The sequence below is a fragment of the Puma concolor genome, chromosome E2 (genome assembly GCF_028749965.1).
Source record: "Puma concolor isolate L17-30 chromosome E2, mPumCon1.1.hap2, whole genome shotgun sequence".
NCBI classification, from domain to species: Eukaryota; Metazoa; Chordata; class Mammalia; order Carnivora; family Felidae; genus Puma; species Puma concolor.
Genome location: NC_141681.1, coordinates 56,899,332 through 57,153,862, shown reverse-complemented (window position 1 = coordinate 57,153,862; position 254,531 = coordinate 56,899,332). Strand labels below are relative to the sequence as shown.

The following is a 254,531-nucleotide window of genomic DNA, read 5'->3' as shown; positions in this document are numbered from 1 at the left end:
AGAATTCATAGGAGAAAAAAACAAATGAGCAAGGGTTCAACACTTGCTCAGCATCAGAGATTCCATCATGGAGAGGAACCATATGGAACTAACATAAGTGGGAAATCTTGTAACCAGGGTTCACAACTCACCTGATAGGAGAATAGAAGCCTCTGAAAGGAAGAACACTGAAGGAATGTATGGCAGGGCTTATCCAAAGCTTATTTTAAGTTGTGGAATGTAATTTCTACTAGAGAGAAAAACCTTACAAATAAAATAGGTGTGATCTGGGTTATAAAAAATGTACAAATTGGGGAGGGGATAAAAATAGGTCAATGGAGTTAGGAGGTACAGACTTCCAGTGATAAGAAAACAAAATGTACAACTTTGTGCTTTGTGGTCTAGAAAGAATTCACATAACACGGAAACCATATAAATGTGTCAATGTCTTTACCTCAGGAAATACTGAAGAATTCATGCTGGACAGGAACATTAACGTATAATGAAGGCGGTGATTTGTTTAGCCAGTTCTTCAAGGGACTACAATTTAAACCTTCACACTAGGGAGAAGTAGGACTATTTTGAGGATTAACCAATCTTAGGTGTTAAGTTCCACAGAAAATTAAAATTATTTAAAACTCATGAGATGGTGTGTCAGTGGTACAAGTATATCTGTGGAAAGACCTAATCATCTTCTGTTCAAATATTTTATAAAGATTTTATTTTCTTCTGTGCACACAACATGGGGCTCAAACTCACAACCCCCAGAGCAAGAGTCACATGCTCTTTTGGCTTAGCTTGCCAGGTTAACATTTTTTACTCAATTATTTGAGGTTTGTTTTTTTTTTTTAATGTTTTTATTTTTCATAGAGTGAGAGGAAGAGAGATCTAGTGGGAGAGGGGGAGAGAGAGGGAGGCAATCGGAAGCAGGCTCCAGGCTTTAAGCTGAGAGCAGAGAGCCAGACTGGAGTGTTGAACTCATGAACCACAAGATGACCTGAGCCGAGGTTGGATGCTTAACCGACTGAGCCATCCACGCACCCCAATTATTTGAGGTTTTTTGACACTACATTATTATTGATGACTTATAACCTCAAGTTTGGATTCCATTGATGTTATACTTTCATTATATGTGTTTCATTGGCAACCATAGTGGTGGTCTCAGAGAAAGCATCTGTATGGTGAATGGAACCTCTTTAATGGGGGTGAGGGGCTTAGTCATACTTATATACCCAGGAAAACTGGTATGCGAAGTTTAAGATAGACTATACTATATACATTTGGGAGCATAGGGAGTGGCAAGGAATAAACCTAAAACTCTTACGTAAATTGTAATGTTTTCTTTATGGTCACAGCCCCTTCTCTGGATTTGTTGGTACGATTGAGCACCTTTGTTGATTACTACAGGAAAGAATTACTCTATCAGATAGTTGACCATGAAGCAGTAGGTCAGGACATTGAGAGAATATTTTCATGTAACGATGGGTTACTTGGGATGGCATTTGTACTAGAGAAAATGGACAGTGAGCAATGGTCTCTCCTTTTGAAAGGTAATAGCTATTATATATCATGGATGAGTAAAAATTCGTCTTAATTTTGGAGACTGAAGAGAAGGTTCTAGAGGACATTTAAATCAAAAGAACCAAAGTAGGATTGCCTGTGTGGTTTAGTATGTTGAGTATTTGACTCCATTTTGGCTCAGGGTCATGGGTCAATCTTTACGTTGGGGTCTCCACTGAGTGTAGAGCCTTCTTACAATTCTCTTTCTCTCTCTCTGCCACTCTCTGCTACCTGTGCTCTCAAAAAACAAAACAAAAATACACCCAGAAGTAGTATGCTTGTAAAAGACGCAAATTTGGGCACTGAAATTGCGTTTTGATTCCATTTTTTTTAGGATACCCTATTTCTCATATCTAAGTAAGTAAAATATAAGCTTTTGTGTAAACCTAAATGAATCCTGTGCCTTATTATCCTGTGTGCATCACACTTCTTTGGGGAATTTCATAATGAACACTAATCATACATCCTTAAGCTCTGTATGTTGAATGTCATCTGTAGTAATTTTCATGTTATATTTAAACCTATAGTTTTGGAAATATATATTCATAAGTTGAATTTGAGAGTTACCCACCCATTGTATATCCTATAGTATTTAGTGGCTCTAAGGGAAATACCATAGCAATGCAATTTCAAACTCTCACCCTCTACAACCAGCCTCCCCATTCATGAGTATACATCATATGATTCTATTTCTCCCTGCCTTTTGTGCTGAAATGAGACCCATGGTTTGCACCTTTACATTAAATGAAATTAGAAAAATAGCAAGCATGTGAAAAGTATTAGGAACTAAAAGAAAAGTTGAGAAGTAAGGATAAAGGTAACAATATTTTGTGCTGGACTGCTCAGGGAATAATTTGAAAAGATAAGTTGTCATGAGTTTACTTTCAAGAATGAACAACACAATGGGAATCTTGTTTGATAACTAGAAATCTCACATATTTAGCCTCTAAAACATTTTTTGCTCATTTGCACTTGTGCTCACTCCTCGAACAGGATGTTCAGATGTCAGGAATGTTGACTGCATACACTGAAGTGTTAGGAGAATGTTAATTATATACTGATGCTTACTCAGGAGAGCAGGGTAGACTTCTCAAGTTCTGAAAATGGCTGGAGAAAGCAGGGAATGGTGACTACATTGTTATGATGCATCCTGTGTGGGGCCAGGGTGATGATACTCATAGGCACTGTGAACTTGTAACTACTGCCAAGGGAGGGTCCTCTCCGGCTTCATTATTAGCTTTTCTTGCCCAAATGGGCAGAATAGTTAAGAGGTTGTAATGCTGCTTCATAGGTATCAGTCGGGCATCAAAAGTACAGTCAGACCCAGTAATACAAAACTGAAGTTTACTCCTGACTGACTTGGTTGGGAAAGACCACAATCTTCCTCAGGCTAACTACTACCTCCTTTTTCCTGATGCACACATAGCCCCACCACACAGTTGATTATGGAAAATGGCTGTGAAATAACTGTTTAGAGCAATTACTGATGACATTTTTAGACTTGTATGATGTCATGGTTCTTTTTCTATTAAGTTATAGTCTATTAAAATATTATTCAAAACCAAGAGAATATTTTCCAACTCCAAGCCTTTTGTAGATCTGTCACTTTAAGGGAGAAAGCAACGAATGGAATCTCAAAATCAGTGCTTCAGTTTTTCTCCCAAGGTACTAGAATCAAGGAGTTGCCAGGTCAGCTCAGTCAGTGAGACTTCCAACTCTTGATTTTGGCTCAGGTCTTGGTCTCACAGTTCAAGGGATCACGACCTGTATTGGGCTCCACACTGAGTGTGGAAAAATAACTGAACTTTAAAAAACTTTTTAAAAAGGTTCTAGAATCAGAATATCTGTATTGAAACTTTGCAAGTTAGTGTTATATTCAGGTAAGTTAAATTTCAAAGGAAAGACATCTGTAACTCAGAAAACACTAAGGACTAATAAATTTTGACTCATTTGGAACACCTATGACACTGGTGATGGGTTGTGTGCAATATTATACATACAGGATAAAGAAAAAGTCTAGTGATTAAATCTGTCATCCTGTTATCCTTGACTACTTTTTCATTTAATATTATTGTGGAGTATATTTAAATTTGGTCTCCAAATGTTTTCTTTACCATCTTTTTCTTTTACCTTCTGTTGTTTAGGTGTGAATATGAAATTTGAAAATTCCCCAATATCCTGATTTTAATTTATTAAATTTATTTTAGGAAGAGAGTGCACACAAGTGGGGGACAGGGGCAGAGGGAAAGGGAGAGAATCTTAAGCAGGCTACACGCTTGGTGCAGAGTGTACACAGATCTCGATCCCACAACTCTGGGATGTTGGCCAAAGCCACCTGACTGAGCCACCCAACTGCCCCCCCAATACCCTTTTAAAATTGTGCTATTATTTTTTTATGTTTTTATTTATTTTTGAGAGACATATTGCGAGCAGGGGAAGGACAGAGAAGAACGAGACACAGAATCCAAAGCAGGCTCCAGCCTCTGAGCTGTCAGCACAGAACCCGATGTTGGACTAGAAGTTTTGACCAACTAGATCATGACTTGAGCCAATGTCAGAGGCTTAAGTGATTCAGCCACCCAGGAACCCTTCATTCATTTTTCTTGGTCATACAGCAGCCATCCTGCTGTAAGGAGAGAGAGTGCTGAGTGCTAAAGGAGGTGGCCCATCCCTGGCCCAACCTGCATCTCTGGGCTTCCTGTTATGTGAAAATGATAAACCACCTTGTTTCATCCACTGATTCCAGGAGGTCTGTCACTTACAAATAAGAACTGTCTTATGTGACCCATAAGATTAATATTTGTATTGAGAGTAGAATGGAGCATTTGAGAGAATCCTGAATTTGACATTTTGTAGTGTAGAATAGCTACAAGAGGCATCCTCATTCCCAGATGGGTTATAGCTGTTTGGCACGTGCTGTCTAAAACTCAAAATGTTAACCAAACAAAATACAGCTTCAGAATTTATGACGAATGTTCAGAATGCTAGGGTAGAAAGTTGAGCATGTGAACTTAGTCTCTGACCTTATGCACTATAGTAACTTTTTACTTTCCACAGATAAAATGCATTTGCTCATTCTACCAGTCAGGAACTATTCTAATCACTGATATTAGCAGGAAACAAAACTCCCTGTCTTCAAGTAACTTATATTCTATAAGGTTGAGTCTATAAGGATAAAATATGATAGTGGTAAGTACCATAAACATGTGCATGTACAATGATAGATCACAGGGTTTCCTAATTTAAACAATGTTTTCAGGCAATGCCCACATGATGAGGTCATCTTTGAGCAGAACCACTGAAAGTGTATCATGCAAATACCAATGAGGAAGGGCAAGGGGGTGGAGGAAAGAGGCAGAAAATTGCCCAAATGGGAACATGTTTATAGTGGATTGGGAAAATCTACAATTGGCGTGTGGCTTGGTGAAATGTGAGGCTAAGTTTCTACTTGAGATATTTAAAATTATGGACTCCTTGTAGTTAGAATTTTAAATTTTAATAACAAAACTCCCCAGAAGGCTAAAGAGTATATGTGATAGATCCAAACCATGACCTGTTTGGAGCATACACAGACCTATTTCTTTATGGCAGCCTTACCCCTACCAAGAGAACACAGCCATGGGGTGGAGTAATGAATTAATGGAAAGTTGAATACCGTTTGTGAAAACTGTATAGGGAATTGATCCCAGGAGTTGTTAAGATACATACTTATCCTGTTGTCTACGCTTATACCCAGACAAGGGTGTATTGCTTCTTCCACTTACGAATGTGTACCAAGTAATACTAGTTGGGTCTTTTATTCCCCAGTTATATCTTCAGTGTCAATATCATCAAAAAGATTTTTTTACATATAATAAATACTTACAAATTGAATAGTAACAATATCGCATAAAACATATTCATGTTTTCCTCACTAATTCAAGACCTAGTAACTCCCAGTTATTCCTAGCTTTGTTCTTCCAGTTGAGACCAATCTTGTCAGCGTTGCCTAATATTTTGGCTATAAAATTGACTTTTCAGTATGTTTCATATTCCAATTTTATACTAAATCAGATGTGATGAGAATGGGACTATGTGCGAGGTCGGCAAATATTTATGTAAGGAATATATAGTAAATATTTTATTCTTTGCAGGGCACACTGTTTCTGTTACCACTCTTCCAGTATGTCCTTATTGAGTCAAAAACACCTAAATATGAGTGTGGCTGCATTCCAGTTACACTTCACTTAAAAACAGACAGTAGGTTGCATTTGGCTCATGTTCTGTAGGTGGCAGACTCCTGATCTACCCAAAGGAATTAAGAGCGCTATATAGTAATAGTAACTATATGGTAAATAAAAAGCGTCTTCCCTATTTTTAAGCCTCATTAAAGAAACTATCAGTGTAGCGTATATGTGTGTAGCATATGTAAAAGAAACCTATACTAATGGTAGCACAGGGCAGGAGTGGAGAAATGGAAGTCTTTGTGGAAAGGAAAGGTTGGATGATCTATATGAAGATGTATAAACTCTTTGAAGGTACTGTGGTCAGCTGTATAGGATAACCCCCATTGCAAACAAAAGCAATACTTAGAGCTAACACTAGTGAGCCAAAGAAAAGGATTTAAATCATCTGTAAAAATCAGTTATTTCAAAGAAGACAGGGAATAGAGGAAAGGAGACTTTATAAAAGCAAGAGCAAAACAATTTATCTGTATTTATCTGTAAAAGGGAATCGTCTAAAGGCCCTATTGAAAAGCAAAAATTGTCACTGGATTTTTTTTTTCAGTTTTATTTATTTTGAGAGAGAAGGAGAGAGACACTCAAGGAGGCTCTGTGATGTCAGCATAGGCCCAACATGGGGCTCCATTTCAAGAGCCATGAGATAATGACTTGAAAGAAATGCAGAGTCTTATACCAATAACCATGTGTGTCAACCAGCCATCCCTGACCATTGGATTTTTTAAAGACAGGCAACACAATATATCCTATGAGAAATTCACTTCACAAATTAAGAACACAAAATAAAATCCTGTACAAAAGATAAACGCTATAAAAAATAGAATGGCTATATTAAGATCAAAGTAATTTCAAGAGCAAGTAATATGATGGGATAATGAAATCTATTTCCTAATCATAAAGAGTTACATTCACCAGAATGACATGAGAATCCTAATTAATCCCTTTGGTTTTCACTACACACAAATACATAATCAAATACTCCCCATATCCAAGTCACAGACTAGGACCATGATGTGTGCGCAAACACACATGCATGTGAGCAACATAACACTCAAATGCACAGCTATATGCCCTCACACTCACATACACTCCATAGCAAACGCACACTCATGCACTCACTCATGAAATACAAGCACACACATTTACACACACTTGCCCATACTCCCACATTCCTAGTCCTGTGTATGTAATTACATTCAAACAGTCTGCATGCACATGCGTGTCTTGACAATATTCTCACATGATGGAAGAATTCAGGAATCTTCTGACCTTGGATGCCTAAAAATGGGGAGCACTTTCCATGTTTTTTACTTCTTCCATCCCTGCAACAACCCCTAACGATATCTGTCACATGCAGTATCTTAAACTACTGTGAGCATTGCCACTGCAAGTCCAGGCGAACGGGGCAGAGTTGATAGGTTTCAGGGTAACCTATCAGAGTGATAGAGCAGGGTCCAAATGAGGCCAGAGGGAGAGGATTATCGTTCGTGTGCAGAGAGCATGGGAGCGTGGAGGAATAGACACAAAACTCTTCAAAGGCATATGTTGCCATAGTGCTTGGTAAATACAGACAGGTACAGAAAAGCAAGGGGAGAAGGCTAAAATGAACTCTGAAGTACAGGATCCAAGTCAGGGGCATCACTATGAGCACAGAAGTAGCTGTAGATAAGTAAATAAAATGGCAAAGAGAAAACTACAGATCTGTGTGAGGACAGGTAATTCCCAGGGCGGTCTACTCAGAGAGTCTAAGAGCAATGACACCCCAGTAGCAAGGAGAACACTCAGCACCCACATCTTGGTCTCTAACAATTCTCTAAGAAAAAGACTCCTTGGAGTTATGGCTGATTCTATGGCAGGAGCAGGGAAAATACAAGAGGAGCCTAGAGGATCTTGAAGTGACAGAATGTTAAGAGTAAGGAAGTAATAAAAAAAAAATGTACATATCAAAGGGACATAATAGCCAAACCTGAAAAAGCTCCTGCAGCCTGTAACCAAATCTCTGGTACCAACTGGGTGTCATGCAATTCAATATAATTCTGACTTTATCTGGTGTTAGTAGAAACCCCAGAAGTTAAGATCAAGGTCCTTCCCGGCACTGCCCCCACTTCAGACACCAGTTACAAGTCAGGCATTCCCATACCTGTGCATCTCCAGCCAACTACAAATTTAAGGCTTCCTCCAAGCCTCTCTGCTTCAATATTTGCTGGGAAGACTCACAGAACTTGGAAAGTGCTATCTGTATGGTAATCCTTGATAAAGTTAACTCGTATTTTGGGACCCACAAAAATGGAGGCCATGCCAGTGGCCCACCCACATCATAAATCTAAACCTAAGTCAGCCTGCTCTTATGTGAAACATCAGAAGGAAACCTAACATACACCAATCATAATCCTCCAACTCATCTTCAGCTAGTGGACCTTACCCTGGAAAACAGCAGGTCTTGTAAGGAAATCCCCGATCTCTTGGCCAGTCATGCCCTGTTTCTGTACTGCCTCTTCTAAAACTCAATCTTGCCCCAAATCCCTCAGGAAGAGCACTCCATTCATTGTATGAGAGGCTCTGTCCTCCCCCAAATCAAGGGTTGTCTTCCCTGGAATAAATTACAGCAAACTTGTTACTAAATTGTTTTAGCTTTGTCATTTCACATCTTATTGTAAAGGATAGCAGTAAGGAGCCAGATGAAGGCATCCATAAGAGTAAGGTTTGGGAGGAGGACTGCCCATACAGTAGCTTTGGTCCCCCACCAAGAAGCTCCCAGGAGCTTCTCCAGGGGTTTAATCAGGGCTTCACTACCTAGACTTGGTTGAGTAAATCATTGGCCATATGACTGAACCCAATCCCCAGCCAGACTCCTTTCTCTTCCCAGAGGTTGGGCTGCTGAGCATTTCCATCCAATCATGTAGTTGGTCTTTCAGAGGTGTCCAGTACCCCATTTTGAAGTTCTGTGTTGGAACTCACGAACTGCGAGTTCATGACCTAAGCTGAAGCCAGATGCTCAATGGACTGAGCAATTCAGGCTCCCCTAACATATTTCATTTAAGAAATGTTTATTTTTAAGTAATCTCTACACCCAATATGGGACTCAAAGTCATTATCCGGAGATTGAGACACATGCTCTACTACTGAGCCAACCAGGTCGCCCTAAGATAGTTCTATGTTTGAGTTACATCATTTTTTTTTCCTTTCAACGGTGTCTACATTGTCTTTTTGATGATTTCAAAAGTGATACTACCCCTTGTTAGACAAAATATGTTCATATACTCCACTTGCAAATTGCTACTCGCCTCCTGCACCATGCTTGATGAAAGGGTCCTCTGTAATGTCTTGTATCCTCAAGACAAAAAAGTGGAAGACCATCTTGCAATCTCTTTCTCACCAACACACCCAACTGGTGTCAAGATTTAACACAGAACATTCTACCTTCTAAACATCTCAAAAGTACATTCAGTCTTTTTCCCACATACCCAATGTGTTTACTGGCTGCCACCCATCTGCACCCTTTGTAAAATTCACCTGACACCTATTCCTGTGTTCCTTTTTGTTCTCTGCAGTTTAGTGTTCAAATGTTGACCAGAAAATATTTTAATTAAAGCACTCATCTTGCTCCACAAACGTGATCATATTTCAAACATCCCCAATATCTCTTAGATACGAGGCATAATATTCACAACATAACCCCCAAAGCCAACAATAAGTAAAACCTGTTACAGAATCTTGATTTCTCCATGGTTATCAATAAAAATAAAACTATATAAGTACACACATATTAATTCAAGAAGATTTCATGTACCATGCTCTTTAATATTAGGCTGGGTGTCATTCTGTCTCATTCAGCCATGTCTCTGCAAGAAACTACTCATAATTTTCTTAACGTTTTTTGAGATCTCAGTGCATCCATGTCTGAACACGTGAAGACAATTCACATTTCCCTGATGAGATGAGGTAATTATGTATTTCTTCCACAGCAGACACAGTACAGCCTGAATATGTTGGGGTCGTGGTGCATGAGAGAAAAAGGCTTAATAATTGGAAAACATGCAATGATTAGTACAGTGACATTCACCAGCCACCAACTAGAGTTCGAGAGCCACTTAATCATAAATGATGGACAAAACGGCATAAGACAATACAAAGGTAGTCACCAAGACAAGGATGCTTTGTATGGCTCTGGTCTCATGGTCTCAAGGGAGGGTCTGGGGGAGAGATTGTTCCTATGGATGCCTTAGACCCTCTGCTTGTGACTGTGAAGGAGAAAAACCATGGAATTCCCTCACAGAACTTCAAAATGGGGGACTTGCTGGCTAAGGTCATGAGTCTCAAACACAAAATGCCATGGAAAGATGTCATTGCTGCATATAATGAGCCTGTGATCTTGTCAGTACACTATAAGTCAGAACAATATCCCAATCTACTTTTTTTTGGTAATAGTTTTGTTGTTCCATTTACCAGCCATATAAATAGGGAAAAAAAACATTTATCAACATGTGGAACACCCTGCACAGGATACTGGAGGGACCAGCGTACTTTGGAGCTTTCACTTTAAGCTCTGCCCATCTGGAGTTTCCAGGGCCGATCGTGATGTCCTCGAAGACACACAAGGGGCAGGTGGAACAAATGGGGATACCTCTGAACACTTTGTGAACATATAAGAGAATGTAGCATCCATAATAATTGGTGAAATGTTTCAGCCCTAGAGGTGCTATGGTCTCTGGGATTCCTCTAGAGAGAATGTGCAAGGAGTTGGCTACGATCAGGTGCCTGAGAATGAAATTGGTGGATCTTGGCTTGCATTACCTGAAGCTAAGGGACATCTAATGATAGAAGAGTCAGAAATTGCCCAGGATTCCGATGACAATGTGGGATAGGAAGATCGCTGCTATATTCAAATCCACCAAGGCCGTTCTGTTATTGTCCAAAACTCAGTATTCAAATACACAGGCAGAAGGTTCTGCATGAAAATATGAGTTACAGGCTGCATTTTCCTGGAAAATAAAATCACTTACCTTTTCTTTCCCCTGAGAATTGACATGGAACTTCCCTAACCTTATGAGTTAGGAACTAACATTACTCTCATTCTATAGACAAGGAGAATTTAACCATGGGAAGTTAAGTGACTCATGTAACTAGCAGTAGAATCAGGATTTGAACCTTGGTAGCCTAGTTGCCATGACAAGAATGCTTCCTACTGTACTGTACACCGCCAGGAACCTCATCATGGGTACACACACACACACAGACACCTTCTCATATTTTAAATTTATTTTACTTAGTTAACATGGTGTGATCATTTCCCATTTTTAAGTATTCTTTGTGAGTAATATAACTAAGGAGTGAAGATTCAAAGGTCTTAATAAATTATACATTGGGGCGCCTGGGTGGCGCAGTCGGTTAAGTGTCCGACCTCAGCCAGGTCACGATCTCGCGGTCCGTGAGTTTGAGCCCCGCATCAGGCTCTGGGCTGATGGCTCGGAGCCTGGAGCCTGTTTCCGATTCTGTGTCTCCCTCTCTCTCTGCCCCTCCCCCGTTCATGCTCTGTCTCTCTCTGTCCCAAAAATAAATAAAAAACGTTGAAAAAAAATTAAAAAAAAAATTATATATGCACTGAATAATTTTATATGAGCCAGTCTGATTTATTTAATATAGACAATGTTAGGATGACAGCAGTACTCACTTCATTTTTTTTCTTGGACCAAAAGGATAATGGCATCCATAACATATCATTGTGTGGAACTGCACTGTGGCTAACATACGGGACATGAAACATCACATAGTGATAAAACATGTTAGGGCAGAAAATGAATTAATCCTATTTAAAGATCACATAACTGTATATTTGTTATTTTAGAATAAACAAATTGAAAATTAAATTGATATTTGAGTTGGAAAAGCTATTAAAATTCTATATAAACATGCAAAATGGAATTTGAAGACTTGAAATCTTGAGCATTTAATGAATTGAAAAGCAAGAGAGGTGAGTGGTGAGCTGGGAATATTATTGAAATGATTTTCACCAGTAGAAACATAGCTTAAAATTGCTGTTTTTCTTGATGAGATTATATTTTTAAATTAATTTATTATTTTAAAATTAAATTACATTTTAAAAATATAGTCCTTAATATTTTACTCTTTAAAACCTTCTATACTGACGTTTTCATTTCTTTTTTCTTTCTTTTTTTTGACGTTAACTTTTTCTTAAAGGACCTTTCCTAATTTTTGGAAAGAAGATTGTCTCACAGATCGAGAGTCCACAGAGATTTTTCAGTAGAGACACATTTACTGTCTCCATTAAGCACATCACACTCAAATTACAGAAGAATAAATTTCAGCAATTCCTGTTAGACATGCTGTTTCTGCTGTGAATCAAGTATTTCAATTAGTTCCATCATTCTCATGATCACATGCACATGCCCTCACAGTGCTCACAGTATTGCTCCTGAAAATGTCTCGTGACTCTTGCTCACTGTATTGAAAAGCAGATTAAATCTGAAACTATAATCTTTATGTTTTTTTTCAACGTTTTTTTTTTTATTTATTTTTTTATTTTTGGGACAGAGAGAGACAGAGCATGAACGGGGGAGGGGCAGAGAGAGAGGGAGACACAGAATCAGAAACAGGCTCCAGGCTCTGAGCCATCAGCCCAGAGCCCGACGCGGGGCTCAAACTCACGGACCGCGAGATCGTGACCTGGCTGAAGTCGGACGCTTAACCGACTGTGCCACCCAGGCGCCCCAATCTTTATGTTTTTAAGCAGACTGTCCATGCTCAGTGTGGGGCTTGAACTCGTGACCTTGAGATCAAGACCTGAGGTGAGATCAAGAGTTGGATGCTTAAATGACTTAGCTACCCAGGTACCCCCCCTGAAATTATAATCTTGAAGCAGCTTAAAATTCAGCCTCTGACAGCACTTGGATCAAACACAAAGCACCCCTTCAATGAGGATTTTGGTGAATTACATTAGCAGCAGTCATGCAATGATTGAGCAGTCTCTCTCACAAGCTCAGCCTGTGCCGGAAGATTCTTTCCCTGACATTCTCACCTACCCAGATTCCTGCCGCATCTCCCAACCTTAGAGACTGTGCTCTCACACTAAACTAGAAGATTCTCACAGACTCCTTCCTGCTGCCAGGACTGGAAGCTGGGTGTAAAGTAGCAGGCAAAGCATGTGTGGGAGGGAGGAAGCCAAACCTTGAGATAGAGGTTAGTGATTCTGTGACTTCACCTCCCCAAAGAATTGCCGTCATTATATCAGCTGTAGTGACAATGATGGTTCAACACTTGGGGAACTGAGAATGGTTCTGAAAAACTCTAATTACCGGATCTATTAGAAGTTTGTAGTGAGCAGGTCCAAAGGGACCGTTGGAGTGTTTGAGAGAGACTCTTCCTTTTCCGTTATTTCTGGAAGCAGACAGGGTCTCACATGCAAGGAGGAAATGCTGAGGTCTGAGCCATTAAAGACCAGCCTCATTGGATTCTGTGCCTCCCTGAGAATTTTTTTTATTCCTGTCTAATTCTTTGTTAGTCTTCAGACCCAAGTACCACCACCATTTAACTTATGGGCAGAGAGAAAGAATCCTCCATATGACCCAAGAAGGATTTTCTAGTTTTAAAATTTTCAATATCTGCAATACATTTTAAATTTTCAATGAAGGGAAATAAAGGACATGAGGTCAATAAGTGACATTAAAAATTACTTGTCCCATTTCCCCCACTCAAAACAAGTTAAATAGAAAGCCTACATAAAATGGACATTTACTAGCAAAATACATTTTGCCAAAATTGACCTCAGTAAGAGGGAATCTAAACAGATCAAAATCCATAGAGAAGAGGAAGACATTTATCAGTATCCCTCATAAATAAAAAGCACCTGGATCAGATTAGCAGCCAGATTCTTGCATTCTTTTAAATAGCATATAAGCTAATGCTGCCTACTCAATTCACGAGCATTAAAGAGGAAGTAAAATCTCCAAATTATCTTTATACATGACATAAAATTCTGATACTGAAACATCCTAAAGTATGTACCAGAAAGAATACCACAGAAAAATGTCACCTCTTCATACAGATGGTACCATGTAAAATAAAATAGCCAAAACTCCTGAAACTATATGAAAATATGATGAGCAAAGCAATTTGTGTCTCGAATTCAAAAATGATTCACCTTTAGGAAGTTCATTAATATACTTCATCATATTTATGAAGAGAAGTCAGGAAATCTTACTCGTAGTTACAAAAACATTATTTGGAAGAATTCATGATATAAGAATGTTAAAACACTCGATATTAGGGAATTCTTTAGGATCTTTCTCAACTTGACAAAACAAAGTCTTCATTTTGGTCATAGGGAAGCGCTAGAGATATTCCACTGAGGCCAGAAAACCCCAGTAGAAAAAGTACATGATCACCTGTTCTATTCATTTGTCATTGTGTTGTAGGTTTAGCCAGGGCCATTTAAAATGGTAGAGGAATTAGATGTAGAACTATGTTTGCAGACGATACAAGTATACCTCTGGAAACAGAAAGGACCTCATAGAAAATCCACTTTGAAAAATAATTCAGTAGGCTAATAGGTTTTGGTATTGATATACAAAACCATAGCCTTTTGTACATGGGGTATTATTTTGAAGATTTTATTTTTAAGTTGGGATGAGCACTGAGCGTTGTATGGAAACCAATTTGGCAGTAAATTATATTTAAAAACAAGATTTTATTTTGTTTTTGGGTAATCTCTATACCCAAGATGGGGTTCAGGTCATGATCCTAAGGTCAAGAGTGGCAGGCTCCACCAACTGAACCACCTAGGTGCTGCTGTACATATTGTTTGTACAATAGATTATGTACAACAAAGAATCATTTATGGGTTTTAGTAGGAGGGTCTGCAATTACAAAAGTATAACATAAAATAGGGACACATGGGGGGCTCAGTCGGTTACGAGTACAACTCTTGATTTCAGCTCATATTGTGATCCCAGGGTTATGGGATCAAGCCTTGTGTCTTGGTCTGTGCTGAGCATAGAAACCACTTGGGATTCATTCTCTCTCTCTCTCTCTCCCCCCCCCCACCACCACCATCTCTATCTCTCAAATAAACAAACAAGTAAATAGCTTTAGAAAAGTAAAATGAAAGAAACTACCAGGAATGAATCTAACAAAAATGTGTAAAGCCTATATGGGGAAAACACTAAAACTTTCCTGAAATACGTGAAAGGAGAAATAAATGAATGTAAATTTACATCATGTTCTTGGGTAGAATATCTCAATTTTATAAAATCTCAATATTAGAAAATCTCAATATTATCAATTCTCCTTTAGCTAATTTATAAATTTAATTTGATCCTGATATAGATATGATCAGTTAGTTTTTCGAACTAATAATGTGATTGCAAAAATGTTACAGAATACTGAACAATAAGAATAGCCCAAAAAGTCTAAACAAAACAAAAAACCCAAAATGAGTATAGTTATCCTTATGAGATGTTATTTATAAACAGACTATTATATCAGTGAAGTTAAAAAGTTAAATGTATGCCAAAGTGCATAAGAAAAGTTAATAACCAGCAAAAACTAAAGTGGGGATAATATTAATGCTTGGTATGTGGGAAATGGGAATTCCTATCAAAATGACAATAAGTGTTCTTATTCTTCACATCCTAGAGCGGGATAAAGGTCAAACAAAAGAGAAGTCTATACAGTAAAAAATAATTAAAAATGATTAAATACCTTCCTAAGACCTGCTTCTCAAGCACCTGACTATAGCCAACCTCTGGCTCATCTTCATTAAAGAAGTTGCTCAGCAACACTTTTGGCTTGAAAAACATCTTTGTTGAGTTTTGATAGAACTTGTTTTGTATGTTCCGAGTGGCCAGTGGTGTATCCATTGGCAGCACCTGCTTCTTGAGTGTCTTCCAGGACATCACGATTGGCCCCAGGAACTCCAAGATGATAGAACTTAAAATAGAGGCTCTGCGTGCCTCTCTAACAGTCAGCTGCCCAATCGTAACTTGGTGGTAAATACCACTTTCAATCTTCCTGTGACTGACTGAACCGTGAAAACATCACATAGAAACATGACTGGGGGTGCTGAATACCAAGATCACACAATCACCACTTTTAACCTTCCCTCCTGTCAGACATTTGGGATTCATGCCCTGGGGCAGTATCTCCCTAGTTTTCAAGCTTTTAAGATACAAGCAGTGGGTCCAGCACTTTTACAGGAACAACATCTCCAGAATTTCCCCAGAGGTGAGGTCTACCCAAGGCATCCTTGTCTTGGTAAGCACCTTTGTGTCTTTTTAAGCTCCCTCTTCCACCTTTTCATGTCATTTGGCTCTTTCTGAAAATCCCAGTTGGTGGGAGCTGAACCCCTGTGCTCTAATCACTCCATGTTTGTTTTTGTTTTTTTTTTTTTCTTAACAGTCAGCCCTTTTGTTCTCTGGAGCCCTGACCTTATTGTGTCCAGGATTGTCTCTGCACACTGCAGAAGGAATACACAACAGGAATACACAACTGTCTAAAATGACAAGATACCTATAAACTATTGTAAACTGTTAGACAACGTGTAGTTACTTTTTAATTCACTCCTTGCAGAGATTTAAGCCCTGGAAGGGGCAGTCACATAATAGAGAGGATGTGAAAAGCAAATGCAGCCAGCACCACCTTCAGAATTTCCACAGGAAACAGAAGAGGAGCTATTAACTGGCACATTTCCTATTAAAAATTATTAAGAGTGTATATGACGCTGCTGAAAACGTGAAACACTAGTGGTAGAATTTGCACCATTTACGTACAGAACAGAAATCCTTATCACATGTTTGTGGAAATACTTCAAAACCAGTATTTCATCAGTACTAGGAAAAGTTAAATCTTTCTGAAGGAGTCCACCTTTTAGAAGCTTACTTATCTGCCCTTGACACCAAGCAATCAGAAATTGAAAACAAAAGGATCAGTTAAAATATCTAATTTTCTGGGTACCTGGGTGTCTCAGTTGGCTGATCCAGGGACTCTTCGTTTCGGCTGAGGTCATATCAGGGTTTGCGATATCCAGTCCAGACATGGGGTGAGGGGCGGCGTACAGAGGGCTCTGCTCAGAGCCTGCTTGGGATTCTAGATCTATCTCTCTGCCCCTTCCTGCTTGCATTCCCTCCCGTGCTTTCTCTCAAAATAAATAGATTTTTAAAACTCTAATTTTCAAGAAAAAAATAGACTTCTAAAATACCTGAGAACAAACACTTTAATTAAAATTGCAATGAAATTTGGCAGTTAAGGGCTTAAGCACATACAGGTACCACTGGTAGGTCTCAAAGACATTTGGATTTGTAATTCATCTGGAGAGGTGTGGAGTTGAATATCAAATTTAAGAGAGAGAGCTTAATCAACACCCATTGACGCAGAAACTTTTATTCCTTTAAAGCAACGTGCCAGCGCTCCGTCCCACAGCCCAAGGCCCGGCGGGGAAAGCCTGGAGTGCAGTCCAAGGGATGGCGAGAAGTGACAGTTGAGTGAAAAGTCTGATGACGAGTTAATACCGAACAGCACAATTCCCACAGGACAGTGTTTATTTCTTTTAATGTTTATTTTAGTTTTGAAAGAGAGAGAGTGCGAGCGAGGTAGGGGCAGAGAGAGAAGGAGACAGAATCCAAAGCAGGCTCCAAGCTCTGAGGTGTCAGCACAGAGCCCGATGGGAGGCTCCAACCCACCATAGGGAGATCAGGACCAGAACCAAAGTCAGGCTTAACCTACTGAGCCACACAGGCGCCCCCCGCCCCCCAGAACAGTTGTGCGTGTCGCATTCTAGCGTCCATCACCGACACTGACCACCCCGGCTTTTACTTCATTAAACAAGGAGCTGTCACTATCCGGGTCTCAGTCGACCCACGAGGATCCCGGGCGCCAGGTTCCCACACTGCTCCGCCTCCCCCCTAGAGCGCGTGTCCACCGCTCTCTAAAGACTTTTCTCTCACCCCCCCCCCCAACCGAGCCCCCACCCCCCCCAAATTGCTTCACCGGGCACCGGGCTCAACTTGTGAAATATCGCCGCTCCCAACAGAAGCGACCCACCCTTCCCTGAGGTTGCACCCAGCCTGGCTCGAAACGACACCAGAGGGATCGGACGGAATCCAAAAGCGGAACCCGAAAGCGCGCGGCCGGAAGAGAAAACAGACCCGCAGACGCTAAGAGGAGAGTGGTGCGCTGGACCCGCCCCACCGGATGTGTCCTGGACACGCCCCGGCACCGCCCCGCGACGCACGCGCGTGCGCCATTTTCTGCAGCCCCGGAAGCTGATCCAGCAGGGCAACGTGCGCTGTGGGGTGAGTGAGTCTCCATTTTTGTGGTTCGCGCCAGCGGTTGCGCTGCTCAGTGCCTGGGGCTCCACCCCAGGTTCCGGGGTCGCCTGGTAAGGTAAAATTCTCGAACCGTCTTCTCCCTTTCATCTCTCGCGGCCTGGCTCTAAGACGTTCCGAGTCCTTTCTCTCGGGGCGGGTCCCGGGGGTCTGTGGTCGTTTTCGGTTAAAATCGCTCCGAGGCAGGTTCGGGCCAAGCCGTTCTGCCTGTGGCCCTTGCAGACCCCGATATCCTTGCCGGTCACTTTCCTGCTCAGAACCTTTCTCTGACTGCCGAGTGTCCCCCGTGCCCCCAACCCCATGCTGCGTCGGGCACAGTCGTCACTAGGGAGGTGGGTGCAGGCCGTTGGCCGCAGGGTGGCCGTCCGTCAGGGTGTGGACGGAGATGGCGGGGAAGGACGCAGAAATCTGCGGAGTTAGAGGGTCATCAGAAAGTGTGGGGAGAAAAACCGGCGGGGATTGAAACAGGCTGCCGCAGAATAGAGTGAAACTGTCTGTTGGAGGAGGAATAGCGACGGAGGGAAACGGAAATGGACAAAAGCACTGAAGAGAAACAAGGACACAGACTTATACAGAGAAGAAAACGCGTAGGGGTCACAGACAAGGCACAGGACCCAAACCCTAGTGAAGAACCGAGGATATTAAGTTGTGAAGTACCGACTTGAAGTTTTATGACCTCGTTAATCCAACATTTGGTGAATTGTTTCAGTTGTGGAGAAGAGATCGAGAGTTGTGAAACCTGGTGTTTGAGGCATCTGCACTTTCTAAGCATTGCATCAGAAGATAATGCCATTGGCAACCCCTACTCATCCAGGGGGATTAGAACTGTCAGTTAAAGGGGACTTTCTGTAACCACATGGTGCTTTTACGATGGCCATTATTAACAATACTGTTTGTCTCTCCCCGTTTTTTCGTGGCTCATGGCATTCTTTTCTGAATTTGATGTATCCTCACACTTGTTGTGACTTTAATCTCAGATTCCACTGGAGAGCTTTTCAATTTCCAAATTATTTTCTCTTGTAATTTTATTGTTCAGAGTATGAGTTTTATATGCTTTCTACTCTACCATATGTTGCAAGGATTCTTTGATGTCTCTTAAAGAACTTTATGGTATTTCATTACACATCCGTTAAGGATGTTGGTAACCTTTTAACACTCAAAACCTAGTTTAGTGTGGTAATTTAATAATTCAACAGTTCTCTTCTTGTGTTAAGGCAGTTTATAAATTATCAAGCTTTCAGCTGAGTTCTCCAGCTAAGTAGATGATCTCCTCAAGTCCCCTCTGTCTTCTCTGTACAGATGTTGAAGGGTGGTCTTGATTGATGTGGAACTTGGTTCCAGCAGAGCTCATCCATTCATAATACAGAGAGTTCAGACCTCGTGCCCACAGGTGACCCTTTTTCATGTTTTCCAGGACCAGTAACTATTTGTAGTTTCATATAGCTTTTCTGGAAAAGAGGAATTAAATGCTTGGGCTTGCTTAAACCCGTAAAAGAGAAGCTACTCTCCTTCAGGAACATGAAAGGTAATCTGGAATTAGGACAAGCCCTTTCTGCTTCAACCTGTCCAGGCCAACCTTTTCAGAGATTTCTTACACCCTCTTCTGCTCATTCAACTGAGACTTCTTCAGGGTAACTTGGCAAATTAACTCCCCCTGTAACCCCCGATGGACCCACCTGTAACAGGAGACAATAGACCAAGAATTCTGAACCTGAGTTAATAGGTTGCGTGAAATGATTTTCAAAACTAGGTGCGTCTTTGGTAGTGTTCTGGGAGAGAGTGTGCAGTTATAGTGGGAGTTCACAATGTGACCCAGTTCCAAAAATATCAAAATTCACTGGGAAAGAAGCAGGAGCATAGCTCAGAGACAGGGACGTCCCTCTGTCACCTCCACCCTCTCTGTGTATCCTGGCTAAATCTTAAAAATTTGATTGTGTCATCTTTTGACATTAAACCCTCTTACAGGCTTCCCGTCAGCATCAGGACAAAGATCTAAACTTCTCAGTACGGCTTCCAGGGAGCTCTGGAGCTGGGTGGCCCTTAAGAGTTGGTCCATATTGATGGCATGGACAGGTTTCTGTGTCCTGCATCATCCATTCCTTGGATGCGGGCTACCTAGGGAGGAGCCAAGAACTTGAATGAGCCCATTCCCTTTGGCCAAGTGCCAGGTAGACAAGACAATGCAGTTGCAGTGGAGTGTGTAAGTTTGAGCGGTAGGGGAGGCCTTCGTGAAGAAGTGGGTAAAAAATGCACTTGTGGGCCTCCACATAGGACCTTATTGTCTCTGCATCCCTCCTGTTGCAGTGGGCAGCAAAGGCCTTTTTCCCATGGCAAGTTTCTCCCCATATGTATATTATGGCAGAGGATGGGGTTATGTTGATTCTGAAAATTAAACAACATCCTTTTTGTCACACAGTATAACCTTACTTGAGAAAGAAGACCAGAAGAAGGGGGAAAAAAGAAGGAATGGCTCTTTTCCAGGTAAAATCCCATTTTTTGTTGATTTTTCTTCCTAAAATGTCACTTTGGACTTGTTAATCTTGTCTGTCTGTGAGGTGTCCTGCCTGAGTTGTTTACTCACACCCAGGGCTTTCTCCCAATGTCCCCTCCTCTCCATGCATATTTCATCTTAACTGTGACCAAGTGACGGGGAACTTAGGAAGAGATACCTGTTAGGTGGTCATCCTGGGAATGTTGTTCTACACAGGCTAGGACTGGAGATAGGGAGTTAGTCTTTGTCTCTTCAGGAAGGATTCTTCAGAGATCCCTCCTGGATCCTTTTTCAGCTCATATAAACCAGGATTAAAGAGATTATGTAAGTAAGTCATGTATTAACGTGCAAAAGTACCTGAGGAACCCGGAAAATAAGAGTGATGGAAAATTACTTCATCCGGTTTTACAAATGCATTTTGATGTTAAACCAGGGACTCATTGTGCTTCTGACTCCACGATATTAATACTTTGGAATAGAACAGAAAGTTGAAAGTAGGAATGAGAAGTAGAGAGGGTGTCTTGGTTTATTAACACAATTGGTTTTCAAATGTAGAACCAACTTACATGTCAAACAGTGTCACAGACGATGAGACTGGAGTTCTCTCTTGTCCAGAAGAGAGCAGATGCAGAATGGAATACGAGAAAGGGTGATGTCCGCAAGGAGACAGGGGCCCCCAACAGGGGTATTGTCTCAGTATTTATTGACCTCACAAGATATTACGAGGTACATGTGAAGAAAACAAGATCTTACACACATGAACATGGAGAAAACCATCAGACAGGAATCATTAATTTGTGTGTGTAGGAAGCAGAGGGTCTGGAGGCAAGTGGAGTGTGTGACCAAAGTACATTAGTAGATTGGCGTCAGATGGAAAGGAATTTCCTGCAGGTGCTGTAAGAAGTTACTCGTGATCCCATTACAGTATCTCGCTAGCTAACTTTGGGCACGTTCGCCCCACGGTGGGAGATTTTTGCCCTAAGCTTTTCTCTAGCTAATGACTTTACCTTGGGTGCTTTTGTCCCGTGGTGGCAGCTTTCTGCCCTAAGCTTTGTAACCTGTTTGTGGAAGTCTAAGAGATTCTTGAACCTATTTCCCCCTGGCTCCCCATTTTGGTTTTTTTCATCTTAAGTTTGCGTGTGAGGACAGTCATGATGGCTACCTGATCTGTATTTTGCTGTCTGGAGGTTTGGAGAGTGATTCTGCAATGCATAAAAGGAGACATCGTATAAGTATTCCACTTCACAGAATTAAAATAGAGGATTAGCACCTTTTGTCCTTTTCCTATAAATTGGATGGCAGCCATAAGGGCTTTTAAGCGTGCCATTATTTGTTTGTAGAAGTTTGGCTTATTAGCTCTTTGATAAGGTTGACCATAACTGGGTTAAGTTACATGTGCAGTTTCATAGTGTGCTGAAGACTAATTCGAGCAATGGTAGCAGAGGCTGTAACGCTTACTGTGGCTTGGATCCCCATGATTAAGAGGCCTATGAAACGCCTTTGCCTGCTTAATACCAGTGGTGGAGATCATTGCCATCAGATGCAGATCAGGTGTGTAGGCAATACCACTGCGTTGTAAGAGGAAGTGGGCCTGGTTTGACAGGCGTTTAGGCTTCCCTCATGTTATATGAGGAGCTAGGAATTGCATTTGTGGAGCGACTTCAGGATGAGGAACAGTGAAGTGGTTTCTTCCATCCTGAAAATGGAGCGGTGGTCGTTCATTGTGAGTCATTCTCTGGAAGTCCCGGTTGATGGGAAGGTGTTCTGGGGGTCTCCCCCATGCTATAATACGGCTTCACCAACCAAGAGGGAATCCCCAGAGGTCCAGAATCTGAAAGAATACAAGCATATTCTCAGACCCAAGTGAGAAGTTTGAACTGGCACCATAGGTGAGAGGGTTTATGGAATTTAGGAAAATGGAGCTTAGCTGCGTTAGTCCTTGAGGGTCAAGATTTGAAAACGTAAGAGTGATCCTAGTGTGATCGAGGAGAAGTTGAGCTTGTAATGTAGATAACCATGGGTAATTCTGCCTTTTTTGTTGTTTTTAACATATTTTTTAATGTGCTCATTCTACAACTGCTTGTCCTTGTGGATTGTAGGGAATTTTAATTTCATTTGCCATTTCCTTCTTCCTTTGTTTCCGACATTGTTCCCCCCTGAAAATTTTGACTTAAAATCTTGAAGGTTGCTGAGGGTGGATGGTGTTCTCTTCTGTAACTTCTTGCTGAATAGGGTCATAGAGAGTCCATCCCTAGGGGCAACATTGGTAAGTTGGGGTAGGTATAGCAGAGTTAGGAAAAGGAAAGAGTGCAGGGGAAACACCCTCCTTGAGCATAAAGGATCATCTGTCTACTGGAAGTGATAGCGGTGAGGAAGTCTTCCAACAGGAGTCACAAAACTATGACAAAAAAGACACAAAAATGGACGTGATTAAAAGATCTAATGGAGGTGAGAAGGAAATTCAGTTACTTCTGTGGCACATAACACTTCAATTATCAGAATATCAAGTGATGACCTTATGCCAAAAAATATTAAAACTAGGAATTACATATAATCTCTATAATAGGTATAGCATATACTCAAATGTAACCTAAGGATTATTATTTGTTTGACAGTGCTTCCAGAGTAATTTAACTTTCTAAAGAAGTCTAATTGGTCAAAAAGACTTCATTTACAATTTAAATCTTTGAAAATTTGTTAGTAAAATACTCAGAAAGTTGTAATCCACCAAGTGTGTTTACCCTCAGACCCCGATATCCTCACTTTCCCTGCAATAAGAAGCTGAAAGCAGATAAGCCTTACTTAGTAATCAGTGATTTAGCATCCTATCCTATTTAGAAAAGGCCTAGATGTCCCAACAAATTCAATCCCAATTTATCATGCACGGAAAGCTTCGAGTTACTAAAGCCTTTGAAAGCTAGTGTAACAATGACTCATGAAACCTGTGAGACGAAGTTTCCAATTACTTTAAGTTGTAACATGAGCTTATTTGACCTTTGATTAACAGGTCTATTTCAAACCAACATATTTACATTCGGGTCCCCCTAAGACAGTTTGTTCCCCATGGTTAATTTTTACCTGAAACACTGCTGAGGAAATCTGAAGTGAATGATCTTGGCTCGTTGACATATCAGATACCATGTTTAAAGATTGGGAAAGGTTTCTATAGGTCATAATATGGCTGAATTTTGGGTAGACCCCGGTGTAGTGTATAATATATGCTCCCAGTTCTTTCGAGTTTTCCAAGGGCAAGATGTCTTGTGAGTTTTCCCGTGGTGTTTGTAAACATAGTAAGGGCATTCTTAATAGGTAGTTGCAAAGGAGTGAGGATGTCTTCAGAGGGAATCTTTTGTTCCTTTGACAGGTTAGATATTTCCCATTGACAAATGGTATAGTTGGTATTCTCAGGATGTACGGATGCTGAAGGGGCTGGCTGACAATAAGGAAGTTTAGGTTCCGTGGAAAAAGTTTTTATTTACTTTGAGTGCGTCTATATGTTCATAAACATCATCCGCACATAAGGGGAGAGTGTCAGAACAATAGATCATGTAAGAATAACTCAGGCAGAACATTGGCGCCTTCCATATGTCATGCCTTTAGTGTTTTACCTATTCATTCCCCAGGGTCTAAGTGAAAGGTTCCTTGCTTAGGAGACCAAGGACAGTGTTGCTGGATAATCATTAATGATTTAAGGAGTGCTATATGAATGTGTTTTTTCTGTTCTAGGGATAGAGAGTCTCCCATAATAATTCTCTCAAAAGTTCAGTGGCAGTGAATTCCCATAGGTTCGGTTTCTCTTACCTCATCAGGAGAGATTGTTGTCCCGTGCATTTTTCTATTTTTGGAGCTCTAGTTGTTACACAGCTTTCTGCATCCTTGAGTAATGTTGGCTTCGTAGCCATGTCGCCTTCCAGTCTCGTCGGCCCTTAGCCACAATGGGTTCTCCCACATTGCCTTCTTAGCCACGTCTCCTGCTGACACATCCACTTCTTAGTCATGCTGGCTTTTCTTCTAATCATGTTGACTTCTCGTCGCCTTCTATCATGTGGATGTCTGTAACCTCGGCTTTTATCATGTCGACCTCTATCCTGTCGCGGTCACCATCTGGCGAAGACTAGGAGCCTGGAGTTCTCTCTTGCCCAGCAAGAGAGCAGATGCAGATGGGATACGAGAGAGGGTACTGCCTGGGAGAAGACAACAGCCCCCAACATGGGTTTCATCTTGTATTTATTGAGCTCTCAAGATACTACATACGTTGGGAACATGAAGAAAAGAAGATCTTACACATGTGAACATGGAGAAAGCCATCAGACGGGAATCATTAACTTGTGTGTGTAGGAAGCAGAGGGTATTGGGGGCAAGTGGAGTTTGTGATCAAAGTACATTAGTAGATTGGGGTCAGATGGAAAGTAATTTCCTGCCGGTGATGTAACAAGTTGCTCGGTATCCCCTTAAAATATTTCCCTAACGAATCTCGGGTGATTTTGCCCCTTGGTGGCTGCCCTCCGCCGTAAACTTTCATAACTTATTTAGGTAAGTATAAGTGATTCTAGAACCTATTTTCCCCCATAACAGTAAATGTTTTATAAATTATTGGTAGCACATCCATCTCATAAAGACCATGGTGTTCTTTTAGGAACTCTCACACGTTGCACATCTTTTAGAGAAAAATGTGTATAATTTAGCCAGACATAGGAGCAGAACTTTCATCACAGAGGATGGTGCTCAGTTTTAATTTTACATAATATTATTAAATTCTTTTTATTATTTTTGTGTGTATGTATTAAACTTCAGTAGTACAGATTTTTGCAGTTCAGTTCTACACATTAATACATTTTTGAAACTAAGAAGTAAAGCATGTTCTTCCCTGTCATATCTTCCACCATCACTGATTTTCTTCATTAAGAACCGATGTTCTCTTTCGTACATATTTTCCAAACGTGCGTTTATATAATGTAGCATGAGTTTAGAATATATTCTTCTGTAAGTGTATAATCCTATTTTATTCTGCAAATTGATATGTTTACATGCCATATGACTTGAAGTCGATTTCATGAAAGTCAGCAAGAGATTACTGCTTTTTTAGATCCTCATGGGAGCATTCTCTAAATGAAGATACATGGGTCCTTTACAATTCCTTACTGTTTCAAAGAATGCCACGGTGGCTGCTTCTGAGCAGGCCGACTTCACTACAGACTTCTAAGGATGTTTTAAGATTGTACGTCTTTTAAGCATGATTACCAGGTTGATGATGGTCTTTCTGAGGAGGCACAGACATTCCACTTAGTAAATAAAGATTTTAAATCAACCGTCTTGACCATCCTCAGCTAAAGGAAAACGTGGAAGAGAACTAAGAAGTAGGAGAACAATGTTTCGACAAATAGAAAATATCAGTAAAGAGATAGAAATTATAGCAAAAGGATGGAATAGAAATGCTGGAGTTAAAGTATAAACACCAGAATTGAAAATTCACTAGAGGGTTCATCAGCAGATGGACAAAAAGAGTAAAGAATCAGTGAACTTAAACAGAGGTTAACTGAAATTGTCAAGTGTGAGGAGGAGAGAGGGGAATAAAGCTGCATAAAAGGGAATAAAAGAAGAAAAATGGCCAGAGGCAAAGAAACCTTTGGGACACTATAACTAATACTCCTATAAACGTAATAGTTCTAGAAGGAAGGGCAGAAAGAATAATTGAAGAAAGAAGAGCTGAAAACTTCCCAAATTTATCAAAGAGAACCTACACGCCCAAAAAACTCAATGAAATTCAACTAGGTCCAATGCATGGAGATCCCTGGCAGTCACATAATCAGTCAAGTTTTATAAGATAGAGTGTGGAACGTAGCAAGACAGAAACAACTTCTCATGTACAGGGATTCTGAATAAGATTAATGGTCTGTTTCTTTTTAGAAACTGTGGAGGCCAGGAATCCATCTCCTTTGGTATTAAAAGATTGAAAAATTAAAAAAAAAAAAAAGCCGTATCAGGAATTCCTTATGAGGCAAACTACTACAAAATTGATAGTCAAGTTGAGATTCCTAGCTGAACAAATGCTGAGGGGGTTCACACTTACAGACTTAGACTATAGGCAATGCCACGTGGAGTTCTTCAGGCTGAAATGGATAGAAACTAGCAGTACCTCAAAGCCATAGGAACAAGTAACGCTAGTAAAGGTAATTACATAAGTAAATATAAAAGGTAATTATTGTGTTTGTTTTGTAACCGATTTTTTCCTACATGTCTAAAGAGATAGATGAGTAAAACAATCAGAAAAATCTGCTCTTGAGTGTATGCAACATCTGTTCATATCTTTTATGAAGTAGTTTTTGACAACAGTATAAAGGGAGAATGTGTAACATCAGTTGTTTGTATGGCATTAAAGCTAAGTTAGCATCAACTGAAATTCAAATATTAGTGGTTTAATATGTAAGCTGTAATCCCCAGGATAACCACTCAGAAACCTGAAAACATACAGAAAAATAAATAGACCATCAAAATGGTATGCACGCACAGACACCCGAAGAAGGAAGGAATTATGTAACAAAATGTTAGCCATACAAACAGCAGATGTTAGAAGTAATTCTTATCAGTAACAACTTGAAAAGTACTAAATTAAAATCTTCAATAAAAGAGAAAGGAATTTTTAAAAATGGTTCCACTCTATGTCTACATACAGCTCACTCTATTTTTCAAAGTATTTATTGATTGTGAGAGAGCGTGAGTGGGAGAGGGGCAGAGAGAGAGAGAGGGAGAGAGAAATTCAAGCAGGCTCTGCAGTGTCAGTGCAGAGACCATTGCTAGGTTCGGTCTCACAAACTATGAGATCATAACCTGAGCTGAAATTGAGAGTCAGATGCTTATGCGACTGAGCCCCCCAGGCACTCCGAGGCTCACTTTAGATATACAAATAGGTTGAAAGTTGAAGGATAGAAAAAGATATTTGTGTGGATAGTAATGAACCCTAACTGGGTAGCTATACAGGTTTCAGACCAAATGGGCTTGAAGGTGTAAAATTGTTACCAAGCATGTTGAGACTCATTATATATTGAAAAAAGGGCAAATCATTGAGGAAGATAAAACAACTATAAATAATAGGTACATAGCAACAAAGCCCCCAAGCATTTGAAGCAAACATTGGGGAGATTGTTCTACTATATTAGTTGGAGCACTGAATGCTCCCTACTTAATAGTTGATAGAACAACCAGACATCAGTAATAAAGCAGTGAGCAACACTGTAAACCAGCAAGGCTCAGCAGACATATACAGAACAGTGCATCCTGCAAAAACTCAAAAATTAGGGGTAGAAGGGAACTGGCTTAGTCTGAAAAAGCTTATTACTAAATTTCCCTGGCTAACCTCATATTCTCTGGTGAACACCTGAAAACATCCCTTAAAGCTGAGAACAAAACAAGCATGCCCCATGTTGCCGCTCCAACTGAGCACTCTAGTGGAAGTTCTAACCAGAGACATTACAGAAGAAAAATAAATGAAATGTGTCAAAATGGGAAAAGAAATCAAATTATGTTTACTTATAGTATACATGATCTCCTCTTTAGAAATAAAGAATACTCATTCCTAGAGTGAATTTACTGAAGTTACAGAATACAATATCAACACTCAAAATTCAGTCGCATTTCTGTACCCTAGCAGTCAACAAAGGGAAAGTAAGTCAACACTTCCATTTACAAGAGCAAGACATCAAATGGGAATAAATTTAATTGAGTTTGAAGTTGTATACAGAGTGAAAACTACAAATGTTGGTGAGGGAAATTAAAACCTAAGTAAATGTCAAGATATCTTGTGTTTCTGCCTTGGAAGACTGTAAAACGGAGAGCTTCCCAGAGTAACAAAGAGTAATGCAGTCCTTGGCAAAACCTCAACAGTGTTTCTTGCTATATTGGGAATCGTGATTCTCAAACTCATATTGAATTGGTATGGACACCACATAACCAAAATAAATGTCAGAAGGAACAAAATTGGAGGACCTACATTTCCCAACATCAATACTAATATAGTTACATGAAGTAATCAAAAGCATAATTGCACCAGAGGCTAGAAATATTGATCAAAACAATAGAACTGAGCATCCACAAGTAAACCCACACATCTTCAGTCCATTCCTTTTTTTACAAGTGTGCTGAAAACAGACACTGGAAAAATAAAAGTCGCTTAAATGGTACTGACACATTTAGATATCTGTTTGAGAATGAAATTGAAACTACCTTGTGCCATGTAAGGAAATGAATTCAGATTTAATCAAAGACTGAGTGTAAGAGCCTAAACTATAAAAGTCTCATGTGAAAACATAGGGGGTAAGTCTTCATCACCTTCGGGTTGGCAGTGGATTTTTACACATGCTCCCAAAAGAAAAAGAGAACCAAAAAAAGTAGATAAATTGGTCATCATCTCAATTATTCATGTCTGTTCACTGGAGGACATTATCACCTAAATGGAACAATCTAGCAAATGGGAGGAAATAATTTGCCAACACATATCTACTAAGCATCTACAACCCAGAATATGTGAAGAACTTCTACAACTCACAACCAACATACAAAGAACCCAGCTTGAACAATGGTCAAAGGATTTTAATAGACATTTCTCCATAGAAGATACACAAATGAACCCAGCACATGAAGAGATGTTCAATGAAAGTAGTCATTATTAAAATGTAAAATCAGAACCGCAGTGAGCTATCGTTTCACATCCACTAGGATGACTGTTGTGAAACAAAAATAAAGATGTGGAGAAATTTGAATCATGACACGTTGCTGTAAAAATATAGGTACTGTGGAAAAGAGTGTGACAGAGTCTGAAAAAATTAAACCATCTGCCCCAGTAATTCCACTCCTAGGTATATAACCAAAAGAATTGAAAACAGGCATCCAAACACTTATACTGGAACTTAGTAATATTAGCCAAAGGTCATAACTACCAAATGCTTTACAGTAGTTGAGTGAATATGGTCTACTCCAGTAATCGAATATTCTGCAGCCAGAAGAAAGGAAATGGACCACTGATACATACTATATCGTGGATGAGCCCCAAGGATGATTCTGTGTGAAAGAAGGCGGATGCAAAAGGCCACATTTTTGATCCCTTTCCTTTTACACAAAAAGATCCAAGATCGGTGAATCCACAGAGAAAAGCATTAGTGGTTGCCAGGGACTGGGCAATAGGAAGCACCTGTTAATGGGTAAAGTCTTTCCTATGGGGCTGATAAAAAAGTTTTGGATCTAGACAGGTGACGTTTGTGCAATATTTGAGTGCAATAATTGCCCCCTAATGGTATTTTAAAGTAGCTAATTTTATGTTCACTGTAACTCACTCAAAATTATCTTACACGGATCAAAGAACACTCACTCCAGTCAAGTCAGTCTTTACACATCTGTGCTTCTCTTGTCTTTGGTCAAATAAGAACATGTTCCCTGTCCATTTGGTGAAATGTGTTTTCCTTTCAGGGACGGTTGACCTTCAGGGATGTGGCCATAGAGTTCTCTCAGGAGGAGTGGGAGTGCCTGGACCCTGCTCAGAGGGCCTTGTACAGGGACGTGATGTTGGAGAACTACAGGAACCTGGTCTCCGTGGGTGAGGATAACTTGCCTCCAGAAGTCGGTAGTTACTTTTTATGTCTGTACTGTGCATTTTCTAATGAGAGCCCCTGTTTTGATCATAAGAGTTCCAATTCCTTGTTCTTAAGGGAGTGATTGCAGCTGTTTTGATTGAGAGTGGAAAGGGTTCATAATGTGGCAAGTGGACTCCAACTTCCCTTTCCTTCAGAAGTTCTGCATTCCTGCTTGTTGATGTGGTTGCAGAACTTAGCAGTCAGAAAAGCCTAAGGGAGGGAACTGGTGATGAGGAGGCTTGGGTGTTCTGTGTAAGTGAAGAATCTCTAAATTCTACTCCTGAAACCAGCATTACATTCTCTGTTAACTAACTATAATCTAAGTAACAATCTCGGAGTTGGGGAATAGGATCTAAAACCCTTATATTCTTAGCAAAGTCCAAACTTGGACTTTTCAAGACATCTTGAAAGATAAGGCTCAGAGAGAAAAACAGTATTTAAAGTAGGAGGGAAAAAAGGAAACCTTGTGGTGAATTTATTTAAATCTCTGATTCTGTGGTCTTACCCTTGTGCCTTTGGTTAAGTGGTTCTTGGAAAAAACCCAGATGTCTGCACACCTAAAATAATCCTTAAGCACACAGGCATTCATTTGAGTAATTTTTGAAATATGTTTCTACACCACTTAAAATGAATATCCTTTCTTGTTTGCTGAACCAAGAGCAGGGAATTTGTTCTGGAAGAGCCAAGCAGATCATGTTCTGTTTTTCTTGATAAACGAAAATCTGTTCTTGAGCTGAATATCATCTCTGTTTTGGAAAAAAGAGAAAGAGACTTGGATAGTGGAAAGTGAAATGAAGACAGGGGAACATCCACATAGTGGGCAATGTATTGGGGTGTGAGCACAAGTGAGAGCTCAGATGAGCAGAGAGGAAGCTGCTCCAGTAAATATCGTTTGGGAAGAATCTGTGAGAAAATACAAGTTTATTTCTTAGGAATTTTCAAAGGAAATCCACCTCCACCCCCCAAACATTTCTCAATCTGTTAAATGTGTAGAAATTTAAACTTCCACTATTGTACCTACAACCCTGTTACCTAGCCCCTCCGACCATACTGGTGCCGTGGTTTGAGAGGGACTGGGATTGCTGTCCCTACGGAGTCTTTTCTCTGATCCCTCTTGGTTCTCATTCCATACAGGTCAGAGGGGAGGCCTTTGTAGTGCAGACCCCAGGATGTATTCACTTTGCATTTCCACTTTGTATCCTTGGAGAACTTCTCAGGAGACATAAAAATTATAGCATCTGTCTAATAAAGTAGATAAAAGTCTGTGTCTTTCCTTGGCCATCCTGGCTTCTGAAGATCACTGCCTTGTGCATAAATTGGGCATAAGTCACGATGTGGATAATTCCAAAAGTGAAAAATCCAGAAGTAGATGTAGTGTAAATACAGCTCAGCTTGGTGATATCTCTAGTTTGTTTTTCTGTAGGAAAAACATGTATCATTCTACAGATGTTTATTGCATTCCTGGTATACTGTAACTACCATATTGATTTTTTTGGTTTTTTTTGTTTAAGAACTCAAGAGGCAGCAACAATTTTTGATTTTAAGTAATCTCTACAACCAGAGTGGGGTTTGAACTCAACTGCAAAGTCAAGGGTTGCATGGTGTACTGACTGAGTTAGACAGGCAGCCCTCTTTTTTGTTTATTAACCTTTTGATCACCTTCACCCATTTCTGCTCACCTACCTGCGTGTAGCAACCACCAATATGTTCTCTGTATCTAATGGGTTTTTGTTTCTTTAAGATTGCACACATAGGAGCAATCATACTGTAGTGGTCTTTGACTCATTCCACATAGCATATTGTCCTCAGGGTCCATCTCTGTTGTCACAAATGGCAAGATTGTATTCTGCTTAGTGGCTAGATAATATTGTGTTGTATATACACATCTTTATCCATTCACCCATCAACGGACACTTAGATTGTGTTCGTATCTCAGCTGTTATACATAGTGCTGCAGTGAACATCAGAACGCTTCTATCTTTTCGAGTTAGTATTTTTGTTGTCTTCAGATAAATACCCAGTAGAATTGGTGGATCACACAGTAGTTCTCTTGGCTATACCTGATTCTCCACCCTGTTGACAACACGTGTTGTTTCTTGTCTTTTTACTAACTGCCATTCTAATATTAGGTGTGAAGCGATATTGTGGTTTTGATTTGCATTTCCCTGATGATGAATAACGTTGAGCATTTTTCATGGTCCTGTTGGCCATCTCTAAGTCTTTGGAAAATGTCTATTCAGATGTTGTGCCCATTTCTTAAATTGGGTTATTTGAGCATGCTTTAGGAATGTTTTAGATTACTAGTCCATCATTAGATACATGATCTGCTAATAGTTTCTCCCGTTCAGTAGGCTGCCTTTTCATTTTGTTGAAAAAGTGCTCCTTTGCTGTGTAGACATGTTTCAGTTTGATATAATTCCAAATGTTTTTGCTTTTTTGTTTTTTCTTTTGGTGTTGAGAGTCAAAAAACAAAAGCAAAAGTCATTGCCTAGACATGTTTCAAGAAGTTCATTACCCCCTAACTTTTCTTTTTAAATTTTTTTTTTCTTTCAACGTTTTTATTTATTTTTGGGACAGAGAGAGACAGAGCATGAACGGGGGAGGGGCAGAGAGAGAGGGAGACACAGAATCGGAAACAGGCTCCAGGCTCCGAGCCATCAGCCCAGAGCCCGACGCGGGGCTCGAACCCACGGACCGTGAGATCATGACCTGGCTGAAGTCGGACGCTTAACCGACTGCGCCACCCAGGCGCCCCCCCCCCCCCCAACTTTTCTTAATAGGAGTTTTATTATTTCAGGTCTTAGGTTTAAGTCTTTAATCCATTCTTAGTTAACTTTTGTGTATGGTGTCAGATAGTGGTCCAGTTTCATGCCTTTGCCTCTGGCTGTCCCGTTTTCCCAAACCATCAATTGTGCTTTCCCCTTTTGTATAGTCATGTCTCCTTTATTGTAAATTAAGTGACCATGTGTGTGGGTTTATTTCTGGGCTGTATTCTGTTCTGTTGATCTATTTGTGTATTTTTATGCTAATACCATATTGTTTTAATTACCACAGCTTTGTAGTCAGGGGGTTTGAAATCAGGGAATGTGATGCCTCCAGCTTCGTACTTTGTTGTCAAGATGCTTTGGCCATTCAGGATCTTTAGTGGCTCCATAGAAATTTTAGGATTTTTCACTTTTGTGGGTATGTTTTCATGTGAACAGAAATTTTCCACTTATTTGTATGAATACCAAAGAGTGGGACTGCTAGGTTGTATTTAAGGGTACGTTTAATTTTGTAAGAAAGTGCAAACTGTTCCAAAGAGGAGTACCATTTTGCATTCCCCCCAGCAATGAATGAGAGTTCTTATGGCTCCACATTCTCACTAGTATTTGGTGTTAGTGTTGTGGATTTTGGCCATTCTCATAAATGTGCAGTGATACCTAATTGTTACAACAGATATTTTCCTCGATTAAAGTTATGACTTTTCTTTAATGTTTGTTTACTTTTGAGAGAGAGGGAGGAGGGAGGGAGGGAACATGAGCGAGGTAGGGGCAGAGAGAGAGACACAGAATCCGAAACAGGCTTCAGGCTCTGAGCTATCAGCACAGAGCGTGTTGCGGGCTTTTGAAGTCCTAAGCCTGCAATCATGACCTGAGTCGACGTCAGACACTTAACTGACTGAGCCCCCCAACTGATGCTATGGTATTCTTTAAGAATTTGTGGTATCTTGAAAACATATTTTTTAAGTTCCTGTTTAGTCCCAGAAATATCATTAACCTGATTTGCCATAGGTTTTTCTGTAATGATACATTATGTTGGGGTGCTTGGGTGGCTGAGACAGTTAAGGATCTGACTCTTGATATTGACTCAGGTCATGAAGTCACAGTATGTGAGTTTGAGCCCCGCATTGCACAATGCGCTTACAAGCTGGAGACCTCAGGGGAATTTCCCCCTCCCCCCTCCCCCACCCCTCCCCCTTTTGCAAGCTTCCTCCCTCTAAGCAACAACCTTAAAAAGCATTCTAGTACATGTCTCCTGGAACATGTATACATTATGTAATTCTCTTGAGTATATACCTAGAAGTGGAATTCATGGGATAGTTTGATAATTTTTAGAGCAAATACTGAAATAGATACAACTGTACAGTCTTCCTATAACCCTGTCTCCCTATTGAATGTTTTCCACCTTTGCTTCATGCCCATAGTTGCGTTCCTACAGAATGTGTCTGTATTATACCTTTTGCTGAATGTGTTTTCTTTTTCCCCAAGGTCCTGCATTAAACTTACACCACAATCATATTCCCATAGATGTGCAGGCACAAGCCCTGTCCCCACATGGTCAGTTACTTCTTATGCTTCATTCTTGCTTTTCTGAATCCAAGTCCTGGCCTTTCCTCAGATGTTTCATTGAGCTAAACAAACCATCCTCGTATATCCTGGTATATTAATTTTGATCAACAAAGCACCTCAGTTTACACAGCACCTGACTCCCCTGTCCCCTGTACTGCAGAAGGATCCCTATTCATACAGGGGAACATTGCGTATGAATGGCTCAGGACAGCAGCTTGATCTGGTGGTTAATTATACTGTGTGTTTAATAATGTGTGAACATAGGTTGAGAGAAACAAGGTATTTAAAGACTCTGTATGTTACAACCTACATATTGATAGTTCTAGGAGGTTAAGTTAATAAGTAACCATAGTTACACAAACTAGTAGTCCCTGGGATTCTAAAGCAGTTTTTCTTGGAGACATAAAAACAGGATTTACATTCCATAAGGAACACATACTAGGAGGAATGAAAGATTCGTTGAGCATCACTGAAATATGAGATATTGGGTTCAGGTAAACACATTTTTATAAAGACTAAGATTTAAGGAAGATAGACATCTCTATGATTTTCATACACAGTTATAAAATAACCAGTGTGTAGATGGGCTCTGTAATCATGAAGTGTCATTTAATTATCCAGTTATGTGTCCAAAAAATATGGATAATGTAAAATGTTTTTCGAAAAATTACCTTAAAATCAGGGAAATTGTTAATATGGAAAACGTTATAAAAAGAGAACTCAAAAACATTGTATATGAGAAAAGTGTTTGAAGACCATTGTTGACTAACTTCCTTTATTTACTATAATTATTTAGGTGTGTAATTATTGAATTTAGTATAAAATATTTACCTTCCGACTCTATTTGATAGGAAGCCTTTCTGCTGGATTTGCACTCACGGAATTGTCACCAGGGGAGGACATTTATAAAGAAGTATTTTACCACTTAGTGATATTGGAGAGAAATGAAAGCCATGGCATCAAGGATTTTGGTCTCAAGGAAGTCTGGGAAAATAGGCATGAGTTTGAAAATCGGTGGGGAGATGATGCAAGAAATTACAAAGAAGTGCCTTTGACCCATAAGAAAAATCTCGCTTGTAGGAAAGATCAGCCACTTAATCAGCCCTCAGTTACTCTTCCTGAAAAGCAGAGTGTTTCTGTGAGAAAAAATACATACCAGTATGTCATGAATAATGAACCATTCATCAGGACTTTGTTACAACAGGACAGTAATATAAGTGGTTCTGGAAACCAGTACATAAACTGCTTGGAAAATAGAATTGGATTAAGTTTGCAGGCACACCTGGCTAAGCTCCAGAGGTTTCACAGTGAGGAGAAAATGTATGAATGTAATCCAACTGAGAAGTCTGTCAGCAATGGTTCCTCAGTCTCACCACTTGAAAGAATTTCCAGGGCCCAAAACATTTGGAATAAATCTAGGAAGATTTTTCATTTGTTACCTGCACAGGCCAGGAGAGCATGCACTAGACAAAAATCTTATCAATGTACTGACTGTGGGAAGGATTTTAGCAAAACCTCAAACCTCATGAGCGATGAGGGTATTCTTTCTGGACAGAGACCTTACAGATGTAATGCATGCAGCAAAGCCTTTGCTGAGCGTTCAAGCATTACTCAAGATAAAATCCATAGTGGAGAGAAACCTTACAAATGTAGTGAGTATGGCAAAGGTTTTAAGCAGTGCTCACACCTCTTTAGACATCAGAGTACACATCCTGGAGAAAAACCACACATATGTGATGTGTGTGGCAAGGCTTTTATCAGAAGCTGTAGGCTTAATCAACATCGGAAGATTCACACAGGAGAAAAACCTTATTCATGTAGTAAATGTGATAAGGCTTTTCGCACGCGTTCTCACCTCTCGGGTCATGAGAGAACTCATACTGGAGAGAAACCTTACAAATGTGCTGAGTGTGGCAAAGCCTTTACCGATGGTTCACATCTTAGTCAACATAGAAAAATCCATACTGGAGAGAAACCGTACAAATGTAATGAGTGTGCCAAAGCGTTTACCCAATCTGGAAACCTTACTAGGCATCAGAAAATACACACTGGTGAGAAACCGCACAAATGTAATGTATGTGACAAGGCTTTTATCCAAAGTTCAAGCCTTATAGCACATCAGAGAATTCATACAAGACAGAGACCTTATAAATGTAATAAATGTGATAAGGCTTTTATCAAACATTCACAGCTTTGCGGACATGAGAGAACTCATACTGGAGAGAAACCTTACAAATGTAATGAGTGTGGTAAAGAGTTTACCCAGTATTCACGCCTCTCTACTCATCAGAGAGTCCATACAGGAGAGAAACTATATAAATGTAACATATGTGGCAAGGTCCATAGTCAAAATTCAAACCTTGCAAATCATCAGGATATGTGTACTGGAGAGAAACCTTACAAAGTCAATGAGTGTGCCAAAGCGTTTTCCCAATTTGGAAACCTTACTAAGCATCAGAAAATACACACTGGGGAGAAACCACACAAATGTAATATGTGTGACAAGGCTTTTATCCAAAGTTCAAGACTTATGGCACATCAGAGAATTCATACAGGAGAAAAGCTTCATAAATGTACTAAATGTGATAAGGCTTTTATCAAACGTTCAGAACTTTTGCGTCATGAGAGAACTCATACTGGAGAGAAACCTTACAAATGTAGTGATTGTGGCAAGGCCTTTTCATGTAGTTCACATGTTACTCAGCATAAGAAAATCCATACTGGAGAGAAACCGTACAAATGTATTGATTGTGGCAAAGCCTTTGCGATGCGTACACGTCTGACACAGCATAAGAGAATCCATACAGGAGAGAAACCTTACAAATGTAATGAATGTGGTAAGGCTTTTACCCAACGTTCACACCTTTGGAGTCATGAGAAAATTCATACTGGTGACAAACCTCACAAATGTAATCAGTGTGGCAAAGCCTTTACCCAGCCTTCAAAACTCACTAGACATCAGAAAGCCCATACCGGAAAGAAAACATGTAAGTGTAACATATGTGGCAAGTTCTATACTACAAATTCAAACTTTGCAAATCATCAGAGAATCCATACTGTTGAGAAACCTTATAAATGTAATGAGTGTGACAAAGCGTTTACCCAATTTCAAAGCCTTACTTATCAACAGAAAATACACACTGGCTAGAAATCACACAAACAATATGTGTGTAACAAGGCTTTTATCCAAATGTCAAGCCTTTGGTCATTTCAGAGAATCCATACAGGTGAAAATCCTTGTAAATGTACTAAATGTTGTAAAGCTTTTAGCACAAGTTCAAACCTTTTTGGTCATGAGAGTACTCATACTGGAGAGAAACCTTACAAATGTAGTGAGTGTTGCAAAACCTTACTGAGTGCTCAAATCTTACTCAACATAAAAAAAATCAGTACTGGGGAGAAACTCTACTAATGTAATGAGTGTGTCAAAGCGTTTACCCCATTGGGCAACCTTGCTAAGCATCAGAAAATATACACTGGCATAAACCACTCAAATGTAATGTGTGTAACAAGGCTTTTATCCAGTGTTCAAGCATTATGGAAGATCAGAGAATTCATTCAGGAGGAAAACCTTTTAAATGTAATAAATGTGGTGAGGCTTTTATCAGATGTTCTCACCTTTGGGGTCATGATGGAACTCATACTGGATAGAAACCGTACAAATGTATTCAGTGTGGAAAAGCCTTTATGGAGCGTTCACATCTTACTCAATGTGAACCTAATATGTGTGGCAGTGCTTTTATTCAAAGCTCAAGCTTTGGGAAGCATCAAAGAACTCGTAGAAGAAATAAACAAATGAGCAAGTGTTCAAGACTTGCTCAGTATCAGATTTCACCATGGAGAGGAACCATATGAAACTAACATAAGTGGGAAAGCTTGTAACCAGGGTTCATACCTCACCTGATAGAATAGAAGCCTCTGAAAGAAAGCACACACTAGGAGTGTATGACAAGGCTTATCTAAAGCTTCTTATACTTTGGGGAATGTAAATTCTTCTAGAGAGAACCCTTACAAATAAAAGGAGTGTCATCTGGGTTATAAAAAGTGTACAAGTTGGGGATGGGTTAAAACAGATGAATGGAGTTGAGAGGTACAGACTTCCATTGATAAAAAAACAAAATATACAACTTTGTGCTTTGTGGTCTAGAAAGAATTCACATAACATGGAAACCATATAAATGTGTCAAAGTCTTTACGTCAGCATACACCAAAGAATTCTTACTGGACAGGAACATTAAAGAGTAATGAAGGCAATAACTTCGCCAATTCTTCAATGGACTACAATTTATTTTATTTATTTATTTTTTTAAAAAAAATTTTTTTTTTCAACGTTTATTTTATTTTGGGGACAGAGAGAGAGCATGAACGGGGGAGGGGCAGAGAGAGGGAGACACAGAATCGGAAACAGGCTCCAGGCTCTGAGCCATCAGCCCAGAGCCCGACGCGGGGCTCGAACTCACGGACCGCGAGATCGTGACCTGGCTGAAGTCGGACGCTTAACCGACTGTGCCACCCAGGCGCCCCTGGACTACAATTTAAAACTTAATGCTAGGGGGACCTCGGTTTGCTTTGACAATTAACCAATCTTAGGTGTTAAATTCCAGAAAATAAAAAGTATTTAAAACTCATGAGATGAGGGGCACCTGGGTGGCTCAGTCGGTTAAGCATCCGACTTCGGCTCAGGTCATGATCTCGCGGTCCGTGAGTTCGAGCCCCGCGTTGGGCTCTGTGCTGACAGCTCAGAGCCTGGAGCCTGTTTCAGATTCTGTGTCTCCTTCTGTCTCTGACCGTCCCCCATTCATGCTCTGTCTCTCTCTGTCTCAAAAATAAATAAACGTTAAAAAAAATTAAAAAAAAAAAAAAAACTCATGAGATGATGTGTGTCAATGGAATAAGTATATATGTGGAAAGACCTAATCATATTCCATTGAAATCTTTTTATAAAGATTTTATTGTGAGGGCGCCTGGGTGGCTCAGTTGGTTAAGCAACTGACTTCGGCTCAGGTCATGGTCTCACAGTTTGTGTTCAAGCCCCACGTCGGGCTCTGTGCTGACAGCTCAGAGCCTGGAGCCTACTTCAGATTCTGTGTCTCCCCGTGTCTCTACCCCTGCCCTGCTCACCCTCTGTGACTCTCTGTCTCTCAATAATAAATAAATGTTAAAAAAATTTTTTTTCAAAGATTTTATTTTCCTCTGTACATCCAACATGGGACTCACACTCAGAACCCCAGGAGCAAGAGTAACGTGCTCTTTTGACTGAGCTAGCCAGGTACCCCTATAACTTTTTTTACTCAATTATTTTAGGTTTCTTGACACTGAATTATCATTGATGACTTGTAACCTCAAGTTTGGACTCTACTGATGTTATACTTTAATTTTATGCATTTCATTTGTCAAGCGTAGTGGTGGTCTGAGAGAAAGCATTGGTAAGGTGAAGGGAACCTCTTTCATTGGGGGTGCTTAGCCATACGTATATATCCTGGAAAAGCTAGGATTCTAAGCTTAAGATAAAGTGTACTATACATTTGGAAGCATAGGGAGTGGCCAGGAATAAACCTAACACTGATATGTAAATTGTCATGTTTTCTGAGGTCATGGCCCCTTCTCTGGATTTGATGGTATGATTGAGTTCCTTTGTTGATTATTATAGGAGAGAATTACTCTGTCAGATAGATGATCATGAAATAGTAGGTTGGGACATGGAGAAAGAGATTTTCTTTTTTTTTTTTTTAATTTTTTTTAACATTTATTTATTTTTGAGACAGCATAAATAGGGGAGTTTCAGAGAGAGAGGGAGACACAGAATCTGAAACAGGCTCCAGGCTCTGAGCTGTCAACACAGAGCCCGATGCAGGGCTCAAACCCACAGACCGCGAGATCATGACTTGAGCCGAAGTCGGACGCCTAACCGACTGAGCCACCCAGGTGCCCCAAGAAAGAGATTTTCATGTGAGAACTATGGGTTACTTGGGATAGCATTTGTACTAGAGAAAATAGAGGGGGGATGATGGTCTGTCCGTGTTTTGAAAGGTAATGACTGTTGTATATCACAGATGAGTAAAAACTAGTCTTAATTTTGGAAACTGAAGAGAAAATTTTAGAGCATTTAAAGGAACCAAAGTAGGCGTGCTTGGGTGGCTCACTCTGTTGGGTGACTGACTCAATTTCGGCTGAGGGTCATGGGGTTGACCTCTGTACTGGGCTCTCTGCTGAGTTTAGAGCCTGCTTGCTGTTCTCATTCTTTCTCTGTCTCTCTCTGTCTCTCTGTCCGTCTCGCCTACTTGTGCTCTAAAAAGAAAAAAAAAACTCAAATGTAATATGCTTGAGAAAGACTCAATTTTGGCCACTTAAACTGCATTTTGATACCATTTTGTTTGGGATACCCTATTTCTCATTTTTGGGTCATTTCATAATGAACACTAATAATACATCCTTAGGGTTTGTGGTTGAATGTCATCTATAACAATGTCATTTCATGTTAGATTTAAACATACAGTTTTGGAAGTATATATTAGTAAGTTGTATTTGAGAGTTACCTACCCAGCGTATATCCCATAGTATTTTTGTGGCTGTAATGAAAATACTATTGCAATGCAATTTCAAACTCTCACCCTCTACCACCAGCCTCCCCATTCATGAATATACACCATATGATTCTGTTTCTCCCTGTCTTTTGTGCTGAAATGTGACCCATGGTTTGCACCTTTACATTAAATGAAATTAGAAAAATGGCAAGCATATGAAAAGTATTAGGAACTAAGAGAAAATGTGAGAAGGAGAAAAGTAACACAATCTTTATTTTGTGCTATAGTGCTCAGAGAATAATTTGAAAAGATAAATTGTAATGACTTTACCCTCAAGAATGAACATTACACAATGGGAATCTTATTTGAAAACTAGAAATCTCCATTTACCCTCTAAAACATTTTTTGCTCGTTTGCATTTGTGCTTCACTGGAACAGGATGTTCACATGTCAAGAATGATGGCTGCATGCAGCTAAGTGTTAGGAGGAAGTTGAGTATCTGATGATGCTTTCTTGGGAGCCCAGGATAGATTTCTCAAGTTCTGAAAATGGCTAGGGAGAACAGGGAATAGTAAACTACTTTGTTATGATGCATAATGTGCAGCGTCAGGTTGATGATACTCATTGACACTCTGAACTTACAACTGCTGCCAAAGGAAAGGCTTGTCTGCCTTCATTATTAGCTTTTCCTGCCCAGATGGGCAGAATAGTAAGAGGTTGTAATGAAGCTTCACAGGTATCATTAGTCGGGTATCAAAAGTACAGTCAGATCCTGTAATACAAAACTGAAGTTTACTCCTTACTGACTTGCTTGGGAAAGACCACAATCTTCCTCGTGCTAACTAATACCTTCTTCTTTCTGATGCATTCATAGCCCCACCACACAGTATGATTGTGGAAAATGGTTGTGAAATACTGTTTATTTCAGTTACTGAAGATATTTTTAGACTGGTGATGTCACGATTCTTCTATAAAGTTTTGGTCTAATATTAAATACATTCAGACATGATAGAATATTCTCAGCTACAAACCTTCTGTAGATGTTTCACTTTAAAGGAGAATGGAAAGAATGGAATCTCAAAATCATTCCTTCCATTTTGCTACCAAGACACTAGAAGCAGGGACTGCCTGGGTGGCTGTCGGTTAAGCATCCAACTCTTGATTTTGGCTCAGGTTGTGATCTCATGGATCATGGGATTGAGCCCTGGGTCAGTTTCAACACTGAGCATGGAAAAATAAAATTTAAGAAGCTTTTTAAAAAAGGTACTAGCATCGGAAGCTCTGTATTGAAACTTGGCAAATTAGTGTCAAATTCAGGTAAATAAAATTAATAAATTTCAAAGGAAATAAATGTGTAAGTTAGAAGACACTAAGGACTAATAACTTTTCACTCATTTGGAATACCTACGATACTGGTCACGGGTTGCATGTGATACTATACACTCAGGATAAAGAAAATCTGTGATGAAATCGGTCTTATCCACAGTTATCCTTCACTACCTTTTCAGTATTACTGAGTACGTATTTTTTGTTTTAATTTAACATTCATTTATTTTTGAGCGACAGAGCACAAGTGGGAGAAGAACAGAGAGAGAAGGAGACACAGAATTCTAAGCAGGCTCCAGACTCTGAGCTGTCAGTGCAGAGCCGGACACGGGGCTCGAACTCACAAACTATGAGACATGACTGGAGCCAAAGTCAGATGCTTAACCGAATGAGCCACCCAGATGCCCCAGTTATGGGGTATATTTAAATTTGGTCTGCAAAATATTTTCTTTACGATCTTTTACTTTCTGTTGTTTAGTCATGAATATGAAATTTGAAAATTCCCCAATACCCTTATTTTAATTTATTCATTTATTTATTTTACAGTGAGGGTGCACGCTAGTAGGGGGCAGGGGCAGAGGGAGAGAATCTTATGCAGGCTCCACAATCAGTGCAGAGCCTACCCAGGTCTCTATCCCACAACCCTGGGATGTTGGCCTGAGCCCAAATCAAGAGGCAGATGCTCAACTGTCATCCCCCTAAGACCCTTATCAAAATTGAATTACAATGTGTAGCTGATTGGGATGAACCTCCTGGGATTACTTCCATGTAAATGAGACAAAACCTAATAAAGAAAAGGCCTTTGCCCCTTACCATTCATCTTGGTCCTACAGCAGCCATCCTGCTGTAAGGAGAGAGTGCTGAGTGCTAAGGGAGGTGGAGCAGGCAGAGGACTGCCCAGGACCCATCCCATCCCAACCTGCATCTGTGGGCTTCCTGTTACGTGAGAATGATAAACCACCTAGTTGTTTCAGCCATTGATTTCCAGGAGGTCTGTCCCTCACAAATGAACACTGTCCGACCTGACCAATAAGATTAGTATTTGTATTGAGAGTAGAATGGAGCAAGTGAGAGGGAATACTGAATTTAACATTTTGTAGCTGAGAAGATCTACAAAAGGCATCCTTCACAGATGGGTTAGAGCTGTTTGGCACTTGCTGCCTAAAACAAGATGAACCAAACAAAATACAGCTTGAAAATTTATGAGGAATGTGCAGAATGCTGGGATAGAAAGTTACAGGAGTAAGGAATTTGGTGCCACAAATGAAATTACATGTTTACTGGAGCATGTGAACTATTAGTCTCTTAGCTTTTATGCAATACAGTAACTTTCTACTTTGTAGCAGGAAACAAAAATCCATGTCTTCAAGTAACTTAGATTCTCTAAACGGAAGCGTATAAGATAAAATATGATAGTGGTAAGTACCATGAATGTGTTCGTGTGTAATGATCGACTGACAGGGTTTCCTAATTTAAACAGTGTTTTCAGGCAATGCCCACATGCTGAGGTCATCTTTGTGCAGAACCACTGAAAGCATATCATGCAAATACAAATGGGGAAGGGCAAGTGGGTGGAGTAAAGAAGCCCAAAATTGCCCAAATGGGAACATACTAAACTGGTTGAGGAATATCCACAATTGTTGTTTGTCTTGGTGAAATGTCTACATTTCACATTCTACACTACATTGTACACTACATTTCACATTCTACACTACATTCTACATATAGTGGAAATGTCTACATTTCCACTATAGACATTTGAAATTTGGGACTCCTCGTAGTTAGAATTTTTATTTTTTATTTATATATTTTTGAAGTTTTTTTAATGTGTATTTATTTTTTAAGAGATGGAGAGACGGTGTGAGTGGGGAAGGAGCAGAGAGAGAGTGTTACAGAATCCAAAACAGGCTTCAGGCTGCGGTGTCAGCACAGAGCCTGATGCGGGGCTCAAACCCACCAGCCATGAGATTATGACCTGAGCTGAAGTGGGGCGCTCACCCAACCGAGCCACCCAGGCGCCCAGTAGTTAGAATTTTTGAAATTTTAATAACAAAACTCCCCAGAGGGCTTAAGATTATATGTGATAGATCCAAAACCATGACCTGTTTGGAGAATGCACAGACCTATTTCTTTACGTCAGACTTACCACTACCGAGAACACAGTGTTGGGGTAGGGTAATGAATAATGGACAGATAGTAAATCTCATTTGTCAAAACTGTCTAGGGATTTGATCCCAGAACTTGTTAAGATACATACTTTTCCTATTGTCTTCCCTTATACCCAGCCAGGGGTATGTTGCTTCTTCCACTTACAAAAGTGTATCAAGTAATATTGGGTGTGTCTTTTACACCTCAGTTATATCTTCAATGTCCATATCATCAAAAAAAATTGTAAGATCTAAGAAGATATTGTACTTGCAAATTGAAGAGGAACAAAATCACATTATTTCATGTTTTCCTAATTTAAGACCTAGTAACTCCCAGTTCCTAGTTTTATTCTTACAGTTGAGAGCAATCTTGTGTTACCATTGCCTAATATTTTGACTATAAGGTTGACCTTTCAGTACGTTTTATGTCCCAATTTTATACTAACTGAAATGTGATGAGAATGGGACTCTATGTGCAAGGTCGGCAAATTTTTATGTAAGGAACATATAGTAGATATTTTATTCTTTGTAGGCCATGCTGTTTCTGTTATCGCTCTTCCAGTATGTCCTCATTGGGTCAAAAGTACCTAAATATGAGTGTGGCTGCATTCCAGTTACACTTCACATAAAAACAGACGGTAAGCTGTACTTGGCTCATGTTCTATAGGTGGCAGCGTCCTGATCTACACAAAGGAATTAAGAGCACTAGAAGTAGTAATTATATGAGTAAATAAAACCTGTCTTTCCTATTTTTAAGCCTCTTTAAAATATAGTGGACTGTGTAAGACACTAACAGCCTAGCATATATGTGTATAGCGTTTGGAAAAGAAACCTACACTAATGGTTACACAGGGCAGGAATTTAGAGATGGAAGTCCATGTGGAAAGGAAGGGTCAGATGCTCTGTATGAAGAAAGTATAGACTCACGTGAAGGTAGACTGGTAAGCTGTACAGGATAACCCTTAAAGCAAACAAAAAACAATAGTTACAGCTAACACCTGTGAACCAAGGAAATGGATTTAAAATAAAATCATTTGTAAAAATTCAGTCATTTCAAAGAAGACAGGAAACAGAGGAAAGGAGACATAAAAGCAAGAGGAAAATAAGTTACATCTATATATGTGTAAAAGGAAATCGTCTAAAGGCCCCATTGACAAGCAAACATTGTCACTGGATTTTTTTTCTTTTTGTTTTTTTTTTGTTTATTTCTTTTGAGAGTGAGGGAGAGTGATAATCTCAAGCAGGTTCTGTGCTGTCAGTGTAGGTCCATCATGGGGCTCCATTTCAAGAGCCGTGAGATTGTGACCTGAATGAAATGCAGAGTCTTACACCAATAACCATGTGAGCCAACCAGGCGCCCCTGACAATTGGACTTTTTATTTTTTTTAATTTTTTTTTTTTTTAACGTTTATTTATTTTTGGGACAGAGAGACAGAGCATGAACGGGGGAGGGGCAGAGAGAGAGGGAGACACAGAATCGGAAACAGACTCCAGGCTCCGAGCCATCAGCCCAGAGCCTGACGCGGGGCTCGAACTCATGGACCACAAGATCATGACCTGGCTGAAGTCGGACGCTTAACCGACTGCGCCACCCAGGCGCCCCCAATTGGACTTTTTAAAGACAGGCAACACAATGTATCCTAAGAGAAATTCACTTCATAAATTAAGAACACAAAATAAAATCCTAGACCAAAAATAAATGGAAACGCTATAATGAATATAGTGGCTATATTAAGATTAAAGTAATTGCAAGAACAAATAATATGACCAGGGATAATGAGAACTATTTCAATATCATAAAGAGGTACATTCACCAGAATAACATGAAAATCCTAATTAATCCCTTGTTTTCACTACAAACAAATATGTAATCAAATACTCCCTGTTTCCAAGTCAGACACTAGGACCATGATGGTGGACATCCCCTAGTTCACAAACACACACATACAAACATTACACATAGATGCAAATACATGTGCATATACACAACATAATCTTAAATGCACAGCCATACACCCTCACACTCTCAACATACACTCCATACCAACTCACACTCATGCACACACTCTTGAAATACAAGCACATATGTTTACACACACCCGTACTCCCACATTCCCAGTTTGTTGTATGTAATTACATTCAAAGAGTCTGCATGCACATGTGTATCTCAACAACGTGCTCATATGTTGGAAGAATACAGGCATCTCCTGACCTTGGATGCCTGAAAATGGGGGGCACTTGCTACCTTTTTTACTTCCATCCTTTCAACAACCCCCAAGGATGATATTTCTCACATGCAATATCTTAAACTGCTGTGGGCATTGCCACCTCAGGTCCAGGTGAACGGGGCAGAGTTGGAAGGTTATAGACGAGTGATCCAGCAGGGTCCAAATGAGGCCAGAGGGAGGGGGTTATAGGCAGAGAGCATAGGAGCGTGGAGGAATAGATGGAAAACTCTTCAAAGGCATATGATGCCATAGTACTTGATAAATAAAGATAGGGACAAAGAACCTAGGGGAAAGGTGAAAATGAATCCTGAAGTATGGGATCTGAGTCATCTACGTCAGTATGGGCACAGAGTTAGCTGTGGATAAGTAAATAAAATGGCAAAGAGAAAACTATAGATCTGTGTGAGGACCGGTAATTCCCAGGTTGGTCTACTCAGAGAACCTAAGAGCAATGACACCCCAGTAGCAAGGAGAACACCCAGCACCCACATCTTGGTTTCTAACACTATTCTCTAAAAAAAAAAAAAATGCTCCTTGTAATTATGGCTGATTCTATGGCAGGAGCAGGGAAAATAGAAGATGAGCCTGGGGGATCTTATGGTGACAATGTTAAGAGTAAGGAAATAATGTTTTTAAAAAAATCGGGACATATCTAGGGGACATAATGGCCAGACCTGAACAGAACTCCTGCAGCCTGTCACCAAATCTCTGATACCAACTCAGTGTCTGGTGATGCAATGTAATTGTGACTTTATTTGGTCTTAGTACAGACCCCACAAGTTAAGGGCAAAGTTGTTCCCGGGACTGCCCCCACTTCAGACACCAGTCATGAGTCAGGCATTCCCAAACCTGCCACGCATCTCCAGCCAGCTAAAAATTTAAGGTTGCCTCCAAGTCCCTCTGCTTCAATATTTGCTGGGATGACTCACAGAACTCGGAAAGTGCTATATGTATGATAGTTGTCGATAATTAATTAATTTCTATATTGGGACCTAAAAAATTGTAGGCCACATTAGTGGCCTGGCCCACATCACAAATCTAAACCTAAATCAGCCTGCTCTTATGTGAAACATCCAGCAAGGAAACCAAACATACACCAATGACAGTCCTCCAATGCAGCTTCAGATAGCCGATCTTACCCTGTATTCAGCACCTTCTCGTCTTCCAAGGAAATTCCTGACCTCCTAGCCCAATCATGCCCTGTTTCTGCACTGCCTCTTCTAAAACTCAATCTTGCCCCAAATCCATCAGGAAGAGCACTCCACTCCCTGCATGGGAGGCTCTGTCCTCCCCAAATCAAGGGTTGTCTTCCCTGGAATAAAAGACAGCAAACTCGTTACTAAATTGTTTTAGTTTTGTCATTTCACATTTTATTGTAAAGGATAGCAGTAAAGAGCCAGATGAAGGCAACCATAGGGCAAGGTTTGGGAGGACTGCCCATACAGTAGCTTTTGTCCCCCACCACGAAGCTCCCAGGAGCTTCTCCAGGAGTTTAATCAGGGCTTCACTTAAGTCATTGGCCATATGACTGAACTCAATCTCCAGGCAGACTCGTTCCTCTCCCCAGAGGCTGGGGTGCTGAGTGTTTCCATCCAATCATGTAGTTGGTCTTTCAAAGGTGTCCAGTCCCCCATTTTGAAGTTCTGTGGGGGAACTCAACAAACTGCGAGTTAATGACCCAACATGAAGTCAGAAGTCCAAGCAACTGAGCCACCCAGGTGCCCCTAAAGTATTTCTTTTTAAAATGTTCTATTTTTAAGCAGTCTTGATACCCAATATGGGACTCAAAATCACTATCCAGAGATTAAGAGACACATGCTCTACTGACTGAGCCAGCCAGGCCCCGCAAAAGTCGTTCTATGTTTCAGTTATATCTTTTGTTTTCCTTTCAGTGGTGTCCATGTTGCCTTGGGGGTGATTTCAAAAGCAGTACTATCCCATGTTAAAATACGTTCCTATACTCCTGTCATGGAACTTGGTCTGGATCACCCGGTGAAGAATCAAGCGGCACTTGAAGAAATTGGAAGGCAGGAGGTTTATTTCACACTGGCGGGCTCAGAGGAGATCACTCTCCAGAGATCTGAGCCCCGAGCACAAGGATGGGGAACAATTTATAGTCTGTTACTTCTGCATTAGTAGTAATTTGGTGCGCAGCAAGCAGGGTAGGAAAAAGAACCCAGAAGGGGAGTCTTCGGGCAGCAACTGAAATTCTCCTACCAGTCCTGTCGGCCATCTTCTAACATAATTTTTCCCTATCACTCCCGCTTCAAATCGCTAGTTCTCTCTGGCACCAAGCTTGATGAAAGGGTCCTCCATAACCTCTTGTATCCTCAAGTTGGAAAAGCAGAAATCCGTCTTGAAATCTCTTTATCGCCAACACATCCAACTGCCATCAAGATTTAACACAGTACAATCTACCTTCTAAACATCTCAAAAGTCCATTTAGTCTTTTCCCACATACCAATCTGTTCACTGGCTCCTTCCCACCTGCTCCTTTTGTAAAATTCAGCTGACACTTCCCCCTTGTTCCTCTTTGTCCCCTGCAGTTTACTCTTCAGATGTTGACCAGAAAATATTTTCATGCACTCCTCTTGCTCCTTAAGCGTTACCGCATTTTCAAACATCCCCAATTTCTCTTAGATATGAGGCATAATATTCATAGCATAGCCTCCAAAGCCAGCAATAAATAAAACCTGCCCCCCTCCTCCCGCCACCTTCACCCACGCAAAGGCCATTTGCATGACAAATCAGGCTTTACAATTGCATTCTCAAGTACATCTTGGGAAAGTTTAATATCTCAATTTTAAAGTTACACATTGAAAGATAATTCCAGTATGTTCACAGTATTTCAGGACTGTTTTATGGAATCTATCCTTCTGTGACCAATAATAATACAACTATAGAAGTACATCGATATTAATTACAGATGATTTCATGTACCATGCTCTTTACCATTTCATATTAGGTTAGTGTCAGTGTGTCTCATTTACCCCTGTCTATGCAATGAAATTGGCTCATTGTTCTTAACATTCTTTGAGGTCTCAGTGCATCTATGACTGAACAGGTAGGTGGAAGACAATTCATATTTCCCTGATGGGATGAGGGAATTCTAGATTTCTTCCACAGCAGACATGGTACAGCCTGAATATGCTTGGGTCATGATTCATGAGAACAAAACAGCTAATAGTTGAAAAATATGTAGTGATTAGTCCAGTGACATTCACCAGCTACCAACTAGAATTATCAAGGAGATCCAAGTAAACTTGAATGATGGACAAAACGGCATAAAATGGTAACAATGGTGGTCACCAAAATAAGGGTGCTTTCGGTGGCTCTGGTTTCATGGTCTCACAGATGGGTCTGGGAGAGAGAGTGTTCTATGGATGCATTGGACCGTCTGCTTGTACCTGTGAGGGAGAAAAACCATGGAGCTGGTGGCCAAGGTCATGAATCCCAAACACAAAATGTCAAAGAAAGATGTCATTGCTGCATATAATGAGCCTGTGATCTTGTCACTACACTGTGAAGCAGAACAATGTCCCAAACCACTTTTTTTGGTAGTAGTTTTGTTGTTGCATTTAACAGCCATATAAATAGGAAAAAACAAGTTTATGAACATGCAGAACACCCCACACAGGATACTGGAGGGGCCGATGTATTTCGGAGTTTTTACTTTAAGCTCTATCCACCTAGAGTTCCCAGGGTTGATTGGGATAGCTTGGAAGACCCTCAAGGGGCAGGTGGAACAAATGGACATACCTCTGGTCACTCTGTGAACATACAAAAGAACATAGCATCCATAATAATTAGTGAAATGTTTCAGTTCTAAAGCTATCATGGTCTCTGGGATTCCTCTGGAAAGAATGACCAAGGAGTTGGCTACACAGACAGGTTCCTAAGAATCAAATTCATGGATCTCGGCTTGCATCCCTTGAAGCAAAAGGACGTCTAATGATAGAAGAGTCAGAAATTGCCCAGAATTCCAATGACTCCCAGGATAGGTAGATCATTGCTATATTCACATCCACCGAGGCCATTCTGTCATTGTCTAGAATTCAATATTCAAAATCACAGGCAGCGAGTTCTGCATGAAAACATGAGTATCGGCCTACATTTTCCTGGAAAACAAAATCTGCACTTACATTTCATTTCCCCTGAGAATGAACATCTAAACTATATTGTCTTTTGCTAAGAGATGTCCCAAGGTACATGTGTGTCTCTTTATAGCACTTACAATGTGTGAGTCTGTTATTAATGCTTTCCCTATTGCAACTTATATAATATTCACAACTCTATGAGTTAGGAATTAACATTACCCTCATTCTATAGATGAGGAGAATTTAACTGCAAGAAGTTAAGTGACTCATGTAAATAGGAGTAGAATCAGGATTTGAACCTTGGTGGCCTAGTTGCCATGACACAAATGCTTTCTACTGCTCTATACTCTGCCAGGAACCTCGTCATGGGTACGTGCACACACACACACACACACACACACACACACCTCATATTTTAAATTTATTTTACTTTCTAAACCTGGTTTGGTCATTTCCCAGTTTTAAGTATTCTTTATAACTAATATAACTAAGGAATGAAGATTGAAAGCTTTAATAAATTTTGCATGCACTGAATAATTTTATATGAGCCAGTCTGATTTATTTAATGTAGACAACTGTTAGGATGACAGCAAAAGTCATTTCATTTTTTGCCCGGACCAAAAGGACAATGGCATCCATAACAGAAATTATTGTGTGGAACTGCACTGTGTGCTAACATATGGGACATGAAACATCACATAGTGATAAAGCTTATTAGGGCAGAAAATAAATTAATCATACTTAAAGATCACATCACTGTATATTTGTTATTTTAGAATACACAAATTGAAACTCGAATTGATATTTGATTTAGAAAAGCTATTCAAATACAATACAAACCTGCAAAATGGATTTGTAGACTTGGAGTCTTGGGCATTTAATGAGTTGAAAAGCAAGAGAGGTGAGTAGTGAGCTGGGAATACTGTTGAAATAATTTTAAACCAGAAGAAATGTAGCTTAAAATTGTCTTTTTTTCTTGATGTGATTATATTTTTTAATTTATTTTAAAATTAAAATATAAATTAAAGTCCTTCATTTTCCCCCCTTGAATCGCTCTATAGTTAATAACCTTATCTTAAAGGACCTTTCCTAATTTCAGGAAAGAAGATTGTCTCACAGATCAGTATTGCACAGAGGTTTTCAGTAGAGACACATTTACTGTCTCTATTAAGCACATCACACTCAAATTACAGAAGAATAAATTTCAGCAATTCCCATTAGACACGCTGTTTCTGCTATGAATCAGGTTTTTCAGTTAGTTCCATCATACACCTTATCACATGCACATGCCTTTACAGTGCTCACAATATTGCTTCTAAAAATGTCTCTCTGACTCTTCCTCACGGTATTGAATAGCTGCTTAATTCTGAAAGTATAATTTTTTTTTTTTCTAAATAGACTGTCCATGCCCAGTGCGGGTTAGAACTCACATCCCTGAGATCAAGACCTGAGTTGAGGTCGAGAGTGGATGCTTAAACGACTGAGCCACCCCGGTGCTCCCTGAAATTACCATCTTGACGTATCTTAAATTCAGACTCTGATGGCACTTGGATCAAACACCAAGAACCCCGTTAATGGGGATTTTATTAAATTTCGTTAGCAGCACTCATGCACTGATTGAGCAGTCTCTCTCACAAGCTCAGCCTGTGCCGGAAGATTCTCTTCCCAGACATGCTCACCTACCCAGATTCCTGCTGCATCTCCCAACCTGAGAAACTGTGGTCTCACACTAAACTAGAAGATACTCACAGACTCCTCCGTGTTGCCAGGACTGGAAGCTGGGTGTAAAGTAGCAGGCAAAGCATGTGTGGGAGGGAGGAAGCCAAACCCTGAGATAGATGTTAGTGATTTTGTGACCTCACCTCTCCAAAGAATTGCCATCAACATGTCAGCTGTAGTGACAATGTTGGTTCAACACTTGGGGAACTGAGAACGGTTCTGAAAAACTCTTTAATTACCAGGATCTATTAGAAGTTTGCAGTGAGCAGGTCCAAAGAGATTCTTCCATTATTCCTGGAAGCAGACAGGGTGTCACATGGCAGGAGGAAATGCCAAGGGATGAGCCCTGAAAGACCAGACGAGAAGCACATGAGCCTCACTGGATTCTGTGCTTCCCTGAGGATTTCTCTGACCCCAGTCTAATCCTTTGTTACTCCCCAGACCCGAGCACCACCACTATTTAACTTATGGGCAGAGAGAAAGAATCCTCCAAATGACCCAAGAAGGATTTTCTGTTTTTAAAATTTTCAATAAATGCAAATAAAGAGCTTGGTGAACAAATGAGATTAAAAATCATTTGTCCACCTCTGCAATTCAAAAAAAACTAGAAAGCCTATATAAAGTGGACATTTTCTCAGAAAATACATTTTACCAAAATTGACTTAAGTAAGATAGGGAGTCCAAACAGACCAATATTCATAGAGAAGAGGAAGTCGTCTTTTTTTCATTTATCAGTCCCTGACAAAAAAAAAAAAAAAGCACCAGGATCAGATAAGCCACCAGATTCTTCCATTTCTTTAAATAGAAGACGTGCTAATGCTGCTTACTGAATTCAAGAGCATTAGAGCGGAAGTAAAATTTCCAAATTATCTTTATACTTCAAATGACACTCTGAGACTAAAACATCCTAAAGTTTGTACTAAAAAGAATACTATAGAAAGATGTCATCTCTCCCTACAGATGGTAACATGGACAATAAACAGCCAAAACCCCTGAAGAGGAATAAAGAATTATAATGAGCCAAGAAATTTGTGTCTCCCATTCATGAATGAGTCACTGTTAGGAAATTAATATACTTCATATTTTTGAATTTTTGAAGAGAAATCAGAAATCTTACTCATAGTTACAAAAACATTATTTGGAAGAATACAACTTCTAAGGATGTTAAGTCAAAGCACTTGAAATTAGGAATTTCTTTCGGATCTTTCCCAACTTGGCAAAACAAAATCTTCTTCTTGTTCATAGGGAAGTGCTAGAGATACTCCACTAAGGCCAGAAAACCACACTAAAAAAAGTACATGATCACCTGTTGTATTCATTTCTCATTGTGTTGGAGGTTAGCCAGGGCAATGTAAAATGGCATAGAAATTAGAAACAAAGACATAGAAGTATGTTTTTCAGATGATAAAAGTTTATGTCTGGAAACACAAAGGAACTAGAAAATCTACGACAAGAAATAATTCCATAAGCTAACAAGACAGGATACTGACATTCAAAAACAATAACGTCTTTTTGCATAGGGTATTTTTTTTTTTAATTTTTAAATGTTTATTTATTTTTGAGAGAGAGACAGAGTGTGAGGGGGGGAGCAGCAGAGAGAGAGGGAGACAGAGAATCCAAAGCAGACTGACTATAGGCCTCGAGCTGTCAGCACAGAGCCTGACATAGGCCTCGAACTCACCAACCGTGAGAGCACGACCTGAGCCAAAGTTGGATGCCCACCCGACTGAGCCACCCAGGTGCCCCAATAGGGTAGTATTTTTAAGATTTCATTTTTAGAAATCTCTACACCTAACACGGGGCTCAGGTCATGACCTTGAGGTCAAGAGTGGCAGGCTCCACCAACTGAGTCACCCAGGTGTCCCTGTACATAGGATATGTTTGTACAGTAGCCTATGTACAACAAATAATCGTTTATGACTTATAGTAGGAGGGTCATGCAGTTACAAAATTGTAACATAAAATGAAATAGGGGCACATGTGGTGCTCAGTCGGTTAAGCGTCCAACTCTTGATTTCAGCTCAGGTTGTGATCCCAGGGTCAAGGGATTTAGCCTTGTGCCTTGTTCTGTGCTGAGCCTGGAGCCTGATGGGATTCTCTCTCTCCCTCCCTCTGCCCTTCTCCCTCACTCTCTAAAACAAACAAATAACTTTAAAATCATAAAATGAAATAAATAACCAGGAATGAATCTAACAAAAATTTGTAAAGCCTATAGGGAAAAAAAAAACATTCCTGAAATATATGAAGGTAGAAACGAATGTATATTACGTCACGTTCCTGGGTAGAAAAACTCAATGTTATAAAAAGGTCAATTCTCCTTTAGCTAATTTATTAATTTAATTTGATCCTGATAAGAGATACCATCAGTTTTTCAAACTAGCAATGTTGCTGCAAAAATCTCAGAGAATAGTAAGAATAGCCACAAAAAGCTCTAAAAAAAAAAAAAAAAAAAAGGAAAACCCAAAATGACTACAGTTATCCTTCTGAGATGTTTATTTTTGAACAGACTATTAGATCAGTGAAGGTAAAGAGTCAAAAGTATGCCAAAGTGCTTAAGAAAAGTTAATAACCAGCAAAAACTAAAGTGGGGATAACATCATAAACACTTGGTATTTGGGGACTGGGAATTCCTTTCAAAATGACAATAAATGGTCTTATTCTTCACATCCTACAGTGAGACAAAGGTCAAACAAAGAGAAGTCTATATGGTAAATAATAATTAAAATGGTTAAATTCCTTCCTAAGACCTTCTCAAGCACCTGACTGTAGCCAACCACTGGCTCATCATCTTTAAAGAAGTCATTCAGCGATAGCTTTGTGTGTGAAACGTCCTCATTGAGTTTTTATGCTAACTTGTTTTTTTAATGCTTTTATTCATTTTTGGAGAGAGACAGATGCGAATGGGGGAAGGGCAGAGAAAGAGGAAGAGACACAAATTCCAAAGCAGGGTTCAGGCTCTAAGCTGTCAGCACCAGTGCCTGATGTGGGGCTGGAACTCACGAACTGCGAGATCGTGACAGGAAGAGAAGTCAGATGCTCAACCCATGGAGCCACCCTGGTGCCCCATATGCAAACTTGTTTTGTATGTTCACAGTGGCCAGTGATGTATCCATTGGCATCACCTGCTTCTTGAGTGTCTTCAGGACATCAAGATTGGCCCCAGGAACTCCAAGATGATAGAACTTAAAATAAAAGCTCTGCATGCATCTCTAACAATCAGCTGCTTAATCCTAAGTGTGATGGTAAATACCACTTTGTCTCTTCCTGGGACTGACTAGGAACAGTGAAAACATCACAAAGAACTTTGACTGGAGGGGCACCTGGGTGGCTCAGTCAGTTAAGCCTCCGACTTCAGCCCAGGTCATGATATCACAGTTTGTGAGTTCGAGAGCCCCGCGTCAGGCTCTGTGCTGACAGCTTCAGATTCTGTCACTCCCTCTCTCTCTCTTCTCTGCCCCTCCCCAGCTCGTGCTCACACCCTGTGTCTGTCAAAAATAAATAAACTTAAAAAATAAAGTTTTTTAAGAAGTTTGGGGATTCTGAATAACAGTATCTCACAATCACCACTTGCCCTACTTTTAACCTTCCCTCCTGTTGATATTGGAATTCATGATCTGAACCAGGAACTGCATAATTTTCAAGCTCTTAAGATATAAGCAGTGGGTCCAGCACATTCAGAGGAACAACATATCCAGATTTTTTCTGGAGGTGAGGTCTACCCAAGGCAGCCTTGTCTTGGTAAACGCCTTTGTATCGTTTTAGGCTCTCTCTTCCACCTTTTCATGTCATTTGGCTCTTTCTAAAAACCTCAGTTGGTGGGTGCTGAATCCCTGTGCTCTAATCACTCCATTTTTTTTTTTTTTTTAATAATCAGCCCTTTTGTTCTCTGGAGCCCTGACCTTATTGTGTCCAGGGTTGTCTCTGCATGCTACAGAAGTAATACTCAACCCTCTAAAATACCTTTAGACAAGGTATCTTGTCTAAAATGACAAGATACCTATAAATTATTGTAAACTGTTGAACAATGTGTAGTCATGTGTTCATTCACTCCTTGCAGAGATTTAAGCACTAGAGGGGGCAGTCAGATAATAGGATGTGAAAAGCAAATCCAGCCACCAACTCCTTCAGAATTTCCACAGGAAACAGAAGAGGAGCTACTAACTTGCATATTTCCTGTTAAAAATTATTAAGAGTGGATATGATGCTACTGAAAATGTGAAAAACTAGTTTTACAATTTGCTTGTATTATTCACATAAAGAACAGACATCCTTATCACGTGTCTCTGGAAATATTTCAAAACCAGTATTTCATCAGTACTAGGAAAAGTTAAATATCTCTGAAAGAGTACACCTTTAGGAAGCTTCATCATCTGCACTGGGCACCAAGCATTCAGAAACAGAAAACGAAAAGATCAGCTGAAATATCTAATATTCAGGGTGCCTGGGTGACTCAGCTGGCTAAGCCTCAGACTCTTGGTTGTGGCTCAGGATCTCAGGTTTTGTGATATCCAGCCCAGAGTTGGGGGGGGGGGGGGCGGGGACAGAGGGCTCTGCTCAGAGCCTCCTTGGGATTGTAGATCTAGCTCTCTGCTTCTCCCCGCTTGCACTCCCTCCTGTGCTTTCTCTCAAGATAAATACATTTTTAAGAATCTAATTTTCAAGGAAAAAAAATAGCCTTCCAAATAACTGAGAAGAAAGATTATTAAAAATGCAATTGCAATGATATTTAGCAATAAGGGCTTAAGCAAATATATGTGCCATCTGGTAGGTCTCAAAGGCGTTTGGATTTATACTTCTTCTCGAGAGGTGTGGATTGGAATATCAAATTTAAAAACAGATTAAATTAATGAACTCCCATAGAGGCAGAAATGTTTGTTCCTTTAAAGGAACATGCCAGCCTTCACCCCCCCACCGTCCAGGGCCCAGAGGGGAAGGTCAGGTAACACAGTCCAGCTAATTAGAAGTGACAATTCAGGGAAAAGCTTTGATGGGAGCTAATACCAAACTGCACATTCCCCAGAGAAGAGTTTTTGCATTTAGCGTCCATCACCGACACTGACCACCCCGGCCTTTGCTTCATTAAAGGAGCTGTCACGTCCGGGTCTCAATCGTCCCATGAGGACCCCCGACCCCAGGTTCCCGCACTGCTCCGGCTGCCGCTGGCCGCGCGTCTCCACTGCTCGCTACAGACGTTTCCCCGGACACCGGGCTCAGCTTGTCAAATACCGCCGCTCCCAACACAAGCGGCCTACCGTTCCCTGAGGTTGTACCCAGCCTGGCTCCAAAGGACACCAGGGTCTGGAAGGGATCCAAAAGCAGAACCAGAAAACGCCAGACAGGAAGGACAAACAGACTGGCCGAAGTTACCAGGAGATTGGCAAACGGGGTAGAACCCTGCGCGCCCAGGCCCCGCCCCCAACCAACACGTCCTTTACCTGCCTTGGCACCGCCTCGCCACGAATGCGCCTGCGCGATTTTCTGCAGCCCCGGAAGCTGATCCAGTAGAGCAACGTGCGCTCTCGGGTGAGTGAGTCTCCATTTTTCTGGTTCACAACAGCGGTCGCGCTCTTTAGTGCCCGCCTCCACCCCAGGTTTCGGGGTCGGCTGGCAAGGTAAAGTTCTTGAACCGTCTCCTGCCTCTCCCCTCTTGCGGCGTGGCTGTAAGACGTTCCGAGTCCTTTTGCTCGGGGCGGGTTCCGGGGGTCTGCCGTCGTTTCCGGCGTAAATCGCTCCGAGGCTGATTCGGGCCCAGCCTTTCTGCCCGTGGTTCTGCAGACCCCGATATCCCTGCCGGTTACGTTCCTGCTCAGAACCTTTCTGTGATTCCCGAGTCTCCCCCCGACCCCATCCCCCAACTGTGTCGGGCCCCGTCGTCACTAGTGAGGGGGATGCAGGCCGTTCGTCCCGCCACAGGGAGGGCAAAGAGGGGACACACACGGCGGGGAAAGACGCAGAAATCTGCGGAGTTAGAGGGTCATCAGAAGGTGTGGGGAGAAAGAACGGCGGGGATTGAAACAGAGGCTGCAGCAGAGTGGGGTCACACGGTTGGAGGAGGAATAGCGAGGGAAGGAAACCGGAATGGACCAAAGGACAGAAGAAAAACAAGGACACAGAGAGACTTATACAGAAAACAAAACACTTAGTGGTCTGGGCCAAAGCGCAGGACCCAAACTCTGGTGAGTACTGAATTGATTGGGTATGGGATGTTACGTTGTGACGTACTGATTTGTGGCCCTATGACCTCATTAATCTAAAATGTGGTGAATTGTTCCAGTTATGCAGGAGAGATTGCGAGTTGTGACACCTGGTGTTTGAGGCATCTGCACTTTCTAAGTATTGCATCAGAAGATAATGCCATTTGCAACCCCTACTCATCTAGAGGGCAGAGGCCTAGCTCAGTCAGTCAGTGGGGGAAGACTTTCTGTAACCACATGGTGCTTTTTACAGTGGCCATTATTAACAGTACTGTTTCTCTCCCCCTTTTTTTTATGGCTCATGGCATTCTTTTCTAAATTTGATGTATTCTCTTTATCTTTAATATCATAATCCATTGGATAGCTTTTTAAATTTTTTTTTTCAACATTTATTTATTTTTGCGACAGAGAGAGACAGAGCATGAACGGGGGAGGGGCAGAGAGAGAGGGAGACACAGAATCGGAAACAGGCTCCAGGCTCTGAGCCATCAGCCCAGAGCCCGACGCGGGGCTCGAACTCCCGGACCGCGAGATCGTGACCTGGCTGAAGTCTGACGCCTAACCGACTGCGCCACCCAGGCGCCCCCATTGGATAGCTTTTTAATTTCCAGATTATTTTACCTCTTAATTTTATCGTTCAGATTATGAGCTTTACATGCTTTCTACTCTATCATATATTGGAAGTATTCTTGGATGTCTGGTAAATAACTTTATAGTATTTCATTACACATCCATTAAGGATGTTGATAATCTTTTAACACTACCTTAAACCTACTTTAGTGTGCTAATTTAATATTCAACAGTTCTCTTCTTCCCTTAAGTCAGTTTTTAAATTACCGAGCAGTGAGCAGATACCTCCAAATAAGTAGATGATACCCCTCAAGGCTCCTTTATCTCTTCTGTAAAGAAGTTGATGGGTGGGCTGGATTGATGTGGAACTTTGTTCTAACACTGCCCATCCTTTCGTGATTGCTCAGAGCTCATCCCCACAGGTGACCATTTTTCATGTTTTCCAGGACTAGTAACTATTTGTAATGTCATACAGTTTTTCTGGGAAAGAGGAATTAAATGCTTGACTTTGATTAAACACATAAAAGAGAAGCTTCTCTTGTTTATGAGTATGAAAGGTAATCTGGAATTAGGACAAGCCCTTTCTACTTCAACCTGTCCAGGCCACCATTTCAGAATTTACTTACATCCAGTTCTGCTCACTCAACTCAGACTTCTTTCTTTTTTCACAAACAAGTTGGATTTATTTTAGGAATAAAAGAATGGTTTAACATTTCAAAGGCAATAATGTAATCCATTACATTAACAGAAAAGAAGACTATATGATCATCAGAATAGAGGCAGAAAAACATCTGATAAAATTCAACACTTACTCATGTGTGAAAAAATCTTGGAAAACTAGGAATTGAAGGAAAGTTTCTTAATTAGATAAAGGGTTTTAAAACATTCCCAACACAAGGCATGTTAATAGTGAAATATTGGAAGCTTTCCCTCTGAGATGACAAATGAGACCTGGTTGTCTGTGTTACCATTTCTAATCACGCTTGAACTGGGTGTTTTAGAAGATACACTAAGAAAGAAAAACAGATCAGGGTGCCTGGGTGGCTCTGTCGGTTAAGTGTCAGACTCTTCAGTTTTGGCTCAGGTCATGATCCCACAGTTTTCTGAGTTGGAGCCCCACATCAGGCTCTGTGCCAACAGTGCCGGACCTGCTTGGGATTCTCTCTCTCTCCCTCTCTCTCTGCCCCTCCCCGGCTCGTGCCATCTCCATCTCTCTCAAAATAAATAAATAAACTTAAAAACAATTAAGAAAGAGAACCGGATCTTACAAAGATTGAAAAGGAAGGAATCAGTGTTTCATTACTTACAGATGACATGGCTGTGTGTGTGGAAATTCTAAAAGTATTTGCAGAAAAAACTTACGAGAATTAATAAATAAGTTTAGCAAGTTTGCCAGATAGAAGGTCACCAATAGGATATATTTAGGAAAGGAGGTATTATGAGCAATTGCTTTACACAATTAGGGAGGTTGTGAAGTTCCTCAATTTGCCATCTGCAGGCTGGAGATCCAGGAGAGCCAGTGGTGTAACTCAGTCAGTCTGAAGGCCTGCGAATGAGGATCCAGGCCAGCAGAAGATTGATACCCCAGCTCAAGCAGTTAGGTAAGAAGGGCTCAATTCTTCCTTTGCCTTTTTTTTTTTTAATTTCATTTTTTTAAATTTACATCCAAATTAGTTAGCATATAGTGGCAACAATGATTTCAGGAGTACATTCCTTAGTGCCCCTTACCCTTTTAGCCCATCTCCCCTCCCACAATGCCTCCAGTAACCTCAGTTTGTTCTCCATATTTATGAGTCTCTTATGTTTTGTCCCCCTCCCTGTTTTTATATTATTTTTGTTTCCCTTCCCTTATGTTCATCTGTTTTGTCTTTTAAAGTCCTCATATGAGTGAAGTCATATGATTTTTGTCTTTTTCTGACTAATTTCTCTTAGCATAATACCCTCCACTTCCATCCACATAGTTGCAAATGGCAAGATTTCATTCTTTTTGATTGCTGAGTAATACTCCATTGTATATATTTATGTATACCACATCTTCTTTATCCATTCATCCATCAATGGACATTTGGGCTCTTTCCATACTTGGCTATTGTTGATAGTACTGCTGTAAACATGGGGGTGCATGTGTCCCTTTGAAACAGCACACCTGTATCCCGTGCATAAATGCCTAGTAGTGCAATTGCTGGGTCATAGGGTAGTTCTATTTTTAATTTTTTGAAGAACCTCCATACTGTTTTCCAGAATGGCTGCACCAGCTTGCATTGCCACCAACAATGCAAAAGAGATCCTGTTTCTCCGCATCCTCGCCAACATCTGTTGTTGCCTGAGTTGTTAATGTTAGCCATTCTGACAGGTGTAAGGTGGTATCTCATTGTGGTTTTGACCTGTATTTCCCTGATGATGAGTGATGTTGAGCATTTTTTCATGTGTCGGTTGGCCATCTGGATGTCTTCCTTGGAGAAGTGTCTATTCATGTCTTTTGCCCATTTCTTCACTGGATTATTTGTTTTTTGAGTGTGGAGTTTAATAAGTTCTTTATAGACTTTGGATACTAACCCTTTATCTGATATGTCGTTTGCAAATATCTTCTCCCATTCTGTCAGTTGCCTTTTAGTTTTGCTGATTGTTACCTTCATTGTGCAGAAGCTTTTATTTTTGATGAGGTCCCAACAGTTCATTTATGTTTTTGTTTCTCTTGCCTCTGGAGACGTGTTGAGTAAGAAGTTGCTGTGGCCAAGATCAAAGAGGTTTTTGCCTGCTTTCTTCCCAAGGATTTTGATGGCTTCCTGTCTTACATTGAGGTTTTTCGTCCATTTTGAGTTTCTTTTTGTGTATGGTGTAAGAAAGTGGTCCAGGTTCATTCTTCTGCATGTTGCTGTCCAGTTTTCCCAGCACCACTTGCTGAAGAGACTGTCTTTATTCCATTGGATATTCTTTCCTGCTTTTGTCAAAGATTAGTTCGCCATACATTTGTGGGTCCATTTCTGGGTTCTCTGTTCTGTTCCATTTATCTGAGTGTCTGTTCTTGTGCCAGTACCATACTGTCTTGATGATTACAGCTTTGTAGTATAGCTTGAAGTCTGGGATTGTGATGCCTCCTGCTTTGGTTTTCTTTTTCAAGATTGCTTTGGCTATTCAGGGTCTTTTCTGGTTCCATACAAATTTTAGGATTATTTGTTCTACCTCTGCGAAGAATGCTGCTGTTATTTTGGTAGGGATTGTATTGAATATGTAGATTCCTTTGGTTAGTATCAACATTTTAACAATATTTGTTTTTCCTATCCAGGAGCATGGAATCTTTTTCCATTTTTTTTTTTTGTGTCTTCTTCAATTCTTTCATCAGCTTTCTGTAGTTTTCAGTGTATACGTTTTTCACCTCTTTGGTTGGATTTATTCCTAGGTATTTTATGGGTTTTGGTGCAATTGTAAATGGGATCGATTCCTTGATTTCTTTCTGTTGCTTCATTGTTGGTGAATAGGAATGCAACCGATTTCTGTGCATTGATTTTATATCCTGCAACTTTGCTGAATTCATGAATCAGTTCTAGCAGTTTTTTGGTGGAATCTTTAGGGTTTTCCATATAGAGTGTCATGTCATCTGCAAAGAGTGAAAGTTTGACCTCCTCCTGGCCGATTTGGATGCCTTTTATTTCTTTGTGTTGTCTGATTGCAAAGGCTAAGACTTCCAGTACTATGTTGAATAACAGTGGCGAGAGTGGACATCCCTGTCTTGTTCCTGACCTTTGGGGGAAAGCTCTCAGTTTTTCCCCATTGAGGATGATATTAGCGTTGGGTCATTCATATATGGCTTTTATAATCTTGAGGTATGATCCTTCTATCCCTACTTTCTTGAGGGTTTTTATCAAGAAAGGATGCTGTATTTTGTTGAATGCTTTCTCTGCACCTGTTGAGAGAATCATATGGTTCTTGTCATTTCTTTTATTGATGTGATGAATCACGTTAATTGTTTTGCAGATATTGAACCAGCCCTGCCTCCCAGGTATAAATCCCACTTGGTCGTGGTGAATAATTTTTTTTAATGTATTGTTGGATCCGGTTGGCTACTATCTTGTTGAGGATTTCTGCATCCATGTTCATCAGGGAAATTGGTCTGTAGTTCTCCTTTTTAGTGGGGTCTCTGTCTGGTTTTGGAATCAAGGTAATGCTGGCTTCATAGAATGAGTTTGGAAGTTTTCCTTCCATTTCTATTTTTGGAACAGCTTCAAGAGAATAGGTGTTAACTCTTCCTTAAATGTTTGGTAGAATTCCCCTGGAAAGCCATCTGGCCCTGGACTCTTGTTTTTTGGGAGATTTTTGATGACTAATTCAATTTGCTTACTGGTTATGGGTCTGTTCAAATTTTCTGTTTCTTCCTGTTTCAGGTTTGGTAGTGTATATGTTTCTAGGAATTTGTCCATTTCTTCCACATTGCCCACTTTATGGCATATGGCTTCTGATTTCATTGATCTGTTCTACTGTTTTTTTTTTTGGTTTTGATAGCATTAATTTCTGCTCCAATCTTTATTATTTCCTGTCTTATGCTGGTTTTGGGTTTTATTTGCTGATCTCTTTCTAGCTCTTTAAGGCATAAGGTTAGGTTGTGTATCTGAGATCTTTCTTCCTTCTTCAGGAAGGCCTGGATTGCTATATACTTTCCTCTTATGACCTCCTTTGCTGCGTCCCAGAGGGTTTGGGTTGTGGTGTTATCATTTTCATTGGCTTCCATATACTTTTTAATTTCCTCTTTAACTTCTTGGTTAGCCCTTTCATTCTTTAGTAGGATGTTCTTCAGTCTTCAAGTATTTGTTACGTTTCCAAATTTTTTCTTGTGGTTGATTTCGAGTTTCATAGCGTTGTGGTTTAAAAATATGCACAGTATGATCTCAGTCTTTTTGTACTTGCTCAGGGCTGATTTGTGTCCCATTATGTGGTCTGTTCTTGAGAACGTTCCATGTGCACTGGAGAAGAATGTATATTCTGCTGCTTTAGGATGAAATGTTCTGAATATATCTGTCCAGTCCATCTGGTCCAGTGTGTCATTCAAAGCCATTGTTTCCTTGTTGACTTTTAGATCAGATAATCTGTCCATTGCTGTGACTCGGGGGCCTTTTTGATTTGTTCAGGCTCTCCACAGATTGGATGATACCAATTCACCCTGTGGGTGTGTTTGTTTTTGGCAGCTTTCTGGGAGAGAGTGTGTAGTTATAATTGGAGTTCACAATGTGACCAGTTCCAAAAATACTGAAAACCACTAAGAGGCAGGAGCATAGCCTCAGAGACAGGGACATGCCTCTGTCAGCTCCACCCTCTCTGTTTATCCTGGCTAAATCTTAAACATTTGATTGTGTCAACCTTTGACATTAAACCCTCTTACAGGCTTCCCATCACCATCAGGACAAAGATCTAAACTTCTCAGTATTGCTACCAGGGAACTCTGGAGCAGGGGTGGCCCTTAAGGGCTGGTCCATATTGATGGAATGTACTGGCTTCTGTGTACTGCATCAACCATCCCTTGGATGCTGGCTGCCTAGGGAGGAGCCAAGATCTTGAAAGAGGCCATTCCGTTTGGCCAAGTGCCAGGCAGACAAGACAATGCAGTTGCAGTGGAGTGTAAATTTGAGCAGTAGGTGAGGCCTTCGTGAAGAAGTGGGTAAAAAATGCACTTTTTGGCCACCACATAGGACATTATTGTCCCTGCATCCTCCTGTTGCAGTGGGCAGTAAAGGACTTTTTCCAACAGTAAGTTTCTCTCCTTATGTATATTGTGGCAGAGGAAGGGGTTATGTTGATTCTAAACATTAAACAACATACCTTTTGTCACACAGTATAACCTTACCTGAGAAAGAAGACTAGAAGAAGAGGGAAAAAAGAAGGAATGGCTCTTTTCCAGGTAAAATTCTTTTTTTTGTTGATTGTTCCTTTTCCTAATATGTCACGCTTTGGACTTGTTAATCTTCTCTGTCTCCAAGATGTCCTGCCTAAATTGTTAATCACACCCAGGGCCTTCTCCCATCTCCTCTCATCTCTGTGCAGATTCCATCTCACTGTGACCCAGTGACGTGGAACTTGGGAAGATGCTCCTTTTAGGTGGTCATCTTGTGAAGGATTTTCTTCACAGGCAAGAACTAGAGATGGGGAGTAGGCTCTGTGGTGTCTGTGGGGTTGGGCAGTAAGAATTCTTCAGAGGTCTCTTCTGAGTGCCCTTTCAGGTCATATAAACCAGGATTAAAGAGATTACATATGTAAGTAATGTATTAATGTACACAAGTACACGATAAGCCCTGGAAAATACGTTTGACGGAAACTTGTTTCATCTGGTTTTACAAACGCCTTTTGACAGTAAAGATGGGTCATTGTGCTTCTGACTGCGCAATATTAATACTTTGGAGTAGAATGGGAAGTTCAAAGTAGAAATAAGAAATATAGAGGGTGTTTTATTAACATAATTAGTTTTCAACTGTAGAATCAACCTGCTGCTCTAACAGTGTCACAGTGTATCAGTCTGGAGTTCTGTCTTGTCCAACCAGAGACAGACGCAGAATGGAACACGAGAGAGGCTAATGTCCAGGAGGAGACAAGATCCCCAAACAGGGGATCTCTGTATTTATTGAGCTCACAAGATATTACACACATGGTAAACGTGATTCAAACAAGATCTTACAGACGTGAATGTGTAGAAAACAATCAGTAATCATTGTGTGTGTAAGAAGCAAAGGGTCTGGGTCAGGAGGTGGAGTTTGTCATCACAGTACATTAGTATATTGACGTCAGATGGAATGTAATTTCCTGCAGGTGATGTAGTAAGTTACTCCTGATCCCATTACAGTATTTCCCTAGCTAACCTCAGGAAGTGTTCTTTAAATTATTTATAGCACATCCATCACATAAAGACCATGGTGTTCTTTTAGGAACTCTTACATGCTGCACATCTTTTAGATAAAACTGTTTATAATTTAGCCAGACATAGGAGCAGAACTTTGTATCATCGGAGAAGCTGGTGCTCAGTTGTCATTTTGCAAATTATTGTTAAATTTTATTATTATTTTTGCACTAACCCACTCTAGTATATATTTTTCTGGTTCAGTTCCACGCAGTGATGCAATTTAGAAACTAAGAAGTAAAATGTCGCCTTCCGTGTCATATCTTCCAGCATCACTGATTGTCTTCATCAGGAACCTGTTTTTTAGTGCAAATCTTCTAAAAAATCATTTAAATATCGTAATGTGATATTAGAATATATTCTTCAATAAATGTTTAATCATATTTTATTCTGCAAATTGAAATATTTACATACCATATAAATGGAAGTTGTTTTCATCTTAGTAAACATGGAGATAACTGCTATTTTAGATCCTCATTGGAGCATTCTCTAAATGAAGATACTTGGGTCCTTTAAGGAATGTTTTAAAGAATGCCATGATGGCTCTTTCTGAGTAGGCTGACCTCACTACAGACATCTAAGGATATCTTAAGATTGTACATCTGTTAAGGAAGAATAGCAGGTTAATGATGGTCTTTCTGAGGAGGCAGAGACATTCCGCTTATTAAGTAAAGATTTTAAATCAACTGTCTTGAACATCCTCAGCTAAAGGAAAACATGGAAGAGAACTGAGAAGTAGGAGAACAATGTTTCAACAGATAGAAAATGTCATTAAAGACAAAGAAATAATAGTACAGGGATGGAATAGAAATTCTGGAGTTAAGAAAGTATAAACACCAAAATTGAAAACCACTAGAGGGTTCATCAGCAGATGGTCAAAAAGAATAAGAATCTGTAAACCTAAACATAGATTAATTGAAATTATCAAATGTGAGGAGAAGAAAGGGGAAAAAAGCTGAATAAAAGGGAAGAAAGGAAAAAGAATGGCCAGAGACCAAGAAACCTTTGGGACACTATAACAAATACTGATACAAACGTAATAGGGGTTCTAGAAGGAAAGGCAGAAAGAATATTTGAACAAAGAGCTGAAAACCTCCCATGTTTATCAAATACAACCTATACGTCCAAAAAAACGCAGTGAACTTGAACTAGGTCAAATGCGTGGAGATCTCTGGCAGTCATATAATCATTCAACTTTTACAAGACAAAAAGAGAATGTGGAACGTAGCAAGACGGAAACTTCTTAGGTACCGGGATTCTGAATAAGTTTAACGGCGTGTTTCTCTTTAGAAACTGTGGAGGCCAGGAAGCATTCTCATGATATAAAGTTTGAAAGATTAAAACAAAATCTACCAGAAATTCATTATCAGGCAAACTATACTTCAAAATTGATAGTGAAATTAAGAGACTCCTAAGTGAACAAAGGCTGAGGGAGTTCACACTTACAGACTTAACCTACATCGAATGCCAAATGGGTTCTTCAGGCTGAAATGGGTGGAAATTAGTGGTACCTCAAAGCCATAGGAACAAATAAAGAACACTAGTAAAGGTAACTACATAAGTGAATATAAAAGCCAGTATTAATTTATTTTTGTTTTCTAACTCAGCTTTTCCTGTGTGTCTTATGAGACAAATGTGTAGGGGTGCCTGGGTGGCTCAGTCGGTTAAGCGTCCGACTTCGGCTCAGGTCATAATCTCGCGGTTTGTGGGTTCGACCCCTGTGTTGGGCTCTGTGCTGACAGCTCAGAGCCTGGAGCCTGCTTTGGATTCTGCGTCTCCCTCTCCGCCCCTCCCCTGCTCATGCTCTGTCTCTCTCTGTCTCAAAAATAAATAAAAACATTTAAAAATTTTAGAAAAAAGACAAATGTGTAAAACAATAATAAAAATCTGCTCTTGAGTGTATGAAACATCTGTTCATATCTTTTATGAAGAGGTAGTTTTTGACAAGAAGATAAAGGTTGTATAACAGGCTTGTTAGTATGCTATTAAAGCTAAGTTAGTATCAACTGAAATTCAAATATTAGTAGCCTAATATGTAAAAACTGCAATCCCCAGGATAACCACTCAGAAAATAACTGGGAAATATACAGAAAAATCAATACAAAGGCAGTCAAAATGGTATGCGCACACAAATACAGACATCCAATGAAGGGAGGAATTACGAAAGAAAATAGTAGACATATAAGCAGCCCATGTTAGAAGTAATTCTTAACTAGTAGTAACTTGAAATGTGCATGAATTCAACTCTTCAATAAAACACAAAGGAATTGTATAAAATGATTCCACTCTGTGTTTACAATGGCTCACATTTTTTTTTAAGTTTTTATTTATTTATTTTTAGAGAGAGTGTGATTGAGGGAGGGGCAGAGAGAGAGAGAGAGAGAGAGAGAGAGAGAGAATCTCAACCAGGCTCCACAGTATCACCGCAGAGCCTGATGCAGCGTTCAAACTCATAAACTGTGACATCATGACCTTAGCTGAAATCCAGAGTCAGACACTGCATCCAACAAAAACTCAAACATTAGGAGTGGAAAGGAACTTGCTCAGTCTGAAAAAGGTCATTATGAAAATTCCGTGGCTAACACACTCAGTGGTGAACAACTGGAAACTTCCCCCTCTTACCAACAACAAAACAGGTGTGCCCCATTTTGCCACCACAAATCAACACTCTACTGGAGGTTGTAACCAGAGAAAATACAGAGGAAAAATAAATAAAATGTGTCAAGATTGGGAAAGAAATCAAACTAGCTTTATTCATAGCATACATGATCTTATATTTAGAAATAAAGAATCCTCAAACTTAGAGACAATGTATTGATGGAAGTTACAAAATACAATGCCAACACTCAAAATTCAGTTGCATTTCCATGCAGTTACAACCAGTGGAAAGTAAACAGTTTCATTTACAAGAGCAAGAAAACAAATGGAGATAGATTTAACCATGAGAATGGAAGGTTTATACACAGTGAAAACCAAAAAGTTACTGAGGAAGATTAAAGAAAACCTAAATAAATGTCAAGATATCCTGTGTTTGTGGATTGGAAGACCGTAAAGTGGGAGTCCTCTCCAGAGTGATACAAAAAGTAATGCAGTCCTCAGCAAAATCACAACAGCGTGTTTTATACAAATGGGAATCCTGATTCTAAAACTCATATTGAATTGGTAAGGATGCCAAATAACCAAAATAAATGTGAGAAAGAACAAAATTGGAGTGCCTACAATTCCCAACATAAATCTCACTACAGTAACTTGGAATAATCAAAACTGTAATTTCATCAGAGGCTAGAAATGTAGATCAAAGTGATAGAACTGAGCATCCACAAATAAACCCATACATCTGCAATCCATTCCTTTTTCACAAGTGTGCCAAAAACAGACAGTAGGAAAACAATAGTCTCTTAAATGGTACTGGCACAACTAGATATCTATGTGAGAATGAAATTGAATCTACCTTGTACTATATAAGGAAATCAATTCAGAATTAATCAAAGACTAAATATAAGAGCTAAAACTATAAAAGTCTTAAGTGAAAAGTTAGGGTTGAGTCTTTATGACTTTAGGGTTGGCACTGGATTTTTATCCATGACCCCAAAAGCAAAAGAGGAAAAGACAAAATAAATTGGTCATCATCAGAATTAATCATGTCTGTGCACTGAAGGACATTATCACATTAAGTGAAACAATCTACCAAATGGGAGGAAATAATCTGCCAATCACATATCTATGAAGGGTCTAGACCTAGAATAAAGGAAGAACTTGTACAACTCAACAACCAAAATACAAAGAACCCAACTTTAAAAATGGTCAAAAGATTTTAATAGACATTTCTCCATAGAAGGTACACAAATGAAACCAGCACATGAAGAGATGTTCCATGAAAGTAGTCATTTAGTAAGATGCAAAATTAAAACCACAATGAGATATCCTTTCACACCCACTAGGATGACTATTGTAAAACAACAGCTACAAAAATAGAGAAATTCGAATCATGACACGTTGCTGTAAAAACATAGCTGCTGTGAAAAAGCTTGTGGAAGATTCTGAAAAAAATTAAAACCATGTGACCTGGTAATTCCACAGCTAGGTACAAACGAAAAGAATTGAAAACAGGTATCCGAACACTTAACTTGTACTAGAAAGTTCATAGCAACTTATTAACATCAGCAAAGGTAATAACAACAAAATGCCCATCAGTAGTTGAGTGAAAATGGTCTAGTCCTGCAGTGGAATACTCTGCAGGCAGAAGAAAGGAAATGGACCACTGATGCATACTATATCATGGATGAACCCCAAACACGATTCTATGTGAAAGAAGGCAGATGCCAAATGTCACATTTTTGATACCTTTCCTTTAGATGAAAAGATCCAAAATTGGCAAATCCATAGAGACAAAGCACTAGTGGTTGCCAGGGACTGGGGACTAGGAAGTACCTGCTTAGTGGGTAAAGGATTTCCTTTGGGGATGAGATGTGATGTTTGTGCAACATTGTGAATGCACTAAATGTCACTGAATGGTACTTTAAAATGGCTAATTTTATGTTATCTGCTCTTTAAATTATCTTACATGGGTAAAAGAACACCAGCCAAGTATAATTTTGCTTCTCTCATTTGTGTCAAAATAAGAACAGTTTCCGTGTTCACTTGGTGAAGTGTGTTTTCATTTCAGGGATGGCTGACATTCAGGGATGTGGTCATAGAATTCTCTCAGGAGGAGTGGGAGTGCCTGGACCCCGCTCAGAGGGCCTTGTACAGGGACGTGATGTTGGAGAACTACAGGAACCTGGTCTCCCTGGGTGAGGATAACTTCCCTTCAGAAGTCGGTAGTTAATTTTATGTGACTTTGCAGTTTCTTGAGAGGCCCCGACTTGATCATAGGAGTTTCACATCCCTATTCTTGAAAGGACTGATTGCAGCCATTTTGATTGAGAATGGAAAGGCTTCATAATGTGGCAAATGGACTCTAACTTCCCTTTCCTTCAGAAGTTCTGCATTCCTGCTTGTTTAGGTGGTTGCAGAACTTAGCAGTCAGAGAAGCTAAAGGGAGGGAACTGGTGATGGGTGTTCTATGTAAGTGAAGAATCACTAAATTCTACTCCTGAAACCAGTACTACACTCTGCTAACTAACTAGAATCTAAGTAAAAATCTCGGAGTCTGGGGAATAGGACCTAAAACCCTTGAATTCTTAGCAAAGTCCAATTTCTCTGACCTCTTTAAAGACAAGGCTCAGAGAGAATAATGTTATTTAAAATTGGGGGGAAAAGGAAACATTATGGTGAATTTATTTAAATCTCTGATTCTGTGGTCTTACCCTTGTGCCCTTGTGCTTTTTATTCAGTCGTTCTTAGAAAAGAACCAGATCTCTGCATACTTAAAATACCCCTTAAGCATTCAGGCAGTCAGTTGATTAATTTTCACCCACATATAATGAATGTCCTTTCTTCTTTTCTTTGCTGAACAAAGTGCTGGGCATGTGTTCTGGAAGAGTAAAGCAGATCATGTTCCGTTTTTCTTTTAACTGAAAATCTCTTCCTGAGCTGAATATCATCCCCATCACCTGTTTCCAGGGAGAAGAGCCCTGGACTGTGGAAAGTGAAGTGAATATAGGGGAACATTCAGGGAATGTATGGGGATGTGAGCACAAGTCAGAGCTCAGATGAGCAGAGAGTAAGCTGCTCCAGTAAATATTGTTTGGGAACAATTTGTGGGAAAATACAAGTTTATTCTTAGGAGCTGTCAGAGGAAATCTTTCCCCACCCACACACACTTCTCATTCTGGTATTCAAATGAGTAAGTCACATGTGTAGAAGTTTAAACTCCCACTGATAGGACCTGCAACTGATAGCACCTGGCCCCTCTGACCATACTGGTGCCTTGGTTTGAGGAGGACTGAGCTGAGGCCTCTGTAGTGCAGACCCCAGGACCTATTCACTTTCCGTTTCCATTTTGTATCCCTGGGAGAACTTCTCAGGAGACAAACAAAACGTAGTATCTGTCTAATAAAGTAGACCTAAAGTTTATCTCTTTCTTTCCTGGGCCATCCTGGCTTCTTGAGGTTGAATGCTTGTGCATTAATTAGGAAGAAGTCATGATTTGGATAATTCCAAAAAGTGAAAATCCAAAATTAGATATAGTGTAAGTACAGCACAGCTTACTGATATCTCTAACGAGCTTTTCTGTGGGAAGAACTTGTATCCTTCCATAGATGTGTATTGTATTGTATTCCTGGAATACAGAAAGTACCATATGGATATTTTGGGGGGCTTGGTTTTGTTTTGTTTTCTTTTTATTGTTTTAGGAACTCAAGCGGCAGCAGCAATTTTTGTTTTGTTTTTAAGTAAACTCTGCACCCATCGTGGAGTTTGAACTCACAACCCCAGGATCAAGGGTTGCATGCTCTACTCACTGAGCCAGCCAGGCATCCCTCATTTTTTTTTTTAAACATTTTAATCATCTTCACCCTTTTCTGCCACCTTCCCCTCAATACCTGCCTCTAATAACCACCAGTATGTTCTATCTAAGAGGGGTTCTTTTGTTTTTTTAAGATTCCACACATAAGAGAAATCATAATGTATTGGTCTTTGACTCATTCCTCTTAACATAATGTCCTCAAGGGTCCATCCATGTTGTCACAAATGGCAAGTTCTGTTCTTTTTTATGGCTGGATCATATTGTGTTATATATACACAACTTTACCCATTCACCCATCAGTGGACACTTAGATTGTGTCTATATCTCAGCTACTGTAAATGATGCTGCAGTGAACATCCGAACGCTTCTATCTTTTCGAGTTAGTAGTTTTGTTTTCTTCAGATACATACTCAGGTAAAATTGGTGGATCACACAGTAGTTCTCTTGGCTACACCAATTTTGGCTCCACTAACAGTGCACAAATTCTCCACCCCATCAGCAATACTTGTTATTTCTGGTCTTTTTGAGAACTGCCATTCCAGTAGGTGTCAGGTGATATTGTGGTTTTGGTTTGCATTTCGCTGATGATGAATGGACGTTAAGTCTCTTTTTATGGTCCTTTAGGCCATCTCTAGGTCTTCGAAAATATCTATTCAGATCTTCTGCCCATTTCTCTAGTTGGATTATTTGAGCGATTTTTGTCTATGTTTTGGATTATTAGGCCCTTATCAGATACTTAATTTGCTAATATTTTCTCCTATTTATTAAGGATGCCTTTTCATTTTGTTGAAAAAGTGTTTCCTTTGCTGTGCACTTTTTAGTTTGATGTAGTCCCACTTACTTCTGCATTTGTTGTTTTTTCTTTTGCTGTTAACAGTCAAAAACAACAAGAAAAAAAAAACCACATCATTCCCTAGACCTCTATCAAGGAACTTATTACCCCCTATCTTATAGGAATTTTTTGGTTTCAGGTCTTAGATTTAAGTCTTTAATCCATTGTGAGTTACTTTTTGTGTATGGCGTTAGACAGTGGTCGAGTTTCAGTCTTTTGCCTGTGGCTGTGCAGTTTTCCCAAACCATCTACTAAAGAGATTGTTTTTTCTGCATTGTATAGTCATGTCTCCTTTGTTGTAAATTAATTGACTGTGTGTGGGTTTATTTCTGAGCTCTTTTCTGGTGATCTGTGTGTCGATTTTTATGCTAATACCCTGCTGATTTAAAAAAATTTTTTTAATGTTTATTTTTGAGACAGAGATAGAGCATTAATGGGGGAGGGTCAGAGAGAGGGAGACACAGAATCTGCAGCAAGCTCCAGGCTCCGAGCTGTTAGCACAGAGCCCAACGTGGGGCTTGAACTCAGACTGTGAGATCATGATCTGAGCCGAAGTTGGATGCTTAACCGACTGAGCCACCTAGGCGCCCCTAATACCCTGCTTATTTAATTACCGCAGCTTTGTAATTAAGGCGTTTGAAATCAGGGCATGTGATGCCTCCAGGTTTGTTTTTTTTCTCAAGATGCTCTGGGCTTTCACAGTCTTCTGTCGTTCCATACACATTTTAGGATTCCTCTATTTCGTGTGTAGGTTTTTATGGGGACATAAATTTTCAACTCATTTGTGTAAATACCAAGGAGTGTGATTGCTAGATCATATTTAAGAGTACACTTAGTTTTCTAAGAAAGGGCAGACTGTCTTCCAAAGTGGCATACCATTTTGCATTCCCATCAGCAATGAATGAGAGTTCTTACTGTTCCACATTCACACTAGTATTTGGTGTTAGCATTCTGGATTTTCACCATTCTCACGTGTAGTGATATCTCATTGTTACAATACATATTTACCTCAATTAAATTTATCTCTTTTTTATTAATGTTTATTTTTGAGAGGGAGCGAGCATGAACAGGGTACGGGTGAGAGAGAGAGAGAGAGAGAGAGAGAGAGACACACACACACAGTGTCTGAAGCAGGATCCAGGCTCCAAGCTGTCAGCACAGAGCCTGAAGCAGGGTTTGAACCTATAAACGGTACGATCATGACCATAGTCAAAGTTGGGCACTCAACAGACTGAGCCTCCCAGATGCCCCTGTGGCATTCTTTAACCTGAGTATTTTTTATATTTTGAAAGCATACTTTTTTTTTTTAAGTTACTGCTTTAGTCACAGACATATCATTAACTTGATTTGCCATAGCTTTTGTATATAATGATACATTATATTGGTGAACTTGGGTGGCTCAGACTGTTAAGTGTCTAACTCTGGATTTTGGCTGAGGTCACGATCTCATAGTTCCTGAGTTTGAGCCCCGCATTGTACATTGCGCTTACAGTGTGAGGACTTCTTGGGATTCTCTTTCTCTCCCTGTCCGTCCCCCATTCACAAGCTCAGTCTTTAAATAAACTTCAAAAAAAAATTCTTGTATGTGTCTCCTGGAACATGTATATATTATTTAATTCCTTGGAGTATATACCTAAAAATGGACATGGGATACTTAGTTTGATAATTTTTAGAGCAAATACTGAAATAGATGTAAGCCTACAATCTTCCTACAACACTATACTGTCTCCCCGTTGAATGTTTTCCACTTGTCCTTCATATCCATAGTATAAGTTCTTACAGGATGAGTCAGTATTATGTCTATTGCTACATCAGGTGCTGTTTGTAAGGTCAGGCTTTTAACTTAATAACACAATCATATTCCTATAGATGTGGAAGTATAAGCACTATCCCCACATTTATAAAAAGAAACTTAAAAACATTGTATTTAGCAATAGTGTTTGAAGACCATGTTTGAGAAACTTCCTGTGTTCAGTGTAAAGTATTTTGGTGTGTAATCATATAATTTACTATAAAATATTTACTTTCCAACTCTGATAGGAAGTACTTCTGCTGGATTTGCAATCAAGGAATTATCACCAACAGAGGACATTAATAAAGGCAAATTTTATCACTTAGTGTTATTGGAGAGAAATGAAAGTCATGGCATCAAGGATTTTGATCTCCAGGAAGTTTGGGAAGATATGCATGAGTTTGAAAGTCAGTGGCAATGTGATGCAAGAAATTACAAAGAAGTGCCTTTGACCCATGACAAAAATCTCACTTGGAGAAAAGATCAGCAACTTAATCAGTCCTCAGTTACTCTTCCTGAAAAGCAGGGTGTTTCTGTGAGAAACAATACGTACCAGCATTTCATGCATGATGAGCCATTTATAAGGAATTTATTAAAAATGGACAATAACAGAAGTGGTGCTGGAAACCAGTACATAAACTGCTTGGAAAATAGAATTGGATTAATTTCTCAGGCACATCTGCCCAAACTGCAGACATTTCATAGTGAGGAGAAAATGTATGAATGTAATCCCACTGAGAAGTCTGTCAGCAATGGTTCCTCAGTCTCACCACTTGAAAGAATTCCTCCCAGTACCAGAAACATTTGGTATAAATCTAGGAAGATTTCTAAATATCCTTTGTTACCTGCACAAGCCAGGAGAGCATACACTAGAGGAAAATCTTACAAATGTAATGAATGTGGGAAGGCTTTTAGCAAAAGCTCAAACCTCATGAGTCATGAGATCGTTCATTCTGGACAGAGACCTTATAAATGTAATGACTGTGGCAAAGCCTTTTCTGAGCGCTCACGTCTTATTCGACATATGAAAATCCATACTGGAGAGAAACCTTACAGATGTAATGAATGTGTCAAATCCTTTAACAGGGTTTCGAGTCTCACCAGACATCAGAGAGTCCATACAGGAGAGAAACCATATAAATGTAACATATGTGGCAAGGTCTGTAGTCAAAATTCAAACCTTGCAAATCATCAGAAAGTGCATACTGGAGAGAAACCTTACAAATGTAATGAATGTGGAAAGGCATTTATCCATCGTTCACAACTTTGGAGTCATGAGAGAGTGCATACGGGTGAGAAACCTTACAAATGTAATGAATGCAGCAAAGCCTTTTCTGAGCGTTCAAATCTTACTCAACACAAGAAAATCCATACTGGAGAGAAACCTTACAAATGTAATGAGTGTGGCAAAGCTTTTAAACAGTGCTCACATCTCATTAGACATCAGAATACACATCGTGGAGAGAAACCACACAAATGTGATGTATGTGGCAAGGCTTTTATCCAAAGTTCTAGCCTTATAGAACATCAGAGGATTCATACAGGAGAAAAACCGTATAAATGTAGTGAATGTGATAAGGCTTTTATCAGACGTTCACACCTCTTGGGTCATGAGAGAACTCATACTGGAGAGAAACCTTACAAATGTAGTGAGTGTGGCAAAGCCTTTGCTGAGCGCTCAAATCTTACTCAACATAAAAAAATCCATACTGGAGAGAAACCTTACAAATGTAATGAGTGTGGCAAAGCTTTTACCCAATTTGCAAAGCTTAGTAGGCATTGGAAAATGCACACTGGAGAGAAGCCACACAAATGTAATGTGTGTGACAAGGCTTTTACCCGAAATTCAAGCCTTGTGGAACATCAGCGAATTCATACAGGAGAAAAACCTTGTAAACGTAATAAATATGCTAAGGTTTTCACCAAACGTTCAGACCTTTAGAGTCATGAGAGAAGTTATACTGGAGAGAAACCATACAAATGTATTGAGTGGCAAAACCTTTAGGGAGCATTCACATCTTATTCAGCATAAGAAAATGCATATTGGAGAGAAACCTTATAAATGTAATGAGTGTGGCAAAGTTTTTACTCGATTTGCAAAACTTACTAGGCATCAGAAAATAAACTGTGAAAATAAAGTATAAACCTAATATGTGTGGCAGTGCTTTTATTAAAGCTCAAGCTTTGCAGATCATCAAAGAACTCATAATAGAAAGAAACCTTACAAATAAAATGAGCAAGTGTTCAAGCCTTACTCAACATCAGAGATTCCATCAGGGAGAGGAACCATGTGGAACTAATGTATGAGGGAAAGCTGATAACCAGGGTTCACACCTCACCTGATATCTGAAACAAATCTCTGAAAACACACAAAAATGGATTTATGGCAAGGCTTATCCAAAGCTTATTATACCTTATGGAACATAATTACTATTAGAGGGAAGCCTTACAGATGTAATGAGTGTGATCAGGTTTATTAAAAATGTAGAAATTGGGGAGGGGGATAAACAAGGTTAATGGGATTAAGAGATACAGACTTTGAGTGATTAAAAAGACAGTAAACAATGATTTAAAAACATTGATTAAAAAAATGTACAACTTTGTGCTTTGTGGTCTTGAAGAAATTCACATAACATGGGAACCATATATATGTGTCAAGTTCTGAACTTCAGGAAACACCAAAGACTTCATACTGGACAGAAACATTACACATTTGTAATGAAGGTAATTTTTTTTTTTTTTTTGAATGATTATTTTTGAAAGAGAAACACAGTGTGAGTGGGGGAGGGGCAGAGAGAGAGAGAGAGAGAGGGAGACACAGAATCTGAAGTAGGCTCCAGGCTCTGAGCTGTCAGCACAGAGTCTGACATGGGGCTCGAACCCACCAATTGTGAGATCATGACCTGAGCTGAAGTTGGATGCTTAACTGCCTGAACCACCCAGGTGAAGGTCATCATTTCTTTAGACAATTCTGTCAATATAAAAATTCATACTAGGGGGAACTAGGTCTGTGTTGTGAATTAACCAATCATCGGTGTTAAATTCCACAGAAAATTAAAATTATTTAAAACTCATGAGATGAAGTGTGTCAATGGAACAAGTGTATCTGTGGAAAGACCTACTAATCATCTTCTGTTTAAATCTTCTTTAAAAATTTTATTTTTCTCTCTACATCTAACCGTGGGGCTCATTCACAACCCTGAGATCATGAGTCACATGCTATTCTGGATGAGCCAGCCAGGCACCCCTATAACTTTTTTTACTCAATTATTTGAGGTTTCCTTTTTTTATTAATGTTTTTTTTTATTATTTTTTAATTTGCATTCAAGTTAGCATGTGGTGCAACAATGATTTCAGGAATAGATTCCTTAATGCCCCTTACCCATTTAGCCCATCCTCCCTCCCACAACCTCTCCAGCAACCCTCTGTTTTATACTTAAGAGTTGATTATTTGAGGATTTGTGAGGCTACATTGTTATTGATGACTTACAACTTCAAGTTTGCAATCCACTGATGTTCTACTTTACACGTGTTTTATTTATCAACCATGGTTTTCACAGAGAAAGGATTGGTTACGTGAAAGGAACGTGGGGCTTAATCATACCTGTATATCCTGGAAAGGCTAGGATGCTAATTTTAAGATACAGTGTAGTATAAATTTGAGATCATGAGTAGTGACAGGGAATAGATGTAAAAGTATTATCTATATTGCTATGTTTTCTGTGGTCACAGCCTCTCCTCTAGATTGGTTAGTATGATTGAGAGTCTTTGTTGATTAGTACAGGAAACAATTCCTCTATCAGATGATCATGAACACTGTAGGTGGGGACACTGAGAGAATGTGATTTTCATGTGAGTGATGGATTACTAGGGGTGGCATATGTGGTAGAGAAAATGGAGGGGGAATGATAGTCTCTCCCTCTTTTGAAAGGTAATGTATAAAATTACTCTTATTTTTGAAAACTCAAGGTTATAGAGGACGTTTTAATCAGAACCAAGGTAGGGGTTCTTGGGTGGCTCAGTATGTTGAGTGACTTGATATCAGTTCAGGGTTGTGTCGTTGGGCTCTCTGCTGAGTGTGGAGCCTGTGTTAAGATTCTCTCTGCCCCTCTCACCTACTTGTGCTGTCTGAAAAAACAAACAAACAAAATGCAAAACTAGTACGCTTGTGAGGATTGAAACTTGGATTTTGATACATTTTGATTTATTGTACCCAATTTCTCAGATAATATCTAAGTACGTAAAATATAGGCTTTTGTGTAACCCTAAATGAATGATGTTTTATTAGCCCATGTGCATCCCACCTCATTGGGCCATTTCATAATGAACACTAATAATACATCCTTGTCCTCTCTAGGTTGAGTGTCACCCATAACATTTTTTTTTCCAAGTTAGATTCAAACCTGCAGTTGTAGAAATATATATTCATAAGTTCAATTTGAGAGTTACACACTCCATAGTATATCCCAGATTATTTTTGTGGCTATAATGAAAATAACATAGCAATGCAATTTCAACTCTCACCCTTGACAACCTGCCTTCCCATTCAGAAATATACACCATATGATTATATTTCAGCATGTCTTTTGTACTGAAATAAGACACATGTGTTGCACGTTACATTAAGAGAATAGAAAAGTCGTGGGTATATGAAAACTATTAGGAACTAAAAGAATATTTCAGAGGTAAGGATAAAGGTAACAATGTATACTTTGTGCTGGAGTGCTCAGGGAATAATTGGAAAAGAGAAATCTTCATGAGTTTACTCTCAAGAATGAACATACTCAATGGGAATCTTTTGATAACTAGAAATCTGATTTACCTTCTAAAACATTTTTTGCTCGTTTGCACTTGTGCTTACTCCACTGGAACAGATGGCAGATGTCAAGAATGATGACTCCATTGTCTGAATTGTAAGGAGAATGTTTGTTACATAATGATGCTTTCTCGGGAGAGCAGGGTAGGGTTCTCAAGTTCTGAAGATGGGCAGAGAAAGCAGGAAATGGTGACTACATTGTTACGATGCATCCTCTGTGGGGCTGGGGAGATGGTACTCATTGACACTGTGAACTTAGAACTACTGCCAAGGGAATGGCCTCTTGGGCGTCATTATTAGCTTGCCCTGCCCAGATAACAGTGGTTTCAGGCAATACCCACATGAGGTCATCTTTGACCAGAACCACTGAAAGTGTATCATGCCAATACCAACGAGGAAGGGCAAGTGGGTGGAGGAAAGCAGCAGAAAATTGCCCGAATGGGAACATATTTACAGTGGATCCAGAATATCCACAATTGGTGTGTGGCTTGGTGAAATGTGATATTAAGTTTCTACTGGAGACATTTAAATTTTGGGACTCCTTGTACTTAGAATTTTTAAAATTTTAACAATAGAACTCCCCAGAGGGCTTAAGAGCATATGTGATAGATCCAAAACCATGACCTGTTTGGAGAATGCACAGACCTATTTCTTTATGGCAGCCTTACCACTATTGAGAGAACACAGCAGTGAGGTGGGGTAATGAATTAATGGAAAGATGGTAAATACCATTTGTGAAAACTGTCTAGGGAGTTGATCCCAGGACTTGTTAAGATACATACTTTTCCTGTTGTCTACCCTTATACCCAGCCAAGGGTTTATTGCTTCTTCCACTTACAAACGTGTACCAAGTAGTGCCTGGTGGGTCTTTTACGCCTCAGTTATAACTTCAATGTCAATATCATCAAAAAGTTTTTAACCTGTAATAAGATACTGTACTTGCAAATTGAAAAGTAACAATTGCATATTCCATGTTCTCTTCATGAGTACAAGACCTACTCCCAATTATTCTTAGTTTTCCAATTGAGACCAATCTTGTGTCACCGTTGCCGTTTCATTATGTTTCATATCCCAAATTTTATACTAATTCAGATGTGATGAGAATGTGACTCTGTGTGCCAAGTTGGCAAACTTTTATGTAAGGAACATACAGTAAATATTTTATTCTTTGTAGGCCATACTGTTTCTGTTACCACTCTTCCTGTATGTCCTTATTGGGTCAAAAGTACCTAAATATGAGTGTGGCTGCATTCCAGTTACACTTCACGTAAAAACAGACGGTAGGCTGTACTTGGCTCATGTTCTGTAGGTGGCAGACTCCTGATCTACACAAAGGAATTATGAGCACTAGAGTAGTGGGGTGCCTGGGTGGCTCAGTCGGTTAAGCATCCAACTTCGGCTCAGGTCATGATCTCACAGTTTGTGAGTTCAAGCCCCGCATTTGGCTTTGTGCTGACAGCTTAGAGCCTGGAGCCTGCTTCCAATTCTGTGTCTCCCTCTCTGCTCTTCCCCCACTCATGCTCTGTCTCTGTCTCTCTCTCCTTCAAAAATAAATAAAAACATTTTTTAAAAATTTTAAAAAAGAGCACTAGAAGTAGTAGCTATATGGGTAAATAAAAACTTTCTTTCCTATTTTTAAGCCTCTTTATAGTGGACGGTTTAAGAAACTAACAGTCTAGGGGCACCTGGGTGGCTCAGTTGGTTGAGCGTCTGACTTAGATGCAGGTCATGATTTCAAAGCTCGTGAGTTTGAGCCCCGCATCGGGCTCTGTGCTGACAGCTCGGAGCCTGGAGCCTGCTTCAGATTCTGTCTCCCTCTCTCTCTGCCCTTCCTCTGCTCACTCTTTATCTCTCAAAAATAAATAAATGTTAAAAAAGAAAAAAGAAAAACTAACAGTCTAGTATATATGTGTATAGTATATGTAAAAGTAATCTATACTAATGGCAGCACAGGGCAGGAGTGGAGAAATGGAAGTCCTTGTGGAAAGGAAAGGTCGGGTGCTCCATATGAAGAAGTATAAACTCATATGAAGGTATAATGTGGTCAGCTGTATAGGATAACTCCTAAAGGAAACACATAAAAAATAGTTATCGCTAACACCAGTAAACAAAGAAACAAACAAAAAGTATTTAAAGCAAAATTATCTATAAAAATTCAGTTATTTCATGGGCACCTGGGTGGCTCAGCCCATTAAGGGTTTGACTTCATTCAGGTGATGATCTCATGGCTAATGAGTTTTAGGCCCTGCATCTAGCTCTGTGAATACAGCTCAGAGCCTGGAGCTTGCTTCAGATTCTGTTCCCATCTCTCTGCCCTTCCCTCACTCAAGCACAGTATCTCTCTCTCTCTCTCTCTCTCTCTCAAAAAGAAACATTAACAAAAATTCAAAAATAATATTCATATATTTCAAAGAAGACAGAAAAAGAACAAAGGAGACGTTACAAAAGCAATAGCAAGATAATTTATATATTAATATCTGTAAAACAGACTTAAGGCCCGGTTGTAAAGCAAACATTGCCACTGATTTTTTTTAGTTTTATTTAAGACAGAGAGAGAGGGAGAGAGGGAATCTGAAGCAGGCTGTATGCTGTCAGTGTAGGCCCAACATGGGGCTGAATCTCAAGAGCCATGAGATCATCACCTGAGCTGAAATCAAGAGTCTTGCACCTAACCATATGAGCCAACCAGTTGACCCCATGAATTGAATTTTTAAAAGACAGGCAGCAAAATATTTCTTACAAGAAATTCACTTCAAAAATTAAGGACACAAAGTAAATCATGGAAAAAAGATAAACATAAATGGTATTAACAATAGAGCAGCTATATCAGATTAAAGTTAAAGAGCAAATTGTATGACCAGGGATAATGAAATCTATTTCATAGTCATAAAGGGATACATTCCCCAGAATGACATGAGAATCCTAAACCATACACTGGCAACAGAACTTCAAAACCCCTGAGAAAACAGACAGGAACGCAATGACAGGCCTATCAACAATGACAGAGATCTCCATGTCCCTTCTCTCCATAATAGAACAAGTAGACAAAATCAGTACTTCAGCGACTGTAACATGACTATCAAGGAAACTGCCCCAATTGACATTTACAGAGCTGTGAGATAAAAGAAAAATTATGTATTGTTCTCTGCCCCTGGCTCCTGCACAGCACTCCTAATGTCCTTGTATTTCCTAAGTGACGAGGGTAACAGCAGCAACTTTTGTTATAATGAGGCCTCTCCTGTGTGGGCTCTTTGGGTGGGGCTGCTCACCGGAAGGATGGTGATTTTGAGCCTTATCCCCTCATCCTCCAGAGAGAGGACAGGGGCTGGAAATGGAGTTAATGACTGGTCATGCATATATGAGGAAGTCTCCTCAAAAGCCCAATGGCTGGAGATTCAGAGAGATTTCAGGCTGGCGAACACCGCCACTCCAGTAGGTGACACACCCCAACTCCATGGGGACAGAAGCTTCTGCACTGAGGACCTTCCCAGACCTCATCCCGTGTGTCTCTTCATCTGACTGTCCATCCGTATCCTGTATCATAGCCTGTAATAAACTGGTAAATGTGTTTCACCGAGTTCTGTGAGGGGCTCTAGCTGGCTAGTCAAAGACAATGAGGGGTTGTTGGCACCTCTGATCTAGACCAGTTTGTAGAAGCACGTGCGTCAGCCTGGACTTGCCTGGCGGCTGGAGTGTGTGGAGGGGCATCTAGGGAGAGGGTGTCACAGTTGAGGTGAATGGTAGGAAACCAGCTGGTGTCGGAGACTGCTTATTGGTGGGGGAAACCCTCCACGTATTTGTGACCAGAAGTGTCAGAAGTGAAGTCTCCTGTGTGAGTAGTGAGGGAGACAGAATAGAAGCACACAGTAGGGGAAAAAAACAGATTTTTTCCCTACACAGGAGAAATACTGATTTTTTTCATTCATAAGAACGCTCCACCTAACCAGGGAATTAAACACAATCTTTAAAAATTTTTTTTTTTCAATGTTTATTTATTTTTGGGACAGAGAGAGACAGAGCATGAACGGGGGAGGGGCAGAGAGAGAGGGAGACACAGAATCGGAAACAGGCTCCAGGCTCTGAGCCATCAGCCCAGAGCCTGACGCGGGGCTCGAACTCACGGACCGCGAGATCGTGACCTGGCTGAAGTCGGACGCTTAACCGACTGCGCCACCCAGGCGCCCCAAACACAATCTTTAAAAGTGCACACAGTACTTTACCAAGAGAAACCATATTCTGGCCCATCAAACTAGCCTCGCTAAATTTTAAAAGAATTCACATCACACAAAATATGTGTATGACCATCATGGAATTATGATAGAAATCACTAATAGAAAAGCCTCTGGAAAATCCACAAATACTTGGAAAACAATGACCTCCTTGTGACTAACCCTGGGACAAAGAAGACGTAGAGAAAGAAATGAGAATGTAGCCTGAAGTGAATGAAAATGAAAGCAGAACATTCATAATTTGCCACCACAGCGGGAGAAACTGAAGACCACGTCCTTGGAAAAGGGCTAGCCACAGAACACCTAAGCCAAAGACTCTTCCTTTTTGTTTGTTTGTTTCCTTTGGGTGTTTGCCAAGGAGTGAGAACCTCCTTCTAAGTGAGCTCATGCAGTTCTGAGGCTTACTTAGGTGAAGCAGGACAGTGAAGAAGGCAAGGTTCTTGAGGTTATTTATAAATATTTGATTGTGATAAACCAGTTGAAAATGTTGTAACTGAGAACACATAGTCCACTGAGGGTAGTTAGATTGTAAAGGGCAATATATTTCTAGATGCATTAAAATAAATGGGGGCACCTGGGTGGCAGAGTCGGTTGAACAGAGCACGGAGCTCCCTTAAATTTCTCTCTCCCTCTCTCTGTCTCTGCCCCTACCCCACGCGTGCATGAGTTCTCTCACGAAATAAATAAACTTACACAATTAAAACAATAAAATTAAAAATAAATGGATATTTTAATGGAAGTAGAGAATATAAAATGGCAGATATGAGGGTAGTAATATAGGGAGGGAGTAAGTGAAAACATGATTTCAAAGGTGGTACAATTATTGGAGACAATGACTTTGGGTAGTTAAGATGGGTAAGGAGAAAAGAAAAGGTCACAAAGTACCAGTCAGCTTTCTAGAAGGGTTTTCTATGGTAGCAAATATCCCTGAATTCTCTTGGGTTCATCAGAACAAACATTTATTTCTTCCTCATATCACTTCTATCATTAGTCACCTCTTGCTTGGTTCTGTCATTTGAGTCTGGGATTCAGGACAGAACTTCAGTTTTTGTGGTTATAACTATTCTTGCGCCAGAGAGAAGAGAAGGAGCAAACAAAGCTTTGAAAGCTTCTGTTTACACTTAAAATATGTCATTCTACTCACACTGCATTAGTCAAGGTGGCTATAAATTGGGAAGGACGTGTAGTCCCCTCAAAAAGAAGAAGGGTTGCCTAAGTCATGTGGCCAAGCTTGATATCAAAGAGCAGAGACATATAATCTCACAAGAGGGTGGTAATTAACTGGAAATATTACAATGTACGATAGTACAACTTCTATCAGAAATCATTTATCCCTTCTTTGTATTTCACACAAAATACACTTAGGTTTGTCCCGAAAGAAAAAATTTCTACCCAAACATGACTACAGTCACATGGGAGGGTCTTGCAACAGTCTCGTGAGATTCCTCTTGGTTGAGAGCCTGACGTGGAGTCCTCACTCCTAACACATTATGGTGGAACAGAAAAAAACTCAATAAACCCTCCCATTCGGAAAAGAAAAGGAAAGGAGGGACCCAGCAGTCTCTGGTCCACAGCAAACAGGGAGGGTCAGGAATGAGGAAGGATCTTTTCTTAGGTTCCTACTTTTCCCCTGAGAATAGCTTTCCAGTCCTTTGTGTTTCACCGTTCTTGACTTCATGTAGTTACATTTGCTAAAGTGTCAGAAACCCTGTCTTCCTTGCACAACCAGCCGTTTTCCCCAGTGACCTCTTTGCCATCATAATGTACATCACCAAACATTACTGCATGATCACAGTTTCCTTCTCGTGCAAACTTGGCGCATCGTGGACAGCACAATATTTTTAAATAGCACTTTATGTGATACCAAACAGCTACATCTATTAGCTACACCCACCATATTTAGCTAGACATGCCATGCTCTTCGTATTTATTTCAGGGTCATTGAGCCTCTCGGGCCCCTCTAATAGAGCCACACCTGTGCTTTCCGTTCACTAAGCCATGCTGTCCAAGAGAAGCAATCCTACAGGACCTACTGTAGTCAACGGCAGGTAACTTCATAGGGCATTAATTAGGACCATGTCTTTCACGTAGACTTTGCCATGATTTTGAATTTTAACTTGCCCTTGACCTCAAAGGATTTATTAATGGTCAGTTTTACACGCTAGAGATGAGGCACAGTTACGTCCTTAAATCCTACTTGCAAATCAGGTCATTCACTTCTGACATCAGGTCTTTCTTGGAATACTGTGTTCAATGCAGCTGAGAACAAAATGGCATGGTAGTATCTTTTGCTTTCCTGATCTCTATATTGGTAGAATTGATATACAGGGGGGATAACCATCCCCCATCTCGGGAGCATTTGCAAAGTTCTGGGGACATTTTTAATATCATCATTGCGGTGGTTCTACTGGTATCTAGTGGGTACAGGCCAGCGAGGCTGCTAAATATCCCACAATGCACAATACAGCTTCATACATGAAAGAGTTACCTGAGCCCCGATGTCTACAGAATAGTATAACTTATACCATGTAAACCTCAATAAAAAGAAAGCAGGAATGTCTATATTAATACCAGATAGAACAAATTTCAGAGAAAACAAAATTACTGAGGATAGAGGGGGAAATTACATGATTGACGGGTCAAACAAGGTGACTTTGCGATGCTGAGTGTATATCCACCAAAGAATAGCTGCAAAATATGTTAACCATCAAATGATAGAACTGAAAGGAGAAACAGACAAATTGACAATTACAGCTCGAGACTTCTCTCAATAATTGATAGAATAATGACAGAAAGTCAGCAGGACACTGGTGAACACTACAACACCATCAAGTCACATGATCTCATCAACATTTTTATAACACCACCCAAACACAGGAGATTCCACATTTTTTTTCCCCTGAAGAACATATATCAAGACAGTTCTGCTGGGTCCTAAGGTACCCTTCAACAAATTCAAAAGAACAGAATCATAGAGTGTGTTCACTGCCCACCATGGAATCCAAATCCAAAAAGAAAACAAAACAAAAAAATTAACTGGAAAATCTCCAAACATTTGGAAACTAAACAAAATACTTTCAAATACCCCACAGTTCAAAGTGGAAGACTCAAGTGAAATATACAGGCTGAAAGAAAATGAAAATACAACCTGCCATTTCTGTGAGGTTCAACTAAAGCAGTACTGAGAAGGAAACTGATAGGACTCAATGTACTAGAAAAGAGGGAAAATATCCAAGAATAATCTTAGTTGCAGTAAGAAATCAGAAGGAAAAAAAAGAAACACAACCAAAGCAGAAAGAAGGAAATAATAAAGGCAAGAGCAAAAATAAGTAAAACCGAACACAGGGAAACAGTAGAGACAATAAAGCAAAGAGATGGTTCACTGAAAAAAATAATGTTCATGATTCACTAGCAAAACTACCAAATAATATAAAACACAAATTCCTCTTAACAAATTAAAAAGGGAATATTACTCCAGAACCTGGAGACATCAAAAGGGTAGTAAGGGATTAATACAAAACTCTACACAGATATACTTGAAAATTTAGGTGAAATAGATCAATTCCTCTAAAGGTACACCTTACCCCAAGTCACCCATGTGAAAGAAATGATAGGAATGCTTTGAATTGCAGAATAAGGTTGTAATCTTGAAATTCCCTCCCAAAAAAGAAACCTGCAGATACATAGAGTGAGTATTGAGAGTTTAGCTAATCCTGGTGCCTCAGGATCCATTCTGTGTGGCCAGGTGGTCTGTAGGGACCGTGAACTGATACTAGCCTTTCCCTTGAGCACATACCCTAATAAGAGCCCACGAAGTCAGAAGCAAACTGTACCTTTTCTTTCAATGGTGTCCCTATTGCCTTGGTGGTGATTTCAAAAGCGATACTACTCCTTTCGAAACAAACTACATCGTGTACTCCAGCTTCAAATTGCTACTCATCTCCTGCACCAAGCTTGATGAAAGGGCCCTCCATAACCTCTTGTATCCTCAAGTTTGAAAAGCAAAAGTCCGTCTTGAAATCTCTTTCTCCCCAACCATGCCAACTACCATCAAGATTTAATACAGAACAGTCTGCCTTCTAAACATCTCAAAAGTACATTCAGTCTTTTCCCACATACCCAATGTTTACTGACTGCCTCTCACCTGCACCCTTTCTAAAATTCACCTGACACCTCTTCCTATGTTCCTCTTTGTCGCCCACAGTTTACTCTTCAAATGTTGAGCAGAAAACATTTTCATGCACTCATCTTGCTCCATAAGCATTACCCTATTTCAAGTGTCCCCAGTTTCCCTTAGGATATAAAGCACAATATTCACGACATAGCCTCCAAAGCCAGCAGTAAGTAAACCTGGTTTTCCCTCCGCCTTCACACGAGGCCATTTGTATCACAAATCAGGATATTTGTGGATTGGAATCACAATTCCAATCTTGTGAATCTTGGTACATCTTGGGAAATTTTATTATCTCAATTTGAAAGTTACACATTCAAAGATATATCCAGTATGTTCACATTATTTCAGGACTGTTTTGTAGAATCTTAACTTCTCCACTGTTACCATTAATAAAAATAGAAACTATAGGGGCGCCTGGGTGGCGCAGTCGGTTAAGCGTCCGACTTCAGCCAGGTCACGATCTCGCGGTCCGTGAGTTCGAGCCCCGCGTCGGGCTCTGGGCTGATGGCTCAGAGCCTGGAGCCTGTTTCCGATTCTGTGTCTCCCTCTCTCTCTGCCCCTGCCCCGTTCACGCTCTGTCTCTGTCTGTCCCAAAAATAAATAAACGTTGGAAAAAAAATTAAAAAAAAAAAATAGAAACTATATAACTACACACATACTAATTACAGATTATTTCATGTATCATGATCTTTACTATTTCCTATTAGGCTGGTGTCCGTGTGTCTTGTTTACCCCTCTCCCTGCAATGAAACTGGTTCATTATTGTTCTTCACATTCTTTGAGGTTTCAGTGCATCCCTGACTGAACAGGTGGAAAACAATTCATATATCCCTGATGAGATGAGGGAGTTATGTATTCCTTCCACAGGAGACACAATACAGCCTGAATATGCTGGGGTCATGGTTCATGAGAACAAAAGAGCTAATACTTGGAAAACATGCAATGATTAGTACAGCGACATTCACCAGCCACCAACTAGAATTATCAAAGAGAGGCAAGTAAACATAAATAATGGAAGAAATGGCATTAAATGATACAATGGTGGTCACCAAAACAAGGATGCTTTGGATGGCTCTGGTCTCAGGGGAGGTCTGGGGGAGAGATTGTTCCTATGGATGCATTGGACCCTCTGCTTGTGACTGTGAAAGAGAAAAACCATGGAGCTGCTGGCCAACGTCATGTGTCCCAAACACAAAATGTCAAGGAAAGATGTCATTGCTGCCTATAATCAGCCTGTGATCTTGTCTCTACACTGTGAAGCACAACAATATCCCAAACACTTTTTTGGTAATAGTTTTGTTGCTCCATTTACAGTCATATAAATGGGAAAAAACTTATTTGCCAGCATGTGGAACACCCCGCACAGGATACTGGAGGGGCCAATGTACTTTGGAGCTTTCACTTTAAGCTCTGCCCACCTGGAGTTCCCAGGGCTGATCGTGATGGCCTGGAAGACAGTCAAGGGCAGGTGGAGCAAAGGGACATACCTCTGGCCACTCCATGAACATATAAAAGAACGTAGCATCCATAATAAATGGTGAAATGTTTCAGCCCCAGCGCTGCCATCGTCTCTGGGATTCCTCTAGAGAGAATGGGCAAGGAGTTGGCTACACTCAGGTGCCTGAGAACCAACTTTGTGGATCTCGGCTTGCATCCCCTGAAGCAAAGGGACATCTAATGATAGAAGAGTGAGAAACTGCCCAGGATTCCAATGACTATGTGGAATAGGGAGATCACTACTATATTCAAATCCACTGAGGCCATTCTGTCATTGTCCAGAACTCACACATAGAGGGTTCTGCATGAAAATAATGAGTTTTGGGCTACACTTTCATGGAAAATAAAATCTTCACCTGCCTCTCCCTTTCCCTGAGAATGAACATCTAAACTCTATTGTCTTTTGTTAAGAGATGTCCAAAGTTACATGTGTGTCTTTTTATAGCACTTACAATGTGTGGGTCACTGTTATTACTGCTTTCCCTATTGCAACTTATATAATATTCACAACCCTATGAGTTAGGAACTAACATTACTCTCATTCTATAGACGAGGAGAATTTAGCCATGGGAGGTTAAGTGACTCATGTAAATAGCAGAGGAATCACAATTTGAACCTTGGTTGCCTAGTTGCAGTGACATGAATGTTTGCTACGGTACTATACTATGCCAGGAACCTCGTTATGGATACACGCGCGCACACACACACACACACACACACACATACACACACACACATACCTCCTCATATTTTAAATTTATTTTACTTACTAAACCTGGTTTGATCATTTCCCACTTTTGTTTAAGTATTCTTTATAACCAATATAACTATGGAGTGAAAATTCAAAGGTATTAATAAAGTATTCATGCACTGAGTAATTTTATTGAGCCAATCTGATTTATTTAATGTAGACAACTGTTAGGATGGCAGCTGAACTCATTTCATTTTTTGCCTGGACCAAAAGGACAATGGCATCCGTAACAGAAATTATTGGGCAGAACTGCACTGTGTGCTAACATATGGGACATGAAACATCACATAGTGATAAAGCATATTAGGGCAGAAAATAAATTAATCCTATTTAAAGATCTATCACTGCATGTTTGCTATTTTAGAACAAACTGAATCTGGAGCCAATATTTGATTTGGAAAAGCTATTAAAATACAATGCAAACATGCAAAATGGAATTTGAAGACTTCAACTCTTGGGATCTTGAAAAGCAAGAGAGGTGAGTTAATGAATTGGAAATACTGTGGAAATGATTTTAATCCAGAAGAAATATAGCTTAAAATTGTCTTTTTTTCTTGATGAGATATTTTTAAATAAATTTATTATTTAAATATTAAAATATAAAAACAAAGTCCTTAATTTTTTGCTCTTTAAATCCCTCTGTGGTGACATTAGCTTTTTCTTAAAGTATCTTTCCTAATTTCAGGAAAGAGAATTGTCTTGCAGATCAATAGTCCACAGAGATTTTCAGGAGAGACACACTGTCTCCATTAAGCACACAAAACTCAAGTTATAGAAGAATAATTTTCAGCACTTCCCATTCAGTCACACTGTTTCTGCTGAGAATCAGGTATTTCAATTAGTTCCATGAGATTCATTATCACATGCACATGCCTTCACAGGGCTCACAATATTGCTCCTGAAAATATCTCTGTGACTCTTGCTCATGGGATTGAATAGCAGATAAGTTCCTAAAGTATAATCTTTTTTTTTTTTTTTAAGTAGACTGTTCATGCCCAGTGCGGGGCTTGAACTCATGACCCTGAGATCTAGACCTGAGCTGGGATCGAGAGTTGGAAGCTTGACTGAGCCACCCAGGCGCCCCCTGAAATTATAATCTTGAAGTATCTTAAAATTCAGGGGCGCCTGGGTGGCGCAGTCGGTTAAGCGTCCGACTTCAGCCAGGTCACGATCTTGCGGTCCGTGAGTTTGAGCCCCGCGTCGGGCTCTGGGCTGATGGCTCGGAGCCTGGAGCCTGTTTCCGATTCTGTGTCTCCCTCTCTCTCTGCCCCTCCCCCGTTCATGCTCTGTCTCTCTCTGTCCCAAAAATAAATAAATGTTGAAAAAAAAAAAAATTCAGACTCTGAGCGCACTTGGATCAAACATGAAGAACCCTGTCAATGAAGATTTTGTTAAATTATGTTAGCAGCAGTCATGCACTGATTGAGCAGTCTCTCTCACAAGCTCAGCCTGTGCCGGAAGATTCTTTTCCCAGACATGCTCACCTACCCAGATTCCTGCCGCATCTCCCAACCTTAGAGACTGTGCTCTCACACTAAACTAGAAGATTCTCACAGACTCCTTCCTGCTGCCAGGACTGGAGGCTGGGTGTAAAGTGGCAGGCAAAGTATGTGTGGGAGGGAGGAAGCCAAACCCTGAGATACAGGTTAGTGATTCTGTGACCTCACCTCCCCAAAGAATTGCCGTCATCATGTCAGCTGTAGTGACAATGATAATTTAACACTTGGGGAACTGAGAACGGTTCTGAAAAACTCTTTAATTACCAGGGTCTATTAGAAGTTTCTAGTGAGCGTATCCAAAGGGATCGTTGGAGTGTTTGAGAGTGACTCTTCCTTTTCCATTATTCCTGCAAGCAGACAGGGTGTCCCATGGGAGGAAATGCCGAGGTCTGAGCCATGAAAGACCAGCCGAGAAGCACACGTGCCTCATTGGATTTTGTGCTTCCCTGAGAATTTCTTTTACCCCAGTCTAATTCTTTGTTACTCCTCACACCTAAGTACTACCACCATTTAAAACTTATGGGCAGAGAGAAAGAATCCTACAAATGACTCAAGAAGGATTTTTCTGTTTAAAAATTCTTCAATATCTGCAGTACATTTTAAATCTTCAATAAATGCAAATAAAGAACATGATGTCAATATGTGAGATTTAAAAATATTTGTCCCACTTCCCCAACTCAAAACAAATTAACTAGAAAGCCTATATAAAAATGGACATTTTTTAGGACTATACGTTTAGAAAAATTTTTTTAATGCTTATTCATTTTTGAGAGAGAAACAGAGTGTGAGCAGGGAGCAGGCAGAGAGAGAGAGAGGGAGACACAGAATCCAAAGTAGGCTCCAGGCTCTGAGTTGTCAGCACAGAGCCTGACATGGGGCTCTAGCCCACAAATCATGAGATCATGACCTGAGCTGAAGTGGGTCGCTAAACGGACTCAGCCACTCAGGCACCCCTCTAGGACGATACATTTTATCAAAATTGATTTCAGTAAGATAAAGAGTCCAAACAGACTAATATTCATAGAGAAAAGGAAGACATTTATCAGAGTCCCTCACAAATAAAAGCACCCAGATTCTTCCATTCTTTTTAATAGCAGATAAGCTAATGCTACTTACTCAATTCAAGAGCATCAGAGAAGAAATAAAATTTCCAAATTATCTTTTTATGTCAAATAAAATTCTGATACTAAAACATCCTAAAGTTGGTACCAAAAAGACTGCCACAGAAAGATCTCACGTCTGCTTAGATATGGTACCATGTAAAATAAATATAGGCAAAACCCCTGAAAATAATCTAAAAATATGATGACCAAGTGAAATTTATGTCTGGAATTCAAGAATGATTCACTATTAGGAAATTCATTAATATAAGTTCATCATATTTATGAAGATAAATCAAGAAACTTACTCATAGTTACAAAAATATTATTTGGAAGAATTCAACATGGAAGAATGTGGAATCAAAATACTCAAAATTAGGAATTTCTTTAGGATCTTTCCAACTTGGCAAAACGAAGTCCTGTTCTTGCTCTTAGGGAAGCCCTAGAGATAGTCCACTAAGGCCAGAAAAACCACAGTAAAAAAAGTACACGATCACCCATTGTATTCATTTATCATTATATTAGAGGTTTAGCTAGGGCAATTGATGTATGTGTGTATTTATATTTTTATTATTTATTATTATTATTATTTTTAAATATAGTTTATTGTCAAATTTGGCTAACATACAGTGTGTAAAGTGTGCTCTTGGGTTTTGGGGTAGATTCCCCTGGTTCATTGCTTACATATAACACCCAGTGCTCATCCCAGCAAATGCCCTTCTCCATGCCCATCACCCATTTTCCCCTCCCCCCATCCCCTCAGTTTGTTCTCTGTATTTAAGAGTCTTTTATGGTTTGCTTCCCTCCCCCTCTGTTTGTAACTATTATTTTTCCCCTTCTCTTCCCCCATGGTCTTCTGTTAAGTCTCTCAAAATCCACACATGAGTGAAAACATATGATATCTGTCTTTCTCTGACTGACTTATTTCACTCAACATAATACCTTCCAGTTCCATCCACGTTGCTGCAAATGGCAGGATTTCATTCTTTCTCATTGCCAAGTAGTATTCCATTGTATATATAAACCACATCTTCTGTATCCATTCCACATTTAGGCTCTTTCCATAATTTTAGCCAGGGCAATTTAAAATGGCAGAGGAGGGGCGCCTGGGTGGCGCAGTCGGTTAAGCGTCCGACTTCAGCCACGTCACGATCTCGCGGTCCGTGAGTTCAAGCCCCGCGTCAGGCTCTGGGCTGATGGCTCAGAGCCTGGAGCCTGTTTCCGATTCTGTGTCTCCCTCTCGCTCTGCCCCTCCCCCGTTCATGCTCTGTCTCTCTCTGTCCCAAAAATAAAAACGTTGAAAAAAAAATTTTAAATGGCAGAGGAATTAGAAACAAAGATGTAGAACTATGTTTGCAGATGATACAAGCATACCTCTAGAAACACAATAGAAAATTCACTATGAGAAATAATTCAGTAAGATAATAGGATATAATACTGATATGCAAAAACAATAGGCTTTTTGTACATAGGCTATTTTTTTGAAGATTTTATTTTTAAGTAATCTCTACACCCAACATGGGGCTTAATCTCACGATTCTGTGATCAAGAGTTGCAAGCTCCACTGCCTGAGCCACCCAGGCGCCCCTGTACATAGGATATTTTTATACAATGGCCTATGTATGACAAATAATCATTTACAAGTTATAGTAGCAGGGCCTGCAATTACAAAAGTGTAGTGTAAATGGGGTCGCATGGGTAGCTCAGTTGGTTGAGCATCCGACTTCAGCTCAGGTCGTGGTCTCAAGATTCCTGGGTTCAAGCCCCGAGGGGGGCTCTGCTGACAGCTCAGAGCCCGGAGCCTGCTTTGGATTCTGTGTCTCCCTCTCTCTCTCTGCCCATCCCCCACTTGTGTGCACTCTCTCAAAAATAAATAAATAAACGTTTAATGAAAAAATGTAACATAAAATGAAATAGGGACACGTGGGCGGCTCAGTCAGTTGAGCGCCTGACTCTTGATTTCAGCTCAGGTAGTGATCCCAGGGTCGTGGGATCCCGCCTTGCTGAGCATGGAGCTTGCTTGGAATTCTCTCTCTTTCTCTGTCTGCCCCTCTCCCCTGCCTTTGCACTCTCTCTAAATAAATAAATAGCTTTAAAATATGAAATTAACTAGGAATGAATCTAACAAAAATGTGTAAAACCTATATGGGGGAACCAATAAAACATTCCTGTAATATATGAAAGTAGAAATAAATGAATGTAAATTTACATCATGTTCTTGGGTAGAAAAACTCAATATTATAAAAAGATGAGTTCTTCATCTAATTTATGAGTTTAATTCGATCCTGACATAGATACCCTCAGTTAGTTTTTTGAACTAGCAATGTTACTGCAAAGATCTTACAGAATAAAGAACAAATAAGAATAGCCACAAAAACTGTAAAGAAAAGAACACCAAAATGAGTATCATTATTTTTATGATATGTTTATTTATGAACAGACTATTACATCAGTGACATTAAAAATTCACAAGTATGCCAAAGTGCATAAGAAAACTTAATAACCAGCAAAAACTGTAGTAGGGATAACATCATTAATGCTTGGTATTTGGGAAATGAGAATTCCAATCAAAATGATAATAAATGGTCTTATTCTTCACATCCTACAGCGGGGTAAAGGTCAAAAGAGAAGTCTATATGGTAAAAAATAATTAAAAATGGTCAAATTCCTTCCTAAGACCTGCTTCTCAAGCACCTGACTGTGCCCAACCTCTGGTTAATTGTCTTTTTAAAAAAATTTTTTAAATGTTTTTATTTTTTTTTGAGACAGAGAGGGACAGAGCATGAGCAGGGGAGGGGCAGAGAGGGAGACACAGAATCCAAAGAAGGCTCCAGGCTCTGAGCTGTCAGCAGAGCCTGATGCAGGGCTCGAACTCACGGAGTGGGAGATCATGACCTGAAGTGAAGGAGGGGCTCGAATTCACAGAGTGGGAGATCATGACCTGAGGTGAAGTTGGACGCCCAACCAACTGAGCCACCCAGGCGCTCCTGGTTCATCATCTTTAAAGAAGTCCCTCAGCAACAGATTTGGGTTGAAAAACATCCTCAATGAGTTTTGATGCATATTGTTTTGTATGTTCAGAGTTGCCAGTGGTGTATCTATTGGTTCCACCTGCTTCTTGAGTGTCTTCCAGAACATCACGATGGTCCCAGAAACTCCAAGATGTTAGAACTTAAAATAAAAGCTCTACTCGCCTCTCTAACAATCAGCGGCTGGATCCTAACTGTGGGGGTAAATACCACTTTCTCTCTTCTTGTGACTGAGAATGAACAGTGGAAACATCACAAAGAAGTTTGACTGGGGTTGCTGAATAACAAGATCACACAATCACCATTTGCCTTACTTTTAACTTCCTTCCTGTCGGCCATTTAGGATTCATGATCTGGGCCAGCATCTCCATAGTTTTCAAGCTCTTAAGATATAAACAGTGGTCCAGCACATTCACAGGAACAACATCTCCAGAATTTCCCTGGAAGTGAGGGTTACCCAAGGCATGCTTGTCTTGATAAGCACCTTTGTATCATTTTAAGCTCTCTCTTCCACCTTTTCATTTCATTTGGCTCTTTCTGAAAATCCCTGTTGGTGGGTGCTGAACCCCTCTGTCCTAATCACCCCATGGTTTTTTAACAATCAGCCCTTTTGTTCTCTGGAGCCCTGAACTTACTGTGTCCAGGGTCATCTCTGCACGCTGCAGAAGGAATACACAACCGTCTAAAATGACAAGATACCTATAAACTATTGTAAACTGTTAAAGAATGTGTAGTCATGTGTTCATTCACTCCTTGCAGAGATTTAAGCACTGGAGGGGGCAGTCACATAATAGAGAGGATGTGAAAAGCAAATGCAGCCATCACCTCCTTCAGAATTTCCACAGGAAACAGAAGAGGAGCTATTAACTTGCATATTTCCTATTAGACATTATTAAGAGTGGATATGATACTACTGAAAATGTGAAAACCTAGTTTTACAATTTGCTTGTATTATTCACATATAGAATAGATATCCTTATCACATGTCTCTGGAATTATTTCAAAACCAGTATTTCGTCACTACTAGGAAAAGTTAAATATCTCTGAAAGAGTACACCTTTTAGAAGCTACGTTATCTGCCTTTGGTACCAAGCATTCAGAAACAGAAAACAAAAAGATCAGTTAAAATATTGAATTTTGGGGGCACCTGTGTGGCTCAGTTGGTTAAACCTCGGACTCTGGGTTGTGGCTCATGTCAGGATCTCAGAGTTTGTGAGATCCAGCCCCAGTAGGGGCCGGGGCTCTGCTCAGAGCCTGGTTGAGATCCTCTGTCTGCCTCTCCCTTGCTTGCGTTCTCTTCCTTGCTCTCTCTCTCAGTATAAATAAACGTTTTTTAAAATTTTAATTTTCAAGTGAAAAATAGTTGTCCAAAATAACTGAGAACAAGGATCCTTAAAATTGGAATTGCAGTGATATTTAGTAATTAATGGCTTAAGCAAAATATAGGTGTCGTATGGTAGATCTCAAAGGCGTTTGGATTTATAATTCATCTCGAGAGGCGTGGATTCGGATATCAAATTTAAAGAGAGAGAGAAATTAATGCACACCCATAGAGGCAGAAATGTTTGTTCTTTTAAAGCACCGTGCCAGCCCTCCGTCCCCACAGCCCAGGGCCTGGAGGGGAACGCCAGGGAACGCAGTTCAGCGAATGGAGAGCAGAAGTGACAATTCAGTGAAAAGCTCAGTTAATACCAAGCTGCACATTCCCCACAGAACAGTTGTGGTTTTTGTTTTTGTTTTTTTAATGTTTATTTTATTTTTGAGAGAGAGTGAGACAGAGTGCGAGCAGGGTAGGGGCAGAGAGAGAGGGAGATACAGATCCGAGGTAGGCTCCAGACCCTGAGATGTCAGCACAGAGTCCAATGGTGGGCTTGACCCCACAACCCGGGGATCATGACCTGAGCTAAGTAGAGGCTTAACCTACTGAGCCACTGAGGCTCACCCTCACAGAAGAGTTTTGCATGTCTCATTCTAGCGTCCATCACCCACACTGACCACCCCGGATTTGGGTACATTAAACAACGAGTTGTCAGGTGGGTCTCATTCGCCCCACGAGGATCCCCGATCCTAGGTCCCCGCGCTGTTCCGCCTCCCTCACTGGCGTGCGTCTCCACCACTCGATACAAATGTTTCCCTGCGCACCGGGCTCAACTTGTCAAACACAGTCGCTCCCAACAGAAGCGGCCCACCCTTCCCCTAAGGTTGTACCCAGCCTGGCTCCAAACGACACCAGGGGGATTGTAAGGAATCCAAAAGCAGGACGCGAACCAGCCGGGCAGGAAGGACGCACGGGCAGAAACCCGGAGGAGGATGGCCTGCGGGGCGGGATCCAGCGCGCCTCGAACCCGCCCCACATGCCACGCCCTCGACCCGCCTCGGCCCCGCCCCGCCGCGCACGCGCAAGAGCGCTTTCCCGCAAACCCGGAAGCGGATCGAGCAGAGAAGGGGCGCGCTTGGGTGAGTGAGTCTTCCGTTTTGCTGGTTGGTTCCAGGGCTCCCGCTCCTCAGGCCCCTCCTCACAGCCAGGTTTCGGGGGTCGCCTGGCAAGGTAGAATCCTTGAACCCACTCGTCGTTCGCGCTGGGAGTTCGTCCCTTTCGCCTCTCGCGGCGTGGCCATAAGACGTTCAGAGCCCAGTCAGTCGGTGCGGGTCACGGGCGTCTGCGTTCGTTTCCGGTTAAAATCTCTGTGAGGCCCGTTGGGGCCCAGCCTTTCTGCTTTTGGCCCTTACACACCCCAGTCGCCTTGCCGGTAGTTTTCCTGCTCAGAACCTTTCTCTGGCTCCCGAGTCTCCCCCCGGTCGCCACCCCCCACCCCCAACCGCGTCGAGCACAGTCGTCACTAGGGAGGTGGATGCACGCCCTTCGCCCCGCCAAAGGGAGGGCAGAGTGGGGGCAGAGATGGCGGGGAAAGACGCAGAAATCTGCGGAGTCGGAAAGTGTGGGAAGAACGGCGGGGATTGAAACAGAGGCTGCAGCAGAGTGGGGTCACACGGTTGAAGGAGGAATAGCGAGGGAGGGAAACGGAAATGGACAAAAAGACTGAGGAGAAACAAGGACACAGAGAGACTTACACAGAGAACAAAACACATGGTGGTCTCAGACAAAGCACAGGACCCAAACCCAGGTGAATACTGAATTGACTGGGTATGGGATGTTACGTTGTGACGTACTGATTTGTGGCCCTATGACCTCATTAATCTAAAATGTGGTGAATTGTTCCAGTTATGCAGGAGAGATTGCGAGTTGTGACACCTGGTGTTTGAGGCATCTGCACTTTCTAAGTATTGCATCAGAAGATAATGCCATTTGCAACCCCTACTCATCTAGAGGGCAGAGGCCTAGCTCAGTCAGTCAGTGGGGGAAGACTTTCTGTAACCACATGGTGCTTTTTACAGTGGCCATTATTAACAGTACTGTTTCTCTCCCCCTTTTTTTTATGGCTCATGGCATTCTTTTCTAAATTTGATGTATCCTCTTTAATCATAATCCATTGGATAGCTTTTTAATTTCCAGATTATTTTACCTCTTAATTTTATCGTTCAGCTTATGAGTTTTACATGCTTTCTACTCTGTCATATATTGGAAGTATTTTTGGATGTCTGGCAAATAACTTTATAGTATTTAATCACACATCCGTTAAGGATGTTGATAATCTTTTAACACTCAAAGCTAGTTCAGCCAGTTAATTTAATATTCAGCAGTTCTCTTCTTCCCTTAAGTCATCTTTTAAATTTCCTAGTTCTGAGCTGAAGTCTCCAACTAGGTAGATGTTCCCCTCAAGTCCCCTTTGTCTTTTCTTTTTCTTTTTCTTTAAAAAAACATTTTTTAAATGTTTATTTATTTTTGCGAGAGAGAGAGAGAGAGAGAGAGAGACATACAGAGTGTGGGTGGGGGAGGTGCAGAGAGAGAGGGAGGACAGAATCCAAGGCAGGTTCCAGGCTCTAAGCTGTCAGCACCGAGCCCAACGCGAGTCTCGAAGTCATGATCCACGAGATAGTGACCCGAGCCAAAGTTGGTCGCTTAACTGACTGAGCCACGCAGGCATCCCCCTTTTGTCTTTTCTGTACACATGTTGAAAGGTGGTCTGGATTAATGTGCAACTTTGTTCCAGCAGTGCCCATCTGTTCATAATACGGAGATTGCTCAGTCCTCATCCCCACAGGTGACCCTTTTTCATGTTTTCCAGGACTTGTAACTGTTTGTAATTTCATATAGTTTTTCTGGAAAAGAGGAATTAAATGCTTGGGTTTGATTACACCCATGAAAGAGAAGCTTCTCTTGTTTCAGGAATGTGAAAGGTTATGATCTGGAATTAGGACAAGCCCTTTCCACTTAAACATGTCAAGGCCACCATTTCAGAATTTACTTATACCCAGTTCTGCTCACCCAACTCAGACTTGTTAAGGGTAACTTCATAAATAATTTCCCCCTCTGACCCCCATTTTACTCACCTTTAACATGAGACAATAGACCAAGAATTCTGAACCTGAGCTAATAAGATGCTTGGAATGATTTTCAAAATTGGGTGTGTGTTTGGCAGTTATCATTAGAGTGTGTGCAGTTATCATTAGAGTTTCAATGTGACCCAGTTCCAAAAATAATATCATTAGAGTGTGTGCAGTTATCATTAGAGTTTCAATATGACCCAGTTCCAAAAATAATGAAAACCACTAAGAAAGAGGCAGGAGCATAGTCTCAGAGACAGAGGCTTGCTTCTGTCAGCCCCACCCTCTCTGTGTATCCTAGCTAAAGCTTAAAAATTTGATTGTGTCATCTCTTGACATTAAACCCTCTTACAGCTTCCCATCACCATCAGGACAAAGATCTAAACTCAGAGTGTAGTTACCAGGGCATTCTGGAGCTGGGGTGGCCCTTAAGTGTTGTTCCAAATTAATGGAATGGACAGGCTTTTATGCCCTGTGTCAACCAGTCATTGTATGCTGGGAGGAGCCCAGAACTTGAGTGAGGCAATTCCTTTTGGTCAAGTGCCAGACAGACAGAGGACAGTGTAGTTGCAGTGGAGTGTATTTGAGCAGGGGAGGGCTTCCTGAAGAAATGGGTGAAAAATACACTTGTTGGAATTTATATAGGACTTTATTATCCCTGCATGCCTCCTGTTGCAATGGGCAGCAAAGGACTGTCTTTCTCCTACGTTACAACTCTCACCAAATGTATATTGTGGTAGAGGAAGGGGTTATGTTGATTCTAAACATTAAACAGCATACTTTTTGTCACACAGTATAAACTTACCTGAGAGAGAAGACCAGAAGAGGGAAAAAAGGAGGAATGACTCTTTTCCAGGTAAAAGTCATAATTTTGTTGATTGTTCTTTTTCCTAAAATGTTACATTTTGGACTTGTTAATATTCTCTGTCTCAGAGGTATCTGGCCTACAATGTTACTCACACCCAGGGCCTTCTCTCATCTCCATTCGGATTCCATCTCGCTGTGACCCAGTGACGTGGAACTTGGGAAGATGCCCCTTTTAGGTGGTCATTCTGTAAAGGACTTTCTATGCAGGCAAGGACTGGAGATGGGGAGTGGGCTCTGTGGTGTCCATGAGTTTGGGTAGTAAGGATTCTTCAGAGACTCCTTCTAGATGCCCTTTCAAGTCATATAAACCAAAATTAAAGAGATTATATACGTAAGTGATGTATTAATGTGCACAAGTACCTGAGAAACCCTGGAAAATAAGACTGATGGGGGAAATTTCCTTTGTTTCTACAAATGCCTTTTGATGTTAAACAAGGGAGTCAGTGTGCTTCTGACTCCAAAATGTAAGTACTTTGGACTAGAATGGGAAGTTCAAACTAGGAATAAGGAATAGAGAGGGTGTTTTGTTTTGTTAACATAGATTTAAACTGTAGACTCAACAAATTTGTTTAACAGTAAATGTTTTTTAAATTATTTATAGCACATCCATCTCATAAAGACCATGGTGTTCTTTTAGGAACCCTTATGCCACAGATCTTTTAGATAAAAATGTTTATAATTTAGCCAGACATAGCAGAACATTCTGCCATCAGAGAGGATGTTGCTCAATTTCATTTTGCAAATTATTTTTAAGTGTTTTTTTTTGTTGTTGGTATAAACCCCTCTAGTGTATATGTTTTTTTGGTTTCAATTCCATACAGTGATGCAGTTTAGAAACTCAGTAGTAAAATATCCCCTTCCCTGTCATATCTTCCACCATCACTGATGTCTTCATTGGCAACGGATGTTCTCTTTATTGCAAATCTTGTAAAAGTGGATTTATATATTGTAATGTGATTTAGAAAATATTTTTCAGTAAATGTTTTATCCTGATATTTTATTCTGCAAATTGAAATATTTACATACCACATGTCTTCAAATTATTTTCTTGTTAGTGAACATAGAGGTAACCGCTTTTTTAGACCCTCATTGGAACATTCTCTAAATGAAGATACGTGGGTCCTTTACAATCTCTTACTGTTTTGAAGAATGCCATGGTAACTGTTTCTGAGCAGGCCAACTAAACTACAGATATCTAAGGATATTTTAAGATTGTACATCTTAAGCATGATTACCAGGTTAATGATGGTCTTTCTGAGGAGTCACAGGCATTCCACTTAGTAAAGATTTTAAATCAACTGTCTTGAACATCCTCAGCTAAAGGGAAATGTGGAAGAGAACTAAGAGGTAGGAGAACAACGTTTCAACAAATAGAAAATATCAGTAAAGAGATATAAATTAAAATAAAGGGATGGAATAGAAATTCTGGAGCTCTGGGCGCCTGGTGGCTCAGTTGGTTAAGTGTCCGAGTTCAGCTCAGGTCATGATCTCACGGTCCGTGAGTTCAAGCCCCGAAATGAAAACATAGAGGTAAATCTTCATGACCTTAGGGTTGGCAGTGGATTTTTATATATGATACCAAAAGCAAAAGAGAAAATGACTAAGTAGATAAATAGGTCATCATCACAATCATGTCTGTGCGCTGAAGGACATTATCACATAAGTGAAACAGTCTACCAAAAGGGAGGAAATAATTGCAAATCACAAATCTAGTAAGGGTGCAGAACCTAGAAATATATGAAGAACTTCTACAACTCAACAACCAAAATACAAAGAGCCCAATTTGTAAAATAGTCAAAGTATTTTAATAGACATTTCTCCATAGAAGATATACAAATGAAACAAGCACAAGAAGAGGTGTTCAATGAAAGTAGTCATTAGTAAGATGCAAAGTCAAAACCAAATGAGTTTCATTTCACACCCACTAGGATGCCTGTTGTAAAACAACAACAACAACAACAAAAAATAAATGTTGGTAAAGATGTGGAGAAATTAGAATCACAGCACATTGCTGTTAAACTATTGCAGCTGCTGTGGAAAGAGTGTGGCCAATTCTCAAAGTATTAAACCATGTGACCCAGTAATTCCACTCCTAGGTGTATATCCCAAAGAATTGAAAACAGATATCCAAACTTACTGCACTTGAAAGTTCATAGCAACTTATTAACATCAGCCAAATGTGGTAACAACCAAATGCCCATCAGTAGTTGAGTGAATATGGTCAGTCCTATGGAATACTCCACAGGCAGAGGAAAGGAAATGTTCCACTGATACATACTATATTATGGATGAACCCTAAACATTATTCTACATGAAAGAAGGCAGATGCAAACAGTCACATTTTTGATATCATTCCACTTACATGAAAAGACCCAAAATCGGTAAATCCATAGAGACAAAGCATTAGTGGTTGCCAGGGACTGGGCAATAGGAAGCACCTGTTAATGGGTAAAGGATTTCGTTTGGGGATGATAAAAATGTTTTTGATCTAGACAGGTGATGTTTGTGCAACACTGTGAATTCACTAAATGCCACAAAGTGGTACTTTAAAATGGCAAAATAGTACTTGAAAATGGCTAATTTTATGTTAATTGTAGCTCTTCAAAATTATCTTGCACGGATCAAAGGGCACTCACTCCAGCCAAGTCGGTCTTTACACGTCTCTGCTTCTCTAATTTTGTGTCTGTCTACTTGGTGAAATGTGTTTTTATTTCAGGGATGGTTAACATTCAGGGATGTGGCCATAGAATTCTCTCAGGAGGAGTGGGAGTGTCTGGACCCTGCTCAGAGGGCCTTGTACAGGGACGTGATGCTGGAGAACTACAGGAACCTGGTCTCCCTGGGTGAGGATAACTTCTCTCCAGAAGTTGGTAATTAACTTTTTATGTCTTTGCATTTTCTTTTTTTTTTTTAATTTTTTTTTCAACGTTTATTTATTTTTGGGACAGAGAGAGACAGAGCATGAACGGGGGAGGGGCAGAGAGAGAGGGAGACACAGAATCGGAAACAGGCTCCAGGCTCCGAGCCATCAGCCCAGAGCCTGACGCGGGGCTCGAACTCACGGACCGTGAGATCGTGACCTGGCTGAAGTCGGACGCTTAACCGACTGCGCCACCCAGGCGCCCCTGTCTTTGCATTTTCTATTGAGAGCCCCTGACGTGATCATAGGAGTTTCAAATCCCTATTCTTAAGAGAATGATTGCAGCTGTTTTTATTGAGAATGGAAAGGTTCATAATGTAGCAAATGGACTCTAACTTCCCTTTTCTTCAGAAGTTCTGCATTCCTGCTTATTTAGGTAGTTGCAGAACATTAGCAGTCAGAAAACCTTAAGGGAGGGAACTGGTGATAAGGAACATTGGGTGTTATACGTAAGTGATGAATCACGAAATTCTGCTCCTGAAACCAGTATTACACATGTTAACTAACTAGAATTTAAATAAAAATCTGGGAGTCGGGAATAGGATTTAAAACCCTTAAATTCTTGGAGCACCTGGATGGCTCACTCAGTTAAGTGTCTGACTTCAGCTCAGGTCATGATCTCACTGTTCCCAGGTTTGAGCCCTGCATCAAGTTCTGTGCTGCCAGCTTAGAGCCTAGAGCCTGTTTCAGATTCTGTGTCTCCCTCTCTGTCTTTCTGCCCCTCCCCTGCCCATGCCTTCTCTCTCTCTCTCTCTGTCTCTCTAAAAAATAAAAAACATTAAAAAAAATTTAAACCCTGAAAATTCTTAGTAAAGTCAAATTTCACGGACATCTTTAAAGATATGGCTCAGAGACAATGAAGTTGGGGAAAAAAAGGAAACCTTATGGCGAATTTTTTAAAATATCTGATTCTGTGGTCTTACCCTTGTGCTTTTGGTTTAGTAGTTCTTGCAAGAGAACCAGATCTCTGCATACCTAAAATACCCATTAAGCATTTAGGTAGGTAGTTGACTAAGTTTTGAAATATGTTTCTACACCCACATATACTGAATGTTCGTCCTTGTTTGCTGAACAAAGAGCTGGGAATGTGCTCTGGAAGAGCAAAGCAGATCATGTTCTGTTTTTCATTATAAACGGAAATCTCTTCTTGAGCTGAATATCATCTCCATTTTGGAAGAAGGGAAAGAGCGCTGGACTGTGGAAAGTGAAGTGAAGATAGGGGAACATCCAGACGGGTGGGAATGTGTTGGGGTATGAGCACAAGTCAGAGCTCAGGTGCACAGAGAGTAAGCTGCTCCAGTAAATACTTTTTGGGAACGATTTGTGGAAAAATACAAGTTTATTTCTTGTGAGCTTTCAAAGGAAATCCTTCCTCACCCACACACACTTCTCTTTGTTATTCAAATGTATATATCAAATGTGTACATGTCTAAACTCCCACTGTTATGACCTACAACATTGTTACCTGGCCCCTCTGACCATACTGGTGCTGTGGTTTGAGAGGAACTGGGATGGCTGTCCCTAAGGAGTCTTTTCCCTGATCCCTCTTGGTTCTCATTCCATACAGGTCAGAGGTGAGACCTCTATAGTGCAGACCCCAGGACCTGTTCACTTTCCATTTCCATTTTGTTTCCCTGGGAGAACTTCTCAGGAGACAAACAAAATGTAGTATCTGTCTAATAAAGTAGAGCTAAAGTTTATGTCTTTCTTTCCTGGACCATCCTGGCTTCTTAGGGTCGGGCCATTGTGCATTAATTAGGAGGAAGTCATGATGTGGATAATTCCAAAAAGTGAAAATCCAAAAGTAGATGTAGTTGAAATATAGCACAGCTTACTGACATCTGTAGTTAGCTTTTCTATAGGAAAAACATGTATCATTCCACAGATGTTTATTGCATTCCTGGTATATGCAAAGTCAACATATTGATAAATTTTGGATTGTGGTTTTTGTTTTGTTGGCTTTGGTTTTGGTTGCTTTAAGCACTCAAGAGGCAGCAGCAAGTTTCGATTTTAAGTAATCTCTGCATCCAGCATGGGGTTTGAACTCACAGCCCCCAGGTCAAGGGTTGCATGCTCTACAGACAGAGACAGCCAGGCATCCCTCTTTTGTTTTTTTTTCTTTTCTTTTGTTTTTTTTTTTAACATTTTAATTACTTTCACCCATTTCTGCCACTGTCCTCAACTTCCTGTCTTTAGCAATCACAAATATGTTCTCTGTATCTAAAAGGGGTTGTTTTGATTTTTTTAGACTCCACATACAAGAGAAATCATACTGTATTGGTCTTTGACTTCTTCTTTATAGCGTAATGTCCTCAGGATCCATCCATGTTGTCACAAATGGCAAAATTCTGTTCTTTTTTATGGGTGTGTAATATTTTGTTGCATATATGCATCTTTATTCTTTCACCTGTCAATGGACATTTGGACTGTTTCTGTATCTCAGCTATTGTAAATAGCACTACAGTGAATATCAGAACACTTCTGTCTTTTTAAGTTAGTATTTTTGTTTTCTTCAGATAAATACTCAGAATTGGTGGATCACACAGTAGTTCTCCTGGCTGCACCAATTTTGGCTCACACCAACAGTGCACAAATTATCCACCTTGTCACCAACACTGGTTATTTCTTGTCTTTGATAACTGCCATTGTAATAGGTGTGAAGTGATAGCTCACTGGTTTTGACTTGCATTTCCCTGATGATGACTGATGTTGAGTATCTTTTTATGGTCCTGATAGTCATCTCTAGGTCTTTGGGAAGTGTCTATTCAGATATTCTGCCCATTTCTTAAATTGGATCATTTGAGCTTTTTTTTGGCTATGTTTGGACCATTAGCCCCTTATCAGATACATGATTTGCTAATATTTCTCTCATTCAGTAGGTTGCCTTTTTGTTGAAAAAGTGTTTCCTTTGCTGTGCAGACACTTTTTAGTTTGATGTAGTCCCACTTATTTTTGGTTTTGTTCATTTTTCTTTTGGTGTAGAGAGTAAAAAAAAAAAAAAAATCATTGCAGACCTGTGTCAAAGACCTCATTAGACCCTTTCTTTTCTTTTAGAAGTTTTATAGTTTCAGGTCTTAGATTTAAGTCTTTAATCCATTCTAAGTTTTGTGTATGGTATCAGACAGTGGTCCAGTTTCATGCTTTTGCCTGTGGCTGTCCAGTTATCCCAAACAATCTATTGAAGAGATTGTACTTTACCCATTGTATAGTTATGTCTTCTATGTTGTAAATTAATTGACCATGTCTGTGAATTTATTTCTGCACTCTATAGAGTTCTGTCGATCTAGGTGTCTATTTTTATGCTAATACCATACCGTTTTAATTACCACAGCTTTGTAATCAGGGAGTTTGAAATTGGGAATGTGATGCTCTGTTCTTCTTTCTCAGGCTGCTTTGGCCATTCGGGGTCTTTTGTGGTTGCATAAAATTTTAGATTTTTCTATTTTGTGTGTAGGTTTTTATGTTGACAAATTTTCAACTTATTTGTGTAAATACCAAGGAGTATGATTGCTAGATCATATTTAAGAGTATGTTTAGTTCTCTAAGAAGCTGCAAACAGTCTTCCAAAGTGGCATACCATTTTGCATTCCCACCAGCAGTGAATGAGAGTTCTTACTGCTCCATATCCCCACTAGTATTCAGTGTTAGTGTTCTGGATTTTGGCCATTCCCATACATGTGGAGTGACACCTCATTGTTATAACACACATTGTCCTCAACTAAATCTATGGCATTCTTTAAGCCAAGATTTTATGATACCTTGAGAACATACTTTTTTTGTGGTTTTTTAAAGTTACTGCCTTAGTCACAGAAATATCATGAAATTGATTTGCCATAGCTTTTTATATAATAATACATTATTTTGGGGCACCTGGATGGATCAGTCAGTTTAGCATCTGACTCTGGATTTGGGCTCAGGTCATGATCTCACAGTTCAAGAGTTTGAGCTCTGCACTGGGCTCTGTGCTGACAGTGTGGAGCCTGTTTGGGATTCTCTCTCTCTGCCCCTCCCCCACTCTCCCTCTTACTCTAAGTAAATAAACTTTAAAAAATAATTCTTGTATGTGTTTCCTGGAACATGTATATATTAAATAGTTCTCTTGAGTACCTAGAAATGGAATTCATGGGCTATTCAGTTTGATACTTTTCAGAACAAATGCTGAAACAGATGTCAGTCTACAGTCTTCCTATAACACCATACTGTCTCCTTTTTGATATTTTCCACTTTCACCTCATACCAATACTGTACATTCTTACAGGATGAGTCCGTATTATGCCTGTTGCTAAATCAGTTCCTTTCACCAAGGTCAGGCGTTTAACTTACAACACAACCATGTTCCCATAGATGTGCAAGCACAAGCACGGTCGCCACATGGCCTGATACTCCTTGGGCTTCACTCTTGCTTTTCTGAGTCCAAGTCCTGGCCTTTCCTCAGATTTTTTATTGAGCTAAGAGAACTATACTGGTATCTCCAGGTATATTAGTTTTGAGCACCAAAGCACCTAAGTTTCCACATGATATGCTCCTCCCCACAGTGCAGAAGGACCCCTCTTCATACACAGTACAAGTTGCTGAAGACTGCAACTTGATCTGGTGTTTAATAATAATGTGTGTTTAATAGTGTATGAGAATATGATGAAAGAAAGAAGATATTTTAAGAAACCTGTATATTACAATCTAAAAATCGATAGATCTAGCAGGTTAAGTTAGTGAGTAATCACAGTTACACAAAATAATAGTCTCTGGAATTCTAAAGAATTCTTCCTTGAGAACTAAAGACAATTTACATTCCATAAGGAACACACAGTAAGAGAAATGAAACATGTTGAGATTCACTAAATTATGAAATATCAGGTTCAGGTGAACACACATTTTTTTAAAGATTAAGAATTACGGAAGATAGAAATCTTTATGACTGTATGCACTGTTGTAAAATAGCCGGTTTATAGATGAGCTCTTTAATCATGAAGTATTTCATTATACAGTTATATGGCCAAAAAATATGGATAGTGTATACTGTATGCTTGGAAAAATGACATTAAGATCAGAGAAACTATTAATATGGAAAAACTTATAAAAAGAAAACTTAAAAATGTTGTATACTACAGTAGTGTTTGACGACCATGCTTGAGAAACTTCCTATGGTCATTATAAAGTGCTGTTTTGGTGTGTAATTATGTAATTTAGTAGAAAATATTTACCTTCCAATTCTATTTGATAGGAAGCCCTTCTGCTGGATTTACAGTCAAGGAATTATCACCAGTAGAGAACATTAATAAAGGAGAATTTTACCACTTAATACTGGAGAGAAATGAAAGTCATGGCATCAAGGATTTTGATCTCAAGGAAGTCTGGGAAAATATGCACGAGTTAGAGAGTCAGTGGGAGTATGATGCAAGAAATTACAAAGTAGTGCCTTTGACCCAGGACAAAAAGCTCACTTGTAGAAAAGACCAGCAACTTAATCAGTCCTCAGTTACTCTTCCTGAAAAGCAGAGTGTTTCTGTAAGAAATAATACATACCAGTATTTCATGGATGATGAGCCACTTACAAGGACTTTGTTAAAACGGGATGGTAACAGAAGTGGTTCTGGAAACCAGTACATAAACTGCGTGGAAAATAGAATTGGATTAAGTTTGCAGGCACATCTGGCTGAACTCCAGAGATTTCACAGTGAGGAGAAAATGTATGAATGTAATCCAACTGAGAAGTCTGTCAGCAATGATTCCTCAGTCTCACCACTTCAAAGAGTTCCTCCCAGTTCCAAAAACATTTGGAATAAATCTAGGAAGATTTTTAAATATCCTTTGTTACCTGCACAATACAAGACAGCATACACTAGAGGAAAATATTACAAATGCAATGACTGTGGGAAGACTTTTAGCAAAAGCTCAAACCTCATAAGTCATGAGAGAATTCATTGTGGACAGAGACCTTACAAATGTAATGACTGTGATAAAGCCTTTACATACTGTTCAAATCTTACTCGACATAAGAAAATCCATACTGGAGAGAAACCTTACAAATGTAACGAGTGTGGCAAAACATTTACCCAATGTGCAAACCTTACTAGGCATCAGATAATACACACTGGAGAGAAACCACACAAATGTAACGTGTGTGACAAGGCTTTTAACCAAAGTTCGAGCCTTATGGCACATCGGAGAATTCATACAGGGGAAAAGCCTTATAAATGTAATAAGTGTGATAAGGCTTTTATCAAACGTTCAGACCTTTGGTGTCATGAGAGAACTCATACTGGGGAGAAACCTTACAAATGTAGTGAGTGTGGCAAAGCCTTTGCTGAGCGTTCGAATCTTACTCAACATAGAAGAATCCATACAGGACAAAAACCTTATAAATGTAATAAATGTGATAAGGCTTTTATCAAACGTTCAGACCTTTGGGGTCATGAGAGATCTCATGCTGGTGAGAAACCTTACAAATGTAATGAGTGTGCCAAAGCTTTTTCCCATTTTGCAACCCTTAGTACACATAAGAAAATACATACTGGAGAGAAACCACACAAATGTAATGTGTGTGACAAGGATTTTATACGAAGTTCAAGCCTTAGGAGACATCAGAGAACTCATACAGGAGAAAAATCTTATAAATGTAATAAATATAATAAGGCTTATATCAAACATTCAGACCTTTAGAGTCACGAGAGAACTCCTACTGGAGAGAAACAGATGTAATGAGTGTGGCAAAGCCTTTATGGAGCATTCACATCTTGCTCAGCATAAGAAAATCCATATTGGAGAGAAACTTATAAATGTAATGAGTGTGGCACAGCTTTTAGTCAATTTGCAAAACTTACTAGGTTTCAGAAAATACATAGTGAAAAGAAACAGTGTAAACCTGATATGTGTGGCAGTGCTTTTATTCAAAACTTAAGCTTTGGGGATCATCAGAGAACTCATAGGAGAAAGAAACCTTGCAAATAAAATGAGCAAGTGTTCAGGCCTTACTCAGCATCAGAGATTCCATCATGGAGAGGAACCATATGAAACTAACGTATGTGGCAAAGTTTGCAACCAGGGTTCACACCACACCTGGTATCAGAATATAAATGTCTGAAAGAAAGCACACAAATGGAATGTATGGCAAGGCTTATCCAAAGCTCATAGCTTGCCGACCATAATTCTTGCTAGAGAAAAATCTTACAAATGTAATGAGTATGATCAACTTTATAAAATTGTTCAACTTTGGGGAAGGGGATAAAAATAAGTGAATGGGATTAAGAGGTACAGACTTCCAGTGATAAATGTACAACTTTGTGGTTGCAAGAATTCACATACAATGGAACCCATACCACTGTGTCATGGTCTTTACCTCAGGAAACACCAAAGATTTCATACTGGAGAGAAACATTACAAATGTAATGAAGGTGATAATTTGTTTACCCGATCCTTTGAAAGGACTACAGTAAGAAAATTCATACTGGGGGGGGAACTAGGTTTATTTACAGCATTAACCAATCTTAGATGTTAAATTCCACAGAAAATTAGAGTTATTTAAATTCATGAGATGAAGTGTTTCAGTGGGACAAGTATATCTGTGGAAGGACCTAATCATCTTCTGTTTAAATCTTTTTTAAAGATTTTATTTTCCACTCTACACCCATCAAGGGGCTAAAACTCCCAACTCTGAGATCCAGAGTCACATGCTCTTCCGACTGAGCCAGCCAGGCACCCCTATAACTTTTTTTCTAAATCGTTTGTTTGTCCTTGAGACTAGATTATTATTGATGACTTATAACCTTAAGTTTGGAATCCTCTGATGTTATACGTTAATTACATGCATTTCATTTGTCCACTGTGATGGTCTCAGAGAATCCTGGATCAGTCAGGTGAAAGGAGCCTGTTTGATTAGGTCGGGTTCAGTAATAGTATATACCCTGGAAGAACTAGGATGCTAATTTTAAGATAAGTTTTAGTATAAACTTGAGAGCATGAGGAGTGGCCGGAAATAGATGTAAAACTATTATCTAAATTGCCATGTTTTCTGTGGTCACAGCCCCTTTTCTAGATTCGTTGGTATGATTGAGAGGCTTTGTTGATTTTATTACAGGGGAGGATTCTTTGTCAGATGATCATGAAACAGTAGGTTGGCACACTGAGAGAATGAGATTTTCACATGAGAATGATAGGTTACTAGGGATGCATGTGTGGTAGAAAAAATGGGTGGAGAATGAGGGTCTTCCCTCTTTTGAAAGGTGATAGCTATTGTGTATCATGGATGAGTAAAAATCAGTCTCATGTTTGGAAATTGAAGAGAAAGTTCTAGAGGAGATTTTAATCAAAAGAAGCAAAGTAGGGGCGCCTGGGTGGGTCAGTATGTTGAGAGTCCGGCTGGATTTCGGCTCAGGGTTGTGGGATAAACCGCATTGTTAGGCTCTCTGCTGAATGTGGGGCCTGCTTAAGATCGTCTCTCACTGCCCTTCTCACCTACTCATGCTCTCTCTGAAAAAACAAAACAAAAACCTAAAAGTAGTGTGCTTGTGAAAGATTCAAATTTGGCCACTGAAATTCCATTTTGATACTATTGTATTTAGGATACCCTGTGTTTCATAGTGAAACGCTTAGCGAGTGAAAGCTTTTGTGTAATGCTGAATGAATCATGTGCCTTCTCTTAGCCCAAGTGCATCCCAACTCATTGGGGCATTTCATAATGAATACTAATAATACATCCTTGGGCTCTCTAGGTTGAATGTGATCCATAACAATTCTTTTCCATGTTAGATTCAAACCTACAGTTTTGGAAATAAATATTTATAAGTTGAATTTGAGAGTTATGCACTCAATAGTATATCCCAGGTGATTTTTTTGGCTCTAATGAAAATACCATAGCAATGCAATTTCAAACTCACCCCCCTACAACCTGCCTTCCCATTCATGAATATACACTGTATGATTATATTTCTACATGCCTTTTGTGCTGAAATGAGACCCGTGTGTTGTACCTTTACAATAAATGAAAATATAAAAGTCATAGGCATATGAAAAGTATTAGGAACTAAAAGAGTATTTCAGAGGTAAGGATAAAGGTAACACAATCTATATTTTGTGCTGGAGTGCTCAGGAAAATAATTTGAAAATATAAATCTTCATGAGTTTACTGTCAAGAATGGACATACACAATGGGAATCTTTTGATGACTAGAAATCTCACATATTTACCCTCTAAGACATTTTTTGCTAGTTGCACTTGTGCTTACTCCACTGGAACAGGATGTTTGGATGTAAAGAATGATGACTCCCTACAATTAAGTGTTCACAGAATGTTTATTACATAAAGATGCTTTCTCAGAGCAGAGTAGACTTCTCAAGTTCTGAAAATGGCTAGAGAAAAGCAGGAATGGTGGCTACTTTGTTATGATGCATACTGTGCGGGGCCGGGGTGGTAGTAATTTACAGTGTGAACTTACGACTACTGCCTAGGGAAGGGCCTCTCAGGCTTATCTCCATAATAGTACAAGTAGACAAAATCAATACCTAGTGACTGAAAGAACTAGTCAGTTTTGCAGAAGCTTTTCTGCAAGTATCCTTGAATTCTCATGGGTTTATAAGAACAAATATTTATTTCTTCCTCCTATCACATCTATCATTATTCACCCTTCCTTCGTTCTGTCATTGAGTCTGGGATTCACAGTAGAACTTAAGTCTATGTGGGACATAACCATTCTTGCACCAGGGAGAAGAGAGGGTTAGAAGAACCAAACAAAGGTTTTAAAGTTTCCATTTACAATTAAAATGTGTCAATCTTCTCACATTGGTCTACTCACATTGGTCAAGCTGTCTATTAATTGGGAAGAAAGTATAATCCCCTCAACAAGAAGGAAGGGTTGCCTAAGTCAAGTGGCCAAGTTGATATCAAAGAGCAGAGACATATACTCTCACAAGAGGGTGATGATTAATTGGAAATATTAAAATGTATGATAGTACAACTTCTATCAGAAATCATTTGTCCCTTCTTTGTATTTCACACAAAATACTTTTGTCCCAGAAGAAAAACAGAATTCTACCCAAATGTGACTATGGTCACACATGAGGGTCTCGTAACAGTCTCATGAAATTCCTCTTGGTTGAGACCCTTATGTAGAGTCCTCATTCCTAACATATAGTGGAATAGAAAAAACTCAATAAACCTTCCCATTCAGAAAAGAAATGGAAAGGAGGGACCCCGAATTCTTCCCCATCTCCTAAGGTCTTCCCCTTGTGCCCTGTAGACAAGACCCTCCCCACCCACCTCCAAAAGCTTGCCAAAACCGTGCTGTTTGGTTTGAATTGACCTATGCGGCCTGAGCTCAGAACCTCAAAGCATTCCTTTGAGGGACCCTAATAAAGGCATGCACCCTTGGTCCTGCCTTAGGATCTCTGCCTGCACCCTGCCTTAATCTTCTCACGCAACCCCCATAGGTGTGCAGAAGAGCTCCCCCACGATCTGTGAGTAATAAACTTCTCTACTTTCCCTTATAATCTGTTGAACCATGGCTCACCATCTGACATTTAGGACTCTATCTAATAAATACTAGTACAACAAAGTCACAACAGCAACACTAGGCAATTCTGTCAAACCTACAAAGAATTAACAGAAATTCTCCACAATTTATTTCAAAAAATAGAAGAGTGAATGCTTTTCCCAACTAAATGTATGAGGCCGGTATTAGCATAATTCCAAAACCACACATAAACATTAAGGGTGGGGTGAGGGTGGGGAAGATAACTACCAAGCAAATCCCAAATGAAGGTGCAAAAATTCTTAGCAAAATATTAACAGAAGTCAGCAATACACAGAATTGTACACTATGACTAGATAGATTTATTTGAGGGACAGAAGGCAGTTTCAAATTCCAGTCAATATAAGCCATCATGTTAATAGGCTGGACAAGAAAAACCACAGGATCCTGTCAATTGACACAGAAAAGCATTTGATACAATTCAGTGCTGTAAACTTTCAGAAAGCTAGGAAGAAAGGAAAATTTCCTCAACTCAGTAAAGAACACCTGTGAAAATCTTATAGCAAACTTCATACTTACTGGTGAAAGATGGGATGTTTTTCCCCAGAGACTGAGATCATGATAAGGATGTCCACTATCACCACTGATATTTGACATGTTTTTATAAGTTCTAGTCAGTGAAGTAAGGGAAGAGATGCAAACAAAAGTAAAGAGAGAAAAGATAAAATAGTGTAGCTACTTGCAGAAGACATCATGGTTGTGGTAGGCTGGATAACACCCTCATTCCAAAGTATGGCCATGTCCTCGTGCCTATCACATGGGAGTGTTACTGTAATGTTGTAAGGGATCTGCAGATGTGCTCTGGTGAAGATCATGAGGTGGGTGATTATGCTGGATGATCTGGTAAATGCGATATGGTCCCGAGGGTCTTTATAAGAAGAATGCAGGTAGAGGTACTCATGTAAAGGTTGGTGGAGTGATGACAAGATTGAAGATGCTGTCTTGCTGGCTTTGAAGAGGGAGGAAAGGGACCATGAGGCAGAGAATATAAGCGGACTCTGGACATGGGAGGGTGTCTTTGGAAAACTATCTGTACATCTCTTCTGCCCATTTCTTCACTAGATTATTTGTTTTTCAGGTGTTTGGTAAGTTCTTTATAGATTTCTTATACTAGCCCATTATCCAGTATGACATTTGCAAATTTCTCCCATTCTTTCGGTTGCCTTTTTGTTTTGTGGATTGTTTTCTTTTGCTTTGCAGACACTTTTTATCTTGTTGAGGTCCCAGTGGCTCTTCTTTGTTTTTATTTCCCTTGTCTTAGGAGACATGTCAAGTAAGAAGTTGCTGCAGCTGAGGTCAAAGAGGTTGCCTGTTTTCTCCTGTAGGATGTTAATGGTTTTCTGTCTCACAGTTAGGTCTTTCATCCATTTTTAATTTATTTTTGTGTATGGTATAGGAAAGTGGTCCAGTTTCATTCTTCTGCATGTTTCTGTCTAGTTCTCCCAGCACCATTTGCTACAGAGACTGTCTTTTTTCCATTGGATACTCTTTACTGCTTTGTCGAAGATTGGTTGGCCATACTTTTGTGGGTCAATTTCTGGGTTCTCTCTTGTATTCCATTGGTCTATGTGTCTGTTTTTGTGCCTCTGGCTTTGATGTCTTTTTCAACATTACTTTGCTTACTTGGGGTCTTTTGTGGTTCTGTACAAATTTTAGGTCTTTTTTTGTCTATCTCTGTGAAGAATGCCGGTCCTGTTTTGATAGGGTTTGCATTGAATGTGAAGCTTGCTTTGGGTAGTATAGACATTTTGACAATATTTGTTCTTTCTGATCCATGAGCCTGGAATGTTTTTCTATTTCTTTGTGTCTTCTTCAGTTTCTTTCATGAGCTTTCTATGGTTTTCAGCATACAGATATTTTATCTCTTTGGTTAAGTTTATTCCTAGATACTTTATAGTTCTTGGTGCAATTATAAATGGAATCAATGCCTTGATACCCCTTTCTGTTGCTTCATTATTGGTGTAGAGAAATGCAACCAATTTCTGTACATTGATTTATATCCTGGTACTTTGCTGATTTAATGTATCAATTGTAGCAGTTTTTTGGTGGCGTGTTTGGGTTTTCCATGTAGAGTGTCATGTCATCCGTGAAGAGGGAACGTTTGATTTCTTTGGTAATTTGGATGCCTTTCATTTCATTATGTTGTCTGATTGCTAATGCTGGGACTTCCAACACTGTGTTAAACAACAGTGGTGAGAGTGGACATCCCTGTTGTATTCCTGATCCCAGAGGGAAAGCTCTCAATTTTTCCTGAGATTGATACTAGTTGTGGGCCTTTCATATATAGCTTTTATAATGTTAAGGTATGTTCCTTCTATCCCAAATTTATTGAGGCTTTTTATTAAGAAAGGATGCTGTATTTTGTCAAATGCTTTTTCTGCATCTATAGACTGGATCATAGCGTTCTTATCCTTTCTTCTATTAATATGATGTATCACACTGATTGATTTGTGAATATTAAACCAGGCTTGCAGCCCAGGAAGGAATCCCACTTGATCATGGTGAATAATTCTTTTAATGTACTGTTGAATTCAATTTGCTAGTATCTTGTTGAGGATTTTTGCATCCATGTTGATCAGGGATATTGGCCTGTAATTCTCCTTTTTAGTGGGGTCTTTGGTTTGAGGATCAAGGTAATGTTGGCTTCATAGAGTGAGTCTGGAAGCTTTCCTTCCATTTTTATATTTTGGAACAGCTTGAGAAGCATAGGTATTAACTCTTTTTAAATGTCTGGTAGAATTCCTCCTGGGAAGCCTTCTGGCCCAGGACTCCTATTTGTTAGATTTTTGATAGCTGATTCATTGTCTTTGCCTGTTATGGATCTGTTCACATTTTCTATTTCTTCCCTTTTGTGTTTTGGTAGCTTGTGAGTGTCTAGGAATTTGTCCATTTCTTCCAGATTGTCCAGTTTTGGGCATATAATTTTTTTTAACTTTTTTTTTTAATGTTTATTTATTTTTGAGACAGAGAGAGACAGAGCATGAATGGGGGAGGGGCAGAGAGAGAGGGAGACACAGAATCGGAAGCAGGCTCCAGGATCTGAGCCATCAGCCCAGAGCCTGACGCGGGGCTTGAACTCACGAACCGTGAGATCGTGACCTGAGCTGAAGTCGGACGCTCAACCGCCTGAGCCACCAAGGCGCCCCAGGCATATAATTTTTTATAGTATTCTCTAGTAATTGTATTTCTGTGATGTTGGTTGTAATCTCTACTCTTTCATTTATGATTTTATTTATTGGGGTTCTCTCTCTTTTCTTTTTGAGAAGTCTGGCCAAGGGTTTATCAATTTTGTTTATTCTTTCAAAAAATCAGCTCTTAGATTCATTGATCCGCTCTCCTAATTTTTTGGATTCTATATTATTTATTTCTGCTCTAATCTTTTTTATTTCATTTCTTCTGCTGGCTTTGGGCTTTTTTATTTTTGCTGCTGTCTTTCTAGTTCCTTTAGGTGTAAGGTTAGGTTCTGTATTTGCAACCTTTCTTGCTTCTTGAGATAGACCTGGATTGCAGTGTATTTTCCTTTAGGATGGCGTTTGCATCCCAAAGTGTTTGGACTGTCATGCATTCATTTTCTTTTACTTCTATATATATATATTTTTGTTTCTATATTTAAAAAAATTTCTTCTTTAATTTCCTGGTTAATCTGTTCTTCTTTTATTAGGATGTTCTTTAACCTCCATATATGTGGGGGCTTTTCAATTTTTTACTTGTCTTTGATTTCAAGTTTCATATGATCTGAAAAATATTTATGGTATGATCTCAGTCCTTTTATACTTGTTGAGGACTGTTCTGTACTTGATGAAGGCTTTTTTTCACCCAATATGTGATCTGTTTTAGAGAATGTTCCATGTACCCTTGAGAAGAGTATGTATTCTGCTGCTTTTGGATGAAAAGTTCTGAATATATATGTTAAGTCCATCTGGTCCAGTGTGTCATTCAGAGCCATTGTTTCCTTATTGATTTTCTGCCTAGGTGATCTGTCCATTGCAGCACAGTGGAGTATTAAAGTCCCCTACAATCACAGTTTTAGTATTTATACATTTATTTATGTTTGTGTTTAATTGATTTATATATTTGAGGGCCCTCAGGTTGGGGGCATAAATAATTACAATTGTTAGCTCTTCTTGATGGATAGATCTCTCAGTGATGATATAATGCCTTTTTCATCTTTTGTTACAGTCTTTGTTTTAAAATCTAGTTTGTCTGTTATAAGTATGGCAACTCTGGCTTTCTTTTGACATCCATTAGCATGATAGATGGTTCTCCATCCCCTCACTTTCAATCTGCAGGTATCCTCAGGTCTAAAATGAGTCTCTTTTAGGCAGCATATAGGTGGATATTGTTTTTTTTTTTTTTTTTTTTTTTTTTGTTTTAATCCATTCTGATACCCTGTGTCTTTTGATTGGGGTATTTAGTGCATTTATATTTAGAGTGATTATTGAAATATATGGATTTAGTTTCATGTGTTATCTATATGTTTCATGCTTGTGATGATGGCTCTGGTCTTTGTAGTCTCTGCTGCTTTTCACTCACAGAGTCTCCTTTAGGATCTCCTGTAGGGCTGGTTTAGTGCTCATGAACTCCTTTAGTTTTTGTTTGTCTGGGAAAGCCTTTATCTCTTCTCTTCTGAATGACAGCCTAGCAAAGTAAAGGATTCTTGGCTGTATGTTTTTCCTATTCAGCACATTGAATATTTCCTGCCACTCCCTTCTGGCCTGCCAAGTCCCAGTGGACAGGTCTACTACTACCCTTCTGTGTCTACCCTTGTAGGTTAAGGCCCATTTGTCCCTACCTGCTTTCAGAACTTTCTCTTTGTATTTTGCCAGTTTCACTATGATATGTTGTCTTGTTGGCTTGCTTTTGTTGATTTTCAGTGGAGTTCTCTGTGCCTCCTGGACTTGGATGTCCATTTCCTTCCAAAGATTAGGGAAGGTCTCAGCTATAATTTGTTCAAATAAACTTTCTGCCCCTCACTCTCTCTCTCTTCATTCTGGAACTCCTATGATACAGATATTATTTTGTTTCATTGTATCACTTAGGTCTCTAATTCTCCCCTCGTGGTCTAGTAATGTCTTTTCCCTCTTTTTCTCAGCTTCATCATTTTCCATAATTTTGTCTTCTATCTCACCTATTCTCTCCTCTGCTTCTTCCATCCTTGCTGTCACTGTATCTTCTTTTGCATCTCATTTAAAGCATTTCTTAATTCATCATGACTATTTCTTAAGTCTTTGATCTCTGCAGCAATAGATTCTCTGCTGGCTTCTATGCTCTTTTCAAGCCCAGCTATTAGTCTTATGACTATTCCAAATTCTTGTTCAGATAAATTGTTAAATCTGTTTCGAGCAATTATTTTGCTGTCATTTCTTCCTGGAATTTGTTTTGAGGAGAATTCTTCCATTTCATCATTTTGGCTAGGTTTTTGTCTTTTATGTGTTTTAAGAGCTTGTTGTGTGTCCTGCACCTGCAAGTACTACTATATTAAAAAGGGGTCATGGGGCGCCTGGGTGGCTCAGTTGGTTAAGCGACTTTGGCTCAGGTCATGATCTCATGGTTTGTGGGTTCGAGCCCTGCGTCGGGCTCTGCTGACAGCTCAGAGCCTGGAGCCTGCTTTGGAGTCTGTGTCTCCCTCTCTCTCTGCCCCTCCTCTGCTCATGCTCTGTCTCTCCCTCTCAAAGATAAATAAACCTTTAAAAACTTTTTTTAATTAAAAATAAATATAAAAAGGGGTCATACACTGTCCAGAATCTGGCACTTCAGGAAGTGTTTTTAGAGTGTGTTGTGTGCACTCTGTTGTTGCGGCTTTGGCTGTTCAATCCCACTGCTCATAGTGGTGGGTTGTTTGGACCTTCCACTAGGTATGCTTTCATTTGGAAAAAAAGGGGGGAAAGGGGGGGGGGAACCTTATCCTGTACAGAGGGGGAAATCAAAGGGGCGAGAAAAAAAAGACCAGGCAGAGAATCAAAGAAAATATAAGACTTAATCCAGAGAGAGAGAGAAGAAAGTAAAGAAGGAAATATAGAAAAGGTGAAAGAGAATAGAATAAAAATACCTCATCAAACAACCAGAACAGAGACTATATACGTATGTATGTATGTGTGTATGTGTATGTGTGTGTGTTTGTGTATATATATGTATGTATGTATATATATATATACATATATATACGTATATATATGTGTATATATATATAAAAGCAGATCAGAAACTGTGAACCTGAATCCAAAGGGAGAAAAAAGAGGACAGTAGAAAGAAAAAGAAGAGAGAAGAGAAGGGAAGGAAAAAAAAGAGAAAAAATAATTAAAAACTCAAAAAATAAACAGACTTGGGGCGCCTGGGTGGCGCAGTCGGTTAGGCGTCCGACTTCAGCCAGGTCACGATCTCGCGGTCCGTGAGTTCGAGCCCCGCGTCAGGCTCTGGGCTGATGGCTCGGAGCCTGGAGCCTGTTTCCGATTCTGTGTCTCCCTCTCTCTCTGCTCCTCCCCCGTTCATGCTCTGTCTCTCTCTGTCCCAAAAATAAATAAACGTTGAAAAAAAAAATAAATAAACAGACTAATATACAAAACCACAGGCCAGTTGTCTGTCAGTGCCTGGGACTGATGGCTTTGCTGGTCTGGAGGAGAGTCCATCTTGCTTGTTCAATGTCAGTCTCATTCCAGTAGATAAGCAGTTACCAGCCACGGAGGGGCGGGGTTTGGTGTAAGCAGGTCCTGCCTCCACTAGGGGCTCTGTCTTGTTCCCTGAAGCCTCACTGTGTTAGTGATAGGGGGATAAATGATAACACCCCAATCTCTCCTCCCTGGACCAGGTGACTCAAACCACACTGTTCAGTGGTTTTGTTTGTTTTTCCTGAATTTGATGTAATGGGGCACAAAAATAACGTTACTTTCTATACAAGTTATATGTTGTATTTATTCCAATGGGAAATTAATGAAATGTGAGCACTAAAATATTCCATGCTAGGAAGAATGCATCCCCCCCCCCCCCCACCACACATGCATTATTACTGTCTTATGTTTATATCCATGGAGGACCTACTACCTGCCAGGTGCCAGTAATATGGAAATGGGTAAAACACAGTTGAAAATCCCAAAAGAGCCCTCACAGAGTAAAGTAGATGGTCTGCCTGTCCTGCTTCACAGTTTCCCGTGCCTCCTGGGTGCTGTGCTGGGATTGAAAACCCAACGTCTTAAAGAATCCAGCACACCCCACAGATCTGGTTTTAAGGCAGAGCCACTCTGCGCAGCCGACAAAGGACCGGTGGCTGACACTGGCAGGGTCTTTTGTCCTTGGGGGCAATAAACCCTCTTCCCACAGTACTCGAGGGAAGGGACTTCTCTCTCCCAGTGTTCTCCCAAAATCCCTGCTGCACCTTGAGCCGGCTGCCCTTCATCCCAGGCGCTCACAGCAGCAGCTCTGGTCCAGAGAAAGTCGTGCATGCCTGAAAACTCTCAACTTTAGCTTTAAGGCTGTTTGCAAAATAGAAACTGGTTTCTCCCAACTTTTGGTTCTCCTGCCCCTTGTGCGGGGAGATTTTTCTCTTGTCCAAGTACAATCTCACATTTCCACAGTCTCTCTTTCTCTTCCTTTTGTCTTTCTACAGAAGGCGTCCCCTCCCCTCCCCTGCCTATGCTGCCCACAGCTTTATCTATCCTGATTCGCAAACACACACCTCTGTCCTGCTGAGCTGTCTCAGTCCACCTGTGGAGATTATTCTGTCACTCCACCGACTGATTTCCTGGGTGTTCTAAGTGTTCTGACTTCAATACAACTGTGTTTGAGGGAGGAGGGAAATCCCGGTCCCCCTACTTCTCTGCCATCTTGACTACTCCCTCTGGGAATTTTACAGTTTTATGACTCATGAGTTTAGGTGTCTGATCCATTTTGAGCTAATTTTTGTGTATGATGTAAAATAATGAACCAACTACATTTTTTTTTCATGTGGATATCCAGTTTTTTCAGATCTTTCATTGAACAGACTGCCTTTCCTCCACTGAGTGCTCTTAATACCCTGGTGGAACATCATTTACTATATACAGAAAAATTTCTGACATCTGTATTCCATTTTGCTGGTCTCTGTCTTTCTTTATGCCAGTACTACACTGTTTTGATTACTTTAGCTTTTAATAAATTTGAAATAAGGAAGTGTGAGACCTTCAACGTGGTTCTTGTTAAGTTGTTGCTATGCAGTGTTCCTTGAGATTCCATATGAATCTTAGGATAGGATCATGTACTTCATCAAAAGATTTTATTAGGGATTGTATTGAATCTGTTGATTGCTTTGAAGAGTATTGACATCTTGGCAATACTAAGTCTTCCAATACATGAACTTGGAATATCTTTGCATTTATTTGTGTCTTCTCCCCAAATTTCTTCAGCAGTGTTTTTAGTAAGAGTGTACAAATCTTTCCTCCTAGGCTAAATTTAAGCTTAATTATTTTATCTGTTTTGATGCTATTGTAAATGGAAATGTTGTCTCAATTGCTTTTTTGGATTGTTCATGGATAATGTGTAGCAACACAATTGATTTTTGCATGTTGGTTTTCTCTCTTGCAATTTTTCTAGATTCATTCTTCAGTTCTAGCAGTTAAATATTTTGTGTCTGTGTATGTGTGTGTAATACACAGGATTTTCTACATATAATATCATGCTGGCTGTGAACAGAGGTAATTTTGCTTTTGCTTTTTTATATTTGAATACCTTTTATCTCTCTTCCTCTTTTTGCAGGGGCAGCTATCTGTTACGGCTAGGACTTCTAGTAGTACGTTTTATAGAAATGGAGCAGGCATCCTTGTATATATAAACTCTGTGAGTCTACTCACAGGGTTGGAAAAATGCTGCTAATTTAGCTGAATTATTTAAAAGCAAATTAGTGCTGTTAGATGCACTGAATATTGCATGTTTTATAGTAGACTCAGAAGTTACTTTTATAAGATGAGAGGTCTTAACAAATGTAATTAGTGTGGCAAGGCTTTTAGCAGGGATTTACACCTTTGACTTCATGAGAAAATTCATACTGGAGAAAAGCCATACAAATGTATTGAATGTGGCAAGGCTTTTAGACAATGGTCTGACCTCAGGATTCACCAAAGAATTCGTCCTGGAGAGAAACCTTACAAATGCCATGAGTGTGGCAAAGCCTTTACTCGAGGCTCACCCCTCACCAGTCATCAGATAATCCATACTGGAGAGAGCCTTATAAATGTACTGAATGTGGCAAGGCTTTTAGGTATTGCCTTAAACTCAATGTTCACCAAATCATTCATATTTACAAATGCAACAAATGTGGCAATGTTTTAAATTAGTACTCTTCACTGGATATGAGTAAATATCCTGGAGAGAAACCACACAGATGTAATGTGTGTGACAAGGATTTTACCCAAAGAGCAAAAGTTCGGGAACATACTAGAGCATATACCTTATAAATGCAATGAGTGTGGCAAAGCTCTTAGCTTGAGTTCCAAGTATTTTGCAACAAGAGTCCATGTTGAAGGGAAACCATGTAAATGTTTGTGGCAGAGCCATTTTCCATGCCTTACAATGAGATTAGAATATATACCTTTGAGACAAACCACACAAAACTAATGTGCATGCTAAGTCTTTTGCCTCAAGGTCAAAACTGTGGAACGTCAGAGGATTTATATTGGAGAGCCACCTTACAAATGTAAAGAATATCATAAAATTTCAATAAATTGTCATGCCTTTAGAGAAATGAGAGAATTTATTCAGGGGAAACTATACCAAATATGCTGAATGTGGAAATACCTTTGAAAAACCGTGTGTCCTTAGGATTTGACAACAAATTTGTACTGGTGAGAATCCTTGCAAATCCTTACAACTTTGGTAAATATTTTGACCAATTCACAGAACAGACCACATATTAGAAAATCCAGGAATAACTGGATCCAGCTGGAATAACTAAGTCTGTAGGTCTCAGTGATTAATGTGAAATGTTACACACTGCAGAATAATTATGTCACAAAATGTTAAAACATGTATATCACGGGAACAAGGACGTGTGGAAGTAGCTCATGATTTTCTGTGTATAAGATATTTGAGTTTTCTTGAAAAGGCTACATTACTATTTATGAATTTCACCCTCAAGTTTGAAATCTGTTGATCTTAAGCCTTCCTTACAGGCCTTTCCTGACGGTCTCTGAGGAGCAGTCATAAGATGAAGGGGCCTACTTCCTTGGGTGTGACCCATTCATATCCATGTTCCCTAAACTACAAGGACATGGAGTTGTCAGATTCAATTTTGTGTGAATGTGCATTGGGGAGGGGCAGAGAATAATGCAAAACCACCATAGAAGTCATCCTGCTTGTTATGTTCAAGGCATTCTTCTCTAGATGGACGCTTCTTTAGATGAGTTACAGGGACTGACCTTTTCATGAGATGATGGTGATAGTTTGTTTGCTAGGGACGGATTATGTGGTAGAAACAACACAGGGGAAGATAGTAATAGCTGTGCTATACTATCAATGACAAACTGATGGATCATTAATGCCATTTCCCATTTCTTGGAAAATGAAGAGAGCAGTTATCTGAGAGGGCAGTTGAATCAAAAGAATCAGAACAGTATGTGCATGATTCATACTTAACCCCTGCCATTACATTTTGCTACTGTTTACTTTGGAATGTATCACAAGTCTCATGTTTTCATTAATGAAGTTTAAATAATTTTTCTCCATAACCCTGAAGGAGTCATGTTCTTTTTCCAACATAGTTTTATCCCATCTCTATAGAGTACTTTGTAACACATAGTAACAAGGTGCCATTAGCTCTCAAGGTTGAAAGAATCTATAATAATTTCCTTCCATGATGGAATTAAAGAATGGACAGTTTGAAGATTATATACTTAACACTTTGCATTTGAGTTGTTCTCTCCACACTGTGCCCCAGGATATTTATGTGGCTATAATAAAAAGTGCCACAGCAGTGCAAGTTCAAGACTCTGATTCCCTAAAACATGCCCCCCAGTCAAGAATCTGCACCATATGATTCTCTTCCTTCATGTGTTTTGTGCCCAAATAAAACCCATGGTTTCTAACATGGTTTAAATAAAGTGAAAATAGGAACATAGTACACATGAAAAATTCAGAAATAAAATTTCAGAAATAAGGCTAAAAATAATCGTTTTTAGCTTGGAGCACTAAAGAAGTAATTTAGAATGAACAGTATACAATGGGAGCATTTGTTTCATAGTTAAACTAGAAATTTCACATATTCATTGCCTAACACATTTTTTGTTAACTTCCACTTGTGGCCGTCCACTGGAACAGATGGAACCCTAACCAAAGTTGGGTTTGGATATCGAGACTGGTGGTGCCATGCACTAAAAGTGTGATGAGAATACATACTGTAATTAAGATCACTAGGGAGAGCACAGACTTCCAAGCTGGTCAAAAAAAAAAAAAAAAAAAAAATGGCTTGAGGGAACAGGAAATGGTGAGTGGTTTGGTGTGTTTTGGGTGGTGACTGGGTGGAGCTGGGGGGAGGATGCCTTCTGTGGTTTGAACTTCCGGCTGATACCAAAGGAAGCACCAGGCTTTTCTCTCAGCTTGGGCAGGTGGGCAGAACAGATGTGGTGGTGAGGCTTAAAAGGTGTCAGTCATCAGCCACCAAAAAATGGATACTCTTTAGTAATACACTGAATATGTAGTCTTGAAACTCCTGATTTCTTGGTTGGGAAAGACAAACTTTTCTTCATGCTAATTTGTTACATTCCTTTTCCTTCTGTACACCTAGATTCCATTGTATGATGTGCTTGTTGATATGCTTATAGAATACTATTTAGATAAATTGCCTTAAGATATTTTTATGCTAGCTTAATGAAGATGTTTGGAAATGTTTATTAGATCATAAATGTTACTAAACAATTTTATTAGAACAATTTGCCAGAGGATTTTAAAATGTGAATTTCAAAGTATGGTCTTGAACAATTCATTCCATGGCTCATTTTCCAACTGTAGTAAAACTTCTTTTTTTTATACAATTTTCCCTTGCCATTATCTTTTCTTTCCACACGTTGTGACCCAGATTGTATGTTTCATTTACATTTTTTTCCCAGTTTACACCAAGGGATACATAAGTCAGTGGGTTGTTGGGAGACTCTTGTGACGTGAAAAATGCATATGAGATGGTGACATGTACAAAGTAGGTGCCAAATCTGAAGAGTTCCTTCAGGTCTTGAGTGAAATAATTTGAAACGTCTTAACTGTAGTAGTTGGCTGTGGTCTGGTGCTTGGAAACCAAGTGTGTGGAGGTTAACGAGCACACAGTGAAGTAAATGAAAAAGTAAATAAAAAATGAAAAATGATGAATAAGATAGAGTCCCCGCGATTCCAACCCCGGTGTCTGACAAGGAGATGATGGCCTCAGTTGCCTGGAGGCCATTCTGCCATTTCCCAGTGACTGATTCTTGTCTTCAGAGCCACAGGTCCTTGCACTGGAATGTGGGCTCATATTTCTTTTACTTTTTCTTTTCTAAGCAATCATACATGGATTGTTTTTAAGTAGGTTTCATGCCCAGCTCAGAGCCCAATGGACGGCTTCAACTCCTGACCTTGAAATCAAGACCTGAGCTGAGGTCAAAAGTCAGACACCTAACCAACTGAGCCACCCAGGCACCCCGGTATTGTACTTTTAATTTCAGGTTCAAGGTGTAAATTGCTAGTATATAGAAATGCAGTGGATTTTTGCATGCTTCTGTGTTCTGGCACTTTGTAAATTTTCGTTCTTCTAGAAATTTTTGTACATTCCTTTGTATTTTCTATACATACCACTTCAAAAATATTCCTGTTGATGCTGTGACAAATTACCACAGCCTGAATGACTTTAACAAATTTATTCTCTTACAGTTCTGGAGGCGAAATGTGTAAAATGGATCCATAGCGCCGTGCTCCGTCTGGATATGCCAGGTCAGATTTTGTTTCCTTACCTTCCCATGTCTGAAGGCCACTTATATCCTCTGCCTCATGGTGGTCCCCTTCCTCCCTCTTTGAAGCCAGCAGGATAGCATCTTCAAACGTGTTTACCTCTGTCATCACTTCACCAACCTTTACATAAGTAACTCTACCTGCATCCTTCTTGTAAGTCCCTCGGGACCATATCGCATTTACCAGATCATCCAGGATAATCGCCCACCTCATGATCTTCACCAGAGCACATCTGCAGACTCCCTTACGACATTTACAGTAACACTCCCACGTGATAGGCACGAGGACATGGCCATCCTTTGGGATGGGCGTGTTATCCAGCCTACCACACCATGATGGCTTCTGCAAGTAGCTACACTATTTTATCTTGCTTTTCTCTCGTTATCACTTTTGTTTACTCCTCTTCTGTCACTGACTAGAACTTCTGATAACATGTCAAATATCAGTGTGGAGAGTGGACCTCCTTGCCTTGTTTCCAGTCTCTGAAGAAAAGCATCCAGTCTTTCACCATTAGGGATGAAGCTTGCTGTAAGTTTTTTGCAGGTGTTCTTTACTGAGTGTAGGAAATTTCCCTCTGTTCCTAGTTTTCTGAAAGTTTAGATCATAAATAGGTGTTGAATTTTGTCAAATGCTCCTCTGTATCAATTGACAGGATCCTGTGATTTTTCCTGTCCAGCCTGTTAATATAATGGCTCATACTGCTGGAATTTGAAACTGCTTTCTGTCCCCCAAATAAACCCATTTGGTCATGGTGTACAATTCTTTCTGTGTATTGCTGACTTCCACTGTTAATAGTTTGCTAAGAATTTTTGCACCTTCATTTGGGATTTCTTTGGTAGTTATCTCCCCCTGCCCCCTTAATGTTTTTGTGTAGTTTTGGTATTACGCTAATACCGGCCTCATACGGTTAGTTGGGTAATGTATTCACTCTTCTACTTTCTGAGAGAAATTGTGTAGAATTCCTGTTAATTCTTTGTAGGTTTGATAGAATTGTCTAGTATTGGTGTTGTGACTTTGTTGTACTAATATTTGTTAAGTAGAGTCCTAGATGTCAGATGGTGAGCCACGGTTCAACAAGAGATTGTAAGGGAAAGTGAAGTAGAGAAGTTAATTACTCACAGATCGTGGGGGAGCTATTCTGCACACCCATGGGGGTCGTGTGAGGAAATTAAGACAGAGTGCAGGCAGATATCTTAGGGCAGGACCAAGGGTGAATGCCTTTATTAGGGTCCCTCAATGGAATGCCTTGGGGTTCTGGGCTAAGGCCACAATGGTCAATTCAAACCAAACAGAGTAGGGTTTCAGTAAGCTTTTGGAGGTGTGGGGGGGTTATTATCAAAAGGGGACAAGGGGAAGACCCTGGGAGATGGGGAAGAATGCTTATCATAGGGAAGATTGGGAAAGTCCTATCAGGAAATCACGTTTGCTTCTGTCTCCATGGGCTCTTATCTAGGGTATGTGTTCAAGGGAAGGGCTGGTTATCATTTCGAGGTCCCTACAGTCCAGTCCACCAGGCTACACAGAATGGATGCTGAGGAACACTCAACACTCACTCTGTGCCTGCAGGTTTCTTTTTCGGGAGGGAATTTTCAGATTGCAGACTTACTCTGCAGTTCAAAGGATTCCTACCATTCCTTTCACATGGGTGATTTGTGGTAAGGTGTACGTTTAGAGGAATTGGTCCATTTCACCTAAGTTTTCAAGTATATGTGTGTTTTGTATTAGTCCCTTACTATCTTTTTGATGTTTGCAGGTTCTGGAGTAATATTCCCTGTTTAATTTGTTATGAGTCATTTATATTTTCTCTTATATTTTTTAGTAGTTTTGCTAGTGAGTCATGAACTTGATTTTTTTCAGTGAGCCAGCTCTTTGTTTTATTTTCTCTATTGTTTCCTATGTTCAGTTTTACTTATTTTTGTTCTTGCCTTTATTTCCTTCTTTCTGCTTCATTTGTGTTTCTTTTTTTCCCTTCTGATTTCTTGCTGCGATTTAGATTGTTCCTGGATATTTTCCCTCTTTTCTAGTATAAGCATTGAGCATCAATGTCCCTCTTAGTACTGCTTCAGTTGAATCTCACAGATAATGACATGTTGTATTTTCATTTTCATGCAGCCGTATATTTCCCTCAAGTCTTCCTCTTCTTCCTGTGGATTATTTGGAAGGTATGTTGTTTAATTTCCAAGTGTTTGGAGATTTTCCTTTTAACTTTATGTTTTTGTAGTTGGATTCCATTGTGGGTGGTGAACACCCTCTAGGATTCTATTCTTTTGAATTTGTTGAAGGGTGCCTTAGGACCCAGCAAAAGAACTGTCCTGACATATGTTCTTGAGGAGAAAAAAAATGTGTAATCTCCTGTGTTTGGGTGGTGTTATAAAATGTTGATGAGATCATGTGACTTGATGGTGTTGTAGTGTTCATCAGTGTCCTGCTGACTTTGTCATTATTCTATCAATTATTGAGAGAAGTCTCGAGCTGTAATTGTCAATTTGTCTGTTTCTCCTTTCAGTTCTATCATTTGATGGTTAATATATTTTGCAGCTATTCTTTGGTGGATATACACTCAGCATTGCAAAGTCACCTTGTTTGACCCGTCAATTATGCAATTTCCCCCTCTATCCTCAGTAATATTATTTTCTCTGAAATTTATTCTATCTGGTATTAATATAGACATTCCTGCTTTCTTTTATTGAGGTTTACATGGTATAAGTTATACTATTCTGTAGACATTGGGGCTCAGATAGCTCTTTCATGTATGAAACTGTACTGTGCATTGTGGGATATTTAGCAGCATCGCTGGCCTGTACCCACTAGATACCAGTAGAACCACCGCAGTGATGACATTAAAAATGTCCCCAGAACTTTGCAAATGCTCCCGAGATGGGGGATGGTTATCCCCCCTGTATATCAATTCCACCAATATAGCGATCAGGAAAGCAAAAGATACTACCATGCCACTTTGTTCTCAGCTGCATTTAACACAGTATTCCAAGAAAGACCTGATGTCAGAAGTGAATGACCTGATTTGCAAGTAGGATTTAAGGACGTAACTGTGCCTCATCTCTAGCGGGTAAAATTGACCATTAATAAATCCGTTGAGGTCAAGCGCAAGTTAAAATTCATAATCATGGCAAAGTCTACATGAAAGACATGGCCCTAATTAATGCCCTATGAAGTTACCTGCCGTTGACTACAGTAGGTCCTGTAGGATTGCTTCTCTTGGACAGCATGGCTTAGTGAACGGAAAGCACAGGTGTGGCTCTATTAGAGGGGCCCGAGAGGCTCAATGACCCTGAAATAAGTACAAAGAGCATGGCATGTCTAGCTAAATATGGTGGGTGTAGCTAATAGATGTAGCTGTTTGGTATCACATAAAGTGCTATTTAAAAATATTGTGCTGTCCACGATGCACCGAGTTTGCACCAGAAGGAAACTGTGATCATGCAATAATGTTTGGTGATATACATTATGATGGCAGGGAGGTCACTGGGGAAAACGGCTGGTTGTGCAAGGAAGACAGGGTTTCTGACACTTTAGCAGATGTAACTACATGAAGTCAAGAACGGTGAAACACAAAGGACTGGAAAGCTATTCTCAGGGGAAAAGTAGGAACCTAAGAAAAGATCCTTCCTCATTCCTGCCCCTCCCTGTTTGCTGTGGACCAGAGACTTCTGGGTCCCTCCTTTCCTTTTCTTTTCTGAATGGGAGGGTTTATTTAGTTTTTTTCTGTTCCACCATAATGTGTTAGGAGTGAGGACTCCACGTCAGGCTCTCAACCAAGAGGAATCTCACGAGACTGTTGCAAGACCCTCCCATGTGACTGTAGTCATGTTTGGGTAGAAATTTTTTCTTTCGGTACAAACCTAAGTGTATTTTGTGTGAAATACAAAGAAAGGATAAAGGATTCCTGATAGAAGTTGTACTATCATACCTTGTAATATTTCCAATTAATTATCACCCTCTTGTGAGATTATATGTCTCTGCTCTTTGATATCAAGCTTGGCCACATGACTTAAGCAACCCTTCTTCTTTTTGAGGGGACTACACGTCCTTCCCAATTTATAGCCACCTTGACTAATGCAGTGTGAGTAGAATGGCATATTTTAAGTGTAAACAGAAGCTTTCAAAGCTTTGTTTGCTCCTTCTCTTCTCTCTGGCGCAAGAATAGTTATAACCACATAGATTGAAGTTCTGTCCTGAATCCCAGACTCAAATGACAGAACCAAGCAAGAGGTGACTAATGATAGAAGTGATATGAGGAAGAAATAAATGTTTGTTCTGATGAACCCAAGAGAATTCAGGGATATTTGCTACCATAGAAAACCCTTCTAGAAAGCTGACTGGTACTTTGTGACCTTTTCTTTTCTCCTTACCCATCTTAACTACCCAAAGTCATTGTCTCCAGTAATTGTACCACCTTTGAAATCACATTTTTGGTTATTCCCTTCCTATGTTACTACCCTCATATCTGCCATTTTATATTCTCTACTTCCATTAAAATATCCATTTATTTTTAATTTTATTGTTTTAATTGTGTAAGTTTATTTCGTGAGAGAGCTCATGCACGCGTGGGGTAGGGGCAGAGACAGAGAGAGGGAGAGAGAAATTTAAGGGAGCTCCGTGCTCTGTTCAACCGACTCTGCCACCCAGGTGCCCCCATTTATTTTAATGCATCTAGAAATATATTGCCCTTTACAATCTAACTACCCTCAGTGGACTATGTGTTCTCAGTTACAACATTTTCAACTGGTTTATCACAATCAAATATTTATAAATAACCTCAAGAACCTTGCCTTCTTCACTGTCCTGCTTCACCTAAGTAAGCCTCAGAACTGCATGAGCTCACTTAGAAGGAGGTTCTCACTCCTTGGCAAACACCCAAAGCAAACAAACAAACAAAAAGGAAGAGTCTTTGGCTTAGGTGTTCTGTGGCTAGCCCTTTTCCAAGGACGTGGTCTTCAGTTTCTCCCGCTGTGGTGGCAAATTATGAATGTTCTGCTTTCATTTTCATTCACTTCAGGCTACATTCTCATTTCTTTCTCTACGTCTTCTTTGTCCCAGGGTTAGTCACAAGCAGGTCATTGTTTTCCAAGTATTTGTGGATTTTCCAGAGGCTTTTCTATTAGTGATTTCTATCATAATTCCATGATGGTCATACACATATTTTGTGTGATGTGAATTCTTTTAAAATTTAGCGAGGCTAGTTTGATGGGCCAGAATATGGTTTCTCTTGGTAAAGTACTGTGTGCACTTTTAAAGATTGTGTTTAATTCCCTGGTTAGGTGGAGCGTTCTTATGAATGAAAAAAATCAGTATTTCTCCTGTGTAGGGAAAAAATCTGTTTTTTTCCCCTACTGTGTGCTTCTATTCTGTCTCCCTCACTACTCACACAGGAGACTTCACTTCTGACACTTCTGGTCACAAATACGTGGAGGGTTTCCCCCACCAATAAGCAGTCTCCGACACCAGCTGGTTTCCTACCATTCACCTCAACTGTGACACCCTCTCCCTGGATGCCCCTCCACACACTCCAGCCGCCAGGCAAGTCCAGGCTGACGCACGTGCTTCTGCAAACTGGTCTAGATCAGAGGTGCCAACAACCCCCTCATTGTCTTTGACTAGCCTGCTAGAGCCCCTCACAGAACTCGGTGAAACACATTTACCAGTTTATTACAGGCTATGATACAGGATACGGATGGACAGTCAGATGAAGAGACACACGGGATGAGGTCTGGGAAGGTCCTCAGTGCAGAAGCTTCTGTCCCCATGGAGTTGGGGTGTGTCACTACTGGAGTGGCGGTGTTCGCCAGCCTGAAATCTCTCTGAATCTCCAGCCATTGGGCTTTTGAGGAGACTTCCTCATATATGCATGACCAGTCATTAACTCCATTTCCAGCCCCTGTCCTCTCTCTGGAGGATGAGGGGATAAGGCTCAAAATCACCATCCTTCCGGTGAGCAGCCCCACCCAAAGAGCCCACACAGGAGAGGCCTCATTATAACAAAAGTTGCTGCTGTTACCCTCGTCACTTAGGAAATACAAGGACATTAGGAGTGCTGTGCAGGAGCCAGGGGCAGAGAACAATACATAATTTTTCTTTTATCTCACAGCTCTGTAAATGTCAATTGGGGCAGTTTCCTTGATAGTCATGTTACAGTCGCCGAGGTACTGATTTTGTCTACTTGTTCTATTATGGAGAGAAGGGACATGGAGATCTCTGACTGTCATTGTTGATAGGTCTGTCATTGCGTTCCTGTCCGTTTTCTCAGGGGTTGTGAAGTTCTGTTGCCAGTGTATGGTTTAGGTTTCTCATGTCATTCTGGGGAATGTATCCCTTTATGATTATGAAATAGATTTCATTATCCCTGGTCATAGAATTTGCTCTTTAATTAACTTTGATCTGATATAGCTACTCTATTTTAATAATATTAATAGCATTTATGTTTATCTTTTTTCCATGACTTTACATTGTGTCTTTAATTTGTGACGTGATTCTCCTAGGGAAAGATTGCTGTCTCTTTTTTAAAAATCCAGTTGACAGGAGTGCCTGGTTGGTTCACATGGTTAGGTGTAAGACTCTTGATTTCAGCTCAGGTGCTCTCACGGTTCCTGAGATCAAGCCCGTTGCTGGGCTCTGTACTGACAGTACAGAGCCTGCTTGAGATTCTTTCTCTCCTTCTCTTCTCTCTCTCGGAATAAATAAAACTAAAAAAAAAAAAAAATCGTTGACAATTTTTCCTTTTCAATGGGGTTTTTAGACTGTTTCCTTTTACAGATATTACTATATAGATTTAAATTATCTTGCTATTGCTTTTAGATCTCCTTTGCTCTGTTCCCTCTTTTTCTGCCTTTGAAGTAACTCAATTTTTACAGAAGATTTGTTTTAAATCGTTTTTATTCTTTTTCGGATTACTGGTATTACCTATAACTATCCTTTATGTGTTTTAGGGGTTATCCTATACAGCTTACTACACGTGAGTTTATACTTCTTCATGTAGAGCACCCGACACTTCCTTTCCACATGGACTTCCATTTCTCTGCTTCTGCGCTGTGCTACCATTAGTATGGGTTTCTTTTACATATGCTATACACATATGTACTAGAGTGTTAGTTTATTAAACAGTCCACCATATTTTAAGGAGGCTAAAAAATAGGAAAGGTATTGTTTATTTATCCATAGAGTTACTACTTCTAGTGCTCTTAATTCCTTTGTGTAGATCAGGAGTCTGCCACCTACAGAACATGAGCCAAATACAGCCTAACATTTGTTTTTAAGTACAGTGTAACTGGAATGCAGCCACATTCATATTAGGTACTTTTGACCCAGTAAGGACATACTGGAAGAGTGGTAACAGAATCAGTATGACCTACAAAGAATAAAATATTTACTGTATGTTCCTTGCATAAAAGTTTGCCGACCTCACACATAGAGTCACATTATCATTACATCTGAGTTAGTATAAAATTTGGGATATGAAACTTATGAAAAGTCAACTTTGTATAAATACTAGGCACAAGATGGAAGCACAAGTCTCACATGGAAGCATAAGACTAGGAATAATTGGAGGTTAGTAGATCTTGTACTAATGAGGAAACATGAAATACGTGATTTTGTTACTATTCAATTTTTAAGTACAATATCTTACATGTTAAAAATTTGTTTGTTGACGTTGACATTGAAGATATAACTGAGGCGTAAAAGACCCAGCAAATTTTACTTGATTCACATTCTTAAGTAGCAGTATACCCCTGGCTGGCTACAGGGGTAGACAAGACGAAAAGTATATATCTTAGCAAGTCCTGGGATCAAATCCCTCAGACAGTTTTGACAAATGGTATTTACTGTCTTTCCTTTAAGTCCTTACCCCACCCCACTGCTATGTTCTCTCGGTAGGGGTAAGGCTGCCATAAAGAAGTAGGTCCATGCATTCCCCAAAAAGGTCATGGTTTTGGATCTATTACATACAATCTGAAGCACTCTGGGCAGTTTTCCTATTAAAATTTTAAAAATTCTAACTGCAAGGATTCCCAAAATTTAAATGCCTGCAGTGGAAACTTAGTTTCACATTTCTCTAAGCCACACAACAGTTGTGGATATTCCCAATCCACTGTAAATATGTTCCCATTCTGGCAATTTTCTGCTTGTTTCCTCCACCCACTTGCCCTTCCTCATTGGTATTTGCATGATACGCTTTCAGTGGTTCTGCTCAAAGATGACCCATCATGTGGGCATTGCCTGAAAACATTGTTTAAATTAGGAAACCCTGTGATCTATCATTGTATATGAACATGTTTATGGTACTTACCAGTATCATATTTTATCCTTACAGACCTAACCTTATAGAATATAAGCTACTTGAAGGCAGGGAATTTTGTGTCCTGCTAATATCAGTGATTAGAATAGTTCCTGACTGGTAGAATGATCGAATGCCTTTTATCTGTACAAAGCAGAAAGTTACTGTAGTGCATAAAAGCTACGAGACTAATAGGTCACATGCTCAAGTAAACATGTAATTCCATTTGTGACACCAAATTCTTTACTCCTGTAACTTTGTACCCTAGTGTTCTGAACATTCCTTATAAATTCTCAAGCTGTATTTTGTTTGGTTCATCGTGTGAGTTTTAGGCAGCACGTGCCAAACAGCTCTAACCCATCTGTGAAGGATGATGCCTTTTGTTTTTTTTTTTTTTTTAATTTTTTTTTCAACGTTTATTTTTTTTGGGACAGAGAGAGACAGAGCATGAACGGGGGAGGGGCAGAAAGAGAGGGAGACACAGAATCGGAAACAGGCTCCAGGCTCTGAGCCATCAGCCCAGAGCCTGACGCGGGGCTCGAACTCACGGACCGCGAGATCGTGACCTGGCTGAAGTCGGACGCTTAACCGACTGCACCACCCAGGCGCCCCAGGATGATGCCTTTTGTAGATCTTCTCAGCTACAAAATGTTAAATTCAAGATTCCCTCTCACTTGCTCCATTCTACTCTCAATACAAATATTAATCTTATTGGTCAGGTCGGACAGTTCTTATTTGTGAGTGACAGACCTCCTGGAAATCAGTGGCTGAAACAACTAGGTGGTCTATCATTCTCACATAACAGGAAGCCCAGAGATGCAGGTTGGGATGGGACGGGTTCCTTGGGCAGTCTTCTGCCTGCTCCACCTCCCTTAGCACTCAGCACTCTCTCTCTTCTTACTGCAGGATGGCCACTGTATGACCAAGAAGAATGAATAGTGAGGGGCAAAGGCCTTTTCGTTATTAGGTTTTGTCTTATTTACACGGAAGTAATCCAAGAGGGTTCTTCCTAATTAGCTACACATTTTAAAAGTGCAATTTTGATGAAGATATTGGGGGGGGGCGGTTTGGTTGCTCAGTCAATTGACTGTCACGACTCTTGATTTTGGCTCAGGCCATGATCCCTGGGTTGTGGGATTGAGCCCCAGGTCAGTTCTACACTGAACATGGAGCCTACTTAAGATTCTATCCCTCTCCCTCTGGCCCTGTCCCTTACTTGTGTGCACCCTTTCTAAAATTAATTAATTAAAATAAGTATATTGAGGAATTTTCAAATTTCACATTACCACCACCTCAACAACAGAAGGTAAAAGAAAACAATGCTGAAGAAAACATTTCATAGACCAAATTTAAAAATACCCTTTATTAATATTAACTGACAAGGTAGTCAAGGATAACTTTGAGGTGAGACAGATTTTTCGGTGGACTTTGTTCTTTATCCTGAATGTATAATATTGCATGCAACCCATGACCAGTCTGATATGTGTTCAAAATGAGTCAAAAATTATTAATCCTTAGTGTTTTCTAACTTAGAGATTTATTTCCTATGAAATTTATTGCTTTCATTTTAAGTTAATTTTATTTATCTGAATCAACACATAATTTGCCATGTTTCAATACAGATGTTCTGATTCTAATACCTTTTTTTAAAGTTTTTAAGAGTTTGTTCGTTTATTTTTTCACACTCAGTGTGGACCCCAGCGGGGGGCTTGATCCCATGAACCATGAGGTCATGACCTCAGCAAAATGAAGAGTTGGATGCTTAACTGACTGAGCCACCCAGGCACTCTCTGATTCTAGTATCTTGGTAGAAAAATGGAATGAGTGATTTTGAGATTCCATTCATTCCATTCTCCCTTAAAGTGAAAGCTCTATAAAAGGCTTGTCGTTGGGAAATATTCTATCACTTCTGAATGTGTTTTAGTAATAGACTAGAACTTAATAGAAAAAGAATTGGGACATCATCTAAAAATATCTTAGGTAGTTGATCTAAACAGTAATTCACAACCAGTTTCCACAATCATACTGTGCAGTGGGGGCTATTTGTGCATCAGGAACAAAAGGAAGCATGAGGAAGATTGTGGTCTTTCCCAACCAAGTCAGTCAGGAGTAAACATTCAGTCTTATATTAAAGAGTCTGGCTCTACTTTTGATGCCTGACTAATGATACTTGTGAAGCATCTTTACAACCTCTTACCATTCTGCCCATCTGGGCAGGAAAAGCTAATAATGAAGCCCGAGAGGCCCTTCCCTTGGCAGGAGTCATAAGTTCACAGTGTCAGTGAGTACCATCACCCCGCCCCACACAGGATGCACCATAACAAAAGTAGTCCCCATTCCCTGCTTTCTCTAACCATTTTCAGAACTTGAGAAGCCTACCCTGGTCTCCTGAGAAAGCATCATTATGTGATAAACATTCTCCTTACACTTCAGCGCGTGCAGTCATCATTCTTGACATCTGACATCCTGTTCCAGTGCAGTGAGCACAAATGCAAATGATCATAAATGTTTTAGAGGGTAAATATGAGATTTCTAGTTATCAAAATTCCCATTGTGTATATTCATTCTTTTTTTTTTTTTTTAATTAAATTATTTATTTTTGAGAGAGAGACAGAGCATAAGCAGGGAAGGGGCAGAGAGAGAGGGAGACATGGAATCTGAAGCAGGCCCCAGGCTCTCAGCTGTCAGCACGGAGCCCGATGTGGGGCTCGAACTCACAGACCGTGAGATCTTGACCTGAGCTGAAGTCGGACGCTCAGCCAATTGAACCACCCAGGCTCCCCGTGTATGTTCATTCTTGAGAGTAAACTCATGAAGACTTATCTTTTCAAATTATTCCCTGAGCACTCCAGTGAAAATGTAGTTTGCGTTATCTTTATGCTTCTGAAATTTTCTTTTAGTTCCTAATTCTTTTCATATGCCTACTACTTTTCTGTTGTCATTTAATGTAACGGTGCAACACATGGGTCTCATTGCCGCACAAAAGGCATGCCAAAATATGATCATATGGTGTATATTTATGAATGGCGAGGCAGGTTGTAGAGGGTGAGAGTTTGAAATTGCATTATTATGGTATTTTCATTATAGCCAGAAAAATAATCTGGGATATACTGTGGAGTGCGTGACTCTCAAACACATTCAGGTTATGAATATGTATTTCCAAAATTGTAGGTTTGAATCTAACATGGAAGAAAATTGTTATGGATGACATTCAACCTGGAGAGTCCAAGAATATATTACTAGTATCATTATGAAATGCCCCAGTGAGCTGGGATGCACCTGGGCTAGTAAAAGGCAGATGGGGGAGCCTGGGTGGCTCAGTAGTTTAAGTGTCCAACATCGGCTCAGATCATGATCTCATGGTTCGTGGGTTTGAGCCCTGCGTTGGGCTTTGTGCTGACAGCTAGAGTCTGGAGCCTATTTCAGATTCTGTGTCTCCCTCTCTCTCTGCCCCTTCCCCACTCACACTCCCTCTCTCCCTCTCAAAAAATAAACATTAAAAAAAAAAAAGGCACATGATTCATTTAGGGTTACACAAAAGCTTACATTTCACTTACTTAGATAAGAGAAACTGGGTATCCTAAATAAAATGATATAAATATGCAATTTCTGTGGCCAAATTTGAAAACTTCACAAGTATAATACTGTTGGGTTTATTTTTTTTTGCTTTTGTTTTTGAGAGCACAGGTAGGTGAGAGGGGCAGAGAGAGACAGAATTTTAAACAGGCTCCACACTCTGTGGAGGACCTAACACAAAGATTGATCCCACGACCCTGAGCCAAAATTGAGTTGGAATCTCAACATACTGAGCCACCCAGGCACCCCTACTTTGGTTCTTTGTTCTGTTTTGTTGTTTTTTTAATCTGTAATTTCTGTCAAATTGGTTTCTATACAGTACCCAGTGCTCATCCCAACAGGTGCCCTCCTCCTCAATGTCCATCACGCATCCTCCCCTCCCTCCCACTCCCCATCAACCTGAGGGTTTATTCTCAGTATTTAAGAGTCTCTTATAGTTTGTTTCTTCCCTCTCTGTGACTTTCTTTTTCCCCTTCCCCTCCCCCCTGGTCTTCTGGTAAGTTTCTCAGGCTCCATATATTAGTGAAAACATATGTTATCTATCTTTCTCTGCCTGACTTATTTCACTTAGCATAATACTCTCCAGTTCCATCCACGTTGCTACAAATGGCCAGATTTCATCCTTTCTCTTTGCCAAGTAGGATCCATTGTATATGTAAACCACATCTTCTTTATCCGTTCATCAGTTGATGGACATTTAGGCTCTTTCCATAATTTGGCTATTGTTGAAAGTGCTGCTATAAACATTGGGGTACAAGTGCACCTATGCATCAGCACTCCTGTATCCCTTGGGTAAATTCCTAGGAGTGCTATTGCTGGGTCATAGGGTAGATCTATTTTTAATTTTTTGAGGAACTTCCACACTGTTTTCCAGAGCGGCTGCACCAGTTTGCATTTCCACCAACAGTGCAAGAGGGTTCCCATTTCTCCACATCCTCTCCAGCATCCATAGTCTCCTGATTTGTTCATTTTAGCAACTCTTACTGGTGTGAGGTCGTATCTCATTGTGGTTTTGATTTGTATTTCCCTGATGAGGAGTGACGTTGAGCATCTTTTCATGTGCCTCTTGGCCATCTGGATGTCTCCTTTAGAGAAGTGTCTATTCATGTCTTCTGCCCATTTCTTCACTGGATTATTTGTTTTTCGGGTGTGGAGTTTGGTGAGTTCTTTAAAGGTTTTGGATACTAGCCCTTTGTCCAATATGTCATTTGCAAATGTCTTTTCCCATTCCATTGGTTGCCTTTTAGTTTTGTGATTGTTTCCTTTGCAGTGCAGAAGCTTTTTATCTTGATGAGGTCCCAGTACTTCATTTTTGCTTTTAATTCCCTTGCCTTTGGAAATGTGTCAAGTAAGAAATTGCTGCAGCTGAGGTCAGAGATGTTTTTTTCCTGCTTTCTCCTCTAGGGTTTTGATGGTTTCCTATCTCACATTCAGGTCCTTTTTCCATTCTGAGTTTCTTTTTGTGTATGGTGTAAGAAAGTGGTCTAGTTTCATTCTGCATGTTGGTGTCCAGTTCTCCCAGCACCATTTGTTAAAGAGACTGTCTTTTTTCCATTGGATATTGTTTCCTGCTTTGTCAAAGATTAGTTGGCCATCTGTTTGTGGGCCTAATTCTGGGGTTTCTATTCTATTCCATTGGTCTATGTGTCTGTTTTTGTGTCAATACCATGCTGTCTTGATGATTATAGCTTTGTAGTAGAGGCTAAAGTCTGGGATTGTGATGCCTCCCGCTTTGGTCTTCTTCTTCAATATTACTTTGGCTATTTGGGGTCTTTGTGGTTCCATTCAAATTTTAGGATAGCTTGTTCTAGCTTCAAGAAGAATCCTGGTGCAATTTTGATTGGGATTGCGTTGAATGTGTAGATTGCTTTGGGTAGTATTGACATTTTAACAATATTTATTCTTCCAATCCATCAGCACAGAATGTTTTTCCATTTCTTTATCCCTTCTTCAATTTCCTTCATCAGCTTTCTATAGTTTTCAGCATACAGATCTTTTCCATCTTTGATTAGGTTTATTCCTAGGTATTTATGATTCTTCGTGCAGTTGTGAATGAGATACATTTCTTTATTTGTCTTTCAGTTGCTTCATTGTTAGTGTATAAAAATGTAGGTGATTTCTGTACATTAATTTTGTATCCTGAGACTTTGCTGAATTCTTGTATCTGTTCTAGCAGACTTTTGGTGGAGTCTATCAGGTTTTCCATGTGTAGTATCATGTCATCTTCAAAAAGTGAAAGCTTGACTTCATCTCTGCCAATTTTGATTTCATTTGATTTCATTTATGCCTTTTATTTCATTATGTTGTCTGATTGCTGATGCTAGAACTTCCAACAGTATGTTAAACAATAGTGGTGAGAGTGGACATCCCTATCATGTTCCTGATCTCAAGGGGAACGCTCTCAGTTTTTCCCTGTTGAAGATGATATTAGCTGTGGGCTTTTCATAAATGGCTTTTATGATGTTTAAGTATGTTCCTTCTATCCCGACTTTCTCGAGGGTTTTTATTAAGAAAGGATGCTGAATTTTGTTAAATGCTTTTTTTCTGCATTGATTGACAGGATCATGTGGTTCTTATCTTTTATTAATGTGATGTATCACATGGACTGAGGTGAGAATATTGAACCAGCCCTGCAGCATAGGAATGAATCCCACTTGGTCATGGTGAATAATTCTTTTTATATGCTGTTGAATTTGATTTGCTAGTATCTTATTGAGAATTTTTACATCCATATTCATCAGGGATATTGGCCTGTAGTTCTCTTTTTTTGCTAGGTCTCTGTCTGCTTTGGGAATCAAAGTAATACTGGCTTCATAGAGTGAGTCTGGGAGTTTTCCTTCACTTTATATTTTTTGGAACAGCTTGAGAAGGATAGGTATTATCTCTGCTTTAAATTTCTGGGAGAATGCCCCAGGGAAGCCATCTGGTCCTGGACTCTTATTTGTTGGGAGATTTTTGATAACTGATTCAATTTCTTAACTGGTTATGGCTCTGTTCAAATTTTCTATTTCTTCCTGTTTGAGTTTTTGAAGTGTGTGGCTCTTAGGAATCTGTCCATTTCTTCCAGGTTGTCCAGTTTGTTGGCATATAATTTTTCATAGTATTCCCTGATAATTGCTTGTCTTTCTGAGGGATTGGTTGTAATACTTCCATTTTCATTCATGATTTTATCTATTTGGGTCCTCTCTCTCTTCTTTTTGAGAAGCCTGGCTAGAGGTTTATCAATTTTGTTTATTTTTTCAAAGCACCAACTCTTGGTTTCATTGATCTGCTCTACTGTTTTTTTTAGATTCTATATTGTTTATTTCTGCTCTGATCTTTATTATTTCTCTTCTTCTGCTGGTTTTGGGGTGTCTTTGCTGTTCTGTTTCTAGTTCCTTTAGGTGTGCTGTTAGGTTTTGTATTTGGGATTTTTCTTGTTTCTTGAGATAGGCCTGGATTGCAATGTATTTTCCCCTCAGGACTGCCTTCGCTGCATCCCAAAGCGTTTGGATTGTTGTATTTTCATTTTCATTTGTTTCCATATGTTTTCAAATATCTTCTCTAATTGCCTGGTTGACCCATTCATTCTTTAGTAGGGTGTTCTTTAATCTCCATGTTTTTGGAGGTTTTCCAGACTTTTTCCTGTGGTTGATTTAAAGTTTCATAGCATTGTGGTCTGAAAGTGTGCATGGTATGATCTCAATTCTTTTATACTTATTAAAGGCTGTTTTGTGATCCAGTATGTGATCTATCTTCGAGAATGTTCCATGTGCACTCAGGAAGAAAGTATATTCTGTTGCTTTGGGATGCAGAGTTCTAAATATATTTGTCAGTTCCATCTGGTCCAATATATCATTCAAAGCACTTGTTTCTTTATTGATTCTCTGTCTAGATGATCTATCCATTACTGTAAGTGGAGTATTAAAGTCTCCTGCAGTTACCACATTCTTATCAATAAGGTTGCTTATGTTTGTGATTAATTGTTTTGTATATTTGGATGCTCCTGAATTCGGTGCATAGACATTTATAATTGTTAGCTCATTCTGATGGATAGACCCTGTAGTTATATAATGCCCTTCTCCATCTCTTGTTACAGCCTTTAATTTAAAGTCTAGTTTGTCTGATATAAGTATGGCTACTCCAGCTTTCTTTTGACTTCCAGTAGCATGATAGATAGTTCTCCATCCCCTCCCTTTCATTCTGTAGGTGTCCTCAGGTCTAAAATGAGTCTCTTGTAGACAGCAAATAGATGGGTCTTGTTTTTTTTTATCCATTCTGATACCCTGCGTCTTTTGATTAGAGCATTTAGTCCATTTACATTCCATGTTATTATTGAAAGATACGGGCTTAGTCATTGTGATGTCTGTAGGTTTCATGCTTGCAGCGGTGTCTCTGGTACTTTGTGGTCCTTGCAACATTTCACTCACAGAATCCCCCTTAGGATCTCTTGTAGGGCTGGTTTATTGGTGATGAATTCCTTCAGTTTTTGTTTGTTTGAGAAAACCTTTATATCTCCTTCTATTCTAAATGACAGACTTACTGAGTAAAGGATTCTTGGCTGCAAATGTTTCCTGTTCATCACATTGAAGATTTCCTGCCATTCCTTTCTGGCCTGCCAAGTTTCAGTAGATAGGTCTGCTACTACCCTTATGTGTCTGCCTTTGTATGTTAAGGCCCGTTTATCCCTAGCTGCTTTCAGAATTCTGTTTTTCCTTGTATTTTGCCAGTTTCACTATGATATGTCCTGCAGAAGATCGATTCAAGTTACATCTGAAGGGAGTTCTCTGTGCCTCTTGGATTTCAATGCCTGTTTCCTTCCCCAAATCGGGGAAGTTCTCAGCTATGATTTGTTCAAGTACCCCTTCAGCCCCTTTCTCTTCTTCTTCTGGAATTCCTATGATACAGTTATTGTTCTGTTTGATTGCATCACTTAGTTCTCTAATTCTCGCCTCATAGTCCTGGATTTTTTCTCTCTCCTTTTCTCAGCTTCCTCTTTTTTCATAATTTTATCTTCTAATTCACCTATTCTCCCCCCTTCCCTTCAATCTGCACTGTGGCCACCTCCATTTTATTTTGCACCTCATTTATAGCATTTTTTTATTCATCATGACTATTTTTTAGTCCCTTGATCTCTGTAGCAATAGATTCTCTGCTGTCCTCTATTATTTTTTTCAAGCCCAGCAGTTAATTTTATGACTATTATTCTAAATTCTTGTTCAGTTATATTTCTTAAATCATTTTTGATCAATTCATTAGCTGGCACTACTTCCTGGAATATCTTTTTAAAATTCTCCCGTTTTGTCATTCTGGCTAGTTTTCTGTCCCTTATGCATTTAAAAATTTTTTTTTTCAACGTTTATTTATTTTTGGGACAGAGAGAGACAGAGCATGAACGGGGGAGGGGCAGAGAGAGAGGGAGACACAGAATGGGAAACAGGCTCCAGGCTCTGAGCCATCAGCCCAGAGCCTGACGCGGGGCTCGAACTCACGGACCGCGAGATCGTGACCTGGCTGAAGTCGGACGCTTAACCGACTGCGCCACCCAGGCGCCCCAGTCCCTTATGCATTTTAAAAGCTTGGTGTGTGCTCTGCACCTATGAGCACTGCTGTATTAAAGTAGGGTCCTACACTGCCCAGGGCCTGGCCCTTCAGGCGGTGTTTTTTTCAGAGGTTGTTACTTGCTGTCTGTTGTGACTTTGGTTATTTTATTGCCCTACTCCTAGAGATATTTTGGACCCTCCACCAGTTGTGCTTTGATTTGTTCCTGAGAGTAGCCCTGTAAAGGAAAACAGATAGACAAACAGGAGACAAAAACATACAAAGACACAAACAAAAAGCACAAACAAAAAACTAAAGACTAAAACCAAAAAACCCCAAAACACCGACTACAAGTAAAGAAGACGGTGGAGGCGGTGCTGATGGAAGAGCACATACAAAGAGAGAAATGACAGGGGGAAGGGGGAGAAAAAATAAACATTGACTAGGCAGAGAGACTAAAAGGCTTAATCATGAGAGAAAGGAAAATAAAGGAGGGGTGGCAAACGAAACGAAGATAAAGTTACTCACAGAAACTATTTGGCTTGATTATTCCAGAGAAGGAGAAAGGAGTGTAAAGAAGGTGTAGAACATGTATCAAGACAATGGATTAAATATGTCTGTTTAGACAAACCAATAACCAGAGTAACCAGCCTAGGGGAGGGAAGAGATAAGGAGGAAAATGGTTGGGGGGGTGGGGAGGGGAGAATATTTCTATATATCCAGAATTGACCTAGAGGAATACAGGCAATGCTACAGCGCTTGTCAGGAGGAGCTGTCCACAGGGCCTGTGCCACTCTGGTGGATATGCAGTTACCCAGTGAGAAGGGGCGTGGTTTGGTGTAGTCTGGACCCACCTCCCCTGTGGGCGGGGGAGTGATCCCTGAGGCCCCGTCTTGGTGGTGGTGGTGGCAGTGGGGAGGAATGGTGATCCCCCAGTCTCTTCCTCAGGGAGCCAGACCCAGTGGACTCTGTTTGAGTCGTCCTCACTGTGCCCCGGGCGCAGATGGGGTGGTCCTTCTCACTCCGCCAACTCCCCTGACCCTGCGCTTGGCTAGGATTCAAAGTCCTGCTGTGTGTGTGCTCTGGCACTGGGGAAGCGCCTCTCAGTGCGCAGGGTATGTGGTTCCATCTGGCTTTGTCTGTGACGCTGCACTTCCGGGAGGACCACCTTCTCCACCTGCGGACTGAGCCGCTGCCCTCGCTACCCGCGCTGTGGCAGACGCAGGCAGACTTTGTCTCTTCTCACAGCACTCCAGGGAGATGGCTGCCTTTTCCTACTGCAGACTGTACCCTCGGCCCAGCCACTGAGCCCCAGGGGTGGCAGACGCAGGCAGGCTTTGTACTATCCCGCAGCCCTCCAGGGAGGGAACCACTTTCTCCAACTGGGGACTGAGCCCATGACCTACCACCGCACCCGGGCCTGGCTCCCCTCCTCCTCAGGTGCATGAATAGGGAGCCGGCCCTAGTCAGTAGAAAGCCCCACAGTTAGAGATCGGGTCCCAATTAGTCTCAGTCCAAGGTCTTTCTCCTGTCCAGATATGGACCTACACTTCATTAGCCGCGCGCTCTCTTCCCTTTGTCTCTCGCAGAAGGCGGTCCTTCCCCTCTATGCCCACGTGGCCTTTTTTTAATCTCCCCCAGTTCACAGTCATTCACTTTTTTCCAGTTTTCCCATTTTCTTCCTAGTAAATTCAGTCTCTTTTCCTCCCAGGCTCTAGTGTTCAAAGTCCTTTGACTTCTGCACTTCTTTGTTTGAGAGATGCAGGAAGTATGGATCCCCCTACTTCTCCTCCATGTTGGCCCCTCCTCTCTCCCCTACTTTGGTTCTTTTGATTAAAAGGTCCTCTAGACTTTTCAGTTTCCAAAAATAAGACTAATTTTTTGCTCATCGATGATATACAACAGCAGTTACCTTTCACAAGAGGGAAAGACCATCATTCCTCTTCCATTTTCTCTACCACATATACCATGTTTAGTAACCCATCACTCTCACATGAAAATCTCATTCTTTCAGTGTCCCGACCTACTGTTTCATGACCATCTATCTGATAGAGTAATCCTTGCCTCTAATAAAATGAACAAAGGCTCTTAATGATACCATTGAATCCAGAGAAGTGCCTATGACCACAGAAAACATGGCAATTTAGATAATAGCTTTATATCTATTCACTGCCACTCCCCATGCTCTCAAATTTATACTGTATCTTAAAATTAGCATCCTAGTTTTTCCAGGTTATAGAGTATGAGTAAGCACCACCTACCTAATCAATTAGGTTCCTTTCACCTTACCATTTCTTTCTGAGACCACTGTGGTTGACAAGTGAAACACATGTAATGAAAGTGTAACATCCATGGACTCCAAACTTGAGGCTTTAAGTCCTCAATAATACTGTAGCCTCAAGGAATATCAAATTGAGAGAGAGAAAGAGAGCGTGAGTGGGGGAGGGGCACAGAGGGAGAACCAGAATCCAAAGCAGGTTCCAGGCTCTCAGCTGTCAGCACATAGCCTGACGCGGGGCTCAAACCCATGAACTCTGAGATCATGACCTGAGCTGAAGTCAGACGCTTAACTGACAAAACCACCCAGGTGCCCCAAGAATAGCAAATGTAGTAAAAAAAATTATAGGGGTGCCTAGCTGGCTCAGTCGGAAAAGCATGTGACTCTTGATTGTGTGGTTGAGTTTGAGTCCCATGATGCATGTAGAGAAGAAAATAAAATCTTTCAAAGAGATTTAAACAGAAGATGATTAGGTCTTTCCAGATATACTTGTTGCATTGACACACTTCATCTCATGAATTTAAATAATTTTAATTTTCTGTGGAATTTAACACCTAAGATTGATTAATGTTCAAAATAAACCTAGTTCCCCCTAGTATGAATTTTCTTATGGTAGTCCACTGAGAGAATTGGCTGAATAAATTATCACTTTAATTACGTTTGTAATGTTTCTGTCCAGTATGAATTCTTTGTTGTAAATTCTTTCAGGACCAAAAGTTGTACATTTTTTTTTTTATTATTATTGGAAGTCTGTACCTCTTAATCCCATTCACTTATTTTTACCCTCCACCCCAAAGTTGTACACTTTTATAAAGCTGACCACACTCATTACATTTGTAAGGTTTCTCCCTAGAAAAAATTATGTTCCCCAAGGTATAACCTTGTATAAGCCTTGCCATACATTCCATTTGTATGGTTCGGAGATTTATATTCTGATACCAGGTGAGGTGTGAGCGATGGTTACAAGTTTTGCCACGTACATTAGTTTCATATGTTAACTCTCCTTGATGGAATCTGTGATGCTGAGTACAGCTTGAACACTTGCTCACTTTATTTGCAAGTTTTCTTTCTACCATGAGTTCTTTGATGACCCCAAAGCTGAAGCTTTGAATAAATGCACCACCACACATATTAGGTTTACTGTGTTTCTTTTCATGATGTGTTTTCTGATGCCTCATAAGTTTTGCAATTGGGCAAAAGCTTTGCCACACTCATTACATTTATAAGGTTTCTCTCCAGTATGGATTTTCTTATGCTGAGTAAGATGTGATCATTCCACTAGAGGCTTTGCTACACTCATAACATTTGTTTCTCTCCAATATGCATTCTCTCATGACACCAAAGGTCTGAATGTTTGATATAAGCCTTATCACATTTATTACATTTATAAGGTTTTTCTCTCGTATGAATTCTTTGATGTCTCGTAAGGCTTGAACTTCGGATAAAATCCTTGTCACACACATTACATTTGTGTGGTTTCTCTCCAGTGTGTATTTTCCGGTGTGTATTAAGGGTTGCAAAATGGGTAAATGCTTTGCCACACTCATTACATTTGTAAGGTTTCTCTCCAGTATGAGTTCTCTCATGACCCCAAAGGTCTGAACGTTTGATAAAAGCCTTATCACACTTACTACATTTATAAGGTTTCTCTCCTGTATGAATTCTCTGATGTGCCATAAGGTTTGAACTTTGGATAAAATCCTTGTCACACACATTACATTTGTGTGGTTTCTCTCCAGTGTGTATTTTCTGATGCCTAGTAATGGATGCAAATTGGGTAAATGCTTTTCCACACTCATTACATGTGTAAGGTTTCTCTCCAGTATGGATTTTTCTATGTTGAGTAAGATTTGAACGCTCAGCAAAGGCTTTGCCACACTCGCTACATTTGTAAGGTTTCTCTCCAGTATGAGTTCTCTCATGACCCCAAAGGTCTGAACGTTTGATAAAAGCCTTATCACACTTACTACATTTATAAGGTTTTTCTCCCGTATGAATTCTCCGATGTGCCATAAGGCTTGAGCTTTGGTTAAAAGCCTTGTCACACACATTACATTTGTGTGGTTTCTCTCCAGTGTGTATTTTCAGATGCCTAGTAAGGTTTGCACATTGGGTAAACGCTTTGCCACACTCGTTACATTTGTAAGGTTTCTCTCCAGTATGGATTTTCTTATGTCGAGTAAGATTTGAACGGTCTGTAAAGGCTTTGCCACAGTCATTACATTTGTAAGGTCTCTGTCCACAATGAATTCTCTCATGACTCATGAGATTTGAGCTTTTGCTAAAAGCCTTCCCACAGTCATTACACTTGTAAGATTTTCCTCTAGCATAACCTCTCCTGTCTTGTGCAGGTAATAAAGGGTATTTTAAAATCTTCCTAGATTTATTCCAAATGTTTTTGGTACTGGGAGGAATTCCTTGAAGTGGTGAGACTGAGGAACCATTGCTGACAGACTTCTCAGTTGGATTACATTCATACATTTTCTCCTCACTGTGAAATCTCTGCAGTTCAGCCCGATGTGCCTGCAAACTTAATCCACTTCTATTTTCCAAGCAGTTTACGTACTGGTTTCCAGCACCAATTCTGTTCTTGTCTAGTTTTAACAAAGTCCTTATAAATGGCTCACCACCCATGAAATACTGGTATGTGTTATTTCTTACAGAAACACTCTGCTTTTTAGGAAGAGTAACTGAGGACTGATTAAGTTGCTGGTCTTTTCTACAAATGAAATTTTTGTTATGGGTCAAAGGCACTTTATAATTTCTTGTATCATATCCCCACTGACTTTCAAACTCATGCATATCTTCCCAGACTTCCTGGAGATCAAAATCCTTGATTCCATGACTTCCATTTCTCTCCAATATCACTAAGTGGTAAAATTCTCCTTTATTAATATTCTCTGTTGGTGATAATTCCTTGATTGCAAATTCATCGGAAGGGATTCCTATTAAAGAGAGTTGGAAGGTAAATATTTTATACTGAATTACATAATTACACAACCAAATAATACTTTATACTGAACACAGTAAGTTTTTCAAGGATGGTCTTCAAACACTACTGTAATAATGTTTTTAAGTTTGCTTTTTATAAATTTTTCCATTTTAATAATTTCTCTGATTTTAAGGTAATTTTTCCAAACACACATTATACACTATCCATATTTTTTGGCCATATAACTGGATAATGAAATAATACTTCATGATTACAGAGCTCACCTATACACTGGCTATTATATAACTGTGCATGAAATCAGAGATGTTTATCTTCCTTAATTCCTAATCTTTATAAAAATGTATTTATCTCAAGCAGTTATTTCATAGTTCAGTGATTCTCAACATATCTTTGATTTCTCCTACTGTGTGTTCCTTATGGAATGTAAATTCTGTCTTTAGTTCTCAAGGAAGAATTCTTTAGAATTCCAGAGACTATTATTTTGTGTAACTGTGATTACTCACTAACTTAACCTGCTAGAGCTACCAATTTTTAGATTGTAATATACAGGTTTCTTAAAATATCTTCTTTCTTTCATCATATTCTCATACACTATTAAACACACATTATTATTAAACACCAGATCAAGTTGCAGTCTTCAGCAACTTGTACTGTGTATGAAGAGGGGTCCTTCTGCACTGTGGGGAGGAGCATATCATGTGGAAACTTAGGTGCTTTGGTGCTCAAAACTAATATACCTGGAGATACCAGTATAGTTCTCTTAGCTCAATAAAAAATCTGAGGAAAGGCCAGGACTTGGACTCAGAAAAGCAAGAGTGAAGCCCAAGGAGTATCAGGCCATGTGGCGACCGTGCTTGTGCTTGCACATCTATGGGAACATGGTTGTGTTGTAAGTTAAACGCCTGACCTTGGTGAAAGGAACTGATTTAGCAACAGGCATAATACGGACTCATCCTGTAAGAATGTACAGTATTGGTATGAGGTGAAAGTGGAAAATATCAAAAAGGAGACAGTATGGTGTTATAGGAAGACTGTAGACTGACATCTGTTTCAGCATTTGTTCTGAAAAGTATCAAACTGAATAGCCCATGAATTCCATTTCTAGGTACTCAAGAGAACTATTTAATATATACATGTTCCAGGAAACACATACAAGAATTATTTTTTAAAGGTTATTTACTTAGAGTAAGAGGGAGAGTGGGGGAGGGGCAGAGAGAGAGAATCCCAAACAGGCTCCACACTGTCAGCACAGAGCCCAGTGCAGAGCTCAAACTCTTGAACTGTGAGATCATGACCTGAGCCCAAATCCAGAGTCAGATGCTAAACTGACTGATCCATCCAGGTGCCCCAAAATAATGTATTATTATATAAAAAGCTATGGCAAATCAATTTCATGATATTTCTGTGACTAAGGCGGTAACTTTAAAAAACCACAAAAAAAGTATGTTCTCAAGGTATCATAAAATCTTGGCTTAAAGAATGCCATAGATTTAGTTGAGGACAATGTGTGTTATAACAATGAGGTGTCACTCCACATGTATGGGAATGGCCAAAATCCAGAACACTAACACTGAATACTAGTGGGGATATGGAGCAGTAAGAACTCTCATTCACTGCTGGTGGGAATGCAAAATGGTATGCCACTTTGGAAGACTGCAAGTTTCTTACAGAATTAAACATACTACTAAATGTTGTCTAGCAGTCATACTCTTTGGTATTTACAAAAATAAGTTGAAAATTTACATCCACTTAAAAACCTACACACAAAATAGAAAAATCCTGTATTTGTATGGAACCACAAAAGAACCCAAATGCTAAAGCATCTTGAGAGAGAAGAACGAAGCTAGAGGAATCACATTCCCAATTTCAAACTCCCTGATTACAAAGCTGTGGTAATTAAAACAGTATGGTATTAGCATAAAAATAGATACATAGATCAACAGAACAGAACAGAGCCTAGAAATAAACTCACACACATGGTCAATTAATTTACAACAAAGAAGACATGACTGTACAATGGGGGAAAGTACAATCTCTTCAATCGATGGTTTGGGAAAACGGGACAGCCAGAGGCAAAAGCGTGAAACTGGACCACTGACTGACACCATACACAAAAATTAACTCAGAATGGATTAAAGATAAATGGATAAAAAACTCCTAGAAGAAAAGATAGAGGGTAAGAAGCTCCTTGACACAGGTCTGGGCAAATTTTTTTGTTTTTTTGACTCTTGACGCCAAAAGAAAAAACAAGAGCAAAAATAAGTGGGACAACATCAAACTAAAAAGTGTCTGCACAGCAAAGTAAACACTTTTTCAACAAAATGTAAAATTAGCAAATGATGTATCTGATAAGGGACTAATAATCCAAAACAGCCCAAAAATGCTCAAATGATCCAATTTAAGAAATGGGCAGAAGAGCTGAATAGACATTTTACAAAGACCTAGAGGTGGCCAACAGGACCATGAAAAGATGCTCAACGTCATTCATCACCAGGGAAATGCAAATCAAAACCACAGTGAGGTATCATTTCACACCTATTAGAATGGCAGTTATTAAAAAGACAAGAATAACAAGCATTGGTGACAGAGTGGGGAATTTGTGCAGTGTTGGTGGGAGATGAAATGGTATAGCCAAGAGAACTACTGTGTGATCCACCAATTCTACTTCTGAGTATTTATCTGAAGAAAACAAAAATACTAACTCAAAAAGAAGCGTTCTGATGTTCACTGCAGCACTATTTATAGTAGTTGAGATACAGATACAATCTAAGTGTCCATTGATGGGTGAATGGATAAAGCTGTGTATATATAACACAATATTATCCAGCCATAAAAAAGAAAGGATCTTGCCATTTGTGACAACATGGATGGACCTTGAGGACATTATGCTAAGAGGAATGAGTCAAAGACCAATACAGTATGATTTCTCTTATATGTGGAATCTTAACAAAACAACCTCTCCTAGTAGATACAGAGAACAGATTGGTGGTTACTACAGGCAGGAAGTTGAGGGGACAGTGGCAGAAATGGGTGAAGGGATCAAAAGGTTAAGAAAAAAAAAGAGGGAAGCCTAGCTGGCTCACTTGGTAGAGCATGCAACCCTTGACCTTGTGGTGGTGAGTTCAAACCCCACAATAGGTGCAGAGATTACTTAACATCAAAATTTGCTGCTGCCTCTTTAGTTCTTAAAACAACCTAAACAAAACACCACCCAAATTTATTAATATGGTGCTTTCCGTATATCAGGAATGCAATAAACATCTGTGGAATGATACATGTTTTTCCTACAGAAAAGCTAACTAGAGATGTCAGTAAGCTGTGCTGTATTTCAACTACATCTAATTTTGGATTTTCACTTTTTGGAATTATCCACATCATGACTTCCTCCTAATTAATGCACAATGGCCCGACCCTAAGAAGCCAGGATGGCCCAGGAAAGAAAGAGATAAACTTTAGCTCTACTTTTATTGGACAGATACTACATTTTGTTTGTCTCCTGAGAAGTTCTCTCTAGGACACAAAATAGAAATGGAAAGTGAACAGGTCCTGGGGTCTGCACTATAGAGGCCTCAGCTCTGACCTGTATGGAATGAGAACCAAGAGAGATCAGGGAAAAGATTCCTTAGGGACAGCCATCCCAGTCCCTCTCAAACCATGGCACCAGTATGGTCAGACCTAGAGGTCAGATCTAGAGGGTCAGACCTGGCCCAGGTAACAGCGTTGTAGGTCCTAATAGTGGGAGTTTAGACGTGTACACATTTGATTTACACATCTGAATAACAGAATGAGAAGTGTGGGGTAGGGGGTGAGGGAGGCTTTTCTTTGAAAGCTCATAAGGAATGAACTTGTATTTTCCCACAGATCCTTCCCAAACAGTATTTACTGGAGCTGTTTACTCTGTGCCCATCTAAGCTCTGACTTGTGCTCACATCTCCAATACATTCCCACCTGTCTGGATTTCCCCAAATATTCAGGTCACTTTCCACAGTCCAGGGCTCTTTCCCTGCTTCGAAAATGGAGATGATATTCAGCTCAAGAAGAGATTTCCATTTATAAAGAAAAACAGATCTGCTTTGCTCTTCCAGAATACATTCCCAGCTTGTTGTTCAACAAAGAAAGGACATTCAGTATATGTGGGTGTGGAAACATATTTCAAAAAGTAGTCAACTGAGTGCCTGAATGCTTAAGGATTATTTTAGGTATGCAGAGATCTGGTTCTTTCCAAGAAATACTGAACCAAAAGCACAAGGGTAAAACCACAGAATCAGATATTTTAAAAAATTCACCGTAAGGTTTCCTTTTCCTTCCCCAACTTTAAGTAACTTTATTGTCTCTGAGCCTTATCTTTAATGATGTCCGTGAAATTGGACTTACTAAGACTTTCAGGGTTTTTACATCCTATTCCCCAGACTTCTAGATGGTTATTTAAATTCTAGTTAGTTAACAAACAGTATAGTATGGGTTTCAGTAGAATTTAGTGATTCATATAATACCCAGTGCTCGTCATCACCATTTCCCTCCCATAAGGTTTTCTGACTAATGTTCTGCAACCACCTAAACAAGCAGGAGTGCAGAACTTCTGAAGGAAAGGGAAGTTAAGAGTCCATTTGCCACATTATGATGCCTTTCCATTCTCCATCAAAACGGCTGCAATCACTCCCTAAAGAACAGGGATTTGAAACTCCTATGATCAAGTCAGGGACTGTCAAAAGGAAATGCAAACACATAAAAAGTAATTACCGACTTCTGGAGGGAAGTTATCTTCACCCAGGGAGACCAGGTTCCTGTAGGTCTCCAACATCACGTCCCTGTACAAGGACCTCTGAGCAGGGTCCAGGCACTCCCACTCCTCCTGAGAGAACTCTATGGCTACGTCCCTGAATGTCAACCGTCCCTGAAAGGAAAACACATTTCACCAAGTGGACAGGGAAAGTGTTCTTATTTGACACAAAATTAGGGAAGCACAGATGTGTAAAGATGGACTTGGCTAGAGTGAGTATTCTTTGATTTGTGTAAGATAATTTTGAAGAGATAAAGTTAACATAAAATTAGCCATTTTAAAGTACCATTCAGTGACAGTGCATTCACAATGTTGCATAAACCTCACCTCTGTCTAGATAGAAAACATTTTTATCAGCCCCAAAGGAAATCTTTTACCCATTAAGCAGGTGCTTCCTATTGCCCAGTCCCTGGCAACCACTAATGCTTTTTCTCTGGATTTACTGATTTTGGATCTTTTCATGTGAATGGAATGGCATCAAAAATGTGACCGTTTGCATCTGCCTTCTTTCACTTGGAATAATGTTTGGGGTTCATCCATGATATAGTATGTATCAGTGGTACATTTGCTTTCTTCTGCCTGCAGAGTATTCCATAGAAGGACTAGACCATATTCACTCAACTGCTGATGGGCATTTGCTTGTTACCACCTTTGCCTGATGTTACTAAGTTGCTGTGAACTTTCAAGTACAAGTAAGTTTGAATATTTGTTTTCAGTTCTTTTGGTTATATACCTAGGAGTGGAATTACTGGGTCACATGGTTTAATATTTTGAGAATTGGCCACACTGTTTTCTGCAGCAGCTACAACAGCTTAACAGCAATGTGTCATGATTCTAATTAGAATCTTTACATCTTTACCAACACTTATTTTTTGTTGTTGTTGTTGTTGTTTTACAATAGTCATCCTAGTGGGTATGAAATGATAACTCATTTGGTTTTGACTTTGCATCTTACTAATGACTACTTTCATTGAACACCTCTTCTTGTGCTTGTTTCATTTGTATATCTTCTATGGAGAAACGTCTATTAAAATACTTTGACTATTTTGCAAATTGGGCTCTTTGTATTTTGGTTGTTGAGTTGTAGAGAAGTTCTTCATATATTTCTAGGTTCTGCACCCTTACTAGATTTGTGATTTGCAAATTATTTCCTCCCATTTGGTAGACTGTTTCACTCATGTGATAATGTCTCAGTGCACAGACATGATTGTGACAAATACCAATTTATCTACTTAGTCATTTTCTCTTTTGCTTTTGGTATCATATATAAAAATCCACTGCCAACCCTAAGGTCATGAAGATCTACCTCTATGTTTTCATCTAAGACTTTATAGTTTTAGCTCTTACCTGTAGTCTTTTGATTAATTCTGAATTTATTTACTTATATGGTAGGAGGTAGTTTCAGTTTCATTGACACAAGGATATCCAGTTGTTCCAGTACCATTAAAGAGACTATTCTTTTTTCCACTGTTTTTGGCAGACTTGTAAAAGGGAATGGATTGCAGACGTATGGGTTTACTTGTGGACGCTCAATTCTATCACTTTGATCTGTATTTCTAGCCTCTGCTAGAATTATAGTTTTGATTACTCAAAGTTATTGTAGTCAGGTTTGATGTCAAGAATTCTAAGTCCTCCGATATTGTTCTTTCTCATATTTATTTTCCTTATTTGGTGTCCTTACCAATTCTATGTGAGTTTTAGAATGAGGTTTCCCATTTGGGCAAAACATGCTGTTGGGGTGTTCTAAGGACTGCATTACCCTTTATATTGCTCTGGGGAGTACTGCCATTTTAAGGTCTTCTAAGCCACAAGCACAGGATATCTTGACATTTGTTTAGGTTTTCTTTAATTTTCCTCAACAACTTTGTATGAAATTTCAGTGTGTGTAAATCTTCCATTTCCTTGGTTAAATTTATTCCCATTTGTTTTCTTGCTCTTCTAAATGGAACTGTTTACTTACTGTCCATTTGTTGATTGCTCCTGTACAGAAACACAACCTGAATTTTGAGTGTTGATACTGTATTCTGTAACTTCAGTGAATTCATTCTAATAGTTTGAGGATTCTTATTTCTTTTTTTTTATATGAAATATAATTTATTGTCAGTTTGGTTTCCATACAACACCCAGTGCTCATCCCAAAAGGTGCCCTCCTCAATGCCCATCACCCACTTTCCCCTCTCCCCCACCCCCCACCAACCCTGTTTGTTCTCAGTATTTAAGTCTCATGGTTTGCCTCCCTCTCTCTAACTACCCCCCCCCCCCCCACCATGGTTCTCTGTTAAGTTTCTCAGGATCCACATATGAGTGAAAACATATGGTAACTGTCTTTCTGAGGATTCTTATTTCTAAATACAAGATCATGTACACTATGAGTGGAGATCGTTTGATTTCTTTTCCAATTCTGACACATTTTATTTATCCTCTGTATTTTCTCTAATTAAAGTTTCCCATACAGTGTTGATATGTGGTGGCACAGTGGGGCATACGTGTTTTGTTCTTGATATTAGGGGGAAGTTTTCAGTTGTTCACCAATGAGTATGATGTTAGCTATGGAATTTTTATAATATCCTTTTTCGGACTGATCAGGTTCCCTTCTATTCCTAGTTTTGAGTGCAATGTTTTTGGTGAGTGGAGTGTTCTATATATGTCTGCTGAGTTTAGCTGGTTTAGTGTTGCACAGTCCTCTATTACTGATGTCTGGTGGTTCTGTCCATTATTAAAAAGGGAACACTGAGGTCTCCCTCTGTTATAGTAGAACTCTTTTTTTGCTTCAAAAAATTGGAGGCTTTGCTGTTATATACATATCATTTGTAGTTGTTTTATCCTCGTGATGGACTGACTCTTTTTTCAATATAGAATGTCCTTCAACATCTTTAGTAGCAATTTTACAACTTAAAGTCTGTTTGGTCTGATATGTGTATAGCTACTCAGGTAGGTTTCGTGACTATCTGCAAGGAATGTCTTTTTCCATCCTTCCACTTTCAACCTATTTGTGTATCTAAAACAAGCCTTGGGGCACCTGGGTGGCTCAGTTGGTTAAGCTTCCAACTTTGACTCAGGTCATGATCTCATGGTTTGTGGGTTCGAGCCCCACATCGGGCTCTGTGCTGACAGCTCAGAACCTGGAGCCTACTTCAGATTCTGTGTCTTCCTCTCTCTCTGCCCCTCTCCCACTCGTGCTCTGTCTCTCTCTCCCAAAAATAAAATAAACATTAAAATTTTTTTAAAAAAGCTGACTGATTGGGGCACCTGGGTGGCTCAGTCGGTTAAGCGTCCGACTTCGGCTCAGGTCATGATCTCACGGTTCGTGAGTTCGAGCCCCGTGTCGGGCTCTGTGCTGACAGCTCAGAGCCTGGAGCCCGTTTCAGATTCTGTGTCTCCCTCTCTCTCTGACCCTCCCTTGTTCATGCTCTGTCTCTCTCTGTCTCAAAAATAAATAAACGTTAAAAAATTTTTTTTTTCAATAAAAAAATAAAAAGCTGACTGATTATGTGCTTGCCAGGGATCTCCATGCATTTGTCATACTTGAAGTTAATTGAGTTTTTTGGATGTGTAGGTTGTTTTGACATATTGGGGAGGTTTTCAACTCTTATTTCTTCAAATATTCTTTCTGCCCTTTCTTTATCTTATCCTTCTAGGACTCCTATTACATGTATATCAGTATTCTTGATAGTGTTTGAAGATTTCTTAGTCTCCAGTCATTTTTCTTCTTTTTTTCCCTTTTATTCTTTTTCTTCCTTTCTTCTGCTTACACTTGATAATTTCAGTTAACTTATGTTTGGGTTCACTGATTCTTTATTCTTATTGTCCATCTATTGTCCATTCACCCTCTAGTGAATTTTGAATTTTGGCTATTATACTTTTTTAACTCCAGAATAACTATTCCATCACTTTCTATTTCATCTGTCTCTTTACTGATATTTTCTATTTGTTGAAACATTATTCTCCTACTTCTTAGATGTTTTCCATGTTTTCCTTTAGCTGAGGATGTTCAAGACAATTGATTTAAAATCTTTATTTAGTAAGTGGAATGTCTGTGCCTCCTCAGAAAGACTATCATTAACCTGGTAATCATGCTTAAGCTGTACAATCTTTTTTTTTCTTTTTTTTTTAAATGTTTATTGGTTTTTGAGAGAAAGACAGAATGTGAGCAGGGGAGGGGCAGAGAGAGGGAGACACAGAATCTGAAGTAGGCTCTAGGCTCTGAGCTGTCAGCACAGAGCCCCATGTGGACTTCTTATTCATTAACCATGAGATCATGACCTGAGCCCAAGTCGGACATCTTATCGACCTAGCCAACCAGGCACCCCGTAATAATTTTAAGATACCCTTATGTGTCTGTAGTGAAGTCTGCCTGCTGAGAAGCCACCACCATGGCATTCTTTGAAACAGTAAGAAATTGTAAAGGACCCATGTTTCTTCATTTAGTGAATGCTCCAATGAGGATCTAAAAAAGCAGTTATCTCTACGTTTACTAACATGAGAACAACTTCAAGACATATGGTATGTAAATATTTCAATTTGCAGAGTGAAATATGATGATAAAACATGTAGTGAAGAATATTTTCTAAAATCACATTACAATATGTAAATACATTTTTAGAAGATTTGCACTAAAGAGAACATCGGTTCCTGATGAAGACAATCCGTGATGGTGAAAGATGTGAGAGGGAATGGTTATTTTACTTATTAGTTTCTAAGATGTACCACTGTGTGGAACTGAACCACAAAAATATATACTAGAGGGGTTTAATACAAAAAAAAATTTAACAATTATTAGTAAAATGAAAATTGAGCACCAGCCTCTCTGATGACAGAAAGTTCTGGTCCTATGTCAGGCTAAGTTATAAACATTTTTATTTAAAATATCTACGGCATAAGAGTTCCTGAAAGAACACCACACATGGTCTTTATGAGATGGATGTGCTATAAATAATTTAAAGAACACTTACTGTTAGAAAAGTAGGTTGATTCTACATTTTAAAACTAATTGTGTTAACAAAACTCTCTATTCCTTATCCATACTTTGAACTTCCCATTCTATTCCAAAGTATTAATATTTGGGAGTCAGAAGCACACTGGTTCCCTCGTTTAACGTCAAAAGGCATTTGTAAAATCAGTCAAAGCAAATTTCCCCGTCAGTCTTATTTTCCAGGGTTTCTCAAGTACTTGTGAGCATTAATATATTACTTACGTATGTAATCTCTTTAATCCTGGTTTATTTATATGAGCTGAATGGGCATCTAGAAGGAGTCTCTGAAGAATCCTACTGCCCAACCTCAAGGACATGACAGCCCACTTCCCCCATCTCTAGTTCTTGCCTGCAAAGAAACTCCTTCACAGGATAACCACCTAAAAGGAGCCTCTTCCCAAGTTCCATGTCACTGGGTCACAGTGAGATGGAATCTGCATGGAGATGAGAGGAGACTGGGAGAAGGCCCTGGGTGGGAGTAAACACTGTAGGCAGGACAACTCTGAGATGGAGAAGATTAATGAGTCCAAAATGTGATATTTTAGGAAGAACAATCATCGAAAAATAGGACTTTTACCTGGAAAAGAGCCATTCCTCCTTTTTTTTCCCCCTCTTCTTCTGGTCTTCCTTCTCAGGTAAAGTTATACTGTGTGACAAAAAGTATGTTGTTTAATGTTTAGAATCAAGATATCCTCTTCCTCTGCCACAGTATGCATATAGAGTATGCATACAGAGAGCACCTTACTATGGGAAAAAGACCTTTGCTGCCCACCGCAACAGAAGGGATGCAGGGAGAATAAACTCCTATATGGAGTCCAACAAGTGCATTTGTCAAGCATTTCTTCAGAAAGCCCTCCCCTCCTGCTGAAACGTACACACTCTACTGAAACTGCATTGTCTTGTCTACCTGGCACTCAGCCTAAGGGAACTCCCTCATTCAAGTTCTTGGCTCCTCCCTAGGAAGCCAGCATCCAATGAATGGTTGATGGAAGACACAGAAGCCTGTCCATGCCATCAATTTGGAACAAGTTGCCACCTGAGCTCCAAAGCTCCCTGGTTACTACACTCTGAGTTTAGATCTTTGTCCTCATGGTGATGGGAAGCCATGAGAAGGTTTAATGTCAAAAGATGACACAAATTTTTAAGATATAGCTAAGACACACAGAGAGGGTGGAGCTGACAGAGGCATGTCTCTCTCTCTAAGACTATTCTGCCTCTTTATAAGTGGTTTTTATTATTTTTGGAAATGGGTCACATTGTAAACTCTAATGATAACTGCATACCCTCATCCAGAAAACTGCCAACACAAAAACACACCCAACTTTTGAAAATCATTTCAGGGATCTTATTAGCTCAGGTTCAGAATTTTTGGTCTGTCATCTCCATGTTACAGGTAGGTACACTGGGGCTCAGAAGGGGAGTAATTTTACCAAGTTACCCCTAAGAAGTTTGAGTTGAGTGAGCAGAACTGGGTGTAAGTAAATTCTGAAATGATGGCCTGGATAGCTTTAAGCAGAAAGGGCTTGTCCTGGCATCCTAATCAGCAAGGAGGAAGTCAAACTTTCACTCTTTGCAGATGACTTGTACTTTATATGGAAATCCCAAAGATTCCACCAAAAAACTGCTAGAACTGATCCATGAATTCAGCAAAGTCTCAGGATATAAAATTAATGCACAGAAATCAATTGCATTTCTTTTTTTTTTTTAATGTTTATTTTAGAGACAGAGAGAGAGGCAGAGCATGAGGAAGGGAGGGGCAGAGAGAGAGGGAGACATAGAATCCGAAGTAGGCTCCAAGCTCTGAGCTGTCAGCACAGAGCCTGACGCAGGGCTCAAACTCAAAAACAGAGAGATCATGACCTGAACTGAAGTCAGACACTTAACGGACTGAGCCACCCAGGTGCCCCTAATTGAATTTCTATACACCAATCATGAAGCAGCAGAAAGAGAAATCAAGGAATCGATCCCATTTACAACTGCACCAAAACCCATAAAATACCTAGGAATAAACCTAACCCAAGAGGTGGAAAATCAATACCCTGAAAACTATATAGAAAGCTTACGAAAGAAATTGAAGACACCAAAAAAAAAAAAAAAAAGGAAAAATATTCCACACTCATGGATGGGAAGAACAAATATTGTTAAAATGTCAATACTACCCAAGGCAATCTACATATTCAATGCAATCCCTATCAAAATAATACCAGCATTCTTCACAGAGCTAGAAAAAACAATCCTACAATTTGTATGAAACCACAAAAGACCCCAAATAAAGCAATCCTGAAAAAGATAACCAAAGCTGCAAATATCACAATTCCGGACTTCAAGCTGTGTTACAAAGCTGTAATCAGCAAGACAGTATGGAACTAGCACAAAAACAGACCCACAGATCAATGGAACAAACTAGAGAACCCAGAAATGGACCCACAAACATATGGCCAACTAATCTTTGACAAAGCAGGAAAGAATATCCAATGGAATAAAGACAGTCTCTTCAGCAAGTGGAGCTGGGAAAACTGGACAGTGACATGCAGAAGAAATCTGGACCACTTTCTTACACCATACACAAAAATAAATTCAAAATGGATGAAAGACCTAAATGTAAGACAGGAAGCCATCAACATCCTCGAGGAGAAAGCAGGCCAAAACCTCTTTGACCTGGCCGCAGCAATTTCTTACTCAACATGTCTCCAGAGGCAAGAAAAACAAAAACAAAAATGAACTATTGGGACCTCATCAAAATAAAAAGCTTCTGCACAGCGAAGGAAACAATCAGCAAAACTAAAAGGCAAACAGCGGAATGAGGGAAGATATTTGCAAATGGCATATCAGATAAAGGATTAGTATCCAAAATCTATAGAGAACTTCTCAAACTCAGCACCCAAAAAACAATCCAGTGAAGAAATGAAGACATGAATAGACACTTTTCCAAAGAAGACATCCAAATGGCCAACCGACACATGAAAAAATGCTCAACTTCACTCACCATCAGGGAAATACAAATCAAAACCACAATGAGATACCACCTCACACCTATCAGAATGGCTAACAGTAACAACTCAGGCAACGACAGATGTTGGCGAGGATGCAGAGAAAGAGGATCTCTTTTGCACTGCTGGTGGGAATGCAAATGGGTGCAGCCACTCTGGAAAAAGTATGGAGGTTCCTTAAAAAATTAAAAATAGAACTACCCAATGACCCAGCACTTGCAGTGCTACGTATTTATCCAAGGGATACAGATGTGCTGCTTCGAAGGGGGACACGCACCCCAATGTTTAAAGCAGCACTATTGACAATAGCCAAAGAATGAAAACAGCCCAAATGTCCATCGACTGAATAATGGATAAAGAAGATGTGGTATATACATATATATGTGTATATATACATACATACATACATATACACACACACACACACAAGTATATATGTATATAAGTATATATATATGTATATACAAGTATTATATGTATATATATAAGTGGAGTATTAACTTGGCAATCAAAAAGAATACAATCCTGCCATTTGCAACAATATGGACAGACTAGAGTGTATCATGCTAAGTGAAATTAGCAGTCAGAGTAACACATACAACATACGACTTCACCCATATGTGGAATTTATGACACAAAACATATGAACATAAGGGAAGGGAAGCAAAAATAATGTACAAACAGGGAGGGAGACAAAACATAAAGACTTAAATACAGAGAACAAACTGAGGGTTGCTGGAAGGGTGCTGGGTGGGAGGATGAGCTAAATGGGTAAGGGGCGTTAAGAAGGACACTTCTTGGGATGTTCACTGGGTTTTATATGTGGGGGATGAATCACTGGATTTTGCTGCTCCTGAAATCATTATTGCACTACATGCTAACTGGGATGTAAATTTAAAAAAAAAAAAAAAAAAAAAAAAGTGTTGGTCCTAATTCCAGATTACCTTTCATATTCCCGAACAAGAGAGGCTTGTCTTTCATGGGTTTGATCAAACCCAAACATTTAATTCCTCTTTTCCAGAAAAGCTGTATGAAATTACAAATAGTTACAAGTCCTGGAAAACATGAAAAAGGGTGACCTGTGGGGATGAGCTCTGAGCAATCTGTATTATGAACAGATGGGCTCTGCTGGAACAAAGTTCCACATCAATCCAGACCACCTTTCAACATGTGTACAGAAAAGACAAAGGGGACTTGAGAGGATCGTCTAATTAGTTGGAGACTTCAGCTTGGAACTCAGTAATGTAAAAGATCACTTAAGGGAAAAAGAGAACTGTTGAATATTAAATTAACTGCCTGAACACGTTTTGAGTGTTAAAGATTATCAACACCCTTAACGGATGTGTAAGGAAATATTATAAAGTTATTTACCAGAAATCAAAGAATGGTTCCAACATATGATAGAGTAGAAAGTATATAAAATTCATAATCTGAACAATAAAATTCAGAGGGAAAATAATTTGGAAATTAAAAAGATATCCAATGGATTCTGAGATTAAAGCCAAAACAAGTATGAGGATACACCAAAGAATACCATGAGCCACAGGAAAAAGGGAGAGAGACAAACAGTACTGTTAATGATGGCCATTGTAAAAAGCACCATGTGGTTATAGAAAGTCTTCCCTGGTTAACTCACTGAGCTAGTCCTCTGCCCTCTAGATGAGTAGGGGTTGCAAATGGAATTGATCTTCTGATGCAATGCTTAGAAACAGCAGATGCCTCAAACATCAGGGTTCACAACTCTCAATCTCTTCTGTATAACGAACAATTCACCAAATTTTAGATTAATGAAGTCATAAAGCCACAAATCAGTACTTCACAACTTAATATCCCCATATCCAGTCAATTCAGTACTCACCTGGATTTGGGTCCTGTGCTTTGTCTGAGACCACTACGTGTTTTCTTCTCTGTATAAGTCTCTGTGTCCTTGTTTCTCTTCTGTCCCTTTGTCCATTTCTGTGTCCCTGCCTCACTATTCCTCCTCCAACAGTCTGACCCCACTCTATTACGGCCTCTGTTTCAATCCCCGCCGTTCTTTCTCCCCACACTTTATGACGGCCTTCTAACTCTGCAGATTTCTGCGTCTTTCCCTGCCATCTCTGTCCCCACTCTGACCTCCCTGCGGCGGGGCGAAGGGCCTGCATCCACCTCCCTAGTGACGACTGTGCACGACGCGGTTGGGGGTGGACGGCAGTGGGGAGACTCGGGAGTCAGAGAAAGGTTCTGAGCAGGAAAGCGACTGTCAGGGCGATCGGGGTCTGCAAGGGCCAGAGACAGAAAGGCTGGGCCCGTACCTGCCTCAGAGCGATTTTAAACGGAAACGATGCAGAGGCCCGGGACCCGCCCCGAGCGACTGGGATCGGAACGTCTTATAGCCACGCCGCGAGAGGTGAAAGGGACGAGTGAGTGCAAGGATTTTACCTTCCAGGCGACCCCGAAACCTGGATGTGGAGGCGGGGCTTTAGGAGCACGGCCCCTGGTGTAAACCAGGAAAATGGAGACTCACTCACCCGAGCGCGCTGGTTGCTCCGGGCGATCCAGTTCCGGGTCTGCAGGAAAGTGCGCAAGCGCGAGTCGCTGGGCGGGGCCGGGGCGCGTTTATGACACGGCGGGTTTAGGCGGGGCCTGGGCGTACAGTGTCCTCCCCGGCTCAGGGTCTGCTTCCTGGTGTCTGCCAGTCCTGTTTGTCTTTTCTGCCCCGCGGTTTCAGGTTCTGCTTTTGGATTCCTCCCAATCCCGCTGGTGTCGTTTGGAGCCAGGCTGGGCACAAGGTTAGGGAAGGGTGGGCCGCTTCTGTTGGGAGCGGCGGTATTTGACAAATTCAACACGATGCCGGGGGAAACATTTGTAGCAAGCAGTGTAGACGCGCCTCCAGCTGGGGAGGCGGAGCAGCGCGGGGACTTGGGGCTGGGGGTCCTAGTGGGTCGACTGAGACGGGACAGTTACAGCTCTTTGTTTAATGCAGCAAAAGTCGGGGTGGTCAGTGTCGGTGATGGACGCTACATTGCGAAATGCAAAACCGTTTTGTGGAGAATGTGCAGTTTGGTATTAACTCCCCATCAGAGCTTTTCACTGAATTGTCACTTCTCTCTACTCGCCGGACTGCTTTCCGCCCTGGGCTGTGGGAGCGAAAAGCTGGCAAGTTGCTTTAAAGGAACATTTTTGCCTCTATAAGTGTTCATTAATGTCTTTTTCTTTAGATTTGATATTCGAATCCACACCTCTCGAGATGAATTACAAATCCAAACGTCTTTGAAACCTACCACATGGCACCTGTATTTGCTTAAGCCCTTAATTGCCAAATTTCATTGCACTTTTAATTTTTTTAAATCTTTGTTCTCGGTTATTTTGGAAGGATTTTTTTCCCTTGAAAATTAGATTTTTAAAAATGTATTTATTTTGAGAGAGAGCACGGGAGGGAGAACAAGCGGGGAGGGGCAGTGAGCTAGATCTGCAATCCGAAGCCGGCTCTGAGCAGAGCCCTCTGTCCCCTCCCCCGGCCCCCCCCCTCCAACTCTGGGCTGGATCTCACAAACCCTGAGATCCTGACCTCAGCCAAAAGCAAGAGTCTGAGGGTCAGCCACTGAGTCATCCAGGTACCCGGAAAATTAGATCTTTTTGTTTTCTGTTTGTGAATGCTTGGTAACAAGTGCAGATGAGGAGGCTTGGAAAAGGTGTACTCTTTCAGAGATACTTAACTTTTCCTAGTACTGATGAAATAGTGGTTTTGAAATATTTCCAGAGACATGTCTGTTCTTTATGTCAATAATACAAGCAAATTGTAAAACTAGATTTTCATATTTTCAGCAGCATCATATATACTGTTAATAATCTTCAATAGGAAATATGCAAGTTAATAGCTCCTCTTCTGTTTTCCTGTGGAAATCCTGAAGGTGGTGCTGGCTGGATTTGTTTTTCACACCCTCTCTATTGAGTGACTGCCCCCTCCAGTGCTTAAATCTCTGCAAGGAGTGAATGAACACATGACTACACATTCTTTAACAGTTTACAATAGTTTATAGGTATCTTGTCATTTTAGAGAGTTGTGTATGCCTTCTGTAGCATTCAGAGAGGACCCTGGACACAATAAGGTCAGGGCTCCAGAGAACAGAAGGGCTGATTGTTAAAAAAAAAAAAAAACCATGGAGTAATTAGGGTAGAGGGGTTCTGCACCCACCAACTGGGATTTTCAGAAAGAGCCAAATGAAATGAAAAGGTGGAAGAGAGAGCTTAAAACAATACAAAGGTGCTTATCAAGACAAGGATGCCTTGGGTAGCCCTCACCTCTGGGGAAATTCTGGAGATGTTCCTGTGAATGTGCTGGACCCACTGCTTGTATCTTAAGACGTGGAAAACTATGGAGATGCTGGTCCAGGTCATGAATCCCTAATGGCCCACAGGAAGGAAGGTTAAAAGTAGGGCAAATGGTGATTGTGTGATCTTGTTATTCAGCACCCCCTGGTCAAATTTCTTTGTGATGTTTCCACTGTTCATTGTCAGTCACAAGAAGAGAGAAAGTGGTATTTACCCCCACAGTGAGGATCCAGCAGCTGATTGTTAGAGAGGTACGCAGAGCTTTTATTTTAAGTTCTATCATCTTGGAGTTCCTGGGGCCAATCGTGATGTCCTGGAAGACACTCAAGAAGCAGGTGATGCCAATGGATACACCAGTGGCCACTCGGAACATACAAAACAAATATGCATCAAAACTCAACGAAGATATTTTTCAAGCCAAAAGTGTTGCTGAGCAACGTCTTTAATGATGATGAGCCAGAGGGTGGCTACAGTCAGGTGCTTGAGAAGCAGGTCTTAGGAAGGTATTTAATCATTTTTAATTATTTTTTACCATATAGACTTCTCTTTTGTTTGACCTTTATCCCGCTGTAGGATGTGAAGGATAAAAACATTTATTGTCGGGGCACCTGGGTGGCTCAGTTGGTTAAGCGTCCAACATTGGCTCAGGTCATGATCTCATGGTTTCTGGGTTTGAGCCGTGCGTTGGGATCTGTGCTGACAGCTCGGAGACTGGATCCTGCTTTGGATTCTGTGTCTCCCTCTCTCTCTGATCCTCCCCTGCTCACACACTGCCTCTGCCTCTCCCTCAAAAATAAATGAACTTAAGAAAAAATTTAAAAAAACAAAAAAGAACATTTATTGTCATTTTGATAGGAATTCCCATTTCCCAAATACCAAGCATTAATGATGTTATCCCCCACTTTAGTTTATGCTGGTCATTAACTTTTCTTTCTTTCTTTTTTTTTTTTTTAATTTTTTTTTCAATGTTTATTTTTGGGACAGAGAGAGACAGAGCATGAACGGGTGAGGGGCAGAGAGAGAGGGAGACACAGAATTGGAAACAGGCTCCAGGCTCTGCGCTATCAGCACAGAGCCTGACGCGGGGCTCAAACTCACGGACCGCGAGATCGTGACCTGGCTGAAGTCGGACGCTTAACCGACTGCGCCACCCAGGCGCCCGGTTATTAACTTTTCTTATGCACTTTGGCATACTTCTGAATTTTTAGCTTCACTGATCTCATAATCTGTTTATAAATAAACATCTCATAAGGATATCCATACTGATTTTTTTAAGTTTTTGTGAATATTTTTATTTGTTCATTATTCTGTAAGATTTTTGCAGTAACATTGCTAGTTTGAAAAACTATGTCAATATATTTAAAAAACTATATCAGGATCAAATTAAATTCATAAATTAGGTTAAGGAGAATTGACCTTTTTATAACATTGACTTCTTCTACCCAAGAACATGACATGAATTTATATTCATTTATTTCTACTTTCATATATTTCATGAATGTTTAATTTTTCCCCCATATAGGCTTTACACATTTTTGCTAGTTTCATTACCGGCTAGTTTATTTCATTTATTTTTTAAAGCTATTTATTTATTTGTTTATTTTAGAGAGAGAGTGGGGGATAGAGGCAGGTGGAGAGAGAGGGAGAGAGGAAGAGAGAGAGAGAGAGAGAGAGAGAGAGAGAGAGAGAGAGAATCCCAAGCGAGCTCCACGCTCAGTGCAGCACCAGACAGGAGGCTTGATCCCATGACCCTGGGATTACAACCTGAGATGAAATGAAGAGTCGGATGCTTAACCAATTGAGCCACCCATGTGCCCCTATTTCATCTTATGTTACACTTTTGTAATTGCAGGCCTTCTTAATAACTCATAAATGTGTCTTTATTGCACCTAGGCTATTGTATAAACATATCCTGTGTACATGGGGGCCTGGTTGGCTCAGTCGGTTAAGCGTCCATCTTGGGCTCAGGTCATGATCTCACAGTTTGTAGGTTCAAGCCCCGCATTGGGCTCTGTGTTGAAAACTTGGAGCCTGGAGCCTGCTTCGGATTCTGTGTCTCCCTCTCAATCTACCTCTCTCTCGCTCTCTCTCTCAAAAATAAATAAACATTAAAAAATGTTTTTAATAAAAAAATAAAAAATACTAGCCTATGTACAAAAAGGCTATTGTTTTTGTATGTCAGTATTATGTCCTATTAGCTTACTGAATTATTTTTAATACTGGACTTTCTATCAGTTCCTTTGTGTTTTGGGACGTATACTTGAATCATATACAAACATAGTTCTGCATCTTTGTTTGTAATTCTTATGCCATTTTAAATGGCCCTGGCTAACCCCCCAATACAATGACAAATTAATAGAACAGGTGACCATGTACGTTTTTTAGTGTGGTTTTCAGCCTTAGTGGAATATCTCTAGTGTCCGTCTATGAGCAAGACAGAGTTTGTCTAGTTGGGAAAGGTCCAATTGTGTTCTATCTGTCTCTAAAATAAATAAACATTTAAAAAATTTTTAAACAAAAAGATTATAATTTCAAAATTAATCTGCCATTCAATAACGTGAGCAAGAGTCACAGAGACATTTTCAGGAGCAATAATGTGGTTTCTCTAAAGGCATGTGTGTGTGATAATGAGTGTGATGGAACTAATTAAAATACCTGGTTCACAGCACGAATAGCATGACTGAATGGGAATTGCTGAAATGTGTTCTTCTGTAACTTGAGTGTGATGTGCTTAATGGAGACGGTAAATGTGTCTCTACTGCAAATCTCTGTAGTCTCTTGATCTGTGAGATAATCTTCTTCATGAAATTAGGAAAGGTCCTTTATGAAAAAGTTAACATTGTAACCGATGGTTTCAAAGAGCAAAAAATTAAGGAATTTATTTTTGTATTTTAATTTAAATTAATAAATTAGTTTAAAAATAAAATCTCATCAGGAAAAAATTTTTAACTTATATTTCCTCTGGTTTAAAATCATTTCAGTAGTATTCCCAGCTCATGATTCACCTTTCTTGCTTTTCAATTTATTAAATGCCCAAGATTCCAAGCCCTCAAATTCCATTTGGCAGGTTTATGCTGTATTTAAATAGCTTTTTGAAATCAAATATCAATTCAAGTTTCAGGGTTTTTTTTATAAAATAACATACAGTGATGTGATCTTTAAAGAGGATTAATATTTTCTGCCCTAATATGCTTTATCACTATGTGATGTTTCATGTCCCATATGTTAGCACACAGTGCAGTTCTGCCCCATAATTTCTGTTACAGATGCCATTGTCCTTTTGGTCCAGGCAAAAAATGAAATGAGTTCAGCTGCCATCCTAACAGTTGTCTACATTAAATAAATCAGATTGGCTCAATAAAATTACTCAGTGCATGAATACTTTATTAATACCTTTGAATTTTCACTCCATAGTTATATTGGTTATAAAGAATACTTAAACGAAAGTGGGAAATGATCAAACCAGGTTTAGTAAGTAAAATAAATTTAAAATATGAGAAGGTGTGTGTGTGTGTGTGCGCGCGCGTGTATCCATAACGAGTTTCCTGGCATAGTATAGTACCGTAGCAAACATTCATGTCACTGCAGCTAGGCAACCAAGGTTCAAATTGTGATTCCTCTGCTATTTACATGAGTCACTTAACTTCCCATGGCTAAATTCTCCTCGTCTATAGAATGAGAGTAATGTTAGTTCCTAACTCATAGGGTTGTGAATATTATATAAGTTGCAATAGGGAAAGCAGTAATAACAGTGACCCACACATTGTAAGTGCTATAAAAAGACACACACGTAACTTTGGACATCTCTTAACAAAAGACAATAGAGTTTAGATGTTCACTCTCGGGGAAAGGGAGAGGTAAGTGAAGATTTTATTTTCCATGAAAGTGTAGCCCAAAACTCATTATTTTCATGCAGAATCCTCTATGTGTGAGTTCTGGACAATGACAGAATGGCCTCGGTAGATTTGAATATAGTAGTGATCTCCCTATTCCACATAGTCATTGGAATCCTGGGCAGTTTCTCACTCTTCTATCATTAGATGTCCCTTTGCTTCAGGGGATGCAAGCCGAGATCCACAAAGTTGGTTCTCAGGCACCTGAGTGTAGCCAACTCCTTGCCCATTCTCTCTAGAGGAATCCCAGAGACGATGGCAGCGCTAGGGCTGAAACATTTCACCATTTATTATGGATGCTACCTTCTTTTATATGTTCACAGAGTGGCCAGAGGTATGTCCCTTTGTTCCACCTGCCCTTGACTGTCTTCCAGGCCATCACGATCAGCCCTGGGAACTCCAGGTGGGCAGAGCTTAAAGTGAAAGCTCCAAAGTACATTGGCCCCTCCAGTATCCTATGTGGGGGTGTTCTGCATGTTGGTAAACATGTTTTTTCCTATTTATGTGGCTGGTAAATGGAACAACAAAACTATTATCCAAAAAAAGTGTTTGGGATATTGTTGTGCTTCACAGTGTAGAGACAAGATCACAGGCTGATTATAGGCAGCAATGACATCTTTCCTTGACATTTTGTGTTTGGGACACATGACGTTGGCCAGCAGCTCCATGGTTTTTCTCCTTCACAGTCACAAGCAGAGGGTCCAAAGCATCCATAGGGACAATCTCTCCCCCAGACCTCCCCTGAGATCAGAGCCACCCAAAGCATCCTTGTTTTGGTGACCACCTTTGTATCATTTAATGCCGTTGCGTCCATCATTTATGTTTACGTGGCTCCCTTTGATAATTCTAGTTGGTGGCTGGTGAATGTCACTTTACTAATCACTGCGTGTTTTCCAAGTATTAGCCCTTTTGTTCTCATGAATCATGACCCCAGCATATTCAGACTGTACTGTGTCTGCTGTGGAAGAAGTACATAATTCCCTCATCTCATCAGGGATATATGAATCGTCTTCCACCTGTTCAGTCACTGATGCAGTGAGACCTCAAGGAATGTTAAAAACCTTAATGAGCCAGTTTCATTGCAGAGAGATGGGTGAGTGAGACACTGACATCAGCTTAATATGAAATACTAAAGAGCATGGTACATGAAATCATCTGTATTTAATATGTGTATATTTATATAGTTGTTTTTTTTATTTAAAATTTTTTTGATGTTAATTTTTGAGAGAGAGACAGAATGCGAGTGGGTTGGGGCAGAGAGAGAGGGAGGCACAGAATCTGAAGCAGGCTGCAGGCTCCAAGCTGTCAGCACAGAGCCTGATACGGGGCTCGAACTCACAAGCTGTGAGATCATGACCTGAGCTGAAATTGGATGCTCAACTGACTGAGCCACCCAGGCGCCCCAATAGTTGTATTTTTTTAAATGGTAACAGTGGAGAAGTTAAGATTCCAGAAAACAGTCCTGAAATAATGTGAACATACTGGCAATACCACTGAATGTGTAATTTTCAAATTGAGATATTAAATTTTCCCAAGATATACCTGAGATTGCAGTTGTAAATCCTGATTTATGATGCACATGGCCTGGGGTGAGGGTGGAGGGAAAACCAGGTTTACTTACTGCTGGCTTTGGAGGCTATGCAATGAATGTTATGCCTCATATCTAAGAGAAATTGTGGATGTTTGAAATATGCTTATGGGGCAAGATGAGTGCATGAAAATATTTTCTGGTCAATATTTGAAGAGTAAACTGTGGGCGACAAAGAGGAACATAGGAAGACGTGTCAGCTGAATTTTAGAAAGGGTGCAGGTGCAGCCGTAAACAGATTGCGTATGTGGGAAAAGACTGAATGACTTTTGAGATGTTTACAAGGTAGACTGTTCTGTGTTAAATCTTGATGGCAGTTGGCTGTGGTGGTGAGAAAGAGATTTCAAGATGGACTTCTGCTTTTCCAACTTGAGGTTATGGAGGACCATTTCATCAGGCTTGGTGCAGGAGACGAGTAGCAGGAGTATATGAGAAGCTGGAGTATATGAACGTATTTTGTTTAAAAAGGGATAGTATCGCTTTTGAAATCACTACCAAGGCAATAGACACCATTGAAAGGAAAAAAAAAGATATTAACTGAAACATAGAACTATTTTATGGGCACCTGGCTGGCTCAGTCAGTAGAGTATGCATCTCTTAATCTACGGATGGTGACTTTGAGCCCCATATTGGGTGTAGAGATTACATAAAAATAGAAAATTAAAAAAAAACAAAGATTTTATGGGTGCCTAGGTGGCTCACGCAGTTGGGTGTCCATCTTTGGCTCAGGTTATGAACTCGCAGTTCATGAGTTCAAGCCCCGTGTCAGGCTCTGTGCTGACAGCTTACAGCCTGGAGACTGCTTCAGATTCTGTGTCCACCCTCACTGTGTTCCTCCCCTGCTCACACTCTGTCTCTCTCACTCTCAAAAATAAAGATTTAAAACACTTAAAAAGAAGAGGTTAACATAATTCACTGTTATTAAGTCATAAACATTTGCAAGTTTTTCAAAGTAAACATTTTAGTTTGGAATAACTTAGATTTGCAGAAAATTTGTAAATATAACACTGTGAGTTCCAAAATATCTCTCACCCAGAACCCCCAATGCTATCACCTTAACCTTACCATAGTTCATTTTCACAACTAGGGAACCTACATCGCTATGTCATAGTTACATAACTCCAGACTTTATTTACATTTCAGTGGTTTTAACACAGTCATTTTTCTGATCAGGATCCATCCAAGATTTTACATTATATGTAGCTGTCCTGTCTCCCCAGTCTCCTCTGCTCAGTGGAGCACGTTCTCACACTTTCCTTGTTTTTCATGACAGGTTTGAGGTATACTGGTCCCTCACATTTTAGAATGCCTCTAAAGTTGAATTTCTCAGAAGTTTTCTTTTTCTTTTTCTTAAGTTTATTTATTTGATAGGGAGGACAGGGGGGCAGAAAGAGGGAAAGAAAGAATCCCAAGCAGGCTCCACACGGTCAGCACAGAGCCTGACCTGGGGCTTGATCCCACTAACTGTGAGATCATGACCTGAGCTGAAATCAAGAGTCATCGCTCGACCAGCTGAGCCACCCAAGCGCCCCTGAAGTTGTTCTCCTGGATAGACTGCGTTTATGGATTCTTGAGAAGAATATCACATCTCATCACGGCATACAGTCTGAGAGGTTTCTTGCAATTAACACGAGTTACCTTGGATGATGTTAATCGTGATCAGTTAGTTAAGGTCATGTTCACCAGACTCCTCCACTGTAAAATTACCATGCATGCCTTTCCATACTCTATTCTTTGGGAAACTCTAAACACAGCCCACAGTCAAGTGAGGGGGCGGTGGGGGACGTGGTACTTGAGGGTAGGGGTGTGCTGTTGAACTAAGCTCCACATCCTGGAGGGCTAAGTAGCCCCACTTATTATCTGCCATTCTTCTGTGTGGAAGCTGTGTCACTTCTCCTTCATTTATGTGTTTATTCAATTGGTTACTCATATCAGCATGAACTCATTTATACTTATTTTATACCTTGTGTTATACTTCAATGCTCTGCAAATTATTTAGTTGCTTAGATTGTTCAAGCTTTGGTCATTGGAAGCTGTGGTATAAAGTACACTCAGGGGGCGCCTGGGTGGCTCCATCAGGGAAGCATTCAATTTCAGCTCAGGTCATGGTCTCACAGCTTGTGGGTCCAAGCCCCACATTGGGCTCTGTTTTGATAGATCAGAGCCTGGAGACTCCTTCGGAATCTGCGTCTCCCTCTCTCTCTGCCCCTCCCACTCTTGTGTGCGTGCATGCACTCTTTCTCCCAAAAATAAACATGAACACACACACACGCACACACACACACTCACCTGGTCTTTGTCTCAGGTTCCTGGCTCAGAGCTTCAGAAACCTTTAAGAATTCCTAAGTGGTAGGAGTGTCCTTATTACACTAAGGAGGCAACTCTGGGCAAGGGTTCCCCACAGAACTTCAAAATGGGGGACTGGACACCTCTGAAAGACCAACTATGTGATTGGATGGAAACGCTTAGCAGCCCAACCCCTAGGGAGAGGAAGGAGGCTGACTGGGGATTGAGTTCAGTCATGTGGCCAATGATTTAATCAACCAAGTCTAGGTAGTGAAGCCCTGATTAAACACCTGGAGGAGCTCCTGGGAGCTTCTTTGTGGGGGACAAAAGCTACTGTATGGGCAGTCCTCCCAAGCTTTGCCCTGTGGATGCCTTCATGTGGCTCTTTACTGCTATCCTTTACAATAACATGTGAAATGACAAAACTAAAACAATTTAGTAACAAGTTTGCTGTCTTTATTCCAGGGAAGACAACCCTTGATTTGGGGAGGACAGAGCCTCCCATGCAGGGAATAGAGTGCTCTTTCTGATGGATTTGGGGCAAGATTGACTTTTAGAAGAGGCAGTGCAGAAACAGAGCATGTTTGGCTAGGAGGTCGGGGATTTCCTTAGAAGAACAGAACTGCTATTTTCCAGTATAAGGTCGGCCAGCTGAAACTGAGTTAGAGGTCTGTGATTGGTATATATTAGGTTTCTTTGCTGATGTTTCACATAAGAGCAGGCTGGTTTAGATTTGTGATGTGGGTCGGGCACCTGGGGTGGCCTCCATTTTTTGTGTCCCAGTATACCAAATAACTTTATCAAGGATTATCATACATATAGCACTTTCCGAGTTCTGTGAGTCATCCCAGCAAATATTGAAGCAGAGGGACTTGGAGGCAACCTTAAATTTTTAGCTGGCTGGAGATGCGTGGGAGGTTTGGGAATGCCTGACTCATGACTGGTGTCTGAAGTGGGGGCAGTCCCGGGAACAACTTTGCCCTTAACTTGTGGGGTCTCTACTAACACCAGATAAAGTCAGAATTATATTGAATTGAAGGACACCCAGTTGGTATCAGCGATTTGGCGACAGGTGGCAGGATTTCTTTCAGGTTTGGCTATTATGGCCCTTTGATATGTCCCCATTTTTTTTTTTTTTTATTACTTCCTTACTCTTAACATTCTGCCACTACAAGATCCCCCAGGCACATCTTGTATTATCCCTGCTCCTGCCATAGAATCAGCCACAACTCCAAGGAGCCTTTTATTAGAGAATAGTGTTAGAAACCAAGATGTGGGTGCTGAGTGTTCTCCTTGATACTGGGATGTCTTTGCTCTTAGTCTGAGTAGACCGAAGTGGAATTACCTGTCCTCACACAGATCTATAGTTTTCTCTTTGTTGTTTTATTTACTTATCTACAGCTACCTCCGTGTGCATACTGATGTCCCTGACTCTGATCCCATACTTCAGGGTTCATTTTAGCCTTTCCCCCCTTGCTTTTGTGTACATATCTGTATTTACCAAGTAGTGTGGCATCACATGCCTTTGAAGGGTTTTGCATCTGTTCCACTATGGTCCCATGCTCTCTGCACACTGCCTATAACCCTCTCCCTCTGGCCTCATTTAGACCCTGCTGTATCACATGCCTGCAACCTTCCAACTCTGCTCCATTCGCCTGCCCCTGCAATGGCAATGCTCACAGCAGTTTAAGATACTGCACGTGGTAAATATCATATGTGGGGGTTGTTGCGGGGATGGAAGAAGTAAGAAAGGTGGGAAGTGCCCCCCATTATCAGGCATCCAAGATCAGGAGATTCCTGTATTCTTCCAACATGTGAGCACATTGTGGAGACACACATGTGCATGCAGACTCTTTGAATGTAATTACATACATGGGACTGGGAATGTGGGAATACAGGCGAGTGTGTGTAAATGTGAGTGTGTGCCTGTATTTGATGTGTGTGCATGAGTGTGAGTTTTCTATGGAGTGCATGTTTGTGAGGTTATGACTGTGCGTTTGAGTATATGTTACGCATATGCACACGTTTGCATCTGTGTGTAATGTTTCTGTATTTGTGTTTGTGAACTAAGGTTGTCCACCATCATGATTCTAGTGTCTGACTTGGATATGGGGAGTATTTGTGTATTTGTGTGTAGTGAAAATAAAGGATTAATTAGGATTCTCGTGTCATTCTGGTAAATGTACCCCTTTATGATTATGAAATAGATTTCATTATTCCCAGTCATGTTGTTTGCTCTTTAAATATAGTTAATATAGCTACTTTATTTTTAGTAACGTTTATGTTATCTTTTGTCCAAGATTTTACTTTGTGTCCTTAATTTGTGAAGTGAATTTCCCGGAGGAAATATATTGTCTGTTTTTAAAAACTTTAATTGTCAGGGGCGCCTGGTTGGCTCATCTGTTTATAGGTTCTAAGACTCTTGGTTTCAGCTCAGGTCATGACCTCATGGCTCTTGAAATGGAGCCCCATGTTGGGCCTACAATGACAGCACAGAGTCTGCTTGAGTTTCTCTCTCTCCTTCTCTCTCTCTCAAAATAAATAAAACTAAAAAAAAATTAGTGACAATTTTTGCTTTTCAATGGAGCCTTTAGACTATTTCCTTTTACAGGTATTATTATATAGATTTACATTATCTTGCTATTACTTTTATAATGTCTCCTTTGCCCTATTCCCTCTCTTTCTGTCTTCTTTGATGTAACTCAATTTTTACAGATGATTTTGTTTCAAATCCTTTTCTTTGGTTCAGTGGTGTTACCTGTAATTATTTTTTGTGCATTTGCTTTAGGGGTTATCCTACACAGATGACCACAGTATACCTTCACATGCGTTTATACTTCTTCATACAGAGCATCCGACATTTCCTTTCCACAGGACTTCCATTTCTCCACTCCTGCCCTGTGCTACCATTAGTATAGGTTTCATTTACACATACCGTACACATATATACTACACTATTAGTTTATTAAACAGTCCACTATATTTTAAAGGGGTTTAAAAATAGGAAATACAGTTTTTATTTACTCATATAGTTACTACTTCTAGTGCTCTTAATTCCTTTGTGTACATCAGGAGTCTGCCACCTACAGAACAGGAGCCAAATGCAACCTACTGTCTGTTTTTAAGTGAAGTGTAACTGGAATGCAGTGACACTCATATTTAGGTACTTTTGACCCAATAAGGACATACTGGAAGAGCGGTAAGAGAAACAGTATGGCCTACAAAGAGTAAAATATTTATATATTTTCCTTACATAAAAGTTGCCGACCTCGCAGAGTCACATTATCATCACACCGGAGTTAGTATAAACTTGGTATATGAAACATACTGAAAAGTCAATATTGTAGTTAAATATTAGGCAATGGTGACACAGTATTGGTCTCAACTGGAAGACTAGGAATAATTGGGAATTACTAGGTCTTGTACTAATGAAAATATGAAATGTGTGATTTTGTTACAATTCAATTTTCAGTATCTTGTTAAAAATTTGATGATACTGACATTGAAGACATAACTGAGGTATAAAAGACCTACCAAATATTACTTGATACAGATTCGTAAATGGAAGAAGCAATACACTCCTGACTGGCTACAGGGTAGACAACAGGAAAAGTATGTATCTTAATAAGTCCTGGGATCAGCTCCCTAGATAGTTTTAACAAATGATATTTACTATCTTTCCATGAATTCATTAGCACACCCCATTGCTGTGTTCTCTTGGTAGTGGTAAATCTGCCGTAAAGAAATAGGTCTGTGCCTTCTCCAAATAGGTCATGGTTTTGGATCTATTCCATATAATTTTAGCTATTATTAAAATTTGAAAAATGTTCACTACAAGGAGTCCCAAATTTTATTTATTTAAAATGTTAAATAGGCGTAAGACTAAAGGGAGACATAAAACAGGGAAGAGGGAGAGAGCAGGAGTAGATGAAATCAGAGATGCAAGGAGGGTTGGGGCCAGCAAACTTTACAGGGCCTGTTGGTCCATGAAGTGACTTTGATTTTCCTTTTGGAAATGAGAAGCCATGAGAGGATTTTGAACAAAAGTCCCAAAGTTTAAACGTCTCCAGTAGAATCTTAATATCACATTTCACCAAGCCACACACCAATTGTGGATATTCTGGATCCACTGTAAAATGTTCCCATTCGGGTAATTTTCTGCTTGTTTCCTCCACCTACTTGTCCGTCCGCGTTTGTATTTGCATGATACATTTTCAGTGGTTTCTACTCAAATATTGCCTCATCATGTGGGCATTGCCTGAAAACATTGTTTAAATTAGGAAACCCTGTGGTGTATAATTGTACATGAACATATTTATGGTACTTTTACCACTATCATTTTTTATCCTCATAGACTTACCTTATAGATATATACTTGAAGGCCGGGAATTTTGTTTCCTGCTAATATACATGATTAGAATAGTTGCTGACTGATAGAATGAGTGAATGCAGTTTTTCTGTGCAAGGTAGAAAGTTACTGCAGGGTATAAGCTCAGAGACTAATAGTTCAAATGCTCAAGGAAACATGTAATTCTATTTGTGACACCAAATTCCTTACTCCTGTAACTTTCTATCCTAACATTCTGAACATCTGTCATAACTCTCAAGCTGTATTTTCATATTTTGAGTTGTAGGTATGTGCGAAACACCTCTATCTCATCAGTGAAGGAATGTTTTAGTAAAGCTTTTCTAAGCTACAAAATGTTAAATTCAGGATTCCCTCTCAAATGTTCCATTCTACTCTCAATACAAATATTAATCTTATTGGTTAGGTAGGACAGTTTTGTGAGTGACAGTCCTCCTGGAAATCAGTGGCTGAAACAACTAGGTGGTTTATCATTCTCACATAACAGGAAGCCCACAGATGCAGGTTGGGATGGGACGGGTCCCCTGGGCAGTCCTCTGCCTGCTCCACCTCCCTTAGCACCCAGCACTCTCTCTCCTTACAGCAGGATGGCCACTGTAGGACCAAGAAGGATGAATGGGGGAGGGGCAAAGGCCTTTTCTTTATTAGGTTTTGTCTTATTTACACAGAAATAATCCCAGGAGGTTTTTCCTAATTAGCTACATATTTTAATAATGCAATTTTTGGGGCGCCTGGGTGGTTCAGTTGGTTAAGCAGCTGACTTTGGCCCGGTCATGATCTCATGGTTCATGGGTTCAAGCCCCGCAGTGGGCTCTGTGTGACAGCTCAGAGCCGGGAGCTTGCTTTGGAGTCTGTGTCTCCTTTTCTCTCTGCCCCTCGCCCACTCCCTCACTCTCTCAAAAATAAACATTAAGAAAATGCTTTAATAATGCAATTTTGATAAAGATATGGGTGGGGGGTTGGGTGGCTCAGTCAGTTAGTTGAGGGTCAAGACTCTTGATTTGGGCCCAGGCCATGATGCCAGGGTAGTGGGATCGAACCCCGTGTCAGCTCTGCACTGAGTGTGGAGCCTGATTCTCTCCCTCTCCCTCTCCCACTGTTCCCTACTTGTGTGCACTCTCTCAAAAATAAATTCCTTAATTAAATACAATAAGGATACTGGGGAATTTTCAAATGTCATATTCATGCCTCAACAACAAGATAAAAAGATGGTAAAGAAAACATTTTGCAGACCAGGTTTAAATATACCCCTTATTAATATTAAATGACAAGGTAGTCAAGGATAACTGTAGAATGAAACAGATTTTGTCAGTTTAGTTTGTTCAGAGAGTATAATGTTGCATGCAACCCACCAGCAGTCTGAGAGGTGTTAAAAATGTGTCAAAAATTACTAATCCTTGGTGTCTTCTTACAGATTTCCCTTGAAATTTATTAATTTTATTTACATGAATTTAAAACTAATTTGCCAAGTTTCAATACAGATATTCTAATTCTAGTACCTTTTTGAAACGTTTTTTAAAGTTTGTTTATTTTTCCATGCTCAGTGTGGAGCCCAACCTGAGGCTCAATCCCATGAACCATGAGATCATGACCTGAGACAAAATCAAGAGTTGGATGCATAATTGCCTGAGCCACCCAGGTATTCCCTGATTCTAGTATCTTGGTAGAAAACTGGAAGGACTGATTTTGAGATTCCGTTCATTCCATTCTCCTTTAAAGCGAGAGATCTACAAAAGGCTTATAGTGGGGAAATGTTCTATCACTTCTGAATGTATATTAATATTAGACTATAACTTACTAGAAAAAGAATCATGACATGGTCTAAAAATGTCTTTGGTAGTTTAGCTCAACTGTAGTTCACAACCAGTTTCCATAATCATATTGTGTGGTGGGGTCTATGTGTGCATCAGGAAAGAGAAGGCAGTAGTTAGCATGAGGAAGATTGTGGTCTTTCCCAACAAAGTCAGTTAGGAGAAACATTCAGTTTTATACTAAAGAGTCTGACTCTACTTTTGATGCCCAACTAATGATACCTGTGAAGCGTCATTACAACCTCTTACTATTCTGCCCATCTGGACAGGAAAAGCTAATAATGACTCCTGAGAGGTCCTTCCCTTGGCCGTAGTTATAAATTCACAGTGTTAATGAGTACCATCACCCCGGCCCCGCACAGTATGCATCATAACAAAGTAGCCACCGTTCCCTGCTTTCTCTAGCCATTTTCAGAACTTGAGAAGTCTACCCTGCTCTCCCAAGAAAGCATCTTTATGTAACAAATATTCTCCGAACACTTGAGTGAACAGAGTCATTGTTCTTGACATCCAAACATCCTGTTCCAGTGGAGTAAGCACAAGTGCAAATGAGCAAAAAATGTTTTAGAGGGTAAATATGTGAGACTTCTCATTATCAAAAAAGATTCCCATTGTGTATGTTCACTCTTGAGAGTAAATTCATGAACGTTTACCTTTTCAAATTATTTCCCTGAGCACACCGGCACAAAATGTTGTTACCTTTAGCCTTACTTCTTACAGTATCTTCTTAACTTCTTCTGTCTTCTTATAGTATCTTTATCCTTACTTCTGAAGTTTTCTTTTACTTCCCAATACTTTTCATATGCCTACTTTTTGTTTTCATTTAATGTAACGGTGCAACACACTAGTCTCATTTTAGCATAAAAGGTATGTATAAATATCATCATATGGAGTATATTCATGAATGGGGAGGCAGGTTTTAGAGGGTGAGAGTTTGAAATTGCACTATGGGGGCGCCTGGGTGGCGCAGTCGGTTAAGCGTCCGACTTCAGCCAGGTCACCATCTCGCGGTCCGTGAGTTCGAGCCCCGCGTCAGGCTCTGGGCTGATGGCTCGGAGCCTGGAGCCTGTTTCCGATTCTGTGTCTCCCTCTCTCTCTGCCCCTCCCCCGTTCATGCTCTGTCTCTCTCTGTCCCAAAAATAAATAAATGTTGAAAAAAAAAAGAAATTGCACTATGGTTATTTTCATTACAGCGACAAAAATAATCTGACATATACTATGAACTTTGAGATATACTGAGATATACTATGAATTTGAACTCTCAAATTCAACTTATGAATATATATTTCCTGAACTGCACATCTGAATCTAACATGGAAAAAAATTGTTATGGATGATATTCAACCTACAGAGCCAAAGGATGTATTATTAGTGTTCATTATGAAATGCCCCAAGGAGGTGGGATGCACATGGGCTAATAACAGTCACATGATTCACTTAGGGTTATACAAAAGCTTACATTTTAGTTACTTAGATATGAGAAATAGGGTATCCTAAATCAAATAGTATCAAAATGCAATTTCAGTGGTCAAATTTGAATCCTTCACAAGCATACTACTTTTGGGTTTGTTTTTGTTTTGTTTTTAGAGCACAAGTAGGCAAGAGGGGCAAAGAGAGAGAGAGAATCCTAAGGCTCCATGCTCAGCAGAGAGCCCAACAGAGAGGTTGATCACATGACCCTGAGCCAAAATCAAGCCAGACACTCAACACACTGAGCCACCCAGTCACCCATACCTTGGTTCTTCTGATTAAAATGTCCTCTATAACTTTTCAGTTTCCAAAAATAAGAGTAATTTTTATTCATCCATGATATATAACTATTACCTTTCAAAGAGGGAGAGACCATCATTACCCTCCATTTTCTCTACCACGTATATCATCCCCAGTAACCCATCATTCTCACATAAAAATCTCATTCTCTCAATGTAACGAACTACTCTGTTTCATGATCATCTTTCTGATATTCATTTCCTGTATTAACCAACAAAGGCTCTCAATGATACCAACAAATCCAGAGAAGTGCCTATGACCACAGAAAACATGACAATTAGGGTAATAGTTTTAGATCTATTCCCTACCACTCCCCATGCTCTCAGATTTATACTATACTGTATCTTAAAATTAGCATCCTAGTTTTTCCAGGTTATACACATATGACTAAGCCCCACCTAATGAAATAAGTTCCTTTAACCTTACTGATGCTTTCTCTGAAACCACCATGGTTGGCAAATGAAATGCATGTAATGAAAGTATAACATCATTGGATTCCAAACTTGAGGTTATAAAGTCATCAATAATGAAGCCTCAAGAAACCTCAAATAATTAAAAAAAAAAAAAAAACCTATAGGGGTGCGTTGCTGGCTCAGCTGGAAGAGCATGTGACTCTTGATCTTAGGGTTTTGAGTTTGAGCCCCATGATGGGTGTAGAGAGGAAAATAAAATCTTTAGAAAAGATTTAAACAGAAGATGTTTAAGTCTTTCCACAGATACACTTGTTCCATTGACTCACATCATCTCCTGAGTTTAAATTTCTATGGAATTTAACACCTAAGATTGGTTGATCCTCCAAATAGACCTACTTCCCCCTAGTGTGAATTTTCTTATTGTAGTCCACTGGCTAAACAAACAATCACCTTCATTACACATGTAATGTTTCTGTCCAGTATGAATTCTTTGGTGTTTCCTAAGGTAAACACTTTGACATATTTGTATGGTTTCCATGTTATGTGAATTCTTTCAAGACCACAAACCACAAAGTTGTACATTTTGGGTTTTTTTTAATCACTGGAAGTCTGTACCTCTTAATCCCATCCACCTATTTTACCCCCCTCCCCAATCTGTATTTTTTATAAACCTGATCATACTCATTACATTTGTAAGGTTTCCCTCTAGTAAAAATTACATTCACAAGACATAATAAGCTTTGGATAAGCCTTGCCATACAATCCATTTGTGTGCTTTCTTTTAGAGATTTATATTCTGATATCAGGGGAGGTGTGAGCCATGGTTACAAGCTTTGCCACATGGTAGTTTCATATGGTTCCTCTCCATGATGGAATCTCTGCCGTTGAGTAAGCCTTGCTCATTTTATTTGCAAGGTTTCTTTCTCCTATGAGTTCTTTGATGATCCCCAAAGCTTGAGCTTTGAATAAAAGCACTGCCACACATATTATGTTTATGCTGTTTCTTTTCACTATGTATTTTCTGATGCCTAGTAAGGTTTGCAAATTGGGTAAAAGCTTTGCCACATTCATTACATCTATAAGGTTTCTCTCCAGTATGGATTTTCTTATGCTGAGTAAGATGTGAACGTTCCGTAAAGGCTTTTCCACACTCAGTACATTTGAACGGTTTCTCTCCAGTATGAGTTCTCTCGTGACCCGAAAGATGTGAATGTTTGATAAAAGACTTATCACATTTATTACATTTATAAGGTTTTTCACCTGTATGAATTCTCTGATGGTCAGTAAGGTTTGAACTTTGGATAAAAGCCTTGTCACACACATTACATTTGTATGGTTTCTCTCCAGTGTGTATTTTCTGATGTGTAGTAAGATTTGAAAATTTGGTAAAAGCTTTGCCACATTCATTACATTTGTAAGGTTTCTCTCCAGTATGAGTTCTTTCATGACCCCAGAGGTTTGAACGTCTGCTAAAAGCCTTATGACATTTTCTACATTTATATGGTTTTTCTCCTGTATGGATCCTCTGATGTTCTATAAGGTTATAGCTTTGGATAAAAGCCTTGCCACATACATCACATTTGTATGGTTTCTCTCCAGGATGTGTATCCTGATGTCTAATGAGGTGGGAGCACTGCTTAAAAGTTTTGCCACACTCATTACATTTGTAAGGTTTCTCTCCAGTATGGATTTTCTCATGTTGAGTAAGGCCTGAACGCTCAGCAAAGGCTTTGCTACATTCATTACATTTGTAAGGTTTCTCTCCAGTATGGATTTTCTTATGTCGAGTCAGATGTGAGCGCTCCATAAAGGCTTTGCCACAGTCATTACATTTGTAAGGTCTCTGTCCAGAATGAATTCTCTCATGACTCATGAGGTTTGAGCTTTTGCTAAAAGCCTTCCCACAGTCATTACATTTGTAAGATTTTCCTCTAATGTATGCTCTTCTGTCTTGTGCAGGTAACAAAGGATATTTAAAAATCTTCCTAGATTTATTCCAAATGTTTTTGGTACTGGGAGGAATTCCTTGAAGTGGTGAGACTGAGGAACCATTGCTGACAGACTTCTCAATTGGATTACTACATTCATACATTTCCTCCTCACTGTGAAATCTCTGGAGTTCAGCCAGATGTGCCTGCAAACTTAATCCAGTTCTATTTTCCACGCAGTTTATGTACTGGTTTCCAGAACCACTTCTGTTACCGCCCAGTTTTAACGAATTCCTCATAAATGGCTCCTCATGCATGAAATACTGGTACATATTATTTCTTACAGAAACACTCTGCTTTTCAGGAAGAGTAACTGAGGACTGATTAAGTTGCCAGTCTTTTCCACAAGTGAGATTTTTGTCATGGGTCAAAGGCACTTCTTTGTAATTTCTTGCATCATACTCCCACTGAGTCTCTAACTCATGCATATTTTCCCAGACTTCCTTGAGATCAAAATCCTGGATGTCATGACTTTCATTTCTCTCCAGTATTACCAGGTGGCACAATTCTCCTTTATTAATGTCCTCTATTGGTGATAATTCCTTGATTACAAATCCAGCTGAAGGGCTTCCTATCAAATAGAGTTGGAAGATAAATATTTTATACTAAATTGCATAATTACACACCCAAATAATACTTTAGTTGGAAGATAAATATTTTATACTAAATTGCATAATTACACACCCAAATAATACTTTATAATGAATAAAGGAAGCTTTTCAACCATGGTCTTCAAACACTATTGTTATACACAATGTTTTTAAATTTTGTTTTTATAAATGTGGGGATAATGCTTGTATTTGCACATCTATGGGAATATGATTGTGTTGTAAGTTAAAAGCCTGACCCTAGAGAAAGGAACTGATATAGCAACAGGCATAATATTGACTCATTCTGTAAGAATTTATACTATGGTATGAAGTAACAATGGAAAACATTCAACAGGGAGACAGTATGGTGTTATAGGACAGTATTTCCTCTAAAAATGATCAAACTAAATATCCCATGAATTCCATTTCTAGGTTATATACTCAAAAGAATTATGTAATATATACATGTTCCATGAGACATGTACAAGAATTTTTTTGTAAGTTTATTTACTTAAGAGAGTGAGAGGGAGCTTGCAAATTGGGGAGGGGAAGGGAGAAAGAGACAATCCCAGGCATGTAAGCACACTGCACAATGCTTGACTTGAACTCATGAACTGTGGGATCATGACTTCAGCGAAAATCCAGAGTCAGACACTTCACCGACTGAGCTACCCAAGCACCCCAAAATAAGGTATCATTATCTAAAAAGCTATGGCAAATCAAATTAATGACATTTGTGACTAAAGCAGTAACTTAAAAAAAAAAAAGTACGTTCTAAAGATATCACAAATACTCCATTTAAAGACTGCCACAGGGGCACCTGGGTGGCTCACTTGGTTGAGTGTCCGACTTTGACTCAGGTCATGACCGCATGATTTAGAAGTTCAAACCCCACTTCGGGTTTTATGCTGACACCTTGGAGCCTGGAATCTGCTTCAGATTCTGACTGACTCTCTCTCTCTCTCTCTCTCTCTCTCTCTCTCTCTCTCTCTCTCTCCCCCCCCTCCCTCCCCAATTCATGCACTCTCTGTTTCTCCCTCTCTCTCAAAAATAAACTTTTAAAAAAAGACATAAATGTAATTGAGGAAAATATATGTTACAACAATAAAATATCCCTACACATTTATGAAAATGGCCAAAATTTAGAACACGAATACCAAATACTAGTGAGAATGTGGACCAATAAGAACTCTCCTTCATTACTGGTGGGAATGTTGTATCCCACTCTGGTAGACAAGTTGCATTTTCTTACAAAACTAAACATACTCTTAAATATGATTTAGCAGTCTCAATCATTGGTATTTACACAAATAAGTTGAAAATTTATATCTATACAAAAACCTACACATGAAATAGGAAATCCTAAAATTTGTATGGAACCACAAATGACCCCAAATGCCCAAAGCATCTTGAGAAAGATGAACAAAGATGGAGGCATCACACTTCCTGATTTCAAACTCCTTGACTACAAATCTGTGGTAATTAAAACAGTATGGTATTAGCATAAATCTAATAGACACACAGATCAACAGAACAGAATAGAGCCCAGAAATAAACCCACACACGGTCAATTAATTTACAACAAAGGAGACATGACTATACAATGGGGAAAGCACAATGTCTTTAATGGATGGTTTGGGAAAACTGGACTCCAACAGGCGAAAGAATGAAACTGGACCACTGTCTGAAACCATACACAAAAATTAACACAGAATGGATTACAGACTTAAACCTAAGACGTGAAACCATAACATTCCTATAAGATACAGGGTAATGAGCTCCTTGATTCAGGTCTGGGCAATGATTTTTTTTTTTTTTTTTTTTTGTTACTTCGACACCAAAAGAAAAATCAACAAAAGCAAAGGTAAGTGGGACTACATCAAACTAAAAAGTGTCTGCATGGCAAAGGAAACACTTTTTTTAACAACATGAAAAGGCATCCTACTGGACAGGAGAAAGTATTAGCAAAATATGTATCTGATAAGGGGCTAATAATCCAAAACATGGCAAAAAGAAGCTCAAATAATCCAATTTAAGAAATAGGCAGAAGATATGAATAGACATTTTCCAAAGATCTAGAGATGGCAAAAGGACCATGAAAAGATGGCCAACATCATTCATCATCAGGGAAATGCAAATCAAAATCACAATGAGGTATCACTTCACACCTATTAGAATGGCAGTTATCAAAGTATGATTTCTCTTATATGTGGAATCTTAAAAAAACAAAATAACCCCTCTTAGATACAGAGAATATATGTGTAGTTGCTAGAGGCAGGTAGTTGAGGGGACGGTGGCAGAAATGGGTGAAGGTAATCAAAATATTAAAAAAAAAAAAAAAAAAAAGATGCCTGCCTGGCTCAGTCCACAGAGCATGCAACCCTCGAACTTGGGGTTCTGAGTTCAAGCCCCATGTTAGGTATAGAGATTACTTAAAAACAAAACAAAAATTGCTGCCAACTCTTGAGTTCTTAAAACCAAAAAATAAAAACAAAACAACCAAAAAAATATCAATATAGTGCTTTCCACATACCAAGAATACAACAAACATCTGTGGAATGATACGTTTTTCCTACAGAAAAGCTAACTAGAGATATCAGTAAGTTGTGCTCTATTTAACCTACATCTAGTTTTGATTTTCGCTTTTTAGAACTATCTACATCATGCCTTCCTCCTAATTACTGCACAAGCGCCCAACCTCAAGAAGCCAGGATAGCCCAGGAAAGAAAGAGGCCTTAGCTCTACTCTAATAGACAGTTATTACCTTTTGTTTGTCTCCTGAAAAGTTCTGTCAAGGATACAAAATGGAAATGGAAAGTGAATAGTTCCAGGGGTTTGTACTACAGAGACCTCAGCTCTGACCTGTATGTTATGAGAACCATGAGAGATGAAGGGAAAGACTCTCTTAGAGACAGCCATCTCAGTCCCTCTCAAATCACAGCACCAGTATGGTCAGAGGGCCCAAATAACAGTGTTGTAGGTCCTAACAGTGGGAGTTTAAACTTCTACGTAATTTGATTTACTCATATGAATAACAGAATGAGAAGTGTGTGGGATTTCCTTTGAAAGCTCCTAAGAAATAAACTTTTATTTTCCCACAGATCCTTCCCAAACAATACTTAATGGACCTGCTTACTCTGTGCCCATTTCAGTTTTGACTTATGCTCACATCCCAACACATTCCCACCTGTCTGGATGTTCTCCTATATTCACTTCACTTTCCACAGTCCAGGGATCTTTCCCCTGGAAAGAGATGATAGAGATGATATTCAGTTCAAGAAAAGATTTCTATTTATGAAGAAAAACAAAACATGTTCTGCTCTTCCAGAACACATTCCCAGCTCATTTTTCAGCAAAGAAGAAAGGACATTCAGTATATGTGGGTGTAGAAACATACTTCAAAAATTAGTCAACTGAATGCCTGAATGCTTAAGGATTATTTTAGGTATGCAGAGATCTGGTTCTTTCCAAGAAATACTGAACCAAAAGCACAAGGGTAAGACCACAGAATCAGATATTTTAAAAAATTCACCATAAAGTTTCCTTTTTTCCCAACTTTAAGTAACTTTATTGTCTCTGAGCCTTATCTTTAATGATGTCAGTGAAACTGGACTTTACTAAGACTTTAAGGATTTTTATATCCTATTCCCCAGACTCCCAGATTATTTAAATTCTAGTTAGTTAACATACAGTGTAGTATGGGTTTCAGTAGAATTTAGGGATTCATCACTTACAAATAACACCCAGTGCTCGTCCTCACCAGTCCCCTCCTTTAAGCTTTTCTGACTACTAATGTTCTGCAACCACCTAAACAAGCAGGAATGCAGAACTTCTGAAGGAAAGGGAAGTTAGAGTCCATTTGCCACATTATGATGCCTTTCCATTCTCAATTAAAACAGCTGCAATCATTCCCTTAGAAACAGGGATTTGAAACTCCTATGATCAAGTGAAAAGAAAATGCAGACATAAAAAGTAATTACCGACTTCGGGAGGGAAGTTATCCTCACCCAGGGAGACCAGGTTCCTGTAGTTCTCCAGCATCACATCCCTGTACAAGGCCCTCTGAGCAGGGTCCAGGCACTCCCACTCCTCCTGAGAGAATTCTATGGCCACATCCCTGAATGTCAACCGCCCCTGAAAGGAAAACACATTTCAGCAAGTGGACAGGGAAAGTGTTCTTATTTGACACAAAACAAGAGAAGCACAGCTGTGTAAAGACTGACTTGGCTGGAGTGAGTGCTCTTTGATCCGTGTAATATAATTTTGAGCAAGTTACACTTAACATAAAAACAAGCCATTTTAAAGTACCATTTGGGGGCATTTAGTGCATTCACAATATTGCACAAACATCACCTCTGTCTAGATCCAAAACATTTTTATCATCCCCAGAGAAAATACTTATTAAATACTATTAAAGTGGGTGCTTCCTTTCAGGCTCTGGACTGATGGCTCAGAGCCTGGAGCCTGTTTCCGATTCTGTGTCTCCCTCTCTCTCTGCTCCTCCCCCGTTCATGCTCTGTCTCTCTCTGTCCCAAAAATAAATAAACGTTGAAAAAAAAAAATTAAAAAAAAAAAAAAAAAAAGGGGCGCCTGGGTGGCGCAGTCGGTTAAGCGTCCGACTTCAGCCAGGTCACGATCTCGCGGTCCGTGAGTTCGAGCCCCGCATCGGGCTCTGGGCTGATGGCTCAGAGCCTGGAGCCTGTTTCCGATTCTGTGTCTCCCTCTCTCTCTGCTCCTCCCCCGTTCATGCTCTGTCTCTCTCTGTCCCAAAAATAAATAAACGTTGAAAAAAAAAAAATTTTAAAGCGGGTGCTTCCTATTGCCCAGTCCCTGGCAACCACTAATGCTTTGTCTCTATGGATTTACCAATTTTGGATCTTTTCATGTAAGAAGGGATCAAAAATGTGACCTTTTGCATCTGCCTTCTTTCATGTAGAATGTTTGGGGTTTATCCATGATACAGTATGTATCAGTGGTACATTTCCTTTCTTCTGGAAAGGACTAGACTATAGACCTGTCATTGCAGGACTAGTGTATTGCAGACTGTAGGACTAGACATTGCAGGACTAGACTATATTCATTCAACTACTGATGGGCATTTGATTGTTATCAACTTTGGTTAATATTAGTAATTTGCTACGAACTTTCAAGTACAAGTGTTTGGATATCTGTTTTCAATTCTTTTGTTATATACCTAGGAGTGGAATTACTGGGGCACATGGTTTAATTTTTTTAAGAATCTGCCATGTGCTTTTGCACAGCAGCTACACTTTAACAGCAATGTGTCATGATTCTAATTTCTTCACCTCTTTACCAACACTTTTTTTGCTGTTGTTCTTTTACAGTAGTCATTCTAGTGGGTGTGAAATGATCACTTGTGGTTTTGAGTTTGCAATTTACTAATGACTACTGTCACTGAATATCTCTTCATGTGCTTGTTTCATTTGTGTATCTTCTATGGAGAAATATCTATTAAAATCCTTTGACCATTTTTTAAGTTGGGTTCTGTGTATTTTGGTTGTTGAGTTGTAGAAGTTCTTCATATATTCTAGGTTCTAGACCCTTCGTAGATATGGACTGGCAAATTATTTCCTCCCATTTAGTAGATTGTTTCACTTGTGTGAGAATGTCCTTCATTGCACAGACATGATTAATTCTGATGATGACCAATTTATCTACTTTGTCTTTTTCTCTTTCGATTTGGGATCATGTATAAAAATCCACTGCCAACCCTCAGGTCATGAAGATTTACCCCTATGTTTTCACCTAAGACTTTTATAGTTTTAGCTCTAACATTCAGTCTTTGATTAATTCTGAATTGATTACCTTATATGGTACAAGGTAGTTTCAATTCCATTCTCCCATAGACTCTAGTTGTGCCAGTACCATTTAAGAGAGTATTGTTTTACCGCTGTTTTTGGCACACTTGTAAAAAAGGAATGAATTATACATGCATGGTTTTATATGTGGAGGCTCAGTTCTAGTACTTTGATCTATATATCTAGCCTCTGCTGGAATTATAGTTTTGATTACTCAAAATTTGTAGTAAGTTTTTATGTCAGGAATTCTAGGTCCTCCAATTTTGTTCTTTCTCACATTTATTTTGGTTATCTGGTGTCCTTACCAATTCAATATGAGTTTTAGAATCAGGATTCCCATTTGGGCAAAGATACTGGGATTTTGCTGAGGACTGCATTACTCTTTATATCGCTCTGGAAAGGATTCCCATTTTACAGTCTTGCAATCCACAAACACAGGACATTTTCACATTTATTTAGGTTTTCTTTAATTTTCCACAGCAGCTTTCTGGTTTTCACTGTGTATAAATCTTCCTATTCCTTCGTTAAATTTATTCCCATTTGTTTTCTTGCTCTTATAAATTGTTTACTTACTTTCCATTTGTTGACTGCTACTGTACAGAAAAGCAACCTGAATTTTGAGTGTTAATATTGTATGCTGTAACTTCAATGAATTCATTCTAAGTCTGAGCTTTCTTTACTTCTAAATAGGAGATCATGTATACTATGAATAGAGATAGTTTGATTTCTTTTCCCAGTTTGACACATTTTATTTATTTTTCCTCTGTGTTTTCTCTGTCTAGAACTTCCAGTACAGTGTTGATATGTGGTGTCAAAATGGGTCACACTTGTTTTGTTCTTGGTATTAGGAGGACGTTTTCAGTTGTTTACCATTGATGTTAGCCATGGAATTTTAATAATACCCTTTTTCAAACAGCAAGTTCCCGTCTACTCCTAATTTTTGAGTGTTTGTTGGATAAAGTGTCCTGTATATGTCTGCTGAATCTAGCTGGTTTACAGCGTTGCTCACTTCTTTATTATTGATATCTGGTTGTTCTACCCATTATTAAAAAGGGAGTATGAGGTCTCCAACTAGTAGAGAACTGTCTCCTCAATTTTTGCTTCAAAAAATTGGGGGCTTTGTTGTTATGTATTTATTATTTATACTTGGTTTATCTTCCTGATGAATTGGCCCTTTTTTCAATATATAATGCCATTCAACATCTTTGATAATAATTTTACTTAAAGTCTATTTTGTCTGATATTTGTATACCTACCCAGATAAGTGTCATTATTATCTGCGTGGAATATCTTTTTCCATCCTTCCACTTTCAACATATTTGTGTATCTAAAGTGAGCCTTGGGGCACCTGGGTAGGTCAGTCAGTTAAGCGCCTGACTGGATTTCAGCTCAGGTCATGATTTCACATTTCGTATGTTCGAGCCCCGCACGGGCTCCGTACTATCAGTGTGAAGCCTGCTTGAGATTCTCTCCCTCTCCCTCTCTCTTTCTGCCCCTCCCCCATGCACACTCTCTCAAAATAAATAAAAACTTTAAGAAAATAAAGTAAGCCTTCTGGAGACAGAGTGGAATCATTTTTAAACATTAATTCCTTTGTCTTTTATTGGAGAGTTTAATTTATGTACATTTCAAGTTACTACTGGTAAGAATTACTTTTGACATCTGCTGTATGTCTGATATTTTGTTTCATAATTCCTCCCTTCTTTGGGTGTCTGTGCCTCTGTGTACATGCCATTTTGATTGCCTCTGTATTTATTTTTCCATTTTCAAGTTATTTTCTGAGTGGTTATCCTGGGGATTGCAGTTTACACATTAAACTAATAATATTTGAATTTCAGTTGATACTAAGTTAGCTTTAATAGCATACAAACAACTGTTGTTATACAGTCACCCTTTATGTTCTTATTGTCAAAAGTTATTCCTTTGTAAAAGATATGAACAGATGTTTTATACACTGAAGAACAGATTTTTATTATTGTTTTACACATTTGTCTTTTAAGACACATAGGAAAAACTAAGTTAGAAAACAAAAATATAATAATACTGGCTTTTATATTCACTTATGTAGTTTTACTAGTGTTCTTTATTTGTTCCTATGGCTTTGATGTACCGCTAGTTTCCATCCTTTTCAGACTGAAGAACTCCATTTGGTATTTCATGTAAGCTAAGTCTGTAAGTGTGAACTCCCTCAGCTTTTGTTCCTCTAGGAGTCTCTTAATTTTACTATCAATTTTGAAGTATAGTTGCCTCATAAGGAATTCCTGACAGGTTTGTTTTTTTTTTTTTTTAATATTTCAAGCTTTTAATACCACAGGAGACTGCTTCCTGGCCTCCACAGTTTCTGAGGAGAAATAGGCTGTTAAACTTATTGAGAAGCCCCGTACATGAGAAGTTGTTTCTGTCTTGCTACATTCCGCATTCACTCCTTTGTCTTATAAAAGTTGACCGATTATGTGCTTGCCAGGGATCTCCATGCATCTGTCATAGCTGAAGTTCATTGAGTTTTTGGATGTGTAGGTTGTTTTTGATAAATTTGGCAAGTTTTCAGCTCTTATTTCTTCAAATATTCTTTCTCCCCTTTCTTCTTTATCCTTTCCTTCTGGGACTCCTATTACGTGTATATCAGTATTCTTCATAGTGTCCCAGAGGTTTCTTTGTTCATTTTTCTTTTTTTCCCTTTTATTCTGCTTTTGTCCCCTTTCTTCTCACACTTGATAATTTCAGTTAACCGATGTTTAGGTTCACTGATTCTTTCTTATTGCCCACCTGCTGATGAACTCTCTAGTGAATTTTGAGTTTTGGTGTCTATACTTGCCTAACTCCAGAATTTCTATTCCATCCCTTTACTATAATTTCTATCTCCTTAGTGACATTTTTTATGTGTTGAAACACTGTTCTCCTACTCCTTAGTTCTCTTTCATGTTTTCCTTTAGCTGAAGATTTTCAAGACAGTTGATTTAAAATCTTTAGTGAGCGCCTGGCTGGCTCGGTCGGTTAAGCGTCCGACTTCGGGTTGGGTCATGATTTTGCAGTTCGTGGGTTCGAGCCCAGGTCGAGCTCTGTGCTGATGGCTCAGAGCCTGGAGCCTGCTTCGGATTCTGTGTCCCTCTCTCGCTCTGCCCCTCCCCTCTCATGCTCTGTCTCTCTCTCTCAGAAATAAATATTAAAAAAAAAAATTTAAATCTTTATTAAGTGGAATGTCTCTGCCTCCTCAGAAAGACCATCATTAACGTGCTTAAGATGTACAATCATAAGATATCCTTAGATATCTGTAGTGAAGTCAGCCTTCTCAGAAGCAGCCACGATGACATTCTTTGTAACAGTAAGAAATTGTAAAAGACCCATGTTTCTTCATTTAGAGAATGTTCCAATAAGGATCTAAAAATGCAGTTATCTCTATGTTTACTAACATGAGAACAACTTCAAGACATATGGTATGTAAATATTTCAATCTGCAGAGTAAAATATGATGAGAAAACATTTACTGAAGAATATATTCTAAAATCACTTTACAATATGTAAATGCATTTTTAGAAGATTTGCACTAAAGAGAACGTAGCTTCTGGGTGAAGACAATCTGTGATGGTAGGAGATGTGACAGGGAAGGGGATATTTTACTTCTTAGTTTCTAAAATGCATCCCTGTGTGAATCTGAACCACAAAAATATACACTAGGGGGGTTTAGTACAAAAGAAAAATAATAACATTTAAGAATAATTCGTAAAATGAAAATTGAGCACCAGCCTTTTTGATGACAGAAAGTTCTGCTCCTATGTCTGGTTAAACTAGAAACATTTTTATATAAAAGATGCACAGTGTAAGAGTTCCTAAAAGAACACCATGGTCTTTATGAGATGAATGCACTATAAATAATTCAAGAACATGTAGTGTTAGAGAAGTAGGTTGATTCTATACTTTAAAACCAATGTTAATAAAACAAAACGCTCACTCTATTCTTTATTCCTACTTTGAACTTCCCATCCTATTCCAAAGTATTAATATTGTGGAGTCAGAAGCACAAGGACTCCCTCATTTAACATCAAAAGGCATTTGTAAAATCAGACAAAGCAAATTTCCTCCATCAGTCTTATTTTCCAGGGTTCCTCAGGTACTTGTGCACATTAATATGTTACTTACATATGTAATCTCTTTAATCCTCATTTATTTATATGAGCTGAAAGGGCATCCAGAAGGGGTCTCTGAAGAATCCTTACTGCCTAACCTCAGGGACACCACAATGCCCACTCCCCATCTCCAGTCCTTGCCTATGTAGAAAATCCTTCACAGGATGACTATCGAAAAGGAGCCTCTTCCCAAGTTAGATGTCACTGGGTCAGAGTGAGTTGGACTCTGTATGGAGATGAGAGGAGACTGGGAGAAGGCCCTGGGTGTGAGTAAACATTTAGGCAGGACATCTCGGAGACAGAGAAGATTAACAAGTCCAAAATATGACATTTTAAGAAGAAGAACAATTAATGAAAAATATGACTTTTACCTGGAGAAGAGCCATTCCTCCTTTTTCTCTCTCTTCTTCTAGCCTTCTTTCTCAGGTAAGGTTATACTATGTGACAAAAGGAATGTTGTTTAATGTTTAGAATCAACATAACCCCTTCCTCTGCCACAATATACATACGGGGAGAAACTTACTATGGGAAAACAGTCCTTTGCTGCCCACTGCAACAGGAGGGATGCGGGGACAATAAAGTCTAAAAGGGAGCCGACAAGTGCATTTTTTCACCCACTTTTCCAGAAAGCCCTCCACTCCTGCTGAAACATACACACTCTATGCAACTGCATTGTCCGCTGTCTCCTTGCACTCAGCAAAAGGGAACTGGCTCTTTCAAGTCCTTGGCTCCTCCCTAGGCAGCCAGCATGCAATGAATGGTTGATGCAGGCCACAGAAGCCCGTCCATGCCATCAATTTGGAACAACTCTTAAGGGACACCCGAGCTCCAGAACTCCCTGGTAACTATACTGAGAGTTTACATCTTTGTCCTGATAGTGATGGGAAGCCGTAAGTGGGTTTAATGTCAAAAGATGACACAATCAAGTTTTGAAAATTTAGTTATGATACAGAGAGATGGTGGAGCTGACAGAGGCATATCCCTGTCTCTAAGACTATACAACTGCCTCTTTCTTACTGGTTTTCATTATTTTTGGAACTGGGTCACATTTTTTTTTTTTAATTTTTTTTTTCAACGTTTATTTATTTTTGGGACAGAGAGAGACAGAGCATGAACGGGGGAGGGGCAGAGAGAGAGGGAGACATAGAATCGGAAACAGGCTCCAGGCTCTGAGCCATCAGCCCAGAGCCCGACGCGGGGCTCGAACTCACGGACCGCGAGATCGTGACCTGGCTGAAGTCGGACGCTTAACCGACTGCGCCACCCAGGCGCCCCTGGGTCACATTTTAAACTCCAACTGCATACCCTCTCCCAGAAAACTGCCAAAGACAAACACACACCCAACTTTGAAAATCCTTTCAGGGATCTTATTACCTCAGGTTCAGAATTCTTGGTCTGTCAACTCATGTTACAGGTGAGTGCACTGGGGCTCAGAGGGGGAGTTACTTTACCAAGTTACCCTGAAGAAGTCTGAGTAGAATGAACAGAACTGGGTGGAAGTAAATTCTGAAATGGTGGCCTGGACAGGTTTAATGAGAAAGGGTTTTCCAGATTACCTTTCATATTCCTGAACAAGAGAAGCTTCTCTTTCACGGGTTTAATCAAACCCATTTAATTCCTCTTTTCCAGAAAAACTATATGAAATTACAAATAGTTATAGATAGTGGAAAACACAAACAAGGGTCACCTGGGGAGATGAGCTCTGGGCAATCTCTGCACCATAAACTGATGGGCTCTGCTGGAACAAAGTTCCACATCAATCCAGACCATTCTTCAACATCTGTACAGAAAAGACAAAGGGAACTTAAGGGGAACATCTACTTAGTTGCAGACTTCAGCTCAGAACTCAGTAATGTAAAAGATCACTTAAGGGAAGAAGAGAACTGTTGAATATTAAATTAACTGCCTGAACTAGGTTTTGAGTGTTAAAAGATTACCGACATCCTTTATGGATATGTCACGAAATACCATGAAGTTATTTACCAGACATTAAAGAATAATTCCAACTTGTGAAAGAGTAGACAGCACGTAAAACTCATAATCTGAACAATAAAAATTAAGAGGGAAAATAATTTGGAAATTAAAAAGATATCCAATGGATTATATTAAACATAAAGAGGATACATCAAATTTAGAAAAGAATGCGACGAGCCATAAAAAAAGGAGAGAGAAATAGTACTGTTAATAATGGCTATTGTAAAAAGCACCATGTGGTTACAGAAAGTCTTCCCCCATTAAGTGACTGAGCTAAGCCTCTGCCCTCTAGATGAGTAAGGGTTCCAAATGGAATTATCTTCTGATGCAATACTTAGAAAGTGCAGATGCCTCCAACACCTGGTTTCACACCTCTCATTCTCTTCTGCATAACTGAAACAATTCCCAAGTTTTAATTAACGAGGTCACAGGGCCACAAATCAGCACTTCACAACTTAATATCCCATACCCAATCAATTCAGTACTCACCAGGGTTTGGGTCCTGTGCTTTGTCCCAGACCACTCACTACGTGTTTTGTTCTCTGTGTTAAGTCTCTCTGTGTCCTTATTTCTCTTCAGTCCTTTTGTCCATTTCTGTTTCCCTCCCTCGCTATTACTCCTCCAACAGTCTGACACCACTCTATTACGGCCTCTGTTTCAATCCCCGCCGTTCTTTTCTCCCCACACTTTCCGATGACCCTCTAACTCCGCAGATTTCTGCGTCTTTCCCCGCCATCTCTGCCCCCACTCTGCCCTCCCTTTGGCGGGGTGAAGGGCGTGCATCCACCTCCCTAGTGACGACTGTGCTCGACGCGGTTGGGGGTGGGGGGTGGCGACCGGGGGGAGACTCGGGAGTCAGAGAAAGGTTCTGAGCGGGAAAACGACCGGCAAGGCGACTGGGGTCTGTAAGGGCCAAAGCAGAAAGGCTGGGCCCGAACCTGCCTCACAGAGATTTTAACCGGAAACGAACGCTGACGCCCGTGACCCGCACCGACTGACTGGGCTCGGAACGTCTTATGGCCACGCCGCGAGAGGCGACAGGGACGAACTCCCAGCGAGAGGGATGAGTGGTTTCAAAGATTTTACCTTACCAGGTGCCCCCGAAACCTGGGTGGGGAGGCGGGGCCCGAGGAGCCGCTCCAGGGCAAGAACCAGAAAAATGGAGACTCACTCATCCGAGCGCAACCGTTGCTCCGGGAAATCGGCTTCCGGGTCTGCAGGAAAGCGCGCATGCGCATGGGTCTCGTCGATCAGCCGGGGCGTTCTCAGGGCGGAGCCGGGGCGGTTGCGGAAGCGGCGGGTGTGGGCGGGACCCCGGCGCGCTGGGGCTCCTGCCTTGCACGACACGGGGGGGCCTGCTGTTTGGTCTTCTGTTTGTCCTTCCTGCCCCGTGGTTTCGGGTTCTGCTTTTGGATTCCTTCCAGTCCCGCTGGTGTCGTTTGGAGCCAGGCTGGGCACAAGGTTAGGGAAGGGTGGGCTGCTTCTGTTGGGAGTGGTGGTATTTGACAAGTTGATCACGGTGCCCATGGAAACATTTTTAGCGAGCGGTGGAGATTGGCCTCCAGCGGGAGAGGCGGAGCAGCGATGCTACCTGGGGCCGGGGGTCCTCGTGGGGCGACTGAGACCCGGACAGTGACAGCTCCTTGTTTAATGAAGTTAAAGCCGGGTGCTCAGTATCAGTGATGGACGCTAGAATGCGACATGCAAAACTCTTCTGTGGGGAATGTGCAGTTTGGTACTGGTTGTAATTTTCACTGAACTGTCACTTCTTCTCCCCATTGGCCCTTCTGCTCTCCTGGGGGTTCCAGGCCAGGCTCTGGGCTGTGGGGGGTGAGGGTTGGCACATTGCTTTAAAGAAGCAAACATTTCTGCCTGTATGGGTTATCAATTTTTCTCTCTTTATTTGATATTGGAATCCACACCTTCGAGATGAATTATAAATCCAAACGCCTTTGAGACCTACCAGATGGCACCTGTATTTTGCTTAACCTTTAATTACTAAATATCATTGCAATTTTAGTTTAAAATTTTTTTCACTTCTTTTGGAAGACTAGTTTTTACTTGAAAATTAGATTTTTAAATATGTATTTATTTTGTGGGAGAGTACAGGGGCAAGTGCAAGCAAGGGAGGGGCAGAGAGCTAGATCTAGAAACCCAAGCAGGCTCTGAGCAGAGCCCTCTGCCCACCCCCCATTAGTCCCACTCTGGGCTGGATCTCACAAATCCTGAGATCATGACCTGAACCAAAACCAAGAGTCTGAGGCTTAATTAACCAACTGAGTCAGCCAGGTGCCTAGAAAATTAGATTATTTTAACTGATCGCTTCGTTTTCTGTTTCTGAATGCTTCGTGTGAAGTGCAGTTAACGTAGCTTCTAAAATGTGTACTCTTTCAGAGATACTTAACTTTTCCTAGTACTGATGAAATACTGGTTTTGAAATATTTCCAGAGACATGTGGTAAGGATGTCTGTTCTTTACGTGAATAATACAAGCAAATAGTAAAGCTAGTTTTTCACATCTTCAGTAGCATCATATACACTCTTAATAATTTTTAATATGAAATATGCAAGTTAATAGCTCTTCTTCTGTTTCCTGTGGAAATTCTGAAGGTGGTGCTGGCTGCATTTGCTTTTCACACCCTCTCTGTTATGTGACTGCCCCCTCCAGTGCTTAAATCTCTGCAAGGAGTGAATGAACAAATGACTACACATTGTTTAACAGTTTACAATAATTTATAGGTATCTTGTCATTTTAGAGGGCTGTGTATTCTTTCTGCAGCATGGAGAGATGACCCGGGACACAATGAGGTCAGGACTCCAGAGAACAGAAGGGCAGATTGTTAAAACAAAACAAAAAACAAACATGGAGTGATTAGATCAGAGGGGTTCAAGACCCACCAACTGGGGTTTTCAGAGAGAGCCAAATAAAAAGGTTGAAGAGAGAGCATAAAACAATACAAAGGTACTTATCAAGACAAGGATGCCTTGGGTAGCCCTCACTTCTGGGGAAATTCTGGAGATGTTGTCCTGTGAATGTGCTGGACCCACTGCTTGTATCTTAAGAGCTTGAAAACTATGGAGTTGCTGGCCCCGATCGTGAATCCCAAATGTCTGACAGTAGAGAACGTTACAAGTAGGGCAAGTGCTGATTGTGTGATCTTCTTATTCAGCACCCCCAGTCATATTTCTATATGTTTCCACTGTTCATTGTCAGTCACAAGAAGAAAGTGGTATTTGCCAGCACAGTTAGGATCCAGCCGCTGATTGTTAGGCACTCAGAGCTTTTATTTTAAGTTCTATCATCTTGGAGTTCCTGAGGCCATCGTGATGTCCTGAAAGACACTCAAGAAGCAGGTGGTGCCAATGGATACACCAGTGGCCACTCTGAACATACAAAACAAGTTGCATCAAAACTCAACGAAGATATTTTTCAAGCCAAAAGTGTTGCTGAGCTACGTCTTTAATGATGATGAGCCAGAGGTTGGCTACAGTCAGGTGCTTGAGAAGCAGGTCTTAGGAAGGTATTTAATCATTTTTAATTATTTTTTACCATATAGACTTCTCTTTTGTTTGACCTTTATCCCGCTGTAGGATGTGAAGAATAAGAACACTTATTGTCATTTTGGTAGGAATCCCCATTTACCAAATGCCAAGCATTAATAATGTTATACCTACTGTAGTTTTTGCTGGGTATTAACTTTTCTTATGCACTTTGGCATACTTCTGAATTTTTAACTTCACTGATCTAATAGTCTGTTCATAAATAAACATCTCATAAGGATAACCATACTCATTTTGGTTTTTTAAAAGAGTTTTTGTGTGTATTGTTTTTTGTTCAATATTCTATAAGATTTTTGCAGTAACATTGTTAGTTCAAAAACTGGCTGATGGTATGTATGTCAGGATCCAATTAAATTTATAAGTTACTTTAAGAAGAATTGACCTTTTTATAATATTGAGTTTTTCTACCCAGGAACATGATGTAAATTTACTTTCATTTATTTCTACTTTCATGTATTTCAGGAATGTTTTATTTTTTCGCCATATAGGCTTTACATATTTTGTTAGATTCATTCCTAGTTAGTATATTTCATTTTTTAAAGTTACTTGTTTTTTTTATTTAGAGTGCAAGAGAAAGAGAGAGGGTAGGAAGAGGGAAGGTGGGGGGAATTCCAAGCAGTCTCCATGCTCAGCATGGAGGTGGATGTATCACTCCCTGGGATGATACCAGGAGTTGGCCACTCAACTGACTGAGACACCCATGTGCCCGTATTTCATTTTAGGATACACTATTTTTTGTTTTCTTTTGCTATTTATTTATTTATTTTTATTTTTTTCATTTACATCTAAGTTAGTTAGCATATAGTACAACAGTGATTTCAGGAATAGATTCCTTTATGCCCCTTACCCATTTAGCCCATCCCCCCTCCCACAACCCCTCCCACAAAACCCTCTGTTTCTTCTCCATATTTAAGAGTCTCTTATGTTTTGTCCCCCTGTTTTATATTATTTTTGCTTCCCTTCCCTGTGTTCATCTGTTCTGTGTCCTAAAGTCCTCATATGAGTGAAGTCATGATATTTGTCTTTCTGACTAATTTCACTTAGCATAATACCACCTAGTTCCATCCATGAAGTTGCAAATGGCAAGATTTCATTCTTTTTGATTGCCAGTAATACTGGTGAGTGATGTTGAGCATTTTTTCATGTATCAGTTGGCCATCTGGATGTCTTCTTTGGAAAAGTGTCTATTCATGTCTTTATTTCTTCACTGGATTATTTGTTTTTTGGGTGTTGAATTTGATAAGTTCTTTATAAATTTTGGATATTAACCCTCTATCTGATATGTCATTTGAAAATATCTTCTCCCATTCCATCAGTTGCCTTTTAGTTTTGCTGATTGTTTCCTTCTCTGTGCAGAAGGTTGTTATTTTGGTGAGGTCCCAGTAGTTCATTTTTGCTTTTGTTTCCCTTGCCTCCAGAGACGTGTTGAGTAAGAAGTTGCTGCGGCCAAGATCAAAGAGGTTTTTGCCTGGTCTCTCATCGAGGATTTTGATGGCTTCCTGTCTTACATTGAGGTCTTTCATCTATTTTGAGTTTATTTTTGTGTACAGTATAGGAAAGTGGTCCAGGTTAATTCTTCTGCATGTTGCTATCCAGTTTTCCCAGCACCACTTGCTGAAGAGACTGTCTTTATTCCGTTGGATATTCTTTCCTGTTTTGTCAAAGATTAGTTGGCCATATGTTTGTGGGTCCATTTCTGTGTTCTCTATTCTGTTCCATTGATCTGAGTGTCTGTTTCTATGCCAGTAACATACTGTCTTGATGATTACATCTTTGTAATACAGCTTGAAGCCTGTAGGTTACACTATTTTTTAAAAAATGTTTATTATTTTTGAGAGAGCACAAGTCCGAGAGGGGCAGATGGAGAGAGGGAGACACAGAATCTGAAGCAGGCTCCAGGTTCTGAGCTGTCAGCACAGAACCCGACTCATGGCTCAAACCAAGGAACCAAGAGATCATGACCTGAGCCCAAGTCGGACACTGAACTCACTGAGCTACCCAGGCACCTCTATTTTATGTTATACCCTTGTAATTGCTGGCCCTGCTACTATAACTTGTAAATGATTGTTTGTTGTACATCAGCTATTGTACAAAAATATTCTATTCTATGTATAGGGTTGCCTGTGGGGCTCAGTTGATGGAATGTGCAACTCTTGAACTTGGGATCATGAGTTTGAGCCCCATGTTGGGTGTAGAGATTACTTAAAAAGAAAATCTTTAAAACAAATAGACTATGTGCAAAAAGGCTATTGTTTTTCTGTATCAGTACTATAGCCTATTAGCTTACTGAATTATTTTTCAAAGTGGATTTTTCTAGGAGTTCCTTTGTGTTTCCAGAGGCATACTTGTATCATTTGCAAACATAGTTCTACGTCCTTCTTTCTCATTCCTATGCCATTTTAAGTTGCCCTGGCTAAACCTCCAACAAAATGACAAATGTATACAACCAGTGACCATGTACTTTTTTAGTGTGGTTTTCTGGCCTTAGTGGATATATCTAGCACTTCCCTATGAGCAAGATGAAGACTTTGTTTTGTCAAGTTGGGAAAGATCCTAAAGAATTTCCTAATTTCACATGTTTTGATTTAACATTCTTACATGATGAATTCCTCCAAATAATGTTTTTGTAACTATGAGTAAGATTTCTTGATTTCTCTTCATAAATGTGATACAGTATATCAATGAGTTTCCTAATAGCGAATCATCCTTGAATTTTAGGCACAAATTCTTTGCTATCATATTTTTATATGATTTTTTAGGGGTTTTGGCTATATTTATTTTACATGGTACCATCTGTCAGAAGAGGTAACATCTTTCTGTGGTATTCTTTTTGGTACAAACTTTAGGATGTTTCAGTATCAGAATTTTATGTGACGTATAAAGATAATTTGGAAATTTTACTTCCTCTCTGATGCTCTTGAGTAAGTAGCATTAGCTTATTTGCTATATAAAAGAGTGGAAGAATCTGGCTGCTAATGTGATCCGGGTGCTTTCATTTATGAGGGACTCTGATAAATGTCTTCCTCTTCTCTATGGATATTGGTGTGTTTGGACTCCTTATCTTACTGAAGTCAATTTTGATAAAATGTATTTTCTTAGAAAATGTCCATTTTATATAGGCTTTCTAGTTAATTTGTTTTGAGTTGGGGAAGCAGGACAAATATTTAATTTTTTTTTTCACTTCTTGGCATCATGTTCTTTATTTGCATTTATCGAAAATTTTGAATGTATTGCACCTATTGAAAATTTTAAAAATAGAAAAGCCTTCTTGGGTCATTTGGAGAATTCTTTCTTTCTGCCCATAAGTTAAATGGTGGTGGTAGTTGGGTCTAAGGATTAACAAAGAATTAGACTGGGGTAAGAGAAATTCTCAGGGAAGCACAGAATCCAGTGAGGCACATGTGCTTCTTCACTGGTCTCTCATGGCTCAGACCTCAGCATTTCCTCCTTCCATGGGACACTCTGTCTGCTTCCAAGAATAATGGAAAAGGAAGAGTCGCTCTCATACACTCCAACTGTCTCTTTGGATACGCTCACTAGAAACTTCTAATAGATCCTGGTAATTAAAGAATTTTTCAGAACCATTCTCAGCTCCCCAAGTGTTGAACCAACATTGTCACTATAGCTGACATGTTGATGGCAATTCTTTGGGGAGGTGAGGTCACAGAATCACTAACCTCTATCTCAGGGTTTGGCTTCCTCCCTCCCACACATGCTTCGCCTGCTACTTTACACCCAGCTCCCAGTTCTTGTGGCAGGAAGGAGTCTATGAGTATCTTCTAGTTTAGTCTCTAAGGTTAGGAGATGCAGTAGGAATCTGGGTAGGCGAGCATGTCTGGGAAAAGAATCTTCCGGCACAGGCTGAGCTTGTGAGAGAGACTGCTCAATCAGTGCATGACTGCTGCTAACGTAATTTAACAAAATCCTCATTGACGGGGTTCTTCGTGTTTGATCCAAGTGCGCTCAGAGTCTGAATTTTAAGATACTTCAAGATTATAATTTCAGGGGCCACCTGGGTGGCTCAGTCATTGAAGCATCCAACTGTTGATCTCAGCTCAGGTCTTGATCTTGGGGTCATAAGTTCAAGCCAGTGCTGGGAATTGACAGCCTACTTAAAAAAAAAAAAAAAAAAAAAAGATTATACTTTCAGAATTGATCTGCCATACAGTGTGCAAGGGTCACAGAGACATTTTCAGGAGCAATAATGTGATTTCTCTAAAGACATGTGTGTGATAATGAGTATGATGGAACTAATTGAAATACAGCAGAAACAGTAGAAACAGTTGTCTGAATGGGAATTGCTGAAATTTATTCTTCTGTAACTTGAGTATGATGCGCTTAATAGAGAGAGTAAATATGTCTCTACTGAAAATCTCTGTGGTCTCTTGATCAGTGAGACAATCTTGTTTCCTAAAATAAGGAAATGTCCTTTAAGAAAAAGCTAACATCACTATAGAGGGTTTTAAAGAGCAATAGATTAAGGACTTTATTTTTATATATTAATTTAATTTTAATATGATGGATTAATTTAAAAATATAATCTCATCAAGGAAAAAAGCAATATTAAGCTATATTTCTTCTGGTTTAAAATCGTTTCAAGACTATTCCCAACTCACTATTCACTTCTCTTGATTTTCAATTTATTAAATGCCCAAATTCCAAGTCTTCAAATTCCATTTTGCATGTTTGTATTATACTTTAATTGCATTTTCAAATCAAATATTAGTTCAAGTTTCAGTTTGTTTATTCTAAAATAACAAACATACACTGATTAATATGTATTTAAATAGGATTAATATTTTCTGCCCTAATATGCTTTATCACTATGTGAGTTTTATGTCCCATATATTAGCACACAGTGCAGTTCTGCACAATAATTTCTCTTACGGATATCATTGTACCTTTGGTCCAGGCAAAAAATGAAATGAGTTTTCTGCTGCCATCCTGACATTTGTCTACATTACATAAATCAGATTGACTCATATAAAATTGTTCAGTGCATCTATAATTTATTAAGGCCTTTGAAACTTTGTTCCTTAGTTATATTGGTCAAAAAGAACACTTTAAAAAAGTGGGAAATGATCAAACCAGGTTTATTAAGGAAAATAAATTTAAAACGTGAGAAAGTGTCTGTGTGTATGTGTATACCCATGACGAGTTTCCTGGCATAGTATAGTACAGTAGGAAACATTCATGTCATTGAAACTAGGCTACCCAGGTTCAAATCCTGATTCTACTTCTATTTAGATGAGTCATTTAACTTCCCGTGGTTAAATTCTCCTCATCCACAGAATGAGAGTAATGTTATTTCCTAACTCATAGGGTTGTGAATATTATATAAGTTACAATAGGGAAAGCAGTAATAACAGTGACCCACACATTATAAGTGCTATTAAAAGACACACATGTAACTTGGGAAATCTCTTAACAAAAGACAATATAGTTTAGATGTTCATTCTCAGTGAACAGGAGAGATAAGGTGAGATTTTATTTTCCATGAAAGTGTAGCCTGAAATTCATACTTTAATGCAGAACTCTCTGCCTGTGAATTTGAATATTAAGTTCTGGACAACGACAGAATGGTTTCAGTGCATTTGAATATAGCAGTGATCTTCCTATCCCAGATAGTCATTGGAATCCTGATCAATTTCTCACTCTTCTATCATTAGATGTCCCTTTGCTGCAGAGGATGCGAGCTGAGATCCACAAAGTTGGTTCTCAGGCACCTGAGTGTAGCCAACTCCTTGCCCATTCTCTCTAGAGGAATCCCAGAGACCATGGCAGCTCTAGGGCTGAAACATTTCACCATTTGTTATGGATGCTACGTTCTTTTATATGTTCACGGAGTGGCCAGAGGTATGTCCCTTTGTTCCACCTGCCCCTTGAGTGTCTTCCAGGCCATCACGATCAGCCCTGGGAACTCCAGGTGGGCAGAGCTTAAAGTGAAAGCTCCAAAGTACATTGGCCCCTCCAGTATCCTATGTGGGGGTGTTCTGCATGTTGGTAAACATGTTTTTTCCTATTTATATGGCTGGTAAATGGAACAACAAAACTATTATCCAAAAAAAGTGATTTGGGATATTGTTGTGCTTCACAGTGTAGAGACAAGATCACAGGCTCATTAGACGCAGCAATGATATTTTCCATACATTTTATTTTTGGGACACATGACCCTGCCCAGCAACTCCTTGGTTTTTCTTATTCACTGGCACAGAGGGTCCAGTGCATCCATAAGAGCAAATCTGTCCCCCACCAAGCCCTCCAGTGAGACCGTGAGACCAGAGCCACCCAAAGCATCCTTGTTTTGGTGACCACCTTTGTATCGTTTTATGCCATTTTGTCCATCATTTGTGTTTACTTGGCTCTCTTCAATAATTCTAGTTGGTGGCTGGTGAATATCACTGTACTAATCACTGCATGTTTTTCAACTATTAGTCCTTTTGTTCTCATGAACCATGACCCCAGCATATTCAGGCTGTGTGTACTGTGTCTGCTGTGGAAGAAATACACAATTCCCTCATCTCATCATGGAAATATAATAGTCTTCCACCAGTTCAGCCATGGATGCCCTGAGACCTCAAATAATGTTAAGAACAAATATGTTCCAGTTTCCATGCAGAGAGAGGGGTGAATGAGACCCACTGACACCAGCCTGATATGAAATAATAAAGATCATGGTACAAGAAATCCTCTATAATTAATATGTGTGTGCTTATATAGTTGTATTTTTATTAATGGTAACAGTGGAGAAGTTAAGATTCCATAAAACAGTCCTGAAATAATGTGAACATACTAGAAATATCTTTGAATGTGTAACTTTCATATCGAGATATTAAATTTTCCCAAGATGTACCTGAGAGTGGAATTGTAAATCCTGATTTCTGATGCATATGGCCTGGGGTGAAGGTGGAGGGAAAACTAGGTTTTACTTATTGTTGGCTTTGGAGGCTATGTTGTGAATATTATGCCTCATATCTAAGAGATATTGGGAATATTTTAAATATGATAACATTTATGGAGCAAGATGAGTGCTTTAATTAAAATATTTTCTGGTCAACATTTGAAGAGTATACTGCGGGACACAAAGAGGAACATAGGAAGAGGTGTCAGCTGAATTTCAGAAAGGGTGCAGGTGCAACCAGTAAACAGATTGCGTATGTGGGAAAAGACTGAATGACTTTTGAGATGTTTACAACGTAGACTGTTCTGTGTTAAATCTTGATGGCAGTTGGCTGTGGTGGTGAGAAAGAGATTTCAAGATGGACTTCTGCTTTTCCAGCTTGAGGTTATGGAGGACCATTTCATCAAGCTTGGTGGCTTGGTGCAGGAGACGAGTAGCAATTTGAAGGTGGAGTATATGAACATATTTTGTTTAACAAGGGATAGTATCACTTTTGAAATCACCACCAGGGCAATATAGACAGCACTGAAAGGAAAAAAAGATATTAACTAAAACATAGAACTATTTTAGGGGGGCCTGGCTGGCTCAGCCAGTAGAGTATGCGTCTTTTAATCTCCAGATGGTGACTTTGAGCCTGATATTGGGTGTAGAGATTAATTAAAAATAAAAAATTTAAAGAACAAAGATTTCAGGGGCATCTGGGTGGCTCAGTCAGTTGGGCATCTGACTTTGGCTCAGGTCACGACCTCGCAGTTTGTGAGTTTGAGCCCCGCATCTGGCTCTGTGCTGACAGCTCTGTCTCTGTTCCACCCCTGCTCTCTCTCTCTCTCTCTCTCTCTCTCTCTCTCTCTCTCTCTCTAAACTAACAAAACTCTAAAAAAATTTTTTTAAAGAAATATTTTAATCTAATTGTTAATAAATCATAAGCACTTGCAAGTTTTTTTAGATAAATATTTTACTTTGGAATCACTTTAGATTTTCAGAAAATTTGTAAAGATAACATTGAGAGTTCCAAAATGGCGCTCACCCAGTACCCTAAATGCTACCATCTTAACTTTATCATTGTTCATTTGTCAAAACTAAGGAACCAACATCGGTATGTCACAGTTAACTAAACTTAAGACTTTATTTACATTTCAACTGTTTTAACACGTTCATTTTTCCCTATCAACATCCAATCCAGGATATCACATACATGGAATTGTCCTGTCTCCCCCAGTCTCCTCTGCTCAGTGACATGTTCTCACAGTTTCCTTGTTTTTCATGACACGTTTGAGGTATACTGGTCCCTCACATTTTAGAATGCCTCTAAAGTTGAATTTCTCAGAAGTTTTCTTTTTCTTTTCCTTAAGTTTATTTATTTGATAAGGAGGACGGGGGTGCAGAAAGAGGGAAAGAAAGAATCCCAAGCAGGCTCCACACGGTCAGCACAGAGCCTGACCTGGGGCTTGATCCCACTAACTGTGAGATCATGACCTGAGCTGAAATCAAGAGTCAGTCGCTCGACCAGCTGAGCCACCCAAGCGCCCCTGAAGTTGTTCTCCTGGATAGACTGCGTTTATGGATTCTTGAGAAGAATATCACATCTCATCACGGCATACAGTCTGAGAGGTTTCTTGCAATTAACACGAGTTACCTTGGATGATGTTAATCGTGATCAGTTAGTTAAGGTCATGTTCACCAGACTCCTCCACTGTAAAATTACCATGCATGCCTTTCTATACTCTATTCTTTGGGAAACTCTAAACACAGCCCACAGTCAAGTGAGGGGGCGGTGGGGGACGTGGTACTTGAGGGTAGGGGTGTGCTGTTGAACTAAGCTCCACATCCTGGAGGGCTAAGTAGCCCCACTTATTATCTGCCATTCTTCTGTGTGGAAGCTGTGTCACTTCTCCTTCATTTATGTGTTTATTCAATTGGTTACTCATATCAGCATGAACTCATTTATACTTATTTTATACCTTGTGTTATACTTCAATGCTCTGCAAATTATTTAGTTGCTTAGATTGTTCAAGCTTTGGTCATTGGAAGCTGTGGTATAAAGTACACTCAGGGGGCGCCTGGGTGGCTCCATCAGGGAAGCATTCAATTTCAGCTCAGGTCATGGTCTCACAGCTTGTGGGTCCAAGCCCCACATTGGGCTCTGTTTTGATAGATCAGAGCCTGGAGACTCCTTCGGATTCTGTGTCTCCCTCTCTCTCTGCCCCTCCCACTCTTGTGTGCGGGCATGCACTCTTTCTCCCAAAAATAAACATGAACACACACACACACGCACACACACACACTCACCTGGTCTTTGTCTCAGGTTCCTGGCTCAGAGCTTCAGAAACCTTTAAGAATTCCTAAGTGGTAGGAGTGTCCTTATTACACTAAGGAGGCAACTCTGGGCAAGGGTTCCCCACAGAACTTCAAAATGGGGGACTGGACACCTCTGAAAGACCAACTATGTGATTGGATGGAAACGCTTAGCAGCCCAACCCCTAGGGAGAGGAAGGAGGCTGACTGGGGATTGAGTTCAGTCATGTGGCCAATGATTTAATCAACCAAGTCTAGGTAGTGAAGCCCTGATTAAACACCTGGAGGAGCTCCTGGGAGCTTCTTTGTGGGGGACAAAAGCTACTGTATGGGCAGTCCTCCCAAGCTTTGCCCTGTGGATGCCTTCATGTGGCTCTTTACTGCTATCCTTTACAATAACATGTGAAATGACAAAACTAAAACAATTTAGTAACAAGTTTGCTGTCTTTATTCCAGGGAAGACAACCCTTGATTTGGGGAGGACAGAGCCTCCCATGCAGGGAATAGAGTGCTCTTTCTGATGGATTTGGGGCAAGATTGACTTTTAGAAGAGGCAGTGCAGAAACAGAGCATGTTTGGCTAGGAGGTCGGGGATTTCCTTAGAAGAACAGAACTGCTATTTTCCAGTATAAGGTCGGCCAGCTGAAACTGAGTTAGAGGTCTGTGATTGGTATATATTAGGTTTCTTTGCTGATGTTTCACATAAGAGCAGGCTGGTTTAGATTTGTGATGTGGGTCGGGCACCTGGGGTGGCCTCCATTTTTTGTGTCCCAATATACCAAATAACTTTATCAAGGATTATCATACATATAGCACTTTCCGAGTTCTGTGAGTCTTCCCTGCAAATATTGAACAAGAGGGGATCAGAGGAAGCCTTAAATTTGTATTTGGCTGGAGATGTGTGGAAGGTTTGGGAATGCCTGACTCGTGACTGGTGTCTGAAGTGGGGGAAGTCCCAGGCAGGACTTTGTCCTTAACTTGTAGGGTCTCTACTAACACCAGATAAATTCAGAATTATATTGAATTGAAGGACACCCAGTTGGTATCAGAGATTTGGTAACAGGAGGCAGGAGCTCTTTCAGGTTTGGCTGTTATGGCCCTTTGATATGTCCCCATTTTTTTTTTTATTACTTCCTTACTCTTAACATTCTGCCACTACAAGATCCCCCAGGCTCATCTTGTATTTTCCTTGCGCCTGCCACAGAATCAGCCATAACTCCAAGGAGCCTTTTTTTTTTTTTTTTTTTTTTTTTTTTTTAGAGAATAGTGTTAGAAACCAAGATGTGGATGCTGAGTGTTCTCCTTGCTACTGGAATGTCATTGCTCTTAGACTCTCTGAGTAGAACGACCTGGGAATTACCTGTCCTCACACAGATCTAGTTTTCTCTTTCCCATTTTATTTACTTACCTACAGCTAACTGCTCTCATACTGATGTCCCTGACTCTATTACCGTACTTCAGGGTTCATTTTAGCCTTTCCCCCTTGCTTTTCTGTATCTGTCTATATTTACCAAGTACTATGGCATCATATGCCTTTGAAGAGTTTTGCATCTGTTTCTCCATGCTCCCATGCTCTCTGCACACTACCTATAACCTCCTCCCTCTGGCCTCATTTGGACCCTACTCTATCACACGCCTGTAACCTTCCAAATATGCCCTATTCACCTGCCCCTGCAGTGGCAATGCTCACAGCAGTGGCAATGCTCACAGCAGTTTAAGATACTGCATGTGCGGGGCGCCTGGGTGGCGCAGTCGGTTAAGCGTCCGACTTCAGCCAGGTCACGATCTCGCGGTCCGTGAGTTCGAGCCCCGCGTCGGGCTCTGGGCTGATGGCTCAGAGCCTGGAGCCTGTTTCCCATTCTGTGTCTCCCTCTCTCTCTGCCCCTCCCCCGTTCATGCTCTGTCTCTCTCTGTCCCAAAAATAAATAAATGTTGAAAAAAAAAATTAAAAAAAAAAAAGATACTGCATGTGGTAAATGTCATCTTTCGGGGTTGTTGCAGGGATGGAAGAAGTAAAAAAAAGGTGGAAAGTGCCCCCCATTTTCAGGCAACCAAGGTCAGGAGATGCCTGTATTCTTCCAACATGTGAGGACATTGTCGAGACCCACATGTGCATGCAGACTCTTTGAATGTAATTACATACACAGAACTGGCAATGCGGGAGTACAGGCGAGTGTGTGTAAATGTGAGTGTGTGCTTGTATTTGATTAGTGCATGCACAAATGTGAGTTTGCTATGGAGTCTATGAGTGTGAGTGTGTAAACGTAAATGGCTGTGGATTTGAATATAGCGCATATGCAAGTGTTTGGATCTGTGTGTAATGTTTCTGTATGTGTGTGTGTGTTCGTGAAATACGGGATGTCCATCATGGTTCTAGTGTCTGACATGAATATGGGGAGTATTTGTGTATTTGTGTGTAGTGAAAACAAGGGATTAATTAGGATTCTGATATCATTCTGGTAAATGTACCCCTTTGTGATTATGAAATAGATTTCATTCTCCCTGGTCATGTTATTTGGTCTTTAATTAACTTTGATCTTAATATAGCTACTCTATTTTTAATAGCATTTATGTTTATCTTTTGTCCAGGATTTTACTTTGTGTCCTTAATTTTTGAAGGGAATTTCCCCTAGGAAATATATTTTTGTCTGTCTTTAAAAAATCCAATTGTCAGGGGCGCCTGGTTGGCTCACATGGTTATAGGTTTAAGACTCTTGATTTCAGCTCAGGTCATGATCTCATGGCTCTTGAAATTGAGCCCAATGTTGGGGTCTAAACTGTCAGCACAGAGCCTACTTGAGATTCTCTTTCAACCTCTCTCTCTCAAATAAATAAAACTAAAACAAAAACAAAAAAACAAACAAAAAAAAACAACAAAAAAAAAACCAACCAGTGACAATGTTTGCTTTTCAATGGGGCCTTTAGACTATGTCCTTTTACAGATATTGTTATATAGATTTACATTATCTTGCTATTGCTTTCATGATGTCTCCTTTGCTGTATTCCCTCTCTTTCTGTTTTCTTTGAAATAAGTCAATTTTTACAGATGAATTTGTTTTAAATCCTTTTCTTTGGTTCAATGGTGTTGCCTGTAATTATTTTTTGTGTGTTTGCTTTAGGGGTTATTCAGTACAGCTGACCACAGTATACCTTCACGTGAGTTTATATTCTTCATATAGAGCATCCGACCCTTCCTTTCCACATGGACTTCCAGTTCTCCACTCCTGCCCTGTGCTACTATTAGTATAGGTTTCTTTTACATATGCTATAAACATATATGCTAGACTGTTAGTTTCTTAAACAGTCCACTAGTTACTAATTCTAGTGCTCTTAATTCCTTTGTGTAGATCAGGAGTCTGCCACCTACAGAACATGAGCCAAAAACAGCCTAACGTCTGTTTTTTACGTGAAGTGTAACCGGAATGCAGCCACACTCATATTTAGGAATTTTTGACCCAATAAGGGCATACTGGAAGAGTAGTAACAGAAACAGTATGGCCTACAAAGAATAAAATATTTACTATATGTTCCTTACATAAAAGTTTGCCAACCTCACGCATAGTCACATTATCTTGACATCTAAATTAGTATAAAATTGGGATATGAAACATACTTAAAAGTCAATTTTGTAGTCAAATATTAGGCAATGGTGACACAATATTGGTCTCAACTGGAGGAGTCAGACTAGGAATAAATGGGAGTTAGTAGGTCTTATACTCATGAGGAAAACATGAAATATGCAATTTTGTTAGTATTCAATTTGCAAGTACAGTATCTCATTTGATGTTAAAAATTTGTTTGATGATATTGGCATTGAAGATACAACTAAGGTGTAAAATACCCACCAAATATTACTTGATACACATTCTTTTTTTTTTTATTTATTTTATTTATTTATTTATTTATTTTTTTTCAACGTTTTTTTATTTATTTTTGGGACAGAGAGAGACAGAGCATGAACGGGCGAGGGGCAGAGAGAGAGGGAGACACAGAATGGGAAACAGGCTCCAGGCTCTGAGCCATCAGCCCAGAGCCCGACGCGGGGCTCGAACTCACGGACCGCGAGATCGCGACCTGGCTGAAGTCGGACGCTTAACCGACTGCGCCACCCAGGCGCCCCAACTTGATACACATTCTTAAGTGAAGTAGCAATAAACCCCTGGCTGGCTTCAGGGATAGACAACAGGAAAAGTATATATCTTAATAAGTACTGGGATCAAATCCCTCAGACAGTTTTGACAAATGGCATTTACTATCTTTCCATTAATTCATTACCCCACCCCACTGCTGTATTCTCTCATTAGTGGTAAGGCTGCCATAAAGAAATAGGTCTGTGCATTCTCCAAACAGGTCATGGTTGTGGATCTATCACATACAATCTTAAGCCCTTTGGGGAGTTTTGTTATTAAATTTGTTTTGTTTTGTTTTAATTTTAGTTTTAATTTTTTAAAATTTACATCCAAATTGTTAGCATATAGTGCAACAATGATTTCAGGAATAGATTCCTTAATGCCCCTTACCCATTTAGCCCATCCCCCCTCCCACAACCCCTCCAGCAACCCTCATTTTGATCTCCACATATGAGTCTCTTCTCTTTTGTTCCACTCTCTGTTTTTATATTATTCCTGTCTCCTTTTCCTATGTTCATTCATTTTGTCTCTTAATGTCCTCACATGAGTGAAGTCATATGATTTTTGTCTTCCTCTGACTAATTTCACTTAGTATAATACCCTCCAGTTCCATCCACGTAGTTGCAAATGGCAAGATTTCATTCGTTTTGATTGCCGAGTAATACTCCATTGTGTATATATACCACATCTTCTTTATCCATTCATCCATCGATGGACATTTGGGCTCTTTCCATACTTTGACTATTGTTGATAGTGCTGCTATAAACATGGGGGTGCATGTGTCCCTTCAAAACAGCACACCTGTATCCCGTGCATAAATGCCTCCTCGTGCAATTGCTGGGTTGTAGGGTAGTTCTATTTTTAGTTTTTTGAGGAACCTCCATACTGTTTTCCAGAGTGGCTGCACCAGCTTGCATTCCCACCAACAATGCAAAAGAGATCCTCTTTCTCTGCATCCTCGCCAACATCTGTTGTTGCCTGAGTTGTTCATGTTAGCCATTCTGACGGGTGTAAGGTGGTATCTCATGATGGTTTTGATTTGTATTTCCCTGATGATGAGTGACGTTGAGCATTTTTTAATGTGTCGGTTGGCCATCTGGATGTCTTCCTTGGAGAAGTGTCTATTCATGTCTTTTGCCCATTTCTTCACTGGATTATTTGTTTTTTGGGTGTTGAATTTGATAAGTTCTTTTTAGATTTTGGATACTAACTCTTTATCTGATATATCGTTTGCAAATATCATCTCCCATTCCATCAGTTGCCTTTTAGTTTTGCTGATTGTTACCTTGTTGTGCAGAAGGGTTTTATTTTGATGAGGTCCCAGTAGTTCATTTTTGCTTTTGTTTCCCTTGCCTCTGAAGACGTGTTGAGTAAGAAGTTGCTGTGGCCAAGATCAAAGTGGTTTTTGCCTGCTTTCTCCTCGAGGATTTTGATGGCTTCCTGTCTTACATTGAGGTCTTTCATCCATTTTGAGTTTATTTTTGTGTATGGTGTAGGAAAGTGGTCCAGGTTCATTCTTCTGCATGTTGCTGTCCAGTTTTCCCAGCACCATTTGCTGAAGAGACTGTCTTTATTACATTGGATATTCTTTCCTGTTTTGTCAAAGATTAGTTGGCCATACGTTTGTGGTTCCATTTCTGTGTTCTCTTTTCTGTTCCATCGATCTGAGTGTCTGTTCTTGTACCAGTACCATACTGTCTTGATGATTACAGCTTTGTAGTATAGCTTGAAGTCCAGGATTGTGATGCCTCCTTCTTTGGTTTTCTTTTTCAAGATTGCTTTGGCTATTTGGGGTCTTTTCTGGTTCCATACAAGTTTTAGGATTATTTGTTCTAGCTCTGTGAAGAATACTGGTGTTATTTCGATACAGATTGCATTGAATATGTAGATTGCTTTGGGTAATATCAACATTTTAACAATATTTGTTCTTCCTATCCAGGAGCATGGAATATTTTTCCATTTTTTGTGTGTCTTCTTCAATTTCTTTCATAAGCTTTCTATAGCTTTCAGAGTATAGAGTTTTCACCTTTTTGGTTACCTGTATTCCTAGGTATTTTATGTTTTTTGGTGCATTTGTAAAGGGGATCAATCGTTGATTTCTCTTTCTCTTGCTTCATTGTTGGTGAATAGGAATGCAACCAATTTCTGTGCGTTGATTTTATATCCTGCCACTTTGCTGAATTCATGAATCAGTTCTAGCAGTTTTTTTGGTGGAATCTTTTGGGTTTTCCATATAGAGTATCATGTCATCTGTGAAGAGTGAAAGTTTGGCCTCCTCCTGGCTGATTTGGATGCCTTTTATTTCTTTGTGTTGTCTGATTGCAGAGGCTAAGACTTCCAATACTATGTTGAATAAGAGTGGCAAGAGTGGACATCCCTGTCTTATTCCTGACCTTAGGGGGAAAGCTCTCAGTTTTTCCCCATTGATATTAGCGTTGGGTCATTCATATATGGCTTTTATGATCTCGAGGTATGATCCTTCTATCCCTACTTTCTTGAGAGTTTTTATCAGTAAAGGATGCTGTATTTTGTCGAATGGTTTCTCTGCATCTATTGAGAGGATCATATGGTTCTTGTCCTTTCTCTTATTGATGTGATGAATCACGTTAATTGTTTTGCAGATATTGAACCAGCCCTGCCTCCCAGGTATAAATCCCACTTGGTCGTGGTGAATACTTTTTTTAATGTATTGTTGGAGCTGGTTGGGTAATATCTTGTTGAGGATTTTTGCATCCATGTTAATCAGGGAAATTGGTCTGTAGTTCTCCTTTTTAGTGGGGTCTCTGGTTTTGGAATCAAGGTAATACTGGCCTCATAGAAAGAGTTTGGAAGTTTTCCTTCCATTTCTATTTTTGGAACAGCTTCAAGAGAATAGGTGTTAACTCTACCTTAAATGTTTGGTAGAATTCCCCTGGAAAGCCATCTGGCCCTGGACCCTTGTTTTTTAGGAGATTTTCCATTACTAAATCAATTTCTTTACTGGTTATGGATCTGTTCAAATTTCCTATTTCTTCCTGTTTCAGTTTGGTATATGTTTCTAGCAATTTGTCCGTTTCTTTCAGATTGTCTATTTTATTGGCATATAATTGCTCATAATATTCTCTTATTATTGTTTTTATTTCTGCTGTGTTGGTTGTGATCTCTTCTCTTTCATTCTTGATTTTATTTATTTGGGTCCTTTCCTTTTTCTTTTTGATCAAACTGGCTTAGGGTTTATCAATTTTGTTAATTCTTTCAAAGAACCAGCTCCTGGTTTCATTGATCTGTTCTACTGTTTTTTTGTTGTTGTTGTTTTGATAGCATTAATTTCTGCTCTGATCTTTATTATTTCCTGTCATCTGCTTGTTTTGGGTTTTATTTGCTGTTCTTTTTCCAGCTCTTTAAGGCATAAGGCTAGGTTGTGTATTTGAGATATTTCTTCCTTCTTTAGGAGAGCCTGGATTGCTATATAGTTTCCTCTTATGACTGCCTTTGCTGTATCCCAGAGGTTTGGGGTTGTGGTGTTATCATTTTCATTGGCTTCCATATACTTTTTAATTTCCTCCTTAGCTTCTTGGTTGGCCCATTCATTCTTTAGTAGGATGTTCTTTTGTCTCCAAGTATTTGTTAGCTTTCCAAATTTTTTCTTGTGCTTGATTTCGAGTTTCATCATGTTGTGGTCTGAAAATATGCACAGTATGATCTCGATCTTTTTGTACTTGCTGAAGGCTGATTTGTGTCCCATTATGTGGTCTATTCTGGAGAACGTTCCGTGTGCACTGGAGAAGAATGTATGTTCTGCTGCTTTAGGATGAAATGTTCTGAATATAACTGTTAAGTCCATCTGGTCCAGTGTGTCATTCATAGCCATTGTTTCCTTGTTGATTTTACGATTAGATCATCTGTCCATTGCTGTGATAGGGTGTTGAAGTCTCCTACTATTATGTTATTACTGTCAATGAATTTCTTTATGTTTGTGTTAACATTGTGTTATGTTCTTTATGTATGTTATGTTTATGTTTGTGATTAATTGATTTATATATTTGGGTACGCTCACATTTGGTGCATAAATGTTTACAATTGTTAGGTCTTCTTGGTGGATAGACCCTTTAATTATGATATAATGCCCTTCTTCATCTCTTGATACAGTCTCTATTTTAAAGTCTAGATTGTCTGATATAAGAATGGCTACTCTGGCTTTCTTGTGTTGACTATTAGCATGATAGATGGTTCTCCATCCCCTTACTTTCAATCTGAAGGTGTCTTTAGATCTAAAGTGGGTCTTTTGTAAACAGCATATAGATGGATCTTGTTTTCTTATCCATTCTGTTACCCTATGTCTTTTGATTGGAGCATTGAGTCCATTGACGTTTAGAGTGAGTACTGAAAGATATGAATTTATTGCCACTATGTTGCTTGTAGAGTTGGAGTTTCTGGTGGTGTTCTCTGGTCCTTTCTAGTCTTTGTTGCTTTTGGTATGTATGTATGTATGTACGTATGTATGTATGTATTCATCTTTTCTCCCCTCAGAGAGTCCCCCTTAAAATTTCTTGCAGGGCTGGTTTAGTGGTCACTAACTCCTTTCATTTTTGTTTGTCTGGAAACTTATCTCTCCTGTCATTTTGAATGACAGCCTTGCTGGGTAGAGAGTTCTTGGCTGCATATTTTTCCGAATCAGCACATTGTTTATATTCTGCCACTCCTTTCTGGCCTGCCATGTTTCTGTGGATAGGTCTTCTGCAAACCTGATCTGTCTTCCCTTGTAGGTTAAGGACTTTTTTCCCTTGCTGTTTTCATGATTCTCTCCTTGCCTGAGTATCTTTTGAATTTGACTATGATATGCCTTGTTGATGGTTGGTTGTTGTTCAACCTAATGGGAGTCTTCTGTGCTTCCTGGATTTTGATGTCGGTGTCTTTTCTCAGGTTAGGAAAGTTTTCTGCTATGATTTGCTCACATAACTCTTCTACCCCTATTTCTCTCTCTTCCTCTTCTGGGACCCCTATGATTCTGATGTTGTTCCTTTTTAATGAGTCACTGATTTCTCTAATTCTTAAATCCTGCTCTTTTGCCTTAATCTCTTTTTTTTCTGCTTCATTATTCTCCATCAGTTTGTCCTCTATATTATTGATTCTCTGTTCTGCCTCATCCATCCTTGCCGCCACAGCATCCATTCGAGATTGCAGCTCGGTTATATCATTTATTATTTCATCCTGACTACCTTTTACTTCTTTTATCTCCACTGAAAGGGATTCTAGTCTATTTTTGACTCCAACTAGTATTCTTATTATCGTGATTCTAAATTCTGGTTCAGACATCTTTATTGCATCTGTGTTGGTTAAGTCCCTGGCTGGTGTTTCTTCCTGCTCTTTCTTTTGGGGTGAATTCCTTCATTTCCACATTTTGAAGGGAGAAAAGGAATTAATGAGGTAGAAAAAATTAAAATTAAAAAAATAAAATTTTAAAATATTAAAATTTAAAAATTAAAAACAAACACACAGAAAAAAAATCAAATAAATGATGCTAGATCCTAGCTGTGTTTTGGTCTGGGTGTTGAAAGTGGCTTGATAGGGGCGCCTGGGTGGCGCAGTCGGTTAAGCGTCCGACTTCAACCAGGTCACGATCTCGCGGTCCGTGAGTTCGAGCCCCGCGTCGGGCTCTGGGCTGATGGCTCAGAGCCTGGAGCCTGTTTCCGATTCTGTGTCTCCCTCTCTCTCTGCCCCTCCCCCGTTCATGCTCTGTCTCTCTCTGTCCCAAAAATAAATAAACGTTGAAAAAAAAAAAAAATTAAAAAAAAATAAAAAAAAATAAAAAAAAAAAAAAAAAAAGAAAGTGGCTTGATAGATTAGAGTACACTTGATCTTAGCCAAAAGGCCGAGAAGTGATTTGATAGATTAGAGTAAAAAGGGGAAAAATAGAAAAAAAAAATCTTTTGAAAACTTGAAAAAAATGAATACACTGAAGTAGACTAAATGAAATGATGGAAGTAAAATAGAACTTTTAAAAATTTACAGAAAAGTAAAAAACATAGAAAAAATTAAGGAAAAATATTTTTAATAAAAATGCAAAATAAAAATGAATTTTTTCTCTTTCTGTATTCAAGAAAAAGAAAAGAAACGAAAAAGAGGGAAAAAAAAGAAAGAAAATTAAATAGTTGGACCAGCTAACAGACTGGAATATGACTGAAATTACTTTGTTTTCCCCTAGAAGTCAGACTATGAAGCGCTTTATAGTCCATAAACTAAGCAGGTGGTGAGACTTGTGTTCTTGAAGAGTGAGGTTGGCCCAGTTCGGCGGGGTTAGAGTAACAGCTACCTTCTCCTCTAGATGGCGCTGCTAGCCTACTGGGGTGGATGGTTGTGGTGCTTGTAGGTGCATATGCGCATGCGCAGGAGCAGTGAAAATGGCATCACACAGCTATCCAGTCTCTAGTATCGGAACTCTTTTCTCCCCAGTCAGCAATCACGCACCTGTCCTTTGTCTTTGGCTTCTGTCCACTGCCTGCTTCCACACTGTCCATGACCAAGCCCCAGGCAGCACCTCCCTCCTGAGTTTTGTCTCAGATGTGGCTGCCTTCCCCAGCCTCCCACTTCTGAGGGACTGTGGCTTTGACCTGTTACGCCCCTTTGTGGAGGGTCTCACAGAGCAATGGCCAGGTGCCGGCCACACCCAGAAACATTCACAGGACCATGCTGCTGCCGATGCCAAGAGACTGCAGCCAGGTGCCAGCCTGCCCCAGAAAAAGCTCACGAGACAGTGTAGCAGCAGCATTTCAGGGATAATGGAAAATCACAGCACACATCTGGCACCAGGCTTCACCCTTAATGACCTTGTCCAGCATCAGTGAATGCGGCCATTGTCTGGGGTCTGGTGGGCCCAGGTGGCCTCACAGCCTCTACCAAATGTCCTCCCATCAGTGGAACCACTTCTCTTCATGTGGCCCGAACTCCTCCCAGACCCCACTCTGCTCCTGGAGATTCACCCTTCCCACCAGGGCACCACTAGGTATCGTGCTGCGGAGTTGCAGACTCTGCGCTCCTCCTGTTTACAGTCTTAATGGAATTTAAACCCTCTCCCTTCTCCTTTCTCCCTTTTTACTTCAGTTCCTGTGGCTGTTTCCAATTGTCTACTTTCTCTCCCTCTGCTTTTGGGGAGTGGTGCTTTTCCAGTATTCTCCCCTCCTGTCTCCATCCTCTCCACATGCAAAAGTGGCTCCCTGCCCTCTGCAGCTTCTCTCTCCCCAAGTTCACCTCTCCACACTGCGTACCTGCTGAATTCTGAGGTTCAGGTTGTACATTGTTGTGTTAATCCTCAGATCAGTATTCTAGGTGTGCAGGATGGTTCAGTGTTGGTCTGGCTGTATTTCATGGAAGTGAGACACACAAAAAAACTTCCATGCTGTTCTGCCATCTTGGCTCCTCCCCCCCAGTCTTTTGGTAGCAGCTACAAAATGTTAAATTCAAGATTCCCTCTCAAATGCTCCATTCTACTCTCAATACAAATATTAATCTCATTCGTCAGGTAGGACAGTTCTTATTTGTGACAGTCCTCCTGGAAATCAGTGGCTGAAACAACTAGGTGGTTTATCTTTCTCACATAACAAGAAGCCCAGGGATGCAGGTTGGGATGGGATGGGTCCTGGGCAGTCCTCTGCCTGTTCCACCTCCTTTAGCACTCAGCACTCTCTCTCCTTACAGCAGGATGGCCACTGTGTGACCAAGAAGGATGAATGGTGAAGGGCAAAGGCCTTTTCTTTTATTAGGTTTTGTCTCATTTACATGAAAATAATCCCAGGAGGTTTTTCCCAATTAGCTACACATTTTAATAATGTAATTTTGATAAGGATATTAGAGGGGCAGTGAGGTGGCTCAGTCAAGCGTCAGACTCTTGATTTTGGTTCAGGGCAACATCCCAGGGTTGTGGGATTGAGACCTGTGTCAGCTCTGCAGTGAGCATGGAGCCTGCTTAAGATCCCTCTGCCCCAGTCCCCCACTTGCATGTACTCTCTCTCAAATAAATTAACTAATTAATTAAAGATACTGGGGACTTTTCAAACTACATAGTCACACCTAAATAACAGAAGGTAAAAGAAAAAGATGGTAAACATTTCGCAGACCAAATTTAAATATACCCGTTATTAATATTAAATGACAAGGTAGTCAAGGATAACTGTGGGATGAAAGAGATTTTATCAGCAGACTTTGTTCTTTATCCGGAGGGTATAATATTGCATGCAACCCATGACCAGTATGATATGTGTTCCAAATAAGTCAAAAGTTATTAGTCCTCAGTGTTTTCTCATAGATTTCCTTTGAATTTAAGTTGATTTTATTTACCTGAATGTAAAACTAATTTGCCAAGTTTCATTACAGATATTCTGATTCTAGTACCTTTTTAAAAGGTTGTTTAAAGTTTGTTCATTTTTCCATGCTCAGTGTGGAGTAAGACCTGGGACTCCATCCCACGAACCATGAGATCATGTCCTGAGACAAAAATCAAGAGTTTGATGCTTAGCCACCCAGGCACTCCCTGTCTAGTGTCTTGGTAGAAAAATGGAAGGACTGATTTTGAGATTCCATTCATTCTAGTCTCCCTTAAAGTGAGAGATCTATAAAAGGCTTGTAGTTGGGAAATATTCTCTCACTTCTGAGTCTGTATTAATATTAGACTGTAACTTAATAGAAAAAGAATCATGACATCACAAGTCTAAAAATATCTTTGGTAATTTGTCTAAACAGTATTTCACAACCATTTTCCACAATCATATTGTGCAGTAGACGGTATGTGTGCATCAGGAAAAAGAAGTTGGTAGTTAGCATGAGGAAGATTGTGGTCTTTCCCAACCAAGAGAGTCAGAAGTAAACATTCAGTTTTATACTGAAGAGTCTGACTCTACTCTTGATGCCCGACTAATGGTACCCGTGAAGCATCATTACCTCTTACTATTCTGCTCATCTGGGCAGGGCAAGGTAATAATAAAGCCCGAGAGGCCCATCCCTTGGCAGTAGTTCTAAGTTCACAGTGTCAATGAGTACCATCACCCTGGCCCCACACAGGATGCATCATAACAAAGTAGTCACCATTCCCTGCTTTCTCCAGCCATTTTCAGAACTTGAAAAGTCTACCCTGCTCTCCCGAGAAAGCATCATTATGTAATAAATATTCTGTGAACACTTAATTGTAGGGAGTCATCAATTCTTTACATCCAAACATCCTGTTCCAGTGGAGTAAGCACAAGTGCAAACGAGCAAAAAATGTTTCAGAGGGTAAATATGTGAGATTTCTAGTTATCAAAAGATTCCCATTGTGTATGTTCATTCTTGAGAGTAAATTCGTGATTTATCTTTTCAAATTATGTCCCTGAGTACTCCAGCACAAAATATAGATTGTGCCTTTACCCTTACTTCTTACAGTATCTTCTTACTTCTTCTGACTTCCTACAGTATCTTTACCCTTACTTCTTAATTTTTCTATTTCCCAATACTTTTCATATGCCTGCTACTTTTCTACGTTCATTTAATGTTAATGGTACAACACATGGGCCTCATTTCAGCACAAAAGCGTGCAGAAATATAATCATATGGAGTATATTCATGAATAGGAGGCAGACTTTAGAGGGTGAGAGTTTGAGATTGCATTGCTATGGTATTTTCACTACAGCCACAAAAATAATATGAGATATACTATGGAGTATGTAACTCAAATTCAACTTATGAATATGTATTTCCAAAACTTAGGTTTGAATCTAACATGAAAAAAAAATTGTTGTGGATGACATTCAACCTAGAGAGCACAAGGATGTATTATTAGTGTTCATTATGAAATGCCCCAATGAAGTGTGATGCACCTGGGCTAATAAAAGGCACATGATTTACTTAGGGTTACACAAAAGCTCATACTCATATTTTAGTTACTTAGATATGAGAAATAAGATATCCTAAATCAAATGGTATCAAAATGCAATTTCAGTGGCCAAATTTGAGACCTTCACAAGCATACTACTTTTGCGCTTATCTTTCTTTCTTTCCTTCTTTCTTTTTTTTAGAGAGAGCATGAGTAGGCAAGAGGGGCTGAGAGAGAGAATCTTAAGCAGGATCTACACTCAGCAGAGAGCCCAATGTAGAGGCTGATCCCAAAACCTTGAGCTGAAATGGAGTCAGACACAACATAATGAGCCACCTATGCACGCCTACTTTGGTTCTTTTGATTAAAATGTTCTCTACAACTTTCTCTTCAGTTTCCAAAAATAAGAGTAATTTTTATTCATCCATGAAATACAACTATTACCTTTCAAAAGAGGGAGAGACCATCATTCCCCCTCCATTTTCTCTATCCAAATGCCATCCCTAGTAACCTATCATTGCCACATGAAACTGTAATTCTTTCAATTCCCCAACCTACTGTTTCATGATGATCTGACAGAGTAATCCTTTCCTATAATAATCAACAAAGGCTCTCAATCATATCAACAAATCTAGAGAAATACTCGTGACCATAGAAAACATGGAAAATTAGATAATAGTTTTAGATCTATTCCCTGCCACTTCCCATTGTCTCAGATTTATACAATAATGTATCTTAAAATTAGCATCCTATTTTTCCAGGGCATATAGCTATGACTAAGCCCCACCTAATGAAATAGGTTCCTTTAACCTTACCGATGCTTTCTCTGAGACCACTATGGTTGACAAGTGAAATGTATTTAGTAAGAGTATAACATCAGTGGATTCCAAACTTGAGGTTATGAGTCATCAATAATAACGTAGCCTCAAGAAACCTTAAATAATTGAGTAAAAAGCAGCTATAGTGGTGTCTTTCTGGCTCAGTCGGAACAACATGGGACTTCATCTTGGGGTTGTGAGTTTGAGCTCCACGTTGGGTATAGACAGGAAAATAAAATCTTAAAAAAATTTAAACAGAAGATGATTAGGTCTTTCTATAGATATACTTATTCCATTGAAACACATTAAATAATTTTAATTTTCTGTGGAATTTAACACCTAAGATTGGCTAATCCTCCAAATAGACCTAGTTCCCCCTAGTGTGAATTTTCGTATTGTAGTCCACTGAGAATTGGCTAAACAATTATCACCTTCATTACACATGTAATGTTTCTGTCCAGTATAAATTCTGTGTTTCCTGAGGTAAATATCTTGACACATTTGTATGATTTTCATGTGAATTCTTTCAAGACCACACATTTTTTTAATTACTGGAAGTCTGTACCTCTTAATCCCATTTGCCTATTTTAACCCCCTCCCCAAAGTTGTACATTTTTAAAAGTCTGATCACACTCATTACATTTGTAAGGTTTCTCTCCAGAAAGATGTTCCACAAGGTATAAGCTTTGGATAAGCCTTGCCATACATTCCATTTGTGTGCTTTCAGAGATTTATATTCTGATATCAAGTGAGATGTGAGCCCTGGTTACAAGCATTGCCACATACATTAGTTTCATATGGTTCCTCTCCAGGATGGAATCTCTGATGTTGAGTAAGGCTTGATCACTTGCTTATTTTATTTGCAAGGTTTCTTTCCACTTTGAGTTCTTTCATGACACCCAAAGCTTAAACTGTGAATAAAAGCACCACCACACATGATATAGTTTATACTCTTTCTTTTCACATGTATTTTCTGATGCCTCGTAAAAGCTTTGCCACACTCATTACATTCATAAGGTTTCTCTCCAGTATGGATTTTCTTATGCTGAGCAAGATGCTCGTACAGGCTTTGCCACGCTCGTTACATTTGTTTCTCTCCACTATGAGTCCTCTCATGACCCCAAAGGTCTGAACGTTTACTAAAAGTCTTATCACATTTATTACATTTATAAGGCTTTTCTCCTGTATGAATTCTCTGATGTCTCATAAGGCTTGTACTTTCGGTAAAAGCCTTGTCACACACATTACATTTGTATGGTTTCTCCCCAGTGTGTATTTTCTGATGCCTAGTAAGATTTGCAAATTGGGTAAATGCTTTGCCACACTCCTTACATTTGTAAGGTTTCTCTCCAGTATGGATTTTTCTATGTTGAGTAAGATGTGAACGCTCAGCAAAGGCTTTGCCACACTCACTACATTTGTAAGGTTTCTCCCCAGTATGAGTTCTCTCATGACCCCAAAGGTGTGAATGTTTGATAAAAGCCTTATCACATTTATTACATTTATAAGGTTTTTCTCCTGTATGAATTCTCTGATGTGCCATAAGGCTTGAACTTCGAGTAAAAGCTTTGTCACACACATTACATTTGTGTGGTTTCTCTCCAGTGTGTGTTTTCTGATGCCTAGCAAGGTTTCCAAATTGGGTAAATGCTTTGCCACACTCGTTACATTTGTGAGGTTTCTCTCCAGTATGGATTTTTCTATGATGAATAAGATTTGAACGGTCCGTAAAAGCTTTGCCACAGTCATTACATTTGTAAGGTCTCTGTCCAGAATGAATTCTCTCATGACTCATGAGGTTTGCACTTTTGCTAAAAGCCTTCCCACAGTCATTACATTTGTAAGAAATTCCTCTAGTGTATGCTCTCCTGTATTGTGCAGGTAACAAAGGATACTTAAAAACCTTCCTGTATTTGTTCCAAATGTTTTTGGTACTGGGAGGAATTCTTTGAAGTGGTGAGACTGAGGAACCACTGTTGACAGACTTCTCAGTCAGATTACAGTCACACATTTTCTCCTCATTGTGAAATCTCTGCAGTTCAGCCAGATGTGCCTGCAAACTTAATCCAATTCTATTTTCCATGCAGTTTATGTACTGGTTTCCAGCACCACTTCTGTTATTGTCCATTTTTAGCAAATTCCTCATAAATGGCTCATCATCCATGAAATACTGGTATGTATTATTTCTTACAGAAACACTCTGCTTTTCAGGAAGAGTAACTGAGGTCTGATTAAGTTGCTGGTCTTTTCTACAAGTGAGATTTTTGTTATGGGACAAAGGCACTTCTTTGTAATTTCTTGCATCATATCCCCACTGACTCTCAAACTCATGCATATTTTCGCAGGATTCCTGGAGATCAAAATCCTTGATTCCATAACTTTCATTTCTCTCCAATATCACTAAGTGGTAAAATTCGCCTTTATTAATGTCCTCTGTTGGTGATAATTCCTTGATTGCAAATCCATCAGAAGGGATTCCTATCAAATAGAGATGGAAGATAAATCTTTTATACTGAATTACATAATTACACACCAAAATAATACTTTATACTGAACACAGGAAGTTTCTCAAGTATGGTATTCAAACAATATTGTAATATACAATGTTTGTAAGTTTTCTTTTTATAAATGTTTCCATATCAATAATTTCTCTAATTTTAAGGTAATTTTTCCAAACACACATTAGACACTATACATATTTTTTGCCCATGTAACTGGATAATGAAATGAAACTTCATAATTAGCTCATCCATACACTGGCTATTATATAAGTGTGCATGAAATCATACAGATGTCTATCTTCCTTAATTCTTAATCTTTATAAAAATGTGTTTACCTGAACACAGTATTTCATAATTCAGTGATTCTCAACATATCTTTCATTTTTCCTACTGTGTGTTCCTTATGGAATGTAAATTCTGTCTTTAGTTCTCAAGGAAGAATTGTTTAGAATTCCAGAGAATATTATTTTCTGTAAATGTGGTTACTTATTAACTTAACCTGCTAGATCAATTTTTAGATTGTAATATATGGATTTGTTAAAAGACCTTGTTTCCTTCATCATATCCTCATACATTATTAAACACACATTATTATTAAACACCAAATCAAGCTGCTCTCCTGAGCAATATGTACTGTTTATGAATAGGGGTCTTTCTACAGTGTGGGGAGGGGCAGGACATGTGGACACCGAGGTGCTTTGGTGCTCAAAACTAATATACCAGGAGATACCAGTATAGTTTGTTTAGCTCAATGAAAAATCTGAGCAAAGGCCAGGACCTGGATTCAGAAAAGCAAGAGTGAAACGCAAGGAGTAACGGGCAACGTGGGAATGCTGCCTGTGCTTGCACATCTAAGGGAATATGATTGTGCTGTAAGTTAAACACCTGACCTTGGAAAAGGTCAAAACAAGTTAACTGACTGCCTGAATGCTTAAGGATTATTTTAGGTATGCAGAATACTGGTTCTCTTCCAAGAACTACTGAACCAAAAGCACAAGTGCAAAACCACAGAATCAGTTATTTATGAAAATTCACCATAATGTTTCCTTCTTTTCCCCAACTTTAAATAACCTTATTGTCTCTGAGCCTTATCTTTAAAGATGTCAGTGAAATTTGACTTTGCTAAGAATTTAAGGGTTTTAAATCCTATTCTCCCAACTCCCAGATTTTTTTATTTAAATTCTACTTAGTTAATATATAGTGTAATATTGGTTTCAGGAGAATTTAGTAATTCGTCACTTACATATAACACCCAGTGCTCCTCATCACCAGTTCCCTACCTTAAGCTTTTCTGACTACTAATGTTCTGCAAATACCTAAACAAGCAGGAATGCAGAATTTCTGAAGAAAAGGGAAGTTAGAGTCCATTTGCCACATTATGATGCCTTTCCATTCTCAATCAAAACAGCTGCAATCATTCTCTTAAGAATAGGGATTTGAAACTCTTATGATCATGTCAGGGGCTCTCAATAGAAAATGCAAAGACATAAAAAGTTAATTACCAACTTCTGGAGAGAAGTTATCCTCACCCAGGGAGACCAGGTTCCTGTAGTTCTCCAACATCACGTCCCTGTACAAGGCCCTCTGAGCAGGGTCCAGGCACTCCCACTCCTCCTGAGAGAATTCTATGGCCACATCCCTGAATGTCAACCGCCCCTGAAAGGAAAACACATTTCAGCAAGTGGACAGGGAAAGTGTTCTTATTTGACACAAAACAAGAGAAGCACAGATGTGTAAAGACTGACTTGGCTGGACTGAGTGCTCTTTGATCCATGCAATATAATTTTGAGCAAGTGACACTTAACATAAAATTAGCATTTAAAAGTACCATTCGGGGGCATTTAGTGCACTCACAAACATCACCTCTGTCTAGATCCAAAACATTTTTATCAGCCCCAAATCCTTTACCCATTAAGCAGGTGCTTCCTATTCCCCAGTCCATGGCAACCACTAATGAATGGTTTGTCTCTATGGATTTACCGATTTTGGATCTTTTCATGTAAATGGAATGGCATCAAAAATGTGACCTTTTGCATCTGCCTTCTTTCACTCAGAATAATGTTTGAGGTTCATCCATGATATAGTATGTATCAGTGGTACATTTCCTCTCTTCTGGCTGCAGAGTGTTCCACTGCAGGACTAGACCATATTCACTCAACTACTGATGGGCATTTGGTTGTTATCACCTTTGGCTAATATTAGTAACTTGCCATGAATTTTGTAGTACAAGTAAGTGTTTGCATACCTGTTTTCAATTCTTTTGGTTATTTCCTAGGAGTGGAATTACTGGGTCACATGGTTAATTTTTTAAGAATCTGCCACAGTCTTTTCCACAACACCTACACCCTTTTCACAGTAATGTGTCATGAGTCTACATTCTCCACATCTTTACCAACATTTTGTTGTTGTTGTTGTTCTTTTACAGTAGTCATCCTAGTGGGTGTGAAATGGTCTCACTGTGGTTTTGATTTTGCATTTTATTAATGACTACTTTCATCAAACATCTCTTCATGTGCTTGTTTCAATTGTGTATCTTGTATGGAGAAATGTCTATTAAAATGCTTCGACCACTTATAAGTTGGGTTTTTGTGTTTTGGTTGTTGATTTCTTTTTTTTTTTTTTTTTTTAATTTTTTTTTCAACGTTTATTTATTTTTGGGACAGAGAGAGACAGAGCATGAACGGGGGAGGGGCAGAGAGAGAGAGGGAGACACAGAATCGGAAACAGGCTCCAGGCTCTGAGCCATCAGCCCAGAGCCCGACGCGGGGCTCGAACTCACGGACTGCGAGATCGTGACCTGGCTGAAGTCGGACGCTTAACCGACTGCGCCACCCAGGCGCCCCTGGTTGTTGATTTCTATAAGTTCTTCATACATTCTAAGTTCTAGACCCTTAGTAGATATGTGATTAGCAAATTATTTCCTCCCATTTCCTCACCTATGTGATAATGTCCTTCAGTGCACAGACATAATTAATTCTGATGATGACCAATTTATCTACTTTGTCTTTTTCTCTTTTGATTTGGGATCATGTATAAAAATCCACTGCCAACGCTCAGGTCATGAAAATTTACCCCTATGTTTTCACCTAAGACTTTTATACTTGTAGCTCTTACACACAGTCTTTTGATTAATTCTGAATTGATTTCTTTACATAAGGCAGTTTCAATTTCATTCTCACACGGATATCTAGTTGTGCCAGCATCATTTAAGAGACTGTCCTTGTCCACTGTTTTTGGCACTACTGTAAAAAAGGAATGGGTTACAGATGTATGGGTTTATTTTGTGGAAGTTCAGTTCTATCACTGTGATCTGTATTTCTAGCCTCTGCTGGAATTACACTTTTGATTACTCAACGTTTGTAGTTAAGGTTTGATGTCAAGAATTCTAGGTCCTCCAATATTTTCTTTCTCACATTTATTTTGGTTATTTGGCATCCTTACCAATTCAGTATTAGTTTTAGAATCAGGAATCCCACTTAGGCCAAAAAGGCTGTTGGGATTTTGCTGAGGACTGCATTACTCTTTGTATCACTCTGGAGAGGACTCCCATTTTACAGTCTTCCAATCCATAAACACACGATATCTTGACATTTATTTAGGTTTTCTTTAATATTCCCCAGCAACTTTGTAGTTTTCAGTGTGTATAAATCTTCCATTTACTTTCTTAAATTTACTCCCATTTGTTTCCTTGCTCATGTAAATGGAATTGTTTACTTAATTTCCAGTTGTTGATTGCTACTGTACAGAAATGCAACTGAATTTTGAGTGTTGATATTGTATTCTGTATTTCAATGAATTTATTATCACCGGTAGTTTGAGGATTCTTTATTTCTAAATATGAAATCGTGTCTTCTACAAATATAGTGCGATTTCTTTTCCAATTTTGACACATTTGACTTATTTTTCCTCTGTATTTTCTCTGATTAGAAGTTCCAGTACAGTGTTGATATGCGGTGGCAAAATGGGCACACTTGTTTTGTTCTTGGTATTAGGGGGAAGTTTTCAGTTGTTCACCAGTATGATGTTAGCTATGGAATTTTAATAATACCCTTTTTTAGACTGAGGAAGTTCCCTTCTGCTTCTAATTTTTGAGTTTCTGTTGGATGCAGTATTCTGTATATGTCCACTGAATCTAGCTGGTTTACACACAGTCCTCTATCATTGATGTCTGGTTGTTCTATCCATTATTAACAGGGAGCACTGAGGTCTCCAGCTAGTATACTAGAACTATCTCCTCCATTTTGCTTCAAAACACTGGGGGCTTTGTTGTTATGTACATATTGTTTATAGTTGTTTTATCTTCTTGATGGATTGGCTCTTTTTTCAATACATAATGTTCTTCAATATCTTTGGTAACAGTTTTACAACTTAAAAGCTATTTCATCTGATATTTGTATAGGTACCCAACTAAGTTTCATTACTATCTGCATGGAAAATCTTTTTCCACCTTCACTTTGAATCTATCTGTGTATCTCAATTGAGGCTTGGGGCACCTGGGTTGCTCAGTCAGTTAAACACATGATCTGGATTTTGGTCAGGTCATGATCTCACAGTTCATGAGTTCAAGCCCCGCATTGGACTCTGGCTGACAGTGGGAAGCCTGCTTGAGATTCTGTCTCCCTCCCTCTCCCCCACTCAAGCTCTCTAAATAAAGAGTTTTAAAAAACAGAGTGAGCCTTTTATAGACATAGAGTGGAATCATTTTTAAAAACTAATTCCTTGGGGCACCTGGGTAATTCAGTCGGTTAAACATCTAACTTCGGTTCAGATCATGATCTCAGTTTGTGAGTTTGAGCCCTGCATCAGGTTCTGTGCTGACAGCTCAGAACCTGGAGACTGCTTTGGATTTTGTGTCTCCCTCTCTCTCTGCCCCTCCCCCACTCATGCTATGTCTGTCTCTCAAAAATAAACAAACATTTTAAAACATTAAAAAAAATAATTCCTTTATCTTTTATTGAAGAGTTTAATCTGTATACATTTCAAGTTACTACTGATAAGAATTACTTCTAACATCTGTTGTTTGTATATCTAATATTTTCTTTCATAATTCCTCCTCTTGTAGGTGTCTATGTGGGTGCATACTATTTTGATTGCCTTTATGTTCATTTTTCTATTTTCAAGTTATTTTCTTTTTTTAAAAAAAAATTTTTTTCAACGTTTTTAATTTTATTTTTGGGGCAGAGAGAGACAGAGCATGAACGGGGGAGGGGCAGAGAGAGAGGGAGACACAGAACCAGAAACAGGCTCCAGGCTCCGAGCCATCAGCCCAGAGCCCGACGCGGGGCTCGAACTCACGGACTGCGAGATCGTGACCTGGCCGAAGTCGGACGCTTAACCGACTGCGCCACCCAGGCGCCCCTCAAGTTATTTTCAGCGTGGTTATCCTGGGGATTATAGTTTACATGTTAAACTAATAATATTTGAATTTCAGTTGATACTAATTTACCTTTAATAGCATAGAAACAACTGTTGTTATACAGTCACCCTTCATGTTCTTACTGTCAAAAATTATTTGTAAGAGATGTGAACAGATGTTTTATACACTCAAGAACAGATTTTTATTATTGTTTTACACAGTTGTCTTTTAAGACACATAGGAAAAACTAAGTTAGAAAACAAAAATATTATAATACTGGCTTTTATATTTACTTATGTAGCTACCTTTACTAGGTTTCATCCATTTCAGCCTGAGGAACTCCATTTGGTATTTCATGTAGGCTAAGTCTGTAAGTGTGAACTCCCTCAGCTTTTGTTCCTCTAGGAGTCTCTTAATATCACTATCAATTTTGAAGTATAGTTAGCCTCATAAGGAATTCCTGACAGGTTTTTTTTTTTTAATCTTTCAAACTTTTAATACCACAGGAGACTGCTTCTTGGCCTCCACAGTTTCTGAAGAGAAATAGGCTGTTAAACTTATTGAGAAGCCCAGTACATGAGAAGTTGTTTCTGTCTTGCTACGTTCCGCATTCACTCCTTTGTCTTATAAAAGTTGACTGATTATGTGCTTCCCAGGGATCTCCATGCATCTGTCATAGCTGAAGTTCATTGAGTTTTTGGATGTGTAGGTTGTTTTTGATAAATTTGGCATGTTTTCAACTCTTATTTCTTCAAATATTCTTTCTGTCCTTTCTTCTTTATCCTTTCCTTCTGGGATTCCTACTACGTGTATATCAGTATTCTTAATAGTGGTTTCTTAGTCTCTGTTCATTTTTCTTTTTTTTTTTTCCCTTTTATTCTGCTTTTGTCCCCTTTCTTCTGTTCACACTTGATAATTTCAGTTAACCTATGTTTAGGTTCACAGATTCTTTATTCTTATTGTCTATCTGTTGATGAACTCTCTAGTGGATTCTCAATTTTGGTGTTTATACTTTTTTAACTCCAGAATTTCTATTCCATCCCTTTACTATAATTTCTATCTCTTTATTGACATTTTCTACTTGTTGAAACACTGTTCTACTTCTTCCATGTTTTCATTTACCTGAGGATGTTCAAGACAGTTGGTTTAAAATCTTTATTTACTAAGTGGAATGTCTGTGCCTCCTCAGAAAGACCATCATTAATCTGGTTAATCACGGTAAAGATGTACAATCTTAAGATATCCTTAGATATCTGTCGTGAAGTCAGCCTGGTAGAAGCAGCCACCATGGCATTCTTTGAAACAGTAAGAAATTGTAAAGGACTCATGTATCTTCATTTAGAGAATGTTCCAATGAGGATCTAAAAAAGCAGTTATCTCTGTTTCCTAACATGAAAACAACTTCAAGACATATGGTATGTAAATATTTCAATTTGTAGAATAAAATATGATGATTAAACATTTACTGGAGAATATATTCTAAAATCTCATTACAACATATAAATGCATTTTTAGAAGATTTGCACTAAAGAGGACATCAGTTCCCAATGAAGACAATCCGTGATGATGGAAGATATGACAGGCAAGGGGATATTTACTTCTTAGTTTCTAAACTGCATCACTCTGTGGAACTGAACCACAAAAATACATACTAGAAGGATTGAATACAAAAAAATAAAAAATAAAAAATAATATTTAACAATTAGTAAAATGAAAATTTAGCACCAGCCTCCCTGATGACAGAAGGTTCTGCAGCTATGGCTGGCTAAATTAAACATTTCTATCTAAAAAATGTGTAGTGTAACATTTCCTAAATGAACACCATGGTCTGTATGAGATGGATGTGCTATAAATAATATGTGGCGCCTGGGTGGCTCAGTTGGTTGAGCAGCTGACTTGGGCTCAGGTCATGATCTCACAGTTCATGAGTTCAAGCCCAACCTCAGGGTTGCTGCTGTCAGCACAGAGCCCACTTCAGATCCCCCGTCCTCTTCTCTCTCTCTGCTCACCCCTGCTCTCTCGCCCTCAAAAATAAACATTAGAAGAATAAAAAATAAAAAAATACTAATTTAAAGAACACTTACTGTTACACAAGCAGGTTGATTCTACACTTTAAAACCAATTATGTTAATAAAATAAAACACTCTCTGTATTCCTTATTCCTACATTGAACTTCCCACTCTATTCCAAAGAATTAATACTTTGGAGTCAGAAGCACAAGGACTCCCTTCTTTAACGTCAAAAGGCATTTGTAAAATAAGACAAAGCAAATCTACCCTGTCAGTCTTACTTTCCAGGGTTTCTCAGGTACTTGTGCACATTAATATGTAATCTCTTTAATCCTGGTTTATATGAGCTGAAAACGATCCAGAAGGGGTCTCTGAAGAATCCTTACTGCCCAACTCCAAGGACACCACAAAGCCTACTCCCATTTTCTAGTCCTTGCCTATGTAGAAAATCCTTCACAGGATTACCACCTAAAATGAGCCTTTTCATTAAGTTCTATGTCACTGGGTCACAGTGAGATGGAATCTGCATGGAGATGACAGGAGAGTGGGAGAAGGCCCTGGGTGTGAGTAAACATCATAGGCAGGATACCTTGGAGACGAAGAAGATTAACAAGTCCAAAATGTGACATTTTAGGAAGAACAATCAATGCAAAATATGACTTTTACCTGGAAAAGAGCCATTCCTCCTTTTTTCCCTCTTCTGGTCTTCTTTCTCAGGTAAGGTTATACTGCGTGACAAAAAGTTATGTTGCTTAATGTTTAGAATCATCATAACCCCTTCTTCTGCCATAACATACATATAGGGAGAACCTCACTATGGAAGAAAGATCGTCCTTTGCTGCCAACTGCAACAGGAGGGATACAGGGATAATAAACTCCTATATGGAGTCTCCAAGTGCATTTTCACCCATTTCTTCAGAAAGCCCTCCCCTCCTGCTGAAACCTACATACTCTACTGCAACTGAATTGTCCTCTGTCTACCTGACACTGAGCCAAAGGGAGGTGCCTCATTCAAGTTCTTGGCTCCTCCTTAGGCAACCAACATGCAATGAATGGTTGATGCAGGACACAGAATCCTGTCCATTCCATCAATTTAGAACAATTCTTAAAGGCCACCCCAGGTCCAGAGCTCCCTGGTAGCCATACGGAGAGTTTAGATCTTTGTCCTGCTGGTGATGGCAAGCTGTAAGAAGGTTTAATGTCAAAAGACGAGATGATCAAATTTTTAAGATTTAGCTAGGATACACAGAAAGAGGGTGAAGCTGACAGAGGCGTGCCTCTGTCTCTAAGACTATGCTCCTTCCTCTTTCTTAGTGGTTTTCATTATTTTTGGAACTGGGTCACATTGTAAAGTCTAATGATAACTGCACACCCTCTCCCAGAAAACTGCCAAAGACAAACACACACCCAATCATTTCAGGGATCTTATTAGCTCATGTTCAGAATTCTTGGTCTATCGACTCATGTTAAAGGTGGGTGCCCTGGGGATCACAGGAAGAGTTACTTTACCAAGTTACCCTTAAGTCTGAGTGGAGTGAGCAGAACTGGGTATAAGTAAATTCTGAAATAGTGGCCTTGACATGTTTAAGTGGAAAGGGCTTGTCCTAATTCCAGATCATAACCTTTCATATTCCTCAAACAAGAGAAGCTTCTCTTTCATGGGTGTAATCAAACCCAAGCATGTAATTCCTTTTTTCAGAACAACTATATTAAATTACAAATAGCAACTAGTCCTGGAAAACATGAAAAAGGGTCACCTGTGGAGATGAGGTCTGAGCAGTCTCTGCATCATGAACGGATGGGCTCTGCTGGAACAAAGTTCCACATCAATCCAGCCCATCCATCAACATCTGTACTGAAAAGGCAAAGGGGACTTGAGGAGAACATCTACTAGTTGGAGACTTCAGCTCAGAACTCGGTAATGTAAAAGATAACAAGAGAAGAAGAGAACTGTTGAGTATTAAATTAACTGACTAAACTAGATTTTGAATGTTAAAAGATCAACATGCTTAACGCCTGTGTAATGAAATACTATAAAGTTATTTACCAGACATCAAAGAATAGTTCCAACATACGATAGACGGCCAAAGGCAGTGGGCCTGGGGCCCGTACTTGCCTCTGAGCGATTTTAACCGGAAAGGAACGCAGACACTCGGTACCCGAACCAAGCGACAGGGCTCGGAAAGTCTTATGGACACAAGGCGAGAAGCAAAAGGAACGAACTTCCGGCGAGAGGGACGAGTGGGTTCCAGGATTTTACCTTACCAGGTGACCCCGAAACCTGGGTGTGGAGGAGGGATTTGATGAGCGCGACCGCTGGTAAGAACCAGAAAAACGGAGACTCACTCACCCGAGCGTGCCCGTTGCTCCGCGCCATCCGCTTCCGGGTCTCTAGAAAAGCGCGCGTGCGCGTGCGTCGTGGGGCGGAGCGGAGGCGGGTCGAGGACGCGACGGTTGGGAGCTGGGGCTTGAGTCACTGGATCCCGGCCTGCGCACCGTCCCTTTCCCTGCGTCTGGCAGTCTGTTTGTCCTTTCTCCCCGGCGGTTTCGAGCTCTGCTTTTGGATTCCTTCCAATCCCGCTGGTGTCGTTTGGAGCCAGGCTGGGTACAACGTTAGGGAAGGGTGGGCCGCTTCTGTTGGGAGCAGTGGTATTTGACAGGTTGAGCACGGTGCCCAGGGAAACATTTGTAGCGACAGGTGGAGACGTGCGGCCAGCGAGGGAGGCGTAGCAGCACGGGGACCTGGGGCCGGAGGTCCTCGTGGGTCGACTGAGACCTGGACATGACAGCTCCTTGTTTAATGAGGCAAAAAGCCGGGGTGGTCAGTGTCGGTGGTGGACGCTAGAATGCGAAATGCAAAACTCTTCTGTGGCGAATGTGCAATTTGGTACTAACCCCCCATCAGAGCTTTTCACTGAATTGTCACTTCTGCTCCCCATTCGCTGGACTGCGTTCCCTGGCGTTCCCCTCCAGGCCCTGGGCTGTGGGGGCGGAGGGCTGGCACGTTGGTTTAAAGGAACAAACATTTCTGCCTCTATGAGTGTTCATCAATTTTTCTCTCTTTAAATTTGATATTCGAATCCACACCTCTCGAGATGAACTATAAATCCAAACGCCTTTGAGACCTACCAGATGGTACCTGCATTTTGCTTAAGTCCTTAATTGCCAAATATCATTGCAATTTCAATTTTTAAAAATCTTTGTTCTCAGTTATTTTGGAAGACTACTTCATACTTGAAAATTAGATTTTTAAAAACAGTTTATTGAGAGAGAGAGAAGCAAGTCTTATGAGGAATTTAACCATGTTTTAATTATTTTTTTACCCTATAGACTCCTCCTTTGTTTGAGCTTTATTTTTCTGTAGGATGTAAAGAAAAGACCATTTATGGACATTTTGATAGGAATTCCCATTTCCCAAATACCAAGCATTAATGATGTCATCCCCACTTTAGTTTTTACTGGTTATTAACTTTTCTTGTGCACTTTGACATACTTCTGAATTTTTAACTTCACTGATACAATACCCTGCTCATAAATAAACATCTCAGGAGGATAACCATACTCGGGTTTTTTTGTTTTGTCTTGTTTTGTTTAGAGTTTTTGTGGCTATTCTTTTTTTTTTTTTAATTTTTTTTTGATGTTTATTTATTATTGACAGAGAGAGACAGAGCATGAGTAGGGGAGGGGCAGAGAGAGAGGGAGACACAGAATCGGAAACAGGCTCCAGGCTCTGAGCCATCAGCCCAGAGCCTCACGCGGGGCTCGAACTCACGGACCGCGGACCGCGAGATCGTGACCTGGCTAAAGTCCGACGCCTAACCGACTGCGCCACCCAGGCGCCCCTTTTTGTGGCTATTCTTATTTGTCCACTATTCTGTAAGGTTTTTGCAATAACACTGCTAGTTTGAAAAACTAACTGATGGTATCTATATCAGGATCCAATTAAATTTATAAATTGGCTTAAGGAGAATTGACCTTTTTATAATGAGTTTTTCTACCCAAGAACATTATATAAATTTACATTCATTTACTTCTACTTTCATATATTTCAGGAATGTTTTATTTTTTTCCTACATATTGGCTTTACACATTGTTGTTAGGTTCATTCCTGGTCAGTTTATTTCATTTTATTTTTTTAAAGCTATTTATTTCATGAGCCCTTTTTCTTTTTTCTTTTTCTTTTTTTGTATATCAATATTATATCCTATTAGCTTACTGAATTATTTTTCATAGTGATTTTACTCGCATATCTACAGCCAACTCTGTGCTCATACTGATGTCCCTGACTTTGACCCCATACTTCAGGGTGCATTTTAGCCTTTCCCCCTTGCTTTTCTGTCCCTATCTGTATTTACCAAGTACTATGGCATCATATGCCTTTGAAGAGTTTTCCATCTATTCCTCCGCTCTCCCATGCTCTCTGCACACTGCTTATAACCCCCTCCCTCTGGCCTCATTTGGACCCTGCTCTAACACACCTGCAACCTTCCAACTCGGCCCCATTCTCCTGGACCTGCAGTGGCAATCCTCACAGCAGTTTAAGACATTTCACGTGGTAAATATCATCTTTGGGGTTGTTGTAGGGATGGAAGAAGTAAAAGAGGTGGAAAGTGCCTCTATTGTCTGGCATCCAAGGTCAGGAAATGCCTGTATTCTTCCAACATATGAGCACATTGTCGAGATACACATGTGCATGCAGGCCCTTTGAATGTAATCACACGGGACTGGGAATGTGGGAGTACAGGCGAGTGTGTAAATGTGTGTGCTTGTGTTTGATGAGCATGTGCATGAGTGTGAGTTTGCTATGGAGTGTATGAGGGTGTGATTGTGTGAGGGTATATGGCCGTGCATTTGAGTATTATGTTGTGCATATGCACATGTGTATGCATCTATGTGTAATGTGTATGTATTTGTATTTGTGAACTAAGGATTGTCCACCATTATGGTTCTAATGTCTGACTTAGACATGGGGAGTATTTGATTGTGTATTTATGGTAGGGAAAACAAAGGATTAGTTTGAACTCATGTTTCTTAATAATAAAGTCAATTAGGGGCGCCTGGGTGGTTCAGTCGGCTAAGCGTCGGACTTGGGCTCAGGTCCTGATCTCATGGTTTGTGAGTTCAAGCCCCGCATCGGGCTCTGTGCTGACGATTCAGAGAGTGGAGCCTGCTTGGGATTCTGTGTCTCCTTTTCTCTCTGCACCTCCCCCAATTTGTGCTCTGTCTCTCAAAAATAAATAAATGTAAAAAAAAATTTTTTTAATAATAAAGGCAATTAGAGCTGATGACTGAAAACTCAGCAAAAATATAGGTGTGGAAAGATATAACCACCAAATGCTATTTAAATGAGTATTGGGGCCCCTGGGTGGCTCAGTTGGTTAAACCTCCGACTCTGGATTTTGGCTCAGGACCTGATCTCACATTTGGTGATACTCAGCACTGTGTCGGGCTCTGCACTGACAGTCCGGACCTGCTTGGGATTCTCTCTCTACCTCTCTCTCTGCCCCCCTCCCCCATTATACTCTATCTCTCTCTCTTTTTCTCTCAAAATAAATTTAAACATCTTAAAAATTAATTTAAATGAGTATTGGCTTATCTGAGCATTAAAGGAATTATTGAATCTGCCCATTTCATCATCTGATCCTGGTGCTTTTATTTGTGAGGGTCTCAGAAACTTCTCCCTTTTTTGTAGATATTGTTCTGTTTAGACTTCCTGTTAACACTAGGGAGATCAAAATTGGTAAAGCATATCTTCCTAACAAATTTCCACGTCATGTACACTTCCAAATATATTGTCACTGAGTTATGCAAATAATCCAGTGATCCCTGATGTAAATAATTGTTGGCATGTTCTTTGATTGTAACTCTGAAAATCCTTTGCATATACTTTGATTTCATTTCTATGCTTATAATTTATATGATAGGTCACCTTAGTGGTCTGAATATTAGAAACAACTCTATTTGGGGTAGAATTTCTCAAGAGAGCAGAGAATCCATTGAAATTCAAGTGTTTCCTCAACAGTCCCTCATCTATCAGACCTCAGCATTTCCTGCCCTCCTCTTGAACACTTGTCTACCTCCAGGGCTTGTGGAAAAGAAAGAGCTTCTCCCAAACACCTGAGAGATGCTAATTTGGAACTTATAATTCGTTTTTAGCAAGTAGAAACTGGGAGGAAGAAAAGCTTTTCAATATTCTCAGTTTCCCAAACCTGTGCTCTCACTGGAGTTCCGGATGAAATGATTATTTCTTCAGGAAGGGGAGGTTGCAGAATCATAAACCCAGACCTTAAGATCTGGCTGCCTCCCTCCTGCATGTACTGACTGCATGACCTTCACACTGAGCCAACTGTTCTAACAGGAAGGAGTGAGTGTATTTTTGATTTCCATTTAATAGGCAGAGTCTGCAATGAAAATAAGCTTTTTGTTTGTTAACATGCAGTTGTACTTTTCATTGGACCTTTACCTTATTATAGGATGTGAAAAGTAAATCAATTTCTTACCTTTGTGATAGTAATATCAAGTAATATCAACTACCAAACCCCAAGTATTAATGATGTCATCCCCAATTTCTTATTGTTTATTAGCCTCATATACTTTGGTCTATTTTTGAATTCTTATCTCTACTCATCTATCAGTCTTATTTAAGAAACATGTTTCATAGAGCTGCCTATCCATTTTTTCTTTTTTCTTTGGTTTTCAGAATACTTAAAAATGAGATCTACCCTATAATGGATTTTTAAAAATGTTTGTTTTTGAGAGAGAGGGGCAGAGCATGAGCTGCGGAGGGGCAGAGAGAGAGGGGGACAGAAGATCTGAAGTGGGCTCCTTGCTGACAGCAAAGAGCCCAATGCAGACTCAAATTCATGAACTATGAGATCATGACCTGAGCCAAAGTCAGACGCTTAACTAAGTCACCAGACGCACCCCTCTTTATTTTTTAATTTAAATTTTAGGGGCGCCTGGGTGGCGCAGTCGGTTAAGCGTCCGACTTCAGCCAGGTCACGATCTCGCGGTCCGTGAGTTCGAGCCCCGCGTCAGGCTCTGGGCTGATGGCTCAGAGCCTGGAGCCTGTGTCCGATTCTGTGTCTCCCTCTCTCTCTGCCCCTCCCCCGTTCATGCTGTCTCTCTCTGTCCCAAAAATAAATTTAAAAAAAAACGTTGAAAAAAATTTTTTTAAATTTTAGTTAACGTAAGTGTAGTCTTGGCTTCAAGAGTAGAACCCAGTGACTCATCTCTTACACATAACACCCAGTGCTCATCCCAAAAAGTGCCCTCCTTCATGCCCATCACCCAAAACTCATTCCCCCCACACACCCCTTCTCCAGCAACCCTCAGTTTGTTCTCTGTACTTAAGAGTCCCTTATGGTTTGCCTCCCTCTTGGTTTTTATCTTAATTTCCCTTCCTTTCCCCTAGTTCATCTGTTGAGTTTCTCAAATTCCACGTGAGTGAAATCATGTTTGTTTTTCTCTCATTTATGTTGCTTGGCATAATACACTCTAGTTCCATCCACATTGTGTCAAACGGCAAGATTTCATTCTTCTTGATTGCCGAGTAGTACTCCATTGCATATATATACCACTTCTTTATCCTTCATCAGTCAATGGACATTTGGGCTCTTTCCATAATTTGGCTATTGTCCATAGTGCTGCTCTAAACATTGGGGTGCATGTCCACTTGCCCCACTCTTAATGGATTTTTAAGTGTACAAATACATTGAGGACTATATGTGCAATGTTGTACAGGAGATCTCTGGAGCTCTTGCTTAACTAAAAGTTTACTCTCATCTTTTTTTCTTTTGCAGAGTTTTCTTGCATATTTTTATTTGTATTTTCAGCTGTAGGGATTTTTTTTTTTTTTTTGTAATAACATGCTTGGATTCAATAAGGAACTGGTGGTATCTGTTTCAGAAACAAATTAAATTTATAAATTAGCTTAGGGACAATTGATGTTTGATAATATGAAGTTTTTCTATCTAAGAACAATGATGTGATTTTATATTTGTTTATGTCTACTTTCATATGTTTCTGAAATCTTATATGGTTTCTCATATACACTTGATACATTTTTATTGGATTTATTCCCAGGTGTTCTGTTTTTTATTTTGTTTTGTTGTATTATTTTATTATTTAAAAATTTTATTTTTCATCCTTTGGTAATTGCACCTCCAATCCCCAAATGTAACTTGCCAATTGTAATTTTTTGTACACATGCAGGCACTTGTTTTGTATAATTTGAAGCCAGGGCATGGGTTCAAACTGATTTATAATATATTATAATTGAATTGCCCCATTCAGTGGGATAATTGACTGCTATCCCCGTCCTACAATAAGAGCTGCTAGGTGTAGGAAAGTCAAGGTGGAAATGCAGTAGAGGTGAAAAGAAAACAGCCTCCTTCCTAACCCTCACTTGCCATAAAACAAACTCCATCTAGATAAATATGAAATTATCTAAGACCTACAATCCATGAGCAGCATTTTTATTTTATCGCTGTTATGTAGAAATTAGGAACCAAAGGACAAGACAATACGGGAAAAGGTTTATTTTGCTTACATAAAATTCTGCACATTTATAGATGAAAGACTACATGATCCCAGTGTAAAATACAAATTGGAAAGTACATAAAATATATATAAAATGACAGCATCTATCTTGGATTTAATATCCTCTCATAAATAGGATAACTTGAAATCTGCAAAATAGAAGAAAATTTAAAATTTGGCATATGAGCCAGCTGTGAGAATAAGCACATACGGTCAATAACACTAATGTATCTTGAACCAGGTTTCATATAGAGTAACTGAAAAGCGAAGGACAAACCGACATGGTGACTTCACCAAACTGAACAGTACAACCATCCCTCCACATAGATGCTCCCCCAGGCCTGTGGCTTCAGTCCTCCAAGACTGGAGGCAGGGGACCCAAGACTTAGCGCCTTTTCGGATCAAAGGGGAGGAGAGAAGTATGTTTACTTGGCGAGACGTTGGCAACAACAGAGGAATTACAGCCCGATACCTGTTCTCATCATGAAATAATGCTGGGCCGTCCTAAGACCCTCAAAACACACTACAGTGCCTAACACGAAATCGGACACGAGCTCGTCAGCTCCGCACTCGGTGTTCGCAGTGCCTTTGCTCCGAGCGCCCCAAGTCTGACACGCGCGGTACCCGCAGTGTGCGCGGTAGCAGGGCCTTGGTCTCACCCCTGGGGCTGCGCGCGCAGCTCTGCGGCAGCGCGGGTGCCTTCCCCAGCGCGGGCGGCCTCGCTCCCGACCCCGGGAGGGGAGGCCCCGTGTCCCTCGCGGGGGGAGCCCCGGGCTTCTCCTGTATCCCCAGCTGGAGCCCGGGGGCCCGGCGGCGGGGCTGGGACGAGCCAGCTCTCTGCAGGGAAGACGTAGGCCGCCTGGTTGGCCATGGTGTAGACGGTCTGCAAGGCCGCGCACAGAGGCGCCCAGAGCCGCCCGAGCCCCGAGCGCTGCTCCCAGGTCAGCGGGGAACGCTCCCGCTGCTCCCACGCCCCAGCCACGTCCTGACGGACGGCCTCGGACAGGGCGCGCACGGCGGTCACCAGCCTCTTCCGAAGTGGGGGCGGCCGGTCTCCCGGGGACCTGCACCTGCTCCGCCGGCCGCGCCCGGCGCCCCGCGTCTCCTGCGCTGGGCACCCGCGGTCTCCTCGCTCTCGCTGCCCTGGCCCGAGTCCGGCGTCGTCCGCTTCCTCTTTCCCGGAGTCACACTGCGCTCACCCGCTGGAGAGGCCCCTGCGGAGGCAGCACGTGGCCGGGCGCCCCGCCAGCTGGATTCCCGGGGACCCCACCCCCTCGGGTGAACCTCCTGCCCGGGCTCTGGGACCAGGCGAGGCCAGGCCCGGCACGGGTACCCCAGAGCTCCCTGGATTCCAGGGCCTCCTCACCCGAGTCAGCCCCTCAACAACCCTCTGTGCCCACGCCCCGCGTGCTTGACCTGCCTTCCTCTCCGCGCACCTCCGCCCCAAAGCAAGATCCTACCTGCTGCCGGGGGGCAGGTGCTGTCGCTGGAAGTGACTTGCCTCTTGCCGGAGCCCTCCCAACTGGAGCAGCCTTCCGATTCTGTGGACAAGGCCAGAGGTTTCGTGACCGCCTCGGGCCGACACCCTCGCGGCCCTAATCCGTCCTGCACACGCGAGGACCGGGGCTGGCAGCCAAGGCCAGGTTCCCAGCTCTTCCTAGAGCCCAGGATGTGCGAGGGTGCCACCGAGCTCCAGTTCCCTGACCGGGGAGACTGAGCCGCCCCACGTCCTGTGCCCCCTCCGCAGCAAAACCAGCTCTCACCTGATCCGGAAATGCAGCTGTCCCTTTTGGGCTCACTTTCCCTGGGATCCTCCTCCTCCTCTGTCTTGGGCTCTGACCCTGGCGGAAAAGAGGCCGTTTGCGCGAGTGGCCTCTCTCGAGGCCCGCAGAACCCTCTAGTCCATCCCAGACCCCGATTTGTGGACGGTTCTCTCAACAGAGACTGTTCAGCCAGGGTCCGAGGTGAACCTGGACCTGAGCAAGTTGGTCCCAGGGGATCAATGCCCCGTTTCTCAAAGCCTCCCCGGAGCTGGGTGATGTTCCTACCACCGATTTCCGAATACAACCCTGACCCCCACCCCTCCTTCCAGCCCCCACACACAACCCACCCGACTCCTACCTCGCCTTTGGGTGCGGCTCTCTCTCAACGGCGACAGTAACGTCTCCTCTTTCCCTTCCAGTGCTTTCTCCTCCACATCTGAGCCGCTTTCTGGGAACGAGTTCTGGTGGCAGGGCGGCCGGTCAGTGGGGTGTCGCACGGATGAGCTGCGGGGCTCTGAGCCTTCAGTTCCAGAGTCCATCTGGAAGCCCCCGGGGACGGCCTTCACCCTGCACCGCCCGGTCTCCCAAGTGCAGACCGCCCGCTGGCACCTGCCTTTTCTAGGCGCCCTCGCAGGGCGTGGCTCGCTCCTATTGGCTGGAAAAATTCCGCCTTCCCGCCGCTCGGGAACCTGGGCTCTCGCGAGAGATGGAACGTGGCCGCTTGTGCTTCCTGTGGGGGGCCCCCCCGCTCAGCCGAGGGGAGCCTTTTGCAGGGGCCTGTGGTGGTGACAAAAAGCGGGACAACAAAGCCAGGGGGCAGAGGGACTGGAAGGCTGGGGACCCCTCCCTCTCTTACTTCTGGCCCAACTCCCACCCACCACTAGTTAAGACCCTGCTGGATTCGAGTTCCTTCTTCCCAGGAGTACAGGGATTAGGTAGGTTTATCAGAGAGATTTCTTCCATATCGCTGGAAAACATGTATTGTCAGTATTCTTCTCACTGATAATTTCGTTCTGAGTAAGTCACAGGAAAATCGGACTTTAAAAAAATGTCCACCAGACCCCTCTGATGCAAAGGGCGTACTTCTCTCCTGTGTTTCCGTTCTTGGCCAAAGAGAGCGGGAACTCTGCCTGGACCTTTAAGGACTGGGTGTCACTGTAGGAACATCGACAAGTCAATCTTACCTATGAGTACATCTGACAAATAGCACATGTTTATATAAAAGTGAAACCAGCAATGAACTAAAAATAATTCACGGTGAAGATAGTTCACCAATATTGATTTATTTTCATTAAAGGTTTTTAAGCCTTTTTAATAGTTTATTTATTTTGAGAGAGAGAATGCACGTGCAAGTGGGGGGAGGGGCAGAGAGAATCCCAAGCAGGCTCCTCACTCACAGTGCTCAGCACCATGTGGGTCTTCAACCCACCAACCCTGAGATCAAGACCTGAGCTTCACTGTCTGAGCCACTCAAGCGCCCTCATTAAAGGTTTTAATATGGAAATTTCAAGCATTCACACAATTAAAGAAAATAAAGTGAATCTGTTTTTTAAGGCCACCTCAAAATGTGTCGGTGTGTTGCCATTCTTGTATCATCCACTGAAAACTTCTCCTTTGGAATGGGGGTTCGGTGGGAAATGGAGCTGGAATCTTGAGTGCAAATCGTGGAATTCAGGATTTCTGTAATCAACCAGTGGCGAGCCATAACATTCATCTCTAATAAATAATTACTCAAGGATATAAAGATGAAAAGACTTCCAGTCTATTACAACACAAATTTATTTTTTAATTAATTTTTTTTTTATTTTGAAGATTTTATTTTTAAGTAATCTCTGCACCCAACCTGGGGCTTGAACTCACAATTCTGAGTACAAGAGTCACATGCTTTACTGACTGAGCCAACCGGGCACCCCTATTTTTTAATTTCTTAATGTCGTCTAATACCCAGTTCATATTCACATTCTCTGAAATTACTCAAACAAATCTTTTAATTGTTTTTTTTTTGAACCAGGATCTAAATAAAGTTCCTACATTACTAATACTTATTATATCACTAAAACTAGAACATCTTGTCTGAAAATATAATTTAAGACCAGTTACAAAATGGAAGCACATACTTCCAAGTCCCATCATTCAGAGAGAAATATATCCAGGAAACATAAAAAGTAATATCTACCCATTAAAAGGAAAGAGACAATCCACAGTGAATTGAAAAAGAAATTAAAAAAAAACAAAACCAGCTCACGCGTTAGTAAGCCTGTGATGAACATGATATTATGTTACATACAGCATTGCTGAGAATAAAACAAATGGAAATAAACAACATCACCAGCTCACATGCATAAAATTCAGATATTACTCTGTGTACCAAGGATGTGGGGAATTGAAGACTCTCCTCCAGGATTAGTGTGGGTTGTGATTGGCTTAACCCCTTCAGGGGACAATATGGCCACTGAATATGAAGATGCCTGGAAACCATGATGCAGAAATTTGGTTCCTCACTTTCTGTTTATAGCAACAGGGAATTCATAGCAAACAAGAACATGGGCCAAGTATGTTCGTGGCAGCATTGCCAGTGGAAGGAAAATATTAGAAACAACATAAATCCCCTTGAATAGGATCAGAGATTAAAACCAAAAAGTCCAGTCTGTCGACCGAAGTAAATGGCAAACAGTGGTGAAACAGGATGAACTACAGGTATAGGTGGGAAAGGGAGATTCTTCAGAAACAATTGAGAGAAAAGTCATGATACAGAATTGAACAGTCTGTGGATGTATATACATATCTTGCACTTTCAGAAAGCAATATATAATTTAAAAAGTATGTACATGTATGTTAAAATATCTTAAATGCTTGGAAATGACACTCATCAAATTATAGTTGATGGTATCAGATGTGTGGCAAAATAAAAAACAAATAAAAATGAAATAAAAATGCAGAGGAAAATTAACAGGAAATAATCCCTTTATATCTTCAGAGTGATTAATCAAAGTGGATTGTCTCCAGCTGGTGCGGTGAGCTCCAAAGCTTGAGCGGGGCCTCCTCGGGCAGTAAAAAGGCCAGCTGGAGGCGGAGGCTTCTGGTCCACGTCATCCTTTCTCAATTATCCTGGACATATTCAGTATGTCCCATGGAGTTTGCTCGGCATCCAAAATTTGAACTGCAAGGACAGCTGAGCCATTATCATCCTCCTCAGACCTTTTGATCTTTTGTCCTTGGTTCCCGATTTAAAATGGGTTGTGAATTAGAATTTAAATAAAAACTTAAATTAAAAAAATGTTTTTAAATAAAATAAAATGAGTTGCGGATATGACTATTGATTGTATCATGAAGTTCCAGACACTTAAGAGGTTACATGTCTGTGTGCCCTCCAGAAAAAACAATTCCCAAATCAAAACGCTTGTCATGATAGTAACCTTTGAAAACTGCCTGTGATTGATGCTGTCTCACTGACCACTGTCCTCTTCGACCCACAGATAATGTGCAAGAACTGTTATCAGGCCTGTGGACACATGGCGAGGACCAGGAGGTGTCCCCTGAAGGGCTGGGCTGGGGCCCTTGTCTCCCAGCCTTCGGCCTCCAGGGAGGAGAAGAGCCTGGAACCAAGGAAGCCTCAGCAATTCCAGACCCCGGGCGTTTTGGCAAGACTGACAGAAGCAAAAAAGGCAAAGGTGAGGAATCTGGGTGGTTGAAGCCATTCTTAGAACTGGAATCCGAGGACATGGAATCCGATGTCTTTTTCTTTGTTCTGCATGCACAGCCATCTCCAAGCTCAGACAGAGATTCAATAGAAATATACAAAGAGCTCAATAGTTTTCAGGGTTCCTCACTCAGGAACGCGAAATGATAAATAATAATAATATATGTATAGAATATAATCATACATAAACATTTACCCATTGTATATGTAAATATATATTTTATGTTATATAAATATATGAAATATATAAAAAACATATTTTTAAGGATTTTACTTTCACGTAATCTCTGCACCCAATGTGGGGCTCAAACTCATAACCCTGAGATCAAGAGTTTTGTGCTCCACTGACTACGGCAGCCAGGTCCCCCATAACACATATATTTTAAATTGTGTAATATATGTAAATATATATGATATATATAACTCGTATGTTATATATAACAGATATATGTTTAATATATGTTTAAATTTTTATATATTATTATATTGCATATTATATTTTAAATGTTGTATTGTATATAAAATATATAAAAATATAAAATAAAATTATAAAATTTAAGGAATATGTATGTTGAAATTTCTAGTTTTGTAGTTTATTTTTATTTATTTTGAGAGAGAGAGAGAGAGAGACTAAGTGGGGGACGGGCAGAGAGAGAGGGAGACAGAATCCCAAGCAGGACCTGTGCTGCCAGCGCAGAGCCTGATTTGGCGCTGGAACTCACCATCTGTGAGATCATGACCTGAGTCTAAATCAAGAGTCGGATGCTTAACCAAGTGAGCGACCCAGGCGCCCCTTGAGGTTGGATACCTCTGTGTATGTGAAATGACCATTTGCATTTCTTTTACTGTGAAATGTTTCCATAGGTCCTAGGTCTCTTTTTCCTTTTTTGAGATGTCTTTTTACTCTTCACTGAGGGTAAAACATATTTTATTTAACTGGTGTTTTTCTACAACATCCTACCAGGCTGACGCCTACCCACATATCCAGGAATAGATCTGACCTGTCAGGAAACCTGAGATGACATCCGCCCATGTGGATCCATCCGGCCTTCCATCTAAAGACTTGATTTGAAGGGGCACCTGGGTGGCTCAGTCGGTTGAGTATCTGACTCTTGATTTCAGCTCAGGTCATGATCTCGTCGTTTTGTGAGTTCAAGCCCCATGTTGGGCTCTGTGCTGACAGTACAGAGCCTGCCTGGGATTCTCCCTCTCTTTCTCCCCTCCCCCACTTGCATTCTCTCTGTGTCTCTCAAACTTAAAAAATAAAAAAAGACTTGAACTGAATTCTCTCTGAGCTCATGAACCAGCCTTAGGATGGGAGGTGGACTTATTGATGCACCCCATGCTGCACCCAAGCACTTCGGCCAGGACCCCAATTTCACTGCCATGCTGGCAGTCACAGTGTGCACAAGGTTTGCAGTGCCCAGCAGGAATGGTCCAAGTAAGAAAAATAGAGGGGCTCCTGGGTGGCTCAATCAGGTAAGCTTTGGACTCTTGATTTCAGCTCAGGTCATTATCCCGGGGTGATGAGATCAAGCCCCACACTGAGCTCCATGCTGAGCATGGAGCCTGCTTAAGATCCTCTTCTCCCAATCTCTCCTTCTGCCCCTACCCCATTTGCATGTGCTCTCTCTCTCAAAAAAAAAAAAAAAAAAAAAAAAAAAGAAAAGAAAAATAGAAGCAAAACTATTGGCATCCTCCCACAATATGGAAGGGATTCTAATATCTTAAGCAAGCACCATGAAGACAATGAGTGTTTTTCCCTCCCAGTTTTATTGAGATACAATTGACATGTAACATTGTGCAAGTTTAAGATATACAACATGACAATTTGATACACATATATATTGCAAAATGAATACCACAACAGGGGTAGTTAAGACCTTTATCTCATTACGTAATTCTTTTTTTGGTGTATTGGGAATGTTTAAAATCTATTCTCTTAGCAACTTCCAAGTATATAACACAGTATTGTTAGCTATAGTCACCATGCTGTACATTAGAACCCCAGAAACTTATTCATCTTGTAACTGGAAGCTTGTACCCTTTGACTACCATCTCCCCATCTCCCCTGGCACCATCCCTGTCAATGACCATTCTATTGTCTAGGAGTTTGGTTTTATTTATATTCCACATACAAACAATATCATATATGTCAAATATGCATCTTTGTCTATCTGACTTATTTGCTTAGCAGAATGCCCTCGAGAGCTATCTGTGTTGTTGCAAATGGTAGGATTTCCTTCTTTTGTGTTGCTGGATAATGTTCCATTGTATATGGATACACCACATTTTCTTTATCCATTGAAGTGAATTTCAGTAAAGTGGAAGCCTCCCCTTACTTCCTCACCTTAGACATTTGAGGGTGCTCCTCCCAAATCTCCCCCATTCCAACATGGCCAACTGGCATCCTCACACTTTAAAGAAAAACCTACCTTCTACAAATTCATGCCAGTTTATCCCAGATGGCATGTATTTGGGGTTTTTTCCTTTTTCAAAATTTTTAACTGAAGTAGAGTTGACACAAAATATCATATTAGTTTCAGGTGTACAACGTAGTGATTTGACAACTATGTACATTATGATATGCTCACCATGATAAGTATGGTCACCTTCTGTCGCCTCACACAGTTGTTACTGTATTATTGACTATATTCCCTATTCTGTAACTCTCCATCCTCATGGATTATTTATTTTATCACTGAAAGTGTGTGCCTCTTAGTCCCCTTCATTTCTTTCATCTATCCCTCTACACCCTCCCCACTGGCAACCACCAGTTCATTCTCTGTGTTTGTGAGTATGTGTCTCTTTTGTTGTTGTTGTTCATTCATTCATTTCTTTTGATTTTTAGATTCCACAAATAAGTGAAATCATATGGTATTTGTCCTTCTCTCTCTGATTTATTTCATGGAACATAATAAACTCTAGGTCTATTCATGTTGTCACAAATGACATGATTTCATTCTTGTTTATGGTTGAGTAATATTCCATCGTGTATATATATATCCCATTTTTATCTATTGATGGACACCCAGAATGCTTCCGTACCTTAGCTATTGTAAATAATGCTGTAAACAGCAGCATTGTGTGTATCTTTTCAAATTAGTGTTTTAATTTTCCTCGGGCATATACTCAAAAGTAGAATTACTGGGTTGTATTATATTTCTGGTTTTAATACTTTGTGGAAATCTCCATACCGTTTACTGGTGGCCACTAAAGTGGCTGCACTAACTGACATTTCTACCAATAATGCACAAGGGCTCCCTTTTCTCTATATCCTTGCCAACACTTGTTATTTCTTATATCTTTGATACTAGCCACTCTAACTGGTGTGAGATGATATCTCATTGTGGTTTTGATTTGCATTTCCCTGACGATTAGTGATATGAAACATCTTTTCATGTGTCTGTTGGCCACGTGAGTGTCTTTTTTGGAAACATGTCGATTCAGGTCCTATGTCCATTTTTTTTTTAACCTTTATTTTTCTGAGACAGAGAGAGACAGAGCATGAACAGGGGAAGGAGACACAGAATCTGAAACAGGCTCCAGGCTCTGAGCTGTCGGCACAGAGCCCGACGCGGGGCTCGAACTCACAGTCTGTGAGTTTGTTGACCTGAGCCGAAGTCGGACACTCAACCGACTGAGCCACCCAGGCGCCCCCCATGTCCATTTTTTAAAAAAGTTTTCTTATGTTTATTTATTTTTGAGAGAGAGAGCGACAGAGTGAGAGTAGGGGAGGGGGAGAGAGAGGGAGACACAGAATCTGAAGTAGGCTCCAGGCTCTGAGCTGTCAGCACAGAGCCTGATGTGGGGCTTGAATTCACACACTCTGAGATCATGACCTGAGCTAAAGTCAAACACTTAACCAACTGAGCCACCCAGATGCCACTCCTCTGTTCATTTTAAAATCAGATTATTATTATTTTTTGGTTGAGCTGTGTGAGCTCCTTATATATTTTGAACATTAACCTCTTACCCCTTATTAGATATATCATTTGCAAATATCTTCTCCCATTCAGTAGGTTGCCTGATGTGTTTTTTAAAATTGCCACCCACTCACTTTTTTCATCAGTGACAACAGGTTTTTGTGCTCTCCTTTGTCCCAAGCCAGGTCCCTTTGTCCATTTCTATGTTAAATGCCTTAAATGTGCTAATATCCCTCCATGTCATCATATTTTAAAGATTACTGTCTCCCTAAGGTTTAAACTACAAATTTTATAACTTAGTCCCAAATGTTCCTAACTGAACCTGAATTGGCACTCCACCATCACCCCATCCTACTTCATTATTACTTGAGAACATTCTTTTCTTCACTTTCTTGAATGGCCGTCTCACATGTTAACTTCTCTTGCAACTTTTCCAACAATTCCAAGCGTAGTTAATTTCTGGATATATTTCGTATGTCAAATTAAAAATTACAACACTCAAATACTCCCTCACAATCTCTAGATTGTTTCAGGAACATTTTTTAATTGCACAGATTCCAAACTATTTCACTGGAAGTGTGAACAAAATTTCAGTTACATAAGTATTTTCATAATAATTGCATTAATATTTCATTTACATTTACTATTACCACTGATTGTTTTTTATTGGGACAGATGCTCATTCTGGCTTGCTGACCACTCTCCTGGGGTGTGATTGTTGCGTCATTATGCTGGCAGCTCGGGGAATGAATGAAGTAACAACTGTACACTGTGCAAAAACGTACAATTTACGCGTTTGTTATCACTTTCGTGGATGTTGTGTTCCTCAGCCAGGGAAGGTAGAACCTGGACACACAGGAGTTACAGTTC

General features: G+C 39.9%; 7 protein-coding genes, 1 long non-coding RNA gene and 4 pseudogenes across 17 annotated transcripts in view; 4 read left to right on the top strand and 8 right to left on the bottom strand.

Moving 5' to 3' along the window:
- Positions 1-9,932: 9,932 nt before the first annotated feature.
- LOC112850883 (vomeronasal type-1 receptor 2-like) lies at positions 9,933-15,670 on the bottom strand (annotated as a pseudogene).
- A 2,115-nt stretch (positions 15,671-17,785) lies between these two features.
- On the top strand, positions 17,786-38,264 carry LOC112850896 (uncharacterized). Of its 6 annotated transcripts, none has more exons than XM_086690596.1 (6): positions 18,046-18,155; positions 19,397-19,487; positions 20,514-20,578; positions 30,048-30,174; positions 34,462-34,530; positions 35,394-38,264. In XM_086690596.1, the coding sequence occupies exons 3-6, from the start codon at positions 20,564-20,566 to the stop codon at positions 37,688-37,690; spliced, it is 2,508 nt and encodes an 835-aa protein (XP_086546722.1). In that variant the 5' UTR covers positions 18,046-18,155; positions 19,397-19,487; positions 20,514-20,563; the 3' UTR covers positions 37,691-38,264. The 6 variants fall into 6 exon arrangements, with proteins under 6 accessions (XP_086546725.1, XP_086546722.1, XP_086546721.1 ...); XM_086690597.1 differs by having other exon boundaries at positions 18,063-18,150; XM_086690599.1 differs by lacking the exon at positions 19,397-19,487 and having other exon boundaries at positions 17,786-18,064.
- A 10,143-nt stretch (positions 38,265-48,407) lies between these two features.
- Positions 48,408-51,231, bottom strand: LOC112850895 (vomeronasal type-1 receptor 2-like; annotated as a pseudogene).
- Positions 51,232-57,668: 6,437 nt separating this feature from the next.
- On the top strand, positions 57,669-77,410 carry LOC112850894 (uncharacterized). The gene is made up of 5 exons (XM_086690604.1): positions 57,669-58,106; positions 60,846-60,948; positions 65,173-65,237; positions 70,894-71,047; positions 75,509-77,410. The coding sequence occupies exons 3-5, from the start codon at positions 65,223-65,225 to the stop codon at positions 77,200-77,202; spliced, it is 1,863 nt and encodes a 620-aa protein (XP_086546730.1). The 5' UTR covers positions 57,669-58,106; positions 60,846-60,948; positions 65,173-65,222; the 3' UTR covers positions 77,203-77,410.
- An 11,917-nt stretch (positions 77,411-89,327) lies between these two features.
- Positions 89,328-90,243, bottom strand: LOC147573801 (vomeronasal type-1 receptor 2-like; annotated as a pseudogene).
- An 8,525-nt stretch (positions 90,244-98,768) lies between these two features.
- On the top strand, positions 98,769-190,842 carry LOC112850892 (zinc finger protein 677-like). Of its 5 annotated transcripts, none has more exons than XM_086688400.1 (6): positions 98,769-98,812; positions 101,596-101,657; positions 104,385-104,538; positions 127,969-128,028; positions 130,159-130,208; positions 189,526-190,842. In XM_086688400.1, the coding sequence occupies exons 2-6, from the start codon at positions 101,643-101,645 to the stop codon at positions 189,580-189,582; spliced, it is 336 nt and encodes a 111-aa protein (XP_086544526.1). In that variant the 5' UTR covers positions 98,769-98,812; positions 101,596-101,642; the 3' UTR covers positions 189,583-190,842. The 5 variants fall into 5 exon arrangements, with proteins under 5 accessions (XP_086544526.1, XP_086544528.1, XP_086544527.1 ...); XM_086688402.1 differs by lacking the exon at positions 189,526-190,842 and adding an exon at positions 156,029-156,496; XM_086688401.1 differs by lacking the exon at positions 189,526-190,842 and adding an exon at positions 134,991-136,639.
- On the bottom strand, positions 148,226-165,820 carry LOC112850890 (uncharacterized). Its single transcript, XM_086688394.1, has 4 exons — positions 165,264-165,820; positions 160,993-161,061; positions 155,404-155,557; positions 148,226-150,655 (listed from the first exon to the last, which is right to left on the bottom strand). Exons 2-4 carry the CDS (start codon positions 161,005-161,007, stop codon positions 149,007-149,009), a joined length of 1,818 nt encoding a protein of 605 aa, XP_086544520.1. The 5' UTR covers positions 161,008-161,061; positions 165,264-165,820; the 3' UTR covers positions 148,226-149,006.
- Positions 171,471-173,027, top strand: LOC112850889 (vomeronasal type-1 receptor 2-like; annotated as a pseudogene).
- On the bottom strand, positions 184,421-238,093 carry LOC112850887 (uncharacterized). The gene is made up of 6 exons (XM_086688432.1): positions 237,997-238,093; positions 237,489-237,581; positions 236,398-236,459; positions 229,869-230,022; positions 226,955-228,343; positions 184,421-185,769 (listed from the first exon to the last, which is right to left on the bottom strand). Exons 3-6 carry the CDS (start codon positions 236,410-236,412, stop codon positions 184,751-184,753), a joined length of 2,577 nt encoding a protein of 858 aa, XP_086544558.1. The 5' UTR covers positions 236,413-236,459; positions 237,489-237,581; positions 237,997-238,093; the 3' UTR covers positions 184,421-184,750.
- LOC147573800 (uncharacterized) lies at positions 196,172-199,578 on the bottom strand. Its single transcript, XR_015244436.1, has 4 exons — positions 199,428-199,578; positions 198,055-198,147; positions 196,739-196,804; positions 196,172-196,593 (listed from the first exon to the last, which is right to left on the bottom strand). It is a non-coding gene; the product is annotated as an uncharacterized LOC147573800 (long non-coding RNA).
- Positions 238,094-244,281: 6,188 nt separating the features above from the next.
- Positions 244,282-246,609, bottom strand: LOC112851131 (protein FRG2-like-1). The gene is given in 5 exon segments (XM_025914677.2): positions 244,282-245,362; positions 245,365-245,486; positions 245,733-245,813; positions 246,036-246,113; positions 246,394-246,609. Coding segments are annotated over 5 exon segments (897 nt in total). The 5' UTR covers positions 246,575-246,609; the 3' UTR covers positions 244,282-244,927.
- Positions 246,610-254,449: 7,840 nt separating this feature from the next.
- The window catches only part of LOC112851124 (vomeronasal type-1 receptor 4-like), a 942-nt gene continuing 860 nt past the window's right edge, over positions 254,450-254,531 (bottom strand). The window contains exon 1 of the mRNA XM_025914666.2: positions 254,450-254,531. This exon is cut by the window's right edge and continues 860 nt beyond it. Coding sequence (XP_025770451.1) covers positions 254,450-254,531 — 82 coding nt within the window.

Bases quoted from the DNA above. Each gene is read 5' to 3' on its own strand.
- LOC112850892 (XM_086688399.1), top strand. The intron at 104,539-109,809 runs GTAATTAACTTT...TCTATTTGATAG, and splicing joins TAACTTCTCTCCAGAAGTTG to GAAGCCCTTCTGCTGGATTT.
- LOC112850887 (XM_086688432.1), bottom strand. The intron at 228,344-229,868 runs GTAATTAACTTT...TCTATTTGATAG, and splicing joins TAACTTCTCTCCAGAAGTTG to GAATCCCTTCTGATGGATTT. The intron at 185,770-226,954 runs AAATGTAACGAG...TTAGAGGAAAAT, and splicing joins GACTCATAGTGGAGAGAAAC to CTTACAAATGTAATGACTGT.
- LOC112850890 (XM_086688394.1), bottom strand. The intron at 150,656-155,403 runs GTAATTACTTTT...TCTCTTTAATAG, and splicing joins TAACTTCCCTCCAGAAGTCG to GAATCCCTTCCGATGAATTT.
- LOC112850896 (XM_086690599.1), top strand. The intron at 30,175-34,461 runs GTGAGGATAACT...TTTTTCCCCAAG, and splicing joins CAGGAACCTGGTCTCCGTGG to GTCCTGCATTAAACTTACAC. The intron at 34,531-35,393 runs GTCAGTTACTTC...TCTATTTGATAG, and splicing joins ACAAGCCCTGTCCCCACATG to GAAGCCTTTCTGCTGGATTT.
- LOC112850894 (XM_086690604.1), top strand. The intron at 71,048-75,508 runs GTAGTTAATTTT...CAACTCTGATAG, and splicing joins TAACTTCCCTTCAGAAGTCG to GAAGTACTTCTGCTGGATTT.